The sequence below is a fragment of the Acinonyx jubatus genome, chromosome C1, assembly GCF_027475565.1.
Source record: "Acinonyx jubatus isolate Ajub_Pintada_27869175 chromosome C1, VMU_Ajub_asm_v1.0, whole genome shotgun sequence".
Classification (NCBI taxonomy): domain Eukaryota; kingdom Metazoa; phylum Chordata; class Mammalia; order Carnivora; family Felidae; genus Acinonyx; species Acinonyx jubatus.
Genome location: NC_069381.1, coordinates 41,358,735 through 41,576,863, shown reverse-complemented (window position 1 = coordinate 41,576,863; position 218,129 = coordinate 41,358,735). Strand labels below are relative to the sequence as shown.

The following is a 218,129-nucleotide window of genomic DNA, read 5'->3' as shown; positions in this document are numbered from 1 at the left end:
GCTCTATTCTTTGGCCTTTCTGGCCACACATTCAGTCCCTAAAAATCTCATTACCATTATTATTAAAATAGAAACCACTACCACAAACATGTTATAGAAACAGTGTTCACATTGCTTGATGACTGAAACACATTAGATGCAAAAATTATTCCCCAGTGGTTAGTTATGATAAAAGTAAATCCATTTTGAAATTTGGGGCCCACCAGCATTCAGGAACCACTGAATGGTTCCTGATGGAACCATCCTGATGGATGATGGAAGACATTAGATGGGAACTTAGGGCAAAGTTTCTGTAGCCCTGGAGACCAGCAAGTGCTCAGAAAGTGTCAATAAAAATACATGGAGAAACTACACTGCCTGGCATTTGGTAAGAATTCAATAATTTTTTTAAAAATTTAGTAAGTTACCACAATGGCAATTCTTTTTTTCCTTACAAAGATCTCTGTATCTCAGTCTTTTAAGTTTATATTCTAGAAAATTATCACTTATTTAGAAACGTGAGGTTTCAGTCCTCCACTTGATAGAATTCTTATACAATATATAGAAATAAAACAAGGGGGAAAAAGTAAACTAACTTTGGTTATTTTATGCTCAGCTCCACAAGATGATTTTACTAAACATAAAGGATATTTTATATAGTTGAGAACAGACTTGACTCTGCAGGGCCAGAGCTTGTTGTTTAGTGGGAGAATTCAAAAGCTTGTACTGATCCAGAAGAAATAGGTACAACTGCAAAATGTACTGAGCAGGAAGATCAACTTCTATAGGAAAATCAAACCAGCTCCTATAGACTCTCTAAACTTCTAAGGTATATGTAGACCATGCTGGATGTTATACCCAGAATACCTGCCCCTATTAAGTGTTTCCTGCTTCTATCAGGTTTGGTGGGTGGTGGTTCCAGGGCTCAGTCTTTGCAAGCTGGTGTGCTGTGGGCATCAACTTTTTTTCCCTTAGAAGCTCTTGAGTACTTTGAGTCTATGGGAAGGTCACAATCAGAGATCTGCAGCTACCATCAATAAAGGCTATGGAGAGACAGAGGTAGATGTGGATCCCCACTACCACGGAAGAGGAATAAACCTAACTAAACACACTTAAAAGGCCAGGCCTCTGGGCCTCTGTTTGGAAAACTGCTCTAATGTAGGATTCCACAGCCCATAATTGCCAAATGCTAAATCCAACTTTAGCCCCTGGGGAGAAGCCTCTCCCTGTCCCAGAGGCCTGCCATGAACTTCTAGTGGATTCTTGGGAGCTGTCTTAGTGCAGAAGGACTGACTCCTGTTTCCGGCTTAGCTAGGGCTTCAAGAAGATGGCAGTAACAAAGGAGTTGCCCTAGACCGATATTTTTCAAACTGAGTTGCAAAATCCATTTGATCTGTGACTAGGAGAAATTTAAATGAAAAAAAAAAATCAGAGTGCATCACATATATCAAGGGTAAACCAAATCTTGGATTCTAATACCACTCCCACTAAAAGAAACCATGGCTGATTCCAAAGCTGAGGCAGGGTAAGCTCAAGATGAGCTGGGAGCAAGCATCTTCTTAGGCCAGAAAAGGAAATGTTAAAAAAAAAAAAAAAAAAAAAAAAATGATGGGAGCATATAACAAGGATGTTGGAGCTAGCCTGAAGGGGTTCTCTGGACAAAGCTGAGACCATATGAGCATGAAAATAATGAATGAGAATCACTCAAAAAGTGATCCACGAGTCCATAATGAAAATTAAATGAATAGATCGAAAAGAAAGAAGGGCTTTTGCTTATAGATGACCAAGTGTAACTGCTAAAGGTAGAGTGCTAGAACTAAAAACACCATTCTGTAGCCATCACAGTAAAAGATCAGACAAGAAGCATCAGTGGATGCTAAATCTAAGGGAGATTTCTGATAAAATATTTATATGATCTGAAAATGTCTCTACACATATTGGTTATTCATTCCAAGAGGAAAAACACAGTGGAGAAATTGGACCACACTCTGACCAGGTGATCAAAATTTACCATCATCAATGAGCAGAACAGATCCCACATGACCCTAGGGTGAGGCCTTAAAAAAGGACACAGCAGCTCTAAGGATTCTGGCCAAGAATGCATAAACTGATTCTAATTATGAGAAAGCACCAAACATAAGGCATTCTCTATTAAAAAATGGGGGGAAGGGGGCACCTGGGTGGCTCAGTCGGTTCAGCGTCCGACTTCAGCTCAGGTCTTGATCTAGCGGTTCATGAGTTCGAGCCCTGCATTGGGCTGTGTGCTGACAGCTTGGAGCCTGGAGCCTGCTTCAGATTCTGTCTCTCCCTCTCTTTCTGGCCTTTCCCCTCTCAAGCTCTGTCTCTCCCTCTCTTTCAAAAATAAATAAACATTAAAAAAATTTTTAAATGGGGTGGGGGATCCTATACTCATCAAAAATATCAATGTCACAAAGGTGAGTCAGGAAAGCTACTTGCTAAGTCTGATCCTAGGCTGGAAGCTTTACTGCAAGAGAAAAGGCTATAAAGGGCATGACTGGAGAGATGCTAGGTTCAAGTGTCCTATTAATGTTAAATTGGCTGAAATTGCAGTTATGCAGGAAGATGTCCTTATTTTTAGGAACTGAACATTATTTAGGGATAAAGGACTATGATATATGCAACTTACTCTCAGATATCTTAAAGCAAATGTGACAAAATGGTAATATGTGAACAATAGGTGAATCTAGGTAAAGTGTACGTAGGTTTTTTTATACTTGCAACTTTCCTGGAAGTTTAAATTATTTCTCGATAATTTTTTTTTTTAAAAACCTCTAGTGTATAACTAAAAATGTCTTGAATATATTCTATTTTCACAGAAAGACTCAATTCAGTACCTGCCATTCACTCGGGCAGATCTTGAGTAATCCTGAACTTGGCTCTGCTATCCAAGCGACCTCATTTACACTGAGTCGCTTTTCCTTGGATAGAAGAGATAATCCGCTGGGTCTCTGATTCACTTCAGTGAATAATCTGGTAAAAAAACAAATAGAAATCTAAGTGTAAATTCTACTTGAAGTCACTGTGATGTAAGCGGGACAAAACCAGTGGAATTCTCCTTTTTATATCAATTCTGTACAAAAAGTGCAAGACCAATGCTTCATTTTTTATTTCCCCTCTGCCCTCCCAGCCCCATCCTTGGTGATGGTTATACCCATTTGCGCATTTCTGAGCACAAGACCGTAAGTAAATCTTAAAACAGGAGCAGAATTTTTGTCTAAACAGTAACGGAAGGGGATTAGCGGCAAGGATAGCATAACTTGTGCAGTAACAGAAGCTGCCCAGATCTTCTTGGTGGACAATGCATAGAAGACTCAGAATTATGGAACATCTGTCCCCCCGACCACCCTTTCCCACCCTGGCCCCAATCCCCACTCCCACCCCACCCCCCATTTAATAGTGTTAACAAAAGCTTAATCTTCCAGTTCTAAAGTGCAAATGATTTGGGTATGACTGCTGTTGTAACAGGTCTCAACAGACAAACAATGAAGTCCTCTGTCTATGCGATGTTTTCCAGAATATAAAAGATGAGTTCCATGACGATGGGGCCCTCACTGAGCTGGCAGGCCCCTCCATGGATCACCGGCACCAAAGCGCTGTCCAGATCATTCATGTACTGTGAGGGAAGGGGCTGGCCATTGCTCCCTGCTTGATAGCCAACCTAGAGCGCAGAAAGAAGGAGATGACAGGTTACTGGACAGAGAAGGCCTCTTGAGAGGGCTGAGGGCCAAGGAGGCTGAGCTGGAAAAGATGTCCTTTTTGGCCATGGACTAGACATAACAGCAGTTAACACAAGGTTCTCCTTCTCCTCCCTGAATTGTTATTTATTATACTGTCGCTTATTCATCCTGACCTTGACCTTGCTGCTTGGTAGCTGTGAGACTTGGGCAAGACACCTAACCTGTTAAGGCCTTAGTTTTCCAGGAAAGGGTAGAGGGGGGGGGGGGGGGGGGGCAGCATAGAGAGGTATGGAATATCAGAAATACCTAAACCTTTGGTTGTGGAAATTAAAAATATATAAGGTACAACTAACTCCCTAACAACAGGAACTGAACATTTGTTCTCTCGTCCATCTGTTCACCCACAGACCATTTTCTGAGCACCTACATACACAGCAATTCAAAGATAAATGTAACAGGACCCCCGCCCTCAAAAGGCAGAAAAAAATGCCTGTTCTTTAATTGTTGCATGTAAGGTAATTCTCTCACAAGGTTATCAGTATCATTTGAGAAAGGACCATGATACCTCATTTGTATTACCCTGATAGACGTATTAGTACCACACTAGGCAAGACCTTGAGTAGAAAATACGTATGTTGATTGAGGACTAGTCAGGAAGTAGAACCAGACACATAACTTTTCACATTTTCCCTGATAGGGACACAACACTGCCTTAAAGCATGAGCAGTGTTGGGACATGTCACAACAATCCAAAATGGAGATTAGAGTTCAAGGCCACAGGAGAGAGACACTGGAACAAGGGACCGGGCGGGGGGGTGGGGGGTGTAGGGCAGGTGTGGACTGTTATACAGACAGCATACAGAAACATGAAGTAAGACAGGAAGGAAAGCCTGGCCACAGGAGACCCGAGCTGACAGGAAAACTATTGGGGAAACACATCAAGTCCTCACCCACTAACTGGCACAGAAATGTTAACAGAAAAACCTTAAGGAGTGAGAGGTGCAGAGGCCTAGCAGCAGAAGCCTGCTGCAGCTGGATTAAGAACAACAGGATAGGAGCGTGTGGGTGGCTCAGTTGGTTAAGCGTCTGACTTCAGCTCAGGTCATGATCTGAAAGTTGCATGAGTTCAAGCCCTGCGTCAGGCTCTGTGCTGGCAGTGCGGAGCCTGCTTGGGATTCTCTGCCCCTCTCCACTTGCGCATGTGCGCACTCTCCCTCTCTCTCTCAAACTTACAAAACAAAACAAAACAGGATATGGGACAGCTTGGAACTTGCTGTCTAAAGGCTGCAGAGCAATTCCTGAAGAGTGGAACTGGGGAGTCTCAAAGAGGAGCACTGATGCCATTCATACAGGGGTGGCAAGTCCTCACACACACTTCCCATCCTTACCCCACACTCACAAGTAAGTCCTTGGGAGACATTCAGGTGACGAAGCCAAGATTCAAATGGTTCAGAGAGAGTCTCACTAAGCAGCACATCTAGGTACATGACTAACAGGCAAGGCCAGAAGGCCCAGAGAATTAAGGTCTCTGGGTTGATGCAGGAAAAGTCACATGTCAGAAAATACAGACACTGCTCAAGCCCACCTTCCAAGGCTACCTAAGACTCTTCTTACCTGATCTGAGTCAAGTGTCACACGCAGGCCTAGTTTAGTCATTCCATCTTCCTTCAGAAGCTTCAAGTGGGGACAGAGAGCAAGGCAAAAAGCCTTGGCAACGTGCTCAGTCAATCGGCTATGATCTGCAGGATCACTCAGGCAACTGTGCTGGTCATCGTTTTCTAGGAAAAACACCTGTTCCCCCAAACAAAAGAGACTTTAGCCTTGCGCCCAGGAGATGTGCATGAGCTCACTGTGTATGAGCACCCCGATCCCCTGCTGTGCAGGAAGACCTATCTATCTCCCTGGTTTCAGCCATGGTCATAATCATATGTTCTACTCAAAACCAGAAAAGGCTTACATTTAGCACTGTGCACTTCTAAATGGTAATCCTTATACATGCACAGTCTCCTTAGGAAATGATCTTGGAATCTAAGAGGACAGCTCTTACAGATTATGTGACCCAACCCCTTCATGTTACAGATCACTCAGAGAAGTGACTTGCTCAAGTGCACAAAAATCCTGAGAGAAAGAGGCAAGGCCAAGCCAAGAATCTGAGTCTGCTGCCTCTCATTACAGAGTTCTGCCACATGGCCATGCCACTGCTGAGGCGGGAACTGAGTTAGTGTCCTTGCACCAAGCTGAGCAGAGGTGCCAGTGCAGAATCAGAAGCACAGCAAGATTGGAACTAAGAGACCCAAGTCCTAGTCACATAGAGGAGGGTTGTGAGCAAGTCCTTTGACTTCTTAATGTCCAATTATGCCTTTGTAAAATAGAAGGCACCTGTCTTGGGGCACCTGGGTGGCTCAGCCGGTTGAGCATCTGACTCCGGCTCAGGTCATGATCTCATGGTTCATGAGTTCGAGCCCTGCACTGGGCTCTCTGTGGTCAGCAAAAAAACCCACTTCAGATCCTCTGTCTCCCTCTCTCTGCCCTTTACCCGCTCGTTCAATCTCTCTCTCTCAAAAATAAACATTAAAATTTTTTTTTAAAAAATGAAAGCCCCATCTTCTTGGTTATCGTAAATTATATAAAAGCATAATAGAGAAGATACAGATACGCAAAAACACCATGCTTATACATACTGTCCCCTAGCTTACTGCTCAGTAAGTGGCTTATACAAAGAATACTACAAAGGGGACATCCCTGAAACCCACGTACTAGTGAGAGTAGCACCGTGAAATGACAAGCAGAGCTCTGCACTGGGCATCAGAAGACCTCTGGTCTCTGCTCTGCCAGGTCTCTGCTGTGCCTGTTTTCTCACATTATGCAAATGAGATGGGTCACACTGCTGCCTCACTGGGTTACAGGCAAGCAAAAGGGAGGGAAAACAGGTCAAATAGTGATAAGGAGCTCCACGTGGTCCAGACTGCACTACTTGAAATGTGTCAAAGGGATAATCATTACAAAGTAAGCTCCTAAGACCACTGAACTGCATATGAAAACACTGAGCCTGGTGGTATGAAGGATAAGTTACTTGGAATAACAGGTCGAGAAACAGAACAGTTTCGAGTCTCCTGCTCTCATAAACCAGCTATGTGAATGAACTTTGGTAAGGCATTGAACTTCTCTTGGCTTGAGTTACCTTGTGTATAAAATGGAAAAGCTAGAAGTCAGAATTTTTTTAAAAAATTAAGACTTTTGGGTGCCTGGGTGGCTCAGTTGATTAAGTGTCTGACTTCAGCTCAGGTCACGATCTCATGATTTGTAAGTGTGAGCTCCGTATCAGGCACTCTGCTGTCAGCACAGAGTGCAATTTGGATCCTCTGTCCCCTTCTCTCTCTGCCTCTCCCCCACTTGTACTCTCTATCTCAAAAATAAACATTTTTAAAAAATTAAGACTTTTAAAGCTGCAAGGAATTCTAGAGTTCTTAGAATTTAATGTATTATTTTTATACAGTACAACTGAGATTCAAAAGAAATTCAGAGATCTATGACCTCCCTGTTTATTCTCAGAGAATAAACTTCCCGATTTGTCTGATATTACACACATACAGGGTCCCTGCCCTGCTCCTCTCATTCCCAGGTTAGCCTCTCATACAGATTTCAAGTAAGGCAACACATAGTGCAAAAGAGCTTAGGAGCTGGCTGGATCTGGGTTTGAAACAGGACTTTGCCATTACTTATTTGCTTTGTTATCTTGGACAAGTTGCTGAGTATCTGAGCTTTAGTTTTCTTATTGGTGACATAAGCCTATTTTTAAAGAGTATGTTATCTAAGATACTTTTAACTGTGAGTACAGCATAACTAGTCCAGTATTCTAAAGAATAAAGCAAAGATGGTATATGCCATTCAGAGATGCATCCTTCTTGAATTCTAATGCAAACAAATCTCTAAAAGCTCATTCATAAGAAAAAAGAGACATCAGATTGCTACAGGCTGTACTTGGTGGCATTTCTTCCTGGTGAGCAGAGACAGACCAGAGGGAACTGGAGTATAGAAGGTAAACAGAGAGCTTTTCTTTCCTTATCCTCCAGAATCAGCCCACAATGTATGTCTGAGCCTAACAAAAAGTTGTGCTCAAAGAGAATCAAGAATGCCAAGTTTCATGGCACCTGGGTGGCTCAGTCGGTTGAACGTCTGACTCTTGATTTCAGTTCAGGTCATGATCTCACAGCTGTGACCCACTTCAGGCTCTGCACTGAGTGTGGAGCTTGTTTGGGATTCTCTCTGTCTCTCTCTCTCTATCTCTCTCTCTCTCACTCTCTCTCTCTCTCTCTCTCCCTACCTCCTTCTGCCTTACCCCTGCTGGTGTGCATGTACACATTCTCTCTCTTTCTCAAAAATAAATAAGTTTTTCAGGCAAGCCTTTAAAAAAAAAAAAGAATGCCAAGTTTCATTTCCTTACCTCTGTCCATCTGATGACTTTTCCATTTGCTTTATACTCCGATCCATGGAATATCTTCACACTTGTTATAGACTCCATGGACTTCCCATCTATAGGACTTATAACACTACAATAGAGGCAAAGGAAAGAGATGGAAGCAGCTCCTGTAGTTAGAAGAATCACTTATCAAGTCTTGCTACTAATTACACTGGGTGCTTTGCTGAACACATCTGAGCAACACATCACAGCAAGAAAGACACTGCACAAAGATGTACATGAATAGAGCTCTTGTGGGAAGGTCCTGTGCAATGAAATAATTCGAAGAACACATATGAAAAAGGAGCCATGATTCCAGGAGCTGGTTCTTTCAATGTAAAAAAATCGTTTACTCAAACCTGCCCTCTTCTCCCAGCATTCCTTCCTGCAGTGAGTGCACGGCCACCCAGTCTTGCTCTCCCCTCTGCTCTGTCACACACGCTGCTCCAGACAACAATCACACTCACACATGTTTGCAGATCTGCCTCACAGATGGACTTCAGATGAGGGAACATGATACACTCACCTCTGTGTGCTGTATTCCCAGTTCTGACATACTGCTTGGAACATGGGAGTTTAATAAATGTCTACCGATTGAAAGAATTACTTGACCAGTATGTTAATTATGACAGTGCTGTTGTGAGCTCATGAACAAGTATTTGTACTATTATCACAACAAATTCCCTTTAGTGCTAAATTATCACTCCTAGATTCCTAAACAGAAAGGTCATTTTTTATAGTCATTTCCTCTCCAAAATATAGCAAGTATAAACAGGTGGAGATTGACACTCATTCTGATGAGGATTCAAAATAATTGTCACAAAGACTCCAAACTCTTCCTAACAAGATTCAAATCTGTGTGTTTTCTAATCTCCATGTAAAAAGATCAAGTTGAACTTAAACTTCAATATCAGGGATTTACTTCATTCACTTGAATTAAAATTATTTAAACAACACTGAATTTAATTTCTAACTCATGACATGATGTCAAAAAGGGCCACTCTTAGTTGATTAGTACTCTTTTAGAGAGGATACCCAGACACTGAGGGACAAGCTGGAAAATATTCAATTTATACACTACAAACTAAACCCCTGAATTTGACAGTCCTCCCTAACTAGTTCTTGTCCTGTTTTCTAAGATGCTGCCACTGGCACTTGTAGGAAGGGGCAACCTGCTTGTTATCAGTTACTGATACCTATGGCATCAGATTTTCAGGTAATCAATTTTTTCGTCCTGATAACCATGTTCATTTCCAACTAAACACAAATTGATTTCGAAATTAAGATTTCCAATGAAGTATGGGAAGATAGAGGACTATTTGTAAAATAGGCAAATATACTCACCGATTTTTGTTTAATAACAAAAGCTTTAAAAGATTCTTTAAAAATCGGGTGTGCCATGTTGTCTATGCCTTCAATCTGCCTTTGCTCCTGCTATTCCCTCAGACTGGAATGCCCACTCTGCCACAGCTATGTGGCAAATACCTACTCATCTTACCAGATTCAGATCAATCAGCGGCCATTTCTCTATGCAGGTCTTCTTGAATGCCCTACCACCTCTACCAAGCTTCCTCTTTTCTTTCTTATCTTCACTGTGTTCCTACAGAGTTTTCTATGAGCATCTTCCATACTTTGATGCACTTATTTGTAACGATCTTCAAAATAGGACTGAACCACTTATCAGCAGGGAGTGTGTGGAATTCATTTTTGTATTTCTAGAGACCTACACATAGAATTATTGCCTGAAGGAAGGAATGAAAAAGGGATGGGTGAATGGATAAAAGAAAGCTTAATACAATGATGTATAATATAGTCATTTTTTTTTTTTAATCACCTACTAGATGCCTCACAGTGTTTTAGGTTCTGGTGATATAGCTATAAATAAACCAGATAAAAATCCCTGCCGTTATGAAGTTTATAGTCCAGGAGCAATATAATAAGTAAAAGTATATTTTATGTTAGAGAATTATAAGTTCTCTTGAGAAATGTAATGCAAGGAAGGGGGATAGGAAGTACCGGGGGTGGGAGAGAAGAAATATGTATGGGAGGGTTATAATTTAGATAGGTTGGCCAAGGGAAGGCCTTACTGAGAAAACACATTTTAGAAAAAACTTGAAGGTAGTGAGGGGGTGATTCATTTGGCTATCTTGTATCGAAGGCCAGAGTACAAGGTGAAAGAATAGTAAGAGCAAACGCCAGAGGGCAGAAGTAGAGTTGACGTGTTCAGGCAAGAAGGCAGGTGTTGCTTCTGTGAAGTAAAAGGGTGGACAGGTTGTGTGAGGCCTTAGACACTTTGGCTTTTATGCAGAATGATACCGGAAGCTAATGGTGGGTTCTGAGCAGAGAAGTGACATTACTCTGGCTGCTGTACTGGAAACAGATTAGGTTAGGGGGCAAGAGGAGGTCAAGACTAGAAACAAGCAAGCCACGTCAAAGGCTCCTACCAATAACCCAGACCAAATGATGGTGGCCTGAACCAGGATGGTGGCAGTAGAGGTAGTGAGAAGTAGTATGATTCTGGACATATGCTGAAGCAAAATATAACAGGATATATCAAATATATACTATAAAATATAACAATGCCAGGATTTACTGTTGAGTTAGGTACAGGGTGTGAGAGAAAAAGAAGTGTCAAAGGTGACTCCAAAGTGTTGGCTTGAGCCCTCAGAGTAGAGCGGGCCTGTAATGGGAAAGAGCGCAGGACTGGAAGCCCCAGGAGGTGGTTTTAGGTCCCAGCCCCGCCACTTCCTTGCTTTGTGGAGTCATTTAGCCTTTTGGTGCTTGTTTACTCATCTATAATATCATCTATAATATGCTTGTTTACTCATCTATAACAAGGCTAGTTATTATAGCAAATGAAACAATGTTGGCAAAAGGGCTTTCTTTATAAAACCAGCAAGGGCTTCGGTATTACTATTATCTCAATAACTTCAGAGGCCTGTTTTGTTTCATCAATTCCTTCCCTCCTCCCCTCTTCAAAAACAGGCAGAGAAACTCCTTCAGAAACTAAGCCAAGAAACTAGAAATTTAAAATTTTATCTTATATATACACAACAGTCCTTTCTCTTTGGGCGTTCAGTAAAGTTATAAATACCAGTGTAGACAAAGCCCAGAGCCCAAACCATAACTAAATGCCCCAAGGGGGAAAGGGAGGAAACATTTACCCTTTGTTGACGTTCTTGTCATCATCCACCCACTGGATGTAGATGTGCTCCTGGGGGTCCTCGGCATCTGCCTTGCCACAGGTGATGGTGAAGTCCTTCATCTCTCGCAGTGCCTGCCTCAAAGCATCCATGTTCTCTGCTGTGATCTGGACCATAACGCCATCTGAGAATCAGCACCAAGATAATACAGATGGAAACAACGCAAAGCCAGGGAGGGGGCAGATGAATCACAGTGCCTGGCAGCTAGCAAATCCCTCTAGGATTATATGTAAAACTTTGCTCTGCTCTCTAAAGCTGACAGATAGAAAGAGGTTTTGTTCTTTGAGCTGAACTTCTTGCTTTTCAAAGTGCTATGAGAAGCAAATGCCAAGATCGCTTCTGCCTAAAACACTTGCCTGCCGATTTCACTTCAGACACAGCTTGAGTTCTCCTGAGACTGCTCAAGGGGAGATTTACACATGGTCACATCCCTCTTTTGGACTGACAGAACATTTTGTTCCTGTTCTCACTCTTGCATTTATCATGCTCTAACCATATTTCTGTGTTTGCACCTCTGTCTCTCTCACCTCACTATGATTTCCTGGCATACAGTAAATGCCCAGGAAATGTTTGTTAAATAAATCACTGAATAAACAACAGTGGTGCGAGAAGCGATAAATCCATGTATTGGCTAGCAACAGGGCAAACCTACCACATGTGCTTCACATGGGCCACCATGTAGCCAACACATGGTAACTATTTGGGGCTGCTACCTACCTAAGTCAAAGGCAGACACCGAAATTCAGTGTGAAAGTTGTCACATGTGGAGCAACTGCCCTGCTTCACTGACACAAAATTTTGTCAACTAAGATAATTTCTAAAAAGCTTCATAAAAATTTCCTAGCAGCTAATTGCTCAACTGACACACAGAGTGAAATACAAGAACTAAAAATTTCCTAATCCAAAGATATAGACGTAACTTTTAAACACATCGCATTTGTAAGGATCTGTGTCCATTCAAATGATCATTTCCACAACATTTAAAAGGTGTTTTTTAATCATCTTGTCAAGACACATTTTGAATGTAGTCAATACTTGATCACATAGGTACTAATTAGTCACTTAAGACCAAATGATTATTTAACTCCTAGATTTCTTAACTTTTTAACAGCATGCTTCTACTTGCTGGTCAAAGTTGTGAAATTTAGTTGTAAAATAGTAATGTACTTTGCTCTTCACTTGCTTTTTTATTAAGCTTACCAGTAAAGGAAGTCAAAGCCAGTATCTATTAACATATGTAAGATGGTCTATGTATTTCAGTTAACACACTGGACTCCACCCCCAGGAAGGACTGCTCTTAGGGGCTGGAGTTAGGCTACTTCGGGAATGAAAACATGTCATATGTGGCAGACTGTCCTTTCCAAAAGTGACCACGGTATCTCCGACCTCACGTGCTTTCTCACAATGCTTCCCAATTCCCCATTAAGAAATGGAGTCTAATTCTTCTCCCCTTGAGTCTGGGAAGGTTTATGACTATTTCCAACACTAGAGTATGGCGGAAGTGATACGGTGTGATTTCCAAGACTGGGTCATAAGAAGCAACATGGCTTCTGCCCTTTGCTAGACGTGTGGCTGGAGTTAGAAGTCCAGCTACCCCCAAGGCTGCCATGGCATGCTAAGAGTCAAAGTGTGAGTACTCCAGTCACCACTCCTAGTCTTTAAATCATCCCACGGCCCTAGACATGGGAATAAATAAACCTTCAGACAGTTCTAGCTCCCAGCCATCAAGTCATCCCAACCAAGGCCCTGGACATATAGTCAAGCCGTCTCTGCATTACCCTGTCAAGATTTCTGACCCAGAGCAATCGGTGAGCATGGTAAAATAATTGTTTCAAGCCATTAAGATCTGGGTTAATTTGTTATACAACAAGAGTAACCAGATCAAAATACAGGAAGAATCAACTGATAAAGAAAATACACAGTATGCTCATCAGCCTTTCATTAACTCTCATTTAATAAGCTTTTTTCAGGATATGTGTCATGTCTAATCTAATTATAGGAAACCAGCAGCAAGCACATACCATTCTGCACCCCAAATAATGAATGCACATTCCTGTGAGTTAAGCCAGACTGAACTTCATCTACATGTTTACAGATATGAGCCCAGTGATATATTTGAACTCAGACTATGTCCCCTTGGGTACCCTCTCCCAGAGCTCTGAAAGGCCATCTCTTAATTTTTCTGTCACTGTCCCATGAGATCTGTACCATTTACTTCCTTCTTTAGAGACCTAAGTACCTATATGACAGTATTAATTAGCTGAAGAGTAAGATGCTATTGGATACATAATAGGAGTAAGAAGTCTACCGTAAAAGTGTTATGGTTTCACTTAACATCCCTTGTTTTTTATTTTTTTTAAAACTTTTATTATTATTGTTATTTTTTATGTAAGCTCTATGCCCAACATGGGGCTTGAACTTACGACTGGAGATCAAGAGTCGCATCCTCTACCAACTGAGCCAGCCAGGTACCCCAACATCCCTTGCTTTTTAAGTTGTATAATTAGGCCTGAACTAAACACAGGCAATAAATAACTTATTCTTTACCTTCCACAATACTGGACTTGGCAAGATATCCGGAAGAAGATTTCAGAGCACCACTGAACACAAAGAAACTGGCACCAGTCACTAAAATAGTAATATAAATAGTTTAGTAAAGATAGGCCCTGAGATCAAAAGACTCAGAATACTGAAATATTTGGTAGTTGGTAACCCCAACCATCATCGTACAGAAAACAAAAAACAACGACTCTATACACCACAATATACAAGTAACCAGTAATTCTGATGCTTTGGGAATGAAGTTTTAAGATACACTCCCCATTTCGTTTTCCTCTCCCTCCAATCAAGAATTAAAGAATCTTACAAGCAAAGGAATCTTAGTGGTCCAGTCTAGGGATCGGCAAACTACAGCCTGTTTGGCCTGCAGCCTGTTTTTGAAAATAAAATTTTATTGGAACACAGCCATTTCTACTCACTTACATATTGTCTATGGCAGTGCTTGAAGTATATCAGAGTTGAGTAATTGGGGACAAAGACCACAGGCTTGCAATACCTAATATATCACCTAGCCATTCACAGAAAAGTGATGGCTGATCTAATACCTTTATTTTTTAGATAAAATATATTTTGAAGATAGAGATATGGTTGGCAACCATTTTATTTATGAGTGGATTTCTTTTAAAAAATATATAATAAATAAATAAATACCTATTGAAAAGACCAACACATTACCATTACCTCTTCATGAAAAAAAGAATATTTAATTACATTTAGCTTTAAGAAAATTTCACTATGCTCTTCCATATCATTTTTTAAGATTTAAAAAAAATTATTTACGTATTTATTTACTTGGAGAGAGTACGCATATACAAACAGGGGAGAGGGAAGGAGGGAGGGAAGGAGAGAGAGAACCCTAAGCAGGCAGAGCTCAATGTGGGGCCTGATTCCATGATACTGGGATCATGACCTGAGTTGAAATCAAGAGTTGGACGCTTAACTGACTGTGCCACCCAGATGCCCCAAGATTTTATTTTTTTTTATAGTAATCTCCACACCCAATGTGGGGCTCAAACTTAGAACCCCAAGATCAAGAGCTGCATAGCTCCACCAACTGAGCCAGCCAGGAGCCTCTATGTTCCTCCACATCTTAAATTGGACTAAGCTAATCCACCTTTCTGCCCATTGGCCCTGCAATATCTCTAACAGGTAAACATCCAGGCTTTGTCAAAGATTTCTAGTTATAAGGAGCCCACAATGGCACTAGGCAGCCCCTTCTACTTCTGGATAACTCTCAGCCTTACAGAATGTGCTCTCAAACTGAGTCTAGACCTAGATCCTTTTAACTCTCACCCAGTAGTGCTGGTTCTGGCCTTTTGTAGCTATAGAGAATAAGCTGGATGTTATTTCCACACACTGGAAAACCTTAAAAATAGAGACAGCTATTTTTCACCCTCTGCCAATCTATACTTTTCCAGATTACATATTCATACTATATTCAAAAGGTCTTCTTTTGACCTAGTTTCCAGATTTTTCACAGGTCTGGAACCATCCTTAGAAGAACCTGCAGTTTTATCAATGGATATCATCAATTACATTAATGATATCCAGAACTTATTTCAAATATTCCAGGTGTGATCTAACAGAGAGCATTGTGGATTTATCACCTACCTTATTTTGGATATATGTTGAATATACATGTGACAAAGACCTTTTATGCTTTTACTAAACAATTGATTTATAAAATATATTGGACAGTGACCTATGTCACTGTCAACTAGAGAAGTGTTTCATAAGGCATACTAAAGAAAGTTAGTTATGGAAGATGTTCTGAGGAAAAACCAGATTCATGGTCAACTACATTTGCAAAGGGCCAGGCACTATCTTCCTTTTGGAAAAACGCAAATCATATCACCTTGTTAAAGGCTCTGAAAAGTCCTATAGTGAAGAAATCTGTTTAAACTTGTAACCCAGGAATATCAGTTAAATGTACTAATAAGCAAGACTTTCATTTATGTGAGTACTTTTTAACACCCTAGAACCTGATAAGACATCTTAAGAAATGCCACCTTAAACAGTGCTTCTTATATTTCAATGTGCATTTAACACAGGGACCTTATTAAAATGCAAATTGTAATTTAGCAGATCTTGGGTACAGATCCTTCATTTCTAACAATCTCCTAAGTGATGAGCCCACATTATGAGTGCCACTGAACCAAGAAGCCTTCTTTCAGAGTTCAGTCAACCTATTAATTAACATTCTTTAGATATGGTCATCCAACAAGTTTCAAACCTACCTAAGTATATTCTCACTAAGGGGCCTAGTCTTCCTACTTTCAAATACCAGTTCTGGCCATGACAATATCCCGATGCAGAATTTTCAACATGTTCTCCTCAATAATAGAGAATCCATGTGCAACTTTGAGTCTGGCTATTTGGGGAGTCAACATAGTCTTGGAAAATAAGGATGGAGAGGTTAAATTCATCAAAGTGAATTTAAAAATTCACCTCGCTAGAAAGTGAGAGTTATGGGGCTGAGATATCCAACTTCCCATGTCCAGTACAACTTTATATTCTTACCATGTCAATCACCTCAAATACTCACCCTTTCTGGGCTGATTGTGAATACTGATAGCCTGGGTCTGATAGTTTCCATCATCATTCTGTACACACACCAGATGAGAGTCTGCCTTCTCATTGAAGCAGGCACCTCCTGCCAGGACATGTTCATTGGACTTGTTCATGGCTTTCATCATCTGTAATCAAATGCAAGATTAACTTTCTTATTCTGCCAAAAATGGGCACTTTTGGGGGTCTCACACAGCACAACTCTTTTATCTTCTCAAAGGCAAAAAAACCAATATTATTATCTATTAAAGTGACAAAGAGGCTACTAAATAATGAAAACAAAGTGAACATCAGTCACCATTAATAAAAAAAAATCGGGGCGCCTGAGTGGCTCAGCTGAGCATACGACTTCACTCAGGTCACGATCTCGCGGCCAGTGAGTTCGAGCCCCGCGTCGGGCTCTGTGCTGACAGCTCAGAGCCTGGAGCCTGTTTCAGATTCGGTGTCTCCCTCTCTCTCTGACCCTCCCCCGTTCATACTCTGTCTCTCTCTCTGTCTCAAAAATAAATAAACGTTAAAAAAAAATTTTTTTAATAAAAAATAAAAAATAAAAAAAAAATCAACATATAGGGGCACTTGGGTGGCTCAGTCAGTTAAGCAACCGATTTTGGCTCAGGTCATGATCTCATGGTTCATGGATTTGAGCCCCACGTCAGGCTCTGTGCTGACAGCTCAGGGACAGGAGCCTGCTTTGGATTCTGTGCCTCCCTCTCTCTCTCCCCCTCCCCATTCCTCGTGCTCTCTCTCAAAAATAAATAAACATTGAAAAAAAAAAAAGAAATCAACATATACAAAAATTCTCTTTACACTTTATAGGTGATTTATATTATAACCTAAATAAGCACAAGACATATTTGCATTCATTTTTTTTTTTTTTTTGGTCCTTTTGTTGCTGTACTGAACTCAAGTAACATTAGTTTAGTTAATTACAGTAATTCCTCCTACCCACTAGATTCTCTGAGGACATATTCACTGAAATTCTAAGTCAAAAGAATGTCCCATATGTAAGTGCATCTGCCTTATTTTTTCATATTTGCACAAAGGAGTGAGGGTTTTCCTCTAGAAATATACTCCATTGTTTCTTAGTTTTACTAACTTGTTTGAAATCTTCTAAGAAATCACTAATATGTTGCTTTGTTCTTTTTTTTTTCAAGTTTTTGTTTAAATTCCAGTTTGTTAATATATAGTGTAATATTAGTTTCAGGAGAATTTAGTGATTTATCACTACAGATAACATCCAGTGCTCATCACAACTGCCATCCTTAATGCCCATCACCCATCTAGTCCATCCTCTTCCCACCTCCCTCCATCAATCCTTAGTTTGTTCTCTATTGTTAAGAGTCTGTTTTATGGTTTGCCTCTTTCTTTTCCCCTCTCTGTTCATCTGTTTTGTTTTTTAAATTCCACATATATGTGAAATCATATGGTATTTGTCTTTCTCTGACTTATTTTGCTTAGTATAATATTTTCCAGCTCCATCCCACATTATTGCAAATGGCACATTTCATTATTTTCTTGATGGCTGAATAACATTCCAACACACACACACACACACACACACACACACACACACACACACACACTCTCACACCTTCTTTATCCATTCATCAGTTGATGGATGTTTGGGCTCTTTCCATAATGTGGCTATGTGTCCCTTCAAATCAGTATTTTTGTATCCTCTGGGTAAATACCTAGTAGTGTAATTGCTGGGTCATAGGGTAGTTCTATTTTTAATTTTTTTGAGAAACTTCCATACTGTTTTCCAGAGTGGCTGCACCAGTTTGCATTCCCACCAACATGGCTGTACCAGTTTGCATTCCCACCAACAGTGCAAGAGGTTCCCCTTTCTTCTCATCCTCACCAACACCTGTTGTCTCCTGTTAGCCATTCTGAAAAGTGTGAGGTAGAATCTCATCATGGTTTTGATTTCTATTTCCCTGATGATGAGTGATGTCGAGCATCTTTTCATGTGTCTATTAGTCTTCTGGAGTCTTCTTTGGAAAAATGTCTTTTCATGTCCTCTGTCCATTTCTTAACTGGATTATTTGTTTTTTGGGTGTTGAGTTTGTTAAGTTCTTTATAGACTTTGGACACCAACCCTTTACCAACTATGTCATTTGCAAATATCTTCTCCCATTCCAAAGGTTGCCTTGTAGTTTTATTGACTGTTTCCTTCACTATGCAGAAACTTTTTATCTTGATGAGGTCCCAATAGTTCATTTTTCTTTTGTTTTCCTTGCCTCCAGCAAAGTGTCTAGTAAGAAGTTGCTCTAGCCGATGTCAAAGAGATTGCTGCCTGTATTCTCCTCTAGCATTTTGATGGTTTCCTATCTCACCTTCAGGTCTTTCATCCATTTTGAATTTATTTTTCTGTATGGTGTAAGTAAGTGGTCCAGTTTCATTCTGCACATTGCTGTCCAGTTTTTCCAATGCCGTTTGTTGAAGAGACTGTCTTTTTTTCCACAGCTAATGTAATCCTCCCTGGGGAAAAACTGAGAGCTTTCCCTCTATGGTCAGGAACAAGAGTGGGGTGTTCACTATTTAACATAGTAACGGAAGTCCTAGCCTCAGCAATTAGACAAAAAGAAATAAAAGGCATCCAAATCGGCAAAGAAGTCAAACTTTCATTATTTGCAGATGATATGATTTTCTATGAAGAAAACCCAAAGACTCCACCAAAAAAATTGCTAGAGCTGATACAGGAAATCAGTCAAGTCGCAGGATACAAAATCAACATACAAAAATCTGTTGCATTTCTATACATCAATAATGAAGCAGCAGAAAGAGAAATCAAGGAATTGATCCCATTTACAACTGTACCAAAAACCATAAGATACCTAGGACTAAACCTATCCAAAGAGGCAAAAGATCTGTACTCTGAAAACCATAGAACACTAATGAAAGAAACCGAAGAGGACACAAAGAAATGGAAACACATTCCATGTTCATGGATAGGAAGAACAAATATTGTTTAAATGTCTATGCTACCCAAAACAACCTACATAATTAATGAAATTCCTATCAAAATAACATCATCATTTTTCACAGAGCTAGAACAAACAATCCTAAAATTTCTATAGAACCAGGAAAGATCCCGAATAGCCAAAGTCATCCTGAAAAAGAAAAGCAAAGCTGGAGGCATCATGATTCCAAACTTCAAGCTATATTACAAAGCTGTGGCAATCAATCCAGTATGATACTGGTACAAAAAAAGACACATAGATCAATGGAACAGAATAGAAAACCCAGAAATGGCTCCACAACTCTATGGTCAACTAATCTTCAATAAAGCAAGAAAGAAAATCCATTGGAAAAAGGACAGTCTTTTTAACAAATGCTTTGTTCTGATCACAAGATTTAAGATAGTAATTCTGCACCTAACCTGAAAAAACTCACAGGCCACCATTTTGTATATAGTAAACAAATCTGAACTTAACATTATCTTGGTGCTAAACTCGGGCTTCTGGTTGAAATAGGATAGCGATAATTTGTTTTTTAGTTCCCTTTTTTCCTTCATGCCATGCCATTTGTCTGCCTTTGCAGTCCAATCCTTTAATGGCTTTAATCTTTCAAAAATCTAGTCCAAAACTTTTGTTTTACTCCCCTCTTCCTCTTATATTACAAACTGCAGTACTAAGTGTGAAAAATACCAGATGAGTGTTCTGATACCTTTTTATATTCTTGTATCATTACACTCAAAACAAAATAACGTGAGATGAAATTCACATACATAAAATTAACCATTTCAAAGCTGAACAATTCAGGGCCATTTAATACATTCACAATGGTGTGCAACAGTAACCTTTATCTAGTTCCAAAACATTTCAATCACTCCAAAGTAAAAACGTTCCTCTAACCTGTTTCTCCCAATCCTAACCACCAACCTGCATTCTCTGTGCATTTATTCTGGACATTTTACACAAACGGGTCCATATAATATGTGACCATCGTGTCTGGCTTCTTTCACTTTTTAATTTTTTTTAAACATTTATTTATTTTTGAGAAAGAGAGCAAGCAGGGAAGGGGCAGAGAGATGGAGACACAGAATCTGAAGCAAGCCCCAGGCTCTGAGCTGTCAGCATAGAACCTGACGCGGGGTTCGAGCTCATGGAATGTGAGATCGTGACCTGAGCTGAGGTCGGACGCTTAACCGACTGAGCCACCCAGGCGCCCCTGGCTTCTTTCACTTTAACATAATGTTTTACAAGCTCATCCATGGTGTAGCATGTATCATACTTCACTTCATTTTATGGCCAAATAACATTCCATTGTGTATGTATATACACACACACCACAATTTGTTTATCCATCCAACCAGGGACATTTGGGCTATAACCACCTTATGGCTACTGTAAATAGTACTACTATAAATGTACGTGTACATATACTTGTGTAACTGTTTTCAATTCTTTGGAATTGCGGGGTCATACAGTAATTCTATGTCTAACTTTCTGAGGAGCTGCCAAACTTTTTCATAGTGGATGAACCATTTTCCACCAGCAACACAAAAGGGTCCCAATTTCTCTACATCCTTGCTGGCGCTTGTTATTTTCTTTTGTTGTTTTATAGCCATCCTAGTAGGTGTGAAGCAGTGCCTCACTGTGGTTTTGATTTGCATTTCCCTAATGACTAATGATGTTAAGCATCTTTTTATTTGCTTGTTGGCCATCTGAATATCTTCTTTGGAGAAATGTCTATTCAAGTCCTATGCCCATTTTTAAAAGATACACAGTGTTTTATCAGTTTCAGGTGTACAATTTAGTGATTCAACAATTCCGTACATCACCCAGTGCTCATCACAACAAGTGTTCTCCTTAATCCCTACCACCTATGTAACCCATGCGTCCATCCTCCTCCCCTCTGGTAACCATCAGTTTGTTCTCCATAGTTAAGGGTTTGTTTCTTTCTTTTTTTTTTTTTAATGTTTTATTTATTTTTGAGACAGATGGAGACAGAGCATGAGCAGGGGAGGGGCAAAGAGAGAGGGAGACACAGAATCCGAAGCAGGCTCCAGGCTCTGAGCTGTCAGCACAGAGCCCAACGCGGGGCTCAAACTCACAAACTGCGAGATCATGACCTGAGCCAGAGTCGGACACTTAACCGACTGAGCCACCCAGGCGCCCCATAGTTAAGGGTCTGTTTCTTGATTTGTTTCTTTTTTTCCCCCTTGCTCATTTGTTTTGTTTCTTAAATTCCACATGAGTGAAATCACACTGCATTTGTCTTTCTCTGACTTATTTTGCTTAGCATTATATTCTCTAGCTCCATCCATGTCCTTGCAAATGACAAGATTTCATTCATTTTTATGGATGAGAAATATTCCATTGTAGTATATATATACCACTCTTCTTTATCCATTCATCAGTCGATAGACATTTGGACTCTTTCCATACTTTGGATATTGTAAATAATGCTGCTATAAACATAGGGTGCATGTATCCCTTTGAATTCATGTTTTTTTTATTTGGGTAAATACCCAGTAGTGCAATTGCTGGACTATAGGGTAGTTCTATTTTTAACTTTTTAGGAACCTCCACACTGTTTTCCACAGTGGCTGTTATTCTAACAGGTATGAGGTATGAGGTAACAGGTATGAGGTAATCCTTCACTGTAGTTTTGATTTGCATTTCCCTGATGGTAAGTGATGAAGAGCTTTACATGCATCTGTTGGCCATCTATATGTGTTATTTGAAGAAACGTCTGTTCATGTCTTCAGCCCATTTTTAATTGGATTGTTTCTTGGGTGTTGAGTTTTACAAGTTCTTTGTATATTTTGGATTCTAACTCTTTATCAGATATGTCATTTGCAAATATCTTCTCCAATTTTGTAGGCTGCCTTTTAGTTTTGTTGTTTCCTTTGTTGTACAGAAGCTTTTTATTTTGATGCAGTCTCAATAGTTTATTTTTGCTTTTTGCTTCTCTTGCCTCAGGAAACATATCTAGAAAAAAAAGTTGCCCTTTGCCTTTTTTAATGGGATTGTCTTTTGTTGCTGAGTTAAAAGACTTCTTTATATATTCTCTACATATCAGACCCTTGTCAGATACATGATTTGCAAATATTTTCTCCCATGTGTAGGTTTTCACTTTCATGTTAATGTCCTTCAATACACAAAAGACTTTAATTTTTATTAAGTCCAATCTATTTTTTTTGTTGTGTGTACTATTGGTATATTATTTATTACTAAATCCAATGTCATGGAAAATTACCCTCATGTTTTTATCAAAGAGCTCCATGGTTTTAGCTCTTATATTTAGGTCACTGATCCACTTTGAGTTAAATTTTGTACACAGTGTGAAGTAGAGGTACACGTTCATTCTTTTATATGTGGAAATCCAGTTGTCCTAGAACCATTTGCTAAAGGCTATTCTTTCACCATTAAATGGTCTTGGCACCTTTGTCAAAATCAACTGGCCATAAATGTACAGATTTATTTCTAGATTCTTAAGTCTACATTATTTTGATTACTACAGCCCTGCAGATTTTGAAATTGGAAGGGTAACTACTACAATTTTGTTCTTACACAAGATTATTTTGGCTTTGGAGCCCCTTGCAATTCCAAAAGAATTTGAGTACTGGCTTTTTCTTTTCTGGGAAAAAAAAAAGCCATGGGTATTTTGATAGGGCTTGCATGGGATCTGTAGAACCACTTTGAATAATACTGACAACTTAACAATATTAAGTCTTCTAATCCATGAACATGAGATGTCTTCCCATTAATTTAGGTTTTCTTCAATTTCTGTCAGAAATGTTTTATACTCTTCGAAGTATAAGTCTTTTACCTCCTTGGTTAAATTTATTCCTAGATCTATACCAATACAATTCTAAGATATCATCATCTCATGACTTTACTTTGTTATGTTTATAACTCTTGCAAAATTTAGTGTTTTAATATATTATTATATCACCAGAGGCATCCAATAGTAACTGAATATATTCCTCTCACACTGATATTTATCAATCTCACTAATTCAAACCACTTCTGTCAGGGTTTTCCAAAGATTACATTTAAGTCTTTTGCAAACATGGTAAAAGTCAGCAGGAAGATTCCTACTTAGCAAAGTCAACTCATAGCCTAATTTAGGCTCTTACTTACAATTTATATTTGTATCACATGAAAGAAGCTGATATAATCACATATAGCAATTTTTTTTTTAAGTAAACTTTATCCCCAACGTAGGACTCAAACTCACGACCCTGAGATAAAGAGTCACATGCTATACCGACTAAGCCAGCCAGGCACCCCCATACACAGAAATTTTAAAGAATGTTTTTATCTATTATTTCTTCCAAATCATTAGGCTAAAGTGGTTTCTAACTTTGTCTATACTAAGCAGATTAAGAAATATTCTCAATTCAGACATTCTAAATAAATTAGCTACCCTCTAAGAAATCATTTCCTTAGATATCAATTTCAAGCCCAATGAGAGAAACAAACTTCATTTCTTTATAAAGGAATACTTTTACTTTCTTAAAATCATGTGCATTTACACCAAGAGAAGAGTTTCCTAAGTATTTAAAGGACTTTGCTGACCATAAAATAAACTTAACATTTGTCATATAAAGTTACCCACACTCAACTTTCTAGTTGTGCTATTTCTCTGTTTTATCAATTCAAATTCTGTAGTATCTCCTATATCTATCCTTATCTTCACCAGAATTCAAGATCTAACTACCTCTATTCTGGACATAATAATAACCTTACACCTGGTTTTTCTGCAGTCTTTTTCAATTCTGATTCATTCCACACAATGTTTCCAAATTCACCAAAACACAGTTCTGATGATATCAATCTTTTCTATTGTGTCCTTTCACTCCAAACCAGCTTTCCTGCCTTGCTTCCCTTCCTACCATATCCTTATATGAAGGACTACTTCCTGATGTGCTACCATTTCCCATCTCTGAGCTCTTGCATATGATATTATTTAGCCTTCCTTTTTATCCCCATATCCAAGCATCTGAAAAAGTATCCCCCAAAAAAAGGCCTAGTAAAAATACCAATTCCTACATTCAGCCTTCTTTCATTCCAGACACCAATATGACCACTTCCTTCTTTGAACTGCCACAGCACCCTGTATTTCTTATATATTGCATTATCAACATTCAGCTTTGTCTTATGGTTAATAGCAAAGACTGCTATTAACCAGACTCCCTGCATTTCTTGGCTTTGCTACTAACCCCGTGTGCCCTGGGGCAAGTTACTTGATTTCCCTGTGTCTCAGTTTCCTCCTCTGTAAAGAGGATAATAAAAGTAACTACTTTATGCAGTTATGAAGATTAAGTAAATTAATATTTATAAAGTGCTTAGAACAGCACCAAGAACATAATAAGTACTGATGAAGTGTTTGTAAATAAAATTTGTTTGCTTGTCTCCTCCACTCTGCTTATAAAATTGTAAAGCAACCTAAAAATCAGTAGCAGGTAATTCAACCAAGTACCTCTTATGAGATAATAGGATTCAGACCCTTCCTAAGAGCTCACAGCTAGTGAAATGACATACTGATAAAAGGGAGGGAAACAACTGCTGTGACAATAGTATGTGCCAAATAGCTAACATCTACGCAGTGTCAACCATGAGCCAGGAAATGAGCTAAATGCTATCTGGGTCTTATCTCAAAAGACCATTTTAACATACCAAGTGAAGCAGTACAGAAGCTTTAATCTTCCTGTGTTTCCCACCCCAGATTCTAACCATCCACAAAAATTCTAAGAGCCAGTTAAAAGAATACAGTTCTAGGAATGACTGTGTTGAAGGAATGGGTGAGGAGTTATAACATCGAATCCATCTCTGAATCAACATGCCATGTCCTTTAATTTCCTCTCTGCGATCACATGTTAAAAATGACAGTTATTTAATCTTTTGATTTAAAGTGGAGACGAACTGTTATGTACAGGAGAAGTTTGTGCAGGCCCTGACGAGCAGCTACAATTTCTATATAATTTGTCTGGCTTGGCATAAGGCCTGCCTACGGTAGATGCTCAATAAATATCTGCTGAATATACAAACTAGTAAATCATATTAAATATGGATGGATTTGGAGTTTGTCTTACTCCTGAAGTTATAGTGAGAGTAAATGGTATTGGCATGATTTAAAAAAATTTTTTTGGTTCACATACAATTGCAGTGTCATATAGATGGGGTATCTAATAAAGTAAGGTTTTAACAATTTAATTCTATAATATCAAGCAATTTAAAATAACTTTAGATAGAAAGACACTGCAAAGGCATGGAAAATTTAGGAAAGCACTGCACCAGAGATACAATGAAAAATGAAAGGCATACTCTCTGCCTTCAGAGGGCTCAAGATTCAGAGTAGAAAGGCTTTCATACTCTCTGCTATACAAGTTACATGAGTACAGAAAGCCAAGAAAACAGCAGAAAGAAAGAGTGATACTGTCTGGGGGATAGAGAATTCCAGGAAGGTTCCCTAAATGGTATAATATTTGAATTGGCTTTGAAATCAGGTGCAAAGGAAGAACACTTTGGATAAAGAGAAAGTGTGAGTAAAGGAACAAAAATAGAACTGAGTTGAAAATAGAACTGAAAAGAACACTGAGTTGAGTAATGATGGAATAGTAGAGGAATATCCTTTCCTGAAGATATTCTGGAACAATATAAATGACTATCATTTCCATCAGCTGGAGTTCACTTATGTCCAGAAGCTAGCACCCATGTTGAAGTCCTATGGGTCTACATGTCATCAAATATGAACCTTTGAACCTTCACTCATTCATTCAGCAAATATTTATTGAGCATGTAACCTGTACCAGGCACCATGTAAGTTTGTTCAGTAGGTACCTGGTTTGTTCAGTAGGGGACAAACAAATTCCTTCCCTCACAGAACTTACATTTTTGTGTGCAGAGGAGGAAGAAACAAAAACAACTAAGTAAGTAAAATATATGAAATGTTACACACGGATAAAGTGGTATACAGAAAAATAAAACATGGATGCAGGACCAGGAGGACAGGCAGGTGCCATTTTCAAATAGCATGGTCAGGGGAGGTCTTATTGAAAAGTGAGGGAAACGCCATGGGAATATCTAAGGAAGAACTTTACAGGCATTTATAATAGCTGGTGCAATGGCCCTGGGGTGGTAGGATGATAGCAGGCCTGGCAGTTTCAAGGAACATTAAGGACAGTGTGGCTGAAGCTGAATGACAGAAAAAAGAGGTGTAAGAAATGAAGTTAGAGAGGCAATGGGTTAAGAAGTACAAATGGTATAGAGCACTGCAGTTTTATTCTGACTAAGATAAAAGATCTTTGGAAGGTTTTAAGGAGAGGACTGATGTGATCTAACTTGGTTTTAACTGGATCAACAGGACTGTTGTACTGAGAATAGAGTGATGGGGGAAAGGGTATTAACAGGAAGACCACTTAGAAGGCTACCACTCAAAACCAGAGCAGAGATGATAACTTAGACCAAGACTACTCTAAAGATTGAGAGTAGTTGGGTTCTAGACACATCTGGAAGGCAGAGGTGGCAGAATTTCCAGGCAGATTAGACATGAGATATGAAAGAAAGAGGATCAAAAGTTTTGGGCCTGGTTAAGTGGAAGGATGGTAGCGCCATCAACTCAGGGAAGATGCAAGAAGAGCAAGTTTTGAGGGAAGATCAGGAGATCAGAGTTATACTTGCTAAGCTTGAGGTGCTTATGCAGGCAGAGATGTCAAGTGGGCAGCAAGATACTCAAGCGTACAAAACAGAGGAGGGATCCAGACTGGAGGAAAACATTTGCAAGATATCAGTATAGAGATAGTACTTAAGGCCAGAGGACTGGATACATCATCATGGAAACAGATAGAGAAATAAAATTTACAAAGACCGAGCCCTTGGGTTTTCCAAGATGAGAGATAGGGTCAGATAGAAATTAAACTGTGGGAATGAGGGGTGCCCTCATCTTGCAAGAAGTCCGAGACTTCTTGTGGTGTTTGAATGTGAGATTAGAGCTGGTGGGAATGGATAAAGAAATTGTGGTTTATATACACAATGGAATACTACGTGGCAATGAGAAAGAATGAAATATGGCCTTTTGTAGCAACGTGGATGGAACTGGAGAGTGTGATGCTAAGTGAAATAAGCCATACAGAGAAAGACAGATACCATATGGTTTCACTCTTATGTGGATCCTAAGAAACTTAACAGAAACCCATGGGGGAAGGGAAGGAAAAAAAAAAAAAGAGGTTAGAGTGGGAGAGAGCCAAAACATAAGAGACTGTTAAAAACTGAGAACAAACTGAGGGTTGATGGGGGGGGGGAGGGAGGGGAGGGTGGGTGATGGGTATTGAGGAGGGCACCTTTTGGGATGAGCACTGGGTGTTGTATGGAAACCAATTTAACAATAAATTTCATATATTAAAATAAATAAATAAATAAATAAATAGCATGCACTAAAAAAAAAAAAAACCTAAAAAAAAAAAAAAAAAGAGCTGGTGGTCACCTCAGGGCCAAAAGTGGCAGCAAAGTTGTGAGTGTGGAGAGACAGGGAAAGCTAGGGGTTTGGCTAGAAGCAGAGTGTCCTGCAGCCCTTGTTCACGCCTATCAACAGTCACGCAGAGACATGGAAGAGGGTCTTAGTCTGAGCACAGAGAGGTCAGTAGTGACCTCCTGTTGCAGTCGGTAGAGGTACACTTCCTTTCTTGGGAATCCTTTTATTTTAATTTTTGGTTAAATACTGTCTTCTACGTTTTACACTATAAATAGCTATACCAATAGTCAATGGAACACTACCTCCCTTCCCTGCACTATTTTCTAGAGCACCTTTCACCAACTCCTTTCATTCTTTGGTTCCCCTTAACTTCTCTTTCTGCTACTTCATTATTAGTGCACAGAAATGTAACAGATTTCTATATATTGATTTTATATCCTGTGGCCTTACTAAATTCATTTATCAGTTCTAGGAGGTTTTTTTGCTGGAGTCTTTAGGGTTTTCTATATGTAGTAACATATCATCTGCAAATAGTGAAAGTTTTCCTTCTTCCTTACTAATCTGGATGCCTTTTATTTCCGTCTCTTGTCCGAATGCTATGGCTAGGACTTCCAGCACCACATTGAATAAACGTGGTGAGAGTGGACATCCTTGTCTTATTCCTGATCTGAGGGGAAAAGCTCTCAGTTTTTTTGCCATTGAGCATGATGTTAACTGTGGGTTTTTCGTATATGGCCTTTATTATGTTGAGGTCCGTTCCATCTAAACCCACCCTGTTGAAGGTTTTTAACATGAGTGGATGTTGTACTTTGTCAAATGCTTTTTCTGCATCTATTGAAGTAATCATGTGATTTTTATCCTTTCTTTTATTGATGTTATGCATCATATTTATTGATTTGTGAATACTGAACACCCTTGAATCCCAGGAATAAATCCCACTTGACCATGGTGAATAATTTTTTAAATGTATTGTTGGATTTGCAACTCCCTTTCTTCTTTTGAAAAGAGGACTATCAGCTCCTCCTTCCCTAAGAGAAAAGAAATGTATTCTTTGAAGGCCAGAAAATAAAACATCCCTCAAACAGATTTTAGGGCCATCTGTTCTTGCTAGTGCTACAATGAACCTTTGAAATTATGCTTTTGTAAGTTCACATTTCTCTGAAGAATATGTGTAGCCTTGAATTAAACCAAAACTCCTATTTTAGTATCTTAGAGTGGGAAGGATTCTCAAGAGGCCATTCAGCCTAATTATACTGCATGGGGAATTGTACAGACATGTGATTTCATGGACTCTTGCATTACAGCACAACCAACATAAATTTCTCTATTCCTTGGTTCTGAGTAAAGAATTAACAAACTTTATTTTGTTTTGCTTGAGACTTTGACATTAGGATAATTCTTTGGCTCTATTCCTCCAGTGACCTGATAATAGGTTGAACATCCACTACATGACTACAAAAAAAAAAGACTGCTTTATTTTTTACAGTTATATTTAAAATTGACAAAACATACATATTTAAAGTGTATAATGTGATGAATTTTTACATGTGTATACCCCCATAAAAACAGCACTTGAAATCACTCTCTATTCTGTCCCATTGATCTATATATGCATATAGATTATTCTACCTTTAAAATAAGCCTTAACATCAGGTAGTGTAAGTCCTTGTATTATGTTCTTTTTTTCAAAGTTGTTTTGGCTGTTCTAGGTTCCTTTTATCTTCATATAAATTTTAGAATCAGCACCTCAATTTCTACAAAAAAAGCCCTTCTAGCATTTTGATTGGGACTATGTGTCCCAATGGATTAATAGCTATGGATTAATATGCTATGGATTAATATGGGGAGAACTGACATCTTAACAATATTGAATCTTTCAGTCCGTAAAAATATTATCTCTCTTCACTTATTTGGATCTTTAATTTTTCTTAGCAATGTTTTATAGCTTTCAGCACATAGGTATTGCAGATCTGTCAAATTTATCCCTAAGTGTGTCGTATTTTTATGCTATTGTATTTGTTTTAATAATTTTTTGTGCTTATTATTTTTGAGAGAGAGAGAGACAGGGTGAGTGAGGGAGGGGCAGAGAGCGAGGGAGACACAGAATCCCAAGCAGGTTCCAGGTTCTGAGTTGTCAGCACAGAGTCGGATGCAGAGCTCAAACCCACAAATTGCAAGGTCATGACTTGAGCTGGAGTCAGACGCTTAACCAACTGAGCCACCCAGGTGTCCCTAGTGTATTGTTCTTAAATTTAATTTCTGAGTGTTATTAGTATACAGAAATATGATTGATTTTTACACAAACGTCTTGTTAAACTCACTTATTAGACCTAGGAGCCATTTTGTAAGTTCCTTAGGATTTCCTACCTAGTAGGCAATAATGTTATCTGTTAATAAAGACAATTTTCTTTTTTTCAGTCTGTATTCATCTTATTCTGCTTTCTTGCCTTACTACATTTGCTAGAAGCTCTACTGAAATGTTGAACAGAAAGAAGAGTAGACATCCTCTCCTTGCTCTTTTTATTTTTTTTATTTTTTAATTTTTTTTTTTAACGTTTTATTCATTTTTGAGACAGAGAGAAACAGAGCATGAATGGGGGAGGGGCAGAGAGAGAGGGAGACACAGAATTGGAAGCAGGCTTCAGGCTCTGAGCCATCAGCCCAGAGCCCGATGCGGGGCTCGAACTCACGGACCGCGAGTTCGTGACCTGAGCCGAAGTCGGCCGCCCAACCGACTGAGCCACCCAGGCGCCCCTCCTTGCTCTTTTTAAAAAATATATATACTTTTTAATGTTTATTTGAGACAGAGAGCAAGCAGGGGAGGGGCAGAGAGAGGAAAACAGAGAATCTGAAGCAGGCTCTGTGCTGATAGCATAAAGCCCAATGTGGGGTTCGAACTCATGAATCATGAGATCTGACCTGAGTCAAAGTCAGAAGCCTAACAGACTGAGCCATCCAGGCCTCCCACCTTGCTCTTAAAGTGGAAGCATTCATTCTGTCACCATTTGATACACTAATTGTATGTTTTTTTGTAGACGTATTTATTAGGTAGTGTAAGTCTCTTCTAATCTCAGACTGCCAAGATGTACACATAGACACATCTTGAATGGAAGTAATGCTTTTTCTCCATCATGTGATTTTCTTTTTTTCATCCTAATATGGTGAGTTACAGATTGATTTTTTTTTTATTTTTTTTTCAACGTTTATTTATTTTGGGGACAGAGAGAGACAGAGCATGAATGGGGGAGGGGCAGAGAGAAAGGGAGACACAGAATCGGAAACAGGCTCCAGGCTCTGAGCCATCAGCCCAGAGCCTGATGCGGGGCTCGAACTCACTGACCGCGAGATCGTGACCTGGCTGAAGTCGGACGCTTAACCGACTGTGCCACCCAGGTGCCCCTGGATTGATTTTTAAGTGTTAAACCAACTTGGCATTCCTGGAATAAATCCCACTTAGTCATGATGTACCTTATTATGACTTTTTGCTTATGTATCACTGGATTGGATTTACTAAAAGTGTGCTGCATTTTTTTTCAAAATTTTATTTAAATTTCAGTTAGTTAACATATAGTGTAATACTGGTCCCAGGAGAACTCAGTGATTCATCACTTACATACAACACATAGCTCTCATCATAACAAGTGCCCTCCTTAACACTCAGCACCCACTTAGCCCATCCTCCACCCATCTCCCTCCAACAACCTTCAGTTTGTTCTCTATTGTTAAGAGTCTCATTGTTTGCTTCCCTCTTTTTTTCCTTCCCATATGTTCATCTGTTTTCTTTAAATTTTTTTAACATTTATTTATTATTGAGAAACAGAGAGAGACAGAGAATGAGCATGCGAGGGGCGGAGAGAGGGGCGGACAGAATCTGAAGCAGACTCCAGGCTCTGAGCTGTCAGGAGAGCCCAACGTGGGGCTCAAACTCACAAACCATGAGATCATGACCTGAGCCAAAGTTGGACACTTAACCGACTGAGCCACCCAAGTGCCCCATCATTTGTTTTGTTTCTTAAATTTCACATATGAGTGAAATCATACGGTATTTGTAGTTCTGACTTATTTCACTTAGCATAATACACTCTAGCTCCATCCACATCATTGCAAATGAGAAGATTTAATTCTTTTTGATGGCTGAGTAATATTCCATTGTATATACATGTATACCACTCTTCTCTATCCATTCATCAGATGATGGAAATTTGTACTGTTTCCATACTTTGTTACTGCTTGTTGATAATGCTGCTATAAACATCAGGGTGCATCTGTCCCTTAGAATCAGTATTTTTGTATCCTTTGGGTAAATGCCTAGTAGTGTAATTGCTGGGTCGTAAGGTAGTTCTATTTTTAATTTTTTGAGAAAACTTCCATGCTGTTTTCCAGAGTAGCTGCACCTGTTTGCATTCCCATCAACAGTGCAAGAGGGTTCCCCTCTACTCCTCCTCACCTGTTGTCTCCTGTGTTGTTAATTTGAGCCATTCTGAAAAGTGTGAGGTGGAATCTCATCATGGTTTTGATTTCTATTTCCCTGATGATCATCAAAGATGTTGAGCATCTTTTCACGTGTCTATTAGTCTTCTGGATGTCTTCTTTGGAAAAATGTCTTTTTATGTCCTCTGTCCATTTCTTAACTGGATTATTTGCTTTTTGGGTGTTCAGTTTGTTAAGTTCTTTATAGACTTTGGATACTAACCCTTTATCAACTATGTCATTTGCAAATATCTTCTCCCATTTCATAGGCTGCCTTTTAGTTTTGTTGAGTGTTCTTTAGCAGAACAGAAGCTTTTTATCTTGATGAAGCCCCAATAGTTCACTTTTGCTTTTGTTTTCCTTGCCTCTAGCAACATGTCTGGTATGAAATTGCTCTGGAGGAGGCCAAAGAAGTTGCTGTCTCTGATTTCCTCTAGCATTTTGATGGTTTCCTGTCTCACCTTTAGGTCTTTCATCCATTTTTATTTATTTTTGTATATGGTGTAAGAAAGTGGTCCAGTTTCATTCTTATGCATCTTGCTATCCAGTTTTCCCAAAACCATCTGTTGAAGAGACTTTTTCCAATGGATATACTCTCTTGCTCTCCTGCTTTCACCTCAAAGATGAGTTGACCATACAGTTGTGGGTCCATTTCTGGATTTTCTATTCTGTTCCATTGATCTATGTGTCTGTTTCTGTACCAGTACCATACTGTCTTGATCACTACAGCTCTATAATATAGCTTGAAGTTTGGAATTGTGATGCCTCCAGCTTTGCTTTTCTTTTTCAGGACTGCTTTGGCTATTCAGGGCCTTTTGTGGTTCTATGCACATTTTAGGATTGTTCCATCTACCTCTGTGAATAATGCTGGGGAGGGGCGCCTGGGTGGCTCAATTGGTTTAGTGTCCAACTTTAGTTCAGGTCATGATCTCATGGTTCGTGAGTTTGAACCCAGCATCGGGCTCTGTGCTGACAGTTCAGAGCCTGGAGCCTGCTTTGGATTCTGTGTCTTCTGCTCTCTGCGCCCCTTCTCTACTTGTGCTTTCTTTTGAAAAAAAAAAAAACAACAAAAAACTAAATAAACATTAAAAAAATTTTTTTTTAAGAAAGAACAATGCTGGTGGTATTTTAATAGGGACTGCATTAAATATGTAGACTGCGTTGGGTAGTATAGACATTTTAACAATATTTGTTCTTCCAATCCATTAGCATGAAAGGTGTTTGCATTTCTTTTTGTCCTCTTCAGTTTCTTTCATAAGTGCTCTATAGTTTTCAGAGTACAGAGTACAGCCTCTTTGGTTAGGTTTATTCCTAGCTATCTTACAGTTTTTGGTGCAGTTGTAAATGGGATCAATTCCTTGATTTCTCTTTCTGCTGCTTCATTATTGGTGTATAGAAACGCAACAGATTTTTGTATGTTCATTTTGTATCTTGTGACTTGACTGATTTCATGTATCAGCTCTAGCAATTTTTTGGTGGAGTCTTTTGGGTTTTCTACAGAGTATTATGTCATCCGCAAATAATGAAAGTTTGACTTCTTCCTTGCCAATTTAGATGTCTTTTATTTCTTTTTGGTGTCTGATTGCTAAGGCTAGGACTTTCAGTACTATGTTAAGTAACAATGGTGAGAGTGGGACATCCCTGTCTTGTTCCTGGCCGTAGAGGAAAAGCTCTCAGGTTTTCCCCACTGAGGATATTAGCTATTGGTCTTTCTTATATTGCCTATATGATGTTGAGGTATGCTCCATCTATACCTATTTTGTTGAGGGTTTTCATCAAGAATGGATATTGTGCTTTGTCAAATGTTTCTGTGGTATATCACACTGATTGATTTGTGAATACTGAATTACCCCTGCAGCCCAGGAATAAATCCCACTTGATTCTGGTCAATAATTCTTTTATTTATTTATTTATTTATTTTAATTTTATTTTTTATTTTTTTAAATTTACATCCAAATTAGTTAGCATATAGTGCAACAATGATTTCAGGAGTAGATTCCTTAGTGCCCCTTACCCATTTGGCCCAACCCCCCTCCCACAACCCCCGCCCCCCGCCCCAGTAACCCTCGGTTTGTTCTCCATATTTAGGAGTCTCTTCTGTTTTGTCCCCCTCCCTGTTTTTATATTATTTTTGTTTCCCTTCCCTTATGTTCATCTGTTTTGTCCCTTAAAGTCCTCATATGAGTGAAATCATATGATGTTTGTCTTTCTCTGACTAATTTCACTTAGCCTAATACCCTCCAGTTCCATCCATGTAGTTGTAAATGGTAAGATTTCATTCTTTTTGATTGCTGAGTAATACTCCATTGTATATATATACCACATCTTCTTTATCCATTCATCCATCGAGGGACATTTGGGCTCTTTCCATACTTTGGCTATTGTTGATAGTGCTGCTATAAACATGGGGGTGCATGTGTCCCTTTGAAACAGCACACCTGTATCCTGTGGATAAATGCCTAGTAGTGCAATTGCTGGGTCATAGGGTAGTTCTGTTTTGAGTTTTTTTGAGGAACCTCCATACTGTTTCCAGAGTGGCTACACCAGCTTGCATTCCACCAGCAATGCAAAAGAGATCCTCTTTCTCCACATCCTCACCAACATCTGTTGTTGTCTGAGTTGTTAATGTTAGCCATTCTGATAGGTGTGAGGTGGTATCTCATTGTGGTTTTGATTTGTATTTCCCTGATGATAAGTGATGTTGAGCATTTTTTCACGTGTCGGTTGGCCATTTGGATATCTTCCTTGGAGAAGTGTCTATTCATGTCTTTTGCCCATTTCTTCATTGGATTATTTGTTTTTTGGGTGTTGAGTTTGACAAGTTCTTTATAGATTTTGGATACTAACCCTTTATCTGATATGTCATTTGCAAATATCTTCTCCCATTCTGTCAGTTGCCTTTTACTTTTGCTGATTGTTTCCTTCACTGTGCAGAAGCTTTTTATTTTGATGAGGTCCCAGAGTTCACTTTTGCTTTTGTTTCCCTTGCCTCCGGAGACGTGTTGAGTAAGAAGTTGCTGCGGCCGAGGTCAAAGAGATTTTTGCCTGCTTTCTCCTCTAGGATTTTGATGGCTTCCTGTCTTACATTTAGGTCTTTCATTCATTTTGAGTTTATTTTTGTGTATTGTGTAATAACATGGTCCAGGTTTATTCTCAGTAATTCTTTTAATGTACCAATGGATTCAATTTGCTAGTATCTTGTTGAGAATTTTTGCATCCATGTTCATCACAGATATTGGCCTGTAATTCTCCTTTTTAGTGGGGCCTTTGTGTGGTTTGGGGACCAAGGTAATCTTGGCTCACACAATGAGTTTGCAAGTTTTCCTTCCATTTCTGTTTTTTGGAACAGTTTCAGAAGAATAGGTATTAACTCTTATTAAATGTTTGGTAGAAGTCCCCTGGAAGTCATCTGGCCCTGGACTTTTGTTTGTTGGGAGATTTTTTTATTACTGATTGAATCCCTTTGCTAGTTATGGGTCTGTTCAAATTTTCTATTTCTACCTGTTTCAGTTTTGGTAGTTTGTATATTTCTAGGAATTTATCCATTTTTTCCAGATTTCCCAGTTTGTTGGCATATAATTTTTCACAATATTCTCTTATGATTGTTTTATTTCTGTGGTGTTGGTTGTGCTCTCCTCTTTCATTTGTGATTTTATTTATCTGGGTCCTTTCTCTTTTCTTTTTGATAAGTCTGGCCAGGGGTTTATCAATTTTCATAATTCTTTTAAGGAACCAGCTCTTAGTTCATTCATTGGTTCTACTGGCTTTTTGTTTGTTTGTTTCTGTATCATTTATTTCTGTTCTAATGCTTATAATTTCCCTTCTTCTTGCTTTAGGCTTTATTTGCTGTTCCTTTAGGTGTTAGGTTAGAGGCTTTTCTTACTTCTTAAGGTAAGACACTTCCCCCTTAGGACTGCCTTTGCTGCATTCCAAAGGTGTTAGACTGTTGTGTTTTCACTTTCATTTGCTTCCATGTAATTAAAAAATTTTTTTATGTTTATTTATTTTTAAGAGAGAGAGAGAAAGACAGAGCGTGAGCAGGGGAGGGGCAGAGACAGAGAGACACAGAATCCGAAGCAGGCTCCAGGCTCTGAGCTATTAACACACAGTCCGATATGCGGCTTGAACCCACAAACTGTGAGATCATAACCTAAGCTGAAGTCTGATGCTTACCCAGCTGAGCCACCAAGGAACTCTGCTTCCATGTAATTTTTAAATTCTTCTTTAACCTCCATGTATTTGCAGTCTGGCCAAATTTTTTCTTGTGGTTGACTAAGTTTCATAGCATTGTGGTCTGAAAACATGCATGGTATAAACTCAATCTCTTTGTTCTTGTTAAGGGCTGATTTGTGACACAGTATGTGATCTATTCTATAGAATTTTCCATGTGCACTAGAAAAAAAAATGTATAGGGGTGCCTGGGTGGCTCAGTCAGTTGAACTTCTGACTCTTGATTTCTCCTCAGGTCATAATCTTACAGTTCATCATAAGATTGAGCCCCATGTCAAGCTCCCCAATGACAGTGAGGAGCCTGCTTGGGATTCTTTCTCTCCCTCTCTCCCTCCCTCCCTCCCTCTCTTCTCTTTCTCTCTCAAAATAAATAAACATGAAAAAAAAATTTAAAAAGAAAAAAATGTGTATATTCTGCTGCTTTGGGATGAAATGTTCTGAATATATCTGTAAAGTCCATTCGGTTCAGTGTGTCATTCAAAGTCACTGTTTCCTTGGTAATTTTCTGCTTAGATGTTCTGAACACTGCTCTAAGAAGGGTGTTAAGGTCCCCTACTTATTATTGTCTAATTATTATCAATGAGTTTATGTTTGTTATTAATTGATTTATATATTTGGGTGCTTCACACTGGGGGCACAAATATTTATAACTGTTAAATCTTCTTGATGGATAGACTCCTTAATTATGATATAGTGCCCTTCTTCATCTCTTGTTACAGTCTTTGGTTTAAAATCTAGTTTGTCAGAGAACCCAGAATTGGACCCACAAATGTATGGCCAATTAATCTTTGACAAAGTAGGAGCATCCAATGGAAAAAAGACAGTCTCTTTAGCAAATGGTACTGGGAGAACTGGACAGCAACATGCAGAAGAACGAAACTAGACCACTTTCTTACACCATACACAGAAATAAACTCAAATGGATGAAAGACCTAGATGTGAGACAGGAAATCATCAAAACCCTAGAGGAGAAAGCAGGCAACAACCTCTTTGACCTCAGCCGCAGCAACTTCTTACTCAACACATCTCCAAAGGGCAAGGGAGTTAAAAGCAAAAATGAACTATTAGGACCTCATCAAGATAAACATATTCTGCACCACAAAGGAAAACAATCAACAAAACTAAAAGGCAAGCAACGTAATGGGAAAAGATATTTGCAAATGACATATCAGATAAAGTGCTAGTATCCAAAAATCTATAAAGAACTTACCAAAGTCAATAACCAAAATGCCCAGTCCAGTGAAGAAATTGGCAGAAGACATGAATAGATCCTTTTCTAAAGAAGACATCAAGATGGCTAATAGACACATGAAAAGATGCTCAACGTCACTCATCATCAGGGAAATACAATTCAAAGCCACACTGAGATACCACCTCACACCGGTCAGAGTTGCTAAAATAAACAAATCAGAAAACTACAGATGTTGGCAAGGATGTGGAGAAATGGGAACCCTCTTGCACTGTTGGTGGGAATGCAAACTGGTGCAGCCGCTCTGGAAACCAGTGTGGAGGTTCCTCAAAAAATTAAAAATAGACCTACCTTATGACCGAGCAATAGCACTACTAGGAACTTACCCAAGGGACACAGGAGTGCTGATGCATAAGGGCATGTGTACCCCAATGTTTATAGTAGTGCTCTCAACACTAGCCAAATTATGGAAAGAGCCTAAATGTCCATCAACTGATGAATGGATAAAGAAGATGTGATTTATATATACAATGGATTACTACTTGGCAATGAGAAAGAATGAAATCATGCCATTTGCAGCAACGTGGATGGAACTGGAAGGTACTACGCTGAGTGAAATAAGTCAGCCAGAGAAGGACAGATATCATATGTTTTCACTCATATGTGGATCCTGAGAAACTTAACAGAAGGCCATGGGGGAGGGGATGGGGAAAAAATATAGTTACAAAAAGAGAGGGAGGGAGGCAAACCACAAGAGACTCTTAAATACAGAGAAGAAACAGGGTAGATGCGGGGGGGGGGGGCGGGGAGAGGGGGGAAATGGGTGATGGGCATTGAGGAGGGCATTTGTTGAGATGAGCAATGGGTGTTGTATGTAAGCCAATTTGACAATAAATTATATTCATAAAAAATAAAAATAAAATTAAAATAAAATAAAATAAAATAAAACAAAACAAAATAAAATAAGATCTAGTTTGTCTGGTATAAGTATGGCTACTCCAGCTTTCTTTTGATGTCCGTTAGCATAATAGATGGTTCTCCATTCCCTCACTTTCAATCTGCAGGTGTCTTTAGCTCTAAAATGAGTCTCTTGTAGGCAGCTTATAGATGGGTCTTTTTTTTTTTTTTTTCCATTCTGATACCCTATGTCTTTTGATTAGAGCATTTATTCCTTTTACATTCAGGTTGATTACTGATAGACATGAATCCAGTGCCACTGTGTTACCTGTAAAGTTGGTGTTTCTAGTGATGTTCTCTGTTCCTTTTTTGTTGTTGTTGCTTTTGGTCTTTCTTTCCCACTCAAAGAGCCCCCATTAATTTTTCTTGCAGGGTTGGTTCAGTGGTCATGAACTCCTTTAGTTTTTGTTTGGGAAACTCTTTATCTCTCCTTCTATTCTGAATAACAGCTTGCTGGATAAAGTATTCTTGGCTGCATATTTTTCCCATGCCATTCCCTTCTGGCCTGCCAAGTTTCTGCGGACAGGGCTGCTGTGAACCTGATCTGTCTTCTCTTGTAGGTTAAGGACTTTTTTCCCTTGCTGCTTTCAGGTTTCTTTCCTTGTCTGTGTATTTTGTGAATCCTACTACAATATGTCTTGGTGTGGGCTGGGTTTTGTTGAATTTTATGGGAGTTTTCTGCACCTCTTGGATTTTGAGGTCTGTTTCCTTCACCAGATTGGGTACATTTTCAGCTATAATTTGCTCAAATAAACCTTCTGCCATCTTTTTCCCTCTTCTTCTCTGGGACTCCTATGATACGAATGTTATTACACTTTAAGGAGTTGCTGAGTTCCCTAAGTCTACATTCATGACCTAATACTTCCCTCCCCACCCGCCCCTGCTTCTTTTCAGCTTCATTATTTTGCATAATTTTATCTTCTATACCACTGATTCACTCCTGTGCTTCGTCCATCCTCATTGTCATTGCATCCAGTTGGTTTTGCATCTCTGTTACAACATTTTTTACTTTGACCTCACTAGTTTTTAGTTCTTTTATCTCTGCACTAAGGAATTCTCTAGTGTTTTCTATGCTTTTCTCAAGCCCAGCTAGTATCCTTAGGACTGTTGTTTTAAATTCTAGTTCAGGTATCTTATTTACATTTGTTTTGATTAAATCCCTGGACATTCTGCTTTCTATTCTTTCTTTTGGGGTGAATTCTTCCATTTTGTCATTTTGTCTAGGTCACTTTTTTTGTGTGATTGTCAGGAGAGCCTATTATATTCTTGCTTCTGAGAGTAATGGCTATATTAAGAAGAGGTTCTATACTGTCTTGGGCCTGGTACTTCAGGAGGTGTTTCAGAGTGAACACTCTGCTGCTGCGTTTTGGCTGCTCCTTCCCTCAGGTCAGTCCTCTGCAGAGTTTCTTCCTGCCTGCCGTGGGGAGTGTTTCAACCTTGTCCACTGTGTGGCGAACTTTAACTAGATGTGTTTTGGTCTGCTTGTTAAAAGATGGTAAATCATATCTCCCCTAGAACTGAAGCTTTGCAGCATTCTACGATCAGTTCACTTGGTGTGTGAGGGATTTATGGGGTCTTCTGGGTCTTCTGGGGGTTGGGCCTGCTGTGCTGATTCTCAGGCAGACTTGCCCTAGTGGAGATGCACCTGCAGAGGTCAGGGGGTCAGGGCTTGGTGTTAAGTGGCTCCAGCCTCCACTTGGGTGGAGGGAGGAGCACTGTGCTGCTTACTGAAGTTGGTCACTGCTGATAGAATATAGAACACTTGAACACACTGTCAACCAATCTGACTTGAGTGTTTTAGAATACTCCACCCAAGAGCAGGAGGAAATGGCATCACCCTGCTCTCTTATCCTTGGAACAGGGAGATTATGCCCACCACTCTTCATGAAGCCCTCACAAAAGAGCAAACAATCTCCCCTCTTGGGTCTCTGGCTTCCATTAGATTCCTGCTTTCACCCTTTGTTTGAGCTGTCTGCCTTCCAGGCAGCACAGTACTCCTGTGTTTTATCTCAGGTGTGTGTTTCAAAACTTCAAATTTTAGGAACCCACTTGGTGCAGACCCACGTTGATCCTCTGGGTGAGGGTCTTGCGATGCTGTGGCCGGTGCTGCTTTATCCCAGAAAAGCAGCAGCACAAGCATGCAGCAGTTCAGAATGTATGGTAAAGCACTGCAAGAGCTGGCAGCAAGGTCTGCTGCCTCAGCAGGTGTCTCTGTTCCTATGCTAATGAACAGGGAAGTACATTGGTGCTTGCCAGCTCTTTTGTCTCCAGAGAGGCCATGCCACCACACTCCAAGAAGGGGAACTGCTTCTTGCCCTGCAACCCATGAGATCTTCAAATCACACTGCCCACTCCCGGGCAGCCTTCCCCACAGGAGCATCGCTAAGCCCACCAGGCACTACCCTGGTGATGACATGGATTCCTAAAACCAGACTTTGAGCTCCGCTGCTTATGAAAGCTTGTGGTAATTAGTCTCTCTCCCTTTCCCAATGGTTTTGGCGAATAGTTCTTTTGCAATCCCCTGTGTACTGCTTTCACTCTTTCCCTCTTTCTCTCATTCCTCTTTCCATGACCAGGGCTTCCTCCCCTCTGGGGCACCTGCAATTTTTTTCTCCCCCAAATCAACTCCCTGTAGCTCCAACCTTTAATGACGTGGCCATTTTTCTACCTCTAGATGTGTAGTTTGTTCTCTCAGTCCTCAGATTTCTTGAGTGTTCAGAATGATTTGATATTTTTATCTAGCTGGTTCATGGGAGGAGGCAAGACTAAGGCCCTCTTACTTGTCCACCATCTTAGCTCCTCCTCTGCAATGTGTTACATATTTATGCAACTATCTTCATGAAGGATACTGGTTTGTAATTTTCATTTCTTGTAATTCCCCCCCACCCCCCAGGTTTTGTTACTAGTGTAGTGCTTGCCTCACAGAATGAGTTTCCCTCCTCAACTATTTTCTGAAAGTTTTTGTACAGAACTAGTGTTATTTCTTCCTTCGTTGTTTAGTAAAAGTCATAAGGGAAGCCATCTGGACCTGGGCTTTTCTATGTGGGAAGGTCTGTGACAATAAATTCAATTTCTCCAGTAGATACAGGGCTATTCAGGTTATCTATTTCTTCTTAAGAGTGACATGAAAGTTTGATGCTCAAGGAATTTGTCCATTTTGCCCACATTGAACGTTTACTGGCACAAATATGTTCATAATATATCCTTGTCATTTATTGTCTACAGGACCTATAGTGATAACCACCTCTCTCACATCTCATTAATGGCATTTTGTGCTTTTGGCTATTTACCTCATCAGTCTGACTATAAGTCTGTCAATGTAATCAATTTCAAGAACTAGCTTGTAGTTTCACTTTTCTTGTTTTGTTTTTTGTTGTTGTTTCCTACTTTATGAATTGCTGGTGTTGTCTTTATTATTTTCTTTCTTCTGTTTACTTTGTATTTTATTTTTCCTTTTCTAATTCCCTAAGGTAGAAGATTAGGTCATTGATTCAAAATGTCTTTCCCGCCCCCCAATATAAAAGTTTAATGCTATCACTTTCCTTCTAACCACTGTGTTAGCTGCATCCCACAAATTTTGATATACCATATTTTCATTTTCAGTCAGCTCAAAATATTTTCTAATTTTCCTTTAGGTTACTTCTTTGACCCATGGATTATTGAAAAGTGTGTATATTTTCCCAAATATTTGGGAATTTTCTAGATATCCTTCTGATACTGTTTTCTAAGTTAATACTATTATAGTAAGAGACCATACTTTGTATAATTGGGATCAATTAAAACTTACCAGAACTTCCTTTACAACACAGAATATGGTCTACCTTGTAATGTTCTGTGTTTGCTGGAAAAGAATGTGCACTATGCTGCTCTTGGGTGGAGTATTCTAAAACACTCAAGTCAGATTGGTTGACAGTGTGTTCAAGTGTTCTATATTCTTGATGATTTTCTATCAATTATTAAAACAGGGCTACTGAAATCTCCAAATATGGTCATGGATTTGCCCATTTACCCTTGCAGTATTATCAATTCTTGTTTCATACATTTTGAAACTCTGTTATTAATGCATAAATGTCTAGGACTGTTATATATCCTTCTGATGAACTGATCCCTTAATAATTATGAAATATGCCTCTTTATCCCTGGTAATATTTTTTATTCTGAAATACACTTTGATATTACCCTATCCAAACTTTCTTTTGATTAATATTATCATGGTATATAATTTTTCATCCTTTTACATTTAAACTATTTGTGTCATTATATTTCAAGTGGTTTTCTTATTCACAGCATATAGCTGACTCTTGCTTATTTAACCAACCTGACAATCTCTGCCTTTTTAATTGACCATTTCTACTCAAAGTGATTATTGATATGGTTAGATTTATACAAGTTTTAAAGTTTATTTATTTTGAGAGCAGGAGAGAGAGAGCATGAGCAGGGGAGGGGCAGAGAGAGAGAAAGAGAGGGAAGGAGATGGAGAGAGAGAATCCCAGGGAGGCCCCACACGTCAGCACAGAGCCTGACACAGGATTCCATCTCATGAACCACGAGATCATGACCTGAGCTGAGATCAAGAGTCAGACACTTAACTGACAGTCACCCAGACACCCCTGATATGGTTAGATTTAAATCTAACATCTTTTTTTTTTGTATTTGTCCCATCTCCTGTTGTTCTTTTTTTCTTCTTTCTCAGTCTTTATATGATTCTAGCTCATCTTCTTTGTTGTCTTATTAGCTATACCTCTTTATTTTAGCTTTTCTAGTGGTTGCTTTTGAATTTATACAACACATCTTTAACTTATAAATCTACTTTTAAGTAATACTATACCATATCTTTTATCATATAAGAACTTTACATCTGTATACTTTCATTCCCCCTTCCCGGCTTTTGTGGTATTTTTGTCATACATTCTGTTTCCATATATGTTATAAACTTCACAATATGTTTTTCTATTTTTGTTTTAAACAATGATCTTGTAAAGAGATTTTATATTTACCTGCATATTTACCATTTCTGTTGCTCTACACTCCTTTGTGAAGATTCTGATTTCCATTATTTGGTATTCTCCATGAAGGGCTTCCTTTAACACTTCTTGTACAACAGGTCTATTGGTAATAGCCTCTTTTAGCTCTTCCATTTCTGAAAAAGCATTTTGCTTTCGAAACATATTTTTACTACATATAAAATATAAGTTGATGGTTTTTTTCCAGTAATTTAAAGATCCACTGCACTGATTTGTGCCTTGAATTCTTTTGATAAGAAGTCTGCTGTTATTCTTGTATTTTTTTCCTCAGTATAAAATGTGCATTTTTCCCCCTCTAGTTGCTTTTAAGATTCTTCTCTTTAGCTTTAGTGTTAAGCAATTTGATTAAGATGATTATAATGTTCCTTAATGTAGTTTTCATCATGTTTTCTGCAACTGGAACTCATTTAGCTTCGTGAACATATAAATTTATACTTCTCATTAAGTTTATAAAATTTTTGATCACTGAGTCTTCAAATATTTATTTACTCACCTCTCCTCTCCTTTCGTGACTTCAATTACAGAGGTAGGCTGACGAACATCCCACGGCTCAATCATGTGCTGTTCATTTAATTTTTCAGTCTTTCCTCTTTGTGTTTCATTGTGGATAGTTTCTATTGCTGTGTTTTTAAGTTTACTAATTTTAATTTCTTCTTCAGCAGTGTCTAGTCTGCCCTTAATTTCATCCAGTATATTTTTCATTTCATTGTCATTTTCATTTCTTGAAGTCTGACTTGGTTCTTTTTATTTTCCATGTATGTCCTTAACATGTTCATGCCCTGATCCTGTTAAGGCTTTCTTTTAAGCTTGACAGGATCAGAGCAGCCTGAATTTATGAATAACCTGGAGCAGTAGAGACAATGTGCCTCTAGTTCACTCTAGCTGGTAAGAATACAAATTATAGGGGCACCTGGGTAGCTCAGATGGTTAAGCGTCTGACTTCAGCTCAGGTCATGATCTTGTGGTCTGTGAGTTTGAGCCCCGCGTCGGGCTCTGTGGAGACAGCTCAGAGCCTAGAGCCTATTTCAGATTCTGTGTCTCCCTCTCTCTCTCTGCCCCTCCCCTGCTCATGCTCTCTCTCTCTCTGTCTCAGAAATAAATAAACGTTAAAAAAAATTTTAAAAAAAGAAAAAAAGAATACAAATTATGTCTGGCCCTGTGAGAAGTGTTTTACCCGTACCTTTCCAGTGCTTTTCTCATGTACACACACTGATATACGAGTCAGCTGAAGACACAGTGGGAACCACCAGCATATTTGCAGAGTTCTTTTATTTCCAGTAATTTGTTTGCAAATTCTAATCATCATGACCTTCCCCCATTCTCAACTCTGTCTCTTCAACTCAGGGAAACCTCTAGGTTCAGTTTTGGTTTCCCCTACCTGCACTATGGCCTGGAAACACCATACAGTAAAGTAGAGCAATCACAGAGCTCATTTTCTCTGCCCCACTGCCCTTTTTCTTTCTTGTTTTACTTACTTCATTTTGACATCTAGCTATTTAAAGCAAACCAATGTGTTAGTGTCGCAAAGCTGCTGTAACAATGTACCATAAACTGGGTGGCTTAAACAACAGAAATATATTGTCCCACAGTCCTGGAGGTTGGAAGTCCAAAATCAAGGTGTTGGCAGAACTGGTTCCATTTGAGGGCTTTCCTGTAAAGGGAGGATTTGTTCTACCTTGACTTGTAGGTGCTCATCTTCTCCTTGTCTCTCTACATCATCTTTATGAATATCTGTGTCCAAACTTCCCCTTCTTATGAGGACATCAGTTATACTGGATTAGGGCTCATTCTAATGGCCTCATTAAATTTGATTGCCTCTATAAAGACCCTAAAATCAGCCCTAAAATCCTATTGATAATTGTTAAATTGATGTCTATAAAAATCAGTTTAGTATAATGGCTAGAGGTGAGGACAGTGGAATCCTACTGCCTGGGTTTGATTATGGTGCTACCACTTCCTAGTTCTTTGTCTTAATATCCTCATCTATTAAAACATCTATGAACATACTAATTTTACAGAAATAGTGTAAAAATACATAGTGCCTGCTAAATAATATACCTTCACTAAATGTTATAATGTTAAACTTAATATAACTAACAATAAATGTTAGTTAACACAGTAATTAGAAAAAATCTCATCATTAGAACATGAGTAGTTACCTAAACCAACAGAGAGCTTGAATGGCCTTGATGAAGGAGATTAGAGAATTTACATACAAAGACCACTTCATTGATTCCATTTTCCGTGATGTCAGAAGTACTATCTTCTAGCTTTTTAAGCTTAAAGTCTTTCCTTAGTGGCCCCCTCTCTCTACATTTTTACATATAGCTGCCAAAGCTCAGTTTTCTAAACCTCACTTTAAGTCACTTCTCTGCTTCAGAATCTATAAAATCTACTCACAGATTGCCATATTAAAACCTAGATTCCTTTGCCGGTTTCTGAAGACTTTTGAAAACCCAGCAGTGTCTTGGCACAACTTTACCTCCTAGTCTACTTTACACTTGATCTTAGACAGAAGACTGAGAAGTGATCTCTCCTAGTCTACTTTAGCCTCTTCTTTACTGGGCAGGCTATTGTCTTCTATCCTCCTTTCAAGACATGTCCATGCCGGGGGGATTTCCAGCCTTATTTTCTGCAGGCATCTATCACCCTTTTCACTTGTTATTTTCCACCCTTCTCTTTCTAGTGCCTAAATAGCATTCATTGTCCAGTTCAAATCTTTCATTCATTTACACTTATTTACATGAACATTTATAAACATGTCTTCCATGGAACATGCTGCTCTGGCTGTTAAGGATTCAGGATCAACTGGAAGTAAAGGAACATTCCTGACTGCTGCATTTACCAGAGCTCTCCTTTCTCTAAACCTTTAGTAAAATTGCAGTAAGTTTCAGTACTTATTTTTGTATTGTTTTATCTATATTAGTTCTGTTTCATGTCTTCATTCAATAGATATTTTTTGTACAAATATTCTTTACTAGGCAGTCTGCTAATGATACAGTGGTAAACAAGACAGACATAGTTCCTCATGGAAATAAAAGTCTGGTAGAGAAAACAGTGAAGAAGGTTCAATTACAGATGTAATGAGTATTACACAAACAATGTGTAGAATCTAGAGATGTTTATAACAGGGAGAATTACCCCAGTTGCTTATCTGACAAAATGTCATCTAAGCTGATTCCTGAAAAATGAGTACGAGTTAGATAAGTAATGAATAGGGAAAGTATGCATCAATAAGGAAATAGCTTGTGCAAAGGCTTTAGGGCAAAAGAGAATATAATTGAGAGAATAAGGAAGACTATGGGTATCAACAAAGAATAATAAGTAAGAGGAAAAATGGAATAATGTCATGAATAAAAGAAATGACCTTTTCAACTACAAAGTGAAGCAGAATTATTAGCCACAACATAACTCAAATGTCGAAGAATTGTGAGAGAAAAAAAGTGAGACTTGAAATAAACAAACATAAAATATGACTTGAAATAAAAACTGAATTAGAAGGAAATCAGTCTGCCAAATCAGATAAGAAAAATAAGTGATATATAGCTGGTAAACTTTATTGAAAACAAACTGTAATAAAGAATAAGAAATACAGTTACTGTTTTTGAAAAAAGATATCTGAACCTTCACAACCGTAAACCTAGGGGACAGATAAAGACAGATAATATTAATGGCAGTTGTTGTCATAAATGTCTAGGTGTTACTGAAAAAACTATGGAGGCCTCACAGCTTTTTACAGATGTACCTTTATAAACAAATACAAAACACCATCTTGGAAACACCAAGGATGTTGAGGATGACATCTGATCATCTTACTTCTGGACAATATGCCACAACTTCTTGCCACAAGGCAAGCATAATGTTCTTATTCATCTTTGTATCTCACACCACAGAATATATTTAATGAATGTGAAATAATAAACGTTCAAATTTGAGAAATAAATGTATTTTCAAAGCATCTCTTTTAAGAGTATTTAGGGCACAAATATATGAAAATAGTTCATTTTAAAGATGTGACTCTACTTAACCTAGTCTAATAGTGTTTGATATTCCAAGATAGGACTATCTCACAAATAAAATCTGCTAATTGTATCACAGGTAAAAAAATAAATAAATAAAGCACACATTCTAGCTACTATTTTCTAGTGTCCAGAAAAAAGTCATTGCACTAAATGCCATAGGTAAAATCTTCACAAAGGTTGTTCTCATAATGGTAAGCCCTAAATTAATAAATCCAGTAAGACATTTATGTGATTCTAAGAGAAAGTACAAAATGTTTATCGAATGTACAAATGAATAAGTGGATAAAAGGCTGAATGAAGGGGAAGAAAAGGAAGAAGGAAAAAAATGAAAAAAAAAGAAAGGGAAGGAGGAAATTACTTTATACCAGGAAATAGTGGAAGGAGTAATTGGGAAGTTTCCATCCTGTCTAATAAAACAACAAATTTTAACCATTATTATAACAAACTAAGTTTCAAAATAAGATTTTTCTTTCCTTTTTTTTTTTTTAAGATTTTTCTTTTAAACCACAATGATAATACTACTGGACCTTTTAGAACGGATTTTAAGAAATTTAAATTTAAGAAAGGCTTCACAGGGCAAATAGGCAATGAATAGTTTACATAATTCTGTTAATGTATGTGTAGCATGCAAAATTTCATTTTAGTTATAAAACACAGCTTAATTCAAGATGAAAACATTCATTTGCTTTTGAAACCTTAATTAAAATTCATTTTGGGAGTTAATGGTTAGACGTTAAGTATAGTCCAAAACAAGGTATACTTACAGTAAGAGGGGAAAATGAAAAGATCCCACCACTAATATTACAGATATAAAGTTAATTTTATACCTTAATCAAAATGTAAATCTATCACTGATTATCAAAAGCACAATCAATGATACATCTAATGACTAAGTAAATCACATATATAACATTTTGATTTTCTGTCATGAAATTCCTCATCCTTGATCTAAGTCATACAGTATTATGGGCTGATTTCACTGTCAATTAACTAAAAAATGAAATTTACATATAATAACAATATTTTTCATCTTCAATTATGTATTTAACAATGAAAAACATTCCTTCATGGTAAATCTTACCTCATTGTATCTGTTGCTGGGAATTTTGATACTGGTTTTCCGAACTTCCATATCAACCACCAGACCTTGAACTACTGGCAATGTATACTGGTAATTTCTGAAGTCCTGGGCAAAAGCAGATTGAAATGGAATAAAGAATTCATCAATGGTAAGATCTGACTGATAGTAGTAAAATCAGAACAAAAGGAAAGAATGTGAAAATTAAAAGAACTCATTTATTTAAATAATAAGGAAATGTATAATGAAAACCCTCATGTTTATATTCTAGCTCTCCAATTAGACTATAAACTCTTATAAGGAAGAAGACCAGTTGCATATACCCTCTATATATTATATTAAACAAATATTTGAATGCTTATTCTGCTTTAACACCAATTAACATTTTCTGGATGTTACCTGCCTCCTCCCTCTAAAGTAAGCTCCAAGAAGGTATGGACTCTCACTTGTCTTCTTCTTGTTATATCCCAAATGCCTGTAACAGCCTAGGCACCCAATGAATATTTGTAGGGTAAAACATACATATACACACACCACATCCAGTGTGGCTGAAGCAAAGTGATGAAGAGTGCAAGGAGCTGATGTCAAAGTGACAGCATACAGCTAGATTTCATATGGTCTTGGAGGCCACCACAAACACCTGTGCCTTTACCGTGAGATTTTTGACCTATTTTAACAGATCTCTCTGGCTTCTCTGTAAATAGATGGTAAGGGAACAAGAATAGAAAGAAGGAGATCAGATAAATGTAACAAAAATAATTCAGGCAAGAGACAGTGATAATTTAGACCAAAGTGTTACCAATTCAAAAAGTGGTGAGAAGTTATCAGATTCCGGGTACATTTTGAAGGGGAAACTGAGAATATTTGTCACTGGATTGAATATGGAATGTGGAAAAAAAAGCAAAATCAAAGATGATTATGAATTATATGGACTGGGCAACTACAAGACTGCCATTTACTGAGAGGCAGAACACAGTGGGAAAGGGAAGGTAGCAAGTCAGAAGGCTGCAGGAGAAGAACCAAGAAAGAAAGGTGTCCAAAGAAACTAAGAAATGAAAATGTATAGATACGGGTAAGTTGGATGTAACTGTGTGAAAATTATCTTCTGATTGCTTCTATTTACTCAGGGAAACTGGGGCTGGGACATCAGCAAAAAGTGAGAAAAGGAGAGGAGACACTGGAAATTTGAGAAAACATGAGAATAGGAATGGGTTATGGACCACGAAAGATTGTCAGGTAGGTCTGAGAGTTTCCTAATGGTATTGGTCATGAATCTAAAGTGAGACTGGGGGTGTCTGGGTGCTGAGTTGGTTGAGCATCTGACTTCGCCTCAGATCATGATCTTGCGGTTCGTGGGTTCGAGCCCCGTGTCGGGCTCTGTGCTGACAGCTCAGAGCCTGGAGCCTGCTTCCAATTCTGTGTCTCCCTCTCTCTCTCTCTGCCCCTCTCCTGCTTACATTTTGTTTCTGTCTCTCAAAAATAAATAAATATTAAAAAAAAAATTTTTTTTAAGTAAGACCAGTAAATAGGTGACTCTTTTTGTCTTCATCCACATGCAGGCCTGGATAAAGTTACAAATGAAGGAAGAAATAGATCCACACAGGTATGTCGACTGACTTTTGATAAGGGTGTAAAGGCGAATAAATGAAGAAAGGATAGTCTTTTTAACAAATGGTACTAAAACAATTGGACATATGAACAAAGGGTTTCTAACAATGTCTCACAATCATAAAATTTAACTAAAAATGAACCACAGAACTAAATATAAGGCATAAAAATAAAACCATAAGCCTTCTACAAAGAAACATGGGAGAAAATATTTGTGATGTCATTCTAGTCAATAAGTTCTTAGATATCATATAAAAAGCATGCTCCATAGAAAATTAATAAATTATACTTCAACAAAATGAAAAATTTTTGTTCTGTGACAGACACTGTTAACAGAATAAAAAGAGAGACCATAGACTAGGAGAAAATATAACAAATGATACAAATCTACCAAAGGACTTACATTTAGAATACATGAAAAACTCTCAAAACTCAACAAGAAAACAACAACCATATTTTTAAATGGGCAAAATCTGAGTATTCACTAAAGAAGATATAAAGAGGGCAAACTAGCACATGAAAAATGCTCTGAATCACTCATCTTAAGAAGCATAGAAGTTAAAATCACAAAGGTTAAAACCACTAAACTCCTACTGGAATTGTAAAAATTGAAAACAAAAAAGAAATAAATACTGGGCAAAAAAAGAATTCTTGTATATTACTTGTGAATGTAAACTGCTATAGGCATGTTGGAAAATAATTTCACAGTTCTTTATAACATTAAATGTACTACATGGCAAAACTAAGGTTCACACAAAATTTCATACATGAATGTTTACAGCAGCTTTGTTCATAGTCACCAAAAACTAGAAACAACCCACAGATCCATCTACAGGTAAACAGACAAACTGTGGTTCACAATGCAACTGAATACTATATAGCAATAAAGACGAACGAACTACTGATGCTCAAGTTTACCAGCATATGCCACCCCAAAATATGCCTCTGTTATTCACTGTTTGGCCAGTCTAATTTTTAGGGCCTCAGCCAAAGAACCAAAGATGAGTACAGGAAAAAGATTTTTATTTCCTTAACAACATAAGTAACAACAAAGATGAACCGGAAATGCATGATGATGAGTGAAAGAAGCCAGACTCAAACGGCTACGTACTGCATAATTCCAATTATATGATAATCTAAAAAAGCTAAAACTGTAGGGAAAGAGGATCAATGGTTACCAGACATTAGGGGTGCACCAGCAAATTTTCTGGAATGATAGAACTCTTCTGTATCCCAATTGCAACAGTGGTAGTAACATAACTCTACATTTGTCAAAACTCTTAGAAGTATACTCCATAAAAGGTATACTTTACTGTATATAAATTTAAAAAAGTTTTTTTTAATTAAGAGGTAGATTTAACCAGGGTTTACATTTTGCTGGGCTAATAAAACAGAGGGTAAGATACAGAAAGGACCTGGAATCATTTAAAATAAAAGTGATTTTAATGATGAAACCATGGAATCTTAAGACAGGAAAGGAGAAAAATAGAGGGAGTGAGAGGTAGTAGAAAAGTGTTGGAATCAATAGATTGGTAAATTCTGTTAAACTAGAGACAGAGAAGGTGGTAAAAGGGTTCAAAACAAGTCTCTTCCATATGTGCTATTTTGGTATGTGGACTCTTTTGAGCTGAAGGCAATTAAGACCCTGCAGGGTCAAGAGAACTTTTGCCCTGTCTTAACTACCTAGAAGAATCTAAATTGGGGGTCTTTCTCAGAATTACAGTTATTATTAGAGATAAATTTTATCTGAGTGACCCATCTCAGATGTAGATGTATGTAGGGCATACATCTAATTGCCAAGCAGCTGCTCTTCTTATTGCCCTGTAAATTGCTCTCCTCCCTTTGGCAGCCCCAGGCCCCTATCCCATTCTTCAGCTCAGGAGGAATTTTACCTTTCTGTCTATGAACCCCTCATGTATGTGAGGTTTTCATATGTACAAAGTTAGATTTAATTTTCTCCTGTTAATCTGTCTTATGTCAATTTAATTTTTAGACCAGCTAGAAGAATCTTTGAAAAATAGAGAAAAATTTTCCTCTCTGACAGTGGAGATGGAGAATAAGATGCTTCAGGAGATATTCCACCAGAAGTTTGTATAAATGAACTGATACAGGCAATAAAAACCATAGGCTTCTGTTACTGGATTACAGGATAAATATCTCCTTTTCTTTCCAAAGCAGATTACAATCGGTAAAAAAAATAAAGAAATAAATACGTAAATAATCTTGTCAGGGTGCCTGGGTGGCTCAATTAAGTGTCCGACTCTTGATTTTGGCTTGAGTCATGATCCTACGGCTCATGGGATCAAGCACAGCATCAGGCTTTGTGCTAACAGTGAGGAGCCTGCTTGGGATTTTCCCTCTCTCTCTCTCTGCCCCTCCCCTGCTCATTCTCTCTGTCTCTCTCCCTCCCTCCCAATAAATAAACTTAAAAAAAAAATTATCTCGTCAAAAATGTGACTAAAAACTAAAGTTACCAGGAGTGACAAAGTGATGGGGACTGAAGTAGAAGGAGGGAAATGGAGAGGGAGAAAGAGACAGAGAGAGAGACAGAGAGAGAGAGGGGGGGGGAGGGAGGGAGGGAAAGGAAGATAAAGCGGGAGAGGGCGATCTTATAGATTAAAATATAATTTTAAAATTTTCACTTCTGGGAGTGCCTAGCTGGCTCAGTTGGTAGAGCATGTGACTCTTGATCTCTGGTCATGAGTTCAAGCCCAACACTGGGGATAGAGATTACTTAAGAAAATAAAAAATAAATTAAAAAAATAAAATTTCCATTTCAGGACAAAATAGAGAAAAGTGGACTGAATTTACCTTCCTGCCTGAAACAACCCAAAACTACACAGAACATATGAAACAATGGTTTTCAAGACACTGAACCTCAGACAACAAAGGACAGTGATCCTTAAAAGGCAGGAAGCAAACAAGATGAGCTCTGTGATTGTACAGGTTATGCCTCTAGAGAGTTTACAAGCTCAGGTGCAGGAAGGGAGAACCCAGGCAGAGGCTGACAGATTTCCTGAGTTGAGGAAACAAAACCAAGACTCCAGGAAAACCACGGTAGCTATACTTCACAGGACAGAGCATCAGAGAGGAAAAAACTGCAAAGAACTCCAAAGACTTGCAGAGGGTCTCACTCCAGAATTCAGAAAAGTTCTGATTAGCAAATGTGTCTGAGGAAACTTCTTGAAGCCGGTGAAAAAACTATTTGAAGTGATTATCAGAAACACTGTCTGGCACACAGGTCTGGGAATAGTGCCTACTCCTAAAAACCACAGAGGAAAACCTCATATTCCATGAGCATTAGGTAGAGTATTACTGTATAATAAACAATTTCACTGGACTTTGCTCCTGGTTCCTGAGAGGTAGCCTCTAAACCCTTGGAATTTCCTGAGTGATAGGAGTGTCTGTTATTCAGTGGTGGATCTCTGATAGTCTATGTTAATTTAGTGAATCATAATAGGTCCCTAGATAGTTTATCCTAACAAGATGACCCAAGGTGGGAGCTAGCCATCCTAGAAAGATCAGCCATGTGATAAGAGGATGGGGCTTTGAGACACATGATATCAGGGGGCTCAAGACTGAGTTCAATCACATGACCAATGACTCAATCATCATGCCTAATAAGGAAACTCCAATAAAAACTCAGGACACAAAAGCTCCGGTGTTTATTCTGTGCATATTGTTATATATCAACATACCAGCAGGGTGACATGTCCCAGAGGGCACAGAAGCTTCTTGGGTGGGGCCCTCCCAGACTTTGTACTCTGTGACTCTTCTCTCCACTGGCCCTAATTTGTATTTCCTTTACTACAATAAAACTGTAATCTATACTATATAGTATAGTATATATACTTTGCTGAGTTCTGTGAATAATTCTAGTGAATTATCAAAACTGAGAGAGTAGTGGGAATGCTAACATTTGTATCCAGTTAGTCAGAAGTATGTGTAGCCCGGGACTTGACCCTGGTGTCTGAAGTAACAACAGTCTGGTAAAGAAATGTGCCTTTAAGCTGTGAAGTTTGGCCTAATTCCAAATAGGGCCCAAAGTCATTACAAGTACTCCGAAGGGTCTCGCCTTAGTGCTGAGGAATAATCAGCACTACAGTAAACAAGACTTTGGTTCCACCTTACAAATCTTAAAAATCAAGACTTGCAAGAATCAAACTATTTCTAGGTAAATTAACTGCCTTACTTGTAACAGAACTCAAGTTTACAGGAATACAAAAATACTCACCATGCAGCAATGTAAAATCATAATATTTGGCTTCCAGTAAAAAATTTAAAAATATCGGGGCACCTGGGTGGCTGGGTCAGTTAAGTGTCCAATTCTTGATTTTGGCTTGGGTCATGCTCTTACTGTTCATGAGTTGCAGTCCCACATTGGGCTCTGTGCTGATGGTGTGGGTCCTGCTTGGGATTCTCTGTCTCCCTTTCTCTCTGCCCCTCCCTGCTCATTTTCTCTCTCAAAAATAAATAAATAAACATTAAAAAAATTTTTAAGGGGCACATAGATGGCTCAGTCGGTTAAGCGTCCAACTTTGGCTCAGATCATGATCTCATGGTTTGTGAGCTTGAGATCCACATCAGGCTCTGAATCAGCTCAGAGCCCACTTCAGATTCTGTGTCTCCCCCTCTCTTTGCCCTTCCCCTGCTTACGCTTGCTGTCTCTCTCTCTCTCTCACAAAATAAACATTAAAAAAAATTTTTTTTTGAATACCAAGCATGCAAAAGCAGGAAAATACAACTCAAAATAAGAGGGGGAGAGTGCCTGGGTGGCTCAGCTGGTTAAGCATCCAACTCTTGATCTTGGCTCAGGTCATGATCTCAGCTCAGGTCATGATCTCACAGTTTGTGAGATGGAGCCCTGCGATGGGCTCTGTGCTGACAGCACAGAACCTGCTTGGGATTCTCTTTCTCCATGTCTCTCCGCCCCTCCTCCACTTGCACATGTGCTCACGCTCTCTCACTCTCTCTCTAAAATAAATAAATAAACTTAAAAAAAAAAAGAGGGAGAATTAATCAATGGAAACTGAGTCAGAACTGATAGAGATGTTAGAATTACCAACAAGGACACTATAGTAGTTACTATATATTCCAGATATTCAAAAAATTAAGTACAAGGAGGATATAGAAAAAGACCTAAGTCAAATTTCTAGAGATGAAAATGACAATGTTTGAGATAACCCCCCAAAAAAGATGTACTTGACAGTTTTAACAATGCAAAATAAGATTGTTGAACAATAATAACTGTCCAAAATGAAACACAGAGGGAAAAAAAGGAGTATTAGTGAGCTGTGAAACAATTTCAAGAGCCTAATATGTCTATAACACAGAGTCCTTGAAGGAGAAGAGGGAGAGGAAAGAAAATGTTCTTTGATGAAAATTATAAACTCACAAAAATAAGAAGCTCAACAAACTCCAAGTATAAGAAACATGGGGAAAAAAAAAACAACAACCCTATATCAAGGTACATAATCAAAGTGCTCAAAACCAGTGATAAAAAGAAACACCTTAGAGCAACCAGAGAAGGAAAAAGCATTATATACAGAGGAACAAGGAGGGAAAATAAAGTCCTCGTCTGAAACAATGCAAACCAGAAGAAACAGTAGAGCGATTATTATTCATCTTTAAGGTACTCAAAGAATACAACTATCAACCTAGAATTCTACATCCAGCAAAAATATCTTTCAAATATGAAGGTAAAACAAAGATGTTAGAAATATAAATGCTGAATTCCTCACCAGCAGACCCACACTACAAGAAATGTTACAGGAAATCTTTCAGGCAGAAGGGAAATGACACCAGATGGAAATACAGATTTATACAAAGAAATGAAGATCACTGGAAATGGCAACTACATAAGTAAAGCTACAAGAGCTTTTCTTATTATTTAAATCTCTTTAAAAGATAACTGAAACTACAACTACAACGGCAAGACAGAGTGAGGAAATAAATCCAGTCCCAAAAAGTAAGTAAAAAGCTGGGTAAATGTTTTTTTTTTTTTTTTTAGGTTTACTTATTTATTTTGAGAAAGAGAGAATGAGTGGGGAATAAGCAGAGAGAGGAGAGAGAGAGAATCCCAAGTAGGTTCTGCACTGTCAGTGCGGAGATCATGACCTGAGCCAAAATCAAGAGTTGGATGCTTAACTGACTGAGCCACCAAGGTGCCCCTGGGTAAATGGTTTTTTAAAACACAATCATTACAATGCTCTGGAATTAGACCAAAAGCATATAACACACTGAGATGTGTTTCTTCATGAAAACTACCGAACTTCAAGCAAGAACAGTAGAGCTGAGTCTGTGATCTTCTTGCTTGGGGCTGTGCCCTAGCCTTCTTAGGTAGTTCAAGGTAGTCTATGAAATAAACTCTGCTACTTGAAGGATCTTACTTGATTTGGAGTGGTGTCAGCTACAGTGGTAATTTCAATGGTTAGTGAAAAGGGAGGGCCAGCAGCTCAGTTAGCCTGAGGTTTGAGGTAAGTAATGAGCAGGCACATTAGCCAAAGATTTAATGAGGAGTTCTGGGAGGTGAGATAGCCACAGAGAGCTTCATAAACTCTCCAAATACCCAGAATTGTCCTTAGTCGGTGCACACATACAGCAGAGCCTGTGCATGTGCAAAGGAACATGGGAGATCCTAGCAGAAAGGAAACAAAGTATGAATCCCAGTCCATACACAGATTTATCATAAAAGAATGAATGACTTACTAGCTTGAGATATTTGAACACAATCTCTGACCAATCTTGGGCTAAACAATAAACTACACAGACAAAGAGGACACCTCTATGATGGCAAGCTTAAAATAAAAACAAAATAGAATGCTAGGTGCTTTAATTGTACATTACCTCTAGTCCTCACAATAATCCTGCAAGGTCACTTAGATAGTAAGTGTATATATAATCAAGGGCTGAAATCCTGTACTGTTTCACTCAAAAGCTCCATATATTTTCCAAAGAATATATGTATGTTTTTCATTTCCTACAGCATAAATCTTCACCTGCCTGAAGCAGCAGAGGTATGGCTGTTAACAAAAAATGAAATCCTTCTCTTCCTTCTCCTGTACAAATCCCAGTAAGAAAAAAGTAAATAAAAATTCCCAACTTACTGCAAGAAGATTCATGATGGTATGTCCCGTCTCTCCAAACAATGGCTTCCGAAATCTGACACTGAACAGTGGGCATGGATAAACTATGGAAATGAAAAATAATCAGACTAAACTTGACAGCTTAAAATTTTGGCAAAAGCGGTGTCAAAGTTCATAAAGTTTTCAAAATGTAACTGTAATAAAGCATATGAAATTTAGGGCTCAAAAGTATTTAGCATGGTAGCATCACAGACAAATTCTGAGCCTTCTACAATAAATGCCAAAGTAAATATTCTGATGACCAGATAAGCCTTTTGATGCAGCTTTCTCCAAAATGAACTATAACATCTTAGGAAGCACTCTTCTTCAAACTGGATTAATATGATCCAGGAAACAAACCTCTTCTAATTCCTCTGTATTCATTCTTATACTTCTCCCAACCAGGATCCTCCTTAGAAAAGCCAAACATGAGGTGGCCTATTAACTCGCTTACTTATTCCTTGAACTTTATGGAGTGAACTACCTATATAAGACAGGAAGATATACAAGTTCTTTCCTCTGGATACAACCCACTCCTTTCCCTACTTCATCTGGATAATTCAAATGCCTCTTTCACAATTCAGTCCAGAAACACTTTGTTCTAAGAAATATTTCTTATCCAACTCCTTCATTCTTGGTGAAGTTAGAGTCCATCTTCAAGCTCCAAAAGAACTTTGTTAACTTTGAGCATGTATTTTAACACAATATACTACTATAATCATGATTTCTATATGTCTTTCTTACAAAGGTTTCTAAGAGCCTGTAACGTATCTTAGCTATTTCTGAATTCACAGGATTTGTTATAAATGGTAGACCTTTATTAAATTCTTATTGAATGAGCAAGGGAAAGAATGAAGTTGACTTGCTGAAAACATAAAATATACTGTTTTATAGTTTACAAAATAAGTTTTCTTTATCGTTTTTGATCCTCTTAACAACCTTACATACTTACAGCTCAAGTCACTTGCCCAAAGTTACAGAGCTAGTAATTCACAGAGTTAAGAATCTTATTCAAATGGTCTGATTCCTAGACCTTGCAAGTTTGATTAGGTGAAGGTATAAGGTTTAAAAGAAAGCTTGCATTTAGGCCTTAATGTCTTAAAACTCCCAACTTAGTTGTACTGCTACCACCATGAGCAAAAAAGCTCTTCTACTGCTCTCTTTACCTAAAGTGATCTCTATACCATTAGTTTCCAGTATGTGTTACGTTATGCAAAATACAATTTGTCATACTATTTTCCAATAAAATTACCAAAAAATGTTCACTATAGATACTATAAAAAGTCACTTGTTAAATTCCAATTCATTTTTTCTGAAGATGAGCATATATTTATCAATGAACTATATAAAACCAGTAAGTCTACAAGGTAATAAATAATCACTAATTTCCTCAGTAGAGATTTTTAGTCCTTCACATTAGAGTCAAAATAAGTAAACACAATGGCCAAATTTAGCTTACTGTGTCAAAAGATTTCTGCTGAACTATATCACTGGGGGAGGGGGGGTTGCGGGCAGGGGGGGAATCTGAATATTTCAGGTCTTTATTTAGTCATCATGTCTTGGCCATATGGTGTAAAAGAAGCTATTTTACTACTTACGCCGATATTCAGCTCCAAGTCTCAACATTAGTCGGATGGGAAACACTTTAGCCCAAGGAGTTTCCCATTTCTGGATGAGAATCCCAAACAAGTAAGGTGGGGTTGGGAGTACCAGGTCTTGCAGTGACTGGTAGGTAGATGTCACATATAAGAATCCACCATGTTCTTTACTGCCAAGGAAACTCTGACTGAAGAAGGAATGTCCCAAGTTGCCCACAACATTTCCTAAAACCAAAAAGCTCATTAATTACTCCTCATCAATAAATCGATTATATTTTTTATAATCATTATTAGTTAACACTGGGCCACACACTACCAAACACTAATTCCCAACCTTTCACTAAACATGAAAGACCCATGTTTACAAAGTTTTTGAAATAAATGATATTTATTAAATGAAAATTTGTTTTCCAATTTTATAAGGGCCTCTGGTGAGCATAAAATAGCTTATATTATCACACTGTAGAAGTCTGTCTAGCTAAAAGTAAAAAATATTAATGTCTTCCTTAGATTGTACAGCTTTACTGTATGAACTGTATATATGAGACCTTTAGAGGTCTCAGGATAAGAATTATTGCCTCAAAAGTCATGAAAAAAATGTTAAGACTAGGTACCTGCTCTCACAGAGCTTACAATCTCATTGGGTGAATAAAGTCCATTCATGAACACAATGAATTAAGATAATAAGTACAGTTTTGTATGAGACATTAAAGGAAGAAAATCTATGGAGAAGGTAGGATTCATGCTTTGTACTTCTGGGTGAGACAAATATGAAACATAACTTAGGGCTTATTTAAATTCATATTAGTTTTTTTGTCTACTAAGCACCTTCTAATTCAAACATTTTTTAATGAAACAGTGACAAATCAGCTTTCATTAAGGAGACATTCTCCTCAGTTTAGAATTACAAAAAAGCAAAAAAGCTTCCCAACAGGAGCTGTTCCATAATGGAATAGTAGACATGTTCCCTAGATATGTACAAGCTCCCTCTGATATCTCTGAAAGAAATAACAGCAAATACAGAGATCCTCACCAGAAAACTTAATGCTTCCTTTCCTTGAAAACTACTATCTACTCATGCAACAGTTCAGTGATGGGTCACAGAATCCTTGAGTGAAGTAGGAAGCTATGTTGACAGCAGGGTCCGCAGGTGAAGGGAACACCTCCCCACAAAACTCACAGAAGCCTTGTGGCTGAGAGCCATGTTCACCTGCACATTATCATCTGCCAAATATATTTAGGGGCAGTACTCTTGCCCGAGGATTAACCAAATCTGGCTGCACGTTTGAGCTGCTGGGCCAGATCTATAAAAACAAAAAAAAATCCCTGTATCAAGGAAGGAGTATGTACTCTGGAAAAAAAAAAAAAAATTCACAGATTGTGGAGTCACAGAAATATGGGTTTGAATACTAGTTTAATTACTATTATGTGATTTGGGGGCAAGTTATTTGACTTCTGTGAGCTTCAACGTCTGTGTAAAATGGGGGATTATAAATTTCAGACCTGTTGTGAAGAATAAATGATGGAATATATGTAAAATGCCTAACAGTACATGGTACTGTGTTCTCAAAAAATTATAACTATTATTGTTATAATGCACATATACATATAATGATTAGCCAAACATTACAGAATTTTCTTTGCTTTATCAAAAATTTTAGAATAAGGTTTGTATAAATTTTCATCTTTTAACTTGGAGTAGAGGAAGAATGGGAGATAAAAGAGATGGGAGGTTTTTTTTCTGCCCACAATGGAGAGTACACAATAGCATTCCTCTAAAGTTCTAATGAGAGTATAATGTTTGTTTTGTAAGACAGCCCTAGTGCATACAATTCAAAGGTGACAACTATGTTGGCTTGGCCCACAAGGCATTCATTCATTATTCCTTTGGCATTTCTTTTTTTTTTTTTTTTTTAATGTTTTTATTTATTTTTGAAGGAGAGAGAGACATAAGTGGGGGAGGAGCAGAGAGAGAGGGAGACAGAATTTGAAGCAGGCTCTAAGCTGTTAGCACAGAGCCGACGTGGGGCTTGAACTCACGAACTGTGAGATCATGACCTGAGCTGAAGTCAGACGCTTAACCGCCTGAGCCACCCAGGTGCCCCAGCATTTCATTATTAGAGACTGGAATCTATTACTGGTTATTTTTCCACAGATATTTATTCCCTTTTTGCTTCTACGACCTAACAACCTACTCCTCCTCATCCCATATCCCAATCAAATTCAGATTCGTCACTATGCTCCTTTATATTATAAAATATTTATCCTTTAAGCATCTACTTTCTTTAAAAAAATTTTTTTTAACGTAAATCTCTATCAATCCTAATGAGTGATTTAATTTAGACTCTCATTTACCATCTCATCTAAAAACAAGTAGCATTTCACAGGTGTTAATACCGACAAAAATAAAACACTGGGTATGAGAATTCGACAAAGATAAGCTTTCACTGAAAACTTAATCCGGGGCTCTTGAACTCATAAAGCCTGTTATATGTTTGTTTACACAGGTACTTCTCTATGGGAACATTCAATACAATGAATCCACTGAATTAATTCTATACACCCCAAGACCACTGAAGAATCCATATAAATAAAATAGATACCAATTCATGCTTCTGTGTTTAAATGACCTGGCAAGGATGTCAAAGGTTTTGTACCAATAGTTTACAAGGCAATTTTACATGGCCTTAACCAGATAATCATCAGATCAGTGCCACTAGGTTAACAGAGCAGGTATCATTTCCCTGAACTTTGGGATTTTTATTTTACAGATGAAGAAACTGAAGCTTAGGAGTGGAAGTGAAGTGCCTTGCAATATCATAACTGTCTTTAAAAGTATATAGTAATTTCCAATTTTCCATCTTAATCTGTAATTTAAACTTTGTTTTTCAAAGTGCATGCAAAGAACTATCTTTAAATTCAATTCAAAAACAACTTAAATATCTATGCAACAGCTTCCTTTTGTTTCAAAGCATATTTATCAATCCTCACAACTAACTCAAATGGAGTTTTAAAGAAAGAACTATGAGGAAAAGGAACCCCATCCTTCCCAGCCCCCGCCAATTTTAAAAACAAGGGCCTTCCCCTCACACCCCTCTCCCCTCCCTTTTCTTTTTAATCAGGAACCAGCCCACGGCCAGGGCCTCACTGGGGCAGGGACACCCTGGGATGAGTTTCTCTGGGGCTTTATTTTGTTTCGTCGATGTTTTTTTCTCCCACAGTGGGGCTGCGGAGGGGTGGGGGCTTTACAGTCCTGCCCCGTCTCACTGCACTCTCTTCCCAACCCTACCCCTATTTTCGGTGATTTTTGTGTGAGAATACTAATATTAAAAATAAAATCAGAGAGGAGCGCCTGAGTGACTCAGTCGGTTGAGCGTCCAACTTCAGCTCAGGTCATGATCTCACAGTTTGTGTGTTCAAGCCTGTGTCAGGCTCTGTGCTGACAGCTCGGAGCCTGTAGCCTGCTTGGATTCTGTGTCTCCCTCTCTGCCCCTCCCCCACCTGCACTTGTTTCTCTCTCTCTCAAAAATTAACATTTAAAAAAACTTTTAATAAAAAGATAAAATCAGAGAAAAAAATTCCGAACAAATGCCTCACTTATTTTAAGAAATATTAATATTCATGAACATAACTAAACATCAAAAGAATTTAAATAGTCCCTTGGTGGTGTTTGTAATACAGTAAACCAAAATTAAGCATGAGTACTTCATTAAAGGTCATTTCCTCAGTTTAGAGCATCTGTGAGATTTACTATGTAACTTCAAAAAGTTCAAGAGGCAGTTTATTGCTTTTTTAAAACACGGGATTTAGAGATATAGCTGAATTCAAACCTGAGTTCAGCCATTTATCATGTATTTGATCTTTGGCAAGTTACTTATGCCCTCATTATGCCCTCAGTGCCTCTCAGTTTCCTCATATGTAAAACTGGGACAAGAACAAGAAGAATCTCACAGAGTTCTAGTTGAGAAGAAATCAAACAGTGCACAGAAAGCAATGAATATATGGCCTAGCATGTAGTAAGTGCTCAATAAATACAAGATATTAGTCTTAAATCACCTCTTCATAAATAATTCCATATTACTTCTCATTGGCTGAAAAATTACTTGCAAAGCAGCAATACCATGGCTCTTCTGCTCATAGAAAGATACAAAATTAATTAACCAAAACGATTCACAAGTAATTGCAAAAAGAGACTAAAAATCTGAACCATGATACAACATTCTTTAACTGGAAAAACAACGCAAAAATATTACTGATGATGAAAACACCAATGAAGTTCTTCCTTCTCTGGAAACACACTTGTTAGGAAACGTTTTTTATTTTTGTTTTTCTTATATTACAGATAAAAAAGTGACTTGCTTTAGAAATACTAAAGATTATAAGCAGTATAATTTTTATGGCCATGAGAAATAACAGCAAGCCACTAAAATCTGAAACAATTACTGGACACTGACTGATCAATCAAGCATTTACCATATAACATGTACTGCTAGAACTGGTCCAAAAAAGAGATACACATAATAAAATATTTTCTAATATGCACAAAAGACTTCCAGTCATTCCACAAACATTTATAGGATACCAATCATGTTATTATAAATATTTTATCAATTATTTATATTCTTTGACAGACTATTTAAAAATCTTTTCCCCCCCTCCTCTAATTCACCTATAATTTTTCTTCTAAATACTTGTGGGGATAGAAAATTGGCAAGAGACGGTGGTTTAAAAATATCTAAATACATCTTTTCTAACTTAATAGTGAGTATGCATATATATTCTTAGATTGAGATAAACTTCCACATTAAAAAATAAAAGATCAAACTCCATTGTATTTGAGGCCTATAATTTTATTAGTGACATTACAAAATTACTAAAAATAAAATTCATAGATGAATGAAATTTATTAATAACATTCAAATTAATAATATAGTACTTTAAAATTTACTTTGTCTTTTGATAAACCTATATAAGAAATTTAAATTAACCAAAAGTTTATCTGGGTTAACTCAGGTGACCACGATTTAAAGATACAAAGTAAGGAAGATTTTAGAAACAGAATAGGTGGCAAGGAGAAATGGCAAAGAGAGTGGCAAAGAGAAAACAAACAAAAAAATTTGTTTTTAAAGATATGAAATTTCCCAAGTAATCTGCTTGAGTGACCCATGGTATTTCTTTCTCAAGGACCAGAAACACTGGGCCTCAGAAACACTCTTTGGTTGACCTCAAAAGTATTTTACTCTGGTCTCCAAGTCCCAAAGGGAACAAGAAGTGAGAAATAATAAGCACAGCATTTTTATTAACAGAAGTCTTCTCTGAAGACTCCTTTCCTCCGGGTACTTTTCCATCAAATGACAAAAAAAGCACCAACATAGCTAAAGCAAACTAAGGAATAGGAAGAGAAAGGTCAAAGAAATCTTTAGGGATTGACCATATAAGTGACATCATGTCAATTTATTGATTCCTTCAATCCACAGGTTTTGTTTGTTTGTTTGGTTTTAATTAAGCTTATCCAATGTGCCAGACTGTTCTAAAGACTGGTGCACAGAATTGAGCAAGACAGGTAAATCTTGTCCTCATAGAGCTTATTTTCAAAAGGAGGAAGACAAACATCAGTTAGTAAACCAGTGATAAATATTTTGAAGAAAATACAAGGCAAGTAATGTAAAAGATGATGGAGGGAAGGAAGAGAATATTTCTTTAGCCAAGAGGTTCAGGGAAACATCCTTTGAGGCAGAAACATTTGAGAACAGACCCAAATGAAGAGAAGGCACCAACCAGTAAAGATCTGTAAAGAACAACATTCCAGGTCTGGAAACAGTAAGTGCAAAAGCCAAGGTATTAGACTGAGTTTGATGGGTTCAAAGGTCACAAAGGTGATCAATGTAGCTAAAGCAAACTAAGGAGTAGTAAGACACAAGGTCAAAGAAATCTTTAGGAACTAGATCATATAAAATCTTGCAGGCCAAAGGCATTTGGAGTTTATTCTAATTGTAGTGGGAAGCCACTGGAAGGTTTAAGGCAGCTTCAATTGTGCCTTCATACCCATGACTATACTATATAAAAATGCTCTCAATTCTCAAGATTAGATTTAGGATACCCAAGGAACAGCTGAGAGACGATAAACATATCTGCAAACATAAAATTGCAAATAACTGAAAGGGAACAAAAAGCAATTTTCAAAGGTGAAAATGACTTAACTTACAAGGTTAATATTTACATTCTGTGTTTATAATTTTAATTGTCTTCTTGCTTTGTTCAAAGTTAAATCTAAATGCTAAAAATTAATAGCAGTGTACGGGGCACCTGGGTGGCTCAGTCTGTTAGACATCTGACTTTGGCCCAGGTCATGATCTCACAGTTTGTGGGTTCGAGCCCCGCATCGGGCTCTGTGCTGACAGCTCGGAGCCTGGAGCCTGCTTCGGATTCTTCGTCTCCCTCTCTCTGCCCCTTCCCTACTTACGGTCTGTCTCTCTCTGTCTCTCAAAAATAAACAAACATTGAAAAAAAATAGCAGTGTAAACCTTAATATGTCAGTGTAAATATTAATTCATATTAATATCTTCTTAATAAGTTTTTTGAAAACAGAATGTGCCCCAGGATCCAGCACAAAAAGCAAAGGAAAATTACCCAAAACAACAGTTCAGAGATATTGAAGACTGAGTTCAGAGGCTCCAACATCAAAAAGGAAGAAGACAATGTTGGGAATGAAACAGAAGTAATATTCAGAGATAATAACCTAGAGTTTTCCAAATTAAAGAAATGTGTTTTCAGATGAAAAGTACACTTTCAGTACTCAGCAGTAAAAATAAAACTAAATTCACATACATGTACACATACAGATCAATAGAATAGAGAGACCCATTTACAGAATATAAACTAATATTCAGAAACAGTATCAAGGTAATTGTCAAAATGATGGTATTTTTAAGTTTATATGTATTTTGAGAGAGAGAGAGAGCACAAGCAGGGGGTGGGGGCAAGAGAGAGGACTGCAAGCAGGCTCCTCATTGTCAGCACAGAGCCCGGCACCGTGGCTTAAACCCATGAACCGTGAGATCACGACCTGAGCTGAAATCAGTCGCTTAACCGACTGAACCAAACAGGCGCCCCCCAAAAATAGTCTTTTTAACAAATGGTGTTGAACAACTGGATGCCCATAAACAAAACAAAACAAAAAAAAACCCAAAACAATAAAACTTAGAGCCTTACCTCTATAGGAGCCGAGGACAGGCTGCCCTAAGATGGGCCTTTGGCATGAAGATTATCTTGAGTTAACAAGCAATTAAAACCCAGCAGGTTCAGGAATAGCTCTTTACCTCCCCACAACTGCCTACAAAAAAATTAAATACGGGCACCTGGGTCGCTCAGTCAGCTAAGCATCTGACTCTTGATTTCCACTCAGGTCATGATCTGTTTGTGGGTTCCTGCCCTGCCTCGGGCTCAGTGCTGATGGTACAGAGCCTGCTTGGGATTCTGTCTCCCTCTCTCTCTGTCCCTCCCCTGCTTGCTCTCTAGCTGTCTCAAAACAAATAAAAATGAACTTAAAAAAAATTAAATAAAGGACCTGGTCTGGGAAGAGAGCTATCACCATAGATAACTTGATACTCTGAACTAGGTATGGATGATAGGGAGGAACCTACCAAGGCCTGTTTGATGGAAGTTCTTTATGTCCCATTGTTTCTGAGTGGCGGAGCAAACGTTTGAAACATTTACTCTTTTTCATCTCCCTGTGAATTGCATTCCTTTCCTTTGAAGTTCCAGATCCCTACTACTCCTTTCTCCTTACTTCAGAATGACATATATACTTCATTTTGCCTATCTTTGGAATTTCCAAGTCTGTGTGGAAATTAAAAATCTAACCAAAGAGGTGAAAAATCTATACACTGAAAACTATAGAAAGCTTAGGAAAGAAATTGAACAAGACATAAAAAAAATGCAAAAACATTCCATGCTCATGGATTGGAAGAATAAATATTGTTAAAATGTTAATACTACTGAAAGCAATCTACATATTCAAAGCAATCCTTATCAAAATAACACCAGCATTCTTCACAGAGCTACAACAAACAGTCCTAAAATTTGTGTGGAACCAAAAAAGACCCTGAATAGCCAAAGCAATCCTGAAAAAGAAAACCAAAGCTGGAGGCATCACAATCCTGGACTTTAAGATGTATTACAAAGCTGTAATCATGAAGACAGTATGGTACTGGCACAAAAACAGACACTCAGATTAATGGAACAGAATAGAGAACCCAGAATATGGACCCACAAACGTATGGCCAACTAATCTTTGACAAAGCGGGAAATAATATCCAATGGAATAAAAACAGCCTCTTAAGCAAACAGTGCTGGGAAAATTGGACACTGACATGCAGAAGAATGAACCTGGACCACTTTCTTACACCATACACAAAAATAAACTCAAAATGGATTAAAGAGCTAAATGTAAAACAGGAAGCCATCAAAATCATAGAGGAGAAAGCAGGCAAAAATCTCTTTGACCTCGGCCGCAGCAACTTCTTACTCAACACGTCTCCAGAGGCAAGGGAAACAAAAGCAAAAAATGAACTATTGGAACCTCATCAAGATAAAAAGCTTCTGCACAGCAAAGGAAACAATCAGCAAAACTAAATGGTAAACCAATGGAATGGGTGAAGATAATTGCAAATGACATGTCAGATAAAGGGTAAGAATCCAAAATCTATAAAGAACTTATCAAACGCAACACCCAAAAAACAAATAATCCAGTGAAGAAATGGGCAAAAGACATGAATAGACACTTTTCCAAAGAAGACATCCAGATGGCCAACTGACACATGAACAAATGATCAACATTACTCATCATCAGGGAAATACAAATCAAAACCACAATGAGATACCACCTCACACCTATCAGAATGGCTAACATAAACAACTCAGGCAACAACAGATGTTGGTGAGGATGTGGAGAAAGAGGAACCCTTTTGCACTGCTGGTGGGAATGCAAACTGGTGCAGCCACTCTGGAAAACACTATGGAGGTTCCTCAAAAGATTAAAAATAGAACTACCCTATGGCCCAGCAATTGCACTACTAAGTATTTATCCAAAGGATACAGATGTGCTGTTCAAAGGGGCACATGCATCCTAATGTTTATAGCAGCGCTATTGACAGTAGCCAAAGTATAGAAAGAGCCCAAATGCCCATTGACTGATGAATGGATAAAGAAGATGTGGTATACAACAGAGTATTACTTAGCAATCAAGAAGAACGCAATCTTGCCATCAGCAACAACGTGGATGGAACTAGAGTGTACTATGCTAAGCGAAATTAGTTAGAGAAAGACAAATATCATAATGACTTCACTCATATGAGGACTTTTAGACACAGAACAGATGAACATAAGGGAAGGGAAGCAAAAATAATATAAAAACAGGGAGGGGGACAAAACATTAGAGACTCTTAAATATAGAGAACAAACTGAGGGTTGCTGGAGGGATTGCGGATGGGAACATGGGCTAAATGGGCAAGGGGCATTAAGGAAGATGAGCACTTGTGATGAGCACTGGGTGTTATACGTAGGGGATGAATCACTGGGTTCTACTCCTGAAATCATTATTGCACTATGCTAACTAGCTTGGATATAAATAAAAATAAATAATAAATTAATTTAAAAAATAAATTTGTAAAAATAAAAACAGCCCAGATAATCTAGAAAAAAAATTAGTGAAATGCAAACCATAATGAATACTATTTTATTCTCACCATTTTACTACTTTATACTCACCAGATAAGCAAAAATTAAAACTGATGATATCAAATGTTGGCAACTCTTATATACTAGGGATGGGGACAGGTAGGCATAATTGGTAAACTACTCTGGGCAACAGTTTAACATCATCTAATAAAGCTGAAGATATCCATACCCTACAAACCAGCAATTCTACTAAGTGTACATGTACAAAAATTTTGGAGAACATGTCTGAATAATAATAAACTGGTGAGAACAGCAAATTATCCATCAGGAGAATAAATTGTGGTAAATTTAGATAAGATGTATAAAACAGTAGCTGCAAATGAAATGAACTAGAACACTAGAGCTATGAACATATGCCAGAAACATATGGTGGAATGAAAAAAGCAACCCACATAAAATATATACAGTGTGATACCATTTGTATAAAGTTTAAAAACATGCAAAACAATGTATTATAATCTTGTGATAAAATTACAGAGAAAAGCATGAAAACTACTAACACAAGACTGATGACAGTGGTTACCTAAAGGTTAGGAAAGCTTAGAGGGAAGATGTAATCAAGATTGGTCACTGATCAATGCTTCAAGGGGTTGGTCATTATTTCCTAAACTGGGTATCTTGTTTATGGGTGTTTATTTTGTTATTTTGCTTTATAACTTCCAAAATTATTTTTAAAATATATTTAAATGCTTTATATACACCAAATAATTTTTTAAAGGTAAGTAAAAAAGTTCAGAAGAAGAGATTACTTCTATCTGGGAGGATTATTAGGGAAGAGTTCATGAAAAAAAGTCATCTCTGAGTAAGGCTTAAGACAACTGAGGGGCACCTGGGTGGCTCAGTTGGTTAAGCCTCTAACTTTTGATTTCAGCTCAGGTCATGATCTCACAGTTCATGAGTTCAAGCCCTACACTGGGCTCTGCGTTGACCGTGCAGAGCCTGCTTGGTTTTCTTTCTCTCTTCCTCTCTCTCTACCCCTTCCCCACAGAAGCTCCCTCTATCCCAAAATAAATAAACTTATTTTATTCTGAAGGCAATATAAAGCTCATTAAAAGTTTTAAGTAAGAGAGGGAAACAACCAAACATTAACTCTAGAAATAATAATCTGGTAGATACAATTCTCATTTCATTCAAATACATGTTCTGAATGTCTATCTGCAAAAATCAAGTAAAAAGATAGAAGAAGGGTGGGGAGATGGCAAGAAACAATATATAATCTAGAATCTCCCATGGCATTATAATAACCAGAGGCATGCTTAAAGTCTCAGAATGTTATTACTCACAAAATGTAATTCTCCCTCTCACTTTGGAAAGCATAAGCAACTATGCATGACAAAAAAAATTATATATGTTAAATAAGAAACACATATGTACAATTATCAAATATATATAGATTAAAAATACATAGGAAATTGTAAAGAAAGTTCATTCAAGGGCTTCTAAGACTTTTTTTTTATACTTTTTTAAATGTTTACTTTTGAGAGAGGGGGAGAGAGAGAGAGAGAGAGAAAGTGCAAGTAGGAAAGGGGCAGAGAGAGAGGGAGACACAGAATCTGAAGCAGGCTCCAGGCTCCGAGCTGTCAGCACAGAGCCTGACGTGGGGCTCGAATCCATGAACTGTGAGATTCAGTTGGACACTTAACTGACTAAGCCACCCAGGAGCCCCTGAGCTTTTTTTTTTTCTCTAAAGTTTATTTATCTTAATTTTGAGTGCACATGAGAGAGTGAGCACGCAGGAAAGGGGCAGAGAGTAAGGAGAGAGACAGAATCCCCAAGCAGGATTTATGCTGTCAGTGCAGAGCCCAATGCAGAACTTGAACCCACAAACCATGAGTTCATGACCTGAGCCGAAATCAAAAATCAGACACTTAACCGACTGAGCCACCCAGGCATCCCAGGCTTCTAAGGCTTTTTGAGTGATTTATGGCAGAGTAACCACCATGCAAGTGATAGAGTATTCAAGGCTTTCACATTCAGGAAATTTAAGACAGAATTTGCCAATTCCACACAATGTGTTACATTTAGGTGTAAAAGATGTTTCCACTTATTAAAGATGTTTCCACTAATTAAAAGATGTTTCCACTTATTAAAGAAAAATATAGTGAAATTATATATCAAGTTACTACTTTGATTTCTAAAATACAGGATTCTTAAAACTGGTATAACTCAGATGCATACCTGTTTTTTAAAACTGCTATGTACACATAGAGGCAACTGACATAATGTAAAGAATAGTAGTCTGGGAGCCTTAGTCCTAGTTCTGCCACCAACTAAGTCTGTGATTTAGACAAGCCATTAACACCTCTCATTTTCCTCATCTAAAAACGTCTCATTTTCCCTATCTAAAAAATGAAGAGTTTGTACCAGATGATCAAAGATACCTCCTAGTTTTTATGAGCTGCAAAATGATTTCTATTTGAGGATAGACCCTTATAGATTACTTGTTTAGGCCTTTGAAATGTCATTTACTTAGATATGTATGTGCATGCCCTCATCCTATATTACAGATAATATTTAAAACAGCTTACATGTGTTATAATCTCACCTTAGACTTTCACTATTATCTTACTATTGGTTCAAAGTAAGTTTTGTTGTAGAAATTTTGTATTTTAATATGATAGTTCAAAATGGTCTCTACTGATATAGAAGGATACTTCTGGAAAATGAGTAACCACTTATGGTAAACATGTACTTTAATGACTCATGCAATGACCACAGCCTTTCCTTGTTGGTATTCCTCAGAGCTCCATTCTCAGCTCTAGTCTCTTCACACTGGCCTGTCCCATTCACTACCATAGTTTCAATAATCACATAAACACCAAGTCTCCCAAATCTGTATTTTAGCCCAGATCTACTTCCTGAGGTCCATCTGTATCCACATATTCATCGTCTATTTACATATTGCCACTGTTGTCAATATTTCAAACTCAACACACCGAACAAAGAACCAATCTCCCACTCCTCTGCCAGATCTGCTCCTCTTCTATTATCTCGATGAATAAGAACACAGTCCACTCAGATGTCCAAGCCAGAAATGTGAAGCCACTGACTTGTCCCCTCTTATCCCCCATATACAGTTAATTACCAAATCCTACTGAAATGACACATCACTGTCTTTTATCTTTCCGATACTCTTTATTCCCACTGCTATTACTAAATTACTTTATTAAACCCTGATAATTTCTTAATTTCTTGCTGGATTCTAACAATAGCTTTTTAAAAAACAACAAAGTGTTGGTGAGGATGTGGAGAAAAGGGACCCTCATTCACCACTGGTGGGAATGTAAATTGGTGTAGCCACTGAGGAAAACAGTATAGAGGCTCCTCAAAAATAAAAAATAGAACTACCAAATGATCCAGCCAATTCCGCTCATGGATAGTTATCTGAAAAGAATAAAAATACTAACTCAAAAAGATATCTGCACCCTATGTTCATTACAGCAATATTTACAATAGCCAAGACATGAAAACAACGTAAGTGTCCATCAACAGATGAATGAATAAAGAAAACGTGGTGCACATATATAAAATGGAATATTATTCAACCATAAAAAAGAAAATCCTGTTATTTGCAACAACATGGATAGACCCTGATAGCATTATTTCAAGTAAACTAAGCCAGACAAAGATAAATAAATAACATATGATCTCACTTATATGTGGAATCTAAAACAAGCAAACAAACAAAAACCCCGTAGTACTCATAGATTTAGAGAACAGATGGGTGGGTGAAGGATGGGGGTTGAGAGGGTGGGTAAAACCAGTGAAAGTGGTCAAAAGGTACAAAATTCCAGTTATAAATTAGTACTGAGGATGTATGTACAGCATGGGAACTATAATAATATTATATTGCATTGTATATTTGAAAGCTGCTAAGAGGATAGATCTGAAAAGTTTTCATTGGTAAGAAAAAAATTGTAACTGTATGAAAATGGATGTTAACTAGACTTACCATGGTGATCATTTCACAATAAATACAAATATTGAATCATTATATTTTACATCTGAAACTAATGTTACAGTCAATTATATCTCAACAAAAAACTTTTTAAGTCAATCTTATTGGGGTATATACAATTTCATGCAATAAAACCCAACAATTTTAAGTACATAGTTCAATGAGTTTTGACAAATGTAAACATTCATGAAACTACTATACCTAACACTATATAGTATATAAGTATTTATATAATCCCAGAAAGTTCCTAGGGCCCCTCTGTAGTCAGGGGCAACTCACCCCCAACTCACCCCAGGAAACGTTGATCTAATTTCTATCACCACAGACTCATTTTGCCTGTTCCAGAGAACCATGTGAATGGAATCATGTAATATGTAATTTTTTGTACCTGACTTTTTTGTTCAGCATAATGTCTGTGATATTCATCCATGTTGTATGTATCAGCAGTTTATTTTTTTTATTGTTGAGTTGTAGTCTAGTGTTTAACCATGATAATTTTTTGCTTATTCACTGCTTCTTAGCTCAGTTTACCTGCCACGAGACACATAGACTTTGATCCATTTTCATACTGCCTCTAAAGTCATCTTTCTAAAATGCAAATCTGCTTCTGTCCCTCATTTTTTTCCAATTGTTCCTCATTGTCTGAAGAATAAAGGCTGGACTTCTGAACAAGACCTTCATGAACCTCCCATGCCTTTGTCCCTAATTCCCTCTCAAACCCCCCAACTGCTTGGGCCCCCAATGTCATTTCTCTGTTTATAGTTTTTACATGTGAATACATCCAAACTGAGGAGAAAAGTGACTGCTTCAATTCATTTCTGGAAATAAATTTAGGTCCCAAGTATTACATGGCCTGACAGCTCCACCTGACTTCATATTAATCCCATACATTTTAGGACTGATACTTCATAGGTATGTGGTCAGTTGCCAATGTATTGCCTTGTCCTCATTTCATATTACACCTGAATGATCACAGAGACTAAGACATCAAGGTATAATCTTTTATGCATAAGCTATAATCACACTAAAGATGCCATTTATATCTTGCTTTTGTACCTACTTCAAGAGCATTTTTCATGTTGCTACATTCTGTTCATAAATATTATGTTTAATGGCTAAAAAATGCTCTAAAAAAGATGCATGCATCTCATCAGTATAACACAGTTAAACCTTTCACCTATAGCTGGGCATTTACATTACCTCTAAATTTTTGTGTTAAATTTAAGTAATGTTGCAATAAACACCTTCCTGTACAAAGTGTATTTTACATTTTAGGTATTTTTTGGGGGGCATAGAATCCCACAAGGGGAATTACTGCATTCAGAAAGCATGAATAATTTATGGTTTTAATATATTTATAAAACATTATCAAGTAATACATGAAAATAATTTTAACAGCCTGGTCAACCTCACTCCCCTTTCCAAGGCTTGTTCCTCAGAGACAATCTCTTCTATTCATTTATTGTAGTTCTTATACTCTATTTACCAACTACAGATATTGTTTTCTTACTTCCGGTTATGATAATGAGGTTATAGCTCAACTACAACACTTCTTATTGCCTCTGTTAATTCAGGAGAGGTTAACTTTGTAATGCCAAGTGTATACATAAACATATTTCTTCTCTCTCAACTTATAATAATATATCTTTCTATTAGTATTCTTAGTCTTTTCCAATAGCCATGCACATACTTTTACATTATTAGGGCTAACAATATTTATAATTTATCTTGAAACCATAATAAAGTTGTCCATGCTAGTGGCTTTTGAAACTTGAAAATTAAATAAAGAGTATTTACGTTATGATTATATAGGTACTGTTAAGTGAAAAAACAAGTAGTAGGTTATGATTATGCTTCCTTCTACCAGGTACCAATATCATGACCCCTAAACCACTCAAAGGAAAATATTCTTACATCATGGTCAATGGATTCTCATACAACTTTGATTCCAGCCTCTGTAAAATAATAATGACTACACCAAGTAAAGCACTAAAATTTATATTTCCTTAAACCTTGGCAAGTTCTAACTTGCTACTGATACCAAAGTCCAATGCCAGGCTTCCAAAATTATGATTGTTATTTTGCATCTGACTCCAAAAATTTTTATCATCTTATAAAGGGTGCAGACTAAGCCATAAAGCGTCCCCACCTGCCAGAGCATCCCGATAAAGCTGCACAAAATGATTGAAGATATCCTTCGGCAAACACTTCTCATCCGGTAGACACTGTAGAAGAATGACTATCTCAGACTGACCCACTGCATGCATTCCCTTGGTTGTGAAACACCAGCACTTCCTGTTCACATCTATAAATGGAATAAATATATAAAAATAAAGACATTCTTCTTAATATTTTCCTTTAAAAATGCAGAGAAACCTGTGTTATAATACAGCAAAGAACAATATAGGTCATACTGAAACTATATAATTCAATTGTGCACTATAAATGCATTGAGCCAAAAAACAACTGTAGAAAATAAAACATACCAATGCCTCTGGCTTTAAGCAAATACTTAGAAAAACAACTGGAAGGGAAGTAAAAGGAAAAAGCAAAAGAAAATGCAATTAAAACTTTTAACTCCTATTATTGGAAGGTGTAATTACTAAAGAAAAACATTTCATTAAAAATAAAATAAATAAAACAAAACTAGGTATCCTAGGCTATAATGATTAAAGAATATATCCCCCCCCCCCACCTGTATTTTAAAAAAGTCACTCTACCAAGGGAAATAATTACTTATGTAAAACTAGAAACAACAACAATAAAAGCCAATATTATAGCTTTGGATTCAGCTTGTGGCCTAAAAAATATATACTTTTACATATACTTTTTAAATTTAATCTGTGACTGAAAGATTATAGCTTTTTCTTTTTTTTTAAGATTTTATTTTTAAGTAATCTCTACACCCAATGTGTGGCTTGAACTTTATAACCCCGAGATCAAGCATTGCATGCTTACTGACTAAACCAGCCAGTCCTTTTTGGGAGAAAATTCTAGATAAACAGAGATATGATTTTACTTGGTTTCATTCTGTAAAAAGTGGTGAAAGTGGTGAGAGGATGGCTCTTCTGGACTACTTACTTCCACTTCTTTACCTTAAGGCTTTGTGGAGAACCAATAGCACAAGTCATATGTAGTTAATGTTCATTCTTTGACACTTTTATTATTTATACTCCAACACAATAGGATCCCCAAAGGAATTGAAATAGTATTCAAATGTAATTATAGATATCACAATGTATATCAAAACTAATATACTCCTTTTTCTCACTTTAGGGAATGTTACTTTACGTATCTAAACAGGAAGCACCCAATCCAACTATATTAAGATGGTGTACACTTCAGGAATTCTGGGTTAGCTATTTTCTAAGTATAAATTATGAACTAGATATGGTCAACTGAAATTTCAAGCAAGTTATTTTAAAATATGATTCTAGAAGGAAAGGAGGCAAGCATTAATAACTGGCCAAACATACAAGGGTACAATTAACAAGTAAACCAGAAACCTATATTTTATTAATATAGAACCTCAAAGGAAGTAGCATATAGGTGTTTCTGGTGTCTGAGGTCAACTTAAAATAAGTATACAGTGAGAATGAGAGGATAGTTCCCCAGTGCTTCCCTCCTTTCTCCAAAACTCTGCCTATTAACATTCATCCAGGATAAATGCATTCTCTATTTTCCAACACCGTCTTAGAATCAAGATTCTAATTGTCCTCTAACTCATTCTGATGCCCAAGAAACTAGCCCCAAGAACTGAGAGGTTTCTGAATCTTAACTTACAAGGTACTGAAGTTTTACTATGTGTTAGCTAACTAACATTTCTCTCAAATAAGGCTTTGCACACAACTAAGGTGTATGAGATTTAAATCTAGCATGTAAATTGTTTGACCCTCCTGGATAATTTATCCACCTCCTCTACTCTGGTGGGGAGTTGTGACGTAGCACATCCATCTCAGGAAGAACTTAGATCAGTTCAACTTTTGTTTGGCTTTCCTCCATGGAAAATTCATCTATCTCATCTTAAGAGTTTCAGTTAGTCCCATAGTTGTCCTCTGGGATATATTATACAAACCAACTTCTTCCGTACCCAGTTTCAGTAAGCTGTGGATCCATCCATATAAAAATACTTGTGTGTACCGAATTTGTAAGCTTTACTTATTATCTATGAGTCAGTAAAGTATCTCATTTTAATTAAAAAAAAATTCTAACTTACAATTCACAATTTTAACCATTGACAACAAATTTGCATTTAAAACAAATACAAGTGGGTCAGGGCCACCATCCTCTAATTGCTGCATTACTGAAATCTGTGATGGTTTCTCTTCCACAGCATAGTCTGTAAGGAAAAACAAACAAACAAACAAAACATGTAAAGGATTAGTTAAAGGGAGAAACCAAGAAAGAAATCTGATGGAGGAATGGGCTGATTATCCACAGGAAAGAATTAAGCATTTGATTTGTAGTTAGGGTGAACATAGGTTTATACCTGCTGTCTTAGTGTCATGCTAATAGTGTCCCTTTCATTCTCAAAAGTAACCCAGTCCAGTTTGGATGAGAACATGGTTACCCTATGTATAGGCTTCTCCACAAAATGGTTTATGCCATAGTCTAAAGACAGCCCTTTAATTTAAAAAAATTCACCAACTATCATAAGAAGAATTTTACATATTACATGTTCTAAGGCCAACATTTAAAATAATCCATGACGGACAGAGGTGTGTAGGAGATGAGCTAGATGGGTGATGGGTATTAAGGAAGGCACTTGTTGTGAGGAGCACTGAGTGTATGTAAGTGATGAATCACTGAGTTCTACTCCTGAAACCAGTATTGTATTGTATGTTAACTAAAATTTAAATAAAAAATAAGATAAAATGAAATAAACCATGATATACAATAAAGTGGTAATAGAAGGTAAAATAGTTACCTCTGGATGAAAAGATGTTGAGGGGTTGAGGTAGAGGAGAATCCTTTTTATTCTATATCCTTTAGTACTGTTGAAATTTTTTACCATTAAAAAATTAAACTTTAGGAGCGCCTGGGTGGCTCAGTTGGTTAAGTGACTCTTTATATCGGCTCAGGTGGTGATCTTGCTGTAGTGAGATTGAGCCCCACATCATGTTCTGCACTGAGCATGTAGCCTGCTTGGGATTCTCTCTCTCCCTCTCTTTCTGTCCCTTCCCCCCTCTCAAAATAAATAAATAGACATTAAAAAAATTAAACTTTAAAAATGTACCCAGATAATAAAAGTATCATAAAGTGACTGGTTTCATGACACACTTCCTCTAAGTCAAGAGTTCAGTACATATATCAATCACCAAAATCACCAGTAAATCACACAACAGATTCCAAACAAGGACAAGTTATTACTTGAGACCTTGCACAGAACCTTTCCCATTTAATCCCTGAAAGCACAGTACGTGATATTCAGCCACGCCATTTTGAATGACAGTAGCCTTCCCAGCTTGAAGTCAAAATCATGGATAACAACTACTGTAGAATGTAAAGATACAGAAAAGGAACTGAAAACCTGTAAGTTGCATGTTGTTTGATTAGTTATATAAAATGCATCATTATACTCAAACTTTCACTCTTCGCAGATGACATGATACCCTATGACATGATACTCTATGGAAAACCCAAAAGACTCCACCAAAAAACTGCCAGAACTGATCCGTGAAATCAGCAAAGTTGCAGGAAATAAAATCAATGCACAGAAATCGGATGCATTCCTATACATGAACAAGGAAGCAACAGAAATAGAAATCAAGGAATCGATACCATTTACAATTGCACCAAAACCCATAAAATACCCAGGAATAAATCTAAACAAAGAGGTGACAAATCTATACACTGAAAACTATAGAAAGCTTAGGAAAGAAATTGAACAAGACATAAAAAATGGAAAAATATTCCATGCTCATGGACAGGAAGAAAAAATATTGTCAATACGACCCAAAGCAATCTACATATTCAACACAATCACTATCAAAACAACACCAGCATTCTTCACAGAGCTAGAAAAAACAATCCTAAAATTTGCATGGAAACAGAAAAGACCCCAAGTAGCCAAAGCAATCTTGAAAAAGAAATCCAAAGCAGGAAGCATCACAATCCCGGACTTCAAGCTACATTACAAAGCTGTAATCATCAAGACAGTGTGGTACTGGCACAAAAACAGACACTCAGATCAATGGAACAGAATAGAGAACCCAGAATATGGACCCAAAAACGTATGGCCAACTAATCTTTGACAAAGCAGGAAAGAACATCTAATGGAATAAAGGTAGTCTCTTCAGCAAGTGGTGCTGGGAAAACTGGACAGCAACATGCAGAAAAATGAACCTGGACCACTTTCTTACACCATACACAAAAATAAACTCAAAATGAATGAAAGACCTAAATGTGAGACAGGAAGCCATCAAAATCCTCCAGGAGAAAGCAGGAAAAAACCTCTTTGATCTTGGCTGCAGCAACTTCTTACTCAACATGTCTCCAGAGGTAAGGGAAACAAAAGCAAAAATGAACTACTGGGACCTCATCAAAATAAAAGCTTCTGCACAGTGAAGGAAATAATCAGCAAAACTAAAAGGCAACTGACCGAATGGGAGAAGATATTTGCAAATGACATAACAGATAAAGGGTTAGAATCCAAAATCTATAAAGAACTTATCAAACTCAACACCCAAAAAACAAATAATCCAGTGAAGAAATGGGCAAAAGGCATGAACAGATACTTCTCCAAAGAAGATATCCAGATGGACAACCGACACATGAGAAAATGCTCAACATCACTCATCATCAGAGAAACACAAATCAAAACCACAATGAGATACCACCTCACACCTATCAGAATGGCTAACATTAACAACTCAGGCAACAGCAGATGTTGGCAAGGATGCAGAGAAAGAGTATCTCTTTTGCACTGCTGGTGGGAATGCAAGCTGGTGCAGCCACTCTGGAAAACAGTATGGAGGTTCCTTAAAAAACTAAAAATAGAACTACCCTATGACCCAGCAATTGCACTACTAAGTATTTATCCAAGGGATACAGGTATGCTGTTTCAAAGGGGCACATGCACCCCAATGTTTATAGCAGCACTATCAACAATAGCCAAAGTATGGAAAGAGCCCAAATGTCTATCGGTGGATGAATGGATAAAGAAGATGTGGTGTGTGTACACACACACACACAATGGAGTATTACTTGAAAATCAAAAAGAACGAAATCTTGCCATTTGCAACTGTGTGGATGGAACTAGAGGGTATTATGCCAAGTGAAATTAGAGAAAGACAAATATCATATGACTTCACTCATATGAGGACTTTAAGAAACAGAATAGATGAACATAAGGGAATGGAAGCAAAAATAATATAAAAACAGGGAGGGGGACAAAACATAAGAGACTCTTAAATATAGAGAACAAACAGAGGGTTACTGGAGGGGTTGTGGGAGGGGAGATGGGCTAAATGGGTAAGGGGCATTAAGGAATCTACTCCTGAAATCATTGTTGCCCTATATGCTAACTAATTCAGAATTAAACTTAAAAAAATGCATCATTATAGACAGGGAGAACAGATACCATTTCCTACTGACAAAAAGAAACGAAAAAACTATTTTTTGGATGTAAGGGGAAATGTCTACTCTGCCAATGAAAATATTTATTGAAAAGAGAAATACTAAGTGACTTTTTTTTTAATGTTTATTTTTGAGACAGAGAGAGACAGAGTGCGAGTGGGGGAGGGGCAGAGAGAGAGGGAGACACAGAATCTGAAACAGGCTCCAGGCTCTGAGCTGTCAGCACAGAGCCCGATGCAGGGCTCGAACCCACGAACCGCGAGATCATGACCTGAGCCGAAGTCGGACGCTTAACTGACTGAGCCACCCAGGCGCCCCTAAGTGAGTTTTAAAAAGAAGAAGATATTTGTACCAAGTTATTCTACTGGAATACAAAATTGCAAAATTCTGGTGAAGAGACAGTAATAACTAGTTGTTTCTTAGTAGGAGAGGTTTTGATAATTAGATTTAATGAAAATGGAACCTTGTACTCTTATTTAACAATAGAGTAGGCCAATTTAACTTATAAATCTAAGACTTACCAAAATAACCAAAATTTGAAACTTAAGTCATAATTTTACTAACAAAAGACTATTTTTAGAGGGTTGTAGTAAAGTAGCAAAGGCACTATATAATCAAAAGATGCTTAATTTTATATGAAAATTCATTGTTAAACTATTTGGGACATGGCATAATACCTTCAGCCAACGTTGCTGAGAGCCCACTCTAGGCCCAGCACCATAGTAGGAGAAGACAGAAACGTAAATTAAGACTGAAGGAATGCATGGTCTAAGTGAAAGAATCAGACCTATAAAATATCTAAATTACAATAAGAAAAGTGTTAGTACAGTAAAGGTCTATAAGAATTCAAATGGAGATGAATTAAAAATGCTACTACAGAGGTAGCATAGGTAAGAATTCAGAGAAGGGTTTTTCATTAATCTGGGATTCTGAAAAATTGAGGAGTTCTTCAAGGAGTCTCCATTATACAAGGGTATGCTAGGCAGAGAAAAGGAAGATAAGGAAAATATTAATTACATGAGTACTTTGCACCTGGCACTGTTCTTGCTATATAACTTCTAGTATGAAATCTGATTTAATATTCACAATAACTTTTAAGTAGGTGTAGTTACATAATTTTTTTTAAGACTAGGAAAAAGATTCAGAGAGGATAAATGACCTACCCACTGGATCACAGCTAGAAAATAAGGGTACTAGGATTAGAATTCAGGTTTGTTCAGTTTTGCAGTCCAGTCCATTCTCTCCCCACTATTCCACAGCATATGAAAAAATATGGAAGTGTAGAAAGTGAATATTCAGAAAGAGTAAATAATCTGGAGTATGCATGTAATATGCTGGGGTATTGGCTAGAAACAAAGTTATAAAGGAAAGTTGAGATAAAGTTACAAGGAACATTGTATGCTAAAATAAGTAATTTATACTGAAGGCATTGGGAATCCATTGAATGCTTCTAAGCCAGAGCAATATATGATAATATCTATGTTTAAAAAGATAATTGGCAACAACATGGAAGATAAAATAAAGGAGAGAAAGAATGAAGGCAAGGAGACCAGGTAAAAGACTAGGACAAAAGTGTGGAAAGATTATTGATAAATCATCTCCTAAAAATGTACTAACTAAATGCTGATCTGGATCTATCAACAACAAACTTTCACATAAAGATAGGCATTCCTTTGACTGGATAGAAATAAAGTTTATTATTAATTATTAATAAAGAAACTTTATTTCTTACCAGAACACTAAAAATGTTTTTTTAACAATAAAATTGCTACTTAAGTTCAGCGGTCTCTGCTTACTTTATGTACATTTCTGAATGCATATTATACTGCAAGACAAAAAGTTACATTAATGTCCTGACTTTATCAGGTGGGCCAATCCTACAACCATAAGCAACTCTTAAGAGTATTATGTGCTTTAAAATATAAAGGAAAAAGTGCCAATGAACTACATTTGTATAATATATAATTCCAATGAATGAAATGACTTTATAAAAACACAAAATTTACTCTAAAACTATCAGTAACAGCAACAATTATTTTCATGCCACTGAGTAGCTGTTTTCTTTGTTGGAAAAGAAAAAGGTAGTTAAAACTCAAATTCTCTCTTAGAAGATAACATCTGGCATACTTGCCATTACTATGACTGTTTAAATGTTTCTTTTTTTTGTTTTGTTGTTATTGTTTAGTTTATTTATTTTGAGAGAGAGAGAGCATGAGCAAGCACAGCATGGAGCCCAAAGTGCAGCTTGATCTCACAAACTGTGAGATCATGACCTGACCCGAAATCAAGAGTCAGACACTTAACCAACTGAGCCACCCCACGATCCTTGTTTAAACACGTAAGTCCACATACCTCCTTTTACACCAGTGGAGATGAGAATGGGAGGAAGCCCATCTTCAGGAATTAGGTTCATTGCACTGCCAACAGGACTTCCAACCTGAGTTATACTCCCAGAGAACAGAGAAATATCCGTCTAGGAAAGCAAATCAGCAAAGTGAGCATTACAGACAAGTCAACACTTTAGCAGAATATAAATGGGATATAAATGGGAATTTAAGTGAAAATTTGCAATCCATACTTTTTGAAAAATAGCACAAATTTCTCATTAACCTGTGGTTTATTTCCCAAAGGACTGGGTTTATGCTATGAAAATATTTCCAACTGTATAGTTTCTCTTTCTGGCATCATGAAATCAGAATAAGAAAAGAGGCCTTATAGCCTGGGTTAAAGCTTTCTTTACCCAGGTCTTCTCTGCCATAAAAGAAAATATTTTTTAAAACCACAGTGGCAACAGAAACACAATTTCAATATTATCTCATAATTTCTGAACCTTCAGTGAGTGCATTTGGGTCCATTTAAAGTCTCATTTTCATTGATTTTTAAAAATAGCTTTGAGAAAAGTGGTGATAGTTGTACAGCAATGTGAATGGACTTAATGCCACTGGTTTGTACACTTAAAAATGATAAAAATGGCAGATTTTACATTATGAATATTTTACCACAATAAAAAAAATTAACAGATAAAATACAGAGATTAAAATAAGTCATTGTTTTCACTTACTATACAATTAAATAAAACTTCAAGTTCATTTTTCTCTTCATTAATATGAAGATCATATTTACTACACTATTTAATAAAGTATAATGCTACAAAAAGACATTTCGGATAGAGTTAAATCCACTTAACAATTTAACAGAACATACTCAAAATCTATTAAAATAGTATTCTCCATATTCTATACAACTTAAGCAAAAAGAAAAAAAAGCCAAAGACTAGAAATAATCCAAATGTCCATTAACAGGAAAACAGATAAACTGTGGTATATCCATACAATGGAACACTATCCAGCAATAAAAAGATACTAACTTTTGGTGCACACAACATGAATAAATCTCATAGTCATTAGTTTGAGCAGCTAAACACAAAAAAGTTAGAAGCTACATACAAAACGATATACACTATATGTTTCCATTTACATGAAATTTAAGAACAGTCAAAACTAATCTATGGTGACACAAGTCAAAATAATGGGTCTACCATGGAGAAAATTAGGCAGGTATTGACAGAAAAAGGGCATGAGGGAACCATCCAAAGTGATGGAAATGGTCCTGGAATATACCCAGGTATTTTCACCTGGGTAGTGGTTGCACAAGTGTGTGTGTGTGTCTATAAGTTCATCAAGTTGTCTCTAAAAATTAATGCTCCCTAAATACTTTACTATCTAGATTTTATACCTGAATAAAGATTAAAACTATTTTTTTTTAAATATGTCCATGTTGGGGCATCTGGGTGGCTCAGTCAGTTAAGCATCTAACTTCAGCTCAGGTCATGATCTCTCAGTTCATGGGTTTGAGCCCTGCATTGGGCTCTGAGCTGACAGCTTGGAGCCTGGAGCCTGCTTTGACTGTGTCTCCTTCTCGCTCTCTGCCCCTCCCCAGCTCATGCTCTGTCTCTCTCAAAAATAAATAAAACATTAAAAAAATTGTTTTAAATGTCCATGTCTTATTATATTTTTATCTATGCTATCTATAATTTAGGATGCTATCAGTTTTTAGTGGGTTTTTGTTAAAATTTTTGCAATGTTCTCAATACATCATATAAGAGGAAATTTGGAAAATTTTATTGGCAAACCATTATTACCTGATTTTAAAGTCTAGTACAGGAAATGATGCATAAAACCACCTTTTAATATCATAGAAAGTGGTCATTTGGCCTCTATGTACATACCACCTGTGAAAAGGAATTTATTTCATTCACGGAGTACCTATTAAGTGCCACACACTCTACTAGGCCATAAAGATGAGAAAAATATATTCTAGTCTGGCCCTAAAGATAACTATTATCCCAATACTTATCTGGTAAAATAAAAGAATTATTAATCTTAAAATGAAATTCTTCTAGTTTATCAGGTAAGTATTTTTTTTATCAGATAAGTATTAAAAAAGAGTGTTGAATAATGTAAGAGACAAAAATAAAATAACTAACTTGGTTTAATTTTGCAAAATGAGCTGAATCTTGTTTCCTTGTAACAGTCATTCACTAGAGCTTCCTCTTGCATTCAAACAGAATTTATCTTCTAAAAACCTATCAGGGGCTCTTGGCTGTCTCAGTTGGTAAAGCATGCAACTCTTGATCCTGGGGGTGTGAGTTCAAGCCCCACATTGGTTGTAGAGATTACTTAAAAATAAAATCGTTAAAAATCTTACATGGCAACCAAAAAGTAGAACAGAAGAAAGTAGAGATGCTTGGTTGAAAAGAAAGGAATAGAGGGACTCCTCAGCCACCTTTATATGGCCTGGCCCTTCCTCATCATGGCACTCCCAAAAGGTCACCACAGAACCTGTGAAACATTGTTCGAAAATCAATGTACAAAGGGGGCAGGATTCCCTCTGCATTAGCTCTAACTACAGCAGTAGCCTGAGCTCACTGAGAACAACCTTCATGAGAATCTTTCCCTGAAAAAAACCTTCCAAATACATAGCAAACAAGAACTGATTTTGCCACATTTACTTTACTCCCGAACCACACACATACATCCTAAACTGTACCTGAAACCTATAGGCTTCCACAGAAAGGTCACTCAACTTAGAAAATGGCAAGACAGAAGCAGCACAATGCTGAGTAAACTAAGTACTCACTTTTAGATGCTGTTTTGTTTTCTTACCTCTGCCGGTAGAGGACTGGTAGTTACTGGTTTAACTGGGTCATGTGAGACAGCCAAGGTTCCTGCAGAGGAAGTTCCATTCACTGTTAATTTGGCTGCATCAGCAACTTCTCCATTAGGCAAGATCCCATCAGCAAACCAAACTCGCCTCTGCTCTCTGGGCTGAGCCACTTGAGGAGCCAGAAAAATAAAACAGGCATCACTGTGATATTGGTAGCGTTTCTAACATGAAAGAAGAGAAGGTCACCATTTCCAGAAGTACAAAGAAGTCACTATTTAGCATCTTATAATTATAAATATAAGAACTGTAACTGTGTATAAAAGTGGTTATAAATTAATAAAATACGAGTTTAAATATATTCTTTATTTCTATAACTTAAACATAAAGATTTAAAATACTTTGCTTTAAAATATTAAGAGTTTATAAGTACACTTATAATTATGTCACTTATTCTGTTCCATATCACTGACAGAGAAACTAAGAAAGGTGTTTTAAGTGCCTAGGAAATAAATTAATCACAGGGAAAAAATATCTAGCAATAGATGTCCACATCTCCTAAAAGTATGAGGTTTCCGTGGGAATTAAATATCTGGAAAAGTGATATGGTATTTTTAAAGGGCAAAAGATGCCCTGAAGAATGTTGAAGAATTATTTACTAATAAAGGAAGAGTTAGCACAGATATGTAAGAGAATTGGGAAGCAAACTGACCAGATCTCTGGCTAAAGAGTAACGGAAGATGAAAAAAGACTGATCTGGCAGTGCAAAAGTGGTCTGCAATAGGGGAAAAGCTGGAAAACTAAGTCCGATGAAATGATCTCTTTAAATCCAATTCCAGAAATCAATTCCAAACAGCCAAAACAAAGAGAGACTAGGGAAGAACAACAAAAATGACAAATGAAGTAAAGAGAGTAAAGATTTTAAGAAAGAAAGCCTGAACTCATAAAAATACAAGGAGTATGACTAAGGGATGATCTGAAGAGGGGAAAACGGGGAAGAACATGATAACGTCAGTATAAGTCTCTGATCTTCAAAAGGGGAGGAGGGCTATTTAGCAAGGGAAAGGGAATATTACTAGACAAAAAGACATAAAATTAATGAAAGAAGATTGATTTTAATTATCAAGGGAAACTTCCTGACAAGACCATTTTAAGGAAATACATAACTGTTATTTTTACTACTGATAATTTCCTGAACTTGCAAAGTATCTTTCACCTGACAATATCATAATCATAAAGATATAAATAAACTAAGTTGAGCCCATAATTTTCTATCATATGATATAATCAGAAAGTTCTGGAGTTTATAAAAGTCTATGTACCTAACAATATGTTCATATTCTTATTTGGATAGATTAAAAATGAAAAGAGAAAATGGCAATGGGTTTTCAAAATGCAACACTAAAACGGGCTGCTCCAAAGAAAGAACTCTCCATTTCATAAACTCCTACAAAGAACATTAAGGTAGGCATGAAGCTAGGATTTTACAGGCCAACTTCAAATTCTGTATCTCTTTTCAAGTAGAAGCAGTGTAATCACTCCATTCTTAAGTTGGAGAGAGTATTGGCATATTTTTGGAGGTGCCTCCAAAATATCAAGTAACACAGTATTATTCTTTACTTGCCCAGAAATAGTCTTGACACATTTCTCACCTTGTTCCTTCCACTTTAATAACCACCCAAAGGGACTTATCTACAGTGTTTTAAAGACTTGTGCTGTAAAATCACATCAGCACCTTTTCAGAGGAACTTGGTGAAGAAAAGGAGAGAGAAGAGCACATGATTCCCTACCTTCTGCTCCAGGGTGCTTTAAAACTCCCACAGGTACCATCACAGTGGGAGGTGGAGAGCTCAGGGCTCCTGAGGCCTGAGCTTGCTGCAAGGGAGGGATAGTAGAACAGTATTCAGCAGGATTGTTAGGGTTAGGGCTCTGGCTTGAGGCACTCATCATGTTCTCCCAGGCTTGAGCTAAAGCAAATACAGACAATCAATGTGAATGGATTGCAAAATATGGACATCAAGACCTCCTCAATATTGGATAAATAATGTAGCTCTTCCTCATTAACACTCATAGTACTACTCTCTCTTCCAACTAGTGAAAGTATTAAGGAGATAGGTTATTTTATTCAATAAAGGAGACCATTTAGTTAAGTAAACTATTTGGAAGCAACAAATAAGAATTATGTGATAGTTCTGGTACAGACTAATAGCAGATCAGTCTGAGATTAAAGACTAGGCCCCTGGCTTCTTTAAAGGAGACCATACATTCCCTTAAGAGGGAGTGAAACATCAAACTTACTAAGGGTTTGCAGCTGGGATCGCAATTTAGATATTTGGGGGTGGGGGGGGGCAGGTTTAACATTCAACACATTTTATAAAGTTCTTCAAAAATCAAAATTGGGCCTAAAATAGCATAATTCCATTGTATGAGATTTTTGTTTCATTTACAGACTTTTAGGCTCTTCTTAGTTGAGGTAAAAATTTCACTTGAAAAATTCTAAAAGCTAACGCTGAAGAGAACACATCTCAACATTTTTGTGAATTCTGCTATTGTGTAATCATTACCTCATGTAAAAGTATCCAGCAAAAACAACCAATTTACATCTTTGGTGTGTCTCAAAAGCATAGGACCCATCTGAACATGAAAATGTGCCAATATCATACAAGTGCCATCAACCAATATGAATGATTACAAGTGTGTTAAGATTCTGTATACTCTATAATTTTACTAAATATTGACATATCAACTATTGTCTTTAAAGTAAATAAGATGAAAGGAGCTACAGAAATGAAAGATACCAAACTTTATCTTCTAGGTTCAGGTAATACCACATGCTCAGGAATGGAAAACACCCAATTTTTTAAAGCATCTTTTTTAAAACTCTCATTCAATATCAAAGAATGATCCATAAGATCATGAATACTTATTGCCTCCAAACTTCAGGACAAGGCTAAAAACAATAGCTAAGTTCCTTTGAAAGCATTGGCAGAAAGAGGGGAGGAAGAGAAAAGGAGAAAGGGAAAATGGGATAGGGAACACTGAAAAGCATCAAATTAAATATTCAGAAAAAGACTTCGCTAAGCCATGCGAGAGGAAAGACTGCTGGAAAAACCAGAAAAAGTAGATTACTTTAGGATTCCCTGGTAAGGGCATCCTTGGCTTAATAAAAATAAGTATTCCATATGAATCCTCTGCCATTTCCTTCATCTTTGGATATGCCAAGTTAAAAAAAAAAAAAAAAGAAGCCATCAAGTTGAAAGACCTCATCAAATAAAAGAGGTACTGGGTACTATAATTAAGCAGCATGCTCTTTTCTGTGGATATATGTCTGAAAATGAAAGCAGGAATAAAAATCATCAATTGAACAACTGAGTGAAGTAACTACCATCTAAAAATTGACCCTTAAGAGTAGAGAGAATGAATTAATATTTTGATCAAAATTGTAAGAATTCAGAAATGGGAGGAAATTGGGTGGATCACAGGAGATCAGAACAGATCAGATTAACTGACATGCAGTAGTTAATAAGCCAGCAACAGGAAAACATCACTATGAGCAACGCAGACAGACAGAGCAGGAGGGGTCTTGAGCAGATAGATTCCCGCCTCCAGGAGGCACGCTACCCTGGCACAGGCATCAACTTTTGTCCAAGTTCAAAATTTTATTCGTAATTCTTCTGGCAACTGTACAAAGACATACAGAGAAAATACTATAGCCTGATTAATTTTCTTGTATCTCTTTAAAAAAATACTTTTTTTTTTGTAATTCTAAACTAAAATGCCCTTGGATTCATTTCCAGTCCCACAAAAGATGAACACTGGACAAGCTATATTTACCTTCTCCTGGCCATGTTCTTTTACCATATAACTAAATTCAAAACCAATATTCTTATAACAAATCTAAATAGTATTAAGGAGATTTCTGACAGAAAAATGAACTCCTCTACTTGATCTGAAATGCTAAATAATTTATTTTAACAAGATGAGTGACAACCAAGTTGTTAATAAGAATACACTTCAAGTTATTAAGGTATTTCCTAGAAATAGACAGCTTCCCTTGAAAGGAAAACCTCAGTCCAATTTTAATATTTCATCATCTGAGTGGTCAGATGTGCTGAGTGGTCAGTGCTTCCCACGGCCATCCCACTCCAGTCATTCCACAGGAGCATTAAAGCCACACAGCACCAGATTTCCACCAGAACCTCCATTCTTCCTGCAAAACTTACCTGACTTTAACATTTGTTTATTAAGTTAGGCACAGGGATTCTGAAATGCTAAAATATTCTCAAAACATGGAAATTTGTTCCATATTTTTAGTTAAAGTTGTGACTTTTGAGAAGGTGAACAACTTATAGAGAAAGGCAGGAAAAAACAGTAGTCTTTTCATAGGAATTTTCTTGTTCTGTCTTGGTAACTGTGAATTCAACCTGTTTTAATACTTACCATTCATTAGCACTGAATGGCAGATTACACATACTCTAGCTTCCTTTCTATCCATGTATAACAGTTTACATTTCAGGCTACAGCAGGAAGCACAGAAAACCTGTAGGAATAAGAACATATTAAATTTATTTAGGGTAACAGTACAAAGAGAGCACACCAATATTGACCAACACTGACAGGAAACCATATTACTACAACACTAAAAACTTCAAAGGAAAATGCAGTTGAGGAAGCTGGGCCCCAAGACTCAATTCAAAAGCAAGGGGCGATTGGGTGGCGCAGTTGGTTAAGCGTCCGACTTCAGCCAGGTCACGATCTCGCGGTCCGTGAGTTCGAGCCCCGCGTCAGGCTCTGGGCTGATGGCTCAGAGCCTGGAGCCTGTTTCAGATTCTGTGTCTCCCTCTCTCTCTGCCCCTCCCCCGTTCATGCTCTGTCTCTCTCTGTCCCAAAAATAAATAAACGTTGAAAAAAAAAAATTCAAAAGCAAGAGTGAGATGACACATCTGTCAGCAATAAGGAAAGTAAAAGTCTGGCTGAAAATAAAAACCTTACCCAAGATCACACAACAAATACACAGCAGGAGAAAAAAAAATGACTTGCCCTTAAGCAAAATTCCTATACACAATATCACATAACATGGGCATTTAAAGATAACTAACTACATCTGCTATCTTTGTTTGGAAAGGCAATATAGCAGGGTGAAATAAACAAACATTGGGAATTCCAAGTTTGAACTTCTGATTTTTATTCATCTTATAGATGGAATAATAATAATAATACCAGCTCTTTTTACTGGTTTGCTATGAAAGCTAGGAAAGCTCAAAGTATACAACTCAATCATAAAAATAAGCACAGCCCTTGGGATGCCTGGTTGGCTCAGTCAGTTGAGTGCTGAGCTCTTGATTTCAGCTCTGATTACCATCTCACAATTCACAGCTCCCATGTTGAGCTCTGCACTGGCAACATGGAGATTGCTTGAGATTTTCTCTCTTTCTCTCTCTGCCTCCTCCCTGCTTGTGGGTACATGAGCTCCCTCTCCAAAATAAATAAATAGACTTAAAAAAAAATAAGCACAGCCCGCAGACAATCAAAAATTCATGAGGCCAATTTCCAGCACCTCATTTCCACCTTCCAGGGCTGGTTCTTGATAATTTTACTTTCTTGTCCCTTCCACATTAGACAACAAGAATCTCCCCAGCTCCCTGTTAAGATTTATTTTCTTGAGAAGTCATTAGTCATTTATCACAGAGAGCTTCATATGGGCAGAAAGCTGTTCCCAGTAAATTCTACTAATCCAGTTTTTAGAGTCAAGAAGTTTCCATCTTACAAAGATGAATCAAGAGATGAGGTCAGACTAAAGACAAAGTGAGAGAGATCATCGCCTCTCTTCCTAGGTATGATTAATATATCTAGCTACCATGATTAACAATTTACAGTTTTCAGAGGCTTTACATTCTCAAAGTAACTCTGCAACCAACAGAGTATAGGAAATAGATTATTTCTATCAGAAGAAACTTGAGTTTGGGTGGTTAAATGACTTGTTCAAGTCCACAGCAAACTGTATGAATACAAGCACTTTACATATACTATTTCATTTAACCTCTATGAATTCAGTCACTTACAATCAACAGAGTTGAATAAACAAATGTTAAGCAAAATCATTCAGCTGTACAGGTAGTAAGTTACATAGTAAGTCTCCAAAGGCTCTGTTCTTAACTACTATGTAATATTGCTACATACTAATTCATATATGGTATTTCATTTTGAGACCTGACTTTTCCTTTTTCCTCACCATGACTATATCTCATCAATTGCTAAATCCTGTTGGTTCTCCCTCTTAATCTCTCCCTCTCCATCATTACTGCTGCTGCCTTTATTCAGGCCTCTACTATCTGAGGCCTAGAAGATGATCACAATCAATTATCTGTCCTCCTAATCTTCAGATGTGTCTTTCCAATTCATCTTTCACACAAACAGTAAATGACAGAACTTTCTAAAACAGTAAATCTAATTATGTCAATCTTCTTAAAAACTTTCAATAACCTTTCTAATCAAGAGGTAAATCCAAGAAGCCATCATTCACTCATTTATGCTACAAATATTTGAGCCCTAACTATGTGCTGAGCAGCAGACTACCCTATTAGGTGTAGCAGTGAACAAAATAGATATGGCCCCTGCCTTCATGAAATTCATAGTCTACAGAGGTTATTATCTAAAATTAAATAATTACACAAGTGAATAGAAAATTACTTGCTTCAAAAGAAGTACATAGTAAAATAAGATGTAATCTAGGCCTTACATAGATTGACAGGGTCAAGAAAGGTTTTATTTAGGAAATGACATAGATAAAATATGAGGTAAAAGTTTTCTATGCACAAAAGAGACAATAAGCAGAGGAAACAGAAAGTAGGTCCCATTAGGGGAAGAAAGCATGGCTCCATCAAGGAACTAAAAATAGTTAATATGGCTAAAGGCCCTTAGATTAAGGGAGGCATAGAATAAGCTGAGGACAGACAAGACAAATATATGTTTCCACTCATGTGTGGAATCTAAGAAATGAAACAAATGAACAAAGAAACAAAAAAAACCAGACTCTTACATACAGAGAACTGGTGGCTGCCAGAGGGGAGGTGAGTAGGGGTTTGGGTGAAATAGGTAAAGGGGATTAAGAGATACAAACTTCCAGTTATAAAATAAATAAGTCACAGAGATGAAAAGTAGAGTATAGAGAGAATACAGTCATTAAGGGTAATGTACAGAATTATACAGATAAAAATACATTATACAAATAAAAATAACACTGTATATTAGTTATACTTCAATTAAAAAAAAAGAAGGCAGACCAAGCAAAGTTTGTACAGGTTGTATTAATAATTTGGGTTTTTGGGGCACCTGGGTGGCTTAGTCGGTTGGGCGGCCGACTTCGGCTCAGGTCATGATCTCGCAGTCCGTGAGTTCGAGCCCCTCATCGGGCTCTGTGCTGACAGCTCAGAGCCTGATGCCTGTTTCGGATTCTGTGTCTCCCTCTCTCTGACCCTCCCCCATTCATGCTCTGTCTCTCTCTCTATCTCAAAAATAAATAAATGTAAAAAAAAATTTTTTTTTAAATAAAAATAAAAAAAAATAATTTGGGTTTTAAAATTTTTTTTTAAATATTTACTTATTTTGGAGACAGAGAAAGACAGAGCATGAACGGGGGAGGGTCAGAGAGAGGGAGACACAGAATCCAAAGCAGGCTCCAGGCTCCGAGCTCTCAGCACAGAGCCTGACGCAGGGCTCGAACTCACAGACTGTGAGATCATGACCTGAGTCAAAGTTGGATGCTTAATTTTGTTTTTTTAATTACAGCAGTGGGAAACCACTTAAATGTTTTAATCAAAGGGGAATCAGTGAAGCCTACACTGGCTACAGTGTAGGGAAAAAATAATGGATTTGGAATTATTCAATATATAGAACTCAGTCTAATACACATTAGCAGAATGAAAGAAATAAACCCACATAATCATCTCAAAGCAGAAAAAGCATCTGACCAAATTCAACACGCTTTCATAATAAAAACATAATCAACATAAAACATAATAAAAACAGTCAAAAAACTAGAAATAGAAGGAAACTACCACAACATAATAAAAGCCATATACAAAAAAATCATAGCAATAAATCTAACCAAAGATGTAAAAGATCTGTATGCTGAAAACTATAGAAAGCTTATGAAGGTAATTGAAGAAGATATAAAGAAATGGAAAGACATTCCTTGCTCATGGATTGGAAGAATAAATATTGTCAAAATGTCAATACTACCCAAAGCTATCTACACATTCATTGCAATCCCAATCAAAATTGCACCAGCATTCTTCTCGAAACTAGAACAAGCAATCCTAAAATTCATATGGAACCACAAAAGGCCCCGAATAGCCAAAGTAATTTTGAAGAAGACCAAAGCAGGAGGCATCACAATCCCAGACTTTAGCCTCTACTACAAAGCTGTAATCATCAAGACAGCGTGGTATTGGCACAAAAACAGACACAGACCAATGGAGTAGAATAGAAACCCCAGAACTAGACCCGCAAACATATGGCCAACTAATCTTTGACAAAGCAGGAAAGAACATCCAATGGAAAAAAGACTCTTTAACAAATGGTGCTGGGAGAACTGGAAAGCAACATGCAGAAGGTTGAAACTAGACCACTTTCTCACACCATTCACAAAAATAAACTCAAAATGGATAAAGGACCTGAATGTGAGACAGAAAACCATCAAAACCCTAGAGAAGAAAGCAGGAAAAGACCTCTCTGACCTCAGCTGTAGCAATCTCTTACTCGACACATCCCCAAAGGCAAGGGAATTAAAAGCAAAAATGGATTACTGGGACCTTATGAAGATAAAAAGCTTCTGCACACCAAAGGAAACAACCAACAAAACTAAAAGGCAACCAACGGAATGGGAAAAGATATTTGCAAATGGCATATCAGACAAAGGGCTAGTATACAAAATCTATAAAGAGCTCACTAAACTCCACACCCGAAAAACAAATAACCCAGTGAAGAAATGGGCAGAAAACATGAATAGACACTTCTCTAAAGAAGACATCCGGATGGCCAACAGGCACATGAAAAGCTGCTCAACGTCGCTCCTCATCAGGGAAATACAAATCAAAACCACACTCAGATATCACCTCACGCCAGTCAGAGTGGCCAAAATGAACAAATCAGGAGACTATAGATGCTGGAGAGGATGTGGAGAAAACGGGAACCCTCTTGCACTGTTGGTGGGAATGCAAATTGGTGCAGCCGCTCTGGAAAGCAGTGTGGAGGTTCCTCAGAAAATTAAAAATAGACCTACCCTATGACCCAGCAATAGCACTGCTAGGAATTTACCCAAGGCACACAGGAGTACTGATGCATAGGGGCACTTGTACCCCAATGTTTATAGCAGCACTCTCAACAATAGCCAAATTATGGAAAGAGCCTAAATGTCCATCAACTGATGAATGGATAAAGAAATTGTGGTTTATATACAAAATGGAGTACTACAGGGCAATGAGAAAGAATGAAATATGGCCCTTTGTAGCAACGTGGATGGAAATGGAGAGTGTGCTGCTAAGTGAAATAAGCCATACAGAGAAAGACAGATACCATATGTTTTCACTCTTATGTGGATCCTGAGAAACTTAACAGAAACCCATGGGGGAGGGGTAGGAAAAAAAAAAAAAGAGGTTACAGTGGGAGAGAGCCAAAGCATAAGAGACTCTTAAAAACTGAGAACAAACTGAGGGTTGATGGGGGGTGGGGGGAAGGGGAGGGTGGGTGATGGGTATTGAGGAGGGCACCTTTGGGGATGAGCACTGGGTGTTGTATGGAAACCAATTTGACAATAAATTTCATATATTGAAAAAAAATTTAAAAACAAAACAAAAAAACCAAAAAAATCCATAGCAAACATCATACAATGATGAAAGACTGAAAGCTTTTTCTCAAAGATTAGAAAAGGCAATGATGCCTGTTTTCACCTCTTCTACCTAACATAGGTACTGAGTTTCTAGCCACAATATCAGGCAAGAAAAAGAAATAAAAGGCATCTAAACTGAAGTAAAATTATCTTTGTTTGCAGATGATATTAAGTTATATACAGAAAACCCTAAATATTCCACACATAAAAACCATTAAAAAAAAACCCATTAAAACTTAGAAATGAATTCAGTGAATCTGCAAGATACAGTCAACACACAAATATCAGTTAGCATTTCTTTCTATACACTAAAAATGAACAATCGGAAAAGGAAATTACAAAAACCCTCCATGTACAGTGACATCAAAAAGAATAAAATAACAGACTAGATAAAATATTTGTTATACATAATGAACAAAGGGCTAAGATCCATAACATATAAAAACCTTCAATGAACTAAAAAGAAAAATACAAAACCTCTAAAGAAAGTAAGCAAAGAACTCACACAGGTAAATTTACAGAAAAATAAAAGTCTAATAAGTAAAATATAGTATCAGTTGTAACAAAATAAAAATTAAAAGAATGAGATTTTCTTTTTCTATTGTACAAATAGTTTTTAAAAACTGGTATCCAATGGTGGTGAGGGTAAAGAGAAAAGAGGAACTTTCCCTCAAATCCTCCTGGTGGTAGTATAAATTGGTAGATTAATTTAGCGGTATCTTAAAATTTTAACTGTTCATTCCCTTTGACTTAGCACATTCAATTTGAAAGACTATCCTACAAAAAGAAAATCCAAATGTGCAATGAGATGTATACAAGAATTAGCTCTGTACCGTCATAATAGTCAAAAGTTATCAACAACCCAAATGTTCATCAGTAGAGGAATAATTAAACTGCAGTATGACCATTAAATGGAATGCGGTTAGCCTGGAAAAAGAATCAGAGAGTTCTATATGTAGTTACTCACATGGAAAAGTAAAGTAAAATAGTCAAGTTGGAGGATAAGAATTGGATTGAAATAGGGCTTTTTCCCCCCTCTCTTTTTACTTTTATATAATTTTTTTAGGTGTTGGACTGGGATATTTTAATTTTGAGTAGAGCCTTTTCTGTATTCTAAAAAGAAAATAGAATTAAAAGGAGTATTAGTTGGTGTTTCAGGTTGAACTGTGTCTGCCTCAAATACATATATTTAAGTCTTAATCCTTAATACTTCAGAATATGACTCATTTGGAAACAGGGTCTTTATGGAGGTAATCAAATTAAAATGAGGTCATTAAGGTGAGAGCTCCTAATCCAATATGACTGGTAACCTAATAAAAGGGAAAATTTGGACATAGCATGTGGGAGAATACCATGTGAACATAAGATGGCCATCTACAAGCCAAGGAGAAAGACATGGAATAGATCTTCCATTACAACCTTCAGAAGGAACCAACCCTGTCACCACCTCAATCTCAGACTTCTAGCCTCTGGAATTGTGACACAATAAATTTTTATTGTTTAAACCACCAGTTAGTGGTACTCTGTTATGACAGTCCTAGCAAACTAACATAGTTGGGGACTTTCCAAAGTAAATGACTTGCTCCGGGTAAAAAAATCTCAAGTGAGAATTGAAAAAAAACTCCAAAAAAACAAAAAACAAAGATATCTTTTTTTAAAAGCAAGCTAGGGGGCAGCATTATGCAGTTAAACAGAGGAATCTTACCCATCCTTCCCAATATGCCAACAATAGTGTGGAGGGGGGATCTTTTGTTTCCAAGGGAATTCAAGAAAGGCACAGAAGTTAGTTAGAAAAGTGGATGACTTGCCAAGAAACTACCTAGAATGGCAAGAAAATAGGAGTCAGGCAAAGAGAGGCATTTCTGTGGGATCACCCATGCCAGAGAACCACATGGGATCAAATGTAACCTACACCACAAAACCACCACCTGACAGTGCCTATGACTGACACAGACAGTGTACCACAACATAAAATAGAAGATTGACCTGGAAATGCTGGCTCTTGTTCTCAAAAAGACAAAGACTATCCTGTAACAATCTTCACAGGTCATTAGAATTAGTGCCCTAGAAAAGATAGGCAGAATCTAAGAGATTTGAACCAACTGAGAATAGGTTAATAATCCTGGATTTAAAATTACCGGGTAACACTCAATTTGCCTGAAAAGACCAAGATGAAGTTGTTTGCCATGAGTCAGGTTAGTCAGTGTTTCTCAACAAGGGCATCCTTGGCATTTAGCGTGGCCAATTCTTCACAGCACCATTCTGATTAACACAGGATGTTTAACACAGGACGTCCCAGATTATTAAACACCAGCAGCAACCCCAATCACTGTAACAAAAATATCCCACCCCACATTCCAAGCGTCATCTAAGTACCTTCTCCAGTTCTCTGAGCTAGAGGCTCAGAGTCAAAAAGTCAGTTCTAGAAATAGAGAATTACATATTTGCACATACAAACTTTACTACCAAAATATCATGCCATATACTTTTATTATCACAACTAACACAATCTACTGCAATCTACTGCATTTATTCAACTTATTCTCCATTTTCCTGAACTAGGATGTAAACTTCATGGAGTAAAGAACTAAAGTATTTCAATACTGATATCACAGTACCTGAAATAAAATAGGTACTTGCCAAATGTTTATTGCTTCCTTGATTATAAAAAAATCATTGCACAAATGAGCATATGAGAAAGAAACATTAATGTGGCCTTATCTGGGCAGGGCAATATCATACACAACTCAAATTTACATCTTCAACAATGACAAACACATTTTAAACTGTTTATTAATGACAGTGACATCAACTGAGGTCAGTTCCTTTATTTTGTTGTTTATATATATTAAGGTTTATTCTTTGCAATGTAGCGTTTAACGTATTTTTTTTTACCTGAGGTAAAACTGAAACTAATTATGTAAGTTTCAGCTGTACAACATAATGACTCAGTATTTATATATATTGCAAAATGATCACAATAAAGTCTAGTTACAGAATTTTTCTTGTTATGACAACTTTTAAGATTTACTCTCTTAACAAATTTCAAATATGCAATACAGTATTATTAACTATAGTTGACATGCTGTGTATTACATCCCCAACACTTACTTATTTTATACCTGGAGTCAGTACCTTCTGACTCTGTTCAGCCATTTTGCCATTTTACCCTCCACTTACCCTCACTCTTTCCCTGCCTCAGACAACCACTCATCTGTTCTAACTATGAGCTTAGGGTTTGGGGGTTTTTGGTTTTCTTTAACTTTTAGGGTCTACATCTAAGACAGATCATATGGTATTTGTTTTTCTCTAACCATTTGTGTGTTTACATGTAATTTTCTTTAATATGGCACTTTTGGATTCCAATCTCAACTTTATCATTCATTCACTAGCCAAACGACTGAGAACAATTTGAACTCTGTGAGCCTCACTTTTTCCTCATATGTAAAAATGAAATGTTAATATTCTCCTTATAAGGCTTTTATGAAGATAAAATGAGATAATACCTGTAAAATGAAGTACATAATAGGGACTGAGTGAATGATGGTGCCTTTCTTATTTCCCTTTCCTTTTCTTTTCAAACTTCCCACTCATGGCTTTCCACAGGACAAACCTTACTGCAAATTTATGAATAAGCTTTATACTCAAGTACCATTTGTGCCTATTTATACCCCCTTACAGTGTGAATAAAGGTCCTTTACAATTCTTAAAAATTCAAATCATCAGTGTTCACTTATTTCATCCCCAAATTACAAAGTGGAAAATGTGATATGCTAGGTCTTCAAAAAGCACTATATTTATGACAAAAATAACTGCCTTGCAAAAACAAAAAACAGGAAAGTGCCTGTGACTGACCAATATCCACCTATTCATAAAGACCAATTCTCAAGTACAGAAGAGCTTGTAAAAATCCTCGAGTACAGAAGAGTACTATATCCTTGCTCATTAGCAAATACCAAAACCAGTGCAGTAAGAGCTACAGCAGTTCAGATTACAACTCTGCCTGTATCCAAACACCTGTTCCAACTTAACTATTATTAACTGAAAACAAAAATAATTATTAGGCATTTTAAGAGTATATCACAGGAAAGGCTACAAAAGGTCTCTAATTTAACCTTGCAACTTTACTTCTAACCAAGGCTATACAAACAGATACAACACCAGAATTATAAGAAAATAAATGCAACATAAAATCTTAAATATGTTTGGAGCCACCAGACTCATTTCTTTTAACATATTATAAATTAGGGGTGCCTGAGTGGCTCGGTCAAAACTCTTGGTTTTGGCTCTGGTCATGATTTCACAGTTTTGTGAGTTCAAGCCCGTGTTGGACTCTGCGCTGGCAGCTGGAAGCCTACTTGGGATTCTCCCTCTCTCCTTCTTTCTCTGCCCCTCCCCTACTCATGCTGTCTTGGTCTCTCTCAAAGTAAATAAATAAGCTTTAAAAAATATATATATATATATACACATATATATGTGTGTGTGTGTGTGTGTGTGTGTATATATATATATATACACACACACACACACACACACACACTATTAATTTTTTATATATCCTGTTATCTTTAAAATTTTTTTTTAACGTTTCTTTATTTTTGAGACAGAGAGAGACAGAGCATGAACGGGGGAGGGTCAGAGAGAGAGGGAGACACAGAATCTGAAACAGGCTCCAGGCTCTGAGCTGTCAGCACAGAGCCCGACGCGGGGCTTGAACTCACGGACCGTGAGATCATGACTTGAGCCAAAGTCGGCTGCCCAACTGACTGAGCCACCCAGGCGCCCCTATCCTGTTATCCTTTAAATAACACACATTGTCTGTTAAGTTTTACGTATAGGTTTATAAGTGCTAATCTGTAAAAGGCAAGCAATTAAACCATATTCCCCCTTTTTCTTTTTAATATTTTATTCATTTTTTGAGAGACAAAGAGAAACAGAGTGCAAGCAGGGGAGGGGCAGAGAGAGAGGAGGAGACAGAATCCAAAGCAGGCTCCAGGCTCTGAACTGTCAGCACAGAGCCCAAAGAGGGGCTAAAACCCATGAACTGTGAGATCATCACCTAAGCCAAAGTCAGACAGAACCACTGAGCCACCCAGGCACCCCAAAACATATCCCTTCTTTTTAAACCATATTCTGGCCATTCTGCATTTTTAAAACTTTTTAGTACAGAAATTTTCAATCATATAAAAGTAGACATAACAGCATAACAAACCCTTAATTGCCAGTGCTCAGGTGAAACAATTATTAAAGTTAATCCTCACCTACTTCTCCCTTATTTAATCATTTAAAAATAAATCTCAGATACCATTTCACTTTTTTTTTAATACCTTTATGTAGGCTCCACACTCAACCTGGGGCTTGAACTCACAACCCTGAGATCAAGAGTCCCATGCTCTACCAACTGAGCCAGCTAGGCACCCCAAATATCATTTCATCTTCAAATATTTCAGTATAAATCTCTGAAACACAGGGACTATTTTAACAGAACAGTACCATTATCACATCTTAAAATATTAATAATTTCTTAATATCAAATACCTGAATAATGTTAACATTTTTAGTAGACAAATTTTTAATAGACTATTTTTTTAGAGTAGTTTTAGGTTCACAACAAAATTAAGCAGAAGTTATAGGGCATTCCATATACCCCTGTCCCCACACATTACTAGCCTCTGCCATTATCAACATCTCTCATTGTATTCTAGTTTACTAAGGTGGAAGTCTAGACGATTGACTTTAGATCTTTCTTCTCTTATATCCAGTGCTGTATTATTATTGTATAACTTTTAATTTTGTTTAGCTTTTTAATGTTATGCTTGAAGCAGAAATCAAAGAGGTCTTTATACTATGATTAGTGAATGTCTCAAGTCTCTTTTATTATATAGGTTCTCCTTCAAAAATACCTTATTGAAAAAACTGAGTCATTTGTCCTATACTTTCCCACAATATGGATTTCACTGACTGCCTTCTTAGGTGGTGATGTTTAATGCATTTGTCTAACTCTGTATTTCCTATAAATTGATTGCTAGATCTAGAAATTGATCAGATTTGAATACAACTTCTCCTGGGAAGACTATTTCATAGACCCTGAATTATTTTTAATTGAATCAATATTAAGAACCCCTGTAGGAATTAAAAAGGAAAAAGAGAATTACCCAGAATTCCACCAATTAAAATTATGTTTTCAATTTTACATGTTCCCTTTATGTACACATGTTTTTATGCCTAAGAATAACTTTTGTAATTATAAACAAAACTATGAGTTTGCATTTTATTTTATTCATAGATCATCATAGGCATTTGCCATACTGCTTTATCATATTATATTTTTAATATCTTTTTTTGAGAGAGAGAGAGAGAAAGAGTCCCAAGCAGGCTCCACACTCAGCACAGAGCCTGATATGGGCTCAAACCCATAACTGTGGTATCATGAGCTGAGGTGAAATCAAGAGTTGCACGCTTAATCGACTGAGCCACTCAGGCACCCCATTATCATAATTATATTTAATGGCTGAGTCAAATGTATATATCATATTTAACTTATCATTATCCAGCTTTGGATAGAAATTATTTCTAATGTGCTTGCTATTTAAAATAACACTAGGGGTGCCTGAGTGGCTCAGTCATTTGAGCATCCGACACTTGATTTTGGCCCAGGTCATGATCTCACGTTCATGGGACTGAGTCCCACACTGGGCTCCATGCTGACACTGGAGCCTGCTTAAGATATTCTCTCTCTCTCTCTCTCTCTCTCTCTCCCTCCCTCCCTCCCTCCCTCCCCTCAGCTCCTCTCCCCTGGTGTCTCTCTCTAAAAAATAAAAAATAAATTTAAAAAATAAACAAGTAAAAAATAAAGTAACACTAAAATGAACATCTTTTTGTTTTATAGCTCTTGTTCTTTAGGAATTATCTTCCAAAGAAGGAATTATTGGCTCTAAGAATTGATATATATGGTATTTTAAATGTCTAAAAATGCTGATTTCAACTTAACATCAAATTGCAATGAGTATTATCAACATTTTCTATTTTTCACTACATAGGTATAAAATTCCTACCTCTTAATAGCCAATAAATTTAAATATTTCTCTACTGATTACTCATCCACTTAAGCCTCTCCTTTGCCTATTTATATAATGAAAATGTGATGGTTTTAACAGAAGACACTTTTGTCAGCTGACATTCTGTAACCAACAACCAACTTCTGATTTGTTCTGTCAAAGGAAGCACTGATTTAAGACTGAATATCCTACTCTACCTTTTTCAAATAATTCTCTTCTGGCTTAAAGAAAATTGTGGCCACGGTATCTGACTGGCTCAGTTGGTAGAGCATGCAACTCTTGATCTTGGGATCATGAGTTCGAGCATCACATTGGGTGCAGAAATTAATTAAAAAACAAAAACAAAAAACAAAAACTGCCACCAACCTAGATGAATAGACAAATTCCTACAAATATAAAACCTGCCATAACTGAATCAGGGAGAAATAGCAAATCCAAATATATCTATAACTAGTAAGGAGATTGAATCAGTAATCAAAAACCTTTCAACAAAGAAACGCTCCAAATAAAACGGCCTTGATTGGTAAATGTTACCAAACATTTAAACAACACCAATCCTTCTCAAACTCTTCCAAAAAGCTGAAAAGGAAGGAACACTCCCTAACTCATTTTATGAAGCCAGCATTACCCTAATACCAAAGCCAAACAAGGCAATACAAAAAAATTATAGACCAATATCCTTTATGAACACTGATGCAAAAAATACTCAATAAAATACTGGCAAACCAAATTTAACAGTACATTAAAAGGATTATGATCAAGGATGCAAGGATGGTTCAACATGGAAAAATCATGTAATATACCACATTAATAGAATGGAAAGAAATCCACATGATCAATGATACAGAAAAAGCATTAACAAAATCTAACATCTTTATGTGATAAAAACATGCAACACACTAAGAATAGAAGGAAACTACCTCAACATAAAAGGCTACATTTAAAAAACTCAAAGCTAATATCATATGCAACGGTGAAAGACTAAAAGCTTTTCCTCTAAGATAGGAAAAATACAAGGATGTACAATTTTGACACTTATATTCAAGCTTAGTATTTGGAGTTTAGCCAGAGCAATTAGGAAAGGTAAACAAACAGGCATTCAGATTGGAAATGAAGAAAATTACCTCTGTTCACAGATGGCACGATCATATATGTAAAAAACACTAAAGATTCCACACACAAAATTGTAAAAACTAATACATTCAGCAAACTTGCAGGATGTAAAGTCAAGCCACAAAAATCATTTGTATTTCTATACACTAATAATGAACAAGTCGAAAATGATATTAAGAAAATGATTCCATTTACAATAGCATCAAGAATAAAATATTTAGAAATCGGGGCACCTGGGTGGCTCAGTCAGTTAAGCATCCAACTTCGGCTCAGGTAACGATCTCATGGTCCATGAGTTCAAGCCCTGTGTCCGGCTCTGTGCTGACAGCTCAGAGCCTGGAGCCTGCTTGGGATTCTGTGTCTCCCCTCTCTCTCTGCCCCTCCCCCATTCACACTCTCTGTCTCTCAAAACTGAATGTTAAAAAAAAATTAAAAATAAGTAAAAATAGAATACTTAGAAATGAACCTAACCAAGGAGGTAAGAGCCTTATGCACTGAAAATAACAAAAGAATGCTGAAAAAAAAATTTAAAGAAGATACAGGGCGCCTGGCTGGCTCAGTCGGTTGAACGTCTGACTTCGGTTCAGGTCATGATCTCACCATTGATGAGTTCCAGCCCTGCATCGGGCTCTGTGCTGACAGCTCAGAGCCTGGAGCCTGCTTCAAATTCTGTGTCTCCCTCTTTCTCTGTCCCTCCCCCACTCATGCTCTGTCTCTCTGTCTCAAAAATAAATAAAAATTTTAAAAAAAGATATAAATACACTGAAAGACAATTCATGAATTGGAAAACATTATTGTTAAGATGTCCCTACTACCTAAAATTATCTACAGATTCAATGTTATCTCTGTCGTAACAATCTTCACAGAAATAGAAAAATCCATCCTTAAATTCATATGGAATATTTTTTTTAATTTAAATCCAAGTTAGTTAACATATAGTGTATCATATGGAATCTCCAAAATAGTCAAATGATCTTAACAAAGAAGAACAAAGTTGGAAGATTCTCACTTCATGGTTTCAAAATTTACTACAAAGCTACAGTAACCAAAACAGTGTGATATTAGTATAAACACAGACATCAAGAACAATGGAATAAAACAGTGAGCCCAGAAATACAATCTCACATATATATACAGTCAAATGATTTTGACTTGGGTGCCAAGACAGTTCAATGGGCAAAGGATAGTGTTTTGAACAAATGGTGCTGAAGAAACTGGATATCTACATTCAAAAGAATGAAACTGGATCCTTATACCATATACAAAAATTAACTCAAAGTGGATCAAAAACCTAAATGCAAGGGCTAAAATTATAAAACTCTTAGAAGAAAGTACAGGGGGAAAGATCATGACATTTGGTTTGGCAATGATTTTTTCGATATGACACAAAAGGCACAGACAGCAGCAACAATAACAACAACAACAAACAGGTTGAACATCAAAATTTAAAACTTTGTTGCATCAAAGGCACTACCAACAGAGTAAAAAGAACTTATAAAGAAAATATTTCCAAATCAGATATCTGATAAAGGATCGATGCCCAGAATATATAGAGAACTCTACAACTCAACAACAAAAAAATACTTCATAAAGAAACTACAGCCAGGGCACGTGGGTGGCTCAGCTGATTAAGCAACTGACTCTTCATTTCAGCTCAGGCCTTGATTTCAGGGTCATGAGTTCAAACCCCACAATAGGCTCCACGCTGGGCATGGAGCCTACTTAAAAAAAAAAAAAACACTACAGCCAATTTTCCATAAAGACATAATTAAAATAAGAAGTTACAATTTAATGATAATCTACTACATACAGCATTAGGTAACATTATTTATTACTTTTAAAACTGATAATTCATTCAACAGATTTTTTTAAGTTTATTTACTTATTTTGAGAGAGAGAGAGAGAGAGAGAGAGAGAGAGCGAGCACACAGCAGTGGAGGGACACAGAAAAGGAGAGAATCCCAAGCAGGCTCTGCACTGTCAGCACAGAGCCCAATGCAGGGCTCGATTCCATGAACTGCGAGATCATAACTTGAGCCGAAACCAAGAGCCAGACGCTTAACCAACTGAGCCACCCTGGCACTCCCAACAGATCTTTATTATGTATTATCACCTTCATTCTACGGATGATCAAAGTACCTTGCCTGAGATCATGAGGAAGCTAGTTAATGGCTGTGAGTTATTCTAAATCTAGGTGTTGAGAAATATTGATCCTTTTGCTCTTTAAAATGCTCTTCACATATTTCAACAAACTTTCTCAGTGTGAGAAATTACTACTTCTCTGCTTCCCAAGGAGCACAACCAGTCGTCATGTTTTCACACCAGATGACAAAATAAACCTTGAGAAAATTGATCTCTGAAGTTATAAACCAACATATTATCTTTTTTAAAAAAAGATTAAAAAAATATTTTTGAGGGTGAGAGAGCAGCAAGGGCAAGAGGGGGGAGGGACAGAGAGAGAATCGCAAGCAACAAGCAGGCTTCACGCTGTCAGCACGTAGCCCGACATTGGGCTCGATCCCAGGAACCATGAAGTCATGACCTGAGCCAAAATCAAGAGTCAGATGTTCAACCAACTGAGCCATCCAGGCACCCCCAAACCAACAGGTTATCTTAATGTGCTTGTTACTCAGGGTTCTATGAAGGTTATTCTATATTCACTACCAAAATTCTCAAATGTTAAACAAACTGACTGTAACTCAAGTTATTTAAAAGTAAATTGTGAGTATTTAACATATAATTTTATTTAAAATAAGAAATTGCCATCTAATATAAGATGTACCAGATATTTTCCAACTTTCTTTTTGAAATAAATATATTTCCTTTGAAAACATGGTACAAATACAGACATTCCTCTAAGAAATGCTGAGGAAACAATATAAAAAACCACCATAAAACCTATTGAATTATTTCATTTTTATCCTTTCAACTATATTTAAAGGAAAAGACCATGTGTTATATAGCTAAGAAAGCACTGATTGGTTCATAGTTCTACTATCTCAGTTTCTTCAACCGGAAAGTAGTAATAACACACTTTTCACATGGGTTTACTAGGAAAATGATACACAAATTACAGAGTATGTACTAAACAAACGTTTATCTACCTTCTGTTTCCCTCTTATCTGGCTGCCTAGGAGCTTTGCGGTCATAAGTCCACATGCTCCTAAAGTGGCCCTTACTAACTTAAGGACCTCAACTTTATGACTCCCTTATTCGGTTCCCCCCACCCCACCCCCCAGACCCTCTAAAACCACTGCATACTGCTTTGGAGTGTGGACTCTATAAGTCAAAGAGCCTAAGTTTGAATCCTAACTCCACTTACTGGCTGTGTGATTCTCAACAAGTTACTCAATTTTTGTAGGGCAATTTCATCACTTATAAAATGTGGATTATAACACTAGCTACTTCGTAGGGTGTGTGTGTGTGTGTGTGTGTGTGTGTGTGTGTGTGTATTTTAAGTTTATTTATTTACTTTGAAGTAGGGAGGGGCAGAGAGAGAGGGAGAGAGAGAGCCCCAAGCAGGCTTCATGCTGTCAGTGCACAGCCAGATGTGGGGCTTGAACCCATGAACCGGAAGATCATGACCTGAGCCAAAATCAAGAGTCAGACACTTAACCAACTGAGACACCTAGGTGCCCCTAGGGTTTTATACATATTAAATAAGATAGTGTAAGTAGCATTTAGAAAAGTGCCTGGCACACAGTAAACACTCAATAAATATTAGCCATCTCATTATCCTCACTACCACTACCACCACCATCATCATCATCATCTATCTGCTTCCCACCACAAAGCATTTGCAGCTTTGTAATTGTTACTTATTTCACATATTTAAGTTCTGTGATCTATGGAAACATGAGTGGTATGTTTAAATAGAGTAGCTCAGCCATTCTACTTTTTTCTTTCATCTCTTTGGTTAAAAATAGTACACTAAGCATTAAGTATATGCTTGCTAAATGCTTCAATGAAAGAACAAATAAAATGGAAATGGATAGACAGATGGCAACATAGACTAGCCCTACAGAACTTTTGTTGCTTCTCCAATAATTGCTTGTATTGCAAAGATAATGCAACAAGCTCACAATGTCTCCAAAGACAAATACTGACCTTATCCCATGAAGTCAGGACTATACTAGCATAAAATGACTGAAAATTTGATACCTAGTTTCACAAGGCTATCAAAATTTCAATTCTCTAACTAGGTTTTACTTTCCCACTCCAAGGTAACTACCTCTCCCCTCTCAAACCCTCATCATCTATCCCTATTTCGTCTCTCTGTGTGTTTATATTTTCTTGTTTTTTAAGTTTATTTATTTTTGAGAGAGCCAGAGACAGCCTGAGCAGGGGAGGGACACAGAGAGAGAGGGAGAGAGAGAGAGAATCCTAAGCAAGCTTTGCACTGTCAGTACAGAGCCTGATGTGGGGCTTGAACCCATGAACCACGAGATCATGACCTAAGTTGAAACCAAAAGTCAGATGATTAACCTACTGAGCCACTCAGCTGCCCCGATGTTTATATTTTCTATATGAAGTATGAGCCAAGCAGATGTAAATTTTTTTCATGCTCTCACCAATAAATCCATAAACCTATCTTCATCTGTCCCCATCTTCTCTTCCTCTCTCCTGTTGAAGACCAAACCCTAAACATGTCATAAATCTTATCCGTTTGGCCTTCTCAAGGATTTTTCTCTTCCTCTGATCCCTTTTCTTCTAAAACAACCTGTCTATAGAATCATTCATTACATTAAATACAATAGTAAATATCTCCTATCCTTTAAAAAAAATTCATCTATAACCACCATCTTCACCTAGTAAGTGTTCCAATTTTTTTTTCTGTTCTCCCTCACAGCAAAACTTCTTGAAAAAACCATCTCCACTTCCTTACTTCTCATTCCATATTCAACCCATTCCCCATTTTCAACCCATTCTGGCTTCTGTATCCACAGCTCTACCAAGTCTGCTTGTATCAGAGTCTGATGCAGACAAGTCCATTGGTCCCTTTCCTGTCCATATCTTATTTACCTCCCATCAGCACTTTATATAGGTGATAACCCCCTCCTCTGCCAAACTATTCTTCTTTTGAGTTTCAAGACACCACATTTTCTTGGTTTTCTGCCTAACTCTCTGGCCATGCATTCTCTGTCACTTGTATTAGGTCTTCCTCCTCTGCTTGACCTCAATGGCTCAGCCCTGGGCCCCTTTTCTTCCCTCTGTAAACTCTTCCCTAGGTAAGCTTATCCATTCCCATGGCTTCCCACTGTATTCTTCACATGACCTGCAGAACACTACATGAGCTATTCCCTGACTTCCTCTCCACACTCTTTTTATGGGACTCTTCCCTTACTATATTTTAACCATACTGGATTCCTTTCAATTTCTTATATAGGTGCCTTCCTACCTTGGCCCATGCTGTTCTCTCTTCCTGAAGCATTCTTCTCTCTGTACTTTGAATGGCTGACTCCTCAACTGTCATGTGTCATCTAAACGGTCATTTCTTGGGGCTCCTGGGTGGCTCAGTTGGTTAAGTGTCTGACATCAGCTCAGGTCATGGTCTCACAGTTCACGAGTATGAGCCCTGCACTGGGCTCTGTGCTGACAGCTCAGAGTCTGGAGGCTACTTCGGATTCTGTGTCTCCCTCTCTGCCCGTCCCCTGCTCACCCTCTGTCTCTCTCTCTCTCTCAAAAATGAATAAACATAAAGAATAAAAAATAAACTGTCATTTTTCAGAGGACTTCCCAGATCCCCTTCCCCCTCCACCTTTTATATTATCCCTCCCTGTTCATTTCCTTCATAGTCCTTATCACAATTTGTAATTATACATTTGTTTGCTTTTGGTTATTCCCACTAATCTTTACATAAGGGTAGGGATCATAATGTCATTAGTGTAAATTCAGCACCCAGCATAGTGACAGACAAATAACAAGCACACAATATTTAAGTAAATTAATGATCTGGCACTCACTTATTCATTCATTAACAGACGTTTGTTGAACAATTTGTAAGTGACAGGTACTGTGGGGCCTAAATGCTGGGAATAAAAGATAAATCAGAATCAATAACACGATCCTTATAGTCCAATGAGAATGACAGAGACAGTACTGTGTGACAAATGCTATGACATGGGTGAGGTGGACTTTCAGCCAACACAATTTTTTGAAGAATGTGAATGGAAAATATTGCCCTAACTTCATTAGAAACCAAGTTTAATCCAAAAGTTTTTCCTGTTTTACCATGCTGGAATGGTTCAAATCACAATGTGAATAATAAGACAAGTTTTTAGGCAGAGTATGAGGAAAACTGAATTACCAAGGAATATTCTATTTTTAAAGTAGCCATTTCTTACTGTCCTATGTATTGGTTTCCATCAACAGGTAAGTAAATATGAAATCAGGAAAATAAACTTGTTTTGGGTTGAATTGTCCTTAAATAAGAGAAACACGTGAATAATTTAAAATATTTCTGGGGTGGGGTGCCTAGCTGGCTTAGTTGGTTAAGCGTCCAACTTTGGCTCAGGTCATGATCTCATGGTTCATGAGTTCAAGCCCTGTGTTGGGCTCTGTGCCAACAGCTCAGAGCCTGGAGCCTGCTTCAGATTCTGTGTGTGTGTGTGTGTGTCTCTCTCTCTGCCTGTCCCTGTTTGCACTGTGTCTCTCTCTCAAAAATAAACATTTAAAAAAAATCTAAAAATAAATAAATAAAATATTTCTGGGGTACCTTGGGGTGCTGTCAGTTAAATGTCTAACTCTTGATTTCATTTCAGGTCATGATCCCAGGGTTTGGGATCAACAGGATTGTCAAGATCTGCACTGAGCATGGAACCTGCTTAAGATTCTCTCTCTCTCCCTCTGCCCCCTCCCTGGTTAACATTCTCTCCAAATGTCAATTGATGAATGGATAAAGAAGATGTGGTGTGTATATATATATATATATATATATATATATATATGCATGCAATGGAATACTACTCAGCAATGAAAAAGAATGAAATCTTGCGATTTGCAACAACGTGGATGGAACTGGAGGGTATTAGGCTAAGCGAAATAAGTCAGTCAGAGAAAGATATCGTATGTTTTCACTCATATGTAGAACTTGAGAAACTTAACAGAAGACCACGTATGAAAGGAAGGGGAAAAAAATAGTTACAGAGAAGGAGGGAGGCAAACCGTAAGAGACTATTAAATACAGAGAACAAACTGCTGGTGCGGGAGAAGGGAAAATGGGTAATGGGCACTGAGGAGGGCACCTGCTGGGATGAGCACTGGGTGTTGTATGTAAGCGATAAACCACAGGACTCTACCCCAAAACGAAGAGCACACTGTATATACTGTATGTTAGCCATCTTGACAATAAATTATATTTTAAAAAAATGTTTAGGGGTACCTGGGTGGCTCAGTCAACTAAGTGTCTGGCTCTAGATTTTGGCTCAGGTCATGATCCCATCGTTCATGGGTTCGAGCCCAGCATCTGGCTCCATGCTGACAGTGCAGAGCCAGCTTGGGATTCTCTCTCTCTTCCTCTCTCTCTGCCCCTCCCTTGTTCATGAACACAGGTTCTCTCTCTCAAAATAAATAAATAAACTTTAAAAAAAGTTCTCATCCAAAAACTTGTAACTATGTATGGGAACAGATATTAACAACTTACAGTGGTGATCATTTCACAATATATGCAAATATTGAATCATTATCTTATACACCCGAAACTAACACCATGTTGTATGTCAATTATACCTCGATTTTTTAAAAAAGACATGGAGGAAATGTAAATGCATATTACTAAGTGAAAGAAGCCAGTCTGAAAAGGTTACATAACTGTATGATCCCAATTATAAGACATTCTGGAAAAGGCAACAGGAACAGTAAAAAGATCAATGAGGGACGCCTGGGTGGCTCAGTCAGTTAAGATTCCAATTTTGGCTCAGGCCATGATCTTGAGATTCGTGGGTTCAAGCCCCGTGTCAGGCTCTATGCTGACAGCTTAGAGCCTTGAGCCTGCTTCGGACTCTGTGTCTCCCTCTCTCTCTCTGCCCCTCCCCTGCTCACACTCTGTCTCTGTCTCTCTCAAAAATAAATAAACATTAAAAAATAAAATTAAAAAAAAACCAAAACCCAGATCAGTGATTGCTGGCAGTTCCGATGGCAGGAAGGAAGGCACGCAAAAGTGGGGCACAAGGGATTTTTAGGATAGTATAATTACTCTATAGGATACTATAATAGGACACGTTATGCATTTATCAAAACCCACAGAATTGTACAACACAAAGAGTGAAGCCTAAAGTAAACCACAGCATATATTTCTTTTATAGGACTTTAGTTAATAACAATGTATTGACACTGGTTCATCAATTTTAACAAATGTACCGCGCTAGTGGCAAGATGCTAATAATGGGGTCAACTACGCGCTAGTGGCAAGATGCTAATAATGGGGTCAACTACAGGCATGTGAGAACTCTGTACTTTCTGTTCAATTTCTCTGCTCTAAAAAAATAGTCTATTTGGGTTTTTTTGTTGTTGGTCGTTTTTTTTTTTAAGTTTATTCATTTTGAGAGAGGGAGAGTGCAAAGAGCAGGGGAGGGGAAGAGAGAGAGGGAGAGAGAAAATCCCAATAGGATCTGCATTGCTAGCACAGAGCCCAGCGCAGGGCTTGATCTCACAAATCGCGAGATCATGACCTGAGCCAAAATTAGAGCTGGACACTCAACTAACTGAGCCACCCAGGTGCCCCTGTCTATTTGTTTTTTTAAGTGGGTATGTCTAGTAAGCTAAGCTAGGGACTAGGGATATGTAGAAGTAGACAGAAGATTGCCATCATAAATATTACTTTTTTTTAAGGTTTATTTATTCATGCTGAGAGAAAGAGAGAGAGAGATGGGGGGAGGGGCAGAGAGAAAGGGAAAGAGAGAGAATCCCAAGCAGGCTCTATACCATCAGCACAGAGTCCAACACAGGGCTCCATCTCACAAACCATGAGACCATGACCTGAGCCAAAATCAAAAGTCAGATGCTCAACTGACTGAGCTACCCAGGCACCCCAATATTATTTTATTTTATTTTTTTATTTTAAAGTAATATTAAAATACACTGTATTTTAACTACGTTGGGATTAAAACATTTTAAAAAGTGTGCCATGAACTGAGGAATAGGATTATTGATGCCTGGGTTCCAAAATAGGTAAAGTAAATCTAATATGAAATAAAAGAAATTTCTGCCCTTGTAGAGATGACAAAGCACACGGCACATCCTAGAGCTCTCGGAATGAAAACTCTTGTAATACCTGGATGAAGTCAATATTGACAAATGCCCTTGGAATCCTGCTAAAACGTTACATAGGATATAATCAAATTTGGTATCAGGCAAGTTTGTCATAACTTGCATGCAACAGGCACTAGTTATTCAATTAAAAAGGTCTTAATTGAAGACAGTTTCTGTGACTTATTCTCATGGCATTATACAGAGAGACACTGTTATAAAGAGAGTCTTACATGCTTGAAATGATCAACATGTACTTTAACACTGGCACATAACAAGGTGACAAGGGAAAGATTCTCTTATTTAGCTGCCTTTTACAATATAACATTCATTTACAAATATTTAACATTTCTGTAACCTCTATTTACAGTAAACAAAGTTGAAAATCTTCAATTCTGTCAAGATTCCTTGACCAAAGTCAGAGCATAAAATAACAGAGTGACAGCATAAACAGACATGATTTTGTGTATCTTGTCATCTTAGGTTATATACTGAAAAATGATTTTCCTATGATTAAAAAATAAGCAACATTGAGTGCCTGGGTGGCTCAGTCGGTTGAGCGTCCGACTTCAGCTCAGGTCATGATCTCACAGTCTCTGAGTTCGAGCCCCACGTCAGGCTCTGTGCTGACAGCTCAGAGCCTGGACCCTGCTTCAGATTCTATGTCTCCCTCTCTCTCTGCCCCTCCCCTACTCATGCTCTGTCTCTGTCTCAAAAATAAATAAAAACATTAAAAAAAAATTTTTTTTTAAATAAACAACATCAAATTTTTTCATGCTCTGGAATAATATTCTTTTACCCCAGATAGAATCATAACATTGTAACTCTTCCCTAATATTTCAGGTGAGTGTAATTGTTAACTTCTAAAAAATTATTTTTAAAAATGGTTTTATTCAGTATTAAATTTGAATAGTTATTTTAAATGATATTTTAATTCTTTAAAGTATATTTTCACTTAAACTAAAAATATGGTATAATGACATAAATATCAAAATATTATATAGTTCTGTTACATATCTTTATAGATAAAATTACTCCACAGGGTGCCTGGGTGCCTCAGTTGGCATCTGACTCTTGATTTCGGCTCAGGTCATGATCTCCAGTTTATGGGTTTGAGCCCCACTGCCAGTGCAAAGCCTGCTTGGGATTCTCCCTCTCTCTCCCTTTTCTCTGCTCCTCCCCTACTCACATGCTCTCTCTCTCAAAATAAATAAACTTTAAAAAATAAAATAAAATTACTCCTGACATTACTGATTACGTATTCAAATTAAAAGCAAAGCTAGATATTGACTGTATTTGCCATTTTATACATAAACATATGTATTATATAAATTATATAAACTTACAAAATATTTATATAATATACAAATATAAAATTATATAAAATGCTTTATAATTACATTTGTAAATACTCAATATATGTTAAGTATCCATAATCCCTAATCCCTAATCCCAAGTGTCTGAAACAGGGAAGCTTTTTAGAACTATATTAAAAATTAATCTAGATCATTTTTCAATATGTCACTTTGACATTAGACATGTCATCAAGCTATTTTTTTTTTAAACTGTGATAAAGATCACATGTCCCTAAAGGGATCTTGAAGAAATTAGTATGAGAAATGAATCAAAAAGGAAACAGTAATTGCAAAAAAAAAAATGCTCACTGTAGCACACTTAACTGACACTTTGACAAATAGCATTCCAGTCTAACAGAGATGACTTCCAGAAAAAACACACTTTCAGCACAGTATGCTTCAAAATGTTTAATGATGGACTCTTCCCACATAGTGACCTTAGCTAATCAGTATTTAGTAATAATTTTACAGAGATAAATCAATGCTAGCACAATCTTTCCATTTCCTTTTCTATTTTTTTTTAAACACAGAAATTCATATAAGCTCTTTCAGAGCTGCAAGGAAACAGAAATAAAGTCTATGCAATCTCCTCCTTTTACAGAAGAGGAAACAGAAGCCCACAGCTCTTTCATACTCATTCCAGTATTCTTTTCCACATTATCTACATTACAGTTCTCTTCTCTGTTCCATCTATTCAAATCACTAATGCAATAAAAAATTGTCTACTCAAGTTATACTTTTAAAGTCAATTACAATGAAAAAAATAATTGTGAGTAAATTTGAATGGTATATAATACTGCCACCCTCCTCCTCGTCCAATGACTTGGTGCCCATATTGTTCTTTTTCTATTTTGTAGGTCAAGACCTGCTAGGTAAAATCCTAAAATCCTGCTACTCTACCATCACCTGATAGCACCAATCACTCAGAATTTTTGTCTTCCTTATAAATTCAAATACTCAAATTCCCAGTCCTTTACTCCTGCCCCAAACTAAGTTAACTCAAAGACAATGACTTATATTTCTAGTAAGCAATTCAAGTACAGATAAATTTTGCTGCTGTGTCCAGTGTGGTAGAGCATCAGGCTTTGGAGTCCAACAGATTTGTCTTAAAATCAATGCACTCTCATTGTCAAACTCTGAGGATTTAGGCAAATTACTTAACCTTTCTGAGGTGCATTTTTCTCACCTGTAATTATATCTCAGAGAATTGTAATATTAAACTAGATAAGCCTAGCATAAAGTAGAAGTATTCAAAATGTTATTCTAGGGGCACCTGGGTGGCTCAGTTGGTTAAACGTTCGACATGGCTCAGGTCATGATCCCAGGGCGCATGAGTTCCAGGCGCACGTTGGGTTCTGTGCTGACAGCTCAAAGCCTAGAGCCTGCTTCAGATTCTGTGTCTCCCTCCCTCCCTCTCTGCCCCTCCCCTGCTCACACTCCATGTCTCTCTCTCTCTCAAAAATGTATAAACACCAAAAAAAAAATTTTTTTTAATGTTACTCTATTTTCATCTTGCACATCATCTCAAACAAATACAAAATATCCAGGTAATAATTGCCAGTTAAACAGTTATACTTATAAAAAATATTTTTATGCCTGCTTCTGTTAAATAGTAAATAGAGCAGTCATTAACCAGCTGGCACCAAATAAATAATAATTGGACACATCAGTGATGATAAATGATAAAGTGTGACAAAGCCTTGAAAATGACCAGAGGATAAACAGCTTTTTTTTCTTTTAGAAATTCTTCTTCACTTTAAAAACTCCTCTTTCCTTTACTCTTTTTTTTTTTAAATGTTTATTTATTCTTGAGACAGAGAGAGACAGAGCATGAACAGGGGAGGGGCAGAGAGAGAGGGAAACACAGAATCTGAAACAGGTTCCAGGCTCTGAGCTGTCAGCACAGAGCCCGACGTGGGGCTGGAACTCACGGACCGTGAGATCATGACCTGAGCCGAAGTCGGACGCTTAACCGACCGAGCCACCCAGGCGCCCCTTTCCTTTACTATAAAAACTCAATGTTTTCTTAGGCCTTTGAAGTCAAAGTCAAAACATTAATGGGAAATGGAGCTTGACAGAGGATGAATAACCACTATTTGCTGGAGTCAGTGATTTCCACAGGAAATGAATATGGGTTTATAATAATGGTGATAATTTGAATTTAAAGGGCACCTTTTGGGGAAAGAGTTCTCTGTATTCTTTCTACTCTATAATTTATCATCTATCATACAGGAGAAGTAGGGATTATACTGCTATATGGAGCAATTGTCTAAATTAATGTGTGAAATCATAAAACTCACATTTGCTGAGCATCTTAGAGTGTGACATACTTTTCCAATTAACAATGAAGACTGGAATCCAGATACTCTGATCTCCATTACAGCAATACAGAAATAAACTGCAACATTTTAACACTTTCATAAATTCTAGTTTAATTATTTTATATTTTACTTAATTACATTTAACCAAGATGAATGTTATAACAACTCTACTGCTTATCAAGAATTGAATATAGGGGTGCTTGGGTGGCTCAGTCACTTAAGTGTCCCAACTTCAGCTCAGGTCATGATCTCATGGTTTGTGAGTTCGGGCCCCACGTGGGGCTCTGTGTTGACAGCTTGAAGCCTGGAGCCTGCTTCTGGTTTCTGTGTCTCCTTCTCTCTCTCTGCCCCTCCCCTGCTCGTGTTCTGTCTCTCCTTCTCTCTCTCAAGAATGAATAAACATTAAAAAAAGAATTAAAAAAATTTTTTAAAAATAGGGGTACCTAGATGGCTCAGTCAGTTAAGCGTCCAACTTGGGCTCAGATCATGATCTCGTGGTTCATGAGTTCAAGCCCCGCATTGGGCTCTGTGCTGACAGCTCAGAGCCTGGAGCCTGCTTCGGATTCTGTGTCTCCCTCTCTCTCTGCCCTCCCTAGCTCACATTCTGTCTCTGTCTCTCTCAAAATATAAATAAACATTAAAAAATTTTTTTTTAATTTAAAAAAAAGAACATAAGCTTTAAACTATGCTAAATAATTTCCCATAATGTTCTATTAACTCCTTCTATCATGTGTATTTTTATCTTGTCCCATTCTTTTGTGAATTTATTTCCCTTTTCCACCTGTACTTTTCCACCTGTACTCTGATGTGATCTCATTTATCTCACACACTTTAGAACCTTGCCCCATAAATTATACCTACTTTTTTATATCACCCTCTCAAAATAGTCATTTTGTAACATGACTTTCCTGACTCCCTCTGCCATTCTTAGAAAAATTAAGCTCTTATCCCTCAATGATCCTAGATTATTTTCTTCATACCACTAGTATAAATGAAGAGACATGCTGGAAGCGATATGACTGAAAGAAAGGGTACCAGGGCTCTTGCAATATTCAAGCTATGAGATCCTAGGCATATTCCTTGACCATTCTGAGCCTCTGCTTCTTAATCTATCAAATAGGGAAAAATTAACAACCCATTCTACACGGGTATAATGAGGATTAATGAGAACAAATATAAGGCACATATAATTGGCTTTTAACACAATGTATATACTTTGTTGTAGAATGGTCTGTCTGTCTGTCTACTCAGATCCGTGGTTCACAATTTCTTTTAGAATTTTTTTAAACTCCGGGAAATCCAAATAGTCCTCTCTCAACTTACTGAAATCAGCGCCCTTGATTACAAACTCCATGAGGTCAATGAAGTCATATATTGCAATTTCTGTATCTCTGCATCTCCAATATCTAGCCCAGAACCTTTGATATATTAGATGCTTAATATATGCTCATAAGAGCAGAGTATTAAGCTATAGGTATTAAGTAGAGAAATTACCGGGTATGCAAACTAAATTTCTTTTTTCAGCAGTGAACAATATTTTACAAAATCACATTGTTTGGGGTATTTTTCTAGCTATTTCCCCAGTATAATCTCATTAGTAGCTAGAAAAAGTATACAATTGTTTATAAATTCTTTTCTTCCAATAAGTTCAAGGATTTTTACAAACATTTCTCATCAATCCCTAGAACATCTCTGATGTAACTGGAGATAAAAAGGAAAAAAAACAGAATATGAATCCATAATCCACGTGAATTCCTAAATTCATAAATTCCACTCAGCAAAACTTCCATCTAATTTTTCAATTTGTGAACATTTTGCCACCATTTCCTTTCTAAATCCACCTGAGTTACCTATTTACTCATTACATCTGGATATGCTGGTCTGGAACATTATTATTTGCTCAAGAAAGCAAAATTTTCAGAAAGTATTCTACAGAGTAAGCGACACACAGAACTACATAAAAATGACAACTCTAATTCCTTAATAGAAAACTGATTATTCAGGCTACTGAGTTTATTTCAGACTACAAGATATTTAAGAATTAAACAAACTATTTTCTTCAAATTTTAATAATCAGAGACCAGTAGCCCAATCAACAGCTTTAACTTCTTTCTGCTCCCCATCATTTTGTTCTTTTGTACCCTTTCTGACTGCCCAGCCAGGAAACATTCTCTTCCTTCTCCATATTAACAGAATCCCACTTGTGTTCAGGCAACATTGGGCTCAGCCCCAGGGGATGAATCATGATTCATCTTAGCCAATCAATTCTGTTCCCCTTTATCAATAATTGGTATAAAATTGCACCTGTGGTCTAGACCTGACCAATAAACTGAAAGAAGTTGCCAGGGATTTTTTCCTCCTTGATGAGACTGCAGCAAGAATAGGCTCGTTTGACCCCAACCAATTTCCCTGTACTTGAGAAGCTGCCAGGTTGAACTTGATGCTTACAGCTATGCCACTCGCTTGAGATCATGAGTGGAAGACCAAGGAAACTTTAGAGATCCTCACTCTACGCCCAGACATAAGTGAGTCTCTATCTTCAGGCTTCCTGTTACATGAAATGCTGTTTTGTCTAAATCACAAAGAGTCATATACCCCGTTCCTTGAAGGTGAAAGCATCCTAATTAGCACAAACAGACCAATAAATCAGGCAAGAAGGGAAGTAGAGATTAATTACTGAGCACTTACTATTACATCTGTAATCTCATTTAATCTTCACAAAGCCAAATGAAAATTACTAATCTTTTGTTTTGTTTTTATAAAAACTAAAGCTTAATAAAGTATAGTTAAAAAATAACAAAGCTAAAAGTCTTTTTAAAAATATAAAATAACAAAGCTAAAAGTCTTTTTAAAAATATAAAATCCCTTCCTCCTAGTTCATAGCTCTTGTTAAAAAGACAAACCAGTAAGTTGACATGTTACAGCGAGGAAACTTAGGGAGACCTAAGGAATACCAAGTATTCTTACAACCTTGTCATAGGATCTGCAGCCCTCAACTCTATTTTGTATCAAAGTTAAAGGGGGAAAAAGACAAAAATATGTGTATATGTGTATAAAAAGTTCCAGAATGTCTAGTAGAGTGGCCAAAATCCTGTAACAAAAACTAGGATGGATTTTAAGTGTAATACTCAATTTTTCAAAAATTAAAAAAATATGAAGTTAACTACGAGTATTTCTTAAACCAAAAAAATTACTTCCTTATTTCAAACTATTCCATTAACCAAGTATCTATCAATATAGAAACCACAAAGTTAACACTTCCTCAATTCTCATCTGTTCACGAAAAGTGATTCAGCTTAAATCTTGGCAACCAAAAAAATTATATAAATACTAAGATTCAATGAGGTCATTTTTTATTTAGAAATTTACTAGAACTGGGTGTTCCAGGCTATTTATAATGTCATCTCAACCAGAAGTATGTTCACCTTATATTGTCTTTATTAATTTCTAATTGAGCTTAATAAAATAGGCATGCCACATTTGTGACCTGAAACACATACAACTTACCTTCCCACATGCTCTGCAATGATGCCTCCTTTTGGTGAATGTGAACCTGGCTTCACATTTCATGCAATTTGGAGCCTGAGAATCTGGTACCCACACGGGAGCCACCTCACCCAGAGTAGTAAATGGCTTCCTGGCAGAAATTCCAAACTGACCAGCTCTGAGATCATTATCTGGGCTTTCTGGAGCTAATGCAAGGCACGGTCTACTGGATATCCCAGACTCGTAGCTTTCTAAATGTTCCCCATTTGTATCAGCAATAGTGATGTTTCCTAAAGAGGAATTGCATACATTGGTTGTTGAATTTTCCCCTAATTTTGCTTTTCCAAGAACATCATTTTTGTTTTTAATATTATTTCCACTATTTGTAGGAAGGTCATTTTGTAAGTGGTCAGACAATGGCTTTGGAATTTGAAGTTTAAGATTAGAAGGTTGCTTGGGTCTTGCACCACCAAAAGGAACACTGATAGACTGCAGGTTTGCTACTATCTTAGGTGAAGATTGCCCAAGCACTGATGGAACTTGGCTACAGAAACTGTGTAAATAATTTTTCTTCATTAGGTCACCAGTGCTGTTTAAATGTAGACCACTCCCTTCTGTGGCTTCATTTCCTCTCTGTTCATAAATATTTGAGTAGCATTCTGATTTGCTCTCTTCTATTTCCTTTTCTTCTGTCACTGAATCTTCTTTGGAGGGTAAAGTCTTTGGAACAAAACAAACAACTGGGCTCTGCATTCCATAGGAATCACAATTAGATACAGAATTTGCTGCTGGTGTATCCATAGTGGAGAAATCACATCCTTCACTTTCATTCATGCAAGTTCCTTTTAAATCTAGACCTGCTTCAGCCATTCTATCACACTCTCCTCCATTATCACTGTAAATGTCCTCAGGCTGATTCATCTGCAGAAACTTCTCATTTTCTTTATTTATTTGGCTGTCATTCATATCATTTAGCTTAGTCAATTTCCAATTAGTCATCTCCTGAGAATCAGAGAAATGCTCTGTCATATTAAGAAGTTCTGTAGTGTCAAGTATTTCTTCATGTTCACAACCTTCCTTTTCATCAGCTCTAACTTCACTGGACACAAGGCAATCTGAAAACTGTTCACAGTTATCATCCCTTCCAGACCCATTAGGCATGTCTGTTTTGAGAAGCAAAGGTAAACCAGGTCGGATGGATTCTTCGGTTGTTCTCTCCTCTGCTGGCTCTTTTGTCATCAAAATCCCCTCACTCAGATGGGAAAAGGAGTTTGGACTCCCTAGATCTGTCCTAGCAGAGCTGGTTTTGCAAGTGAGAACCTCATCTGGTATACAGTTCTCTTGCTTTTTAGCAGCAGAACCTTCTTCATCTGTTCCCTGGGATGAGATTACTGAATCAATTGTTAAACTTGTAATCACAGACATGGAGGGATCTCTACCTATATTTTCATCATCCTTTAATTGTGAGGAGGAACAGACACTGGCTAGATTATCAGATGAAGTAGTACACATATGTTTAACAGAATCCCCCACTGCACTTGGTCTATTCAACAGATCCATTTGTTTCTCTGAATTCATATCTTTTCCAGTGGACCCATTTATACTAAAACTAAATTGATCAGTTTGTCTGCTTTCGTCATCCAGTGAACAGCTAAAAGCATCCATGAGGGACTGACTATTGTAATTATTACAATCCTGCAAATCACTCTGTAATGTCCTCTTATCACAATTATGCATGACGGCTACAACAAGAACATTCTTCTCATCTGGCAGACAAGCTAGATTTCCACATTTTTTTTCTCCCACTTCGACAGCACTGCGTTGATCATCTTGATTACAGTTCCTTTTAATTAACTGATCTTCTGCAACGGCATTTTCATCAATCCACATTGTGTTAATCTCTGGATTCAGAGGATACTCCTGTCCATTTGCACAATGGTCCTCTCCCTCTGTGGTCAAAGAAGCTGAATGAGCCAGAGAGAAGACTTTCAATTGTGGCTGTGACTCATTAGAAACTGCAGGTTCATTCACACTGGCCAATGCAGGGTTAAATGACAGTCGGTGAGAAGGGGAATCTAGAATCTTATTCCACTTGGTATCCAATAAAATAGGAGAAACTGTTTCATCTGAAAAAATAATTACAATAAGTTTGCTGGTGACACTGTAAAAGCTAGGACTCAGTTAATCAACTACATTTGCAAATACTCTGAAAATAAAATATTCCTAGGATATCTAAAAAGAGAATATTTCTAGAACATGGAGTTTCTAATTTTTAGCTAAGAACAAAAAAATATTATTAAGACTATTCCTGTATTACATGTCAGTTTGGAAAAGAGGTCATTCACAAGGGGAAACAAGTATAGCCCCAAACACAACAATCTGAGAGAGCAATAAGAAGTAAAGCAGTTTGGGTTGAAAAAGAATTAGGGTAAGGAAATAGTAAAAAGCAGCTAGAAAGGGCAGATTGGAAAGGCCATAAAACATCAGAGTATGTGGAGAATGGTCCTGAATCCTCTGAGTGTTAAATCCTGAGTTGACCAAATGTAGGCTAGCAGAGACTTGAGATTTAGTAACATATGCTTCCTTTAAAAAAAGAAATAATTATTTCCAAGATGGTTCATGGAAATAAAAAAGAATTACCGCTTCTTACAAGAATATTTAATATCAAACAAGAATGATCAGTTATTAAAATTTCATTATTTGACCACCTACCACATGGGCATACTGTTAATTATCTAGTGTCATCACCATCATGTGTGCTGTATTTTTCACTTAAAGAAGGAAATTAACACAAAATGAAAAATCACTCTATTTAAAATATACTTTGAAAGACACCAGGCTAGACATTGTAGTTTTAATGCAACTTTAAATTTTTGGGGCTCCTGGGTGTCTCAGTCAGTTAAGCATCTGACTTTGGCACAGGTCTCACAGTTCATGAGTTCGAGCCCCACATCAGGCTCTGTGCTGATAGCTTGGAGCCAGAGCCTGCTTTGGATCTGTGTCTCCCTTTCTCTCTGTCCTTCCCCTGCTTGTGCTCTGTCTCTCTCTCTGTCTCTCAAAAATAAACAAACATGAAAAAAATGTTAAAAAAAGTTTTTTAATTTTAGAATTTTTTCAAATTTAAAAAATTCTAAAATTAAAAAAAAAATAGCTCAAAATAAATAACATAGTTCCAAACAAGAATGTGGCTTCTGAAGTTCTTCTCCTTCTAGGGAGTTATTTTTTATAAGCAAATGCTGTATTTTTGAACTAAAAGACAATTTTTACTGATTCAATGAAAATGTATTCAAAATCAACTATATACAAAATACCCTACTAGAATCTACATTAGCCACAAAGAGAATCATGTAATGAACTAACAGTTTTATTAGAGTCAAAGGTATTCTAGAAGTATATTATTCATGTGATTAGGTGTAGCACCTGTGTAGGTATCTTATGACAAATAACTGTGATACACAGAGGGCCAAACCAAAGAAAGGATTGAGAAATTATTTGTATAAATGATTGAAACAGAGAGGAAAATACACCTTCTGCCTTGGTATGTATAAAACCCATCTAGATCCAATAAAATCTCAAATTATTAATTTTTACATTTACATGAATCCTATGGCTATGGAGTAGCTTCAGGTCATCAACAGTAAAATATGAGAAGAGCACGCTATTCCATGTATCATTCCTTCTCCCTTTTCTTTCCTAACCCCCATAATCCCATATTCTTTTTAAGGCTTGCTCTATCATAGACCCAAAGCAGTAAAGTTAAAACTAATCTCTCTTCCCAACTACTATCAAAGAACAACCTGAATCACTGGATATAGTAAAGGTTTGGAGATCATTACTAAAATCATGGAGTTCAGATGGAAATATATCAAATTGTAAACTTGTTACATGCCATTTCCCCTTAGAAACAGAGAACACCAAGGAAGGAAGGCGACGTAAAAGATAGAGATTTAATTATGGCTTATCCATTCAAGTCATACTCAGAGGGAAATTTAAAGAAAAGTTTTCCCTAAACGAAGTGAATCTTAAGCTGACAGTTATATTTAACCATTTTGGCAGTAACTTAAAAATATAAATCTTTTAAAATTAGTTTAAAATGTATCTTTACTTTTTTGGTCAATCAATAGGCAATAAGTTATTTTTCTTAGTTTAGAAATACAATCACACATTCTAAAGCTTTTCTTGATCCTAAATTGGTTGTATAAAGAGAGTTTAGGCTCTAGTATGATACTGCCTGGATACTTATCATCCTGCCACTTATCAGCAAACTAACTTTGGGGAAGTTGCTTAATCTCTCTGTGCCTCTCATCTGTAAAATATAGATAAAATCTACTTTCATGGGATTATATTAAAGATTAAATAATACAGTCCATATAAATGCGTTAGCATAGTATCTGGCACATAGTGCTCAAAAATGTTCGTTCCTCCTCTGGGTATTAAAATATAATACTATTATCATTAAGCCACTTTACCCAGTTTTATTTTTTTTTAAGTGTTACATACTCTTAAAATCCCCCATTCTCCATATCATAAATATATTCAAACAGATTCACCAAAGTAAATTCTCACCTTCGTTTTGTTCAAATTCATCTAATACCTTGTCCAGGTTGTAAGCTTCTGCTTGGAAGTAATTCTCCATCGGTGAGGAAACACCACTTAAGAGACTTGTTTAAACTTTCTAGAAAGTAGATCAAATTTGTATTATACTTTCAATTACTAAAATATAATTTATAGACATTACAACTGATAACAGAAATACAAATGATCATGAGACTATTATGAACAATTATACACCCACAAATTGGAAAACCTGAAGGAAATAAAGTCCTAGATGAATATAACCTACCAAGAGTGAATCATGAAGAAACAGAAAATCTGAAGACCAATTATTAATAAGGAGATTGAATCAGTAATTAAAAATCACCCAACAAAGAAAAGTCCAGGATCAGTTGGCTTTACTGATGAATTCTACCAAACATTAAAAAAAGGATTAATACCAATGCTTCCCAAACTCTTCCAAACAACAGAAGATGGGGGGAACACTTCTAAACTCATTTTACAAAGCCAGCATTACCCTGATACCAAAACCAGATAAGGACACTACAAGAAAGGAAAATTACAGGGGTGCCTGGGTGGCTCAGTCGGTTAAGCGTGCGACTTCGGCTCAGGTCATGATCTCGCAGTTCGTGAGTTCGAGCCCCATATCGGGCTCTGTGCTGACAGCTCGGAGCCTGGAGCCTGGAGCCTGCTTCGGATTCTGTGTCTCCTTCTCTCTCTGCCCCTCCCCCACTTGCACTCTGTCTCTCTCTCAAAAATAAATAAATATTTTTTAAAAATTAAAAAAAAAAGGAAAATTACAGTATCTCTGATGAATATATATACAAAAATTCTAAAACAAAATATTAGCAAACCAGATACAATAATACATTAAAAAGACCATATGCCATGATCAAGTGGAATTTACTCTGGGACACAAGGATGGGACACAATATCTGTGAATCAATGTAATACACCACATTACAAAATGAAGGGTAAATCATACGATCATCTCAATAGATGCAGAAAAAACATTTGACAAAATTCAATACCCAATTGTGATAAAAACCCTCAATCAAGTCAATCAAGTGGGTAGAGTAAGAACACACCTAATAAAAGCCATCTATGACAAGCCCAGAGTGGACATCATACTCAGCAGTGAAAACCTGAAAGAAAGCCTTTCCTCTAAGATCAAGAACAAGACAAGTGGGATGCTCACTCTCACCACTTGTATTCAACATAATACTGGAATTTCTAGCCAGAGCAATTAGGAAGAAAACAAAACAAAAAGCATCTGAATCAGAAAAGAAGAAGCGAAACTGTCTGTACTTGAAGCTGACATCATATTCTATATAGAACACTCTAAGACTCCACACAAAAAAACCTCATATTAGAATAAATGAATTCATTAACTTTGCAAGATTAAAAAGTCAACACCCAAGGGGTGCCTGGCTGGCACAGTAGGTAGGGAGAGTATGCAACTCTTATTCTCTGGGTCATGAGTTCAAGCCCCATATGTAGAGTTACTTAAAATTAAAAAAAAAATTTTTTTTAAGTCAACATACAAATTTAGTTGGGCTTCTATACACTAACCCCAAATAATCAGAAAGAGAAATTAAGCAAACAGTATCATTTACAATTACATCAAAAATAATAAAATTTCTAGGAATAAATTTAACCAAGGAGGTGAAAAATCTGTACTCTGAAGACACAGATGAAATAATCAGAAGACACAAACAGATGGAAAGATATTCTGAGGCTCATGGATTGGGAAAATTAATATTGTTAAGATGTCCATACTATAGATTCAATGCAATCTCTATCAAAATTCCAATGGCATTTCTCATACATACATACACACACACACACACACACACACACACACACAAACACACTCATCCAGCAATTTGTTTGAATCCACAAAAGACCCTGAATAGCCGAAGCCATCTTGAAAAAAAAACAAAGCTAGAGCCTTCATAATACCTGATTTTAAATTGTATTACAAAGCTATAGTAATCAAAACAGTATGGTGTTGGCATAAAAACAGACACATAAATCAATGAAACAGGAAAGAGAGCCCAGAAATAAAACCACATATATATGGTCAATTAATTTATGACAAAAGAGCCAGGAATATACAATGAAGAAAGGATAGTCTCTTCAATAAATGGTGCTGGGAAAGCTGGACAGGCACATGCAAAAGAATGAAACCATACATAGAGATCATTTCAACAAGGGGCGCCTGGGTGGCTCAGTCAGTTAAGCGCCCGACTTTGGCACAGGTCATAATCTCACGGCTCACGTGTTTGAGCCCTGTGTCAGGCTCTGTGCTAACAGCTCAGAGCCTGGACCCTGCTTCGGGTTCTGTCTCTGCCTCTGCCCTATGTCAAAAATAAATAAACATTAAAAAAAAAAAGATCAATTCAACTCAACATGGATTAAAGTCTTGAACATAAGAGCTGAGACCATAAACTTCCTACAAGAAAACACAGGCAGTTAAGCTCCTTGACATTGGTCTTGGAGATGATATTTTGGATTTGACTCCAAAAGCAAAGGCAAGAAAAGCAAAAATAAACAGGTGGAACTACATCAAAGTAAAAAACTTCTGCACAGTAGTGGAAACCATCAACAAAATGAAAAGCAACCTACTGAATAGGAGAAAATATTTGCAAACTGTATGTCCAATAAGGGGTTAATATCCAAAATATATTCAGAACTTAAACAACCTGATGGCAAAAAACCCAAACAACCCAATTAGAAGTGGGCACAAGATGAGTAGACACTTTTCAAAGAAGACACACATATGGCCAAGAGACACATGAAAAGATGCTCAACACAATGAATCATGAGAGAAATACAAATGAAAACCACAATCAAATCACACCTGTTAGAATGGCTAATATCAAAGAGACAAGAAATAACAAGAGTTGGTAAGGATGAAGAGAAAAGGGGACCCTTGTGCACTGTTGATGGCAATGCAAACTGTATGAAAAAGAGTATGGAGGTTCCTCAAAAAATTAAAAATATAACTGCCATATGATTCAGCAATTCCTCTATTAGGTATTTATTTTAAAAATGAAAATACAAACACCACAACTTCCTATATATATAAAATCATTATGTTATACAGCATAAACTAATACAATGTTATATGTCAATTATATCTCATATAATTGTGAAAAAAGTGAAAAGAATATAGATTAATAAAAATATTTATAATTTTTATATAACAAGTATCCTTGTATACTTAAGATGTTGGATCCAGTTATTTATTAATATTTTATATATAGTGACTATGAAATGCTGAGTATTGTAGGTATATGTTAAATGTGCTAGATTGTATGTGGTAAGAAATTTCATTTATGCTCTTACCATTGGACAGTTTAAATGTTCAGTCTTTATCAGAATAAAAAGTAACCTTAAGTATACAAGGATAAAATCTCTTATAAATCTATTCAGACCATTTAAAGTATAAAACCTATCATCCCACTAGAGGTATTCTAAGATCTTTAAGCTAATAAAGTCTAGAAACCTGTAAGCTAACAAGTATCAAAATGTAATTGCAGGAGACAGACTTGGTGCATTTGAATACGATATGTTTCAAAAGATAAATTCCAGATGTTGAGAGAGGAAATCACTTCTTTGAGATAAAACTACATTTCTATTTAAAAAGAAAAGTTTTATTTTATTTCTTCTTCTTTTTTTATTTAGTGTTTATTTTTGAGAGAGAGAGAGACAGAGGGCGAGCAGGGGAGGAGCAAAGAAAGAGAGGGAGACACAAAATCCAAAGCAGGCTTCAGGCTCTGAGCTGTCAGCACAGAGCCTGATATGGGGCTCAAACCCATGAACTGTGAGATCATGACCTGAGCTGAAGTCAGACACTTAACCAACCGAGCCACCCAGGTGCCCATTATTTTATTTCTTTAAAGTTTACTTATTTTGAGAGAGAGAGAGACAGACAGACAGACGTGTGCATGAGCGGGGCAGGGACAGAGAGTGGGAGAGAGAGACACAGAATCCCAAGCACAGGGCTCAATCTCATGAACCGTGAAATTATGAACTCTTGGTCCAAAAGCAAGAGTTGGACATGTAACCAACTGAGCCACCCAGGCACCCCAATAAATAAAACTTAAAAAAAACACCTATTCCCAAATGGAAAATGATAAAGTTCAAGCAAGCATGGGGATAAGGGACATTAGTTCTAAAATGTTAATGATAATTCTGACTTGGTTATTCTCTCTAGTAGGTTTTTTAAAAAATAATCTCTGTACCCAACATGGGGCTCGAACTCATAACCCCGAGATTAAGAGTCAGATGCTCTACCAACTGAGCCAGTCAGGCGCCCCTTGGTTACTCTTTTTAAACCTCTTCTTTTCAAGTACAATTTCTTAGTCTTTCTTGGTGTTAATTGATCAAAAAGCATCCTGTGAGCACATATACTAGGTGTATCACCCACTTAACAGAATGTCAAGAGTACATAGTAGTTGTTAAATAAATATTAGCCCATTTTTCCCTCTATTATCATAATCCCCATGCTTATCTCCTTAATTTCTCAAAATGTTCTTTTCAAACTGAAAATTTTACTTGGCTTCTTATTGGTATATAGAAAGGCAGATGGGAGGGGAGATAATTTTACAATTCCCCTAAAAAGTCTAAGTAAGGAAAACATGAAGAAGAGGGAAAATCAAGAATGTAATATCCTGTTATTACAAATTTTAAGTTCAATATAAAAAGTGGTGAATTTTCTTTGATTTCTAGTGTTTCCTCTCTGAGGCATAAAAAAGCATCAATATTATTTCTTTCATTTTACCAATTAAAAAAAAAGCTCAGGGGATTAAATGGGTTTATTCAATCATTTCCGTATGATTATTCATTCAGTCAACTTTTATTTATTGATTGGCTCCTGTTAAATAAGTTTAAGTAGACAAATAGGCTACATAATCCCTTAATAGTTTTTCTTACCTATCTTTTGTGTCTCATGATTTATAGTTCAAAATAATTTTCATATTATGCCATTTTATTCTGATAAAGACTGAACATTTAAACTATCCAATGATAAGAGCATGAATTAAATTTCTCACAACATACAATCTAGCACATTTAACATATTCCTACAATACTCAGCATTTCATAGTCACTGTATATAAGATATTAATAAATAATTGGATCCAACATATGTATTGTGCATCTCCTGTATGCAAGGTATTGTAATCATTTCAAGTCTCAGACATCATCCTTAACATTGAGAAGCTTATAACTTAATGGTAAACAATGCTAAAAAAGAAAAGTAACATAATAAATGATTTTAATAATAACAGTATAAGAGACCCAAAGTACTACTTAATTACTTTGTCAGATCAAATTAACAGATAAGTGCTACAGAATAAGTATTATAAAAGTTCAAGAAACGCGCAGGATCACCATTTGAATGGTCAAAAAGGCATTATTTATGGATTTGAGCTGGGCCTAGAAAGGTGGATAAAATTTTAATGAATATTCCAGATGGCAAGATGCAGAAGTAAAATTTAAAACAGGCAGAGACATACAAGGAGTGACCTAAGGACAGGCAATTATTGAGGGATCAGTGAAACTGGAGCAAGAATTTATTCATATAGTTAACATTAGGACACAGTTGGAGAAGCAGACAGGCATCATATCATGCAAGCCTTGGAATGCCAGTCTGACAAAGGTACTGCATATACTTTTAAGCAATGGGAAGCACTATAGCACTTTCACAAACCTTTATTATAGTATATTGTTATAATTGTTCATTTTATTATTAGTTATTGCTGTTAATCTCTCACTTTACATAATTTATAAATTAAACTTTATCATAGGTATGTATGTACAGGAAAACACAGTATAAATAGGTTTTGGTAGTATCTATGGTTTTAGGTACCACAGGGGATCTTGGAATGTATCCCCCATGGATAAGGAGGGGGACTCCTGTGCAAACAGCTGGTCAAGAAGCTGTACTAAACTCCAATGATAATTACTGTTGCAGGCCAGCATCAAAAATCCTAAAATCCTAAATCCTAAATCCTAAAGCCCTTAGGTAAATGGTTACTAGGAAAGAAAATATTCACAGTGCCTCAAAGTATTAATCCACAGATTATTAATCACAAAGGAGAAAATATGTTTACAGTAAGAAGATATGATAATCACTACCTAAACCAAATGATCAAACTTAGGATTACCAAGAGTTTAACAAGCTGCCATGATGGTGCTCACTTTGGCAGCACATGTACTAAAACAAGCTGCCATGATGTACCTCTTGATATGATGCAATGAGAAGTTTAAAACATTACGAACATAGTATTCTTGCCAAAAATGTTTAACCTGAATTGAATCATGAAGAAACGATTTGACAAATCTAGAATGCGAGGCATTCTATAAGACAACTGTTCTGAACTTTCCAAAAGGTTCAATGTTACAAAAAACATCATTCCAAATTTAAAAAGACTTAAGAGATTTAATAACCAAATTCCATGCATGAACACTGGCTGGATCCTAAGTCAAGAAAATACATATACACATACACAGGAAAAAATCCCATGTAGGAGACAATCCAGGAAATTTGGACTATGTATCAGGTGATATGATAAATTAATAACCATTTTCTTAGCTGTGATAACGACATTTTGATTTTGTAGGAGAATGTCCTTACTCTTAGGAGATGTCTGCTGAATTATTTAGGGAAGAAGTGTTGTAATATCTATATTTAACTTTCAAATGATTCAGAAAAAGAAAAGTATGTGAATGTGTGTATGAGTGTAGGGGAGGAGGGGAAAAAGAGGAAGAGAGTGAAAGGAGGGAGAGAGGAGGAGAGGTGTTCAAAAAAGAAACAAGAGGCGCCTGGGTGGCTCAGTTGGCTGAGCATCCAACTCTTGATTTCAGGGTTGTGGATTCAAGCCCTATGTTGGGCTCCGTGCTGGGCATGAAGCCTACTTAACAAAAAAAAAAAAAAAAAAAAAAGAAGAAGAAGAAGCAAAATGGTAAAAATTGATGAATCTAGGTGAAGGATATATGGGTCTTTATTTATATTATCTTTTAACTTTTCTTTAGGCTTGAAATTTCTCAAAAGAAAAAAAAAGTATACTGAGCTGGTGGTAGGAAGCATTCCTTCCCACTATGAATATAGAAATTCTAGAAAAATAGATTATCTTAAAATAGTTTATACAGCCAAATTCAAAAGCAAGAAAGGGAAAATACACAAATCCATAAACCAAAAAGAAACCAAGCCACAGCAATGAGTGAGAACTGAAGGGGTCGCAAAACTAGGCAGCAACCTTCAGGCCTAGGATCAAAAGTTAGCAGGGAAGATGGGAATTATTGGCTGCAAACTTAAAGTTTCTACAGTGTAAGGGGCCAGACTGGGCTCTCTGAATAAAGCCGGGAGCTGGCGGAAAAAACTATCCCAGGTGGCTCCAAGACTGAGCAATGGAACAGGATGGAAGAGCACACCAGTAAAATCACCTTTCAGAAATTAGAATTCCTAACCTGCCCCTCACTCAGGATTGGAAATGATATTAAATCTTTCTATAAATGAATGTAACATGGTTTATCTCCATGGTTACTCAGCTTTTATTGTGACTTGTAATAATGTTTTTAATTTTTAAAAGTCATGAAATAATAGGATAGTGGGGAGAGGAGGGTGCATGTGACTATAAAGGGGTAGCACAAGGGAGATCTCTGTGGTGACAGAATCATGCTGTATCTTCAACTGCAATGGTGGTTACACAAACCTACATGTGACAAATGAGAGGGACACACATTCATGAATATGCTCACAGCAGCTTTATTCACAACAGCCAAAAGGTGGGAATAACCAGATACCTATCAACTGATGAATGGAAAATCAAGTGTCAATTTCCTAGTTTATGTTTTCTATAATTATGTATAATATGTAAGCAATGAGAAAAACCGGGTAAGTGAAGGGTACACTGGGACTCTATACTATTCTTACAATTTCATGTGAATCTATAATTACTACAAAATAAAAAGCTGGAAAAAAATAAAAATGAAAGAGAAAAAGTTATTAAAAATTCAACAGACATAGGAGCAGGATGAAGAGAGCATCTGTGTAAGGGGGAGTCAGAACCCAAGTATAGTAAAGTAGATGTCCTTGTGTTGGGGTGGCCCAACATAAGATGTCAGAGACCCAACAGTGTAAGAAAGCGGTCTATGCAGAAGGACAGCCTGGGGTGGGGTATCAGAACCCAAGAGAGGCGAGGAAGGCATCTACATGAAGGGGATGGGGAGTCAGAGCCCAAGTGACTAAGAAGAGTCCACATGCAGGAGAGGTAAGGAGGAGATGTAAGAGCACAATCCAGAGTGGCAGGTCAGAGCCTGAGCAGGATAAGAAGGGTCAGGGGAAGGAGACAGTGATAGGAGACTGGTTACATGCAGAGACAGATCAAATAACTGACTACATGAAGAGCAACCAGGGCAAGGTTTCTCACTATTAGAGAAGGGAGTTAAAATGCACACAAAGTGAAGGCCAGAAAGAACCCTGCAGTGTTGGTTTGGAATTCTAGATATCAGTATGAACTCATAGACCTCAATAAACATAGACACTTATAGCAATAGATATAGATGTAAATGTGTGTGTGTGTGTGCACTTGCTTTAGCTCTCTGCAGAGAGGATCTTAGAGCAGCAAATCTCCATCTCTAATCCAAGTAGCAATGAGCATGTACCTAGCACCAGATTTGGTATCTAAGTATTGTTATTCACTAAAAGGAAGCAGGGTTCTATAGAGAAATGGCTGATTCCAGAGCTGGAGTAGAAAAAATACAAGAGCTCTGATGAGGATATAGGGAAATATGAATTCTCACACATTGCTAGAAGGAAAGTAAAATGATGTCACAACTTTGGGAAATAGTTTGGCAGTTCCTCAAAAAGTTACACCTCATGGCATAGCTAGTCCACTCCTAGGTTTATGCCCAAGAGAAATGGAAATACAGTCACACAAAAACTCATTCATGAATGCTCACAGCATCATTCATAAAAGCCAAAAGGTGGAAACAACCCAAATATATATCAACTTATAAATGGATAAATAAAGTGTGGTATGGTATATCAACAAAATGGGATATTATAGGACAATTAAAATAGATGGTGTACTGCTGCTATATGCTACAACATGAATGAATTTTGAAAATATTAAGGTAACTGAAAGAAGGAGACACAAAAAGCTATATACTGTATGATTCCTGTTGTATGGATTGTCCAGAATAGACAAATCCAAAGAAATAGAAAATTAATTAGTGACTGTCAGGTGCTGGGGGGAACTGGAGAGAAACAGGAACTGATTGCTAATGGATACGAGATTTCTTTTTGGGATTATAAAAATGTTTTGGAACTAGACAGTGATGATGACTACATAACTCTATAAATACATAAAAACCCCTGGACTACATATACTTTAAAAGAGTGAATTTTATGGTATGTGATTATATTTCAATTTAAAAAAAAAAGCCTTGAATATCTTGCATGCTGGAAAGCAAACATGTACTCCAAGAATAATGGAGACATGTCAAAAGGACACAGAAACCAGCCTGAAGGAGTTCCCACAGGCTAAATCAGAGAATCAAAATAAATAATGATAGCAATGGATTACAACCCACTGAATAAAAAAGAGAACCATGAATCCTTGCAATATGAATAAATGAATCCCAAGTGTGATGAGGAAGGGGATATTTACATTGCTTCAAAGTTCCTCTCTACAAAAATATTTACTAATTACCAAAGAAAAAAAGAGTAACTTCAGAGGCAAAGCCTGACAGACATCACCTTACACAACTATCAAAGTAAGCATCATCAGTAATGGGACAAATGGAAATCTGTGCTCTCTGATAGGCTGCAGTGAAAAAGGACACAGCAATGTCAATACTGGGGGAGGCTAGATAAGGGTGGGGACTCCCTTTAATTTCTGCTCAATTTTGCTATGAAACTAAAACTGCTACATTTTTTTTGAGGGGGGGTGCAAGTGAGAAGAGGGCAGAGAGAGAGAGAGAGAATCCCCCAGGGGTAGAGAGAAACAGAGAGAAGCGGGACTCACTCGAAAACTCGAGCTCACCTGATGTGGGAGGACTTGAACTCACGAACCGTGAGATCATGACCTGAACTGAAGTCAGACACTTAACAACTGAGCCACTCAGGCACCAGAACCTAAAACTGCTCTTAAAAAAATAAAATGCGTTAATTTAAAAACAAAAACAGCACCACTCTGTGATATTCCCACAAAGCTGCATAACCTGAATTTAGTCATAAAGAAACATCAGACAAACCAAAACTGAAGAACATCCTACAAAATAACTGGTCTGCAATCTTCAAAAGTGTCAAGGTCAAAAAAGTCAAAGACTGCAGAAATGTTCCAAACAGAAGGAGACTACAGAGACATGACTGCAACACATGACTCTAAACTAGATCCTTTTGATACAGAGGACATTATTTGTACATCTGGCAATACCTGAATAAGATCTAAGAATTAGTTGGTGGTAATGGATCAATGTTAATTTGCTGATTTTGATTAATATATTGTGGTTATGTAGGAGAATGTCCTTCTTTGCTAGAAACACAATTTCAAAGATCATGCGCTAGCAACTTATTCTCAAATGGTTCAGAGAAAAAAAAAGTTCTTTGTATGTGACTTTTCTATAAGCTTAAGATAGTTTATAAAATTTTTTAAATACACCAGAAGTGTCTATCATATTTTTAATTTCCAGAGCACTTTCTTTTTCTAATGATTTTTACGTCATCTTATTTCATGCATATAACTTCTTATCTCTTCTCTTAACTTCTCTGATGCAATTACTAATTACCTACAGTTTGTTGGGCTTTTTTCCTCAAACTTTCTTCTATTTCCTGTATTATTTTCCTCCAAGTTCCTCTTTTGTACTTTTGTGTTTTGTTCTCTTTCCCCTTGGAGGCTCTCCCCAAATGCCTATTTATTGAATAAATGAAGTACTAAAGCCAACTGGAAGCTCTGCATGTCTGGCTTCTCAACCAGGAGGCTTCCACTGCATGGTGATCAGGTGGGAACATAGTTACTTCACTGGGAGACCTCTAAATGTCAGTATAGAGGGGTCTTTTCTTTAGACTTTAGAGAAGGCTCATATACTTTCCTACAAGGGGGTACAGAGAGATATAATACTAGGCAATTACCTTCTGAAAGAAAAGTAAAGGAAGGAGTGAGGGGGAAGGGTCTCACTTTTCAGTATAAAGGATTTCTCTTAATCCTCCTGCTTTCACTATGCATGGTTCCCGATTCCTCGTCAGTTATGTTTAATGTCCTCAAGTCTTGAGCATCTTTAGTTTCATCTTCCAAAGAAAACCCTGTGGTCTCCTGAGGGCTTGGGAGAGGGGCAGTCTTCTCACTGCATAAGCTGGGTATCCCAGAGGATTTAAACCCTGGAGCACCTGGGTGGCTCAGTCAGTTAAGCGTCCAATTTGGCTCAGGTCACGATGTCGCGGTTTGTGAGTCCGAGCCCCGCAATGGGCTCTGTGCTGACAGCTCACAGCCTGGAGCCTGCTTCAGTTTCTGTGTCTCCCTCTCTCTCTCTCTGCCCCTCCCCCACTTGTATTCTGTCTCTCTCTCTTAAAAATAAGTATTTAAAAAAATAAATAACAAATCTGAAGTCAGGATTCTTTTTTTATTTTTTTAAGGAGGCTCCACTCCCAATGTGGGGCTTGAACTCACAACCCTGAGATCAAGAGTCCCATGCTCCACCAACTGAGCCAGCCAGGCACCCCTACGTCAGGATTCTTTACCTGCCTTCTTATAAAAGCATCCATGTCTTATTCAAAATAGAAGTCACTAAATATTATACATGTATATCTCAAGAAAGAAATAGGGGCACATGACTGGCTCAGTCAGTTAAGCATCTGACTTTGGCTCAGGTCGTGATCTCATGGTTCATGAGGTCGAGCCCCACGTCGGGCTCTGTGCTGACAGCTCGGAGCCTGGAGCCTGCCTTGGAGTCTGTTTCCCTCTCTCTCGGCCCCTCCCCCTGCCCATGCTCTGTCTCTCTCATAAATAAATAAACATCAAGAAACCTTTTTTAAAAAAAAGAAAAGAAATAGAACTACTTAATTTTGTACATTTTCTTCCTGAGGACCTCTTCGTTTGGCATTGCGCTTCTGGACCTCTTCTTTTTTTATTCTATTGACCATAGTCCTTTTGGACATTCCCTTGAATCAACCTTAGGGGGTTCCACTTTTATAGCACTAATCTGATTGCTCCTTTTGTTTCCTTCACTGGTACTTCCTCTTTATGCCATATACTAATTAAAATGAACATGCATACATCTGTGCACCAAACATCATGGAGTATCAGGCACTGTCCTTGTCATTAGATTATAATGACAAATAAGACAATGTCCTTAGGGCACGTGGCTGGCTCAGTTGGAGGAACATATGACTCTTGACCTTGGAGTCATGAGTTTGAAACCCACGTTGGATGTGCAGATTACCTAAATAAATAAAACTTAAAAAAAAAAAAAATAAGACAATGTCCTTGACCTAAAGGTGCCTAATGTTTCATAGAGGAGATGGATGAATAAACTTAAAATATAAAACATCGTACTAATTGATATATGCCCTGAGGGCTATGGAGCCAAAGAAGAAGTGAAGCTAAATCAGACTGAGGCAGGGATGTATTTGGGAGGTAGGGTAGGCTACTGTGACAAATACTCTAATAATTGATTACCACTGATTATTTTTTATTATTGTTGATAATTTTTTCAGTAGGTTGAAAACTTCCTAAAGAGGTAATACCTGAAGAATAAGATCTTGCCCAGTAAAAGCAAAAACCAGCACCCCCTTCTTATGCCTCTACATGAGGTGGCTAGGGTATAAGAAATACCCTTCCAACTGTAGGCCCAGAAGTTTTGATGAGGAAGGCACTAACTACTAAGGGCCTCTCTACTCCACTCTCAACTGAAAAGGAGCTCACTCTGCTATCACACACTGTCAGACTCATGCCTCTATTCTTAAAGCTTACATGGAAAATTAAACTCAGCCAGAGTAAGCAACATGCCATTAGTGAATGGTATAATCAGTTTCTGAAATTCATCTTACCCATACATCCTCAACCCTCCCTACCATTTCCAGCCCCTTAAGTAATTGTATGACCTAAAAGAAATCAAACATGATTCCTAGTCAGGAAAAAAAAAAAAAAATCAATGATTCCTGCTCTACAAGAATTAGTAAAATAATTCCAATTTTCTGCTGGAAATTATTGCTCTTCACAATTAGTCTAAAAATACAAAATAAAATAATGTAATTAAATCTATATTTGCTTCCCTGCCCCAAAATTAGCTTTAATTGCTTTGCTCTTACATGATGACTAAGAAATAGAAATAAGATTAATTGGATAGATATATCACTATTTTTTTTTCTACCAACAATATTGCTCAAATCCGTGTTCTTTTTCATGCTGAAATTACCTTTTTATGCTCAAAGTAGAAGCTGACTCTAAAAGGAAAAAGCCAAGCACTGGCAGAAAAATTAGAATTTTGACATAACTCAACAGTAATTTTAAAATACCCTTCCTCTGGATCTAAGTCAAATCTTTTTTTAAAACTATACTCCTGATTTAACAAGAGGCAATGTTATAAATGAAGCAAGCAGCATATATACATGAGCATTATTTTCTGTAGATTTAGCTGTTTTCTTAAGTTCAATCTCTAACAGAAATAGAACATTGGTTTTCTTACCTTTTTCCCCTTACACACGTGATAAGGGACAGACTTCCCTGTGCTTACTCATGATGCTTGCTGCACCACCAGCCAGTCCTGCTGATTCAGTATGCCCTATTTGATCCTAAAGAAAAAAAAAAACACATTGCTCATTATATTTGCTAAAGCAATAAGCCCTAATTTTCTTCATATAAACCTATCACAGCCAGACAAATGACAGCTATGGGGCTTAAATAAAAAATTACATCTTCAGATTCAAAGACCTGGCTACTATGAAATGCAGCAGACACATTTTACTGTCTAAGAAGGCCAAAGGTTAAACGTTGCATAAACAGTTAAGAATTTTTGAATATTTTTTATTTTCAGTGGATAATACAAAATAAAACCTCAGAGGCAGGCACTTTCTACCCAATGGTTTTAACTCTGTTAATTCATAAAAATACCAATTATTTTGTATTACAGTAAGCCCTCCAAGAATCCAAAGCTAGCAAAACTGCTGCTTTACTAGAATGTCTTTTTTTTTTCCTGTACATACAGATTTCTTAAATTGAGATTCAGAGGCTTCCTGTTGAGATTTTTATTGCAAAACAACTGTTTTCCTCCAAATGGAGCCTCTTAGGATTCTAGTCCTCCTCCATTGTTTAGAAGCAATGGATCTATTAGCCCAACATTATCCTTACTACTAGCGGTATGCAAAAGACAAAGCTTTCAAAGCTTCCTCAAATGTTATTTCCTTCTTCTGAATATATGACAATATCCATGAAGTTACAGTAGTCCAATTTAAATACTTCTGTAGCTGTTTAGAGAAGATTTGAAATTCTTTAGGAGCCTAATTTAGTCTTGAACAAGATTGGTAATTGTAATCCGAATAAAATTAAGAATCTCATATTACCCATATAAAATATCAAACATATAATCATAGCATTTCAGAACAGGAAAGTATCTTAGAGATGATCTAATGAACATCGCTTAATTTTAAAGATAATATACACTAAAAGAAATTTTTCTGGCATTATTGTAAATGCAATTCCATTAACTGATGGAAAAATAATGTACTTATTAAAAAATAAGAGAATTTTTAAAAACCCGAAAATTCAAGTTTCCAGAAACCAATAAAAAATATAGAATGGGGGCGCCTGGGTGGCTCAGTTGGTTGAGTGTCCAACTTCAGCTCAGGTCATGATCTCGCGGTCTGTGAGTTCGAGCCCTGCGTCCAGCTTCGTGCTGACAGCTCAGAGCCTGGAGGCTGCTTTGGATTCTGTGTCTCCCTCTCTCTCTGCCCCTCCCCTGCTCATGCTCTCTCTCTCTCTCTCCCTGTCAAAAATAAAAATAAACATTAAAAAATATATATAGAGAGAGAGAGAGAATGACAATCTCTGGTGAGGGGCACCTGGGTGGCTCAGTTGATTAAGCATCTAACTCTTGATTTCGGCTCAGGTCAGAATCTCACAGTTTGTGAGTTCAAGCTCCATGTCAGGCTCTGCACTGGCAATGGGGAGCATGCTTTGGATTCTCTCTCTCCCTCTCTCTGCCCCTCCCCCACTCTCTCTCTAAATAAATAAACTTGGGAAGGAAGGAAGGAAGGAAGGAAGGAAGGAAGGAAGGAAGGGAGGAGGGAGGGAGGGAGGGAGGGAGGGAGGGAGGGAGGGAGGGAGGGAGGGAGGGGAGGGAGGGAAATTTTCCTATCTTGAAAACTTGAAAAAAAATATGTATTTGTTAAAATTCTAAATGAGAAGTGCTGTTGATGCTAAGAACCAGGCTTACATCTATCAAAGAACTAAATCACATCAGAAGTAGGAAAGGATTATACAAGTAGAAGTACCAAAGTCAAAATGAATGAGGCAAAAGTAAGATCCTCTCCTCTAATATCTACCTAACTGAAGATTTTTTTAAACAAATAAAATTAACTCTATAGACTCCAAGTTAAATCCTGTATGTCTGTATCTATTGTCATGTGTGAGGCAAGTCCAATAATATTATGTAGCTATCTCAAACATCACAGGTTTTTCTTCTAGAGTTTTATTCTTTTGACCTTTAGCCTCAGCTGGCAAAGCCTCAAGTCTGGTTAAATCCAACTGTCTGACTCCCTGTGTTCCCCTAAGGAGCTTAAATGTGCCTAGAGGAAACTCACACAAGATGGAGACTGTTCTCAAGTTTACATTTATAACTTCACATTACATTTCCCTTAGTCAAGCTACTTTCAACCCTGCACCTATTCCTACCTTTTGATATGTCTGAGATTTCTTAATGCAAAGCTTTCATAATTCAATTCTTCCAGAAAATAAACCTTTTGTCTCCTGCAGGACAAGGATAACGTTACTTAGCTACATAATTAGGACAGAATACCAGCATAACTAACCACTCCTTGCACAGACTACCAACCAATTTCTGTTTTCAGCACCACACCTCACCTAAGCCTTCAGAGATCCCTAGAACTTCCATAAGTTTCTCTAAGGTTCTGTGCGGGTGTAGACTTGCTTCTCATCACATCTACAATTTATTGCTTCTTCAGTTCTAAGACCTTTCTTTACTTTTTTCATTCACTGAAAGTTCCCATCCACTGTTGTTTTCCTTTTCTGTTGTTTCTTCCTATCATTTCAGTGCAGTTTTAGGAAGACAAAAATAAAGGGGGTGGGGGGGGGTCAATCCTTCCTATTTAGCCACAAGTCTTTATCTTATCTTTGAGAACTGACATATAATGGAATACAATATTGTATTCTTTCTCAAAAGTAGCCTTAAAAGTTGCCAATGTCCTAACAAACTAAGAAATAGTTTAGAAAAACAAAGGGAAAGATAAATAGACAAGGAACCAGTAATGCTTTCCAGATAAGAAACGGTTATCTAGTACTTTTTTACCAGAATGAACACTTTATGGTAGAAGACTTTTCATTGTCTTTTGGCATTATGTAATTGCTTTTTGGAAGGAACAAAAGAAGTTCTGTAAGTGGATGGATATACCACATAAAATACAATATAAAATGCCTTAAATACAGTTCAAGATATGCAGGAAAAAAAACTTCAGAACTTCAAGATTCTGCTCAATGTCACCTCCTAATATGAAATTAATAATTGCTTAGTTCTCTATGCTCTCATAACGTACTTACACCTACAACATGTTTTACATTACATGGTAATTTCTCTCTTTGCAATCTGCTGCACTCTACATAACAATAAGCCACTCAAGGCAGGAAACCCTTTTATTCATACTTTTATCCCAAGACCCCAGCACAGTGCTTGTCATATAGCAGGTATTCAAAATATCCAGGATGTTTAATTAAGTATAGCATATAACACACCTCCCATGGCAAGGATTCCAAATAAAAAGCTCTTAATTACATCTACCTCCTTCTATTTCTACAACTGCCTTATTTTAGGCCCTCATCAGTTCTCACCTTATCCCCTTCCTATCTCACCTACTTAATAGACACATCTGGATGTCAGTGATGGGTCTTCATTTGTCACCACAACTACTACCCAGATTGACTGTGCTTTTCTAGCTAATGAATAAATCCCCTTACTCCTTCCCCTAAGAATGAAGTGTGGTTTTTTAGCATGGCATATAGATCCCTTCAGAACTTGGTCTCTGCTTCTTTTGCAAACTGTTCTCCACTACTTCCCTAAGCTCCAATCATACAAAAATACCCAATTTCTGGTGAGACGCTTTATCATACTTCTCTCTCACTGCATGCTCTATGCCCATATTGAGACACTTTTGCCAGTCTTCTTTGCCTAGCTAATTTGCGTTACCACAAGGTTCAACTCAAACTCACTCTCAACTCAACCTGGGAAGCCTTCCCTGATTCTCTGTAGCCTGTTTTAGAAGAGTCACCCTATGCTCGTGTCATGCATGCTCTCTACTAATGGCAGCACTTACCAAATTAATTTACATTGTCAGTATCCCCATCTACCTCCCCCAATGAACTGTCAGTCCATTGAGAACAAGGACTGTCTTCACTGAGACTGATGAAGTCCATATTTAAGTAATCAATCTCATGATGAAGACTTCTTCCTACCTAATAAATATTTGTGGATGTGTGTACTGTGGGAAAAAGAGACAGTAAGTAAATGCAAGAGACAAACAAAAACAGAGAAATTCTCCAGTGGAAGAGGGAAAAAAAAGTGACAAGGATTTAAATAATTGGGAATTTTTTTTTTTTAAGTAGGCTCCACACCCAACATGGGGCCTGAACTCATGACCTGGAGATCACGAGTCGCATGTTCCACGAACTGAGCAAGCCAGGTGCAATAACTGGGAAATTTGATCATTACTATATAAACACAGGCCCTTTGACATAACAATTACATTCCAGAGATTTACCTCAAGGAAATAATTAGATAAAGAGAAAAGATATAAACTAAGTTAACTGTTAGACTGATGTTTAAAATAGTTAAATATTGGGGAAAAAATCTAAATGTCAATTGAAAGCAGCCATTTTAACGGTACAAATTTTATTTATTTATTTATTTTAATTAATTAATTATTTAATTAACCAACTTAACTGACTGAGCCACCCAGGCACCCCAATGTACAAATTTTATAAATTCCCCATGTTTTGGGAAAATTTTTAAGTCTCTTTTAAGATTTTATTTTTAAGTAACCTCCACACCCAACATAGGGCTCAAACCCACAACCCTGAGATCAAGAGTAGTCATGTGTTCTACTGACTGAGCCAGCCAGGTGTCTCAAAACCTTAAAGTCTTAAGAAATATACACTAAAATATAATACAAAAACTCTTGGTAGTGTTCAGGTGATTTACATTTTTTTCAATCCTCTGTAGCCCTAATTTTTCATGGAATGAATGTTTATTATTTCTGTTTTTTTAAACATTTATTTATTTATTTTGAGAGAGAGCGAGCGAGAGAGAGCAAGGGAGGGGCAGAGACAGACAGAGAGAGAATCCCAAGCAGGTTCCACGTTGTCAGCACAGAGCCCGACATGGCGCTGGATCTCAGGTACAGTGAGATTATGACCTAACCTGTAATCAAGAGTCAGAGGCTCAACCAACTGAGCCACCCAGGTGCCCCTATTTATTATTTGTTAATAATAGAAAAGAGAATTGAAGAGACATGAATTTCAATTACTAAGACCCATGCTACTTAAATTTTTACCTTTGACTATGAAAACTGAAAATGGAACAGGATAGGAAAAAACAAGGATTTTGGACGATTACTTTTCTGGGATTAAATTTTAATTATATATGGGAAAAGAGAGAAAGAAGAATCACTGAAAATTTAAAACTAAGTTTAAAAAAAATAAACCTATAAGGAAAATGACAGGAATAAAACTGATGTTTAAAATATAAAAATGCAGGGGTGCCTGGGTGGCTCAGTCAGTTAAGCGTCAGACTTCGGCTCAGGTCATGATCTCATGGTTGGTGGGTTCAAGCCCCACATCAGGCTCTGTGCTGACAGCTCAGAACCTGGAGCCTGGTTCAGATTCTGTGTCTCCCTTTCTCTCTCTCTGTCCCTCCCCTGCTCATGCTCTGTCTCTCTTTCTCTCAAAAAATGAATAAACATTTATAAATAAACAAACAAATAAATAAATGCAAGCGATTGGGATGCATGGGTGGCTCAGTCAGTTCAGCGCCTGACTCTTGATTTTGGCTCAGGTCATGATCTCACGGTTCATGGGATCAAGCCCCACATCAGGCTCTGTGCTGACAGTGCAGAGCCTGCTTAGGATTCTCTCTCTCTCTCTCTTGCTCCTCCTTCCCCAGCTCACATTCTCTCAAAATAAATAAACATTTTTTAAAATGCAAGCAATTTATAGGAAACCCTTGTATGGACATGTTTATAACAGAAGAGATGTATGAAGGTAATACAGATCTTTCTCAACTTACAATGGGATTATGTCCCAATAAACTAATCATAAGTTGAACAGATCATTAGGTCAAAAACACATTTAATACACCTAACCTACTGAACATCACTGTTTAGCCTAGCCTACTTTAAAAATGCTCAGAACACTTACATTAGCCTACAGGTGGGCAAAATCATCTAACACAAATCCTATTTTATAACAAAGTGTTGAATATCTCATGTAACTCAGTGAATACTGTACTGAAAGTGAAAAACAGAATGGTTGAATAGGTACAGAGGTTGTAAGTGTACTGGCTCATTATCCTTGCAATCACATGGCTGACTGGGAGCCATGGCTCACTGCTGCTGCCCAGCATCCCAAGAGAATATCATACCACATATTACAAGCCTGGGAAGGAATCAAAATTCAAAATCTGAAGTATGGTTTCTACTAAATGTGTATTGCTTTAGAATGAACCTAAAGTCAAAAAATCATTATGTCAAACCACTGTTAAATAGGGAAAAGACTGTAATTCCCAAAATCCTGGCCACAGGTTAAAATAGAAGAAGAAAACAAGGATAAACTAGAAAGTGTTCTCATTTAAATAGTGTTTCCTATCTTGGCTCTCATTAATACTATTTACCATAGAACAAATTCAGTATCTGCTTAGTAACCAAACTTTTTAACATTTCCACCAGTAAGTCTGACAAGGAGTTAAACTCAGTATGTACAAAATTGCATTCAATTTTCCAAAGTAATTTTCTTTGTTCCCTATCCAAGACTCTCAAATTAGGTGTGGCAGATTGTATTTGCAAAGACAGCTGCTACATTATCTCCCATCCCACACGATCTTCTTACAGGAGTGGTGAAATCTATGTTCCCTTCTTCTAAACATGGGCAGACCTTCATGACTACCTTAACTAACAGAGCAAAACTTCCAAAGCTAGGTCACAAAAACACAGTTTCTGCCTGGTCTTTTTGGGATACTCACTCTTGGAATCCAGCTATCATACCAGAGAGACCACATGGAAAGGCCACATGTAGATGATTTTGCCCATGAACCTTTACATATATGAACAAGCCTCAAGCGAAGCAAACCTCAGGCAAGCCCCAGTCACTGTCTGACTACAACTTCATGAAAACCCTGAGTACCACCCAGCTGATCCCAGCCAATCCCCAGAAGCAAAAGAGATAATAATTATTGTTTATTGTATTTTATTTTTTTATTTTTTATTTTTTTAATTTACATCCAAATTAGTTACCATAAAGTGCAATAGTGATTTCAGGAGTAGATTCCTTAATGCCCCTTACCCATTTAGCCCATCCCCCCTCCCACAACCCCTCCAATGATCCTCTGTTTGTTCTCCATATTTAAGAGTCTCTTATATTTTGTCCTCTTCCCTGTTTTTATATTATTTTTGCTTCCCTTCCCTTATGTTCATGTGTTTTGTATCTTAAATTCCACATATGAGTGAAGTCATTATGATATTTGTCTTTCTCTAATTTCGCTTAGCAAAGTACACTCTAGATCCATCCACATAGTTGCAAATGGCAAGATTTCATTCTTTTTGATTGCCGAGTAATACTCCATTATATATGCATATATACACACACTATATATATTATATACGTTATATATACATATATATGTATAATATTCCATTTATATATGTATATACAGTATATATACACATGTATATGTGTATATATTATATATGTATATATATTATATGTGTGTATATATATATAATACTCCATATATATATATGTATAATACTCCATTATACACACACACACACACACACACACACACCCCACATCTTCTTTATCCATTCATCCACCGATGGACATTTGGGCTCTTTCCATACTTTGGCTATTGTTGAAAGTGCTGCTATAAACATTGGGGTTCATGTGTCCCTTCAAAACAGCATACCTGTATCCTGTGGATAAATACCTAGTAGTGCAATTGCTGGGTTATAGGGTAGTTCTATTTTTAATATTTTGAGGAGCCTCCATACTGTGTTCCAGAGTGGCTGCACCAGCTTGCATTCCCACCAGCAGTGCAAAAGAGATACTCTTTCTCTGCATCCTTGCCAACATCTGCTGTTGCCTGAGTTGTTAATGTTAGCCATTCTGATAGGTCTGAGGTGGTATCTCATTGTGGTTTTGATTTGTATTTCTCTGATGATGAGTGATGTTGAGCATTTTCTCATGTGTCAGTTGTCCATCTGTATATCTTTGGAGAAGTATCTGTTCATGTCTTTTGCCCATTTCTTCACTGGATTATTTGTTGTTTGGGTGTTGAGTTTGAGAAGTTCTTTACAGATTTTGGATACTAACCCTTTATCTGATATGTCATTTGCAAATATCTTCTCCCATTTGGTCAGTTGCCTTTTAGTTTTGCTGACTGTTTCCTTGATGTGCAGAAGCTTTTTATTTTGATGAGGTCCCAATAGTTCATTGTTGCTTTTGTTTCCCTTGCCTCTGGAGACATGTTGAGTAAGAAGTTGCTGCAGCCAAGATCAAAGAGGTTTTTGCCTGCTTTCTCCTTGACGATTTTGTTAAATTATTGTTTTAAGCCACTATGTTTTGGTGTAACTTATTTATTTTTTAATATATTTTTTTAATTTTTAAGTTTATTTATTTGAGAGAGAAAGCATAGTGGGGAAGAAGCAGAGAGGCAAGGGAAAGAGAGAGAGACAGCGCAGCAGATGTGGGGCTCAAACCCATGAGTTTTGGTGTAATTTATTACATAGCAATAGACACATGTAATAAGTTAGTACTTTGATACTCTTCAACCCAATCTTATATAAATATTCTAAGGGAAAGGGTAAGAACCATAAAAAGGACAGGGAAAAAAGAAGATCCAGTGATAGCCTCTTCTCTACTCAACTATTTAGCTGACTCTAAATTTGCATATACCACTAAATAAAACAGCCTTTGAGCTTCTGAGAGTATAGTTTGGGAAATACCTCATTATTCAAGCAAGAAGCTAGGTGAGGGAGGGGATCTTACCTTCTTCCAAAGAAGCTTATTAAAGTTTTCCTCTAAAGGATATATAACATTCTACCAAGTGTTCTGGTAAATACATTTTTCATCTCATCAACTTTCCAGTGCCATTTTAGAACTCCTTACAGATCAGCACCCTGAAACCTATCTAGGTAGCCAGCTCCTTAATGAGTCTATGAATCATATCCACCCAGGTGACAAACTCAAAGCCTTGAACGCCATTCTAGATACTACTTCTCCTCTCCTTCTACCTCTACATTCAGTCTAACACCAAGTTTTACCAATACTGCCTTTTAAGCCTCTCAAATCCATACATTTCTCTCCATTTCCACTGGCATATTCCATATCACTGACATCTTTCTGTTGCCCAGATTTTTGTAAGAATCCTAACTATTCTCCCTGCCCCCTGTTTTGTGTCCATCTAGCCTGTTCTCTATGCAAATGCAAAACACAAATCTGATTATATTATTTTTGTACTTAACACCACTCAATGGTTCCGACTGCCCTTAAAGTCCCTATCTCTAAAACACAGTTCTGTTTGAGTTGGTTTCTGCTTACCTCTTTAGTATGACAACTTCTCTTTATTCTCAGGTTCTTACTCTATGCACTGGTCATTCTAATCAACCGAACTTTTACTTCTTAATCTTGCCCATCTCCATGCCTCCAAACAGACTTTCTACTAATACATGCTACAGTATAGATGAACCTTGAAGACATTATGCTAAGTGAAAGGAAGTCAGTCACAAAAGACTGCATACTATATGGCTCTATTTATATGCAATGTCCAGAACAGGCAAATTCTTAGAGACAGGAAGTAGATTAGTGGTTGCCAGAAGCTAGGGAGAGTAGAGAATAGGGAGTTACCTCTAATGGGTACAGGGATTCTTTTCAGTGTGATAAAAATGTTCTGGAATTGGACAGTGGTGATAGTTACACAACTCTGTGAATATACTGAAAACCACTGAATGTATACTTTAAAAGAATGAATCTTGTGATAGGTATGTCAAATATTTATATCTCAGTAAAGCTGTTATTAAAACAAACGTAACAAAATAGACCTTCATACATTTAGGCCTAGAATACTCTGCCCCTTCCACTGTTACTTTACTAATTCTTACTTATCCTCCTTATCCTACCCTACACATTAAATTTTCTATGAAACCCTTCTGGGGGTGACTGGGTGGCTCAGTCAGCTGAGCAACTGACTCCTGATTTCAACTCAGGTCATGATCTCATGGTGGTAAAGTGGTAAGATCGAGCCCCACATCTGGCTCCATGCTGGGCATGGAGCCTGCTTGAGATTCTCTCTCTCCCTCTTCTTCTAACCCTCCCCAACTTGCATGAGTGTACACATGCGTGCACTCTCTGCCTCTCTCAAAAAAAAAAAAAAAAAAAAAAAACAACAACAACCTTCTGATCTAAGCCTCAAATAGGTGTCCTTTCTTTTTTAATGTTTATTATTATTTTTGAGAAAGACTGAGAGAGCATGAGCAGGGGAAGGGCAGAGAGAGAGAGGGAAATACAGAATCCAGAGCAGACCCCAGGCTCTGAGCTGTAACACAGAGCCGGATGCGGGGCTTGAACCCATGAACCGTGAGATCATGACCTGAGCTGAAGTGGGACACTTAACAAACTAAGCCACCCAGGTGCCCCATGTCCCTTCTTTCTTGTATAGCTTTTACTTCCTCTATCATAGCACCTTATCAACTGAATTATGAATTTTTTTAAAACTTTTTTGGGGCGCCTGGGTGGCTCAGTCGGTTAAGCGGCCGACTTCGGCTCAGGTCATGATCTCGCGGTCCGTGAGTTCGAGCCCCGCGTCGGGCTCTGTGCTGACAGCTCAGAGCCTGGAGCCTGTTTCAGATTCTGTGTCTCCCTCTCTCTGACCCTCCCCCATTCGTGCTCTGTCTCTGTCTCAAAAATAAATAAACGTTAAAAAAAAAAATTAAAAGAAAAAAACTGTTTCTCTCTCCCTTCCAGTGAGCGTCCTGTTTCTCAGGATTGGGACTGCTTCTGTCTTATTTATCACTGTATTCATAATATATAGCACAATAATTGGCACACAGTAAGTGTTCACTAAACACTCAGATGCAAAATAAAATAACTAAAGAACTAACTTTCAAAGCACTTCCACCTAGAAAATTTTTCCACACAAAGGAACCCAGAGCTGTGCTTAGACTGCTAAGCTCTTATGTACTTATTATTTGAAAACCTGTTAATGCTAACATAAAATTATGAATTTGCATATTGAAGAACAGTTCAAACTTTAAACCATGTTTTATCAAGGCTTTCTACCCATGATCTCAACTCTTCAGACGGCTCCCATTAGTTCAATGACTTACCTTTTTTTAACTATAATTTTATTTATTTATTTTGAGAGAGAGCGAGCGAGCGAGCTTGGGTGGGGGAGGGGCAGAGAGAGAGAGGAGACAGAGAATCCCAAGCAGTCTCTGTGCTGCCAGCGCAGAGCAAGAAAGTGGGGCCTGAACCCATAAATGGCGAGATGATGGCCTGAGCCAAAATCAGGAATCAGACATTTAACCAACTGAGCCATCCAGGCGCCCCTGATGACTTTTACCTTTTTTTAAAAGAAAAAGTGCGATTCAAGAGTATCTATGAATACAACCATGGAATGTCGAGCAAAACTGGAACTGGAATTTTATTCCTTGTTATTTTTTTAAATATAATTTATTGTCAGGTTAACTAACATACATTGTATACAGTGTACTCTTGGTTTCAGGGAACTAGAATTTTAAAACAACCATTACCAAAATATAATAGACTTGCTCCTCGGATGTTTAATTCAAAAACATTTTTTATGAGTAGTCAATACAGTTTGGTGAGACACCATTTACGTAGAACTCTGGCAAATCCAGGTTCAAATTCATGCTCTAGCACTTAACAGCTATCCATTGCAGGACAGTTTTAATGATGAAGAATGACTTCATATAACATGCCTATTTATCTCATCTTACATCTGATATACAAGTGCTCAATAAATGGTAGCTATTATTCATCATCAAAAAGCTATTTGTGTGCAAGAATTATAAGAGAAAGGAAGAGTATGATTTGAACCATAACACCAACCAGCAGGCTGGTTTGTTTCTACAATTAATAATCCATTAGGGCCACTGATCTTAAGTGATCAACTCAAGTGTGAACAATGAAAAGAAATACAGGAACAAAAAAGTAACCTGACAGTTAAACTTTCTGAAGAGCCTAAGTATATTTGATCTTTAAAAAGCCCATTGAATATCAACACACTCACAGTGGCAGAAAAAAGAAATGAGATAATCTTTGAGAAGAGCTTTATTCTTGAAGATCAGACCAAAGTACATTAAGAGGGCAGGTTCGGGGAGCTGACACTGTTGCTATTCCACATTCACACAAGGCTTCAATTTCCAGGATTTCAATCTGGCATCTTTCACAAACATTGAATTCTCAGTCAAGAGCTATTAGAACCAGGTGGTTGTTTTCCTCTGGTACACACTAAACAAAAAAGCACAGTTTAAAAAATATTGGGAAATGTGATGGTAACAGATGTACCAAATATACATATGCACTGAAACCCTAAAACAGCAACTGATTTGAGATTGGCACTAAAACAAGGAACATGAACAATTTTCATGTCTGCAGTAATAAGACTCAAGACCATATACATGAATTTGTGTATACATGATATAGGGCAGAAACTATTAAGATATACAATATCGCTAAAGTAGCACATAGATTTTTGTTCCATGACTGGAACCGTTAATTAACTCTATATTAGCCCAAGTCCATACCTTGACTTTCTATTTATTTGTTTTATTTTATTTTATTTTACTTTAGAGAGAGAGAGTGTGTGTGTGTGTGAGAGAGAGAGAGAGAGAGAGCAAGTGGGGAGAGGAACAGAGGGAGGATGAGACAATCTTAAGCAGGCTTCAGCTCAGTGTGAAGTCCGACAGCGGGGCTTGATCCCATGACCCTGGGATCCTGACTTGAGACAAAATCAAGAGTTGGACACTCAAATGGCTCAGCTACCAAGGTGCTCCATACCTTGACTTTCTAGACAGTACGTATCTTTTCGATTATCTTGGCCAACAGAATTCTAGACTTGCCTGCCTCTCACCCCATGCAGACATGTAAATTTTTATTACAAGATTAAATACCATGTTCCAGGAAAACTTATTAACCTGACTAGTTTACTAACCAGGTGTGCACTCCTGATCTAAGCTAAATTAATTAGACCCTTCTACACTATTCCTGAGAGATACAGCTGCAATACCTACCTTTAGATTCTGTGAAATATCCTGATATATTTATATAACTCTTTTTTTCTTAAGCAAATTTTAACTTGCAACAAGAGTATTAACAAATATACCCCAAATAGTTTGATATAAATTGAGACAATGTGAAAATCATAGTTTCAACCTTAACTGCATACCGAAAATTTCCAAAATCAGATACTAACTCAGATATTCTATAATCTACAAGTAGGTAATAAACAAAAGACAAATTCACTGGGAGGAAGGTCTTATCTTTTGGATCACTGTAGGTAGCAGACTGACAAAGTGTGTATCACCATTTGTATGAACCAAGAGTAATAATAAGAATACATGTAACACTGGATGACTCACTACTAACACTGTCACTACAAGTAATATATTTTGCAAAATACCAACTACTGGAAAATTAGCCAAATTGGTAGGTTCTTAAAATTTTATCTTAATACTTGTGGTAAAACTAGATACCATGTATGCTCTTGGTTTGACAACTCTTTGTGAGCATTTAGAGTACTATAACTTGCTTTTAACAACGTCAAATTTAAGAACAAAACATGCATTATCTCAGCCAAAGCTCAGAACAACTAAGTTGGATGAAACAAGCCCATGCTCAAATTATTTATTCTAATTATGAATACCATGATATTATTTAATGACAATCCAAAGAGACTGTAGGTCTCTACCATTTCTATCTTTGGCTCCCTTTTTTTCTGAAGTCTTCATCTACCATCTCCATACGAATGACTCAGATTTCTCTAACCCTTACCTCTCATTCAAATCTCAGGGCCACAGCCTCACCAATCTGAAATACATTACTTCTCCACTGGATATTTCACTCCACCTCAACGTTCAAATGGTGAACTCTTCAAATCCAAAAGAATGTAATCTCAAAAGAACTATGTACTCTTAATGTCTCTTCCCTCCCACTCATACCCCATTCTTTTCTGGCTTCTTTCCCCATGTTATCAACATTCAATTAATTATAGTGAATCACATCTTCATCCCTTATAAAAATCTTTAACTTATTTGCCATTAAAAACTCTAATTTTTTCCTATTTCATGGACTCTTCCCTCTCAACTTCATTCCTGACTCCTCTCCTTCTACACAATCCTAAATGTTGAAATTCCTCAGAGTTCTGTACTTAGTCCTCTTTTTTTTCTCAATATATATACATACATATGTATACACTATATATACGTATAGTATACCATATATATGTATGTAAACTGAGAATATGCATACACATATATATTTTTTAAGTAGGCTTCACACCGAGCATAGAGCCCAATGTGGGGCTTGAACTCACAACCCCGAGTTCAAGACGTGAGCTGAAATCAAGAGTTGGACACTTAACCGAGTGAGCCACCCAGACGCCCCTCAATTTATATTCTCTTTTAGGGGATTCTATCTACTGCCACTGTCTTAACACCATCTGGTAACAAGTCCCACTTTCCTTTTATCCACTTCAAACCTCTTTTCTGGGTTCCAAACCTACATATACAAGTGTCTATTCATGTTTCTGTGTCTCATAGATATCTCAAACTCCATAAGCATATCTACTATGATACTTATCAATGCTGTTTCTTCTCCATTCCTTATATCATCATCTACCCAGTTGTTCACAATACAGTCATTCTCTATCCCTCCCTCTCCATCATGCTCACAATCGACATTCAACCATCACTTAAAATTGATGAAAATCCATTTACTCTATCCATAATCACTACTGAGTCCCTATTATCCTACATCTGGATTACTGAATTAATCTTTTCAATGATCTTCTAAAACTATTTTTGCTACCTCCTCTCCCAATCCATTCTCTACTCAGCAGTTAAGTTAATCTTTCAAAAGAAATAAACAAGGGTCAGCAAGGAAAAGAGAAATTTTTAAAACTTTGAAACAAATGAAACACACTATAGTTTATAGGGGCAGCAAAAGCATTACTAAGAGGGAAGTTCATAGGGATACAGGCCTAGCTCAAGAAATAACAAAAATTTCAAATAAACAATCGAACTTTACAATTCATGGAAGAAGAAAAAGAAGAAAAATAAGACCAAAGTTTGTAGAATGAATGAAATAAAAAAGATCAGAACAGAAATAAATGGAGACTAAAAAAATTAAAAGTGATCAATGAAATTAAAGTTGGTGCTTTAAAGATAAACAAAATTAACAAACCTTAAGCTAGACTAACCAAGAAAAAAAAAAGAGAACTCAAATAAATAAAATCAAATATGAAAGAAAAAACAGTACAATCAAAACCACAAAAATAAAAATGATTATAAGAAACTATCAACACTAGGAGCGCCTAGGTGGCTCAGTCAGTTAAGCATATGACTTCACCTCACATAAGAAGCAAACTTTCTAAAAAAATTTTTAAAAATAGAGTAGACTAGGAGCACCTGGGTGGCTCAGTTGGTTGAGCATCTGACTTCAGCTCAGGTCATGATCTCACGGTTTGTGAGTTCGAGTCCCACATCAGGCTCTGTGCCGACAGCTCAGAACCTGTAGCCTGCTTCAGATTCTGTGTCGCCTTCTCTCTCTGCCCATCCCCCACTTGTGCGCTCTCTCTGTCTCTCAAAAATAAATAAATAAATGTAAAAATTAAAAAAATTAAAAAATTTAAAAAATAGAGCAGACTAATTACTAGTAAGGAGAGTGAATCACCAATCAAAACCTCCCAACAAATTTACAACCAAGAATATTATACCCAGCAAAATCTCACAGCTGGTGGGCTCAAGCCCTGCATTGAGCTCTATGCTGACAGCTCAGAGCCTGGAGCCTGCTTCAGATTCTGTGTCTCCCTCTCTCTCTGCCCCTCCCCAATCACATTGTCTCTATCTCTCAAAAATAAAGAAATGTTAAAAAAGAGAGAGGGGAGGAGCAGGGAAGACGGCAGCGTAGGAGGACGCTGGGCTCACCACGTCCTGCTGATCACTTAGATTCCACCCACATCTGCCTAAATAACCCAGAAAACTGCCAGAACACTAGCAGAACGGATTCTCTGGAACCAAGCATAGACAAGAGACCCACGGAAGAGGGTAGGAAGGGCAGAGAGGCGGTGCATGCTACACGGACTGGCAGGAGGGAGCCGGGGCAGTGGAGGGACAGCCTGCCCTGCAAGGCAGAGCCTCCAAGTCTGGCTTGCAAAAGCAGAGGGTCCAGACTGCATGAGTTCTGACAGCCAGTGGGACTTGACATCTGGAATGTTATAAGTCAACAGCTCTGCTCCGAGAGCGGGAGGGCTAGAGGACAATGGGAGGGAGAGTTGTTGAGCCCAGGAGGACAAAGCTCAGCTTGGTGGGGAACAAAGGTGCTCGCCAGCACCATCTCCCTCACCCATCCCCCAGCCAAAATCCCGAAGGGAACCAGTTACCATCACAGAACTTGCTTGCACCACACAAATACCCAACGCTGTGCTTCTGTGGATCTGAGGGTCTGCCTCCCTCATGGTGCCGCAGGGACCTCCCGAAGCAGACCACCAAAGGCAAAGTGAGCTAAGTCTGCCCCTCCTGCCCCTGTGCACCTTGCAGATCCACCCCAGCTAATACGCCAGATCCCAAAGAAGCAGCACCACAAGGCTGGCAGTATGCAAGTAGCACAGACATGGGCCACGCCACTCCACACTGAGTCCTGCCTCTGGGAGAGGGGAAGATAAGGCACACACCAGTCTGACTGTGGCCCCAGTGGTGGGCTGGGGGCAGACATCAGGTCTGACTGGGGCCCCGCCCACCAATGCAAGTTACTCCAGACAGCACAGAGGAAGAGCCCTCCAGTTCTGCGCCGCTCCAGGGACTATCCAAAATGACAAAATGGAAGAATTCTCCTCAAAAGAAACTCCAGGAAGTAGTGACAGCTAACGAACTGATCAAAAACGATTTAAACAATATAACAGAAAATGAATTTAGAATAATAGTCATAAAATTAATCGCTGGGCTTGAAAAACAGTATAAAGGACAGCAGAGAATCTATTGCTACAGAGATCAAGGGACTAAAACAATCAGGAGGAGCTAAAAAATTCAATAAATGAGCTGCAAAATAAAACAGAGGTGAACACAGCTCAGACTTAAGAGGCAGAGGAGAGAATAGGTGAATTAGAAGATATAATTATGGAAAAAGAGGAAGCTGAGTAAAAGATAAAAAAATCCAGGAGTATGAGGGGAGAATTGGAGAACTAAGTGATGCAATAAAATGCAATAACATACACATAATTGGGATTCCAGAGGAGGAAGAGAGAGAGAAAGGTGCTGAAGGTGTATTTGAAGAAATCATAGGTGAGAACTTCCCTCATCTGGGGAAGGAAAAAGGCACTGAAATCCAAGAGGCACAGAGAACTCCCTTCAAACATAACTTGAATCGATCTTCTGCACGACATACCATAATGAAACTGGCAAAACACAAGAATAAAGAGAAAATTCTGAGAGCAGCTAGGGATAAACATGCTCTAACATATAAAGGGAGACCAATAAGACTCGTGACCGATCTCTCTACTGAAACTTGGCAGGCCAGAAAGGAATGGCAGGAAATCTTCAATGTGATGAACAGAAAAAATATGCAGCCAAGAATCCTTTATCCAGCAAGTCTGTTATTTAGAATAGAAGGAGAGATAAAGGTCTTCCTAAACAAACAAAAACTGAAGGAATTCATCACCACTGAACCAGCCCTACAAGAGATCCTAAGGGGGATCCTGTGAGACAAAGTACCAGAGACATCACTACAAGCATGAAACCTGCAGATATCACAATGACTCTAAACCCATATCTTTCTATAATAACACTGAATGTAAATGGACTAAATGCTCCAACCAAAAGACATAGGGTATCAGAATGGATAAGAAAAACAAGACCCATCTATTTGCTGTCTACAAGAGACTCATTTTAGACCTGAGGACACCTTCAGATTGAAAGTGAGGGGATGGAGAATTATCTACCATGCTACTGGAAGTCAAAGAAAGCTGGAGTGGCCATACTTATATCAGACAAACTAGACTTTAAATTAAAGGCTGTAACAAGAGATGAAGAAGGGCATTATATAATCATTACAGGGTCTATCCATCAGGAAGAGCTAACAATTATAAATGGCTATGCACTGAATATGGGGGTCTCCAAATATATAAAACAATTACTCACAAACATAAGCAATCTTATTAAGAATGTGGTAATTGCAGGGGACTTTAATACTCCACTTACAACAACAGATAGATCATCTAGACACAGGATCAATAAAGAAACAAGGGCCCTGAATGATACATTGGATCAGATAGACTTGACAGATGTATTTAGAACTTTGCATCCCACAGCAACAGAATATACTTTCTTCTCGAGTGCACATGGAACCTTCTCCAAGATACATCACACCCTGGGTCACAAAACAGCCCCTTATAAGTATACAAGAATTGAGATCATACCATGCATACTTTCAGACTACAATGCTATGAAGCTTGAAATCAAACACAGGAAAAAGTCTGGAAAACCTCCAAAAGCATGGAGGTTAAAGAACACTCTACTAAAGAATGAATTGGTCAACCAGGCAATTAGAGAAGAAATTAAAAAATATATGGAAACAAGTGAAAATGAAAATACAACAATCCAAACGCTATGGGATGCAGCGAAGGCAGTCCTCAGAGGAAAATACATTGCAATCCAGGCCTATCTCAAGAAACAAGAAAAATCCCAAATACAAAATCTAACAGCACACCTAAAGGAAAGAGAAGCAGAACAGCAAAGACACCCGAAGCGCAGCAAAAGAACAGAAATAATAAAGATCAGAGCAGAAATAACAATATAGGATCTAAAAAAACTGTACAGCAGATCAATGACACCAAGAGTTGGTTTCTTGAAAAAATAAAACTGATAAATCTTTAGCTAGGCTTCTCAAAAAGAGAAGGGAGATGACCCAAATAGATAAAATCACGAAAGAAAATGGAATTATTACAACCAATCCCTCAGAAATACAAGCAATTATCAGGGAATACTATGAAAAATTATATGCCAACAACCTGGAAGAAATGGACAAATTCCTAAACACCCACACACTTCCAAAACTCAAACAGGAAAAAATAGAAAGCATGAACAGACCCATAACCAGTGAAAAAATTCAATCAGTTATCAAAAATCTCCCAATAAGTAAGAGTCCAGGACCAGATGGCTTCCCAGGAGAATTCTATCAGACATTTAAAGCAGAGATAATACCTGTCCTTCTCAAGCTATTCTAAAAAATAGAAAGGGTAGGAAAACTTCCAGACTCATTCTATGAAGCCAGCATTACTTTGATTCCTAAACCAGACAGACACCCAGTAAAAAAAGAGAACTACAGGCCAATATCACTGATGAATATGGATGCAAAAATTCTCAGTAAGATACTAGCAAATCGAATTCAACAGCATATAAAAAGAATTATTCACCATGATCAAGTGGGATTCATTCCTGGGATGCAGGGCTGGTTCAACATTCGCAAATCAATCAATGTGATACTTCACATTAATAAAAGAAAAGGTAAGAAACATATGATCCTGTCAATCGATGCAGAAAAAGCATCTGACAAAATTCAGCATCCTTTCTTAATAAAAACCCTCAAGAAAGTTGGGATAGAAGGAACATACTTAAACATCATAAAAGCCATTTATGAAAAGCCCACAACTAATACCATCCTCAATGGGGAAAAACTGAGAGCTTTCTCCCTAAGATCAGGAACACAACAGGGATGTCCACTCTCACCGCTGTTGTTTAACATAGTGTTGGAAGTGCTAGCATCAGCAATGAGACAACAAAAGGAAATCAAAGGCATCGAAATTCGCAAAGATGAAGTTAAGCTTTCACTTTTTCCAGATGACATGATATTATACATGGAAAATCCGATAGACTCCACCAAAAGTCTGCTAGAACTGATACATGAATTCAGCAAAGTCACAAGATACAAAATCAATGTACAAAAATCAGTTGCATTCTTATACACTAATGGTGAAGCAACAGAAAGACAAATAAAGAAACTGATCCCATTCACAATTTCACCAAGAAGCATAAAATACCTAGGAATAAACCTAACCAAAGATGTAAAAGATCCGTATGCTGAAAACTATAGAAAATTATGAAGGAAATTGAAGAAGACATAAAGAAATGGAAAAACATTCCATGCTCATGGATTGGAAGAATAAATATTGTTAAAATGTCAATACTACCCAAAGCTATCTACACATTCAATCCCAATCAAAATTGCACCAGCATTCTTCTCGAAGCTAGAACAAGCAATCCTAAAATCTGTATGGAACCACAAAAGGCCCAAAATAGCCAAAGTAATTTTGAAGAAGAAGACCAAAGCAGGAGGCATCACAATCCCAGACTTTAGCCTCTACTACAAAGCTGTAATCATCAAGACAGCATGGTATTGGCACAAAAACAGACACAAAGACCAATGGAATAGAATAGAAACACCAGAACTAGACCCACAAAAGTATGGCCAACTAATCTTTGACAAAGCAGGAAAGAACATCCAATGGAAAAAAGACAGTCTCTTTAACAAATGGTGCTGGGAGAACTGGACAGCAACACGCAGAAGAATGAAACTAGACCACTTTCTTACACCATTCACAAAAACAAACAAAATGGATAAAGGACCTGAATGTGAGACAGGAAACCATCAAAACCCTAGGGGAGAAAGCAGGAAAAAACCTCTTTGACCTCAGCCGCAGCAATTTCTTACTTGACACATCCCCAATGGCAAGGAAATTAAAAGCAAAAATGAACTATTGGGACCTCATCAAGATAAAAAAGCTCCTGCACAGCAAAGGAAATAATCAACAAGACTAAAAGGCAACCAACGTAATGGGAAAAGATATTTGCAAATGACATATCGGACAAAGGGCTAGTATCCAAAATCTATAAAGAACTCACCAAACTCCACACCCGAAAAACAAATAACCCAGTGAAGAAATGGGCAGAAAACATGAATAGACACTTCTCTAAAGAAGACATCCGGATGGCCAACAGGCACATGAAAAGATGCTCAACGTCGCTCCTCATCAGGGAAATACAAATCAAAACCCACTCAGATATCACCTCACGCCAGTCAGAGTGGCCAAAATGAACAAATCAGGAGACTATAGATGCTGGAGAGGTTGTGGAGAAACGGGAACCCTCTTGAACTGTTGGTGGGAATGCAAACTGGTGCAGCCACTCTGGAAAACAGTGTGGAGGTTCCTCAGAAAATTAAAAATAGACCTACCCTATGACCCAGCAGTAGCACTGCTAGGAACTTACCCAAGGGATACAGGAGTACTGATGCATAGGAGCACTTGTACTCCAATGTTAATAGCAGCACTCTCAACAATAGCCAAATTGTGGAAAGAGCCTAAATGTCCATCAACTGACAAATGGATAAGGAAATTGTGGTTTATATACATAATGGAATACTACAGGGCAATGAGAATGAATGAAATATGGCCTTTTGTAGCAATATGGATGGAACTGGAGAATGTTATGCTAACTGAAATAAGTCATACAGAGAAAAACAGATACCATATGTTTTCACTCTTATGTGGATCCTGAGAAACTTAACAGAAGTCCATGGGGGAGGGGAAGGAAAAAAAAAGAGGTTAGAGAGGGAGACAGCCAAAGCATAAGAGACTCTTAAAACCTGAGAACAAACTGAGGGTTGATGAGGGGGAGGTGGGGGAGGGTGGGTGATGGGTATTGAGGAGGGCACCTTTTGGGATGAGCACTGGGTGTTGTATGGAAACCAATTTGACAATAAATTTCATATTAAAAAATAATAAAAATAAAATAGTCAAAAAATAAAAAAAATAAATAAAACCTTTATACTGAGCAGAGGAAAAAAAAAGAGAGGGGGGAGGAGCCAAGATGGCGGAACAGCATGGAAATTTTTGTCTTGAATCCATGAAATACAGCCAAATCAACACTAAACTATCCTGCACACCTAGAAAACTGATTTGAGGATTAACACAACAATCTACACAACCTAAACTACAGAACTCAGCAGGTACACAGTGGAGAAAAGTGAGCTGGGGGAGAGAGGTCGTGGAGGGCAGGGAGCTGTGTTTGCTTGTGGAAAGAGGATGGAGACTGTGGGGGGGGGGGAGAGTATGGGAAAAGCACGCCCCCAAAAGCAGCTAGACAGAAAGTGGGAACAGCCGCAGGGACTGAACTAAAAAGGGAGAAAGAAAGGAGGGGGTTTAAATTCCATTAAGACTCTATAAACAGGGGGAGTATAGAGTCTAAAACTCTGCAGTTAGATACCAGGCAGTGCTCTGGTGAGAAGGGCGAATCCCCAGGAGCAGAGTGAAGTCCAGGGGTCCTCAGGACACACAGGAAGAGGCAGTTCCCCTGCTGGGAGGAAATTTGGTAGAGGCTGTGTTCCCTGCCCCCCCCCCCCCAGCCACAGGCAAAGGCCCCAGTGGACCCCAGAGAACAACCACATTCGCTGGTGCTGGAACATGGTCGTTAAGGATGAAGCCTGGTGCCAGATGTGTGTTGTGATTTACCATAAGCACTGAAACACTGCTGCTACACGATCACATGAGTTTTTCTGGGCATCCACAGTCTCTGGGCATCAGCAGCAGCATGGTCCCATAAACGTTCCTGGGTGCAGCCGGCACCTGGCCACTGCTCGGTGAGACCGTGTCACAGAGAAGCAGAATGGGTCAAAGCCACAGTCCCTCATAAGTAAAGGGTCAGAAAAACAACCCCATCTGAGATAAAACTCAGGAGGGAGATGCCACCTGGGGCTTGGTCACAGACAGTGTAAAAGCAGGGAGTGGATGGAAGCTGGAGACAAAGAATGGGTGCCCGATTGCAGATCGGGCAGAAGAGAGTCCCGATACTAAAGACTGAGTAGTTGGAGGACACCATTTTCACCCTTCCCAACCATATGTATACACACCTACAAGCGCCACAACAATCCACCCCAGTAAGCTAAGCAGCGCCATCCAGTGGAGAATGGAACTGTTAAATTAAGCCCCGCCAAAGTGGGCCAAACTCGCTCTTCAGGAACACCACAACTTTCCCTGCCTAGTTTATGGACTATAAAGTGCTTCATACTTTGACTTCTAGGGAAAACAATATAACTTCCATCGTATTTCAGTCTGTTCACTGGTCCATCTATTCAATTTTTTTTCATTTCTTGTCTTTTTCTTGAATACAGAAAGAGAAGAGTTTATACTTTCAATTTTTATTGAAAATATTTTTAATTTTTTCCTACTATATTTTTATTTTTTGTAAATTTTTCAAATTCTATTTTACTTCAATCATTTCATTTTATTCTATTTCACTGTATTCATTTTTTCAAATATTCAAACATTTTCCTTTTTTTCTTCCCCCGTTTTTCTGTAATCTATCAAGCCCCTTTCAACACCCACACCAAAACACACCTAGGATCTAACATCATTTATTTGATTTGTGTTTGTGTGTGTTGTTTTCAATTTTTTAATTTTGATTTTTTGTTTAATTTTAATTTATTTTTTACCTCATTAATTCCTTTTTTTCCTTCAAAATGGCGAAACAAACAAATTCACCCCAAAAGAAAGAACAGGAAGAAACGACAGCCAGGGACTTTACCAACACAGATACAAGCAAGATGTCTGAACCAGAATTCAGAATCACGATCATAAAAATATAACTGGGGTCAAAAATAGATTAGAATCCCTTTTTGCAGACATAAAAGAAGTAAAAGCTAGTCAAGATGAAATAAAAATTGCTATAACTGAGCTGCAATCTCGAATAGATGCTACAGCAGCTAGAATGGATGAAGCAGAGCAGCGAATCAGCGATAAGGAGGACAAACAGAGAATAACGAAATAGACAAAAAGAGGAAGACTCAGACAAAAGAGCATGATTTAAGAATTAAAGAAATCAGTGACTCATTAAAAAGGAACAACATCAGAATCATAGGGGTCCCAGAGAGGAAGAGAGAGAAAAAGGGGTAGAAGGTTTATGTGAGCAAATCATAGCAGAACACTTTCCTAACCTGGGGAAAGACACCAACATCAAAATTCAAGAAGCACAAAGGACTCCCATTAGATTCATCAAACACCAACCATCAACAAGGCATATCAAGTCAAATTCACAAAATACTCTGGCAAGGAAAGAATCATGAAAGCAGCAAGGGAACAAAAATCCTTAACCTACAAGGGAAGACAGATCATGTTTGCAGCAGACCTATCCACAGAAACTTGGCAGCCAGAAAAGAGTGCCAGGATATATTCAATGTGCTGAACTGGAAAAATATGCAGCCAAGAATTCCTTATCCAGCAAGGCTGACATTAAATATAGAAGGAGAGATTAAAAGTTTCCCAGACAAAAATTAAACGAGTTTGTGACCACTAAACCAGCCCTGCAAGACATTTTAATGGGGACTCTCTCAGGGGAGAAAAGACAAAAGAAAAGAAAAGAGAAAAAGAAAAGAAAAGAAGAGAAGAGAAAAAAGAAAAAGAAAAACAAAAAGAAAAAGAAAAAGACAAGAAAAGAAAAAGGAAAAAAAATACCAAAAGCAACAAAGACTAGAGAGGACCAGAGAACACCACCAGACACTCCAACTCTCCAAGAAACATGATGGCAATAAATTCATATCTTTCAGTATTCACTCTAAATGTCAATGGACTAAATGCTCCAATCAAAAGACACAGGGTAAAAGAATGGATAAGAAAACAAGATCCATCTATATGCTGTTTACAAGAGACCCACTTTAGACCTAAAGACACCTTCAGATTCAAAGTAAGGGGATGGAGAACCATCTATCATGCTAATGGCCGACAAAAAAAAAGCCAGAGTAGCCATACTTATATCAGACAATCTAGACTTTAAAATAAAGACTGTAACAAGAGATGAAGAAGGGCATGATATCATAATTAAGGGGTCTACCCACCAAGAAGACCTAACAATTGCAAACATTTATGTGCCAAATGTGTGAGCACCCAAATCCAAAGTATATAAATCAATTAACCACAAACATAAAGAAACTCATTGATAATAATACCGTAACAATAAGGGACTTCAACACCCCACTTACAACAATGGACATATCATCTAAACAGAAAATCAACAAGGAAACAATGGCTTTGAATAACACACTGGAACAGATGGACTTAACAGATATATTCAGAACATTTCAGCCTAAAGCACCAGAATATACATTCTTCTCCAGTGCACATGGAACGTTCTCTAGAATACATCACATACTGGCACACAAATCAGCCCTCAAGAAGTACAAAAAAATCAAGATCATACCATGCGAATTTTCAGACCACAACACTATGAAACTTGAAATCAACCACAAGAAAAAATTTGGAAAGACAGCAAATACTTAGAGACTAAAGAACATCCTACTAAAGAATGAATGGGCTAACCAAGAAGTTAAAGAGGAAATTAAAAAGTACATGGAAGCCAATGAAAATGATAACACCACAGCCAAAATCTGGGACACAGCAAAGGCGGTCCTAAGAAGAAAGTATATAGCAACTCAGGCCTTCCTAAAGAAGGAAGAAAGGTCTCAGATATACAACCTAACCTTACACCTTAAAGATCTGGAAAAAGAACAGCAAATAAAACCCAAAACCAGCAGAAGACAGGAAATAATAAAGATTAGAGCAAAAATCAATGTTATCAAAACCAAAAAAGCAACAGAACAGAGCAATGAAACTAGAAGCTGGTTCGTTGAAAGAATTAACAAAATTGATAAACCCCTAGCCAGTTTGATCAAAAAAAAAGGGAAAGAACCCAAATAAATAAAACAAGAATGAAAGAAGAGAGATCACAACAGACACAGCAGAAATACAAACAATAAGAGAATATTATGAGCAATTATACGCCAATAAAATGGGCAATCTGGGAGAAATGGACAAATTCCTAGAAACATATAAACTACGAAAACTGAAACAGGGAGAAACAAAACTTGAACAGACCAATAACCAGTAAAGAAATCGAATTAGTAATCAAAAATCTCCCAAAAAACAAGAGTCCAGGGCCAGATGGCTTTCCAGGGAAATAGTGCCAAACATTTAAGGAAAAGTTAACACCTATTCTCTTGAAGCTCTTCCAAAAAACAGAAAAGGAAGGAAAACTTTCCCAAACTCTTTCTCCAAAGCCAGAATTACCTTGATTCCAAAACCAGACAAAAACCCCACTAAAAAGGAAAACTATAGACCAATTTCCCTGATGAACATGGATGTGAAAATCTTCAACAAGATATTAGCCAACTGGATCCAACAATACATTAAAAAATTATTCACCACAACCAAGTGGGATTTGCACCTGGGATGCAGGGCTGGTTCAGTATCTGCAAAACAATCAATGTGATTCTTCACATCAATAAAAGAAAGGACAAGAACCATATGATCCTCACAATAGATGCAGAGAAAGTGTTTGACAAAATACAACATCATTTCTTCATAAAAACTCTTTAAAAAGTAGGGATAGAAGGATCGTACCTCGAGATCAGAAAAGCCATGTATGAAAGACCCAACGCTAATATCATCCTCGATGGGGAAAAACTGAGAGCTTTCCCCCCAAGGTCAGGGACAAGACAGGGATGTCCACTCTCACCACTGTTATTCAATAGTATTGGAAGTCTTAGCCTCAACAATCAGACAACACAAAGAAATAAAAGGCATCCAAATCGGCCAGGAGGAGGTCAAACTTTCACTCTTCACGGATGACATGATATTCCACATGGAAAACCCAAAAGGCTCCACCAAAAAACTGCTAGAACTCATCCATGAAATCAGCAAAGCTGCAGGAAATAAAATCAATGCACAGAAATCAATTGCATTCCTATACACCAATAATGAAGCAACAGAAAGAGAAATCAAGGAATCAATCCCATTTACAATTGTACCAAAAACCATAAAATACCTAGGAATAAATCTAACCAAAGAGGTGACAAATCTATACACTGAAAACTACAGAAAGCTTAGGAAAGAAATTGAAGAAGACAAAAAAAATGGAAAAATATTCCATGCTCCTGGATAGGAAGAACAAATATTGTTAAAATGTCAATACTACCCTATGCAATCTATATTCAATGCAATCCCTATCAAAATTACACCATCATTCTTCACAGAGCTACAACAAACAATCCTGAAATTCGTATGGAACCAGAAAAGACCCTGAGCAGCCAAAGCAGTCTTGAAAAAGAAAACCAAAGCTGGAGGCATCACAATGCCACACTTCAACCTGTACTACAAAGCTATAATCATCAAAACAGTATCGTACTGGCACAAGAACAGACACTTAGATCAATAGAACAGAATAGAGAAACCAGAAATAGACCCACAAACATATGGCCAACTAATCTTTGACAAAGCAGGAAAGAATATCCAATGGAATAAAGGCAATCTCTTCAGCGAGTGGTGCTAGGAAAACTGGACAGCGACATGCAGAAGAATGAACCTGGACCACTTTCTTACACCATACACAAAAATAAACTCAAAATGGATAAAAGTCCTAAATGTAAGACAGGAAGCCATCAAAATCCTCCAGAAGAAAGCAGACAAAAACCTCTTTGATCTTGGCTGCAGCAACTTCTTACTCAACATGTCTCCAGAGGCAAGGGAAACAAAAGCAAAAATGAACTATTGGGACCTCATCAAAATAAAACGCTTCTGCACAGTGAAGGAAACAATCAGCAAAACTAAAACGCAACTGACAGGATGGGAGAAGATATTTGCAAACGACATCTCAAATAAAGGGTTAGTATCCAAAACCTATAAAGAACTTATCAAACTCAACACTCAAAAAACAAATAACCTAGTGAAGAAATGGGCAAAAGACATGAACAGACACTTCTCCAAAGAAGACATCCAGATGGCCAATTAACACATGAAAAAATACTCAACATCACTCATCATCAGGAAAATACAAACCAAAACCACAATGAGGTACTACCTCAAACCTCTCAGAATGGCTAACATTAACAACTCAGGCAACAACAGATGTTGGTGAGGATGTGGAGAGAGAGGATCTCTTTTGCATTGCTGGTGGGAATGCAAACTGGTACAGCCACTGGAAAACAGTACGGAGGTTCCATAAAAATTAAAAATAGAACTACCCTACGACCCAGCAACTGGACTACTAGGTATTTATCCAAAGGGTACAGGTATACTGTTTCAAAGGGGCACATGCACCCCAATGTTTATAGCAGCACTATCAACAATAGCCAATGTATGGAAAGAGCCCAGATGTCCACTGATGGATGAAGATGAATGGATAAGAAGATGTGGTATATATACACAATGGAGTCTTACTCAGCAATCACAAAGAATGAAATCTTGCCATTTGCAACGACATGGATGGAACTTGAGGGTATTATGCGAAGCGAAATTAGTCAGAGAAAGACAAATATCAGATGACTTCACTCATATGAGGACTTTAAGACACAGAACAGATGAACACAAGAGAAGGGAAGCAAAAATAATATAAAAACAAGGAGTGTAACAAAACAGAAGAGATTCTTAAATACTGAGAACAAACAGAGGGTTACTGGAGGGGTTGTGGGAGGGGGGATGGGTAAAGGGCATTAAGGAATCTACTCCTGAAATCATTGTTGCACTATATGCTAACTAACTTGGATGTAAATTAAAAATAATAATGAAATGAAATGAACTGAATTGAAATAAAATTAAAACAAAATAAAATAAAATAAAATAAAATAAAATAAAATAAAATAAAATAAAATAAAAAGGAGAGACTATGAACAATTATACACCAACAAATTGGACAACCTAGAAAAACAAGATAAATTTCCAGAAACATACAACCTTCTAAGACTGTCATGAAAAATAGAGCAGACTGGGGCACTTGGGTGGCTCAGTTGGTTAAGCATCTGACGCCTGGTTTAGGTCAGGTCATGATCTTGTGGTTTCATGAGTTTGAGCCCCACATAGGACTTTAGGCTGGTAGCATGAAGCCTGCTAAGGATTCTCTCTCTCTCCCTCTCCCTCTCTCTCTCTGCCCCTCCCCCACTCCCAATCCCACTATCTCTATCTCTCAAAATAAATATGTAAACTTTTTAATGAATTTTTAAAAAAAAACAAAGAGTAGACAAATCACTAGTAAGGAGACTGAATCATCAATCACAAACCTCCCAACAAACTTACAACCAAGAATATTCTACCCAGCAAGATTATCATTCAGAATTGAAAGAGGGATAAAGAGTTTCCCAGACAAGCAAACACTGATGGAGATCATCACCACTAAATCAGTGTACAAAAAATGTGAAATTATCTTCTTTAAGCAAAAAGAAAAAGCCATAACTAGAAATAAGAAAACTTATGAAAGAAATCTCACTGGTGAAAGCAAATAAAAAGTAAAGGAACTTGAGCAGCCACTTAAAAAGCTAGTATGGGAGTGCCTACCTGGCTCAATTGGTAAAGCATGCAACTCTTGATCTTGACGTGTTGAGTTCAAACTACAAGTGGGGCATAGATCTTACTTTAAAAAAATTTTTTAAATAAAAATCCAGTATAAAGATTAAAAGATAAAAATAGTAAAATCAACTATAACTATAATAAGTAGTTAAGGGATATGCAAAATAAAAAGATGCAAAATATGATACCAAAAACTCAAAATGAGAGAGGAGTAAAACTGTAGTACTTTTAGAATGCATTCAAACTTTAGTGACTATCAGCTTAAAATAGACTACTGTATATTTATGTAGATATATATGAATCTTATATATCTATATATAGATAACAAAACCCAGCAAGAGATACAAAAAAAAAAAAAAAAACAGGAAAGAAAAAAACAAAGGAATACCAACATAACACTAAAGAAAACCATCAAACCAACAAGGGAGAAGACCTAGAGAACAAGAAAGGAACGAAGAAAAACTACAAAAACAACCAGAAAACAATGAACAAAATGGCAATAAATACATACCTACCAATAATTACTCTAAATGTGAATCGACTAAATGCCCCAATCAAAAGACATAGGGTGGATTAAAAAAGAAGACCCATCTATACATTGCCTACAAGAGACTCACTTCAAATGTAAAGACACACACAGTAAAAGTAAAGGGATGGAAAAAGATATACCAGGCAAATGAAAACCAAGAGAAACTGTAGTAACAATTACTTATATTAGGCAAAATATGTGATACACATTTATGACAAAAACTCATTTATGACAAAAACTCAACACAGTGGGTATAGAAGGAACATACCTCCACGTAATAAAAGCCATATATGACAAACCCACAGCTAACATCATGCTTATCTTGATCTTAGAGGAAAAGCTAAAAGCTTTTAGATCAAGAACAAGACAAGGATGCTCACTTTCAATGCTTTATTCAACAGTGTTTATTGGTAGTCCTAGCTACAGAAATTAATCAAGAAATGAAAGGTATCAAATTGGAAAAGAAGTAAAACTGTCACTATTTGCAAATGACATTACACTACATATAGAAAACCATAAAGACTCCACCAAAAAACTGTTAGAATAACTGAACTCAGTAAATAATTGAATTCTGTATCACAGGATACAAAATAAACATACAGAAATCAGTTTCCATTTCTATATACTAATAACAATCCTGGGGCACCTGGATGGTTCAGTTGGTTGTCCTACTCTTGGTTTCAGCTCAGGTCATGATCTCATGGTTTATGGGTTCGAGCCCTGCATCAGACTCTGCACTATTAGTTCAGAGCCTGCTTGGGATTCTCTCTCTCTCTCTGCCCCTCCCCCACTGGCGTGTGCGCGCGCACGCTCTCTCTCTCTCTCTCTCCAAATAAATAAACTTAAAAAAAATCTATCAGAAAGAGAAATTAAACAATCCCATTTATAACTGCATCAAAAAGAATAAAATACCTAAGAACAGGGGCACCTGGGTGGCTCAGTCAGTTGAGAATCTGACTTCAGCTTAGGTCATGATCTCATAGTTCATGAGTTCGAGCCCCACATCAGGCTCTGTGCAGTCAGCTTGGAGCCTGGAGCCTACTTCAGATTCTGTCTCTGTCTGTCTGTCTGTCTCTCTCTCTCTCAAAAATAAACAAATTTTTAAAAAAATACCCAAGAATAAACTTAACCAAGGAGGCAAAAGATCTGTACTCTGAAAACTGTAAGACACAAATGAAAGAAACTGAAGACAACACAAATAAATGGAAAGATATATGGTGTTCAAGAGTTGGAAGAATTAATATTGCTAAAATGTCCATACTCCCCAAAGCAATCTACAGATTCAATGCAATCTCCATCAAAATTCCAATGACATTTTTCACAGACCTAGAACAAAGAATTTATTTGTATGGAACCACAAAAGACCGCAAACAGCCAAAGGACTCTTGAGAAAGAAGAACAAAGCTGGAGGCACCACACTCCCAGATTTCAAACTGTATTACAAACCTATAGTCATCAAAACAGTATGGCACTTGCATGAAAACAGACGCAATGATCAATGAAATAGAGAATATTTGGTCAATTAAATTATAACAAAGGAACCATGAATATACAGTGGAGAAAAGGCAGTCTCTTCAGTAACAGGTGCTAGGAAAGCTGGACACTCACACGCAAAAGAATGAAACCAGACACCAGATAAACTCACCATGGATTAAAGACTTGAACATAACACCTGAAACCATAAAACTCCTACAAGAAAACAGAGGCAGTAACCTCCAAGACACTGGTCTTGGAGGTGATTTGTTGAATTTGACTCCAAAAGCAAAAACAAACAAGTGGGACTAGATTAAATTTAAAAACTTCCACACAGCAAAGAAAACCATCCATGAAATGAAAAGCAACCTATTGAATGGGAGAAAATATTTGCAAATCATATATCCAGTAAGGGATTAATATCCAAAACATATAAAGAATTCATACAACTCAATGGCAAAAAACCAAACAATCCAATTATAAATGGGCAAAAGATCTGAACATTTTTCCAAAGAAGACAACAGATGGCCAACAGGTACATGAAAAGGTGCTCAACATCACCAATCATCAGGGAAACGCAAATCAAAACCACACTGATATATCATCTCACACCTGTTAGAATGGCTATTACAAAAAAAGGAATAATAAGTGCCGGCAAGAATGTGGAGGAAAAGGGTTCCTTGTGCACTGTTGGTGGGAACGTTAATTGGTGCAGCCACTATGGAAAACAGTATGGAGGTTCTTCAAAAAATTAAAAGCACCAGGAGGGGCACCTGGATTGCTCAAATAGTTAAACGTCCAACTCCTGGTTTCGGCTCATGTCATGATCTTGCAGTTCATGGGATAGAGCCCCCCATCAGGCTCTGTGCTGACAATGCAGAGCCTGCTTGGGATTCTCTCTCTCAACCTCTTTCTTTGCCCCCTCCCCCACCCACCTAACTCTCTCTCTTTCTCTCTCTCTCTCTCAAAAATTAAACATTAAAAAAAGTTTTTTTTAAGTTAAATAATACCGGGAACAACCTAAGTAACCATCAATGGATGAATAAAGAAAATTGGTGTGTGTGTGTGTCAGAGTATTATTCAGCCATAAAAAAAAATGGAATCTTGTCATTTGTAACAACATGAATGGAACTTAAGGACATTATGCAAAGTTAAGTAAACCAAACAATAACAAATACTGTAAGATTTTCTTCATATGTAGAATCTGAAACAAACAAAGCTCACAGACAGACTGGTGGTTGCCATAGGCAGGGGTATAGGAGGTGTGCACATGGGTGAAGACAATCAAAAGATACAAACTTCCTGTTATAAAATAAACAAACAAACATTATGATGACTATAGTTAGTAACACTGTAATTGCAGAGGCACTTGTGTGGCTCAGTCAGTTAAGCATCCGACTGGATTTCAGCTCAGGTCTTGATCTCAGGGTTGTGAGTTCAAGTCCTGTGTTGGGCTCTTGCACTGTGTGTGGAGCCTATTAAAAAAATAATAATAATATTGTAACTGCATATTTTTAAAGTTGCTAAAAGAGTCAATCTCATAAGAAAAAAGTTATGATCACAAGAAAAAAAATTCTGTAACTAAATAGGGTGACAGATGTTACCTAGATTGATTGTAGTGATCCTTTTCCAGAATAACAAATACTGAATCATGTTGTATACCTAAAACTGATACAGCGTATGTCAATTATACTTCAATAAAAAAAATAGAATTGTAGGGGCACCTGGGTGGTTCAGTCAGTTAGATATCCGACTCTTGGTTTCGGCTCAGGTCAAGATCTCACGATTTACGAGACTGAGACCCACAATGGTCTCTGGGCTGATGGCACATAGACTGCTTGGGATTCTCTCTCTCTCTGTCCCTCACTCTCAAAATAAATAAATAAGCATTAAAAAAAATGGGAATTACTATATGACTCAGCAATTCCACTTCTGGGTATTTATCTGAAGAAAATGAAAAATCCAATTTAAAAAGATATCTGCACCCATGTTCATCAGAGCATGAAAACCACCAAAGTGTCCATCAATAGCTGAATAAAGAAGATATGGTACGTATTTACAATGGAATACTATTCAACAATAAAAAAGAATGAAATCTTGCCATTTGTGACAACATGGATGGACCCTGAGGACGTTACAGTAAGTGAATTAAGACAGAGAAAGACAAATACCACATGATCTCACTTAGATGTGGAATTTAAAAAAAAAAGAAAAATCCAAGCTGGTAGATACCGAGAACAGACTGGCAGCTGCCAGTGGAAGGGGTGGGGGATGATATGGGTGAAATGGGTGAAGGGCGGCAAATGGTACAATTCTGGTTATAAAATAAGTAAGTCAAGGGGATGTAATGTATGTACAGCATGGTGATTAGTGTTAATAATACTGTATGGTACATTTGAAAGTTGTTAAGAAAGTAGATCTTAAAAGTTCTCATCACAAAAACACATTTTAGTATCTATATATGGCAATAGATGTTAACTAATTGTGACCATTTCACAATATGTACAAATACCAAATTATCATGTTGTATATCTGAAACTAATTTGTTATATATCAATTACACTTCCATCTAAAAAAGATTTAATCAAATGATTTTTTTAAAGGTATTAGTATCAGATAATCATTTATTTATCTATTTTGAGAGAAAGAGAGCATGAGCAGGGAAGGTGCAGAGAAAGAGAGAGAGAGAGAGAGAGAGAGAGAGAGAGAGAGAGAATCCCAAGCAGGCTCCATACCATCAGCATGAAGCCCAACATGGGGCTTGAATCCATGAATCATGAGATCCACAACCCAAGCTGAAACGAAGAGTCAAGCGTTTAACCAACTGAGCCACCAAGGCACCCCTCAGATGATTCTTCATCTTGAAACTCTTCCATTGTTTTCCATTGCACTTAAAATAATACCGAAACTCCTTACTATGACTTTACAAGGTCCTGAATAATTTAATCCCTGCCTAACTCCTCAGCTCATTCTTTGGCCATTTTCCCTCCTATTTACTTCTCTACATCCACACCTACTGTTCCTCATGAGTATCATATCGTTTCCCACCAGTGGTCCTTTATCCATGCTGTTTCCCTACCTTGGTTTGTTGTTTCCCACTCATTTCTTATGCCTCTCTCCTTCTGGCTAATACAAAGTCACCAACTTTCAGGTCTAAGATTAAAGTTCATTCCTCAAGGAAGAGCCCCTTTGACCCCTCAGCATATGTTTTATGCATAGCTCTCCTATAACTCTATAATTATTTTTGTAACATTGTAACCATCAGCTGATATGAGGACAGATTACATGACAATCTTCTTCACCAAACAACACTTAGCAAGTATTAAATATTCTTCTATATACATGCTGAAATTTTATAAATTCACTAATAAATACAACTACAACATGTAATTTCTCCTACTAAATGCTATGTACTCACTGGTCAATCCTCCCAGGCTTCACTGATATTTATGATGACCTTCAATTTACCAATCTTAATGATCTGTTATTATCTCTACCCTCTTGATTTCTCTACCACTTCAACCAAGATTCCTTAAAGGAACCCCTATAAACTTTGCACTTTCAACATCTAGCACACTCAAAATAAGGTGGAAGAACACTCATTAGATAAGAGCTTTTGCAACATGGTATGGTAAGGTTCATCAGCCAATAGTGTATAATACAATCTGCCAAGTTAGAGCTCAGTGACTGAGAGTGTAGGAGGTGTTCACTCAGAATGTGAACAAAGGTAAGAATATAGTGAAACAGATTGTTATATACATCCTTTAATGTTGTTGAATTTAATACAAAACTTCCATAAAACAGTTAATAATCAACACCCTGTGTGTCCACTTTTTAGAGAGGGGGAAAATAATAATATTATCTATTGTCCACTTACTATCTACCAGACACTGCTGCCAAGTGTTTTATAGGTATTAAACCCTTAATCCCCTTAAAAACCTAAATAGTAGGTATGGAATTAAACCCTCCACAATGTACATATACTACAAGAGGCCACAGATTTTGTCTTAATCCTCCCTGTTATGTCACTGGAATTCAAATAGTGTCTGGCATACGGTAAGCACTCAAATATTTACTGAATGAATAATGAGGAAATGGAGGCAAAAAGAAGTTTAGTAACTTGCACAAAGTCACAGAGTGGCAGAGCCAGGATTAGAACTCAGGCAATCCGGTTTCATATCCCAGACTCTTAATTACTGAGTATGTACATATTTGGAAACTACATTACTCCTTCACTTCTCTTTACCATTCAGGAGTAAAGGCAATGTAGAAATGCTTCCATGAGCCAAAAGTTGTTCTCACTGTTTTGCTAGAAAAAGAAACTCTGGTTTAATAATATATAAATACTAGATAACAGTATGTCTTAATTTATGAATGCTCCCACTGCAGATAATAGTACTCAGAGCAGAAGAAATACAGATCAACAGGTTACTATAACAGATTTTTTAAGTATATGTCGACTGTTATATTCATACACATTATTTAACACAGCATTATAATCAATTAACACTATGAAGAACAGTGTGAAATGAGGCATGCATGTACCTCTAGAATTGCCATAGTCTCTTTAAACAGCTAAAGAGTATTTCATTAGATGAATATATTAAAATTTAATTCTCAAAAGTATCAGGGGACATCTAGATTGTTTCCATATTTTTATATCTATACACAATATAATGATTATCTTTATACGTGTATCTTTACACTTTAACATACAACAAATTCCTAAAAGTGGCCATGAGACAAAGGTACTATACATTTTAAATTTTAATAAAAACTGTCAAAACTTACACCAAACATGCTGTTTATGTTTCCTCCAAGATTATGTAAAAGTTTTTCTATATATTCTCATCAGTACTGAGTATTATCTTTGCCAATCCCACAAGTAGGAAATGGGATGTGATTTTCTAATTTCTATTTTTAATTATGAGTAAAAGCTGAACATCTATTTATATCTTTTATGTTTATCAGCCTTTCTACAACTTGCCTATAAATGCTTTATATGTGTCATGTTTAGAATCTTAATGTTTGTTCTTTTTTTTCTATGTGGAAATCTTCCATTTTTGTGTAGTCAAATTCATCAATCTTCTTTATGGATTCTACACTCCATATCATGCTTAGAAAAGCCTCCCTCATTCCAATATAATAAAAATATTCACCCATGTTTTCTCTATTTCTTATTTTTCTTTTTTCTTTTTGCTTGTTTTACTCTTCATCATCTAGAATCTATGTTGGTAAGAAAAGTTCTGTAACTTGCTTTTCTCATTCAATGATACATCCTAAATATCTTTCCAGATCAACTACTTTGTTTATTTTGACTGTGCACAATAGAATTCTAAAATATACTTATATCATAATTTATTTATATTTATATTTCTAACTATATATAACTATTTATCGTAGTAACAGCACTTACACTTTCCCCTATTTTTCCATAATTACCAAGAATGCTGCCACAAATACCTGTGTACATGCCTCCTCATACACATGCTTTTTTTTTTTAAGATACACATTAACGGGGTGCCTGCATAGCTCAGTCAGTTGGGCGTCCAACTCTTGATTTCAGCTCAGGTCATGATCTCACGACTGTGAGATCAAGCCCCATGTCAGGCTCCTCACTGGGCATGGAGCCTGCTTGGGATTCTCTCTCTCTTCCTCTGCCCCTCTCCCCCACTCACTCACACGCAATCTCTCTAAATTAAAAAAAAAAAAAAAAAAAAAAAAAGAGTGAAGGCCCTAGAAACAAATTGCCCGATTTCAAATTTTGGCTCAACAAGTACCAGATGTCTGATCTTGGGCAAGTTACTCTATCCTTATGCCTCAAGTTCATTATATAATAATAGGGGTGCCTGGATGGCTCCATCAGTTAAACATCAGACCCTGATTTTGGCTCAGGTCATGACCTTGCAGTTGATAAGATCAAGCCCCACACTATCAGTGCAGAGCCTGCTTGGGATTCTGTTTCTCCCTCTCTCTCTGCCCCTCCTCTATGTGCTCTCTCTCTCTCTCTAAATAAAAAAATAAACATTTTTTTTAAACAACAATAATAGTATCTACCTCACAGGATTGTTGTGAAGACTGCTGTGTGTGCCATAGAAAAAGTACTCAATAAAGTTTTCCTATTGTGACTACTTAAATTTGTTATTATCAACTTTTATTTTTGCCAATGAGAGGTAAAAAACAGTATTTTATTATTTAATGATCATTTCTCTGATTACTAGTAAGACTGACATATATTTTTCCTTTTTTATTTCCTACTCTGTTATCTCTTGTTGATATCCTTTGTCCATTTCTGTTGGGATGTTTGTACTTTTCTGAATGATTTGACCGGTAAATATGATGCAAATATTTTTTAGTATGACACCTAACCTCTGACAAATAGGTTACTGGGTTTTATTTGTGGCCAAATCATAAGAATAACAGTACTGACTACTGTTGTGGTAAGAGAATTTCAGATCCTATTCTCCACTTTCAAAGGTTTCTAATTGCTTACACTTAGGGGAAGGAAGTAAAGAAATACAAGCAATGAGAAGTGTATGCTAAAGGTTAAGGGGCAATTTCTATCTTACCACTTTTGTCTCCTAAGCACCTGATACAGGGTCTGGCACATAACAGACTCTAGATGAACAAGTATTGTTTGAATGAATGCAAAATCTCCTTACTAGGTTACAAGCACCTTCTGGGCAAGGATGGTGTCATATTTGACACTGGTATCACTCCCACAATGCCTAACAGTACTCTTACACAGAGGCATTCAAATGGTTTTACCAACTAGATTACTATCTCTGTACCTGTATGAAAGTAACTGAGGTAATCCATGTAAAAGAAGCAATCCCTTCCTCATATAAAGATTACACTCTGATTTGTAGCTGTGGGTAGCTCTGTACACAGTCCAGTGTTGTTTGAGTCTCTTCGTACTAAATTCGCTGTTTCAAGTCTTTGTTTTAGAGGAAAAAAATGCGCCAGGCAAGTTATTGTGTCCTGAGCCCATTTAGGTGTTGCTTGACCACATCTGTGCAATATTTCTCTTGTTTTAGTTATCTCTCCGAAGCATTTTTTCTCCCTGCATTATTTAAGAATCAGTCCACTTCAGCACTCTAGACAACAGCTGTTTGGGTCTCCTGATTTCTCTTCCCACACACTCTGTCCAATAGAGCTCTGTTTTGCAAAGTGTTACTAGACTGGTTACTTTCTAGAATATCACTCTTGGTGATCTAGGCTTGTAGTTTCGTGTGAAACAATGAGACAGTGTGGTATAATGGAAGAACTGCAGGATCGTTAGAGTCAGATGACCTGGGTTTGAGTACTAGCCCAGCCATTTACTAACTGTAGGACCTTAATATCCCTAAGTCTCAAGTTTCCTCAGTTTTCAAATGAAGATATCTTCGATAATATCTAATGCATCTGCGTTACAAGACTGCAAAATAAAAATTATAAAATTAGATAACGCAGAAATATTTTATAAATATATGTCACTACCATATGAAATATGGCTCAAAACCTCAGTAAACGGATTCCACCAGACAATTCACTTCCTGAAAGCAAAGATCACATCTGTCTGGGTCATGACTACATCTCCAGAGCTTTGTGTTATTTGTCGAAAGACTAGAAAAATGATAGAAAATGAAAAAAAAGAAAAAAACACCAGTGACTTTAGCCAAAGTAATAAATCTCTGAGTTTCAATCTGCTCATCTGTAAAGTGAGAGCACCACTGTCGACGGCAAAAGATTGCTAGGAGGATTAAAAAGAAATCATATCAGGGCACCTGGCTGGCTCAGTCTATGGAACATGCAACTCTTGATCTCAGGGTTGTGAGTTCAAGACCCATGTTGGGTGTAGAGATTACTTAAAAATAAAATCTTTAAGGGCACCTGAATGGCTCAGTCAGTTAAGCATCCAACTTCAGCTCAGGTCATGATTTCACAGTTTGTGAGTTTGAGCCCCGAAATGGGGTCTCTGCTGTCACTGCAGAGTCCACTTCAGATCTTCTGTCCCCCTCTTTCTGTCCCTCCCTCACTCTCTCTCAAAAACAAACAAATGTTAAAAAAGTAAATAAATAAGAATAAAATAAAACCTTAAAAAAAGAAATAATAGGGGCGCCTGCGTGGTTCAGTTGGCTGAGTGTCTGACTTAGGCTCAGGACATTACCTCACAGTTCAAGAGTTCAAGCCCACATCGGGCTCTGTGCTGACAGCTTGGAGCCTGGAGCCTGCTTCAGATTCTCTCTCCCTCCCTCCCTCCTTCTCTCTCTCTGTCTCTCTGCCCCTCCCCCTCTTGCACACTCTCTTGCTCTCTCTCAAAAAAAAAAAAAAAATTAAGAAAAATGTAAAAAATAGGGGTGCCTAGGTAGCTCAGCCGGTTAAGCGTCTGACTTTGGCTCAGGTCATGATCTCATGGTTCATGGGTTCAAGCCCCGTGTCTGGCTCTGTGCTGACAACTCAGAACCTGGAGCCTGGAGCCTGCTTCGAATTTTGGGTCTCCCTCTCTCTGTGTCCCTTCCCCGCTTGTGCTCTCTCTCTCACTCTCTTTCTCTCTCTCTCAAAAATAAACATTAAAAAAAATTAGAAAAATGTAAATAAATAAAAATAAAATAAATAAAATAAATAATATCCATAGATGGGGAGCCTGGGTGGCTCGGTTAAGCATTGACTTCAGGTCAGGTCATGATCTCACAGCTTGTGAGTTTGAGCCCCACAGAGCCTGGAGCTTGTTCCAGATTCTGTGTCTCCCTCTCTTTCTGCCCCTCCCCTGCTCATGCTCTGTCTCTCTCTCTCAAAAATAAAACAGGGGCGCCTGGATGGCGCAGTCGGTTAAGCGTCCAACTTCAGCCAGGTCACGATCTTGCAGTCGGTGAGTTCGAGCCCCGCGTCAGGCTCTGGGCTGATGGCTCAGAGTCTGGAGCCTGTTTCCAATTCTGTGTCTCCCTCTCTCTCTGCCCCTCCCCCGTTCATGCTCTGTCTCTCTCTGTCCCAAAAAAAATAAACGTTGAAAAAAAAATTTTTTTTTAAATAATAAAACAAACATTAAAAAACCATTTTAAAAAATCCATAGAATATAACATAATGGATACTTTTCTATTTGTTTCTTTCTAAGTCAGATATGATTTAGAGGTTGGCTGTATAAAAGGTAGACACTGTCAATAGTTTAATAATAATGGGTACTAACCCAAATCATTCTATGTCAAGGAACATTATAATATCACTGCCCTTTAATCTCAATAAAAATTAATATATTGGCAAAGCCATTATTTAAATAACTTCTCTCAGCCATCTTGAAACAGCTATAGTTCACTTGACTCACATGCACATAAACCTTTATAATGAACCACTGCCCCAGTGAAAAAAGTCTTCTCAGAGACAAGTGCTTCTTTATATTATCTAGACATAATAATTTATTACTAGTCAAAATCACTTAAGCATCAAAACTGTATCAAACAAATTCCATATATTGGTCATAGAATATAAGATAAGGATAATGTTTTATTTAGTTATCAATAGTGTTCACATCCCTAGAATCCAATCCATACTATGCCTCAGAATTAAAGCTAATGTATGTAGGGAGCATGCAACTCTTGATCTCAGGATTGTGAGTTCAAGCCCCATGTTGGATGGCTTTAGAGATTACTTAAAAAATAAAATTAAAAAAAAATAAAAATAAAAAGCTAAAGTATGTGACAACAGAGCCCCAAAATACATAAAGCATAAAATGACAGAAATGAACAAAAAGACAATTTAACAATAATATTTATAGGCTTCAATACTCCACTTTTTTTTTTAATGTTTATTTTTGAGAGAGAGAGAGACAGAGCACGAGCAGGGAAGGGGCAAAGAAAGAGAGGGAGACACAGAATCCGAAGCAGGCTCCAGGCTCTGAGCTGTCAGCACAGAGCCTGATGCAGCGTTCGAACGCATGAACTGTGAGATCATGACCTGAGCCAAAATCCGACACTTAACCAACTGAGCCACCGAGGCGCCCCAATATTCCAATTTCAATAATGGATAAAACAACTAAGGAGAAGATTAGCAAGAAAAAAACATGAACAACACTGTAAGTCATCTAGACCTAGCAGATATTTACAAAACATTCCATCCAACAGCAGCAGGATTCACATCCTTCTCAGGTTTTATGTTAAGCCATAAAACAACTCTCAATAAAATAATTTAAAAGGATTGAAATCTTACAGCGGAATGAAATTAGAAACCACTAACAGAGGGAAATTTGAGAAATTCAAAAATATGTACAAATTAAACAATACACTAAATAACCAAGTAATAAATCACAAGAAAAATTAGAAAATACTTTGAGACGATTAAGAATGTCAGCACCTGGCTGGCTCAGTTGGTAGAGGCATGTGAGTCTTCATCAGGGGTGTTAAACTTGAACCCCACGTTGGGTGTAGAGATTACTTAAAATATTTTTTAAAAAAGGAAGCAAACACAACGTATCAAAACTTTAAGGATATTGTAAAGACAATGCTTCAAAGGAAATTTATAGTTTTAAACACCTACACATTTTTTGAAAGCAAAATTTCAAATTATAATCTAACTTTCCACTATAATCTAACTTTTCTAGTAAGAAACTAGAAAAAAGGGGCCCCTTGGTGCCTCGGTTAGTTAAGTGCCTGATTCCTGATCTCAGCCCATGTCATGATTTCATGATTCCAGAGTTCGAGCTCTGCACTGATAGCTTGGAGCCTGCTTGGGATTCTCTCTCCCTCTCTCCACCCCTCCCCCACTTGTGTTTTTCCTCTCAAAATAAACTTAAAGAAAAAAAAAAACTAGGAAAAAAAAAAAAGGAGCAAGCTAAGCCCAAAGTAAGGAGAAAGAAAGAATGAAGATTAGAATGAAAACAAATTAGAGAAAACAACAAAACCAAAAGGCAGTTCTTTGAAAAGATTATAAAAATTGACAAACTGTTATTTAGCTAGACTGACCAAGAAAAGAGAGAAGATTCAAATTACTAAAATCAGAAATGTAAGTGGGAACATTATTAATGGAAACAAAAAATGACAATACTATGAATAACTGCACACCAACAAATTAGACAAGCTAGATGAAATGGACAAATTCTTAGAAATAAACTACCAAAACTGACTCAAAAAGAAACAGCAACTATGAACAGACCTATAAATAAGAGATAGAATCATTAATTTTTAAACATCCTATCCAAACCTAGGTCACCAGTAGCTTCTACCAAATATGCAAAGAGGAAATTAATGCCAATCTTTCACAAAAAATAAAAAAAAAAAAGAACACTTCCCCATTCATTCTATGAGGCCAATATTACCCGGATACGAAATCAAAGACATCCTAAGAAAACTACAGACCAATATGCTTTATGAACATACATTAAAACTCTTCAACAAAATACTAGCAAACCAAATCCAGCAACATATAAAAAGAATTACATAGTATGAATAAGTGAGATTTATTCCATACCTGCAAGGTGGGTTCAACACATGAAAATCAATGTAATATATTAGTGAAAGGAAAAAAACTACATAATCTCAATAGACACATCTGACAAATACAGCATCTGACAAAATCCAACACCCTTTTACAAAAAAAAAAAACAAAAAACAAAAAAACCACCCAACAAACTAGGGATATCAGAGAACTTCCACAACCTGATAAATGCCACCTATAACAAACCCTAAACCTAAATGTAAGAGCTAAAGGTTTTAAAAGAAAACACAAGAGCAAATCTTCTTGACTTTAGATTAAGCAGTAATTTCTTAAGTAAGACATCAAAAAAACAAGGGATGAAAAAAAACTAGATTAATCTTCATCAAAATTTCAAACTTTTAGTGGCGCCTGGCTGGCTCAGTCAGTGAAGCATGTGACTCTTGATCTCTGGGTTTTAAGTTCAAGCCCCACACTGGGTGTAGAGATTACTTAAAAACAAAATCTTTAAAAAATTAAAAATTTTTGTGTTTCAAAGGATACCTTCATGAAAGTGAAAAGACAACCTACAGAATGGGAGAAAATATTTGCAAACTGTAGCTGATAAGAGACTTATAAAATGTATAAAATCATATAGGATATATTCAAAAACTCCCACAACTATGGGGCATCTGGGTGGCTTAGTCAGTTGAGCGTCCAACTTCGGCTCAGGTCATGATCTCGTGGTTGGTGGGTTCGAGCCCCACATCAGGCTCCATGATGACAGCTCGGAGCCTGGAGCCTGCTTCGGATTCTGTGTCTCCCTCTCTCTCTGCCCCTCCCCTGCTCACACTCTTGTCTCTCTCAAAAATAAACAAACATTAAAAATAAAAAAAATAAAAAAAACTCACAAACCAAAAAAAAAAAAAACACCCAAAACCAAAAACTCCTGCAACTCAAATAAAAAGGCAAATAATAATTTTAAAGACGTTAACTATACTGGAATTAAAATAAAATAATAAAAAGAGACAAATAACCTAATTTAAAAATGGACAAAGAATTTGCAAGGCATTTCACCAAAGTAAATATGCAAAAAGTCAATAAGCACCTGAAAAAATGCTCATTAGCATCAGTGAAATGCAAATCAACACCCTGATAAGATATCACTTCACAACCACTATGATGGCTAGAATCAGAAAGACAAACAATATCAAGTGATGGATAGGATGTGAAAAAATTGGAATCCTCACACATTCCTGATGGGAAAGTAAAATGGTGCACCCTTTTGCAAAAACAGGTTGGCAGTTCCTCAAAAAAAGGTGAATATAGAGATATCATATGACCCAGCAATTTCATTCCTAGGTAAATACCCAAGAGATTATGTCTATACAAAAATGTGTACACATATGTTCAAAGCAGCATTATTTACAGTGACCAAAAAGCGGAAACAACCCAAATGTCCACTAACAAAAGAATGGATAAATAAAATATGGTATATCATTTAGTAATAAAAAGAAATGAAGTACTAATATATATTACAATATGGATGAACCTTGAAAATATTTTGCTAAGTGAAAGAAGCCAGATATCATTTATATGAAATGTCCAGAATAAACAATTCCATACAGACAGAAGATAGATTAATGGTTGCCAGGGGCTGAGGAAAGATGATGAAAGGAAGCAGGAAGTGCCTAGTAATGGGAATGGGTGTTTTTTAGGGGGGTGATGAAAATGTTTTAAAATTAGATAGTGGTAGGGGTGCCTGGGTGGCTCAGTCGCTAAACAGTCCAACTCATGGTTTCAACTTAGGTCATGATCTCACAGTTCCTGAGTTCAAGCCCACATCAGGCTCTGCACTGACAGCACAGAGCCTGCTTGGGATTTCTCTCTCCCTCTCTCTGCCCCTCCCTGGCTTGCCCTCTCTCTCACACAAAAAAATAAATATTTAAAATAATAATAATACAATTAGATAGTGGCGACACTGTATTGAATATACTAAAAATCACAATACATTTTAAGCAGGTGAATTTTATAAAATGCACATTATATCTCAATAAAGCTATTTTTTAATGAATTAAAACTAGAAAAAACTATTATTTCTAATCTGCCTGAACTTAATATGCATGCTTGGCCATGTCTGTCAATCTGCCTTATAAAAACCATTGTCATGAATCTTCAACTTTTAAATATTTCCTTTTTTTTTTTAATGTTTATTTATTTTTGAGAGAGAGAGAGGACAAAGCATGAGCAGGGGAGGAACAGAGAGAGGGAGACACAGAATCTGAAGCAGGCTCCAGGCTCTAAGCTGTCAGCACAGAGCCTGACGCAGGGCCTGAACTCAAGAACTATGAGATAATAACCTGAGCCGAAGTCAGCAGCTTAACCAACTGAGCCACCCAGATGCCCCCATGAATCTTCAACTTTATTATAAAATAGAAAAATAAGCAACCAGACTTCTGGAAACAAATTCATTTTAAGGGCGATAAAACTATTATTTTTCAATGATATCATATTTTTCAAAATATTTGTCAAACACCAACTATAATAAAATTGCTTAGTTTCTTCAGTTTTTTTTTCTAAGTTTATTTATTTTCAGAGAGAGAGAGGGAGAGAGGGAGAGAGGGAGGGAGGGAGAGAGAGAGAGAGAGAGAGAGAGAGAGAGAGAGAGAGAATCCCAAGCAGGCGTCATGCTGTCCGCACAGAGCCCAACACAGGGCTCAATCCCATGAGCCACAAGATCATGACCAGAGCCAAAATCAAGGGGCAGAGGCTTAACCTGCTAAACCACCCAGGCGCTCCAGGAGTTTTCAACAAAGGAGTTTATAGTGTTTAGCAAAACTCTGTATTAGGACTTCCAGCTCAATAAATGGCATATTTTACTTGTTTGGTTTGTTAATCAGGGACTAATACTCTATAATTGCCCAATAGAGCTAAGCAACAGAATTTTAAACATTCCTGAACATTTCCCAAGCTTGCAGTTTCATAAGAAGAACCTACATTAAGCATTGACATTTTTGTCAAAATTAGGCTTTCCACAGGAATTTACCATCTTTTAGCATGGTGTGACTATACAAAAGTTGCTAACTTCTTTTTATCTATTTTTTCCTCCTCCAAACTGGGGATAAGAAAAATATCTGCCCTAACCCTGATTTGATCGCTATGAAAATCAAAAGAAAAAGCACTCTGTAGGATATAATTATTACCTCCCCAAATGAAAAACCTGGTCAAGGAGACGATTAAAATATCAAACAGTCTGAAAAAAAACATAAACCTGGGATGGGTGTGGCATGAGGTGCTACACTGGGGAAACAGATATGAAGGTTTGTTTCCTTCAACAACAAAAAGTAGTATGTCATTGGATTTGTAAAGCTTTTTATCAATTATTTTATAGCAAACATTAATAGCTCTTTAAATCTAAAGGATCATTAACAGTGATAATCTTCCTGGGCAGTTAAGAATTTGTTTTTGTGCAAGACAAAAAAATTGAAAAGGCTGACTTCAAAATTATTTTCCTTAAAGCTTTCTAAGTAGTAAGTCACAAAAATGTCATGCTGACCTGCTTAATGTTATTTTTGAAATACTACTAATAATATTTAGGCAAAGTAATGCCTTCTCTAACATACCCTAAGCAAACTATACTAAGAATACCATGCTAGGAAGACATCCACACTTGTCATTAAAGAAACACCAAAAAGACAAATAGAACCATGAAGTAACCTGAAGTTGCCAGCTAAAAAGGTACATTCCAGGGGTAAAGATACATTCCATATATCAGATTACCTGACAGTTACATGAATTTATAAAACATCATGATGTCCTGTCTGCATCTCCACTCCACCCCTACTTTAAATATCTTATAAAAATTATTTTTGTAAAAGGAAAAGCTCTGACAAGCTTGTATTGAATACAAAATTGAAAGAATAACAACAGAAAAGGGAACACACCTAACAATAAGGGAATTCTGGAAGTATGTTCACAATTCAAAAACTCAAACATATTTTCTGGTCAATCTTCACAATCAAAGACAACCCATAAATGGTAAGGAAGACACTGGTTTACATCAATTGTATCTTCAAAACATCCAATGAAATAAAGTCAGGGGCTAAAGGTAAACAACTCAAAAAATGCACAATTGTGATACTTCAAAGTAACAGAAGGGAAATACACCTAAATACCGAAAATAAAGCTCATAAATTCAAAGACTGTTGAAACTCATCCAGGGCAAGAATGTTACACTTGTAGATATAGGAAATTCCTTCCCTTGGGCACTTGTAAATTTGTGCATGAACAGAAGGAAAATCTATCTTTTTGACCAGTCTATGAATTCATTCAAGCATGTATCTATTCAAACATATATTTAGTAATCACCTATTATATATGCTCAAGAGCTGTGCTAAGAGCTCTGAAAATAAGAAACTTCCAGCCCAATGCAGGGAGGGACAAACAATACAATATAATGCATGACAGGTGGGTGCTAAGAGATACAGCATTTAATTTTTTTTAAGTTAGTTTGTGTAGGTATATATGTGTGTGTGTGTGTGTGTGTGTGTGTGTGTGTGTGTGTGTGTGTGTGTATGTATGTATGTCATCTCCATACCCAACATGGGGCTCAAACTCAAGACCCCAAGATCAAGAACTGCATGCTCTCCCAACTGAGCCAGCCAGGCACCCCTGACACACACCATTTAACTGAGAGGAAATAAGAAAAATCAAGACAGTACCTGAGGTGAATGTGGAATCTAAGAAATGAGTTTGCTGCCTAACCCATTACATTTAAGCTTCTCATGTTGACTGATACAGACTAGTCTTTTATTGATGCTATTTTTAAAAATTACATAAGTAAAATGTCTTAAGGGTGAAAGGGCGGGCCTACGCCAGCCAACTCCATCTTGTTCTGTGTCCTTCACCTTGACCACACCTCTTCCCCTTGAGTAACCCCCCCCTCACCTGCCTAACAGGACTCGGACCCTTCCCCAGGACCCTTCCCCAGCCAATCGGCTGAGGCCACAGCCACTACCTCACCAACTGCCTCTAGGCCCCAATAAAACCTTTGTCCTTTTGAAACTCGCTCTCTTTCCCTGGTATCTCACCGCTGCGTCGGTGCAGGTAGGGGATTGAGCTCGAGCTAGCTCGAATAAAGGCTCTTTGCTTTTGCATCGGGCTCCCTAGTGGTCTTTGGGGATCACGAATTCTGGGCATAACAAGGGGTGTCTGGGTGGCTCAGTCAGTTAAGCGTCTAACTCTTGGTTTCGGTTCAGGTCATGATCTCACAGTTTGTGGGCGCAAGCCCCACGTCAGGCTCCGTGCTAAATTTGGAGCCTGCTTGAGATTCTCTCTCTCTTTCTCTGCCCTTCCCCCACTCTCACATACAGTCTCTCTCTCAAAATAAATAAACTTTAAAAAATAAGCAAATAAAATGTCTTAAAAATTGAATGTATTTTACCTAAACAAGTATATGTGTAACAAAGATTGGTCTTGAAAAAGGAAATTCAAGTATATAACCTTGTTTGTTTTTAAAAAAAATTTTTAATGTTTGTTTATTTGAGAGAGAGAGACAGAGCACAAGCAGGGGAGGGGCAGAGAGCGAGGGAGACACAGAATCCAAAGCAGGCTCCAGGCTCTGAGCTGTCAGCATAGAGCCTGATGCGGGGCTCAAACCCACAAACCGTGAGGTCATGACCTGAGCCGAAGTTGAATGCTCAACCGACTGAGCCACCCAGGCACCCGTTTGTTTGTTTTTTTAATATTTTTATTTTATTTTTGAGAGAGGGAGAGAGACAGAGTGTGAGCAGGGGAGGAGCAGAGAAAGAGGGAGACACGGAATCCAAAGCACATTCCAGGCTCCAAGCTGTCAGCAAAGGGCCCCATGCAGGGCTCAAACCCACAAACTGTGGTATCATGACCTAAGCCAAAGTCAGACACCCAACGAACTGAGCCACCCAGGACCCCTAACCTTCTTGATTTAAATAATTTTAGATATGGGGCACCTGGGTGGCTCAGTTCATGGAGTCTCTGACTTTGGCTCAGGTCATGATCTCACACCTCTGGGTTCAAGTCCCGTGTTGGGCCCTGTGCTGACAGCTTGGAGCCTAGAGCCTGCTTGAGATTCTGTGTCTCCCGCTCTCTCTCCCCCTCTCCTGCTCACACTCTGTCTCTCCTCACTCAAAAATAAATAAACATTAAAAAAATAATAATTTTAGATAAATTAATAACTTAAATGACCAAAGTACCAAAATATGTCTCAATACACTAATCTATCCAATGAAAGGACTAGTTTATAAGATCTCTAAGTACTCTATGACTTCTAAAATTGACTTTGAGGGGCATCTGGGGACTCAGTCGGTTGAATCCAACTTCGGCTTGGGTCATGATCTCACGGCTCATGGGTTCCAGCCCTGCATCAGGCTCTGTACTGACAGCATGGAGCCTGGAGCCTGGAGCCTGCTTTGGATTCTGTGTCTCCCTCTCTCTCTGCCCCTCCCCCACTCGCGCCCTGTCTCTCAAAAATAAACATTAAAAATTTTTTTCTAAATAAATAAATAAATAAATAATAAATAAATAAAATTGACTTTGAATGTTCTATCTGTTGGTTGGTCGTTATTGGTTTTTGTTTGTTGTTTGCTTGTTTTTTAGAGAAGTCTGTGCCTTTATTGGCTGAACAGACTACTTCAGAGGGATAAAGCAGGAGGAGTGAATGGTGAGTGGCCCCAATGCCAGGCCTGCTGTGCTTCACAGGCTTGTAGGTGATGGAGAACTTGCCCAGGTAGTGGGCAATCATCTCAGACTTAATTTCCACCTGGCTGAAGGTCTTGCCATTTCAGGTACGGTTGCTGTTCTAACAAATTACAAGAATATATCCCAAACATTTATAATTAGTATGCTCAACTGGAGATTAATTTATTTCCCAACACACACATTAAATTAATTTTGAAATCGGTCTATATTCCAATATACACTGAGTGCTTATATCCTGTCTTTACAACTTCTCCCTCTCATAGCCTATAAATACCTTCAGGTATCTTTTAGTATGAGCTATCTTTTAATCTTTTAATATTAACCCTTCTCCTTCAACTCTACATTCTCTTTAAGTTATTACCTTTTGCCTTCCCTTCACAGCCAAGTTCTTAAAAATAAAAAATAAAAAATCTACGGATCTATACTCACATTTTCAATCCACTGAAACTCATCAAGTTCATCAGACTCTAACTGCCAAGCCCAATAGATCTTTAAATCCTCACGGGAACCAACACAGCTGATCACTCCTTTTTAAAACTCTCCTCCGTCTCTTCTTTAAAACTTGATACTTTCTACTGATTTTCCTCCTCTGCCTATGCCTTCTCTGTCTTCTTTTGTGGGCTTTCCCCCTGTGTGTCTCTTAAATATGATTTTTATCCATACATGTTCTCAGACCTCTTCTCTCTTCACTCATTTTCACTGGATGGTCTCATCCACTCTCATGACTTTAACTATTTCTTCTTAAAACCTATTATCTTTTCTGTATTCCCTCTCTAAATAAAGCTTTCACCATACATTCAATAATCCATGGCCAGACACCTAGGAACCATTCTCTTCATAAAGTATGTCCAATCAATGTCAACAATTCTGTTAATTACTTCTCACATCCATTCTTTCTTCTTTACTCCAGATATTATAACCCTAATTCATACTGTGATCTCTGGCTCAGATTTATTCAATGGTTTCCCAAATGGTATACCTGTCTCCATTCTGGCCCACCTCCAATCCATCTGTTACACTGACACTGAGCTTATTCTAAAAGCTCAAATATGGACCAATTGGTCTACTATTTTAAACTCTTCACTGGTTCCTCAGGCCCCACTTAAAAAATGTAGCTCCTTTAAATAGTATATGAAGCTTTTCTTCATCTGGCCTCATACCTAGGTTTCTACCTCAACTGCTGGCCTCATCCTTTTCAACCTACAAAGCTACCATGCCACACTATTTGCAGTTCCCCAAATATGACATGTTGCTCCACATACTTCCACATATTTTTGCCCAGACTTTCCTTTAAGATATCCCTCTCTTTATTATCTTCATGGAAAACTCCTGCTAATTATCAATCTCTTCAGTAAGTTCTTCAGTAAACAAGCATCATCTCTTCAGTAAACTCTTGGTACAACTGATAATCCTCACTAAATCTGGTGCATTTACTTATTCACATGATCCCCTTTCCCAAAAGTCCTTTAATTTCCTGATGGCAAGAATGTCTTATTCCTTTTTCTATCACCAGCACTTAGGCACAGTCTTGCCAGAGTGAAATGTCAATAATTGTTGCTAAATGAATAAATGAATGAATTAAATACTTCACAGGGCCCTACTAAGAAAGATAACTATTCCTTCTCAAAAACTTATTGATTAGGGGGCACCTGGGTGCCTCAGTCAGTTAAGCTTCCAACTCTTGGTTTCTGCTGGGGTCATGATCTTGCAGTTCATGGGTTCAAGCCCCAAGTCGGGCTCTGCACTGACAGTGTGAAGTCTGCTTGCAATTCTTTCTCTCTCCCTCTCTCTCTGCCTCTCCTCTGCTCTCTGTCTCTCAAAATAAATAAACAAACTTTAAAAGGTTGGCGGGGGCAGGCTATGTGGTTCAGTCGGTTGAGCGTCTAACTGATGCCCACTCAGGTCATGATCTCACAGTTCCATGAGTTCGAGCCCCACTTGAACTGACACTCTGCACTGACAGCACGGAGCCTGATTGGGATTCTCTCTCTCCCTCTCTCTCTGCCCCAACCCTGCTTGTGATTGCTCTCACTCACTCTCCAAAAAAAAAGCTTACTGATATGTAGTAAAGGATGAGAAAGACATATACTCTTGAAAAGTTAAATAACAATATAAGTACAAGTCAGAATTTTAAAAAAATTACAGAATATTAAAATGGAACAGATGTACAAATATAACTGTTATAAAAACTCAGAGGAAACAAAAATCATTGCAGCTTAAAATAATCTGAGAAGGCACCATGGAAAAGAGTATTTTCAATACTTTGAGTATTAAGAGAGAGGTAGGGGCGCCTGGGTGGCTCAGTCCATTTAGTGTCTGACTTTGCTCAGGTCATGATCTCAGCTCCTGAGTTCAAGCCTCCCTGTGGGCTCTGTGCTGACAGTTCAGAGCCTGAAGCCTGCCTCAGATCCTGTGTCTCCCTCTCTGTCTGCCGCTCCCCTGCCCATGCTCTATCTCAAAAATAAACATTTTGAAAAAATAAAAAAAAACTTAAAAAGGAGAGAGGTAGGAGTTGGGGAAAAAAGAAGGGGAAATGAATCTTTTTTAATCTATAAAAATCGAAACTAATCCTAGGCTGTTTCAATGTATACAACTGTTATATCATAAAACTAAAGTATGTTTCTGCAGGAAAAAAAACCTGAGCTTTCCTGATTGACAAATCCATTCAATGAATATATATTTGAGCTTACTATAAGGCCAAGAACAAATTGAGAAGAAGACAGGGAGCTAGAATGAAAGACTTCATAAGAGCAAGATTTGGGGTAAAATCTCATAACAAACATAATTATAATAAAAAAACCTTGGGGCGCCTGGGTGGCTCAGCTGGTTAAGTGTCTGACTTCAGCTCAGGTCATGATCTCATGGTTCGTGAGTTCGAGCCCAGCATCAGGCTCTGTGCTGACAGCTCGAAGCCCAGAGCCTGCTTCTGATTCTGTGTCTCTCTCTCTCTGCCCCTTGCCTGCTCACACTCTGTCTCTGTCTTTCAAAAATAAATAAACATTATAAAAATTTTTTAAAAATAAATAAATAAATAGCCTCTACAGAATTCATACTTATAATAGGATATAAATATTTATCTCACCAATATCTAAGCACCTGTTTTGTTCTCAGCACAAGTCTAAGTCTTGGCAAGCACACAGGCAAAATCCTGGCCTTCTTGGAGCTTACATTCTAATGGATAGAAATGGATAATAAACAACAAAAGCATGTAAAATATGTGACATACAAGATGATAAATGCCAAGGAGAAAAATTTTTAAAGAAAAGGAAGAGAAAGGTTATAATTTTATTTTTTTTAATTTTTATTCATTTTTGAGAGAGAGAGAGAAAGAGAGAGAAAGAGAGCTAGACAGAGTGTGAGCAGGAGAGGGGCAGAGAAAGAGGAAGACACAGAATCCGAAGCAGGCTCCAGGCTCTCAACTGTCAGCACAGAGCCCTACGTGGGGCTCAAACTCAGAAACCATGAGATAACGACCTGAGCCAAGGTTGGACGCCCAACCGACTGAGCCACCCAGGAACCCCAAGAAAGGTTATAATTTTAGACAGGGCAGTCAGAGAAAGTCCCACTGAGAAGGTGACATTTATGTCAAAACCTAAATGTCAGGAAACAACTCTAATAATATCTAGGGGAAGACAGTTCCAAGCAGAGGGAATACCAAGGACAAAGCAAATTAAGGGAGAACACTAGATAAGCAGGAGGGGTTTATGAAAGGGATCAGATTAAGGTTGGCCAATGCCAATTATTTCAGCAAAAATCAATACAATAAAATTTTAATATACTAAAAGAATCTTGATTATCCATCTAGAATTTGCTATTAAGGAATTTAATCTGTAACACAAACTTATTTCTATTTTCAAATTTCACTTATAAGGGATTTTAATAATGGACTACACTAAATGAAATCAGTCCCACCTCACTCCAAAGGCAGCCCCAAATTTCACACAGAAACTACTGGATGATAAGACAAATGTACATAATACTACAATGCTATTAAACTTCTAATTGCTTTCAAGAGTCTGCTGAAAATATTCCACCAATCCTAAATTATTTACTGTTTCCCAAAGGAGCTAGTCAAAACAAAGATTTTTGTTGCAAGAATCTCACAGAATTTAAATGTCAAAGATCAACTGCTATGCTTTTTTAATTTAAAGAGATTTGTTCAAAGTAAAAAAGTATGGAATGTTAACCTTAAAACTATTTTTTTAAGTCACCAGGGTATGAGTAAGCAGTAAAATATTCAGACTAAAATAAGAACGGGTGCACTATACTATTAAAACATTTTTTTAACGATTAAGTCAGTTAAACATTCAGTGGAGTTTACCTAACCAGGTTGTTGAATTTATGGAAGTTTAAAAACCAGGTAGGTAATTTTATAAGGTTAAAAGTTCAGGCTGCTTGAAAGCATCCAAGCACAAAATGGATGAGTTCTCAAAGTGTGGTCCCCGGACTCCTAGGGATCCTCAAAACTCTTCTAGGAAGTATGAGGTCAGAATTATTTTTATACATATATTGAAATCATTAGGTTGTACATATGAAATTAATATAGTATAATGTATTAATTATATCTCAATTTTTTAAACTATTTTCATAACACTAAAACATAACTTCTTAGTATGTTTTTTTCATTGTGTTGACATCTGCATGATATACATATTTGCACACTGCAAAAGCAAAGGAATGTAGAAACGCTTGCACCTTTGCACGAATCAAGGCAACAACACCAAACTGTACTAGTAGTCATATTCTTCACAGCCACACACTCTTCAGTTTTAAAAAATGCCAGTTTCAATTGGTCAACAAAGCAATAAAAATTAATTTTGTCAAATTTTAATTCCTGAGTAAATGACTTTTTAATATTCTGCATGACAAAATGAGAAGTACCAATAAGCCATGTCTGCAGCATACTAAAGTGTGATGCCTGTCTCAAGAAAGCACCTGCACAGTCACTTAATATTTGAACTCAGCTAGCCAATTTTTCTGTGGATATTATCTTGACTTCAAAAAAAAAAAAAAAAAAAAAAAAAAAGAGGGAGTAAGAAAGAAAACTAAAGTAACAGAAGGAGGTTCAAAGAAGATAAATTAAATATAAAATATGCTTCTAACCCTTCAATAATTGATCGCACATCCTAGAAGACATTTAAACTTAATCTTATTTAGGGGTGCCTGAGTGGCTCAGTCAGTTGAGTGTCCAGACTTCGGCTCAGGTCATGATCTCACAGTTGGTGGGTTCGAGCCCCGCATGGGGCTTTGTGCTGACAGCTCAGAGCCTGGAGCCTGCTTTGGATTCAGTGTCTCCCTCTCTGCCCCTCCCCTGCTCACACTCTCTCTCTCTCTCTCTCACTCTCAAAAAATAAACATTAAAAAAACATTTTTTAACTTAATCTTATTTATATGTCTGCCCCTTCAGTGACTCATAATCTCAATCACCCTGCTGTGTTCTAGAACATGCTGACTACTAACCCCTGAACCGAACCTGAACTGTTAAACTTTTCTGTTGGAAGAATCCATAGGGTTCTAGACCAATGTGGTAGTATTAGCAGCAGAGCCTCAACAGCATCATATGGAAGAGTAAGTCCTCAGATTGAAGTGAGTGGCCAGAAGATCACTATGGATATACAACCCATGAACTCACCTTGCATCTCTCCTTTACTTACTCTCAATAGCGATTCCTGTGGACCTCATTGACCTAACTCTATCAAAAATTTTCCAGGTTTCAACTGATTCGTTTCCTTTTATGCATGCACATGTATGTAAACACATAGGTACACACACAACACCCACCTGAGCAGACTGTTCAGGGCTCCCACAATCTTTCCAGTGAGACTTTTATTTCTCTAATGCTGAGTCAAAGGAGATCAATGGGGCTCCTTCATCAAATTGCTTGTCTTTTCTTTTTCCCCCAGTGAGGTCTTTTATTCTTCTCTTGTCTAATCATATCATTAATTCTTCCATAAGTGGTGATAATGAACAATTTATTTCTGACGTTAATGGGAACTGTTTAGTGTTTCACCATTAAGCTTGATATGTTTTTTAATTATATGCATATAACTAAAAACAAGAGGCCCATAGCTCTAATGAAAAATAAGAAGAGTCCAGTACTACTTAATATTGTTATTACTGTCCAACATTGGCTTATTCTTAATTTATTTTTTGGATTCCTTTTTTTTTTATTATGGAAATATGGACAGTCCCTGGCACAAGCTGGTAGCCCCAATGCTAAAATTTTCTTAGGAAAAATGCTAAAACTTTCTTAGGAGACTATTCCCAAAGAAGAACACTCCGGTATAAAGATTCTGATTTTTGAAATGTGTGAGAACAATGCATGTAAGCACAAATGGAAGTGGCTAGCTGTTATACTGCACTTACTCCCTACAGAGAGAAACTAATAAACAATTAGAAACTAAGTGTCAAAGCCAGAGGGTTCCCTGGTAGCTGAAAAGAGGTCCTTATCATCTACAGCAAGAGAGTTCCAAAAGATAAAGACAAATTCAGGATAGCTAATGCAATGCTTCAAAGATGACTAAACTTAGCCGGGGGCAGGTTTGTTATGCGAAGGTCTGGGTCCTGGTTTGGAAAACATGGAAGCATGATAGATGGGAGAGGGACATCTAAAATGGTTGCCCCAGGGGTACCTGGGTGGCTCAGTCAGTTAAGCGGCTGACTCTTGATTTCAGGTCAGGTTTCTCATGATTCATGGGTTCAAGCCTCACGTGCACTGTCAGTGCAAAGCCTGCTTGGATTTTCTCTCTCCTTCTCTCTCTACCCCTCCCCTGCTGGTGTGCTCTGTTTCTTTCTCTCTCAAAATAAATAAATAAACTTTAAAAAGTAAAAATTAATTAATTAATTTAAAAAATGGTTGCCCCCAGAGATTTTGATTCTCCAGACTCCTCTGAACTCTCAGAATCTGTAAAGATGACATTAGTACTTTCCACTCCACAGGAACACACTTCTGAGGCCTCCCACCTGCAAGGCAACAAAGGTTCCCTCTCAGGAGGTACCCCCCACCTCCACTCCTGGTTTCCATGATAATAACGTGATAATAACTAATGTTAACCCTGCCAATGATATCTTGAGCCTGATAAGGGAGAAAAGAGACAACAGCCCAAAGTTACTGAAAGAATTAGCCAACATATACCAGCAGGATCAAGGAGAACACAGTGCTGGATTTTAACGGTACTTAATCAAGGAGACCAGAATATTAGACTTATAAGGTAAAGTTTGGAGGTGGGGACACCATCTCAGGATATGGGAAGAATCTAGGGTTTGGCATAAATTCACTGCTACAGTGACTCCTAAAAGCCTGGAAAAAATGGTCCACATTGAGTGAAACTGAAATGCCTGAATTAACACAGCAGAGGGTGGAGCACAGGAGTAAAAGGCTCAGGAAAGTGGGTATGCTAGACTGAATATATTATGTGAGGCCAGAAGACCTACCAGAAGATTACATTCCATAAGAGGGTGCATGAGACACTCTATTCACCAAGACTATCAGGAATATACTGGTGAGAGAGACACAAGCATCACAAAGAAGTAGTGGCTCTCCTCTAAAGTATACACCGTCACAGTTTTGCTCATTGATGGCAATTGGGATAATGAGGCTCCAAAGCAACAGCAACCTGGTGGTGGCACTTAAAACCAGAAGCTAGTGAGGGCGCCTGGGTGGCTCAGTAGGTTGAGCATCCGACTCTTGATTTTAGTTCAGGTCATGATCTCAAGGGCATGGGATCAAGCCCCCACATCAGGTTCTGTGCTGATCATGGAACCTGCTTAAGATTCTCTCTCTCTACCCCTATGTCCCTCTCTCTTGGAGAGAGTGTGTGCGTACTCTCTCTAAAACAAACAAACAAAAACAGAAGGCAGTGGACCACAGTTATCATCATAACTGGCAAGATGGAAAACAGCCAATAAACCTTGACCCACAGGGAGCTGTGAAGATAGTTAACAGAACACAGTGTCATTAAAGCAAAATAGGCAGTCAACAGTGCTGCTTAATATACAACAAAATAAAGCAAGATCATATAAACACAAGGCTGAGAGTGGTTGCCTCATTAAAATACTACTATCCCTTGCCTAATTCCTGTACTTGATCCAGTTTTCAGATCCAGACCGACCAGCTTAAAGAGATGGCTGGTTCCCTAGGAGTAAGGACCCTGCAACATATTTATTATATAGGTATAATACACAGGAACATTATATATATAGATAGATAGATAGATAATCTATATTATATAGATATACTACATTATATAGATATCTAATATTATATAGATATAATACACAGGAACATTATATATATTTATCACTTATCATTTATATATGTCATTATCCTATATAATCATTTATATCTATATATAGATATAATTTATAAATATAGATATATAGATATATCTATATAAATATAGGTTATATATAAATATATATATAATTGATTATCTAGATATATATTATCTATATTATATACATAAAGATGATAATATATATAGATAGATTATATTATATAGATAGATATACTATATTATATAGATATCTAATATTATATAGATATAATACACAGGAACATTATATATATATACATATGTGTGTGTGTGTGTGTATATATATATATGATAATAAATGATTCCCCCCAAGTCCTTCTCCAATGAGACCTGTGCCTATGTATTCAGGTGACTATATAGTGGGGAAATGAAAAAATCCAGACATTTAAAAAACTACTGGTCACAGAGTCTCAGTTGATGTTGATATCTAGACACCTAGAACATCATTATTGCTCTGTTACGGGAAAAATACAGGAACTAGCAAAAAATGGAGTTCTGGCCAAAGTCCACTTTGGTCCATAGGTCATTTTCCCAGGTCCTGAATATAACAATGAGACTGGCATCCTTGGAAGGTGGGGTAATGTCCACCCTGGGTCCTTGACCTCTGAAATAAGAACTACCATTGAGGAAAAGGCCAAACGAAACCTGAAAATATCTAAATGTCTCCCCACCCCTTCGCCAAAATAGTAAATCAAAAACAGTATTGTATAGCGGATGGCAGAGACTAGTGCCACCCTTAGGATCTCAAAGATGCAAGATTCATGGTCCCTTTCATATGTTGTTCATATGTTTGTTCAGTGCCTCTGCAGGAACCAGATGGATCCTAGAAAATGATTAGACACTACCACAAGCTCAACCAAGTAGTAGACATGACCACAGCCGCCCATACTGGATATAGTATGTTTGCTCTAACAGATAAATATAGCCTCAGGTATATGGCATACAGCTACTGATTTGGCAAATGAGTTCTTTTCTATCCCAATCAGAAACAGTCCCATTCACATGGAATAAACAACAGTATAAGTTCAGTTTTATCTCAGGGCTATATTAATTCTCTTACTCTATCATAATAAACTCTGAAGAGAACTGGCCTCAGAATGGCACATTGATCCATTTAATCATGCTGATCATGCAAGATGAACAAGAGATGACTAGCAAGCTGAAATACATGGTAAGATACATGTGCTCCAAAGGGCAGGAAAAAAACTACAAATATCTGAGGTTCTACCACTTCAGTGAAGTTTTAGGAGTTCAGCAGTCAGGGTCATGCCATCCCATCCCCTCCAAAGCAAGAAACAAATTACTGTATCTTGCATCTCCCACTACAAAAAAAGGAACCATAACTTTTAATAGGCTTCTTCAGATTCTAGAGGCAACACATTCTATACATAGGAATATTATGGTAATCCACATACTGAATGATATGAAAAGCTCACTGCCAGCTTTGAGTGGGGAAAACAACTCTGCATCAGGTCGAGGTTGTAGTACAAGCAGTCCCCATCCTGTTGGAGGTATAAATGTTGGGAAAAGTTGCAGCAGAGTTTATAACAAGCCTTAGTGGGAGAATCACAATGCAGGAACCTAGAGGTCTGCAAGAGAGTCATGCTATTACAAAAACAGCTCCTGGTGTGCTACTGGGCTCTGGAAAGAGATCACTTGACCACTGGACACTATACATCCAGAACTGCCCATAAGGAGCTGCATTCAACAGACTCTCCAAGTTATAAAGTCAAGTGAGCTCAGAAACAATCCATTATGAGATGGAAATGGTACATCAAAAATCAAACCCGGGGCACCTGAGTGGCTCAGTTTGTTGAACACCTGATTCTTGATTTAAGCTCAGGTCATGATCCCAGGATTGTGGGACTGAGTCCCATGTCAGGCTCTGCACTGAGCATGGAGACTGCTTACGATATTCTCTCTCTCTCTCTCTCTCTCTCTCTCTCTCTCTCTCTCTCTCCCTCTGCTCCTCTCCCCTACTCACACCCTCAATATCCCTAAAAAAAAAAAAAAAAAAAAAAAAATTCAAACCCCATAGAACCAAAGGGCACAAAACTTCCCTGACACCTACCAAAATTGTACTAGCATCCTTTCCTCAGTTCACATCTATAGCTGTTTGGGTGATCCTATATGGACCAACTTAAGGAAGAGATAAAAGCCAAAGCAAAAGTTTGGCTTATAAATAGCTTATAAATGACTCAGTATGTGAATGCAAGCTGGAAAAAAAACAAACAAAACAGCTTCATTACAGCCATACTTAGGGCTGACCTTGAGAGTGGAAAGGGAAAATCTTCCTAAAGATAGAGCTTTAAGTGATGTACTTAGTCATGAACTTTGTGTATGAAAAAAAAAGTAGCCAGAGTTGAGAATATATACAGACTCATAGGCAATTGCAAATGGATTGGCTAACTGGTCAGAGCCCTTCAAGGAAAAAGTCTATACAATTATTACAAGAAGTTATGGGTGGAGGCAAATGAATGCACATATGGGAGTGTGAAAATTCTTTTCACGTGTTAATGTCCCCCAGAAAGCATCCAATATAGAAGAGACACTGAATAACCAAATAAACAAAATGACTCAGAGAGTTGACATTAGCCACCCAGAAAATGGCATGATGGGGAAATGAATAAAGGAACCAGTGTGGCACAAAGAAGCAAAGGAAAGCTGAACTCCCATTTACCAAGGCCCAATCAGTCTACCAGCCCCTCTGAACATCCAACCTATGAGTAACACAGACAAACACTGAGCCCCCAATATAGCACTGTGCCTCAAGCTGATCAACCACACACCACATCGTATTTCTTCCATCTTGGAAAGGCCAGCAGTTGATCCCCACAGGCATTCAATAGATACTTATCCCAGGTATGGGTTCTTCTTTCCTGTCCACAGACCCCCAGCCACACCACTAGAGAAGGGCTTACAGAGTACCTGATCCACAGACATGGAGTCCCATGTAACATAGCATCCAACCAAGGGAATGAATTCACAGTGAAGGAATTGTGGCAATGGGCCCATAACCAGGGGCTCTAGTGGTCTTATCACATAACAGCACCATACAAAATCATCCAGCCTTATAGAGTACTAAAATGGCCTACTGAAGACACAGATGATATACCAGCTCAGAGACAAGGATGCAGTATATGCACTGATTCGGAGCTACGCTCCTAGTAGAAAGAACACATGGGTCTGAGAACCAAAAGGTAGAAGGAGAAATGGCCTCCACTTAGCAAAATTTCTAGTGATCTACTAGAGGACTTTGTGCTTTCCATCTTGTTAGAGATCCTGGGCATACTTTTGCCAGGAGACATGTCAAGGATCATACTGAGCTATAAATTATAGCTGGAGCCAGTGCATTTGCGACTCTTTGTGCCCCTGGACCAAGAGGCAAGAAAAGGAATCACTATCATGGCAGGATACATTAACCTTCATCCTCAGAAGGAAGCAGGTATGCTGTTACATAATGGGAACAACAAGGAGTATGTGTGGAACTCAGATGACCCACATGGGTACCACTTGATACTCCCCTGCCCAATTGTGACTGTGATCCCTCAAAAATGACGGGTGGGTCTAGGTAAACCACCAAGACCAACAAAAATTATAGCTAATGTCAAAGGGAATTTAGACTGAGTAGTGGAAGAGACCATGAGAATCACTGTGGCCCTGAGACCAGGTACACAGATGGGGACTGAAACCTGTCTCACAAACCTACTTTTTGAACTTCCCCATCAAGAAGAGAAGTCCAGGGTGCCTGGCTGGCTCCAGTTGGTGGAACATGCAACTCCTGACCTCAGAGTTGTGAGCTTGAGTCCCACATTGGGTACAGAGATTATTTAAAAATAAAATCCTTAAAAAAAGGAGAAGTCCATGGACCCCTGAAAGAACTGCTCTCAGAAAATGTTTGGAGACCTAGATCCTGCAGCACAAGAAATGGACTTGTGGCAATCACTTGGATCTCCCTTGAAGAAAGAACTTGCATGTAAGGGAGGAGGGGAACAGAGGAAGGAAGGAATGAAGGAAGGGAGGAAGGGAGGGAGGAAGGGAGGAAGGGAGGAAAGAAGGACTTGCAATCAGATGCAAGGAGTACTGTTAGTTAACAGCCTCCAGGTGCAGCATGTTCAGAATTCATCTCAGCTTTCCAGTTGAGGCCATACTCCTCCTGGGCAGCTCCTAGCCAGTAACAACATGGTAGGTGTACTAGAACCTGGCCATTTCTTCCCAATGCAGGACTCCTCTAACAGGTGATTTTTGCTCTGGAGCTCCCCGTTGGATTGGCTGAGTTTTTTGTGTTTTTTTTGTTGGTGGTGGTGGTGTGTTTTTGTTTGTTTTTTTTTTAGATCTGCATCAAAGACTGAGACTCTTGTAGGTCAATTCAGCTTGCACTCCCTTTCCTTTCACAGGCATTCTATTATCTACTCCCCATAAAATCTCTTGCACTAACTCCATCTCAATATCTACTTTCCAAGGAAACAAACCAACACACTACATAATCAGCTCTTTTATGAATCATGTCATTTAACCCATTAAAGTATTATGGCTATTCCCATTTTACAGACAAGAAAAGATCACACAGTAAAAGCAGTAGAACTAAAATTTGTACTCAGGCAATCTGACTCCAAAGCCTGGGCTTTTAATCTCTATGCTAGCCAAGGCATCTTCAGATATTAAGATGAGAGTAATTATTTATTTTGTACAATTTTAGGAAGCAAAACAATGAAACGATAGATATTAAAGAAAAACAACATTTGGCCAAATACAAAAGATTTTTTTGTAATAATTATCAGTAATGAACAATAGAATGAGGTCCTTCAGGAAGTAATCAGGGCCTATCACCTGAGGGTTGAAATAGTCATGGGTATTTTGAGAGTGAGGCTTTATAAAACAGATAAAAGTTAACCTAGATCAGTAAAAGATGTACTACTAAGTATTATGTGGAAAAAAAGGATCCCCAGCCAATAAGTTGGGTAATATACTGCTGAAGAAAGTTAAACCAGTTTCTTTACTTTTACTTCTAAGTTTTTAAAAATACTAAAGTGTATTTATAAATCTCTATCTGAGGGCTATAGTATGCTGAAAAAAACAAACTTCTCTAACTAAAGGACATTTCCTTGCTCCTGGCCTAGGATGATTTAGTCCCAAACTCAAAATTCACTGATCTAAGTTCTCCAGAAGCTAACAAGGAAACGAATGACAATTTTCTATGCTGGTTAACAATTTTCCACCTAGTCAAACCATCACCCATCTATATGTCAATATAAGCATCTCTAATACCTTGAGGGTAGAAAGGCTATATAAAAGTTTTGTCACTAAGAGGTATTTCATCCTTTTTGAATGCAAAATATGCCCTCCTTTGCTTTATCAACATATATATACAGATATACAATAATGGGTTCACATTTTAATTACTGAATTCTCACTTTACGAACAATATGAAAGCTATAATTATTTCAAGTGTGCTACTGATGACCTGGTTATTTTCATATAACACAGCTCTAGGTGCATTTTTCTCAAACACATTATACACCATCACAAGAAAGGACAGAAGAATGGGGGTAACAGGTAGGGAGGAGGAGGCATCAGTTACAAACTATTCAGCCAGCTAATTTCCAGAGTTTCTATGTTTTCATTTAGAAATATATTCTCTTTACTTAGTACAGGGGAAACTTTTATGGAAATTACAATCCCTTAGTCTTAATTCTCCTGTTTTCCTTAGCCACCACCCATACCTCATCATTGTCCCCTATTCTGGTTCTTCATTACTGATACTGTCATCATTGCCTGGAGCTGTCCGTATGCCATCTTTTCATTCAGTTCTTTAGAAACTTGAATAGAATATTAAATGTGGAAGGGGCATTAACATCTAGCCCACCACTCATTTTCAGATCAGAGAAATGAGGCCCAGAGATCAGTTATTATATTTTTCTAACAGCAAAGCAGGCATTTAACTACTTCAAAAATACATATATGAAAGCTGGAATTCCTAAAATATATGCACATACACATCTTTTTCTTACACAAAATGCTACATGCCAATAGTGTACTTCAAAGGCAAATACCACCAAAGTCCATCAACTAGAGTTGAGCTCTGCTAATAATAAATACTTCCTAAAGCACTATGAAAAATCTTAAGATAAACAAATACAGAATACATGGAGAGGTTCACATGATGAAAAAGAGTGGACTCTGTAGTTAGAGATATATGGTTTGAATCATGGATGTGGGCTTAGGAAAGTCAATAAAAATCCCCATGCCACAGTTCCCTCAGCTATAAAACATGAATGACACTATGAATATTATAGGATCATTTTAAGAATTAGAAATGACATACATGAAACACCTAGCAGAAAGATGGCACACAGTGGTCTATAAAGTTTTTATATTATACAAGTAATATAAGGTAAAAGAAATTAAGAAAAACTCCATAAACCTGGAATCTTTAAAGGACTGGATTGTGGGGCATGCAGAAACAAGTGAGGAACAACGATGCTGGAACCAAATCATGAAGGGCTGTGCCACGTTAAAGAATCAAAAAAAAAAAAAATCACAACCTTTATTTCTAACAACTGATAATCAATTTATTAAAAAGGCTGATTTAAGCATCTGTAATAGTGACTTCGACATTGACTCCTGGCTCAATACTGATGAAAGTAATTTGTTTAACGATCTCAGAACTGGGCACCTGGGTGGCTCAGTCAGTTGAGCTCCTACTTTTGATTTTGGCTCTTGGTTTGGCTCAACCTATCTCATGGTTGGTGAGAACAAACCCCACCTGAGGCTCTGTGCTGACAGCACAGAACCTGGGAATTCTCTCTCTCTCTCTCTCTCTCTCTCTCTCTCTCTCTCTCAGGTCCTCCCTTGCTCTCTCTCAAAATAAATACATAAACTTGGTGGGGGGGGGGTTAAAAAAAATCTCAGAAGGACTGAGCAAACCAATAAGTCACCTGTGGATCCTCATCTTCAAACGATCTTCACCACAAGGAAGTATTTCTTATAGTGATTCTCAGAGTCTTAGTGGGCATCTGAACCGGTCCTTTCACGATTCTTTTCCTTTGTGCCTCTCTGATCAAGTCAGCACATACCTTCTCCAAAGACTTTTCATATTGTGGCTGGTTAGAGTAATTCTAATTCACTGAATCACCACCTCCAATTCCACAGGTATCTTCTCAGTGTTTTTAAAAGACATGGTTGCAGTGTGGCTTCCTGACAGACTTGTTCTTCGGCAAGAGCAAACAGTGGTGAGTCAGGAGCAGGAGCCCAGAGCTCCACTGTAGCTGCGATCGCATCTTCCTCCCAGAGCTCAACCTTGTTGTTTAGACGTTGAGCAAAAACTTCCAAGAGTTGATCTCATAATTTCAAAAACAGTTTACTTCAGCTACTAATTAAAAACAAAAACAAAAAACCTATGGGCAGTTATTACATCACCAGAATCACTAAAAGATTTAGATGATGTATTCTGAAATTGTAAGGTTTTTCTCAAACCGGCAGTGTTTGGCTTCAATTGCTTTTTAGGAGTTATTTCTCTGGATCAACTGAAAATGAAAAATGGAGACTAAAATTTACATAAGCCCTGACAGAATGTTTTCACAAAATTTTGATACTGCTTGCTCTTTATTTTAGTAAGGAGAATTTTGAGATAGGCTGTGTTCTGCTTAGATATAATAACAAAAACATAAAAGTTTGGCAGATGAACTACCAAACTGTAACCATGAGAGGTTAGAAAAGAACCATCCTACAGGGGCACCTGGGCTGGCTCAATCAGTGGAGCATGCGACTCTTGATCTTAGGGTTGTGAGTTCAAGCCCCACAATGGGTGTAAAGATTACACCATGTTGGTTGTAGAGGCTGCTTAAAATCTTTAAAAAAAAGAAAAAGAAAAAGACCTTTAAAAAAAAAAGAACCATATTACAAACAGAAATGCATACCTCTTCATTAATCCTACCTAAAAGGCTCCAGATCTGTTGCTTTTTGTAGTTTTATATAGAAATTATGACATTCAAAAAAACTAAATGGGGCGCCTGGGAGGTTTAGTCGGTCTGTTAAGTATCCAACCATGATCTCACGGTTCGTGGGTTGGAGCCCTGCATCAGGCTGACAGCTCAGAGCCTGCAGCCTACTTGGGATTGTGTCCCCCTCTCTCTGTCCCTCCTCCGCTTGTGCTCTGTCTCTCTAAGATAAACATTACAAAACAAAAGACTGTAAAACAAACCAGTGGAGGCCTTTCGGCTCACTAACTTGAAAGTCAGCATTAAATTCTTTTAATGTTTATTTTATCATTTATTTTTATTTTTTAATTTACATCCTGGTTAGTTAGCATACAGCAATAATGATTTCAGGAGTAGAATCCAGTGATTCATCCCCTACATATAATACCCAGTGCTCATCCCAACAACTGTCTTCCTCAATGCCCCTTGCCCACTTAGCCAACCCTCCACCCACAACCCCTCCAGCAATCCTCAGTTTGTTCTCTGTATTTAAGAGTTCTTATGGTTTGTCCCCCTCCCTGTTTTTATATTACTTTTGCTTCCCTTCCCCTATATTCATCTTTTTTGTATCTTAAATTCCACATACAAGTAAAGTCATAAGACATCTGTCTTTCTCTAATTTCACTTAGCATAATACACTCTAGTTCCATCCATGTTGTTGCAAATGGCAAGATTTCACTCTTTTTGACTGCCAAGTAATACTGCATTGTGTGTGTGTGTGTGTGTGTGTGTGTGTGTGTGTGTGTGTATATACACACACACGCGCACACACACACACACACACACACACACCACGTCTTCTTTATCCATTCATCTGTCAATGGACATTTGGGCTCTTTCCACACTTTGGCTATTGTTGACAGTGCTGCTATAAACATTGGGGTGCATGTGCCCCTTTGAAACAGCATACCTGTATCCTTTGTATAAATACCTAGTAGTGCAATTACTGGGCTGTAGGGTAGTTCTATTTTTAATTTTTTGAGGAACCTCCATACCATTTTCCAGAGTGTCTGCACCAGTTTGCATTCCCACCAGCAGTGCAAGAGTTCCCTTTTCTCCACATCCTTGCCAACATCTGTTGTTGCCTGAGTTGTTAATTTTAGCCATTCTGACAGGTGTGAGGTGGTATCTCATTGTGGTTTTGATTTGTATTTCCCCAATGATGAGTAATATTGAGCATTTTTTCATGTGTCTCTTAGCCATCTGGACGTCATCTTTGGAACAGTGTCTATTCATGTCTTCTGCCCATTTCTTCACTGGATTATTTGTTTTTTGGATGTTGAGTTTGATAAATTCTTTATACATTTTGGATATTAACCCTTTATCTGATATGTCATTTGCAAATATCTTCTCCCATTCCATTGGTTGCCTTTTAGTTTTGCTGATTGCTTCGTTTGCTGTGCAGAAGCTTTTTATCTTGATGCAGTTCATTTTTGCCTATGAGCAAAATGTCTCTGGAGATGTGTTGAGTAAGAAGTTGCTGCGGCTGAGGTCAAAGAGGTTGTTGCCTGCTTTCTCCTCTAAGATTTTGATGGCTTCCTGTTTTACATTTAGGTCTTTTATCCATTTTGAGTGTATTTTTGTGTACAGTGTAAGAAGCAGCCCAAGTTCATTCTTCTGTATGTCGCTGTCCAGTTCTCCCAACACCATTTGCTGAAGAGACTGTCTTTATTTCATTGGATATTCTTTCCTGTTTTGTCAAAGATTAGTTGCCATATGTTTATGGGTCCACTTCTGAGTTCTCTATTCTGTTCCATTGATCTAAGTGTCTATTTTTGTGCCAGTACCATATTGTCTTGATGGTGACAGCTTTGTAATACATCTTGAAGTCCAGGATTGTGATACCTTCACCTTTGGTTTTCTTTTTCAAGATTGCTTTGGCTATTCGGGGTCTTTTCTGGTTCCATACAAATTTCAGGACTATTTGTTCTAGCACTGTGAAGAATGCTGGTGTTATTTTAATGTTTATTTTTATGTTTAATATTTGATTTTTAAAATAACATTATATGTTAATTAATTATATTATAATATGTAATCTTTTTATGTTAATATTTATTTTTGAGAGAGAGAAAGAGAAGACATAGCACAAGAGGGGGAGGGGCAGAGAGAGAGGGAGACAGAATCCAAAGCAGGCTCCAAGCTCTGAGCTGTCAGCCCAGAGCCTGATGTGGGGCTCGAACCCATGAACCATGAGATCATGACCTGAGCTGAAGTCAGATGCTTAACCATAAAAGTCAGCATTAAAGGACCTAAAAGTGATCCTAATCAAGTGGGAAAATACTGTGGGAAATCCACTGTATGTAGAATGAAGGTCCAAAACTTGCACTTTGTTTGCTCAAACAATAGCTCCCTGCAGTATTTCCTAACTAGTTTGAAAAAAATGTTTTAAATGTTAGCAAGTCATTATTGCTGACTTTGAACTATGTCCTACAAAATCTCATAGAAAAGCTTTAATATCTTTCATGTGAACAAACAATAGAGGACCATACTATGTACAAGAATAAAGAACAGGGGTGCCTGGCTGGCTCTGCCCATGGAGCATGCAACTCTTGAACTTGGGGTTGTAAGTTCGAGCCCCACGTTGGATGTGGAGATTACTTAAAAATAAAATCTCAGAGGTAGGGGGACGATAACTAAACTGTATTTATATAGAATTATACATCATGGGGAGGTAATGGCAATCCTAAAAATCAGACCGGAGTGCTTAGAAATGTTAATGGGTAAATATGCTATTGGACTCTATCTTTTTAGAAACATTTTAGCAGTGAAAGGAAAGCTAAACATAAGATTTACAACTGCCTTTTGTTAAGAAATATTCTTAGAAGACAACCTTTCAGTTGGAAGTCCCCATACCACTGTCCCCACTAGCACCCAAAGTGGTTAACCAGTTCCATCAAGTTCAGTATTTACTAAACAGAAAACTAGAAAGTTCACAGCTTTTATCCTCAAGCCAAAAAGACTCCTTATCCTCAAAGAATCTGGCAATGTATCTGCAAGTAAAAACTTGAACAATTTACCTAATGACTGTAAATGAAAGTTACAGTCCTCAAATAGAGACTTAACTTACCACTTCACACCCACTAGGATGGCTCTAATCAAAGAGACAGATAATAACAAGGGTTGGTGAGGATGTGCAGAAACTGGAACCCTCCTACACTTCTGGTGGGAATGTAAATTGGTGGGGTTCCTCAAAAAGATTTGAACAAAGAGTTATCTTTTGACTCTGGCAATACAACCCTAGGTATACACCCAAGAGAAAGACAAACATTTGTACATGAAATGTTCATAGCAATATTATTCATAACAGCCAAAAGAAAAAAATAACCCAAACTGATAAAGTTGGATAAATAAAATGTGGTATATCCATATAATGGAATACTATTCAGTAGCATAAAGAAATGAAGTACTGATACACGCTACATGGACAAACCCTAAAAACATTATGCTAAAGGAAAGAAACCAGTCACATATCCTATGATTCCATTTATATGAAATATAAATCCATATGGGCAGAAAGTACATTAGTGGTTGCCAAGGGCTGGGTAGATTGGGAGGAAATGGGGAGTGATTTCTTTCTGAGGTGATAAAAACGTCTAAAATTACATAATGGTGATATCTGCATAATGCCAAATATACTAACAGCATTGAACTGTACACTTTAAATGGGTTAATTGTATAGTATTTCAATTATATCTCAATAAGGCTGCTATTAAAAAAAAGGGTCTTGCCTAATATTTTAAATTTAATTGAAATATATATATTCTTCACTTCGTATCTTAAACTTAGTATTATTTCTCTAAAGTTAAAATTATTTCAAAGAGCAAGAACCCAGGACTGAATATACCCAAACTTTTCCTAATTGGTGAAAAATTCTAGACTAATTTTACCATTTCCTTAGGTCTTACTTCTTAAGACTCCTTCCCTCAAAAGGCACTACATTTTCATTTAAATTTAATTAATCCTTAAAACCTAGGGCATGAATTTACTACTTCTGTATTTTAAAAAAATGCAACATAACTACCATTATAAATATTAGGTCACATATCCTCAAGCATATATTACGATAAATAATCAGAAAAAAGGTAAGTCACTACAGAATTATCAATTAAAGAAACTATTATAGTCCAAAGCCTTGGGCCACAAAAGCATTTTTTAAGCTTAAAAAACGAGTGTAAGAATTTTCAACTAAAAGATAATTTACAGAAAAAAATTTAAGATTTTTACAAATAGTTCTATAATATAAAATCCAAATGCCTCAAGATACTCATCAACATGAATTAAGTTCTCCTTCTCCCTTGCCCAATATGAATTCAACAACTTTTTCTTGATATCAACATGTCCAGAGATTTCCTCATCTTTACCTTATTTTATTAAAGGCTATCAAGAAAATATTTCATAAGTACAAAACATTATATACTGTCCTCATTTCTCCAATAGTTCAGCTCTGGAAATGAGCTATTTATAATAATTCAAAAGAAAAAAAAATTAGGTACCACTTAATATGTAAAATAGGAAATACTTTTATAAACAGTATTTTCAAATTGTTTTATTAAATAACATTTATTTATAAAACATAAAGCATTCCACTAACTATGCCATTAAAATACTAACTCTAGGGGCATCTGGGTGGCTCAGTGGTGAAGTGTCTGACTCTTGATCTCTGCTCAGGTGGTGATCTTATGATACGTGAGTTCGAGTCCCACACTGGGCTCTGCACTGCAGAGCCTGCTTGGAAGTCTCTCTCCCTCTCTCTCTGTACCCCTACCCATGTGCTCTCTCAGAATAAATAAATAAATTTAAAAAATAAAATAAAATACTAACTCTACTGACACCCTGGTTTCTCCTTAATTTAGCAGTCTTATTCATAATTCAAATTGATCATACTGACTTTATTTCCTGGTTGTAAACTATATAAATAGTGATCTTTCAAGTTCTTTCAAACAGAAATAAGCAAGAAGTATATTTTCCACTTTCAGGGTAACAATGATTTGCCAAGATTCATAGAACTAAATTACAGTTCTGATTTATACATTATATCATTTAATCCTCACAATAATTCTGTAAAATGGGTATCATCAGCTTCATTTTATAGAAGAATAATTGAGGCATATAAGAAATGTGTCCAGGGTCCTGCAGGTTATTAGAAAAGACTAGATCCCATATCTGACATATCTATAAAAATCTAGATCTAATCTACTACAGTTTATAAGGAAAAGCCTATGTTTTGAAGATTCTTCAGTTTTTAAATAATGTAGGTTCAATAAATTGATATCATTTGTTGAAAATGAAGTATATGAACTATTTCTATTCAATAACTGTCACCATTTATCTTTCGTTGATTATTATATACTAAGAATGTTGCTCTATATAGTGCAATGCAGCTAAACACACAAGTAAAATAAAGAATCATGTAAAACCCTGAAAATAATGGAAAATGAATAAAACTCAGATAATGTAACAAGCGTACTCTATACAAAGAGAATAGCTCATTTATTCAGTAAAAATGAATGGAGAAATATGTATAATTAAGATCAAAATTGTTTTCTATCAAAAAATTTTTTTAATTTTTTTTTTAACATTTATTTATTTTTGAGACAGAGAGAGAGAGCATGAACAGGGGACGGTCAGAGACAGAGGGAGACACAGAATCTGAAACAGGCTCCAGGCTCTGAGCTGTCAGCACAGAGCCCGACACGGGGCTCGAACTCACGGACCGCGAGATCATGACCTGAGCCGAAGTTGGACGCTTAACCGACTGAGCCACCCTGGCGCCCCTCTATCAAAAATTTTTTAGAATTCCAAAAGTAGACTCATTCTTTAAAAAAATTAAAGCTACCATGTTTTAACTCACATAGAAATTCCAAAGCCTAATTTTTGTTTTTGTTTTTCCCAAAAAGAGGAATGGATGTGAACATTTATTGGGTACCTTCTATGAGACAGACCCTGAGCTAATTGCTTTTTATTATTTTTATCTCATGGAACCAGTTCTACCTCCCTGTGATGGGTACTATTACTCCAATTATTACCACACAAGAAGAAACTCAGGATCTGGGGCGCCTGGGTGGTGCAGTCGGTTAAGCGTCCGACTTCAACCAGGTCACGATCTCGCGGTCCGTGAGTTCGAGCCCCGCATCGGGCTCTGGGCTGATGGCTCAGAGCCTGGAGCCTGTTTCCGATTCTGTGTCTCCCTCTCTCTCTGCCCCTCCACCGTTCATGCTCTGTCTCTCTCTGTCCCAAAAATAAATAAACGTTGAAAAAAAAAATTTTTTTAAAGAAACTCAGGATCTAAATGTCACACCACTCAAGAGTTGCAGTAAGGATTCCTGCCCACATCTGACTCCATACTCTGCACCACATCATGCAATTGACAAGCATAATACACCCCTCTCCCCGCCGGCCTCACACACCATCCCTTTAGGAACATAAGATTTTAAGTTAAAATCCAGGCAATTAGCTCTTAAACAAGCTTTGTGCCTTGCAACTCTTCTGTGGCCAGCACATAACAGGTGCCAAATAAAAGTTTACTGAATGGGATGAACACCAGTAGCTTAGTAACAGAAGAAAAAAATAGGATCATCTTCATTCATTCTTTCTAAGGGAGTTAATCTACAACTACTGGTTACCAGGCAAAATATACAATTTTCTCCTTACAGAATAAAACACTGAATCAGGAATTAGAAGAAAAGGCAATCACCATATATAAAAATTATTAAAGTTCTTAATATTATATTCTTATATATTAATATAATAAGAATATATTAAGAATATATTAAGAATATTAATATTCTTAAAGGACAAGCTATTGGATTAAACATTAGACGCCTTAAAGAGAGAGCTAGCATGTTATACTCAATTGCAACTCCTGTTTGATCCTGCCTTGTAACAGTTAAACATGTTCTGCTTCCAAAGTTGGCTAGTTGCTAGCAGTGACCATGGTCATTTTTGTGTTTCTTAGAACATCAAAGATAGGACCTGGCACTTAATATTAATAGCTAAAATTTTATAAAGATATTCTACAAATTACAAAACTTTGTCAGGTGAATTTACTCTAAAAGCCTTGCAAGGTAAATATAATAACTATCTGCATCTTATAGACAATGTCTTCAAAGTCCAAGGAGAGATTAAATGCCAACGTAAGTTGCTAGGTATTCTTCTATAACACCACATCTACCAGAAAAAGCTCTCAATATATGTTAATTGAATCACTATCCCTTGAAATATCATTTTTCTTTCTAATATTGTAACACCATCATCTGTTGCTATGAGGAATGATTGTAATGCTGCTTAACACTGATAGCTTTGCTAGAAAACAGATACTGTCATTAGCCTTGGCAAGGTTAGTTAAACTTTAACTTATTATATCAGTGATTCTCAAACTTTAGTAGGACTAAGAATTGGGGAGCTTGATAAAAATAAAATATCCCTGAACTACCATCATCCCCAGAAATTGTGATTCAAGGGACCAGGAATCTGCATACTTTAATAAGCACTCTCAGCTGATTGTAATGTTGGTAATCTTTAGAAACACATTGAGAACCCAACTAGACTTTTTGAAACTTAAACTACACCCCCCCCCCGGCAATTTTTTTTTAATCAGGCCAAGATTTTACAGTTATAAACATTTAAGCAAAACCTTAACAGAAACAATCCAAGGCCAGAGCATCTAACTAACAGAACAGGTCCTCAAAAATGTTTACTACACCAAACCTCCCTAGACTTCAGGAGCTTCCCATGCTGCACAGGCGGTAAATCAGGGGTCTTTTAGACAGTTACCCATGTTATTCTGTTTAAATTGATGAATTCAACTATGACTGCAATGTAATTTAGTAAAACATTTTTATAGGTCTTAAACAAATGACTGGATGTTAAACAGTAAAATCGAACAGTTAACTCAACCTGGTAGACAGAAATAATAATAATAATTAAATAGTAATAACTTGAATAATTAATAATTAAATTAATCATAAATCGATCATTTTAAAGTCGCCAACAATACAAGCCCATTTAAAATTTTAAATGACCATCAAAATGTACTAACTGTAAGATAATGGGTGACTTTTCCCTCACTATTAAATATTTATTGAGAGTTGACACGGTACGATCCTGTACTTTCCGAATTTCCTACAATAAGCATATTTATTTTATTCATGATTATGAAAGTTTCAGAAGTACTTATTAATCCTACAACCTTCATATACATAATAGGAAAACAAGAAAAACCTGTAATCATATTGATCGATCATAAACCATAAACACCCCAAACACCTGACTTAAGTTATCAAACTGTAATCATCACTTCCTTTTTTTCACATTAATACCGAGCAAATTACTTAACTTCTAAAATTTAGAATATGTTCCATTTCCATCAGTATCTGTTACTAAGATAGCACGACTTTTTAAAATTCTCTTGTCATCCAGTCTATGGATCTATTTAGGTGTAACATTTTTATACCTAGAACTGAGGTATTAAGATATTTACACTCTTTTATTGGGGAGAAGGGGAACAGATCCTTGTTTAAAAACCAAAAAGATATTTTTGTAATTGTATTTATGTAGGAAACTTAGCGCAAAGCTAGGATAGGGCTTTCTCTAAGGCAGACCACTCTCAGGGGCAAAATGTAATAGAAGGCGGCAGGGATGAGCTACCTGCAGGTGATGAAATTTCAGCTCAAATAAAACGCAAACGGTTGTTTTCAACCCAGTCAGATCCGTGAATGACACTCGGGAGTACCAAGGGCTCTCAGGGCCCCGCACTTTCCGCACTCCAATTCTCACCAGCCCTCCCACCCCTCCCCCCGGGACTCTGCGGGACTCGCTACCCCGGCGCGGAAAAGCCGAGGCTGTTTGCAAACAGGCGTCCTCTGCCTCCCTCCTGGATGTACGTGCCGGGCCCGGGGTAAGAGGCTGAGCTCGGCCCGGGTCCGGGGCCAACCCGAAAGGTGCCAGTGCCCCCGCCAGCAGTGCCGCTCCACACACACGGGGCCGCGCAGGAACCGAGGCCAGGCGAGAGCTTCCCGGCGGCGCGGGGCCTACTCACCCCCACACGCCTCCCGGGGGACGCGGAGAAGGGTTGAGGGCCCAGAGCCGTGGGGTGGGGGAGGGGGCCGCAGCGGCAGGACGCCCCGTCCGCCCGGCCCGAAGGCTGCTGCCAGGGCCCTTCCCCGTGGCGGAAGGCCAGCGAGCCCGGGACCGCGCCGCGCCACACTCACCTCGAGCAGTGGCCGCCGCCGCCTCAGCATGGCCGAGGGGGTCGTCCCTAAGCCGACAGCCTCCTCCGGAGGGCACCGGCGCGGCCCCAGGCGCCGCTGCGAAGCCTCCCGCTCCTGAAAGGGTTGTGGTCACCGCTGCTGCTAAGGCCCAGCGCCCGCCGAGCCGCATCGGGCTCCGGGACCGCCGCAGCCACGCGGATCCCGGAGGAGCGCCGCTGAACCGGGCCGGGGGCTCAAGGCTGCGGCGGGACGACCGAGGTGCTGCAGGCGGGGATCCTCGGCGAAGCCTCCAGCGTCGCCGTGGCCGCTCCTGCCGCCGGCGCCGCTGGGCCACAGCGCCCCCTGGACCCCACGCCCGGCTACGGCGCCGGGACTGCGGCGGCCGCCCGGGCACGAGCCGCAGGGAACGCGGGGGAGCGCGGCCTGGGGATGGCGGGGGCCTAGCGCTCGCTGCGCTGCCCTCGGCCCCCGGCCCGCCCCCGACGATTCCTCCTTGGAGGCAGAAGCCCCTCGATCCCCACCGACCGTGGCGAGCCCCCGCCCCACTCCCAGCCCTCAGGCCCTGAGCGCCTTTGCACCTTTTCCTTCTCTCCAGAAGGTACGTGAACGTTTCTGTCGCTCGGACGTTCACCTGAGAGCAGGAGGTGAGGGAATATGCTCGTTTTCATCTCTCATGATTCAAGAGGGATCCCTTCTAATCCCTTCAGTGTGTCTGGGTGTAACAAGAGCGACCCAGAACCAACCTTTTACACACACATACACACACACACACACTCCTTTCTCAAAACAGATGAAGGAATTGTCTTTGACCTTAACTTTTTTTGGATTTACTGTGCTGATCGTTACAGAAATGTCCTACAGATACTAAATCCTTAATCCCAAACCGCCCCCAAAATTAGAAAAAAATAATATGCCGAGCAAGAGAATAGCCAACGGGTTGTCCTGAAATTCATAAACAACTTAAAGGTAAGAAAAAACCATCCATCTTTTCTAACGAACCCCCTCCCCTACCTCTACCTCTACTCTTTCATCCCAACCCCTGCCAAATCCCAGGTAAGGCTCTGAAGGAAGGAAATTGTTACTGAGCGGGGACTGTGGAATCATTCTGTTTACATATACCCCATATTCGATCCCATTCAAGCTCTAGAATGCAAGCATCAGAACCAAAAACAATAGAAACAAAAAGACCAGTTAGAGGGGAAATAAGTAGGGAAAGAAATCCTTCAAATCCTCTGGTCCCAAATTTCCCAAATAACAGTACATTATTTTATCATAGAGTGCTATAGTAGAATGAACAGGGACTTTGGTGGTGGACTGTTCCTGATCCTACCAATTCCAGCTCTGTCATGGTTAGCTTTATGACCCTGGGCAAGTTACATAATATTTCGGAACCTGGGTTTTCTAATGCCTGCCTTGCTGCTTGTTGTGAAAACTGGAGATAGTTTATGTGAAAGAACTGGCCTAGAGAAGATACTCAATAAATGTTAGTTCCAATTATTGTTGGTTCCAAAACACCCTTTCAGTCTTTCTTAGATTCAAGATTGTTCTCATCTGTGTTCTTTCTCTCTTAATCTCTGTATGTAAATATATTCCTATCAAAAGATGAGTGCATCAGAAAAGAAAAAAAATGGATGCATTGTTCTTTATCATCCCTAGTCTGGGTAAAATTTCCCTAATGCATTTATATAACATAACTCTACTGTGGAAAAATAGAGTTTAATACACTGGATGCTATAACATTCTATTGCATAGCAGATGTTAGCATAAAACTAGTATATTTTCTGTATATAAAAATTATAAGGCAATCTCACCTTACCTTAGGTTATGTCCTAATAATAATAAATCTTAATGAGAACATTATATAAGGTCTCTGGGAACTTTCAAATAATAATTGAGCAGCCACCTTAGAGAAAATATGACCTTACAGCTCTCTTCCAATCAATGAAAGCTGTTCCTGTTATTGTACAATCCTGAGCGTGCCTTCACCACCTACTTCTGAGTCATATTACAAAAAAAAAAAAAATCACTATCCCCTTTTTATAAAAAGAGAAACTGGGGCTCCGAGGGAAACTATGATTCATCCTCATAACAACTCTGAATTAAGTACTATACTACCACCATTTTACATGTGAAATACATCTACCTAAGGGAAAGCTGGAAGTATACCCTGAAATTCCTTCATTCTCCCTTCTGATGCCCCTAATAGTCCTTTCTACAATATTCAGAAAATGCTGTAAGAGTAAGTTACTGTTGCTAAAAATTTTCAATCTAGAGAAATGGGCCCTTTCATTTAGATTAGTTTGGCAACCCAACATTAGTACTGCTTTCCAAGCTTGGTTCACTACCACCACAGGAAATCTGCATTTGTTTATGAATAATCATGCTACCCAGGGTGTAGCTACTGCTTGAAGATGATTCATTTGTTCCCAGGACCAGTTTCCTCTTGCTTCACACTTTCTCCCCTTCTATGTTGCTGAAAGAGACTGTCTTTATCATCACTACTACCTCCCAGATGATAGTAATCTACTATAAATCCTTTCATCTATAATTTCATTCTGTCATTCAACTCTTCCTACCCAGTGTGCTATCTGCTCCTGAAATATCTCTCATCTGTTTTCCCCTCTTCTGTTAATTTTAATCTTTTACCTGCCAACAATTGCTTTAGTTACCCCACTTTCAATTTTGTTTTGATTTCCACAACTATACAGTGACTCTAAAATACCTCTTTATTTGTAACCTGGTAGACCTTCCCGCTTTCATTTTTGTGCCATATCCTATAGAAAGCCAGTATTCTAAAAATAGTTTCTCCACATGAGTTAAAGCTGTAGCACCCCAATCAAAATTTTCTTTGCCCTTTAAAATTTGTTCTTAAAAATTAAGGCCTTGGGGCACCTGGCCAGCTCAGTTAGAAGAGCATGCAACTCTTGAGCACAGTATCCTGAGTTCAAGCCCCATGGTTGGTGTAGAGATTACTAAAAAAATAATAATAAACTTAAAAAAAATTCAGTTCTTTTACTTGTCAATTATACCTCAATAAAACTGGGGAGAAATCAGGCCAAAAAGATACCCATGTCCTGGCTTTGTCAATGGCAAAGGAGTGATCCTTAACTCTTGTTTCTGTCCTGGACAATTGGTTGTTGAGCCTGATAAATTCTACTTCTTGCTTTTATTGAATTTTTCTCTTCTCCAACTCCATTGCCACCCACTATGGTCTAAGGTATATGCTCAACAAATTATATGTGCAGGGGTGCCTTGGTGGCTCAGTTGGTTAAGCATCTGACTCTTGATTTGGGCTCAGGTCATGATGTCAGGCTCTGTGCTGACAGTGCAGAGCCTGCTTGGGATTCCCTCTGTCTTCCTCTGTCTCTGCCCGTCCCCTGCTCACACTCTCTCTAAAAAATAGATATATAAACATTTAAAAAAATAAAATATATGTGCAATGAATGAAAAGAAGGAAAGGATGGAGGAAAGAGGAATGAATGAATATTGTCTTTGTGTATGAGTAGATACTGTATAAAAGTTTGTTTAAAAGAAGGCACAAAACCTCTTTGATGCTCCCAATAATCTTTGTGCTTCTCAATTTGTAAGTCTTCATCACTACACTGTCAGTCTCTGTTTACCTGTATGTCTCTCCTATGAGATTTTGAGCCCTGTGAACCAGGTTCAGTGTTTGATTCATCTCTGTGTCCCCACAACCAGTCTCTACACAGAATACAGCTCAGAGAATATTAAACTGGACTAAGCTGTCTTAGCCTGATGTGCATCAAGCTAGTGTATTCTACTCATTCAGTGAGTGACTTTTTTAGGCCTTTCCTTTTAACTTTCAGGGGCCACCAAAGAGTAAGACTCCCCTTCAACCAGTGATCGCCCTGCACCCCAGCCTGCTGCTGCCAGCTACAGCCCTCCACACCCATCTACAATCACCAACCACAGCCAGGAGTCAAACCCAGAATTCAGCCTGTTACCAAACGAGCAAGCTTTAGAGCAAGCCATAAGTCAGTAAAGCAGCACAAACTTAAAAAGGAAATCGGGGGCATTTAGGAGTTTGTTAGGTCACTTGAGTCATTTAAAAAACAACAAGCCAATTCCCATTTTGGGAATCAAACATAAGTAAGTAATTAAATATGTGAACAAATATGTGCAAAAAGAAATTTATTATATATTTTACTGTAGGTTTATGACAAAAATATAAGGGAAACTAAATGTATTAAATGAATCACAGTATACACATTAAAATATTATTCATTAACAGTTGTGTTTTTAAAGAATTTCAAATGGCATTGAAAACTCATGATTCAATATCAGATTTAAAAAAAGTGTTAAGTAAAAAAGACTATTATATGATCCCAATTATGTTTTTATATATTTATTAAATATATAAATTAAACATTTAGAAGGAAATAGTGGAAAATATTTATGGGATATTTAAACTTTTTAAATAATTTCAGATTTAGGGGGCACCCAGATGGCTCAGTCGGTTAAGTATCTGATTCTTAATTTTGGCTCAGGTTATTATCCACAGGGTTGTGGGATTGAGCCCTGCTTAGCATGGAGCCTGCTTAAAATCCTCTCACCCTCTGCCCCTTTCCCCCACTCATGCTTTCTCTCTAAAAAAAAGTAATAATAATAATAATAATAATAATTTCAGATTTAAAGAAAATTTGCAAAAATACTACAAAAAATTCCTGTATATCTCTCACCCACATCTAACCACATTGGCTTTATTATTC

At 37.5% G+C, this 218,129-nt stretch overlaps 1 protein-coding gene across 4 annotated transcripts; it reads right to left on the bottom strand.

Annotated features, from left to right (window-relative positions):
• Window positions 1-3,082: 3,082 nt before the first annotated feature.
• Window positions 3,083-213,539, bottom strand: ZFYVE9 (zinc finger FYVE-type containing 9). 4 transcript variants are annotated; one of them, XM_053214032.1, is made up of 20 exons: window positions 213,400-213,539; window positions 138,351-138,456; window positions 134,711-134,808; window positions 124,665-124,773; window positions 120,120-122,224; window positions 90,071-90,170; window positions 87,421-87,597; window positions 85,633-85,802; window positions 82,820-82,940; window positions 77,106-77,228; window positions 75,039-75,194; window positions 59,194-59,418; window positions 57,578-57,660; window positions 48,867-48,971; window positions 16,444-16,594; window positions 13,887-13,967; window positions 11,301-11,463; window positions 8,122-8,227; window positions 5,292-5,468; window positions 3,083-3,658 (listed from the first exon to the last, which is right to left on the bottom strand). In XM_053214032.1, exons 4-20 carry the CDS (start codon window positions 124,732-124,734, stop codon window positions 3,497-3,499), a joined length of 4,275 nt encoding a protein of 1,424 aa, XP_053070007.1. In that variant the 5' UTR covers window positions 124,735-124,773; window positions 134,711-134,808; window positions 138,351-138,456; window positions 213,400-213,539; the 3' UTR covers window positions 3,083-3,496. The 4 variants fall into 4 exon arrangements, with proteins under 4 accessions (XP_053070007.1, XP_026914997.1, XP_026915000.1 ...); XM_027059196.2 differs by lacking the exon at window positions 134,711-134,808; XM_027059199.2 differs by lacking the exon at window positions 134,711-134,808 and having other exon boundaries at window positions 85,633-85,694.
• Window positions 213,540-218,129: the final 4,590 nt, after the last annotated feature.

Excerpts from the sequence above, each read along its gene's own strand:
- ZFYVE9 (XM_053214032.1), bottom strand. The coding sequence starts at position 124,734 with ATGGAGAATTACTTCCAAGCAGAAGCTTACAACCTGGACAAGGTATTA. Across the intron at positions 122,225-124,664 it reads TGAATTTGAACAAAACGAAG|ATGAAACAGTTTCTCCTATT; the intron begins GTGAGAATTTAC and ends TTATTTTTTCAG. Across the intron at positions 59,419-75,038 it reads TTATCGGGATGCTCTGGCAG|GAAATGTTGTGGGCAACTTG; the intron begins GTGGGGACGCTT and ends TTTTGGTTTTAG.